At 39.6% G+C, this 263666-nt stretch overlaps 1 protein-coding gene and 1 long non-coding RNA gene across 19 annotated transcripts; one reads left to right on the top strand and one right to left on the bottom strand.

The window, feature by feature from the left end:
* Positions 1-20287: 20287 nt before the first annotated feature.
* Positions 20288-236949, top strand: LOC149254414 (uncharacterized). 16 transcript variants are annotated; one of them, XR_016267163.1, is made up of 5 exons: positions 20288-20488; positions 20736-20785; positions 21015-21072; positions 21323-21377; positions 21471-21583. It is a non-coding gene; the product is annotated as an uncharacterized LOC149254414 (long non-coding RNA). The 16 variants fall into 16 exon arrangements; XR_016267157.1 differs by having other exon boundaries at positions 20906-21072; XR_016267159.1 differs by having other exon boundaries at positions 20288-20558.
* On the bottom strand, positions 64195-68295 carry LOC149254415 (pectin acetylesterase 8-like). 3 transcript variants are annotated; one of them, XM_089460154.1, is made up of 12 exons: positions 67769-68294; positions 67608-67690; positions 66403-66532; positions 66238-66317; positions 66000-66086; positions 65795-65919; positions 65607-65667; positions 65445-65501; positions 65268-65345; positions 65061-65166; positions 64792-64937; positions 64199-64684 (listed from the first exon to the last, which is right to left on the bottom strand). In XM_089460154.1, exons 1-12 carry the CDS (start codon positions 67986-67988, stop codon positions 64490-64492), a joined length of 1368 nt encoding a protein of 455 aa, XP_089316280.1. In that variant the 5' UTR covers positions 67989-68294; the 3' UTR covers positions 64199-64489. The 3 variants fall into 3 exon arrangements, with proteins under 3 accessions (XP_089316278.1, XP_089316279.1, XP_089316280.1); XM_089460153.1 differs by having other exon boundaries at positions 64197-64684; positions 67608-68295; XM_089460152.1 differs by having other exon boundaries at positions 64195-64937; positions 67608-68295.
* Positions 236950-263666: the final 26717 nt, after the last annotated feature.

Genomic DNA, 263666 nt, shown 5'->3' with positions numbered 1-263666 from the left:
CTTTTGAGGCGCTTTAACTTCATTCTTTTTGCAGGTTGACCATCTGATGGACTCTGGCGAGGAGGGACCAGGGTTATTGCCAGCATTTTAAAGACTTTTGAAGATTTTCCTTATTTTTTGCAAATTTCACATGACCTTGGGTTTAAAAACAGGGTTTTTAAATCCAAGGTATATAAATGAGCTGTACCTGATGAAAAATGTTAATGAAGCATATGTACATTACTCCTTCTGGCTTGCTGGGGACTATTAGACCTCTGACTCATGACCTTGCAGTGATTTTTGACCAAAACACTAGACCTAAGACTTGGGACTTCAAGACAAAACAAAACAAGTATGACACAAGCTTAATACCTGACATGACCTGATGCAGCAAAGCCAAGAAGGGGACAAGGACCAGCTCCTCCATCAGTGTTATGGCATGCCTAACGGGATGCAAAACTGACACTGATGAGACACCTACCTATGCATATGCAAAGAGCTTTTGATCACCGATGGAGGGCTCAAGACCGACACTAACATTGGCTCCAATGGGGATGGTAGCTCCTTGGAGGTGCCAAAAACCTTAGACCTCTGGGAGAGCAGACCAGTGCTTTATTCATTGGGCAAATGGAGTCAACTTGTACAGACGTGACCAAACTTGAAATGACTTTATTCGACTTGGACTATAAACTGAAATTTTCGAAGGACTTTGACTCAAACAAACTAACTTTTGCAGAAAATAAACAATCTGAAAACTTCACACCAACCAATCCTCACCCTCAGAATTATAGCCTTCACCGCGGGCCCCAAACTAAGGATGAGAGATCAGTTCACACTTGATGTAATGAAAGGAAAACGGTAATTACAATGAGGATGATTAGAGCAGCATTGCTCAAGCATGATATCTTTTCAGAAGCCGGCCATTCACCGACCCACCGGGACATTCATCACCATTCAACTCTTTGAGAATGAAAGCATTGGGACCACGATATGCAGCAATCTTATAAGGACCTTTCCACAAATTATCAAATTTACCGTGCTTACCTTTGTCCTCATTTCGGGCATCCCACCTCAAAACAACATCCTCCAGCTGAAAGTTTTCCGACTTTGCCTTCTTGTCATAGATTTTCTTGATACGCTCTTGCAACCTTAAAGAATTTTGGAGAACCTCTTCCCTTGTTTGCTGTAAGTGAACCATTTGATTGATTCGCCTTTGCATTGGATCCGGATCTTCTCCCGCTTCTTGAAGCAATTTCGCGACCGGTACACTAAGTGATGTTGGAAACACCGCATCAATTCCATAAACAATCTCAAATGGCGACATGCCAATGGACTTCTTTTGACTCACCCGATCAGCCCATAATGCATTTACCAATTTCTTGTGCCAACTTTTCTTGTTAATTTCCAGCATCTTCTTGATAATGTTCACTAGTGACTTATTTGACGATTCGGCCAGCCCATTGCCTTGCGGATGATAAGCAGTGGAGTGCCCCAAGCTGATGTTATACTTATAGCAAAAATCAACCATCTTATTGGACTTAAAGGCTGCTGCATTATCTGTGATTATTTTGAATGGACAGCCGAAACGTGACAAGATATTATTTTCTAGAAAAGAGATGATTACCGAATCTGTGGCCTGCCGGGTGGGAATTGCCTCTATCCACTTTGTGAAGTAATCAGTGGCAGTTAGGATCCATCGATGCTGCCCGGATGATGCTGGGTGGATTTCGCCAATAAAATCTAAGCCCCACTGTTGAAATGGTGCGCTGATTTCTACCGGTTTGAGAGGCAATGGCTGCAACCTTTGTTTTCCTTGGAATATTTGGCATTCATGGCAGCTCTTCACTGCTTTGTACACATCAGAAAATAGGGAAGGCCAATAGAAACCAGCTCGCAAGATCTTATTGGCTGTAGTTTTCCAAAACAAATGACCTCCACAGTCGCCTTTATGGAAATCCTCTACTGTTGCTTTTGCTTCCTCTTCAACCAAACAATTCAGCAAGATGCCACCGGGATCTTTCCAATAAAGTGCAGATTTCATAATACAAAACTTAGCAGCCTTTAGCTTTAATGTTCTTGCTTTGTTTCTTGAAATTCCAGGAGGTGCGGATACATTTTGCAGCACATAAACTATATCAGCATACCAAGGAGAAGTAATAAAAATATCCGATACCTGAACCGCTGAATTTTCTTCATTACCATCGGATAAGGCAGCAATCAAGTTGATGTCAAGGGCATGGAGGTTTGTTTCAGCCATCAATTTAGCGAGACCTTGTCCTTTAATCAGCTTGGTGGGCTTGATTTCAACATCATATTCTAAAAGAGCAGCAATCCACTTACCCCTCCTACCTTCCGGCTCCGTTTGTACCAAGACATCTTTTACGGCTGCACTAGGAACATATGCCAATACATGAGAGTTGAGTATGTATACCGGAAATATTTCAAAGCTTTAATCAGTGCCAACGCTTGTTTCTCAATGATGTTATAATTTAGCGCCCCATCTCTTATGATTCGGCTGAAAAATGCAATTGGCCTCTCAACTCCTTCTCTTTTTTGCATTAATACGGCTGCCAATGTATGCTCAGAAGCAAAAGAAAACAAAATGAAATCCTGAGTATAATCGGGGCTGATCAAGGTTGGGGCTAAAGACAAGATCATCTTGATCAAATTGAAAGATTTGACCGCCTCCTCGGTCCATTTGATCTCGCTGTCCTTCCGAAGCATATTGGTTATCTCTCTAAGGTGCTCTGCAAGGTTAGGAATGAAGCGGCGCAGAAAATTTAATTTGCCATTAAAAGATTGTATTTCCTTCTTGTTTCGGGGCTGCTCTAGTTGCTGAATTGCTTCCACCCGTGCAGGATCAATTCGAATACCATCTTTGGAAATGATATGTCCCAGCAACTTGCCTTCACCCATGGCAAAAAGACTCTTTTTTGGATTTAAAGAAATGCCATATTTTCTGCATTTTTGGAAAACTTTCGTCAAATGAAATAAATGCTCTTCATCTGATTTGGAAAATACAGTTAAGTCATCAAGATAAACAACTAAGAATATATCCTTTTCATTGGCAAAGGCCATATCCATAGCTCGCTGAAATGTGGCACCCGCGTTCTTCAACCCAAATGGCATTTTGGCATAATGAAATGTTCCCCAAGGCGTAGTGAAGGCTGTCTTATCACGGTCATCTTCATGCACTAAAATCTGATTGTAGCCGGAGTATCCATCTAGCAATGACATCCTTGAGGCACCCACTACCCGCTGCAATATGTGGTCCATTTTGGGCAGCGGATAGTTGTCCTTGAGAGATACTTTGTTCAAATTTCTGAAATCTATGCATAAGCGTATTTCACCGGTCTTCTTTCTCACAGGCACTAGATTGGAGATCCAATCAGAAAAGCGAATAGGAACTATAATTCCGGACTTGTAGAGCCTAATGACTTCCTTCTCAATCAAAGGCAACAACTTGGGATTGATCCTCCGCAACTTTTGTCGAAAAGGCTTTTGATTTGGCTTTATGGGGATAGTATGTTGAATAATGCTTGTATCATAGGTCCTTAAATCTGAATAATCCCAAGCAAACACATCAGAAAATGATGACAATAATCTAATGTATTGATTCTTTACCTTGAGCGGCAATGCTTTTGATAATTTCACCATCTTTGGATTCTCGGCTGTCCCAAGATTCACATCTTCCACACCTTCTTCTGTTGGCATCAAAGTTGGCTTGCAGGCCACATCATCTTGATCAAAAAGTTCCTCTAAAGGAATTAACCCTTTAGGAATATAATTGTCTTTCAGCTGCAAAACATCCATTTGATTTACTCCTTCAGGCTCCATGTCTATTGAGATTTCTTCGAATTTACCTTCTCCATGCAAGAAGTCTTTGATTTCTTCGTCATCTTGGAAGACTTGCCAACACCTTTGATTATCCGGGATTGTAGGGCGATGCTTCACATAGATTTCGAACTTGTTGCTTGAATTCATTGGTATTTTCAAATTACTTGCTGCTTTTGCCAATGCATCCGCAACACCATTTTGAATCCGGGGCACACATGTCAAAGTATGTTCAGAAAATCTTTTCAGGATATCTAAAACAACATTTCTATAAGCTCTCATACGTGGATGTTTGGCCTGAAATTCACCTTTGACTTGTTTGATAACTAGTTCGGAGTCGCCATATACTGCTATTTTCTTTGCCTTTAACTTCAGAAGGATTTTCAAACCAGCAATAAGAGCTTCATATTCTGCCTCATTATTCGAGCAATCAAATGCTAATTTATAAGAACATACTCGTACCTTGCTTGGAACTCGATCTTGGGCTGAGAATGGACTTCGAATCCACACACCAATACCAGCACCATCGCTGCCCACTGCACCATCAAAATCCATAGTCCAAAGACCCTCTTCATCATCTTCTAAGTGCTGAAAATCTGATGTTGTTGCAGACATGATTTGCTGCCCATTTGTTTCAGCGATTGACCTTATGACAGCAGTCCTTTCTTCACTTTCCGTTCTCAATACTTCTCTGAAATTTTCTGGAACGCCTGGGATATCTTCTACCTGAACTAGCTGACTATCTATATCATTTAAATTTTCCGCAAACAAAACAAAAGATTCTAAATCTGTTTTTACATAATTTACAGGATGATTTACTGGCTTTTCCTTGCTAGTAATCATATACTTCATCTTTTTCTCTCGATACACTTTCCTCATTTTTCCAAACACCGGAATAGTAGCATATGAAAAATCCAGCTGAAGAGTACCTTTGAGCTTGGATCCCCATGACCTTGAAAGCAGCATGCCAAATCGTGGAGGAATGTCCGCCACTACCACGTCCATCAATAGGTTCTTTGCTGGAATTTGATCCAGACTAACAACCAAATCTTTAATCAAGCCAATACATCTAACCCGGCTGGAATCAAATGAATATAGGTCATGGTACTTTCGAGTAATATCAAGCCCCGACTTCTCCATAATTGCCTTGGGCATTAAATTGTGTGACGCTCCCGAATCAAACATAGCATTATGAAGCACATAATCATGAATTCTCAAGCTGATATAGAATGGAGGAACCTCACTCTCGGGGGACTCACCATTTAGAGCTGGCCCAAAGATCAATTCCGGCTGGTCATCCTCTACGTTCACCGCATCTAACATTGGGTCAATGTTGAACACTTTAGAAATTTGTGTACGATATGTACTGTTCTTCATGACTTTTGTCAATGGAATGGTCAATTTCAGTTTTGCAACTTCATTCTCAATGCTGAATGCTTGACTCTTTTCACCTTCCTTTGCCGGATTGTCTCGTTTTTCTGCTCTATCTTTGGGTACATTTGATGGCTGATCCATCTTGTTTGCTGGAACTGTTTGAGTTGAAGAAGGATCCATGACTTCTTTACCCTTTCTCTGTGGAACAGCAGCACCATTGTTTGCCAAGTTTTCTGCCCTCTTTTGAATCGGATGTATGGGAATTGTCCGGTTTCTCAATTGTCTCTGCTGTCCTTGCTGAGCTGATAAAGCGTGTAAGTAACCTCGTTGATACTCTTCCGACTCTTCTTGAAGTACAACATCATTAGATAGAATGTAATGCTCATCTTGAGGTGTATAAGCATTACTTACCAGCTCTTCTTCTTCCGTGATGTATGTGGGCAGATCATCGGGAGTGAAAAAATGATTCTCTTCACCAAGACCTTCACCTTCATCTTCTGATTCTTGAGTGACATAGTTTTGTTGAAATGGGGGTTGGATTGGCTGCTGCACGGTAGCCTCTTGTGCTCGTGTTTCCCGCTGCTTGATTCTATATTGGGGCTGCTGTTGTTGACCTCTGAAATTTGGGTTTCGAACTTGAGGTTCCGGTTTGCCAAGACTAAGATTTTGGAGTGCCTTTTTCATCTCCTCAACTGTACGAAGAACCTGAGAAGTGGATGCTGCCTCTTCTTTGATTGTGACCTTCTTCTCCGCTTTCATTCTTGCCCTTTTGTCATTCAAATTAGCCTCCACACTGACTGCAATTTTCTGCATTTCCTCCAAGGTAGGAGGATCTCGGCCCCGCAGTGAGTAGGCCATCTCCGGATCGAAACCATCCGGGAACTTAAGAAATGCGGACTTTCTTGATGGTTTCAAATCATCGGGTATAGCATTATACACTGAATTAAATCTGATGATATAATCTTGAACTGACTCACCCGGATTTCGCTTGAGGTTATTGTACTCGGCATTGATTTGCAGCGGGTCTTTTCTTATTTCCCATCGGTCCAAGAATTGATTCTCGAGTGCTTCCAAGGTGGTGATGCTGTTAGCTGCCAACCCTCTGAACCATTTTCTTACTTCTCCGGCAAATGTTTGCACGAACAACCGCATGGTAACATCTTCTTCATCTAACTCATATAGATCAAAGAAAGTGGACATTTTATCGATATGTTGCTGTGATGTAATACTTTGCGGAGTGCCATCAAACATGGGAATTTTGCTTTGATAGTCAGCTGGCATGTCATGAAGATTAGCAGGCAATACAAGTGGGGCAAACCGGGCTGCCATTTTTCTTGGTAATGTAGGTCTTGGAGTAGCAGGCGGAGTAGTTGTGGCAGTACGAGGAGTAAGAGGAGGAGAAGTAGTATGTGAAACCGAAGGCAAAACAACTGTAGATGGGGGATGAGTAACTATGGGAGTGACGGCAATATAAGGGGGATTGGCCTGTTCATGCGCCGTGATAGAGGATCCAATATGACCAGAGATATTTTCAAGGAAATCAGCAAGAGTTGTAGCTTGTACACGTGTCTGGAGATTCCTCAAAATGAAATTTTCAACTAATTTATTATGCCTCTCGAATTCAATAGCAGCTGCAAAATCAGGATTAGGAACTAGAGTAGCAAGTGCACTTTCAGATTTAGCTTTAAACAACGACAACTCAAAACTTTCATCGAAATCAAGATCTTCAAGATACTCAAAAATAGCTGGGCATGAATTAGATCTAACAATTGGTCTTGGAGCAGTAGCCAGCTTGTTTTCGCGAATAGACTAGGAAAGGAAAAACCGCTCAGCCGTATGGAAACTCTTAGCCTATCATCCGAAGCTTAGAGTCCATAATGGTACTGGGATAAATATGTCACTGAAGTGAGGGTTTCAGAAGCTCACGGAGATTGACTGAAGCAGCGTTTATCTACTAACGCTGATGTAAAACAAGAGCGTGTTCAAAGGCTACCTGGCGTAACTTCAGGCTCCGTCTAAGACTTGCGAAACACACACATCAACATACAAACAAGTTTGTTATCCCCAGTATGGTCGCCACTATGTTAGCGCTTGAAATTTCACCTAGGCTGAGATAGACAAATCTCAAGGCTACATCAAACCATTACACCTCGTAGCTAGCCCTACGAGGAAGGAGAAGGCTCTCTCCGGTCAGACTCAAGGTATTTTCTCAATGGGGTGAACTGACCAATTAGGATCAAAGATATTAGGCTAGTAAACTGATGAGGAGGGTTGATTTAAAGTTTTTGGGGTTTTTGGTGGCAATTGGAGGGAGTGCAATTCAGGGTGTGGGGATTGAGCTCAGTTTTTGCAGGTGGGTCTTTGGGGCAAGGAAGGAGTTTGTGCTGATGCCTTAAGCTGAGATGGATGATCAAGGAAGAAAGAGAGGGAGCTAAAGAGGGCAAACAATGACTTTGAATCCTCTTTAGACAGTGGAAAACATAAATATTAAACAAAATTGAAAGTTGAGCATGGCATGCATGAATTCAAACTTTCTCACTTCTTTTGTTTAATTAGCAGCAATAGAATAAAAGATGGAACACATAAACACACTTACAATGACAGGTAGGAAACACACCATCAACACAATAATCCACAAGAATCCACAATGATGTCTGCAAAACCCTGGCCTTCCTTTTCCTCAAATTGCAGAGATACAAGTAAAATATACAATAGAGCTTCTCCCTCAAGAGTCCAACCATGAAAATGAGTAAGAGAAGGCATAATATAGATCATCTAACTCCTTTCCCCACCTCTAGGGGTCGAGCTCAGCTTCCTAGGAGCAGTTTGAACTAATTCTAAACTAAGCACTAGATAATAGGCAATCAAAACAACTTGCCTCTAAAACTTAGGTAACCCATCCATGCATTTAATATTCACTATTTACATCAAGGAAACTTCTAGAAGGGTTAAAGGAGAGTAAATGTATCCATGTGCCATGAAAATTATCCAAAAATCCATCATTTACAAGCATTAAGAGTCAACCATAGTAAAAACTGAGTTTTGCAGGCCGAAATGGTCAAACTGGCAAAATTTCCCTGAGTGGTCGCGCCCCTGCCTTGGAGTGGTCGCGCACATTGGCAGCTGTGTTTGAGGGCCTTCCTGGTGTCCAAATCAGGTGCAAGATAGCTCATTGGAAAGGTCTATGAGTCTACTTTCCAACACAACTGGAATTTCTGAATTTGGAGTTGATTTGACCCCTCAAAAGTCATTTCTCCCAAGACAGCTTTCTGCAACTCAAAAAGTGGGCAGAAAGTCAAAATTTGCATGTATTTTAAGCTTTTGGAGGCCCAAATCTCCATAAAAACTTGACCCCATGCATAGGCAAGTGTATTTTTGCATGACAATTCCAAAAATGCAAAGTTTTTCTCATTCTGAGTTGTCCCCCCGAGTGGTCGCGCGCGGGGTGAGACCACTCCAACGGCCAAAACCTGTAAATTTCTCAAAAATGTCAAAAATGCTCCAAAACTTCTCAAATTTTTTGGTTATGCTGCTAGAAGAAGGCTAGTGAGTATCATGGTGAGTAAGAGAGGCCTCAGCCAAGATACAGAGCGGGTTGGTCTTCTTCTTCCTCTTTTGGGCCTCGAACAACTTCCTTTGGAGTATCTTCATTTTTGCCTTACAAACTTGTAACCTTGCCCAGTAATGGTTCTTCATGTTTCGTAGCAGCCCTTTGTCCTTGTTGGCTTTCTCCAACAGTCTCTCCAAGTGTGCATTCACACGAATAAGCATGGACTCCCTCTCCTTGGGCAGCAAGTCACCGGGCCTCCTACGGTTCAAGCCTCTATTACCGCGGATCCTCCATAGCTCATCAAGTTCTTTCTCCGCCTCTAATTGTCTGTTGCGCTGCTCCAGATAAGTGATGGTCCATTGAGCCATTTGGAGCTTCTGCTGCAACACGAGGTTCTCCGCCTCTCTCTGTCGGATGATCTCATGCAAATCTGAAGTGAGGGAGCGAGCATCAAGGTCAATGAAATCATGGTGTGTATTGCCAACTCTCTCGTCCTCGACCATGGGCTGCTTGCCCTCCGGTACTGCCTCTGCTGATGAAGAATGCGAGGCCCCTTCCACCTGGTGTGGAGATAATACTCGCTGATCTGAAGAAGATGATGAGACCCCTTCCACCTGCTGTGGAGAAAATACTCGTCGAGCTGCTGCAAATAAGGTCCTAGGACCTCTCTGATAGGTGACCCGAGGTGAAGAAGCCATATGTCTCGGAACAATAATCTCGGGCTGGTGTGATGGACCTCCCTCCTCATAAATGGTCTCTGGCTCTGGCTGTGGCTGTGGCTGTGTAAAGAACTCACGGGAAATGAAATCTGCCCATGAAATGCCCTGCTGACTCAACTGATGGGAAACAATGAGCTGGATAAGACCATGATGGCACAAACTCCTATGCTGCTGAGCTGGGGTCTGCCTCTGAAACACGGACACCATCCTCTGAATGTCTTGGAAAAAGTAAACCGGGATGTTCATCATCCTCACCCGGGTAAAGTGCATCAACAGGCGAATGTGACAAGCAAAGACTCGTGAAAACCTTCCCTCGCATGTGAAGTAATGCATGAAAAGCCGCATGATAGGAGCATACTCCCTCCGGAGGAATCTGAAAGGAAAGTTCCCTGACAAGTTATGTGTGAATGCTGGCTTGACATATGGCTCAAAATAGACAAAATCCAGCCACTTGCGCTTTGGCCACACCTCACCCACATTGGGTATCCCGGTAGCCTGTGAAATCACCTCTGGGGAAAACACAAAATTCACCCCTGCAAGAGTGACCTGCCCATCATGAAGGTGCAAAACAAATAGTCGAGCCAACTCCCTGTGGTGCTGAATCTGGGCAAGCCTCTCACAAAACTGAAAACATGACATGTACTGGAAACAAGTCACTGCGAAAAGGCATGCCTGTAATTCTGCTAAAGATGTGGGCTCTTCTCTCCTATGATGACCACCTTTGCCACCCCTACGAGGCCTCTGCTGTACCTCAACCTCCGTAGAAGAAGACCGGTCATCACCTTGCTCATTAGTTTCAGTGGTTGACATGATGTTATTGAGCAAGGTGGAGAAAATAGGCAAAATTGACTGCTGCCCTGCCTGCAAAATGCTGAGAAGTATGCTGTTTTCAAGGGGAAAAACCATGAGGGAAATGTTAGGGGAGGGATTTTATCATAAGGAATGGGAAACTATATAAAAACAGGGAACTTTTAAGGAATAATTCACACAATGTCAAACATGTTATCCCATCTCTCATCATTGGCAAATCATTTGCAAAGACATATCTTTATTAGGGAAAACATGTAATAGGGTCACCAAGGGAAAGGACAATACAATTTTCAACAGGGGGTAAAGGATAGCATGATTACAGGGGTATAAGGAAACAATGATAACTAGCATCAACAGATTGCTTTTCAATTATGTCCTTTGACTGTACATTTTGAAACATACTCTGTTTTTCCAAGGGACTGATATGCTTTTGATGCTAAGGGGCAATAAGGGATTAATTTGCATTTGTCATAAGGGGAGGGGAAAGGCTTTATTTGACAAATTCAAAGAGAAAGGAGATATATTGCATCTAGGGGAATAGAAGGAAAAAAGATACATAGGTTTGGGTCTGGAAACACAGCAATCTTCCTTTACAAACATCATTTCAAGGCAACCTGTCCTTTAACAAATAGGTACAGCTGTATTTACTTTGTTTTTGTTATGAATAACAGCCTCCTTTTCACTGTTTTTATGAGGACTATACACAGCAATAAGTTTCTTTTGTCTTTGCAATAACTTGGCTACACATAGTAATCTTTTTTCTCTGTTTTTTGTCCTTTTGTTTTATTATTGCAATTGCTCTTTCATTTTCACATCACTATTTGATCTTTGCTGTGGTTTTACATATTTTTATAATGATATTGCTGTGGGGAATGAATTAGGGTTTTGGGACAGATTTGTATAGAGGGTTTAGGTTTTAGGGATGCATATGAGAGGGATTAGGGTTTTAGGTGTAGGGAATGGGGAATTGAGATTCATTCTTTGCAAATGAGATGAGATTGAGACACATGATGACAAGTGTAAATCTAATAGGAGTAATGGAGGGAATAAAAAGGAATTAAAAACCTTGAAATCAAACATAACCCTAGCAAAATTGCCTACAAGAACAAGCAATCACTTAACCTATTTCTCTTCATAATTTTGATGATAAAAATGCACAAACACAAGCTCATCATCCTTATTTTCAACATTCAAAACATTTGAGAGGCCTACCTCGAGCAATTTACAAGTCACAAGGCAATTCGAGTGAGTTTGGGCCGGTTCTGCAATTTACAGCTCGAGTGGTCGCGCGCAGGGTTGGAGTGGTCGCGCGCAGCTCGAGTGGTCGCGCCAGTGTAAAATTTGCACTGCGGAGGAGGGCTCGAGTGGTCGCGCACCGCCCAGGTGGTCGCGCACCCTGCCCGAGTGGTCGCGCACCAGAGAAACTCTCCAATTTCACTGCAATTCGACCTCCTTCACTATTTTCGCCCTCTTGCTCCTCTTTGTTAGCTCATAGAGGCATAATGAAATGTTTAGAGGGAAATTTAGCTCTTGTAGGTTGAATTTGAAAAAATTTAAATTATAAAACCCACTCTCTAATGTTCTATTTTGACATTCACTTTTAACACTGCTTTTTGAGTTGCTTTGTCCTGAATTTAGCTTTTGAGGCGCTTTAACTTCATTCTTTTTGCAGGTTGACCATCTGATGGACTCTGGCGAGGAGACCAGGGTTATTGCCGGCATTTTGAAGACTTTTGAAGATTTTCCTTATTTTTTGCAAATTTCACATGACCTTGGGTTTAAAAACAGGGTTTTTAAATCCAAGGTATAAATGAGCTGTACCTGATGAAAAATGTTAATGAAGCATATGTACATACCTCCTTCTGGCTTGCTGGGGACTATTAGACCTCTGACTCATGACCTTGCAGTGATTTTTGACCAAAACCCTAGACCTAAGACTTGGGACTTCAAGACAAAACAAAACAAGTATGACACAAGCTTAATACCTGACATGACCTGATGCAGCAAAGCCAAGAAGGGGACAAGGACCAGCTCCTCCATCAGTGTTATGGCATGCCTAACGGGATGCAAAACTGACACTGATGAGACACCTACCTATGCATATGCAAAGAGCTTTTGATCACCGATGGAGGGCTCAAGACCGACACTAACAAGAACAAGCGCCACATGAAAAGAGTTTTGGTTTTTTAGGCATGTGCTACTTATAATCTATGATATTGTAACAAAGTCTATCTACAAATTATGAATTTTCATAATAAAATGTGGGTGAATCTCCATATTTAAAAATCTTGTTAAATGCTTTTCCTTTTTCTTTTTCTTTTCAATTATATACATTTAACTTATGTATTAATTATTTTTATAATTAATAATAATAATTTGTGATATATATATATATATATATATATATATATATATATATATAACAACATTAAATATAGATGGTGTAATCTAACTAATAAAGGAAATAGCCATTTTCTTTTTTTGATCAAGTGAGAGTAGGTCCTTCTATTAATCTATAAAAAAATACATAATCTACAAAAGGCAGCACAAGCTACAAAGGAGTTGTGGCCCACACCACTGCTTATCCAAGCGAGTGGAGAAAAAAGGGACAAGCCGCCCTTAAGGCGCCAAGTGGGACAAACGGTGAAATAGAAATCGTATATCCACACTACCGAGCCACACAAAACCTTTGTTGACGGGGCCCACTGTGCCAAAGGCCCACAAAACAATGCCAAGTAACCACTCTAAACCTCCAAAGAAAATGAAATCCCGAAGACCATGCGATCAACCTTCAAAGATCCAACGGCCAAGAGGCGAAATCGGGTTGCCAACAAGCTAAACCTTTATCCATTCAAACGGACCTGAAAAGAAAAATGTGCCAACTCTCTAATCCATTTCGGGTCCGGATGGAGAGATAAACCACGAGCAGTTTATCCGCTCGAAATCCACTGGATGCAAGGGATCCCAAAAGGTCTTTGCAACTAGCCTGAACCTTATTTGCCATTACGGACCCGAAGCAAAAATAAGTCACCACCTAAATGAATTTCGGGTCTGTTTGGAAAATTAACTGTCTTGCAAGTTAACGCCCGAAATCCATGGGATGACTGCGATCCCGTCAACATGCCCACACATTAACTAAGCCAACGCCCAAAGAATTAAAAGGCCACATTCAATGTAATTCGGGTCCAAATCTAGACTTAACCTGTATGTAGTTTCCCGCCCAAAAACCCTAGGATTATAGAGATCCCGCCCGAAAACCCTAAGATTATGAAGATTCCCGCCCGAAAACCAAAGGCAAACTTTAGTCGGGCGCCTGACATCCTGCTTGCACTTAACCATATGCTACTTCCTCGTATGGACCGAAACACTTCTATTTCTATCAATCTTCACTCTGTTTATTTCTCATGCTCTGAAAGTACTCCCTGTCTAATGTCGCCTATCTGTGACAATCTTCCCGCAATCGTCCTTGGGGAGTCCCCATCCAGTCATATCTTTTATTGCTTTTGGAGCAGAGTACTCCTTCGTTTGCTAAAATATCTGCTAACCTGTTGGTTGTTCGGCACACATGAACAAAACTGAGGGTTCTCATGGTTCGCAGGTGGGATTGAATATGTTGATGGACCTACAATAACCTCTAGTGTTTCGACACTTTCTCTGGTGCAGAGCCATTGCAAATTTTCTTGACCGAATTAATTATCAATTCAGAATCAGCTTCAATGATGGTATTATGTAAATTTGATTCCATCAAGATTTCTAGGCATTGCTCAAGGGCCATGAGCTCTGCCATATTATTAGTGGCCTTCCCCAAATGACTATGAAAGATGGCTTTTATGAAACCCTTTTCATCTCTTATTACTCCGCCATATCCAGCCATACCAGGGTTGCCTTTAGAGGCGCCATCTATATTGCATTTCATAAAACCAAGAGGGGGAGGTTGCCAAAAGTCCTTTTCAGTTGTTATATAACTTACAGTCTTGTTTGTGCCCTGGGGGAAAAGCCCCTGTAGGCCCAAATGAAGAAGAATCTGCTCATCCTGGTGTTGAGGTTGGTTCTCAGGGGGTTTCTTTAGACAGGTTCCTACAGTCTCTTTGAGTTGTCTTATGATCTGAGCCATGATGCTCTGGGATGAACCCATTCTGTTCTTGAAGATCCTGTTGTTGCATTCTTTCCAGACATTCCATATTAGAAAGCCTGGAACCATAGCCCAAGCTTTGTTGATTATTTCATTTTCAGAGAAGTTTCTCCTCCAATTCCTCAAAGTGTTGGTGATGCTGCAAATGTCCTTGTCCGTTTGTCTAAAGATTGAAGCCACCCAATTCCACAAGGTGGAGGTGAATGGGCAGAGGTTGAGTATGTGTTCCATTGTTTCTTCTTGTAATTCACATAGTTGGCATCTAGATGGACTGACTATACCTCTTTTCTAAGGGTTTTCCCAAGTCATAATTTTTTTATGTTGTACCAACCACATGAAAAGTTTGATTTTCATCCAGTTTTGGTTCTGCCATAGGTCTTGCCATACCTTATCAGGGTTTGGAAAGTCAAGACTTAGGGCCATTCTTTTGGCTTCTCTGAGGTTAAAGTTGCCTTCAATGTTTTTTCCCCATCTCAGTTGGTCTGAAGATGTTGATGTCAGAATCTTTCTCTGTTCCAAGATAACTGCTAGAGCTGCTGCCTGGGGCTTCAAAGGGGAGTCATCACTGTACACCAGGTTCTTCCATATTCTCCATTTTCCATCGCTTCTATCCTGATCCCAGAAGTCCTTTACCCTGAGTAAACCTTTGTTGTTAGTATCATTCTTGAGATTGGCAAATTCTTCTCTTAACAGGTTAGGTTCTTGTTGCCAATTGTCCTCCCAAAACCGAGCTAGGTTTCCATCTCTAATTTCCCAGAAACTATGTTTCTGAAAAATGACTCTATTCTCCCAAGCTTTGTTCCAAGTGTGAGAGCCTTTGATGAGCCTAAACATTCGAATGTGCTCCCTTTCTTGCCAATTATTTGCATATTTTTGTTTCCATACCTTGGCCCAAGGGGTAACTGATTCCTTTAACCATCTCCACCATAGTTTTGCCCCTAAAACCTTGCTTAGGGTTTCAAGGTCATCAAGTCCCAAACCTCCATGTGTCTTAGGTTTACAAATCTTTTCCCAAGCTACCAAAGCCCATTTCTTTTTCTCTTCCCCTTTGCCCCAAAGAAAATCTCTTTGGATATTCCTGATGTGTTGCACAACTCCTTTAGGAGCTGGAAGGGCTGAAAACATGAAGATGGGGATAGTTTGTAGGACAGCTTTTGTAAGCACTAGCCATCCTGCTAAATTCAAAGACCTGTTTGTCCATTTCCGGATTTTGTCCTAGAGTTTATTAATAACAGGCTCCCAAACTGCCTTGCTTAGAGGTTTATCTATTAGAGGTATTCCCAAATATTTGGAGGGTAGTTGATCTCTTTGAAAACCTAGAATTCTGGTGAGGTTTCTCTGAATAGCAATGTCAGTATTAAAAAAGAAAATCTTTGATTTGGAAAGGCTTACCTCTGTACTCGCAGCCATAGCAAAGTCGTTCAGGATTTGCTTGAAGGCAAGAGCTTCCTTGACTGTGGGTGTACCCTGCAGCATGGTGTCATCCACAAATTGTTGATGAGTCAAGGCATCCCCATTCAGGGTGAGTTTAAGACCCTAGATTTTGCCTTTTGAGGAAGGGTGAGAGCGGATCTCCTTGTCTGAGTCCTTTCAAAGGCTTAAATGTTTTGGATGGTGAGACATTTAGGAGGATTGAAAAACTTGAGGTGGTAACAAGGGCCATTACCCATCTTATCCAGTTATGGTCAAAGCCATATGCTATTAGTACTTCCCTGATGTATGCCCAGCTTAGCTTATCATAAGCCTTCTCTAGGTCAAGTTGTATGATCATACCTGCCTGCTTATTGCTCTTGAGTGAGTGAACCACCTCATGAGCTTGAATGATGTTATTTAGAATTTGTCTTCCTTCCACATATCCAATTTGCTCCTTAGACACAAGAGTTGGAAGAAGGGGCTTGAGCCTGTTTGCAATTATTTTGGAAATAATTTTGTACACCACATTGCATAATGCTATGGGTCTAAATATATCTGGTGTCATAGCATTTTCCTGCTTTGGAATCAAAGATATGAAAGAGGTATTGAGCGCCTTTAAAACAATTTTGTTTTTCCTTGAGTCCTCCACCACATCGAGGATATCTTGCTTGACTATTTCCCAACATGCTTTGAAGAAGTCGACATTGAAACCATCCAGACCTGGAGCTTTCCCATTTTGCATCTCTTTGATGACTTCGCTGACCTCCTCTTTTGTCATTGGTCTGTTAAGATTATAATTGTCTTCTCTTGTCATAAGCTTAGGAATGTCCTTTGTGAAGTCATTGATGAATTGTGATCTGTCTATGAGAGGCTCCTCTGCTATTCTTTGGAAATGTTGAACCAGCACAGATTCTATTTATTTGTGGGTGTTGAGCTGATTTCCTTGAGTATCTTTGAGTTCTGAAATCTTGTTATGAGACCTATGATCCATGGTAGACTTATGAAAAAACCTTGTATTTGTTTCTCCTTCTTTTATCCATTGTACCCTCGATTTCTGTCTCCAGAAGATCTCCTCTTGCTTGCATAAGCCTTCCCATTCCTATTGAAGAGAGTCAGCTTGTATTTTACTTTCCTCGGTGAAGCCATTTGAGATGTGGACCTGGTTAATTCCCTGTAGTTTCCGTTCAACTACTTTTTTGGCTTCGAAGATATTGCCAAACTCATTCTTATTCCAATCTTTCAGCCTGAGTTTGATGTGTTTCAATCTTTGATGCAGAAGGAACATTTTAGTTCCCTGAACGTGCATATCTTCTATCCACCATTTTTCAATATTGTTGATGAAGTCAGGATGAGTAAGCCAAATGTTTTCAAACCTGAACGGTTTGTTTCTCGGAGTGCCTATAAAGGAAGCTTCTAGTTGAATAGGCCAGTGATCCGAGCCTCCAAAAGGGAGGATTATAGCCGACAAGTCAAGGCCTGTGAGGATGAGGTCCCCATAGATAATGAATCTATCTAGTTTAGAGGAAATTTGAGAAGCCCCTCCCCTCTTAGTATTCCAGGTGAAGGTTCCATTTCTAGTCTCTCTATCCACTAGCCTCATGTTGTTTATGAAGTCCTGAAATGCTATGGAATTTCTGCCTAGTGATTTGGTCCCACTTTTTTTTTTTTTCGATAGAGATCTGATCATATTAAAGTCCCCTCCCAGAATCTAGGGGATAACCGGATATCTTTCTCTTAGCTTCTCCAGTGAGGTCAGAAGCTTGAGTTTGTCTTCAAGTTTTTGTGGACCATAGACATTTGTGATCAAATAAACTTCCTTATCACCCAAAGGTTGGATAACCACTGATAGGTAGTTCCTGGATGCTTCAGCATCTAGGATTCCAAGTTTCTGGGGGTTCCAAAGTGTGAGAATTCCTCCTGTTGTGTTATCTGCTTTCACTTCTAGATATTCATACTTAATAAGCCATTTGCTATGTATCTCTCTTATTTTATCTATTGAACATTTTGTTTCCTGGATAAACACCATATCTGGTTTTTCTTCTTTCATTCTATTGCTGAGATTTCTTTGTTTCCTTTTACTTCCTAGACCCCTAATATTCCATGTTGTAAGCTTCATTAAGAAAGATTTGTAAATGAGTAACTGGTAAGGTCTTTCATCTTACCTGAGTTGATCATGAGTTTTCCACACTCTATCAGCAACTCATTCTATCTTTTTCTTCCTCTTTTTCTACCTAGGTTCTTGGGAGCTTGTCCCCCTGTTGCCTCCATCGTTTTTACCCCTCCGTTGTCCTGACTATCATGGTTTCTTTTGACCCCAGAACCCTTAGCCTGAGATCTCCAGAGGAAGAGCTGTTGTACTCTGTTAAACTCCTCTTGAGGTAGCGAATCCACCCCTTTGGTAGTTCCTTGCTCCAGGAACTTTTCTAGATCGAGATGCTCCCTTTCAAGAATTTCTTGCAGCTCATGATCCTCCGTTCCCACTTCGCTTGGGGTCATCTCATGGTCCCTGTCAAGTTCCATAGTGCTTGGCAGATCCTCCTTTTGTTGGCTGTTTTCCGGTCTATCCTCCATGCTGTCATCCTTTTCCTTCTCTGTAGGACTGTCCTCCAGTATCTGGTTCACTCCCTTGTTCCCCTCTTCCTCTTCTAATATCTTGAATCTATTCTGACTAGGCTTCTTTTCCTCGTTGCTTTTCTTCTAGTTCTTTCTCCCTCCTTTCCCTCTGCCTCCCACTTTGGTAAAACCTTTAGTATCTTTCCCTGAGGTGGCTTTAATACTGCTCTCCATTTTGTTTAAAGGGCAGTCTCTGAAGAGGTGCCCATGTTCATGGCATTTGCGACATCTGAAAGGGACATGCTCGTAATCCACTGCCTGCACCCATTATTCATCATAAACTTCTAGAATTATTTCATCCGGTAGAGCTCTAGAAAGGTCCATTTCTACGCATATTCATGCAAAGGAGGTGTATTTTCCGCGCAGTGTGGCATCTGATATTTTTAAGAAATGCCCTAGTTTATTGCCTATGGCTTTTAAGGATTCTGGCAACCAATAATCTAAAGGTAGGGAGTAGAGTCTTATCCATATCGGCACTGATGTGAATGTCTCTCGCTCTGGGACAAAATTCATCACCCATGGTAGTATATAGAGGCTTGCAGCAACATAGAAGTATGGTCCTCCTTCGAACAATCTATCTTTATCTTCTAAATTTGTGAACACTACAGAGAAGAAACCCTTGGATCCAAGGTGCAGAGTTATTTCTCCCTTAGGTTTCCAATGGTTCTTTATCCATGCATGCAAGGCCTTCTCCGTTGGCCATAACCCCATAAGCCGCCGTGTGATCCCCATGCGTCTGTAGCGTTGGATCACTCAACACCACTCGAGGTGTGATGGTTGACCTAGGTTTACATGGTCCTGTTAGATTCCTTTTGTCATTATTCTAACTGTCTCCTCCTATGCTTTTCACTCTTCTGTCTTCCCTTGTGATCTACTGTTTCCCTGTTTTTCTCTGTCTATACTCCCGGTTTTTGCTTCCATTGGCTTCTTGAAGCGGTTTGAGACTGCATGACTGTAGGAGGGAGTGGAACTCCCCCCCTCTCGCCCCTCCATGGTGCCCAACACTGATACCCTGCTTCAAACCCTAGTCCTGCGCGTTTCCCAGTCTTCTTCGCCGCACTTAAATAACCATTTTCATTGGATGATACAATTTTAATTAAAATTGTGATTTTTGTTATTTAAAATATTTTTTTGAATTAGATTCAACATTCTTTAAAACCTCACTAGAATTCCACCGATTCAACAATTTAAGCTCAAATTTTTAAAATTTTTTGTTGGAATTTGATTAAAGTTAATCATAAAAAAAATTATTTCTTCTATAAATTAAACTACACCAATATAAAATATTAAAAAAAATATTTTTAAAACATCTATATAAATTTTCCAATCATTCAATTTATATAACTATATTAATTATACCATTTTAATAATTAATATTTATAAATTTATATTAGAATTAAATAAAAATGATTAAAAAAACACAACCAAACAATTTCAATCAAATAAATAAATTTATTCCAAACAACTAACTTGCAAATAGATTCAACATTCTTTAAAACCTCACTGAATTCCATCAATTAAACAATTTAAGCTTAAATTTTAAAATTTGGAATTCCATCAATTAAACAATTTAAGCTCAAATTTTAAAATTTTTTTGTTGGAATTTGATTAAAGTTAATCATAAAATTTCTTCTATAAATTAAACTACACCATTATAAAATATAAAAAATATTTTTAAAACATCTATATAAATTTTCCAATCATTTAATTTATATAACTACTTAACATATTTATATAACTATATTAATTATACCATTTTAATAATTAATATTTATAAATTTATATTAAAATTAAATAAAAGTGATTAAAAACACACAACCAAATAATTTCAATCAAATAAATAAATTCATTCCGAACAACTAACTTGCACGGTAATACCATGTGCGTAGTGTATAGAAAATCCCAAGTCACATTGAACCATACTTCAAGAGGCTTCACAATCTCATCTGGTTCACTCAATCTATACGAGCAGAGAAGAATGGTTATCGAAAGTTCTGGAGGTTTCATGGTGGCCTCTAGAAAAGAATTGCAGGCTCAGGCATACTAATGTGATTTGTGGCATTTGTAAGTAATAAGGGATTTTTGCATTGAAAGATCATAGGATCCTGCTATAGTCTGAGGAGGAGCCGGCCTGGTCAGAATTCTTCTTATCGAAAGCGTTTACTCCTTGTTCATTTGCCAAGCTGCTATTATTGAATCCAAGAAACCCTGGCTTTTTTCTGCCCCTTCTATAACTGTCGAGTTTTTAGATTTTTGTCCTTTGTGATATCTCCAACCTTTGGTGGTCACCTTGAAGAGTTGCAACTTGCAGGAACATCCGTAGCCGGCGTGGCCATTCGAGAACCAGCCTATGGAATTATGGTCAGTATTTGTGCTATTATATCTTGTTTCTTTTGTTCAATAGAGTTCTATGCAATTGGTCTCAGCGTGTATTTCCCTTTATTTTCAACATCCATCTTACCTGCTCCTCTCACGTTTTAGATATCTCAATATAGCCACTTTCCTTGGTGGTCTATTTTGCCGGGCAATATTTTGGCGTCTCATCTGCCCCTGTCCGCCTTGTCTCCTTACATTTTCTATTGGTTTGAAGCTTGCTATTACTGGACCACGGAGGAGAGATCAGAGGGCTAAATTTACGGCATGAAGAGGTAAAGAAACCCAAAAAAGTTCTTTAGGCTTTGAATTATATTCTTTGATTTTTTGCCCCAAGTAAAGCGTCTCTATCGATTCTCTTGTTACTATGAAAATTTACTGGCAAGATTCAAGGCTACCTTGGGTTGCAAGTTTTAAATCACAAATCACTTGTTTCTTTGGCAGTTTGGCTATATCTGTGTGTTTGTTTATTAGCTATTTGTTAAAGTTCATGTGTAATTGCATTGAGGTTGGTAAATTTTGCAGACCATGCTTGCAACAATCAGTGTCATTATTAACTATCTACTGTAAATTATGGCAGGTAAGCCTATTTATACAGTCAATTTCACAATAATCACATATAGCCACAGCATATTGCTATTGCAACTAACTTCATGGTAAACATGATCTGTAGAAAGAGCTCCAGGCCTTGCAACTTGTAAATGGTTGTTGGGACCCCGAAAGTTAATGTCAAAATACGGATGTCTAATAAGCTTCGCCCTACATACTCAAATCAAAATGAGAAGGCATGTATCTTTGGCTATAGTTTGTAACAATATTGTGAAAGATGCTGTGATAAACATATTTCATATTGTATTACATTGTCATACATCTTCCCAAACTTTTTTTTTTTTATTTAGTAATTATATTAACTGTAAATTGCATCCTCTTGTGAATATTTTGTCCTTTTCTTTTTTCTTTTTAAATCTTAACAATTAGGTATTGTGTTGGGCCAGAGCTTTGTTGGTGGACATGAAAGTTACACTGCACAATATGTGCATTGATTCATCTGGACAACTGAAACACTGTTCTTTCAACTCCTGCAAGGTTATTACTAAATCTGGTAGCAAACAGGGGACCTATTCAGAGGATTACCAGCCAAGATACAAAGAATTAGATCAGCTAAACCAAATTGTGATGATTCCCAGAACATGGCATAGCAGCTGTGTTACTTGAGTACCAAGCAGCACAACCATGCTTGCCAACGAAGGGACTGAAGCAGGAAAACAAATTGGTTAGACTGGCATCAATAGAATATCTGCGAACATAAAGTTTAACTTAGTTTCCCTTCTTATTATCCTGCATGCGTTTTGTTGTTGCGCAAAGTGTCGAGGCACAGTGACAATGCTCAGAGTAAGGGTTGTCACTCTTAATCCTTACTCACTCCATTTAGACTCTTTCCTAGGAGGTCCCTAAGATAAATGGATGATAAAGCAAATGGATGATAAAGCCTGTGGATTACAGGCTCTAGGAGATTTAAATGATGGACAACTTGATGAATCTAAATGATTAAATCAGATGAATAGATTAAACTCTAAGGTAACCAAGACACGACCACAAGATAGAAACAATTATAGACCAGTGCCTTCGATATTTGAATTAACAAGTTATCCAGAACGATGAAAAGCGACAATCATAAATAATCCATATGCAAGAAATTCTAGATTTAAAATTATTTTCGCTGATTGCCCAAATCTAGATTTAATAAATTTTCTTCAACAACCAAATATGATTAAAAATATTTATCGCACCTTGACCATAGGAAAATCATAAAAATTGCATTTAATGACCAAATGACACTAAGGAACTTTAGGTTAAATTTTTTTAATTATTCCTTAGGAATTTAATTTAATCGAAGGGTTAAAAAATCAAAATTTTTAATGGGCCATAGGCCACATTAAAAATTCTAGAGTTTAAGCGAAAAAAACCTTGAATTTTATTTTAAATCCTTAGTCACCAAATTTAGATTTATGATTTAAAGTTTTTTAATTTTATATTTTTTAAATGTTTTTGGATTTTAAATATTTTAGATGTTTTTAGACTTTTGAAATTTTATATTTTTTTAGATTTAAAACTTTTTAATGTTAAGATTTTAATTTTTTTTTTTTTTTTAATGTTTAGGATTTTTAGATTTTTTAATTTTGGAAAATTTTCAAATGTATTAGATTTTTTTTTAAGATTTTCTAATTTTTAAGTAAAAAAAATCATAAATCACAAAATCAAAATGAAATAAACAAAACAAAAAAAGTGAAAATCAAAACACCTACGCTAACCCTAACTCAAATCATAAATATATACATAAAAAAATAAACTAGGCAAAGTTTAGAAAAATAAAATAAAATTTGAACTAAATAAAAGTGAAAACTAACCCAACCCATCCACATACACAATAATAAGAATAATAAAATCGAATGAGTTTGAGGGTTTGCTGTTGTGTGTGTGCAGGTTCGGGCGGTGGAAGCTGAGTTTGATGGTTTGCTTGCAGGTATGCGGGAGACGTGGACAGTTCGAATTAGGCTTGGAAGAGGGTTCGATTGAACAGCCGGAGGAACGCTGGGCAAGGTGGAGACGGCTACGGAGTGGTAGCAGTTTGGACTGCGTGAAGGAGTGTTAAGTTATGGTATGTTTTATGCTTATAACAGTTTACTTCTTTTTCTTATTATATTCCACAGATTAGCAATCACATGTACATAAAGTAAAGTGCAGATAGAACATTAAACGATCGACAGAAAACAAGCCAAGACAAGAGACACAAGATGTGGCGGCTAGCCAGGGACAAACCCCACAATGTGTGGGGAAACCCTTTGATCAAATCTTTTTTTATTTTCAATAATTCAACAGAGAGAAATAGTACAATAAATCTGATTCATATCAGCAGTAGCAAACTGTAGATCAGCAGCATCAGCATTAGCGGCTTCATCATCAAACTAGGGCAAACGATATCTCACAAACCGACTATCGGATCGACTTGATTCCACCTCCAAAAGTTGCGGTTTCCAGATGAGGTTTAGATGAACCTACAACGCAGTTCAGCTGAGGAGATTTTTTAGTCCACGCAGGTCAATCTTTACTTCTACAGTTGCAGCTTCAGTTTCAGCAGCTTCCGGCTTCAAACTAGGGTAGTTGATATCTTGCAAACCGTCCGTCGGATTGACTTGATTCCACCACCAAAAGTTGCGATTTTCGGAGGAGGTTCAGATGAACCTACAATGCAGTTTAGATGAGGAGATCTTCTAGTCCATGCAGGTCAATCTTTACTTCTGTAGGTGCAGCTTCAGTTTCAGCAGCTTCCGGCTTCAAACTGGGGCAGTCGATATCTTGCAAACCGTCCGTCGGATTGATTTGATTCCACCACCAAAAGTTGCAGCTTTCAGAGGAGGTTCAGATGAACTTACAACGTAGTTCAGATGATGAGATCTTCTAGTCCATGCAGGTCAATCTTTACTTCTGCAGTTGCATCTTCAGTTTCAGTAGCTTCCGGCTTCACATGTGTGAGGGAGAGACCCTTTTCTGCGTAGTAGAGAAGAGACTCTTTTCTACGTAGTAGAGAGAGAGAGATGTGATGAGATGAGTGAGTCCAAATGAGGAAAAGTCCTCCTGTATTTATACACAACGTTGGTGTTTGAATAGATGTGACTGTTGGGCTTCTGAGCCTATATGAGTTGTAGGTCGGCTTGATAATAATTCTATAATCAAAATAAATTAATATCTCCATGAATACTTATCGGAATTGGATGATCTTTATATCAATCCTACACCTCTCGATGAGAGGAATCTAATAAAAATATTATCAGCGTGAATAATATGACTCACATGAAGTTTTGCCCTAGTTGCCAATTTTAACACTCCCTCTCAACTAAGGAGAACTTCATTTGCAATCTGTCTATCAGTCATTACTATTCATTCATCAAAGGCACTGCCCTGTATAGCCTGACCCTTGCCTTGCTTTGCTCTAATCTGCTTGCTCTGCTTTGTCTTGTTCTGCCCTGTACTGATCTATATTGTTCTGCTATGTTCTGCGCTGCTCTTGCATTGTTCTGTTCTGCTCTGCTTTTGTCCGAATTATGAAGAAGAAGAAATGATCGAGGATGTATCATACTGACTCAAAGTCAGTCTCAGAGTATGTACCACTGGTCCCAGACCAGTGTCAACCAACCCGAAGTCAGCATCATAGTGAGTACAACTCCAATGGTCCTAGACCAATATCATCCTCCACTGAATCAAGGTCAGTCTCAGAGTGCGTACCACTAGTCCTAGACTAGTCTCAACCGACCCGAAGTCAGCTTCATAGTAAGTACCATTCCTATCACTGGTCCTAGACTAGTATCGCAGTCTCAGAGAGTGTACCACTTGTTCCAGACCAATCTCAACCGACCTGAAGTCAGCGTCATAGTATGTACCACTCTCACTGGTCCCAGACCAGTATTGCACTGACATGAAGTCAGTCTCAGAGTATGTACCACTGGTCCCAGACCAGTCTCAACCGACCCGAAGTCAGTGTCATAGTATGGTACAACTCCTACCACTGGTTCCAGACCAGTATCATTGATCCCAGATCAATGGAGGTCACCCTAGCATAGGGAGTACGGTAGATACAACAATGCGTCCATCGGTACTACTATGGTCCCTAACTTCATTTCCTTGCTCATTGATCAAATGAGAGGTACTTCCAATGAGTCCTAGACTGCATGGGTAGGATGCCTCAACAAGAGAACTAATCAATCTTGTCCTCACAGGAGAACACATCAATCTTGCTACAATCGCCATGGAGAACACATCAATCCAGGCCTCACAGGAGAACTAATCATCCTGCTACACAGGAGAGCGAATCATCTTGTTCCATAAGAGAGCGAATCGTCTTGTCCCACAAGAGAGCGAATCATCTTGTTCCAGTGCGCACCACCAGGGGAGGGTGAGTCACCTTGTGGTCGTATGTTGCTCAAGTAAGAACTGCAAGCCCTCTGAGCTCCCAGAGTTCAATGTATGCAACATGCAGGACCCTTGTACAAGGGTTTCTTGACGACTCCAAGTCGTTTGGGAAAATCACAGATTAGATCTTTCCTTGGGGCTTTGACAAGGTGTATTGACCTGTACATCATCTTAATGCAATGGAGCCTCCTTGCTCATCAACTTACCATATCCCAGATGATGTCTATCTGCTGGAGCAATCGACGAATATGGGATTCCTCAATAATCGAATCCCACCTCTGGTTGTTACAGAGAATCACAGTGGTATGTGTTCAAACAGCTCACTGAAGAGCTTCCCCAACCAGGCAGCTTCATACGAGGTCATACACGTAGATATGTATCCGGTCTTGGCGGTGCTTATGGAAACCGACTTCTGCTTCCTGCTCATCCATTATATTGAAGCAGAATCCAAAGAGAAACAACACTAAAAAGTGCTCCAGTGATCCTCCACACTACCTGCCTAATCAGCATTCGAATAATCATGCAGTTTCATATTTCCTGCAGAGTATCTCAATTCATGAGAGATTGTGTCCTGAAGACATCTCACAAGATTCTTGGGACCAATCTAGTGAGGCTCAACCAAATATGAGCTCACAATGCTAACTGCAAAACATATGTTTGGACGAAGGTTCACCAAGAACATCAACGCGGATGAGTTTTTGAAACTCAAAGGCATTTCCCAAATTTGGTCCGACATCACTACCATATAACTTCTGAAAGTTAAGATCCTCGAGGTAGTCACAGGCTTGCAGTCCACCATACCAAATCTTTTCAGAATCTTCTCCACATATTTTCCTTGAGATAGGAAAATTTTCCTTGGCTTCCGCCACACTTCAAGTCCTTGGTTCTTCATTTCAAATTCAGAAGCCAACTCCCTCTTACATTTGTGAATGAGAGGGTATGCATCTGTTAGAAAGAGGTCATCCACATACAACACCAATATGAGAGGCTTGTCATCTTCAACCTTAAAGTAAAGGTTAGGATCGACTTCACTCCTAGTGAATCCCAGCTTCATCAAGTAGCTATCGATCTTCTCATACCATGCTCGGGGTGCTTGCTTTAGCCCATAGAGAGCCTTCTTCAATCTGCATACATGAGATTTTCAATCATAAATCTCAAATCCTTCGGGTTGCTCCACATAGACCTCTTCTTTGATCGAACCGTGCAAGAACGTTGTCTTGACATCAATCTGATGTAGGTTCCATCCTTGTGAAGCCATAAGGGCTATGGTCAAGCGAATAGTCGTATATCTGGCAACAGGTGCAAATATCACATCATAGTCTATACCTTCCTTCTGGGAGAAACCATGAGCAACAAAACGAGCCTTATACTATTCTGTACTTCCATTTGTTGCAACTTTATCTTATAAAGCAATTTTGAAGTAACAATTGTCTTGTCCTGGGGTCTGGGAAGTAGTTCCCAGACATCATTCTCCATAATGGTTAAAGCATCCTTACATACTTGATGCTTGACGACATCTAAGAATGATGAAGGCTCATTTTGTATGATTGTGCTCATACTGGTCAGGTATCCCTGATACCTGTTAGGTTTCTTACTTTCACGAAAGGTTCCTCGGGGTGCAGCATGTTCTTCAGCATCATCAAGTAGCCCCCAAAGCCATGAAGGCCTCTTCCTAGAAGAGGAAGGCTCATGTGGAGGAGGATTAATCGGATCCATGGGTTCTTCTACATCGGGCATTGATTCATCATCCTTTTCTTTCGGTTCCCTGGTGTCGGCTTCTTGAGAGCTCCTTAAAGTCGGAAGATTGTTCACCTTGCTGAGAGCCATATCTTCGTCAAAGGTGGCATCATGGCTAATTACGACTTCCCTTTGACCGGCTACATAGATTCTATAGCCTTTAGTATTTTCACCATAGTCCACGAAAATTCCCTTCTTTCCAGATGCACCCTATTTATATCTTTTCTCTTTCGGCACATGAAAATATATAGGGCTTCCAAAAAAATGAGAAACATCAGGTTTCTTACAGGTGACATTTCTTCAGGAGTCTTGGAACCCAATGCTTGATGAGGGCATCGATTTTGTACATATATGGCGGTGTTTGTAGTTTCAGCCCATAGAAACTTCGGAAGTCTTTGAACAACGTCCACAATCGTACGGTTCTTCCTATCCGCCACACCATTCTGCTCAGGAGTATGTGGTGTAGTAGTCTCCCTCTGAATGTCAGCCTCAGATATGCCTGAGTGAACCAATTGTAATATATTGGAGGTCTTGCTTTGACTTGAGGGGAATGGTCCCTTTTTAGCTTTCCTTCGGCACATCCCGGACATACACCTTCTTTCTCTACTCGGAATTCGGGCATCCTTGTTACCATCTGTCTTACATCGGGTAGAGCTTTATAATGAAGGGGGGAAAACCTCCGATGCCAAAGTTCAGACTAAAGAGATGTGTCATAAAACATGACACCTAGCGGACTTCCATCGACCTGATATAATGAATCAACACGAAACCCAAGAGTAAAGGCATCTTTAACATTATTTTTTGATACACGTACCTTGCCATCGCTGAAGGTTACCTTGTAGCCTTTGTCTTCCATTGCCGAGATGGACACCAGGTTCTTTCAGAGGTCAGGTGCATTTAATACATCCTGGAATTTCTAGCCTTCTTGAATGGTTGTCCTCTTCCTTGATTCCCAGCTCTCCTCTTACCTTTGCTATTGAATTTTCCATTCCTTTGATTGCCATCAGAGGGATTTTGATCATCGTCCCGGTGTGAGTCCTTTCTATCAGGGCACTCCCTTGCATAGTGACCTGCTTTATCGCAGATGTAACATCGTCCTTTTCTTCCACCCTTAGATCCAGCCTTTCTTTTTGATTTAGTCCCGGAATTATTTCTTTTCTTAGCATCAGAAGAAAAAGGCAGCAGGAGGACCTTTAGGCATGGGCATTTCTTGCTCTTCTACCCTTGTTTCTTCTTGAATGCATCGAGCCAATAATTCCTCGAAACCAGGAATTATATTATTGTTCAGAAGAGTAGTCCTGAACATGTACCATTCAGATGGTAATCCTCCAAGAGTCGTGAGTGCCATTTCCCTATCAGTAATAGTCTCCCCAATAGATAGGAGATCGTTCCTGATCTCGGTGATTCTTAAGAAGTATGCTTGCATACTCTCATCTTTACCCTTCTTGATTTCCCTCAGCTTATTTCTAAGAAACAAAACTTGATTTGCATCATTAACTTTAAATAAACTCACCAGTCTATCGTAGATTTCCTTGGAGGTGTCTAGTTCAGAGATGTAGGCCACCAAGCGCTTGTCGATAGAGTCCCGGATGATCTTCTTTGCTTTAATTTCTCCGTTCTTCCATTTGTTCCAGGCAACAACGGATGCATTTGATGGAGGCTCAACAATATTGCCTCTTACATGGTCCAGCACTCCTTGATCCTCAAGGGTTAGATCGATAGACATCTTCCATCCGTGATAGTCAGCTTTCTCATGGAGCTTGTCTTCGGCAAAAAAGAGTGTTGAGGACCCCATCGTTCTTTTAGGATAGCCTTGCCAATCTTCTCTTCGGTGATTGCTCTTGCTTTTGCTCGGGCTTTGTCTTCACTTCAGCTCTGATACCATGTTAAGTTATGGTATGTTCTATGCTTATAACAGTTTACTTCTTTTTCTTATTATATTCCACAGATTAGCAATCACATGTACATAAAGTAAAGTGCAGATAGAACATTAAACGATCGACAGAAAACAAGCCAACACAAGAGACACAAGATGTGGCGGCTAGCCAGGGACAAATCCCACAATGTGTGGGGAAACCCTTTGATCAAATCTTCTTTTATCTTCAATAATTCAACAGAGAGAAATAGTACAATAAATCTAATTCATATCAGCAGTAGCAAACCCTAAATCAGCAACATCAGCATTAGTGGCTTCATCATCAAACTAGGGCAGACGATATCTCACAAATTGATCGTCGGATCGACTTGATTCTACCTCCAAAAGTTACGGATTCCAAAGGAGGTTCAGATGATGAGATCTTCTAGTGCATGCAGGTCAATCTTTACTTCTGCAGTTGCAGCTTCAGTTTTAGAAGCTTCCAGCTTCAAACTAGGGCAGTTGATATCTTGCGAACCATCCGTCGGATTGACTTGATTCCACCACCAAAAGTTGCGGCTTTCGGAGGAGGTTCAGATGAACCTATAGCGCAGTTTAGATGAGGAGATCTTCTAGTCCACGCAGGTCAATCTTTACTTCTGCAGTTGCAGCTTCAGTTTCAGCAACTTCCGGCTTCAAACTAGGGCAGTCGATATCTTGCAAACCGTCCGTCGGATTGACTTGATTCCACCACCAAAAGTTGCAGCTTTCAGAGGAGGTTTAGATGAACCTATAGTGTAGTTCAGATGATGAGATATTCTAGTCCACGCAGGTCAATCTTTACTTCTGTAGTTGCAGCTTCAGTGTCAGCAACTTCCGGCTTCACATGTGTGAGGGAGAGACCCTTTTATGCGCAGTAGAGAAGAGACTCTTTTCTACGCAGTAGAGAGAGAGAGATGTGATGAGATGAGTGAGTCCAAATGAGGAAAAGTCCTCCTGTATTTATACACAACGTTGGTTTTTGAATAGTTGCGACTGTTGGGCTTTTGAGCCTATATAAGTTGTAGGTCGGCTTGATAATAATTCCATAATCAAAATAAATTCATATCTCCATGAAAACTTATCGGAATCGGATGATCTTTATATCAATCCTACACCTCTCGACGAGAGGAATCTAATAAAAATATTATCAGCCATGAATAAGATGACTCACATGAAGTTTTGCCTTAGTTTCCAATTTTAACAAGGAGAGCTGACTCCTGCGGGTGTGGAGAGGAGTTTGGAAGCAGCGCGCTGGACAGAGAGGGATGGTAGCGAAGAGGTGTGGAGCAGAAATGGATACGCAGCAGCAAGGAGAGAGTCAAGCGAGGGGTATGGCAGCGTTGAAGCTATGGACAACAGTGAGGAGAATGCAGGTTTGAAAGACTGCATGAGGATGGGAGGTTGATGGGGAGCTGATGAAAAGACTAAACAGCGAGGGTTTAGAGACAACATGAGAGGGGTGGAGGCTCAATGTTGCGGGTTGATGAGCATAAGGTTTTGAAGCTGGAGGCAACGAAGGTGGACAACGAGAGTCTGGTCAGAAAACTCAGGAACAAACCCAAGCTTTTTCCAGATTTTTTTTTTTTAAATTTAAAACTCAAACTCAGAAAATAAATTTCGAAATTTTCCAGAAACCATCAAAAAGGACCTCGAAATTTTCTGGAAAAGAAGAATACAACAGAAAATTGAAAACCCAGGCAACAAACCAGAAAAGGGGTGGCCCAAAACCTTTTTAAATCCACCACATTTTCTTAAATAATTTGCATAAATTTTAATTAAAATTTTAAATCCTTCTGATTCAGATTTGCCTGATGAAACCCCCACAAAATTTTCAAGATCTGAAAATAAATAAATTCCCTGCAAAAAATGATGCTGATGAAAATCAGAAATCCAGATCTTACCCTCCAGGGCCTAGATCTAGACTCTGCACAACTTTCAGCTTTAGATCTGTAGCTGCAACACTCAAATGATATACACAATGACCCAAAAAACACTAAAACCCTGAAAACCAAAGTCAGAAAACTAAAATTAATTACAGATCTATGTACATAAATGGCAGATCTACCAGATCTAGGGAGTGTGAGTCCGACTCCGCTCCTAGATTTGATGATCTGAGGCTCTCAACAGCCAGATCTAACAATTTAGCATAGAATTTTTTTTTTGAATTTTAGAGGAGGTACTAAGCTCAAAACCCTTCATGCATCACCCATAAAAATATCTTACGATAAGCCCAGGATCAAATTTAAACTGGGCTTTTCAGAAAACACGGATCGGGAGGTGGCTGGTTCAGCCGAGAACTTCCCTGAACGCCCGATGATCAATAATCAAGGATTTTCTTGCAAAACTCAATTCAGTCGTCAACATAAAGTGAGAAAACGATAATAAATTCAGATTTAATAGAGATACCTGCTATTATATTCAAAACTTAAATTATCATTCAAACCCTAGTGATTGAGCAAGATACCTGTACTCAAATCGCTCTTCAGAAGCTACTATTAATGGCAAAAAAAGAAATTGCGCACGAAAATAATGAATCTTACAGCATTTTCATGAAGAGTAACACCAACGAAATTTAACCTCAAAGTCTTTTTTTTATTGCTTATAAAAAGATTACAAGAGAGAGCTTTTCGCTTAGTACACGATCAAAAGATCGGATGATACTGACTTACAAATGATCTCCTATTTAAAGATAAATCCTCCAACGGCTAGTTTGAGTGATCCTTGTCAAACTGATCTTGACCGTTGATGAGGATCAAAATTTCTTTTAATCTCATTCGTTGAAATTTTAAATATTGAGGAAATTTCGAATTTTTCAATTAAATGCATTTTAATAAATTAATAAATTAAAATTTCGCATTTATTTCCTTAAAATTTTGATTTTGACTTGAACCTAGGGACCCAAGGCATAAAATTTAGCAAAATAATCAATTAACCTTAGTCCCTGGACCTGTTAAGATTTATTTTTTTTAAAGGACCCACGAATTTTACTTCTAGAAAATTTAAATTTACCTAGGAGCTAGGACCTATGAGGGGATAAATTTTTTTTCTAACCCTCAAGACACTTTACATCATGATTTTTACATGTTTTACATTTCAAGGGGCAAAACCCTTTTGCAAAAGACCCTCACAGACTACCCAGTTCTGCGACACAAATATAATTTAGCAGATCAAGCAAATTGTAATAAAATAAACTAACCAAATAGTTAGGATTATTCCCAAATCACTTTTACATAGACTCGATTTAGAACACTAGGACTCCCCTAAGATTCCAGTGACAAAATCCATTCCGGCTTTGGGGTAAGGCTGAAGGAAAACTCTATCGACCATCCGAAAATGGATCGGTGAAACAAAAAAACCTCCCAGAATGTAGATTGTCAACCAAAAAATAGATTTATCTAGGTGATTACACACATGACATGGATCTGCTGAGATTATTTACATTATACACATGCAAACTGGATTTACATTATAAGATGATGATCAAGCTGATGATGATAGCTGGACGGCACGAACACATCGATCAGGCGTTATCCCTTTTGTGAAAAAGGGGGTGTATTGTTATGGGTTGTTGACATGTACTGGTCAACATCTGGCTCTTCTTGGGGACACGTTGTTGCATTGGAGGAATGTGAGAATCTAGAATTTGCATCCACGCAACACACAACGAAACATAAGTAGTGTCCATCCAAAAATCATCATACAACGTGAAGCACAGAAAAGATATAAGCTCTTCATTTATTAACATGAAAAACACAAATCTAACTACAAAATGAAATACTGAAATAAAATTGCATAAGGTTAGAAATACAATACAAAGATGCCCCATGACATCAGATGTGTTCAATATAGTGTATATTGAGCATTTGCCTGCTTTCAGGCAAATCGGTTGGCTGTTTCTCAGATGTGCCATGTCCAATCCTGCATACACTAGGACTTTTTCCCATTCGAAAATCATGCTGCTCGCGGCCATCTGATGCATCAAATCGCTTTCTCATTCTCTTTCTCTTGCGCTTTTTCTTTGTGGCAAGCTATATCACTGATGACGTGGAACATTCTGCTTCAAAACTCTCAGATGAAGCATGTAAGATATGTGTGACATGTCTTTCTTCATTTTGCATTTGATTTTTATCGTTTTCAATTTTATCTGGGTCACCTTCAATTAACCACTTTTCAATGGAACAAATGACCTCCTCATAATAAGATGGAGCTTGTTGCAGGAGATAAGGAGGCTTCTGATTTGTCGACGTCTCCTTGTTTCTTTCATCCTCTGATCGATGCTGAAATTTTTGTACCTGTATTGTTATGGCATCCATTTGGTTAGTGTTCAAGCTTCATAGCACTGACTTCCTTGGCATGGTTTTCCTCCATGGTCAATAACTTATTCTGAAGACACCTCTGACCAGCGTCCACATCTTTTGTTACTTTTTCATTCTCTTCTTTCATGTCCATGAAACAATTTTGAATATAGTTTATCTCTTTCTTATGATTTGCTTGCATGGTAGCCAACTGATTATTATAATCGAATGTCATGATGGTCATTTCTTCATCCATAGCTAATAACTTGTTTTGCATAGAATTAATTTCCCTGTCACAATTAGCTTTCATGGTTTCCATCTCCTTATCTCACTTTTCCAGGTGGGTGTATAAAGTTCTCATATCCTTGACGTAATTAGTTACAAATTTTTCTTGATTAAGCTCCATATTTTTTACCAGCCGCATTAGTTCTTCTATAATTTGCTTATGATTTTCCCTTTCATTGTCGACACTGATTTGATAACTTGTTCCTGTTTTTCCACTATCATGGATTTGATCTGCAACGGTACAGGTGGATGGCACATTTTGATATGGAGAATTGTCTTGAAATCTTTCATCGACAGCTCGATCCTTCACAAGATCACTTTCATTCTGTTGCATAATTTTAGGGGCACAAGGTGAGCTATCTTGATAACCATATCTATCTTTAAAAGCATTGACGATGTCTTGTAAAGAAGTGAAAGAATTTTCAGGACAATTATTAAACCAATTCAAAGCATCACCCTCTAAAGAAAAGGCAAATACACACATTTTGACTTCTTCATGATCATACTGTGGAGAACTACAATATATGAGCATTATACAAGAAAACCTGCATAGATGCTTTCTAACAGCGACTGAATCACCACCCGAGAACAAAGACAATTTATGAATGGCCACTTCTGGAATATCATGGAGAACATCAGTAAAATGACATGGGGTAAAAGAATCATCCATGATGAATAATGAGGGACCAAATGGATGATAGAGAGAGACCTCTGCTCAAGAAATTCAAGAGATCCACAAGAAGGGAGATTCTAGTAGAAATTCTTGTAGAAATGAAAGAAATGGAGTCGCCACTTGAACATGAATCTAACTATAGGATCCAAAAGGCAACAAATAATCGGATATAGGCGAGGGCTTCTTGCTGAGAAATAATAAATGAAAGAAGTGGAGTCGCCACTCAAAGAAGAAACGAACCGAAATGTCCAGGTGCTAAAAGTGCAGATGAAACGATTAACGAGATGACGAAAGATAGGGTGATGAAAAGATCAAATGACGCCAGGAAATGTTTTGCCGCTTGACAGGCTAATGAATGACGGAAAAGATGAGATGATTAAAACGATGTCGAAGAAACCAAGGACATAAAAAACTCTGTCCCCGGTGGCAATGCCAAGGAGTGTTGACTTTGCCAGCTCGAATGAGATATGAGACAGATGAAAGATAAATGTCGAAGAAATGTCGTGAGGACCAAGGACAGAAAAACTCTGTCCCCAGCAACGGCACCAAAAAATGTTGTCGCGCAAAGTGTCTAGGCACCGCAACAACGCTTAGAGTAAGGGTTGTCACTCTTAATCCTTACTCACTCCATTTAGACTCTCTCCTAGGCAAGTCAAGGGGGGTAGTCCTTAAGGTAAATGGATGATAAAGCCTGTGGATCACGAGCTCTAGGAGATTTAAATGATGGACAACTTGATGAATCTAAATAATTAAATCAGATGAAATAAGTAAACAAAAATCATAAATCACAAAATCAAAATGAAATAAACAAAACAAAAAAGGTGAAAATCAAAACACCTACGCTAACCCTAACTCAAATCATAAATATATACATAAAAAATAAACTAGGCAAAGTTTAGAAAAATAAAATAAAATTTGAACTAAATAAAAGTGAAAACTAACCCAACCCATCCGCATACACAATAATAAGAATAATAAAATCGAATGAGTTTGAGGGTTTGCTGTTGTGCGTGTGCAGGTTCAGGCGGTGGAAGCTGAGTTTGATGGTTTGTTTGCAGGTATGCGGGAGACGTGGACAACTCGAATTAGGCTTGGAAGAGGGTTTGATTGAACAGCCGGAGGAAGGCTGGGCAAGGTGGAGATGGCTGCGGAGTGGTAGTAGTTTGGATTGCGTGAAGGAGAGCTGACTTCTGCGGGTTTGCGTGGAGAGGAGTTTGGAAGCAGCGAGCTGGACGAAGAGGGATGGTAGCAAAGAGGTGTGGAGCAGAGATGGATACGCAGCAGCAAGGAGAGAGCCAAGCGAGGGGTATGGCAGCGTTGAAGCTGCGGACAACAGTGAGGAGAATGCAGGTTTGAAAGACTGTGTGAGGATGGGAGCTTGATGGGGAGCTGATGAAAAGACTAAGCAGCGAGGGTTTAGAGACAACGTGAGAGGGATGGAGGCTCAACGCTGTGGGTTGATGAGCATAAGGGTTTGAAGCTGGAGGCAGCGAAGGTGGACAACAAGGGTCTGGTCAGAAAACTCAGGAACAAACCCAAGATTTTTCCGGATTTTTTTTTTTAAATTTAAAACCCAAACTCAAAAAATAAATTTCGAAATTTTCCAGAAACCCTCAAAAAGGACCTCAAAATTTTCTGGAAAAAAAAAATACAACAGAAAATTGAAAACCCAGGCAGCAAACCAAAAAAGGGGTGGCCCAAAACCTCTTTAAATCCACCAGATTTTCTTAAAGAATTTGCATAAATCTTAATTAAAATTTTAAATCCTTCTGCTTCAGATTTGCCTGATGAAACCCCCACAAAATTTTCAAGATTTGAAAATAAATAAATTCCCTGCAAAAAATGATGCTGATGAAAACCAGAAATCCAGATCTTACCCTCCAGGGCCTAGATCTGGACTCTGCACAACTTTCAGCTTTAGATCTGTAGCTACAACACCCAAACGAATACACAATGACCCAAAAAACACTGGAACCTTGAAAACCAAAGTCAGAAAACTAAAATTAATTACAGATCTATGTACATAAATGGCAGATCTATTAGATCTGGGGAGTGTGAGTCTGACTCCGCTCCCAAATCTGATGATTTGAGGTTCTCAACAGCGAGATTTAATGATTTAGCACAATTTTTTTTTTTTGAATTTTAGAGGAGGTACTAAGCTCAAAACCCTTCATGCATCACTCATAAAAATATCTTATGATAAGCCCGGGATCAAATTTAAACTGGGCTTTTCAGAAAACACGGATCGAGAGTTAGTTGGTTCAGTCGAGAACTTCCCCGAACACCTGATGATCTAATAATCAAGGTTTTTTCTGCAAAACTCAATTTAGCCATCAACATCGAGCGAGAAAACGATAATAAATTCAGATTTAATAGAGATACCTGCTATTATATTCAAAACTTAAATTCTCATTCAAACCCCAGCGACTAAGCAAGATACTTGTACTCAAATTGCTCTTCAGAAGCTACTATTAATGGCAAAAAAAGAAATTACACACAAAAATAATACATCTTACAACATTTCCATGAAGAGTAGCACCGACGAAATTTAACTCCAAAGTCTGTCTATATTGCTCATAAAAAGATTACAAGAGAGAGCTTTTCGCTTAGTACACGATCAAAAGATTGGATGATACTGATTGACAAATGACCTCCTATTTAAAGATAAATCCTCCAACTGCTAGTTCAAGCGATCCTTGTCAAAGTGATCTTGACTGTTGATGAGGATCAAAATTTCTTTTAATCTTATCCGTCGAAATTTTAAATATTGAGGAAATTTCGAAATTTTCAATTAAATGCATTTTAATAAATTCAAAAATTAAAATTTTGCATTTATTTTTTCAAAATTTTGACTTTGATTTAACCCCAGGGACCCAAGGCATAAAATTTAGCAAAATAATCAATTTAACCTTAGTCCCTGGACTTGTTAAGATTTAATTTTTTTAAAGGACCCACAAATTTTACCTCTGGAAAATTTAAATTTACTTAGGACCTAGGACCTATGAAGGGATAAATTATTTTTCTAACCCTCTAGACACTCATGATTTTTATATTTTTTACATCTCAAGGGGGAAAACCCATTTGCAAAAGACTCTCACAGACTACCCAGTTCTGCGACACAAATATAATCTAGTAGATCAAGCAATTTGTAATAAAATAACCTAACCAAATAGTTAGGATTATTCCCAAATCACTTTTACATAGACTCGATCTAGAACACTAGGATTCCCCTAAGATTTCAGTGACAAAATCCATTCCGGCTTTGGGGTAAGGCTGAAGGAAAACTTTGCTGACCATCTGAGGATGGATCGTTGAGACAAAAAACCTCCCGGAATGTAGATCGTCACCAGAAAAATAGGTTTACCTAGGTGATTACACACACGACACAGATCTGCTAAGATTATTTACATTATACACATGCAGACTGGGTTTACATTATAAGATGATGATCAAGCTGATGATGATAGCTGAACGGCACGAACACATCGATTAGGCGCTATCCCTTTTGTGAAAAAGGGGGTGTACTGTTGTGTGTTGTTGACACGTAGTGGTCAACACGTTTCACAATGGACCCTGCACATTTAGCAATAAGCCATACTTCATTCTGTGGCTCAACCTGAGCGTATTCACATAGTATTAGATGATTTAGAGCAAGCTCATTAACAAGTTAAATGTGCCATCACTAACATACAAAAGCCTGAATAATGACAACATAAAAAAATGTGCACAACATAGATCAATCACAGTGATTGACAACTGAAGAAAAACCCATTTTGGGTAAAAAACTCCATGGATAAATTAATGAGGAGAGGAATAGATTACAGTGAGTTTATTGACTCATCTTGCGTGTTAATCTCGGCAGCAAGGGTCTCACCATTTGTATTGTCAACTTTGTTCTGCCTGCGTCTTGCTATGACAACATTTCTCTTATTCCGTTCTACATTCTTTTAACTGCAGTCTTCTGCTCTCTCTCTCTTTTGGTTTCTTCCTCTTATATTGGTTTGTGTGCCCCTATGTTGCAGGAAACGTGGGGGGAGGTGCGTTTCCGGTCGGAAATGGGGGCGAAACGCGGAAACGCGTTTGGTACGGCCGTGAAACGCGTTTCCGGCCGTACTGCCACGTTTCCCGAAACGGAAATGTGGCCAGTACGGCTGGAAATGCGTTTCACGGCCGTACAACCCACGTTTCCCCAAAAACTTGTGTTTTTTTTAATTTTTTTAAGGCCGTCTAGTGAGTTCTAGAAGCCTGTCTAAACTTATAAAAGAGAAGTTTGTCTCATTCTCTCATCACACTATTCAGCAAGTCGTTTCTCTTGGAGACTGGCAGTTGTTTAAGCTAGGGTGTTTTGAGCAGTGAGCAAAGTAGATTTCAGCAGCAGGAGAAAGAGATTTCAGCAGCAAGAGAAAGAGATTTCAGCAGCAGATTTCAACAACCACAGATTTGGCTCAGCTACAGCCATATTTCTCTTCTCTTTTCTGGCATTTTGGGGTAGTTTCAGCCACATAAAATTAATTTGGGTAAGCCACATTCATTTTGTTAGTTTTTTCTTACTATTTCTTCAATTTTTCTAGGGTTTATGCTGCCAGAAATATGAAAAACGTTTTTTATTTATGGATTTGTTTTTTAAATTTATTTTTGCAGCAGATTTGGCTCAGCTACAACCATATTTCTCCTCTTTTCTGGCATTTTAGGGCAGTTTCAGCCACAGAAAATTAATTTGGGTAAGCCACATTCATTTTGTTAGTTTTTTCTTACTATTTCTTCAATTTTTCTAGGGTTTATGCAGCCAGAAATATGAAAGACGTTTTTTATTTATAGATTTGTTTTTTAAATTTATTTTTGCAGCAATGGCTTCCAGCCAAAGTGCAGCTGCAAGTTCAAGCCCTAGGGCCAACCCAAGGGCTGAATATTATCCTCTTTGGAGGCATGTGACAAAGCTTCAAAGATGTGGAGGTGGTGGCTCATGGGAATGGCGATGCAATCTTTGCAATAATACGTACAAGGGCTCCTACCCAAGAGTGAAGGCACGTCTATTGCATGGAGGAGGACAGGGGGTTTCAGGTTGCACAAAAACAACAGATCCATTGGCAAGGAGGGCATATCAAAGAGAGCAAGATGAGGCGGATGGTACTAAGAGAAGGCATGATGACCTTACTCAAGCTCCATCTAACATTGAGCCAAGGATTGTAGCTCAAGCAAGAAAGGGGAGAGCTGGTCACACTCAACAACATGAACAACCAGCACCCAGAAATACTAGAGGCCCAGGGGCATCCCCTTCAATTCAGGATAGCAGAATTGTTAGATTGGTGAATGTGCAAGCAAGAGAAGAAACTGATTTCAGAGTGGCTAGGTGAATTTATGCATGCGGTATCCCATTCAATGTTGTTCGCTCTCCTTATTGGCAAGATATGATAAGGGCAGTTAACAAAGCTCCTCAAGGGTACAAGGGGCCCAACTATGAGAAAGTCAGAACCCAGCTTCTTAAAAATGAGAAGGACCTCGTGGAGGAAATTTTAGCTCCAATTCGTTCTTCCTGGAGTAGCTCTGGGGTTACCATAGTCTCAGATGGTTGGACAGATATAAGGCGCAGACCATTGATAAATATCATTGCCACTTCCCCCAAAGGAGCAATGTTTATCAAGGCAGAAGACTGCTCAGGAGAGGTGAAAGATGCACAGTTCATTGCTGATGTTATTATAAAAGCTATTGAACAAATAGGGCCTAACAAGGTGGTGCAAGTTGTCACGGATAATGCACCAGTTTGCAAAGCTGCAGGTTTAATTATTGAGGGGAGGTATGACCACATCTTTTGGACACCATGCATTGTCCATAATCTGAATCTGATCTTAGAGGAGATCGACAACAAAGTTTCCTGGATAAAGGAACTCACAGGGGAAGCAAGGGAGATTATCAAATTCATCACCAACCACCACTAGTCTCAGGCCATATTTCGAGAGTACTCCAAATTGGAGTTGTTAAAAGTTGCTGAGACAAGATATGCCTCAAACTTCGTGATGTTGCGCCGCCTTGTTGAGGTTAAGCATGCATTAGTTTCTATGGTGGTGAGTCAACTTTGGATTGAGTGGAGACAAGCAGATTCAGAGCGGGGATCTATGGTGTGTAGATTGTGCCTTGATGAGGATTGGTGGAGCAAGGTAGATTTCTTGCTAAAGTTCACAACCCCTGCATTTGAGCTTCTCCGGAGTGCTGATATTGACCAACCTTTCTTGGGAGAGGTATATGATGGCATGGATTCCATGGTTGAGAAAACTATGGAAATCATTTCGCAAGAGTCTCCACAACTTTTGTTTGTTGATGATCGTTTTGCTGGTTTGATCAAGAAAATCATTGTTGATAGGTGGAACAATTTCAATACTCAATTGCACACTTTAGCACATGCTTTGAACCCCAAATTTTATGATGAGGAGCTTATTGCTCAAAGCAATGGGAAGAGGAAGGCACCCCATAAGGATAGAGAGGTGGCTAATGGGGTGAAAAAGGCCCTTATGAGAATGTTTCCTTCTCATCTACATAGGGAGGTAAAGGAGGAATTTGCCAGTTTTGGTGCAGGAATAGATGATTATGCAGATATATTAGCTTTGGAGGAGAGAAGCACCATGAATCCAGTTAGGTGGTGGATTTGTCATGGAGCAAATGGTGTACATTTGCAAAACCTTGCCATTCATATTCTTTCACAAGTGGCAAGCTCTTCATCAGCAGAAAGGAATTGGAGCACTTATGGTTTTATTCATTCTGTGAAGCGCAATAGGTTGGGCTCACAGAAGGCAGAGGATCTTGTTTATGTGCACTCCAACCTTCGCCTTGCATCTCGTAGGGGTCCAGAATACAACAATGGTCCTTCTAAAGAATGGGATGTGGATGCAGAAAATCCTGATTTGGAGCTCTCTCTTGCTGCCTTGAATATTGAGGCCGAATCTGGAAGTGGAATTGGTGCATCATCTTCTTCAGCACCACCATCCAATGTTGAGCATTGTGCTGCTTCTATTTTTGATGAGGATTGTTATGATGAGGATTAGTCTTTTGTCTCTATAGTTCTTGCAGCCTTATAGTCTTTGTTGTACTTGCAACCTCATATACTAATATAAATAAAGGCTGATTTTGAGATTTTGCCCTTGGATATATAATAAAGGTTGCGTTGGGATTTTCTTATATTTTTATTTTCATTATGTGATCATTCATGACTCATGAGTAAATGTTATGTAAAGTTATTCTTAATGTTTAAATGTAATAAATTATAATGTATCATTAATGCTTTATGATTGCACATATATAATATTTTTTAAATATTTTTAATATATATATATATATATATATATATATATATATATTCGCGTTTCCCCGTTTCCTAAATTTGGGGAGGTCGCGTTTCGTATCGCTTCCCGTTTCGGAAACTCGTTTCCGTTTCCCCGTTTCGTACAACTTAGGTGTGCCCTCTTTTCTTCCTCTTTTTCTCCTGCCAATTTCTTTCCATCTTCTAAAAACCCCATTGAACCCTAACTGTCCATTTCCGATGGTTTATGCATGACTCTGCCACCATCATAGCATGAATGCCCACATGGCTTTATTTTCCCTTTTTCACAATTGCTTCTAGATCTGACTACAAGATTGAACCTCCCATCTTTAGGTTGATGCCCCCCCATAAACTGGCCTCCCATCTTCAACCTCCTTTTTCACAATTGCTTCTAGATCTGACTACAAGATCAAACCTCCCATCTTTAGGTTGATGGCCCCCATAAACTGGCCTCCTATCTTCAACCTCCAGGGGTTTAACCTGGGACCTGTGGGTACTGGATCTTGTGCTCTGGTGTTGGTTTTAGCTCAAGTTCCCACTCTGGCTCTTGCTCAGGTTCCAACTCCAGCTTTCCCAATGTAGGGCAGCCATGGTTGTTATGGAGGTAGCTTGTCCCTGTAGACATTAAATCAACAATATATGAAGTTGCAGAGACTTAACTCGCCAATGGAGCAGTGGATATTTTGGTTTGGGGTGGAATTCTTTGAGGTTACCTTCCTCTTCTGTTTTGATTATGTTATACTTTCCTTGAAGTGAAATTGTTGTCAACTCAAAACATACCTCATATGCCTGTGGATAACTCGTGTTATGGAGGTGCAAATGCCCAAGCTGCATTCTAATCTTCTCTTTATGGCCTGCCAAAACTGCAATACATACTCCAATCTTCAGGACTTCTGCAATTCGCCTGAGCATACTTTCTAGCGTAAATACTGAAATTCATTAGATTTTGACTGCGATCAATTCAATAACCGAGATATTGTTGGGGATAACACTCCAATAGCAATTGGATCATGTTTTAGAGTGAAAACAACATAAGTTTAATGCTGATACATGCATATTTGCTGTAGGTTAATGAGTTAAAATAGTGTTGTTTGTTAGTGTAAAGATTGGATTGTTTCAGTAGGACTCTAGTACTTTGATTGTATATAATAGATGTGTATGTGAATAGAGAAATTAGCTAAGTTTTATGTGTATCTCGTCTTTGTAGCTGCTGCTATAATCCCCGCTGGCCATCGGGACCGAGTGGTAAGGCCATAATCTGCAGGGTAACAGATTACTCATTATTTCATTGGGGACAGGTGCACGAACGACAACTCCAAACGTCACACACGCCTACCTATAGGTGGCACCAGCGAGATCCAGCCTTTGCTGCATTTGTAGTTATTTTAACGTGTCTCTAGTTATTCAAACATGGTATCAGAGGAAGTTTGGGCGTGACTACTTCACCGAACTGCCTAGGAAGATGAGACTCTGAGATGTAACCCTCCTTAGGATAAATAAGAGTAGATTAGATTAGACTAACGTAGGATAGAGTAGAGTGTTTCTACAGTTGAATTTCTCTATTAGTCTCTGTGTGAAGAAAGTTTGAAGTAGCTTTCGTTTTTGGCTGAATAAAGCTAAGTTGCACTGGAATAGATACGGCAAATTTTCAAAAAAATTGGATATGATATGGCAAGGAAACAACGCACACACAATATTTCATATTTATATTACCATTCATCTTTTAGAATCTAGATTCTATATCTAAAAATACATAATCATCATCATCAATTCAGCATAAACATCGTCATCATCATTAATTATTATTATAACATTCATGATTCAACATATCATCAAGATTCTGTTTCAAATTTCAATCATCAACATGACAACATCATCACCAAAATTAATAATGCACACTACATGGTACAAAGTACAAAATGAACTATGAGTGACAGTCTACTATCATATGGAAATGGCATATTATGGTATTCAGTGTTTATTGTTCAAAAGTTTAAAACACCATCATAAGTTACATTTACATATCATCAAATATGCCTTCATCCATGTCATTAAGATGCACATCCTCTCCAAGAGTGGGAGCATTGCTGCGATGTCCACTTGAAGATTCAACTATTGGTGCCTCCTCATCAAACAAAGTCATATGAAACATGGCATTCAATGTCATATCCAAGTCAGGCAACTCTGGTTCCACATCCCATAGTTTGGTGGGCTCAAGTTTGTATTCGTCACTCTTGTGTGACAAAAGGCGAAGGTTTGAATGAACTTATACTATTTCCTCAACCTTTTTGGAGCCCAATTTGTTCCACTTCACCGAATGGATGAAACCATATGTACTCTAGTTCCTTTCTGCTGAAGAGGAACTAGCAACCCGTGACAAGATCCCGATGGCTAATTTTTGGATATGTGGAAGTTCCCCACCATAGTAGTTCCACCAATCAATTGGACTTAATCTGGTCTTGTCCTGCATAGAATCAATATCAATGCCCAAACCCTTTGATCCCACAAAATGAGCAAACTCCGAATGAATCCGAATCCCAATTTCAAGATTTACAAAAAGCTTTCTAAAAGTTTTTTTTAAATCCTTGTGAGACTTCTGGGTCTTTGTTTGGTGCGGTTCTTTCTGGATCACTTAGCAACTCTGCAGAATAATATTTTGGATTCACTGCATAAGCCAAAAGGTGCAATGGGGTGGTCATCTTGTTCCACCTTTTGGTCAATATATCTTTTATTTCTTTGTAAAAGACTTCATTTGGGTCCTTCTCCTTGGCATTTATAACCACCCTTATCTTATCTATCATGGAGTCAATGCCCTCATACACTTCTCCCAAATTAGGCATATTCGTGTCAAACATGCGGAGAAAATCCACAATTGGCTTAGTAAATGCCAAGAGGTACTCCACCTTATCCCACCATTCATCATCAACAACCAACCTTTCACAATCTGTGCTCTTTCAGATTGGGATTGCCTCCATTGATTCCAAAGAGAACTGCATACCATTGATTGTAATACTTCTTACACTTGCATAAGCCTTGTTAAGACTATGACGTGAGAGGCAAAATGAGTCTCAACAACCTGCAAGTGCAAAATTCCAATGTTTCAATAAATTAAAAATCATAATTGATTGAATACCTATTATGATAACCGAATCATGACATTTGAGAATCCAATTAACATATTTGAATTTAGAGTCATAGAAATTAGAATTTATGAAATAAACTTTAAATTTTAGGTACCTTAAGGAGCTCCAACTTCACAAATTCCCTGTAAATGCCTTGGGACATGTGGTGGTTTGTGATGAAGGCTGGAATTTTTTTGGCCTCTTCAAAAATAACTCGAATCCACTCAATTTTCTTCTCCATCTTATTCAACATGAAGTTCAATGAATGTACAACACAAGGGGTCCAAAAGATGTGCTGATATTTGCCTTCAATAATTAGGTCGGCTACTCTACACACCGTTGCATTGTCAATTATTACCTGGACAACATTTTCCGGCCCCACCAATTCAATTGCTTTAATCAAGATGTCAACCATGAATTGGGAATCTTTCCGCTGCCCCTCACAATCCGCTGCCTTAAAAAACATTGCTCTCTTTGTGATCTGAGCAATCACGTTAATCAAAGGCCTATTTCTTTGATCTTTCCATCCATCAGAAATGATGGACACCCCTAAAATGTGCCATGAATTATGAATGGGGCTTAATTTAGCCTCCAAATCTAACTTCTCAGCACTCAACAATGTAGTGTGGACCTTCTCATATCTAGGGCTCTTGTACCCTTTTGGGGCTTCATTCATTGCTTTGATCATCTTTGCCCAGTAAGGAGATCGCACAAGGTTAAAGGGAAGGCCATTTACATAAATGCATTGACCTATAGCTACATCTACCTTCTCTCGAGCATCATTATTAAAACTCTTTTCAAGTGGCCCCAAATTAGACCGCTTTGAACCAGGGTTGCCAATTCCATAAGAGGGAAGTGGAGGCTTTGATGAAGATGATCCCAACCTTGTTGGTTGTTTGAATTGAGAGACAGGATTTGCCTCATTTGCTTTAGCATTTGCCTCATCTTGTTCTTTCCGATATTTTACAAGTTTTTCCTTGCTTAAACCTTTTCCCTTTGTCCCATTCTCTTTAGGTGGGCCAATGCATATTCGAATCCCATTGCCTCTTAACTCAAGTAAATGTGTTTTAACCTGGGTGTATGATCCCTTAAACTCCTTTTGACACTCATTGCAAACCCATGCCAATGATCCCCCTCCTTGGATCTTCCCTACAACAATTACATATTTCCAAAGTGGTGACTTTGGATCAACTTTAGAGAGAGATTCAATTTCTTGTTCCTCTGCCTCACGAATGGATGAACTTGAAGTTGCCATGATGATGATGTAAATGAAGCTGCAAAATAAAATTGACAAATTCAAACTCAAAGAATTTTATAAAATTGACAAATTCTTTCAAACAAAAAAACAAATTAAACAAAATTGAACAGAAAAGCATTGAACACTTTAGTAGCTAATTAAACAAAATTTTAACCAAGCATAAGAAATCATTATAGTTGGTTGGTACTAAGAAATATCTTGTGATAAAAGCAAACAGAATTACAGAGCGTTGGTTGGAATTACATAGAGCTGGTCAAAATAAAACTCGTGGTACTAGAAAGTTGAGTAAGGATTTAATTGAAATGCTCATACATCTCTTCTCTCTTTCAAGCAAGCACTTGTTCTATGAGTTGCTCAATCTCATTATAAGTGTTCATGTTTTCTCTTTCAAATACCACCCTAGCTCTAGGGTTTCAGCTTTCAAGCAAATAGACACTTAGAAGTAGAAGGCAAAGGCAAGCTAAACAATTGTCTTCAAACATGTTTGAACTTTGAACAAGTATAGGGTTGCTAAGTATGCAATTAGTGTTTAGCAAGGCTTAGAGGTTACAGTCATAGTGTGATGAGGAAGCCATTACAAAAAACTGCACTCTATTATTAATGATCCATGTCACCCAAGTGAGGGTAGGCAACAACTAAGTGGGCTAATTTGCTAAACTAATGGTGAAGCATGTAAAGAAACTAATGGCCGCTAATGCTATGTCTAAGGTCCAAATCAATATAATATGTAATAACTTGGAAAATATCTTTGCATGAGCAAGCTGACAGTCCTCACGTGAAAATCAAAGGTGTTTTGTTTAAAAAAAAATCCATAAAATCTATGACGATTTAAACAAATATGAAACATTTAGAAGATCCCACTTTTTTTAAATTCCTTCGACTATAGTTTTCTTGACATTCTGATTCTCTAAACTAATGGCTGCTAAGTCATATGAGACATGGCTAGTTGCTAAACTAATGGCCACTAAAGAAATTGAACTTCGTTATGTTGAATATGAAAACCAAATCCACAAACAATCAAATAGAATCAAATAAAACAATAAAAATACCAATAACATGAAGTTGGCCTTTGGAAGTTGGTCATCAAAGTTTGCAAGTAGAAACCTCAAAGAGATGTGTACTAAGTTGATGGACTAGTAGTGGTCTCCAACTTCTAGCGACTCTAAGCAGCCGCAGGCTAGTAGCGACTCCTCCAACAACGATTGGAGTCTCGACTCTCAAGCAACGACTCCAACGACTCCTCCAAGCTCTAATAGTGGCTCCTCCAATAGTTTTCAAGTCTCAAGCAGTGATCGACGACTCCTCCTGGCTCCAGGCCCCAATAGCAAATGAAATGATTCAATGAACGAATAGAAGGGTGACATCATGAGTAAAAAGTTAAAACCTAAAACGCGACGATTTTTAACCAAGGGAAAACCTTTAAAAGTTAAATCCGTTCTCAGCGTGGTTCTTTTTGTGCGGATCCGTTCCTGGCGTGGGTCTTTATGTGTGGATCTGTTTCCGGAAATCTGGATACGAATCACACGGATCACAATTTTCTTGAATCCGTATCCGGATTTTCGGAAACAAATCTAAACTGTTTAATTTTCTTCATACGACACGGAAAACAGATTTTCTGTTTCCGAAAAACTTGAAATGATTTTCATACATTTCAATGCCGTTTCGAACACGTTTTGTAGCCAGATCCATTTCTGATTCAACGAATGGCATTTATGGATTTTTTGTTAGGCGTTTCCGATAACTTAGGAATAAAGAGGTGAGTGGAACTAGAGCATAGCAAACTATATGAAGATGGCTCTGCATTGCAAAGGGAGCATATCTAAGAACATATTGAGCACTACAGAATGGATGTGCATCTATTGATCTGTTGTGGGAGTGTGCTCTGTGAATTCACTCTTGGGGTCACATTGAACAAAAGAACCACTGATAAGAGAATAAGGTTCATTGTGGGCTGGCCAAGAAAGAATATGATGGAAAGCTTGCCCGTACTAAGCTCCCACCCATGCCATATGACAATTTTGAAGGAGCTACAGTGAAGGTTTTACTAAGCCCCTTGTTTGGTCAATGCATGAGCCTACAAGTCCATGAATACAACTGCGAGGGTTAGCCATCATTCCAAAGGGGTGCTGCCATTGCCAAAATTGACTTGTAGGTGCTAGTTGAAGAGAGGCATTGCAGAAAGGATTTCTTTATCTTAGAGTGAATAAAAGGAAATTGCATTAATACCCCAAAAAAGGGTGGTAGTGGATGAATCTCTTGAGGTGATGTAGGAGTATACCAGACACTATAGCTATCTTGCACATTTTCTTAGTTTTGCTTCTATTTTGTAAATTAAAAAGAAATTGTAATGCAGTGAAATATTTGTTGTCCTTAGTGAATTTTTTCAACCGATTGGAATATGAAGCATTGTAAATTGGAATTTAAGTGGTTAGAATAGTTCTAAGGCCCGAAAGCCAAGAAGCACAACCATAAATAAGAATATGAATAAGCAAAGGGGCTTTTGCATTCTTTTGATTCAGTTTGTGTAGTGTGGAATGGCCCTGGATTTCAGATACCTATGCATAAAGTCTATGAATGCAATAATGGAGACCCAATAGCCTGGCTAGTTTGTTTAATAAATAGTGCAGATTTGTTGTTGTGGTTATGCTTGCTATTGTTTTATTATTATGGTGTAATTATGGTTGTTTTCAATTGAATTGTAGAGTGTGGTGGTTGTCTATTTAATATTGGAATTGAATTTGTTTATAGCAATTGTCAAGAAAATTTGTTCCATGTGCAATATTGTAGGGGGTTATGGTTTCTTTATATCAAGTGGTATCAAAGCAAGTAGAATCTCAAGGGGTTGGAACTATTAGTGCAAAGCCTCACTAGGAAACTTAGACAAAGTGCAACAATGGGAGTGTCACCACTGCCACTTGAGCAACAACTCCCCTCATTTTAGTGATGGACATAGTCCAACACAAAGGGGGATTCCCTAGTAGATCTTTGGGATCAAATAATTCAATTACCTTAAGTTAAGTGCCCCCTAAGGGTTCAACACTGATTTCCACCCAAGGATAAGAAAAAGAATTAGTGTTTAGGGTGGATTAGAGAGCAAATTCAAGATTTTGAGTTCAGAGATTCTTATGGATCAATCTAAAGAGGCTCAAATAGGTTCCCAAACACACACAATCAATAAATTACACTTGGTTGTCGTAAACTAGCTATTTAAATCGGAATGTGTAACAATACAATAATTTATAACAACAACAAATTTAGCCCTAGAAACTATGATTGTAAAATATAAAATGAGGGCCAAAGTTATGAGAAAATAAGAAAATAAATTACAACAATTTTCTATGGCTAAAAAGGAATGTAACAACACTCAACCCTAGACGTCAACACTAATTAATGACTAGAAATTGCACTTAAAATGTAACTTTTACTATTGAAAATTTAGCAAAGGAAGGTCTTTTGGCTTGTGCCTTAGCTAGTAAAGACTTCAAATTATCTTTCTCTAGCATGAATGCAAATTCATGAGATAGACTTCAGTGTGATGAGTTGATTTTCAGTTCGCTGGAATGGTCATCAATAAAATTGCATGCGTAGTGCTGGAGCTTTAGTTCATTGGAGTCTTCTTTAGTTAGACTACACGATGAGGTGGCAGAGAAAAATCCAGTTAGGATGAGTTAAGACTTCAGAGACAAGTGAAGAGAGGACGAGTTAAGTCCTTAGTTAACTCAGTTCACTGTTGAATTTCCTTGAAATTCTGCTAGCTGCTTGAATGAACAATCTGAAACTACTTTTCTTTTCACAAAGACACTAAAATTATCAACAATAGAAGCATCAAAATTAAACATAGAGATAAACACACAATTACACAAGAGACACAATAATTTTCTAGGGAACCCAAGTGGGAAAACCTTCTCCTTGTTGTGGTATTTTATTGATAGAGTATATAGATCAAATACAAGGCAATTGTCTATTGAGAACAGGGTTGTTCTCCTATTAACCTAGCCTAGACCTACTCTGAACCTTACTTGATCACAACTCCTATCCATTGCGCAAAAACAAGCCTGAAATCCTTGCGCACTGTTACCCACGATTTTGTGGGTAATATCCTTAGGAGAAATTTTTTCTCCAAGATGGTCCTCAGCGAGTAGCCAACAACCCCTTGCAACCATCAACTAGCTCATTGTGCCATTTCTCTACCACCTGAGCTAGCCATGTCGTCCTTCGACCATCTGCCATGATTGTATGTTTGAAGGTGGGCCTCCCAAATCTAAAGGTATGCCTTGTCATTTTGAAATTGAGTATTGTAGTTTTCTTATCATGGACACTTTTGGGCGTGGATTAAGTGGGGGATTCAGCGGAAAGAATGGGCTAGGTCTGTGTTTCTGTCCCCTAGATCCCTTTTAGGAATTAACCTTGGATTCTAGTCCCATGGGATCTCTGTTACTGACCATTTGGTTTCAAGGATGGCATTTCATGGGAAACTCTGATTTTGGTTGCGTGGTCCAGCTCCCTTATCCACTTATATTACCATCTTTCCACTCCTTATTACTGCATCCATCATTTCTCCCACATGGGTCCACATTCCTCCATTGGGTCCACATAGGGTCAGCTCGCCCCTTCCCCTTGCCCACACCTTGGGTCATGGCTTGGAATGAAGCCTAGAGGTTGATGTAGTTAAAAAGAAAGTTAAAAGCATAAATGACCACATTCAACAGGAAAAATACCAAAAATGCAAAAGATGGTCGGGACAAAAACATTTAGCACGTGGGCAAAAGCCAATACATGAGCTCTACCCCATCAGCATGGCCATCACCCTAGTTCCAACAGGTTCTATGAGCCTTCTTCATCATACAAGAACCCATGGCTGTCCCAACCCCTGGTGGTCGATGAACCGCCCCACCGTAGAGGGGGGAATTCACTGCTATATCTTGTACATCATGCTCTAACCCCTTGAGCCTCGAGCAATTAATCAAAGAAAATCATAAAACGACAAAAGACATATAAAGAAGGATGAAAAAATCAAGGCCAGGGCACCTCATGTATCACAAGTGCTCCTAGTCATTATAAACCCAAGTATGGGCTTCCCTCTTATTAGCTACCCTTGTACCCCAGCATGTGACTCAAGGCTGCCCCTTCTCATCCCCTACTTCATCCACCTATCTGTCACATGCTACCACCTTTGGATGGATGTACCTTGACTATATTATCCCCTTTAGAGGTAGAAACCACCTAATAGGATACTTGGTTAACCCCATTAGGAGTTTAGGAGACATTGGCACACCTCGAAGCCCATTATGGAAGGGCAGGCCATTATGAAGTCCCCACCTGTGGTCCATGATTAGGTAAGCTCATTTACTTGATTTCTCTAATGACTTGTTGTATTGGAAGCCTAGGGGACGCATTGGATCTTATGGAGGATTGCAGATGGTTTTCATTTGGGGTTTGGTCTCCCTATACAGGGTCCTAATCCTCTAGAGGGCTACAGTGGCACATATAGGGTGTGCGTTGAGAGCCATGGGCCACCACAACAACAGATTGCACTTCATGGATCCCTATAGCCATTCAAAGATTGCTCGTGGTTCACTTATTGGATGAGGAGGATGCTCTTGATCCATCATGCTTAGCTGGCCCTAGATCTACACCATACACTTGGAAGATGATCCAAGACTTCTATGATGATGTGACATCTCCTACATTATCATCCTAGTCCTTGAGGGCATCCTACAACCATCTTCGATTTGTTTGGAGGCCTATGAGGACACTTGTGTGCCCCCACAATCATTTGGAGCACCACAGGTTATTACAAGGGGCCAACCCCTTGTCCATTGCTTTTGAGGGTCCTATTCTTCATTGTGGCACCCATGGACCTCATTAGGCCTCTTAGAGGGCCCGACAACATGCATAGATTATTATTTGTCCTCTTGAGAGGCTTACCTTTTCATTTGTGAGCTGGTTTGGTGGGCTTGTCACCAAAATGTTGTATTATTAGCACATTATTTTATTTTTGGGGCTTATGTAGGCCAAGGAGGCTAATTCGAACTCCTTAGATGTGTATAAATACAAGTGAGGTGAGATCATTTCTTATTATCACTTGACTTGGGATTTCTCTATATTTAGAGAATTTCACACTTTTTCCTTGGAGGACTATTTTGGATAATGGATGAATTTTGATGTATGGATTTGGGCTATTTCTATCTTGGAGCTTCTTATTTGCAAATGTGACGCTGATTGGATGTACTCTCTAACATTGTAAGTGAAAATTTAACGTGATTTTATTGTTGCTCCATACATTTGAATTGCACTATAATTAGGGCTAATTGCTGCATGTATGGAATATGGAATTATGTGTCTATTTAGCTTATTCATTGTATGGGGCATTGTTAGATGAATGAAATCTCTTAGAGATCATGTTATCTTGATAAGATTGCACCATTTGTATGAAGTATAAATGCTTGAAAGTCACTTTTCAGCTCTTTCCCCTAACATTGGACGAAGTTGACTTTTGGAGCCTCCTTGAACAAGAAACTAAATCTTTCTTCATTATTATCCTTGACTCCATATTCCCAAGTGAATTAGGCACTGGTCCCTCAAAAAGGGTGATCATTTTAACCCTCTTTTTACCCCTTTTCCCTTTCTCCCTAGGTCTAGCTTCATTAGGTCATCTAGGGCATCAATTTCCTAGGAAACTAGCCACAAGAAAACTTCGATATCCTTGATACAATTGCGCGGGTGGGTCCCCTTGCTCTCCTCCAAATTTGAAGCAATTCAGACGGTGGAATCTCCGGATATCTCAAGCCCTAGCTCTAGGATCAAGTTTTGCCTAGGAGTTCCCAAGGCTAGAACCTAGTAGGATCAATTTGACATCCTTAGCCTTGGACAGGTTAAGAACTTCATTGGTTGCCTAATATCCATCCCTTAACCTGGGTTGGGTCCACTTGGCCATGTGTGGTCCCATTCTTCACCAAAACCTATTTATCAAAGACTACTCGAGAATCCAAGTTCTCAAAAGGATTTTAGGGATTTAACAACCTTCTTCATAGGTCTTATCCTTCTACCTCAACCCTCCAATCCTCATCCCCTTTCCCTAGAGGATCAAGTCCTTTGCTTGAAGAGCAAGCAAGCCCTATCCTTCAAGCTCTTCTGGAAAGGGAATCATTTGAGTCTCACTCCGCCTCGTCATTGATCTATGCTTTATAAGTGATCTCCCAACTACCGGGTCTCCTCCCATTGGTGAAAGTCCGTAAAGAGTAGGGAGTCTTAACTGTGGTGATGATGGGCTAAGATTCCATAGGTGCCCTTGACTTCGCAGTTGTCCTCATAGGAACCCCTTTTAGGTCCCTTGCTAGTTTGTGCTTTAACATGTACTAGCCTCTCTTCTTGGCTCCTAAATTCATGTGCATAGGACCTTTTATTTAGCGCAAATCCCTCAATCTATGTGCACTTGGTACTATTGTCTTGTTTCACAAACTTGAACACAAAACAATTGATTGAACTCTATGCCTTCGTCCTCCCTTTATGCTATTCAATCATGCTATAATTGGAAAAATTAGAATTAGACAATTACAAATTTGGAACTGTAGTTTTGATCGACTTCGTTAACTGAGTTCGAACTGAACTCTCTCCAATCATGACTTTGAGTTTATAACTCGTCCTTGCCTCAATCTAAACTGAAGCTCTCAACTCGTCTTATCCAAATTTGAGTTGCCACTTGGAGACCCAGTTAACTGACCCTCTAGATGCATGCATGAATCTGCTAACTCATTCATCTTCATGAACTCATTCTTGACAAAAGGAAGACACCTCATGGACTAAGGCACAAGTTAAGAAGGACCTTCTCTTGCCACTATTTTCAACACTCCCTCTTAGCGAGGAAGTTGCTTATGGAGGGACCTCGTCCACTTGGATATGTCTCAGTATTGAGGAGATCCTCTTTCTCTCGTTCTATTTGGGAGTTTCCATTTACCTGGATTTCGTCCGCTATCATGCTAACACTACCACGTTCTTCGCTGCTGCAGCTGCTCCCTCTAAACTAGAAGACATCCCTGCTTTCTCCTGCAAAATCTGATTTGAAGACCCGTTCTTTCCAACCATGTTCTGCGAGTCCATCACTTCAGTGATAAGTGCCATGTACCTTGTGTACCTTTGTGGCTGCTCCTCTAGCTGAAGGTGATACTGGAAGATCTAACTCTCTCTTGATCTCTGTTAAACAAATCTTTTGCCCACTTGGCTTGAACTCTCCCTATACTGGGAGTCGCTAACTGAGTGGGTGCCTCCACTCGCCTTGGGCTAAGCTCTTCCTCATCCTGCTAGTTGGCCCAACTTCCAGCTAGCCGAGACTCAAACTGAGACACCGGCTGAGACTCCATCTTGAGAGCTCTATCCTGCTCTCCATCACTTCTCTATTATGAGAACTTCCTGCCTTGTTGCTCAAGGCTGTGCTTGTCTCTACCTGGAATGAGATTCTTCATCCTCACACCTATGTGCTTCTTACATCCAGAAGCTAAGTGTTGGAGGCACACCTTACCTTTGCTGAAGATGACATCATAACCCTTGTCCTCAAGGGTAGCTACTGAAACAAGATTCTGCTTTAATCTTGGAACATAGAGGACATCTTTGAGATGAAGAGAATTACCTGACTCCCTCTGAAAGTTGACAGTACCAACTCCTCTAGCTACATACATACCATCATCTCCTAGCTCGATCTGAAACTACATGTCCTTCTCCTTTAGGTGGTTGAAGTTCTTGTTCTCGGTCATGTGGAAGGACGCTCTTGAATCAATATACCATACACTGCTATCTACTGAGCTTGCCATGGCACATGCAAGCTATCAATGAGAAATCTTTCTTGGGCAGAAAATGCATCTACCTTCGCTGATGTAACTACATGATCCTTACTGGACTCCTTCTGCTTAGGACACTTAGTGGCATAGTGTCCAAACTCATGGCAATGGAAGCACTTGATCTTGCTTAGATCCTTCTTCTTGCCCTTCTGACTGGACTCGACCACTCCTTGGCCCTCCTTGCCCTTGGCCTTGTTGCTCTTGCCTGCCAGGGAAAAGTTCTCCTCGTCCTCTGTCTTCATCGATCTACCATCTCTGGTCCCTCTCCGGATCTCTTCTTGAACACAGTTAGTCCATAGCCTTTCCCAATTGGGAAAATTTTCTCTGCCACTTACTACATCTTGGAAACCATACCAAGACTTGTGAAGTCCTAGAAGAGCAAAACTCACAAGGTCATGCTCTGGTACAGTCACGCCCACACCACCCAGCTCATCTTGTACTTGAGTGAACTTTGACAAATATGTGATGATGGGCTCTCCAACGCTCATCCGGATACTCCTTAGCTTCTCCTTAAGAGCAAGCTTCCTAGTATCACTGGTACTCTGATATAGATCTAAAATAGTTTTGAACATCTCAAAAGCTGTCTTCTTCTCATGGATATGAGGAACTATATGATCTTTGACCCCTTCTAGAATAATCCTCTTGGCCTTGATATCATTCTTAGTATGTTGGGTCAACTGTTGGGGATCTTGTGGTGGTGGTATAACATTCTTGACAAACTCTCCCACCCCATTATCCTCCAATACTATCATGATCCTCCCTTTCCATGGAACGAAGTTAGAGGCTCCCTCTAAACAGTGGTTTGATCTCAACCCTTGGAATGCCATTCTGCTTACCCAGAGAGCTCTCCTCCACAAACTGATCTTCGTCCTCCACAAATATGATTAACCATGCTCTTCAAAAAAATGCCCTCTCAACTGTCACAAGCTTGCTCCGTGTTGACAGTACTAGGGCACCCCAATCAGGGCGCCCACTAACAATAACAAGTCTGCCCACTTGTTCTTTGTTCGAGCAGCCCACACAACAATGAATCCTCACATGTTTCCACTGTAACTTAGGACCACTCTCTGTTGTCCAAAATACGCAGAACAACCCTCCACACGTCCTTGCAATCATCAACTAGGGTCACCTTTTGTGCAACTGTATGTTTGCTCCTCCTCGTCCGTCTTAGTATTCTTTGTGGTCACCTTAAGCATCAAGATGGCCCTAGCCAACGACCACTACAGATCGTACAATTATGTGTTTACCCCAATATTGGACCTTTTAAATCTACGCATCAACCAATGCACAATTCAACTACTTTAAGGGACTCGACGCTCCTTGATGCACTAAAATAGCTCGGCCCTAATCACAAGAATAAAACACAATCTTATTCACAAAATACCAACCCAAACACTTGTCTATTCTGCACAGAAAATCTGCCCTAATCACAGAGTAAACTCGGCCTCATCTTCAACTATCCTAGCACAGATAAATCACAGAATACTCTTCTCGCAGTTGCGACCTTTTCTTCTGAGACTAGACGTCCACTTTAGGCATGTCTGACACATGATGAATTGCCTTGGATCTACTATTCAACTTGGTGCTGGTCTTTATACGGATATGCGCTCTAATACCATGTGGAATTTCCTTGAAATTTTGCTAGCTGCTTGAATGAACAATTTGAAACTACTTTTCTTTGCACCAAAACACGATTTCTCAACAATAGAAGCAACACAATTAAAACACAAAGATAAAGACACAATTACACAAGAGACAATAATTTTCTATGGAACCCAACTAGGAAAACCCTTTCCTTGCTGTGGCATTTTATTGATAGAGTATACAGATCAAATACAAGGCAACTTTCTATTGAGAACAGGGTTGTTCTCCTGCTAACCTAGCCTAGACCTGCCATGAACCTTACTTTATCACAACTCCTATCCTTTGCGCATAAACAAGCCCGAAATCCTTGCACACTAGCCTGTCTTCTTGGTTCCTAAATTCATGTGCACAAGGCTGCCTATTTTGTAGCGCAAATCCCTTAATCTATGTGCACTTGGTACTCAATAATACACACACCACAAGCAGGAACTCACACACAATTCTTGTGCACTGTCTCACAATCCTGTGAGCTATTATCATGTCTCACAAACTTGAACACAAAACAATTGATTGAATTCTATGCCTTCGTCCTCCCTTCATGCTATAATTGGAAATATTATATTTAGACAATTACAAATTTGGAATTGCAGTTGTGATTGACTTGGTTAATTGAGTTCAAACTGAACTCTCTCCAATCATGACTCGGAGTTTATAACTCGTCCTTGCCTCAATCGAAATTGAAGCTCTCAACTTGTCTTATCCAAATTCGAGTTGCCACTTCGAGACCCAGTTAATTGACCCTCTAGCTCCATGCATGAATATGCTAACTCGTTCATCTCCATGAACTCATTCTTGACAAAAGGAAGACCCCTCATGATTTTTCTTGAGTAAGGCACAAGTCAAGAAGGACCTTCTCTTGCTACTATTTTCAACATTCACGACTAGAGATAATTAAGGAGCAACTCGAGCCAGTTAACTAAGAGCTAGTCCAAGTGTAACTGAGACTTGGTCTAGTTAACAGGGAAAAGGAACTCGTTGCACTTGTGTGAACAACCATTCAAACTTGGCCTTCTTGCATGGATCGAAAGTTTATTAAGGCAGGAGAAGGACGAAGGCACAATGATTGATGATTCTTTGTTGATGGTATAGTGCATTGGTTGAGGAGCAAAGATTAGGAATTTGAGGAGCAAGCCGAGACTAGTTTTAGCAGGAAACAATTGTGTGAGCAGGCCAAGATCAAAAGGTAGGGCCAAGAGCAATTTCTCAAGGCTGAGAGCAGTGACAGTCTAAGAAAAATTGGTGGAGCTGAGATTAGTGAGAAGAAAGTCGAGAGCTTTCTTAGAGGCTATTTGTTGGTTGCAGTAGCAAGGCATTGAATTGTAAAAGATTTATTTGTTCAAAGAACAATCAATAAGAAGACCACAACAAAGAAAGCAGGTTTTCCCATTTGGGTTTCTTGGGTAAAACATCGGTGTCAAATTTATGTGTGTGCGATTGTTTTTATTTCAAGTATTTTTTGTTGCATGTTGAATGTTAAGAAACTTTGTATCTTGGTGAAAGTTAAACTTGGTTTTAGTTTTAGTTGCCATTGATTTTTCAGTAAATTCATCTAAGTAGTCGTAAAGTTTCAAGAAAATTAACATTTACTTGTCCCAATTCCGAACAATTACTAATCATATGACATTGATTTCCAAGTCAATAAACGTCGAAAATGTATGGTTTTGTTGTAAATAAACCCTAATTTACCCTAAAACAAAATAACAAATGATTTTTAGGGTTCTAAGAATTGTGATAAGAGTGAAGACTAGTGCCTTCTTAGTCTAGGGCTAATGGACTTTAGGAATATACAAACTTAGGGAAACTTTAGAGTAGAAACAAGATTCAAAAGAATTAGGGCAAGTTAACATACTTACCCTAGGGTTTGAGTCAAGGCTCTTAAATTTTCAAAGATAAATTAAGGGAAGGAGCAAAGATGGATTAAGGGATGGTGGATGTGATCCTGGAGGTTGGAGGCTGCTAGGGTTTGATATGAGGGCCTGAAGGGTACCTGGAGACCCTGAAGGGTACTAGGAACTTTTGGAGCCACATGACTCTGAGAACATCCTTTTCCGGCTAAGTAGGATGCCTTGGAGGTGGTGGCATAGCCCGAGGGACTGTTAAGTGGAGAGAAGGGTGTGCATTATTTAGGTGCAGGTTGATGGGGGGTGCGAGCTTGTAGGTGGAGGCAATTGGGTTTGGTACCTTGGCCGATTGATGGTACTGGACATGTACCTAGATTTGGGTGAGTTGTTGCCCATGGAGTTGAAACCCCAGTTTAGGGGTCACCCATTGTTGAGAGAAAATGAACAACATGGTCCATGGCTGGGAGGAACGTCGAAGGTTTGTAGCGAGTTGGTGAAAATAAAAAGATAAATGTTTTGTTTTCCGTGTTTATTTATATTTTGTTGCTATAATTCATATATTTTTCTAAAATGTATATGAATCATAATTTAAGAATCATATTTGTGCTAAAATATGTTAGTGCATAAGTATTGCATTTAGCATGCATTTTACTATGCCATAATTTCTCAAAAAAGGGAATTTTTTAGAATACAGGTTACTAATGGTAACATATAGAAAATGAGGCCTCAGTTGGTGGCTATAATTAAAATGAACGGGAAAATTGTTAGAAAACCCAGGTTATAGAGTGCCATAGGTCTACATGCTCTGCGAAATGTACCAATAGATGACCGAAATGATCTAACAGTGTGCTGGGGACGTTATAAGTGGTGTTGGAGCCTAGGGTTATAAAACTCGGGCCATAGGGGTCGAAAAATTCATTGTAAGAAAAAGCACAGGTTGTTGGGAAACTTTTTGATAGAATTTGCAAGGGCTAGAGATGGATGGAATTCTCAATTTGAGATGAGATCCACGTGAATGATAAATGTAAAGGATAAAATTATGATTTCAAGCTCGGAATATGTGGTGTGACAGAGAAATTTCAGTAATGGAAATGCTAAATTTGCACAAACATAAAATTAAAAAAAAGATGAGTATTATTGACAGAAAAGAAAAGTATAAAATAATAATAATAATAATAATAATAATAAATAAATAAATAAATAAATAAATGAATGGTGATGTCAGTGATGAGGTGGTATTGCTAGGTGGTGACTTAGTTGGCAAGCGAGGAGGCTAGGTGGCGGCTTAGTTGGCAGGCGAGGAGGCCAAGTGGCAGACCTTGGTGTGACTGGTCACCATCGGGTGGATGTAGTGCGATGGAATGTGGTGCCTTTCAACGCACGATGCACACCACATTCGTTGATTGCAAGTAATGCTATCTATTGGATCTGTTAGGTGCTTTCTGTCTCGTTTAACAACTAGTAAGTTTCTACCTGATATGTATATTTGTCGTTCGATGCGACAATCTTGAGTTGTTAGATCCATTGGGTGGATGGCGCCATAAACGACTGTGCAAGTTGGAGCCTGATGTGGTTGTGGATTGTTGATCTCGTTTGATCATGGCCGTCGTATCTATCAGGGGTGTAACTCTGCGTTATTCCTCGTGCAATTTGGAGCCCAATGTGGATTGTGGGTCGTCGATGAAGGGAGATCTCAACCGTTAGATCCATCGTGTGCACAACTCGTCGTAAACCTTTGCACATGTTTCAACACGATGTATATTTAGGTCATTAGATCGGAGAAACCTCAATTGTTAATCCATTAGGGGTGTAACTCACCGTAAACCTCCATGCATATTCCAACACAATATAGATCTCTGTCGTTTGATTGAAGAAATCTTGGCCATTAGATTCATGGGGGGGTAACTTGTTGTAAATCTTCGTGCATGTTTTAGCCTAATGAGAATTTGGGTTGTTGATCTACCTGAAGATCAACCGTCAGATTTGCGAGGGAGCAAGTCGCCTGACATGTGGAAAAGTGGGGAATGGACCACCCTGCATATCGTTGTATCTAATCAATCACTGCCATGTGGAAGGACCCACGTGGATGATGAGGCCTAAGTGGGGACCATCATGCAAAAAGAGAAGGTTGCATGCATGCCAAGTGTTTAAGGGAAGCTATGCATGCCAATTTGAGTTCAGTGGGAACTAAAAACCCAAATATGTACAAGTAGTTACTTTCCAATGAAACAAAGCCACACAAGGAGGTCTGAATGTCTGAAGATAGATACAAAACGTAGTTACAGGAGGATTTGATTGGTCCATGGGAGTAAATCATGCCAATTTGAGTTCAGTGGGAACTAAAAACCCAAATATGTACACGCAGTTACTTTCCAATGAAACAAAGGCACACAAAGGAGGTCTGAATGTCTGAATTAGATATAGAACATAGTTACAGGAGGATTTGATTGGTCCATGGGAGTAAATCAACCAAATTTTCAGTAAAATTTTCTGATTTTTTGCTAATTTTTCGAGTCATCTGCTTGCAGAGCATTTTTAAGGGCCTAAACGATGTATTCAGGTAGCGAAAAAGCACGACAACTACTTGTATGCAACTCGAATAAAAGAGTTAAGAGAGAGCTTTCCAAAGAATACTATAGTAATGAAACAAAGTTAATATGAAAGAGTTATGATTGAAACAATATGAAGGGAAGACAAGGTTATGGTCATAATGAAAAATTTAATATGTAACAAGTATAATGCTTCGTGATAATTTTATTTAATATTTTTTTTTTTGAAATATTGTTTTTATTTTGGGTTGTATTAGGGGAATTGGTAGACCTGCTTATTACTAAGGGGGCCTAGGGTCAAGTTGAAGGGACTACCCCTAACTTCTGAGCCTAAGGAAACCACCCACAATCACGCTATGTGGGTTAACTGAGTTTTGAACCTAGTGGGGTCCCAATTATTGGTCAACAAATGTTTTCCGGTGTGGAATGTTCATCATTTGGCATAGTCCAATAGGTTAAAAGTTAAAACTCTTGTTTTCCATGTAACAAATTACTTCACCCTCCAGCTTGTAGGTAAAGATAAGATATTTCACAGGGCTATACAACAACGAGGCTCAAAGACATGATCTCAATAAACATGTCACCTATGAGAATTAAACTTGGACAAGGGGATAACAATCATTCCTCCCAACCACCCAAGATAAATCCAATTATTTTTTTGAAATATTATTAAGAGATATAATAATTTAAATAAGACATATGATAATTTGACTAAAATCTCAATTATAAAGTAAACAAATATGTTATATCGAACATAATAAAACCTCACTTTAATCAATTAAATTCCACTTCAAAACCTCACTTTAATCAATTAAATTCCACTTCAACTAACTAAATTTATTAATAGGAAGGTGCCTAATTTAAAATTTTAATGAAAATATCATCTCATTCATCATAATTAAGATCGATCTTTGCACACCGACATTTTATTTTTTTATTTTTTTATTTTTCTGAATATGGCTACTTCTATATTAATACAAAAATAATTTACACCGAGGCCATGGCCTCGTAGAGCTAGCCCAAAGATGCGGCATGATTACAAGCATAGCATATCAGTATGCAAAAATCCAGTTGAGTATTGCCCTCAAGAACTGTAGAGAGCCTGATCATGATTAAAGCAAAAATACAGAAAACCCCATAGTTGTACTTGGAATTGAGAATTAAACTGGAGCTATGCGACAACCAAAACAGTAAAACTAGACTAGGTAGCTGTGACCAGCTACGCGACAACCCATTACTGAATACAGAGGTAACTGTGACTGCGACCGAAACTGAAAACTGAAGGCTAGCAGAATGCCCCTTTCGTATGAAAAACTGGCAATATGAGCTAATGCATATGTCGTAATATCTAGGACGGTGATGAGTGAACCTTCTCGAGCTTGCTGAATTCCAAGAAAACCAGAAAGAACCAACCTGTTTAAGCATCAGGAGAGGGATCAGGTGGCTCCTCGGTGATGCGGCATCCATACTTGTAATCATCGTCATCATCAGAGGAGCCCGCCTAATTCTTCATGCTTTGAGAAGCTTTGCTTTTGCCAGAGCCTGAAGCTTTGCTCTGTTCGAGGTTTGTCTGGATGGAGCCTGGTCTGTCTTCTGCCGGCCTGTCCGTAGTCACCCTGAGGGAACCAGCCTCTTGACCTGAATTGAGCTCGCTAAGCTCAATGGTGACCGTGGCCATAAAGGAAAAAGTGCCATGACTACAGGGGAATTGTAACCGAGCGGTGTTAGTCATGGATTGGAAGGAGCTCGGTGCTACAATTTGCAATCCTCTGCCCCTACCCCGTCCACTCCGAGTAGCTGGGTACCTGTCTGAGCGGAAGTCCGAGCAGGAGGTTGAGGAGTCCGTCGTGGAGGAGACAGCCTGGCGTCCAATTTGCCCTCGAGAGCTGCCTCTTCTGCAGCTCATCCACTGTCGCAGTTTCGGCATAGCTGGAGGAGCAGGGTGATCTGGGCTTCTTGGTAGACGATGGAAGCAGTAAAGGATGAAAACAAACTTGGCTTCAGCGCTCAGAATGCTGAAAGGGAGGGTAGCAAGCGGGTGGCAAGCGAAAGAGCAGGGGAAACAGAGGATAGCTTGAGGGCATAGCCAGAAGCTCCTCCAACGAACCAAAGCCCGGTTTACTCCTGAGAGAGGTCGAGAGCAAACCGCTGCAACTGCAAAGGAGGAGGAGCCAGAGCGGAAGGGAGAAACACGATTATGGCAAGTTGATAGCGCCATGATCAAGAAATTAACCGGCAGAGAAGGATGTACTGGCGTCATTAAAGTCTCATTCATCTGGAGCACAGGAGGAGTTATGACCGGAGTTGTGAGAGGATGTGTGGCGGTGAAGATCAACCACGCACCCATCCAAACCGCAAGCCACGTACCTGTGCTGCTGTCAGACACCCGGATCCGGGAGTTTGCACACCGACATTTATTAATACAGAGATACCTTATTTAAAATGTTAACGAAAGTCATTCCATACATCATCATTTGGTAAGATCTTTCTAACTTCCGAATTGATAGCATTTGAGAGCCAAACATAAATAAAAAAAATAACAATGTGGAGTGGTATAATCTCAAATATACACTAGGGTTTTATAGAATTGAGAGAATATCACTATGTTGTGAATAATTAGTAAATTGGCTTTGGAATATGTTTTAAAACTGTTTTTGTTTGGTAAAGACATCTTGTAAGAGTGAAAGCCTGCTTTCTTATGGACCACCAACGGGGTAATTATAGGTGGTGTGGTTTTCCCTGAATAACAGTGATGAGTCAATCTGCATTTGCGGATAGCAGCCAGTAATGGCTGTTCCCACTGTTGATTTGACAAATGAGTTATTATAGGTTTTCCCACTCTCTAAAAAAAACTAGTAAATTAGTGAGATTTAAAACTAAATAACATATATGTGGGAGAAAATCAACCATAATGAGTGTAACATATATGTGGGAGAAAACCAACCATAATGAATGTCGCAACGTTTTAGAAGACATGAATATTAACCAAAAAAATAAAATAAAAAATTTCAACAAAATAATATATCTGGGGAAAACTATAACGAGTGCTGCAACATTTTAGAAGACATGAATATTAACCAAATTTCAACAAAATAATATATGTGGGGGAAAACTTTAAAGATGGTTGCAACGTTTTAGAAGACGCGAATATTAACGAACAAATTAACCAAATTTCAACAAAATATTCTGAATAGTGAGGTTCTGTTTTGTTCTTAATAGATGTACTGGTGATGCAAATGACAACGCATAATGGTACATAAACGTTACTTATTTGATTTCAAGCTTCCCACACAAGGTTGGGACAAGTCGAATCACAAGGATATGGACAATCAATATACTTGACAGCACTTCTACAGGAAAACCAATCTTGCCAGACAAGGTTGGGACAAGTCGAATCGCAAAGGTATGGACAATCAGTATACTTGACAGCACTAATATCGAAAAACCAATCTCCAGCTGCTTCTGCAATGGTCTGTCAGTGAACGAAAGCCTAAGTATCTTGGAAATTCTCTCCAAATATTTGTCTGTACTAACTTTAAGGATAACTTTTAGAAATATTATCGGAAAAATTAATATAACCTTTGAATTTAATCTTGGAGAACTAGTTGAGTGCCACAGATCTTGCACATTTGTCTGGCAATGTGCATAGCATGAATTGATAAACAGCCCTCCAGTTTTCGCTCTCGACACTGGTTTCAGTGCCTTCAGCATTTTCTTTCTCAATCCTGTTCTCAATAACAAAGTAGAATAGAATAAGGAATAAAATAGGTTTCATCACAAACTTGGAATTCCAGGAGAAGTGTTTGGTGTTGCCAGAAAGAAAAGGCCTGGGTATTGCAGAAAGTAACCTTCCATTAGTTTCAATTGCCATGGAGCACAGCTCTTGATACTCATCTTGCACTTGTGCCAATGGTTATTTGGATCTGCTGAGGTAGGTATCAGAACGAATCTAATCTGTAGGAAACATGTGAGCCATACAGAGTATAAATCACATTTAATATATCTTATGCTGCAGAGAAAACAAGTGGAAGGGTCAAAATAAATTCTCTGTATACCTGGAATGGATCATATCCATCAATGACAACAAAAAGTGGCGTTTTGATGAACCGTAAGAGATATTGTGGAAAGTAACACTGGCATTTTATATCATCAAACGTTGTAAGGATATGCGTTCAGAAAAAACCATCGTAATGCAACTTCAAATTAAAGAAACTTTTGAAATTCATAGTTACCAGACTTGCAGGATCCATTTTTGATGTGCAAGCAGCTGGCAAATGTTTTAAAGATCCCTACAATACAATATCAAATTCAAGAATACAGCTAATAAAAAACAATTATTTTAATGAGATTATAGCGAAGATTAGGTCTGTAAAGAAAAGTTCTAGGATATGTACATGAAGAGTGATGACTTCTTGATACAGTGTTCTTAACTGATATACTCCCGAAATGTCCTTCCTGCCCCATTTGGAAGGCAGCCATGTGTAAATTAATTTATCAAACACTTGAATATGCCCAAATTTTCAAGTGCAGGGCAAATATCGACGAGCGTAATTTCAGATAAAATATTATTGAGGGCACATACGAATCAACGAAAAATCCACCATCTGACATGCACTTGACTTTAGCATTCCTAGGCAGAAGATTATGAAAATCATCGCAATGAAAAAATGTAGATAGGCCACCTACTGAACAGCCAGTAAGTAGAGCCTGCAACAGATGACTTCAACAAATCAGTTGACAACCCACATTTCATTTTCATAACATAAAAGATAATTAGGAGAGCTTGCCTGTTCAGCTTCATCCATTCCCTCTGCCAAAAGATCTTCCATTACAGCTTGCCATATCCTTTGCCCTCTAAAATGAAGTTTGGTAATCTGAAATACCGTTATGTTAGGAACCAACATCGAATTGCTGTCTCATTTGACAAATTATCTTTCATACCCAACAAAATCCCAGAAAGTTCACCCATTTCAAGCAGAAAATTGTTCTAAGAAAACATTCTAAAACATATTGGAACCAACATACCGCGTCTACCTCCTGAACGTCTCCAGTGTATGCCGATCCATCACAGTATCTAATCATAACGCGGTTCCAATTAGAGAAATCTGTCAAACAAATTTTCGCTAGTGTCAATGAAACTTATGAATAGTAAATTTATAGTCACATGGCGTTACTCTAGACTTGAAATACCTGGATTTTGTGATTGTTGGTCACTTAAAATGCCTGAAAATGCTATTGCTTTTTCCATGTACAGAGAAGAACCCAATGAAGAGTTAGCGCGCTCCAAACACGAGGATATGTCGTTACACAGTCCTCCGCCCTGCATAGAATTTTCGCAGCAAAACTGACTTCAATCTTAATAGATCGGAATATTGGCACATTATCCTATTTCTCAGCAACCTTTACTTTGAATTGATTTTAATATGTACTTTGTGAGCAGCTGACAATTTCCAATACGAAAAACCACCATAACAGAGCATTGCTGGTCTTCATATTTGTTCCGATTCCCATCACTATCAATGTCACACGATCATTGTCACTTATTCCTATTCCCATTCCCATCACTATCATTGTCACGCTTCTTCATTTTTGATTCTAACCATTCTAATTATAACTTTTAAGGTATTTTCTCAGCAAGTTTTACTCAGAGTTGATTTTAATATACACTTTGTGAGCAGCTAACAATTTCCAATACAAAAAAACCATCATAACAGGCAGCTAACAATTTCCAATACAAAAAAACCATCATAACAGAGCATCGCTGGTCTTCATGCTTAATCTGATCACTATCACTGTTGCCCATTGCTGGTCTTCATACTTAATCGGATCACTATCGCCCATCGCTGGTCTTCATACTTAATCCTAGCCTACCTTCATACTTCATTCTAACCACTATCACTATAACTTAATCCTAGCCTACCTTCATATTTCATTCTAACCACTATCACTATAATTTCTGGTGTTTACATATGCCTTTGCCGTGGATTAATGGATTAATAAAAAAGATTTGAACCTTAGATCTTATGATTTACCTAACACAACTTTACTATAACTGTAACTGGTCATAACACAACTTTACTATAACTGTAACTGGTAGGTTTTTACATATGCTTCTTCAATGGATTAATAAAAAAATTTGAACCTGGAAAGTTATAACACAGATCCACTATCACTATAACTTCCAAGTGTTTATATATGTCCATTCTATGAGTCCTTTCCCTGAGTTAATAAAAAGATTTTAACCTTGAATCTTATATTTTGTTGCATAACACTTGAGATACAGTTTATGCGGATGACACAGCTTTGCCAATTCAGTTGCCCGGTGGCTAACAACAATGATTACCTTTAAAACCAGGTGGATATAGAGAAATAGAAGACGAAGAGAAATGACTTGCCTCCATGTGAACTAGCCAGCTATGTGCTCCTGAGCCAAATCCCCGGTGTAAATGGTAAGCTGGTGGGCTTCCGTCTAAACAGACTGCGATCAGCAATGAACCAGTGACATATTTAGTGCATTTTAAAAACCAAAAATGGACAAGAGCATATAAACGCTTACCAGCTCCTTCGGCTACTGCATTGTTCAGCAGAGTAATGTTTACTAACAGAGTTCCATGGGACGAATCAACATCCGGTAACTCCTCTGTTGCGATAGATCCCTGGGTATGGAGTGTATTGGCATCTATTCTCAGTGCAATGGTGACTATATTTAGTGCAATAATAAATACACAGTTTACCAATGCCATGTTTGCAGTTCCAATGGCAAAGAAAATGTTCATGGCTAACGAAGCAGCGTTTTAATAGGAAACTAACAACTGAGGCAACTTTCCCCCACACACGCAGAAGCCCAAGTTCCAAATATAAGTGGATAACCTAAGACTCTAGGTGTGCCATAAGGATAAATAATTTACCGTGAAGCTGAAGCAGCACAAGGTATCTTTACTGTGTTTCCCAACTCTGTACAAGCACCATATAATATAGTAGTAAAGCTGTATTCTATTTGTTATAAGTTTTGGAATTTTTTCTGGGTAGAATGTCTAAAAATTCAGTAAAAGAATTACAAATTTGAATTGTAAATTCTTCACAATCCAACAACTCATTTAATAAATATAATTTATTATAATTTACTTATATAAAAAATACTATACAACTGTTAAGGTATTGGATATGGACAAGGAGATTAGATGTTGGATATGGACAAGGTTATCTCCTCTGCAACTTCTTTTCCTAATATATGCAAATCAGGTTATCTCCTCTGCAACCCCTTTTCCTCATATTTCCTATTATATATATATATATATAAATTTCCTATTTTATATATATAAATGAGTGAGAAAATTAATCTTTATAATCTTTATTAAAATTTAATTTCAAAAGATTCAATTTTTTTTTTAATATAACTTAATAAAATATTTATTATATTTAAAACCTGCAAATAGAATATGTAATTTTATTTAAAAACAATTTGTGCTCAACTAATATAAATTGATAAAATAGTTATTAAATTTGGAGCATGCAAATAGAATATGATATTTTATTTAAAAACAATTTCTGCTCAACCACCATCCAAAAATCTATTGTAATATTTTGGACTGTTTCGATTGGCTGGCTTCGAAATGACAAATAAATAATTTGAGGATACCTGCTCTCAGCGTCTTTTCCCATGGAGACTGATGGTTGAATTGAATATAATAGTGTGATTAATAAAGCATGTCAAGCCCATTTAATAAAAGCAACTCTAATTAATATTATATCGGCACCCAAATCAATAAATTATTTCGGCATTAAAACTTTAATTAAAAATAATATAATTATATTACTTTAAGATTTTGGTTTAAAATTATATAAAAGTAAATTTTTTTTTCAAAAAGGGTTAAATCACCAAAGTTTCCTATATTAAAAATAATTTCAAAATTAACTTAAATTTGAAATAATTTCAAAATTAACTTAAATTTAAAATAATTTTAAAATTAATTTAAATGGTTTTTTTTGCCATAGTCTAACCAGACTGCTTTTTTTTCCTTGAAAATTATGGACACTCTGGTCATATTTGATTAAATCTGGCATGAATTTGTCGAAATCCTAGTTATCGCTGTCAATCTTCAATATTTTGTGTGTCATCGAGGTATTTGATGGTGCTGAATCCATTTCCACCATCAAAAACATGATTCAAACACTACCATTGCATGATTTTTTGAATTTTTTTGCCCTGATTCCGACCACTTTTGGCCGTCCGAACAATTCCTCTGCGTCCAATGTCTTCAAGGACTTTATGATACTGGAAAGGAAGGGGGAGGTTTGGGAGTCTCACCGGATCGACATGGTAGAAACTGTTGAATTTTGTAACTATGGTTGATCTTCATAATGTATATTTGGCCCTTGATGTATTTATATTGATTATTGTAAAGCATATTTTAAATATTTTAAATTATATTTTGAATCAAGTCCCATTTGGACTTTTAAAAGAAGAAAATTTGAAATTTTGACTTTGAAATTTTTGGCTCCAAGTTTGTCAAGTTAGCCTCCCTCCAAGTCAAGTTGGCCTAGGCAGAGTCACACCCATTTGATTAAGGCAAAATTCTATAAAAAGGCAGCTCAACCTCCTTCTTAAGCCACCAATTCACACTCTTTCAAGAAGACAATTTTTGGGCATCCTAATGAAGATCAAGAAGGACAAGGAGGATGAAAAGAAGGATGAAATACATCTCTTTCTCTCTCTCAAGCTTGCACATGAGGATACTCTATCTCTCTCTCTCTCTCTATAGTTCACATATTTTCGGGCAGTTTCTATTGCATGGGTTGAAATTTCTAGGCAGTTGTCGGGGACCGAAATTCTAGGTTTGTGGCTGTTGCAAGAGGGCCGAAATTTTGGGCTAGATCAAGCAGTGTGAAGTGATGAATTAGGTTGAGAAGCACTACTTGGAGGGTTTGACCAAGTGTGACCTAGTTAATGACTATAAGGTCTAGGTGTCTTTTGTTGATTGAAAAGGTTGTTGGGTTATTCCCCCTTCTGAGTTTTCCTAGGTTAAATCTTGTGTTCTCTTTGTGCATTGTGATCTCTACTATTCTACTATTCTTGTATGATTGAATTTATGAAGTATAATTGTTTAATGATATATTGAAACAATTAAAAGAAGATCAACATCAAAAGTAATCAGTTTTTTTAGAAATATTGTCCTAGTCTCTATTGCACTTAGAAAATCAACATGGGATCAAAGCTTTGGTGAAGGAAGGAACACTGAGATCACCTTTGAAGAAACCCCACTTTGAGATCACTATTATTGAAGTTCTTCCAAGACTTTTATGAAATTAGAGAACAAGTTAGAAGGAGCCTCAAACTTCAGAGCTTGGAAAACTAGAATCGATTTATTCTTACAATGAACAAAGTTTTGGATATTGTAACAGGGAAGGTTGTAGAAGCAACAAATACCGAGGAAAAGAGAAGTTTAAGGAAGATGGCATTATTGCCATGAGTGTCATTGTGGATTCCATTAGAAATAATTTAATCTTGTATATTGCAAAGCTTGATACTTCCAAGAAGATGTATTATGATTTAACTAATATATTTATCATCAAGAACTTTGGTCAAGCCATGAGCTTGAAGAATGAGCTCCATGATATAAGGATGACAAATGATGACATTGTAGCTTCATATTTTGTAAGAATCTCTCAATTAAGAGACCAAATACAAGCAATTGATGAAACCATTTCTGAGAATGAACTTGTGACTACAACACTCAATGGTCTGCTTAGAACGCAAGACACATTTGCAGCAGGTATAAGTAGCTGGAAGGAAACTTCTTCATTTGAACAACTATGGACTTCTTGTGCTCAAGAAGAATTGAGGCTTACAACAAGAGATATAAAGGAAGAAGCTTCTCAAGCATTTGTACCTCGTTTCAAGAATAAAGGAATGAAAAAGTTTGGCTTTCAAAACAAGAAGTTAGGAAGAAGATCACCTCCTCCCCAAAGGAAGAAGGATATGTCGAAAATTCAATGTTAAGGTTGTTAGAAATTTGGACATTATAAAAGAGTTTGTCTTGAGAAGGCTAATAACAAAATGAGAAAGGGAAAACAACACATCCAAAGAAGTCTAAACGCGAAGAATATTTCTTTTACTTTTCTGCTCTAAAAGGTTCCATTGTAGATGATGATGATATGTGGCTGGTAGATAGTGGTGCATTAATTCATATGAATAGAGATCGTGGAAATCTTACTAGCATGATGGAAAGGAGGCTATCCCAAAGAGTAGAGCTTGGAGACAACCTTAGTTATGCAATCAAAGGAGTTAGAAAGGCATCCATTGAGTTGAAATTTGGTAACAATGTTCATCTCAACAATGTTCTATGCATACCGGGTTTGAAAAATATAAAGGAGATAGAATAGCCTTTGTGGTTTGCAAAGAACTTTTATGGCCCAAGGACTCTAATATAGTTGATACTAGTCATTGAAATTCGTGAAGGAATATTGTATAGGCTCGCGAGTCAACCAAATCAAGCCCTAATACATGATGAAATCAATCCAAGTGAACTATGGTATAGTAGATATGGCCGCCTTCACTATAGAACATTACTTGGATTAAATCAAATAGTTTAAGGCATCCCTGAATAGCATATAGATCATGAAAGTGTATGTAAAGGGTGTGCTCATGGAAAGAATATCAAGAAACCATTTCCAAGTAGTGACAATAGATCTAAAGAAGTCTTGGATTTGATTCACTCTAATGTATGTGTTCCTATGCCTGTGAGATTGTTTGGAGGTTCCTTATACTATGTGATGTTTATTGATGACTTCTCTGATAAGACATGGATATATCTCATGAAGACCAAGGATGAAGTATTGACTAAGTTTCAAGAATTCAAAGCTAAAGTGGAAAACTTGACAGGTAAGAAGATCAAGATTTTGAAACCTGACAATGGAGGGGAGTACACCTCAAACGAACTTGTTGCCTTCTGTAAGAAAACCATGATTAAGAGGGCGCTGATTGTTCTCTACAATCCATAATAGAATGGTGTGACACAATGAAAGAACAAGTCCATTGAAGAATCTATCAATGTTATGATGCATGATCGGGATTTGCCAATGTTCTTATGGAGAGAAGCATTATTGACAACTATATACATTCAGAATATAAGTCCTCTTAGAATTCTAGAAGATATGACTCCTAAAGAAGTGTTCTCTAGACGAAAGCCAGAGGTTGGACATATGAAAATATTTGTTGCCTATTTACATCCTTGTTCTTAAGGATAAGAGGAACAAGCTAGAACCTTCAAGAAAGAAAGACATATTTGTTGGTTATAATGAATCATCAAAAGCCTATAGAATCTACATTCCAGAGTAGCGATGTATTGAGGTCACCTTTGATGAGAAGGCTGCTTATTGGAAGTCTAAGGAAGTTTCCATGGACTCCCTCGAAGAAGTAAAGCATGAGGCTTCTAAGGAAGAATGTTCAAGTTCTATAGAATGTCCAAGAGAGGCAAAAGGGCCTTGTGAACTGTTAGAACCGGTTGTTGTTCCAGAAATCAAGAAGAGACCAACATTGTTTAAATCTAGATTGGAAGAAACAGAGGGACATGTAGCTCCTAATGGCACATCTAAAGAGATTAATAAACCTAAAAGGTTTTCTAGCTATGCAACCCTTATAACTAACCTTATTAATGCAAAACCTTCCACTTATGAAGAAGCAACTAGCCAACAAGTATGGAAGGAGGCTGTGAATGAAGAATACCAATCCATGATGAAGAATGATGTCTGGGAGGTTGTGCCACGGTCAGAAGGAAAGTCAATTGTGACTTGCAAGTGGATATACAAGATCAAGCATGTTACAGATGGAAGTGTCGACAAATACAAGGCACGATTTGTGGCTAGAGGGTTCTACCAAAAAGAGGGACAAGATTATTATGAGACCTTTGCTCCAATTGCAAGGTACACCTCCATTAGATCTATTATTTCTCTTGTTGCTTCCTGATTGAGCAAGAGGTGTAGATAGAACAACCTCAAGGTTTCGAGGTGCATGGATAGAAATCTCATGTTTGTAGGTTAAAGAAGGCCTTCTATGGACTCAAGCAAACTCCAAGAGCTTGGCATGCTCAAATTGATAGCTATTTGTTGAGACCGGGATTACCAAAAAGGATCTCGATCCAAACCTTTATTTTAAGGTTGTGAATATACACCTATGATCTTATTGCTATATGTTGATGATTTGTTTTTGACAGGGGCTGAGCCTCTCATCATTCAGTGTAAAAAGTAGTTCGCCTTTGAGTTCGATATGAAGGATCTTGGTTTGATGCATTATTGTTTGGGATTAGAAGTATGGCAGAAACCTGGTGAAGTCTTCCTTGGTCAAGGAAAGTATGTTATTGAAATCCTTCAGAAATTTGGCATGATATACTATAAATCCATGCATACTCCCATGTTGACTAACATTAAGAAGTTAAGAGGCTATGAATCTAGATTGGTAGATCCATCTATGTACAAGCGATTGATTGGCTCATTGATACATTTGGTTAACATTAGACCAAACATTTGCATTGTGGTGAACACATTGATTCAGTGCAAAGTGGAACCAAGACATGAGAATTAGATTGTAGCAAATAACATTTTGAGATATCGTCGTGGTACAGTGAAATATGGTTTGAGATATGTCACAAATAAAGGTGTATAGCTTCAGGGATATACAGATGCTCAATGTGCAGGAAGTGTTGATGACATAAATAATACTTTAGGGGTATTCTTCAGTTTAGGCTTCGCTATGATATCTTGGATGAGTAGGAAGCAAAGATCTGTTGCACTCAACATTGCAGAAGCAAAATATATTGCAGCCAATGAAGCATATACAGAGTCAGTATGGCTTCAAAATTTGTTTGTAGTACTGTTCGACTAAGAGCTAGAATCAATTGTGATAATCAAAGTTGTGTTAAGCTTTTTGAGAATCTCGTGTTCCATGACATGTCGAAGCATATTAAGATCAAATACCACTATATCCGAGACATGGTACAAAGGAGAGAAATAAGGCTCTAATACATCTCCACTGATGAGCACACAACTGATATTTTGACGAAGCCATTGCCCAGAGAGAAGTTTGCGTACTTCAGAGATAAGATGGGGGTTGTTGAGATTACCCCTCATTGAGAGGGAGTGTTGATTTGATAGCAACATGGATGGACATTCTCTTGATAGGGAGAATGTTCCGAGAGGCCCAAAGTGCTCCCCATGTAGGGTTGAGTGAGTGCCTCTTAGTAGACCTGATTAATCACCATGAAGGGTTGAGTAAAGTCTAGACCCAATCACTCACCAAGGAAGGGCTAAGTGAGGTCTCTCAACATCAAAGAGCCTATCACTCGCCAAGGAAGGGTTGAGTGAGGTCTCTTGATCCAAATTGTTTCCTAGAACACTCTCTAAGTTTTCATGAACTTTCCAAAATTATGCCAAAGGCTACAAGTCTTATAAAGATCGAGCTTATTGGAGATATCCTCGTAGCAATTGCGCGAAGCAACGAGGACCGTCGGTTAAGCGCGTAGACCGTCAGCCCATGGTAACGCGCGCTATCGCAAATTAGCAATCCACAGGCCATTTCAAGGAACGAGGGTAGTTTCAAGTCGCTAATCGCATATTGCAAGGCAAACCCCTCAAAGAAGGGTGGGTCGTAAGCCCCCGGACCCGAAAAATCATAAAATGCAACAGATATTGTTCTGATTTTGTCAAAAGCGGGGTCCCACAAAAACCGGCAGGATATCTGAAGGGCTTCGAGCAGTAAGTGGTTTCAACCGAGTTCCGCCCAATGCCATATAACAAGTGCCACACATCCGACGAAAGAGAGAGAAAACCGCTCACATCGGATGGCTAAACATCATGTTACTTATCGCCCGATATGGACAATGACAGTAGGATCTGGGGTTCCCAGATCAATGACGGAGACGCGTTCCAATGGATGACCAGATTTGACGGGGTCAATAGGCATAATTGTATAGGATTTGAAGTCCGACGTGGACAATGCGTTGGCAGAAGGTCGTGTTTCACGGGCATTCTTGGAATTAACGGAATAAACGACCATGTCCAAGAGAACTGACACTCAATTTGTTATGAAATAGGTGGCCACCTCCCTGTGAAGCGTTATACAATGATGATTATGCAGAACAGAGGGATTCAAATGGACAGAGGCAGGGGAACCGAAAAGCTGGGAAGCGGAAACGAACAATCAGAAAGCAAATAGGCTTTAAAGCCACGAACTGACAGAGAGAGCAGGAGGCAAGTTAAGAAGGCAAAAAGTAGAGAGTAGAAAGAAGAAGCCGAGCTGACCTGCAGAAGCAAAGGCAACATCGAGCCAGAGTTAAGACAGAGCTAGAGAGAGTCAGAGAGTCTGTGTACTCCAGAGAAGGCTTGAGAGGTTTAAGCGAACTCCTCCGTATATGCCTGTCATGTATTGAGTCTTAGATTGGACTCATACCATTGTGACCAATAGAGGTTAAGATTCAGTAAGGAGAGTTTGTGTATTCCAGAGACTTTGGGGATCCAAGTACAGTCTTGCTGATTTATATCTGTTGTGTGAGACTCAAATTGAGCTCACTGTTGTAAAAACTTTGCTTTGAAAACATAATAGAGAGGCCACCACTGAAGGCTGGACCAGGAGACGTAGCCCAGGAGTGTTGGGTGAGCTCCTTATTAAACTACTTGTCTTTATATGTGTTGCCTGTTGTGTTTTCTTTAACTACTTCATTGCCTATGTATTTCACAATCTTATCGATCCGTTGCACAAAATAACATAGGCACATCCATGCACATGAGTCTGTAATACCTTATTGTTTGTCTTAAATCAATTACAGATCAAGTGGTATCAGAGCTCTAGGTTGCTAAGGTTAGACAAAATTTTGTTGGACTGTTAGTGAATGATAACTAGATCAAAGCTTAAACTAGGAGGAGGAGAATTGGCCGAATTTAACCCAGAAATTGGTAGAGTCTATACTAGGGGGAGAATGTCAGAAGAAATTCCCTTGGAATCAGACCCTCAGTTCATGGATAGTTTCTTGACTATGAGAGCCATGGTAGAGGAAATGTATAAAGAATTTAAGAAAGGTCGAGATGAAGATTCATCAAACTCCAAACAAGATAAAGGAACAGAAGAATCTCTCCTCAATGACCATTCTAAGGGCAAAGGGAAAGAAGAAAAACTTCCCACACCTCCTAATAGCCCTGAAAATAAAAAAAAGACATCTTTGATTAAATTAGATGCTAAATTTGATTTGCCAATATATGATGGAGAGTTGAATGCAGAGAAACTGGATAACTGGATTAGACAGATTGATGTGTATTATAGGGTGCAGAGCATTGATTCAGACAAAAGTAAGATTCAGCTGGCCAGCCTACGCCTTGGAGGCACTGCCTTGGTATGGTGGGAAGGTAGGACACAAGCTGACATGAAGAAGCATGGTAAAATCCTTTCTGTCTGGAGTGAATTTGTTTTTGCAATTAAAAAACAATTCTATCCACTAGCTTATATGCAACAAGCTATGATGAGTTGGCAAACTCTTCGCCAATTGAGAGGGAAAAGTGTACAAAGTTACACCCAAGAATTTAGAAAAAGAGCTTTGATTCTAGGCATTTCTTTAGACTCACCTGAAACTCTGCTGAAGTATATAGGTGGTCTACATAGTTATTTGAGACATACTATTCTCATGTTTAATCCTACTAGCATAGATGAGGTACTTGTTCAGGCTACACATCTAAAGGCCTAGAGGCAAGAATGTGAATCCAGAAGTTAGGGGATCATCAAAACCACTGCAAACAAGAACAAGGAAAAGAGAAAGCAGAAATGGAAAGAGACGAAGGCAAATGCTGTACAAAAGACCAAACCTTCGTGCACTCACTGCAAGAAGGATGGGCATGATGAGGAACACTGTTGGATTCTGCATCCGGAGCTGAAACCTAAGAAGTACGATGGCAAAAAGAAGAAGATTGCTGTAGCGATTCAGAAGGATTTTGGGTCAGACTCAGGGGATGAAACAACAATCACAACCACAGGTATAAAAGGTAAAAATTCTGAAGCATTTACTTGTAATTCTGCACAAACTATTGATAGTGAAGAAAATGAGAGAAGAAGACATGAGCTTTTTCATATTAGAGTTATTTCCAAGCATCAAAAGATTGATACTTTATTTGATAGTAGTTCACAAGTAAACTTAATTTCTGAAGCAATTGTAAAAAAATTGGGATTACTAACCACACCTCACAAGAAGCCATATCCATTGGGTTGGTTATGTGATAAAACAAAGCTACAAGTGACTAGACAATGTAAACTTAGGTTTGCCATTGGTTCATCATTTGTAGATGAGGTTGAGTTAGATGTAATTCCCTTGGATATATGTGGAATTGTTTTGGGAAGTCCTTACTTGTATGATAGAAAAACAATTTTCTATAGAGTTGAAAATAAGTATCAACTCGTTAAAGATGGAATTGAATATATTGTAAGAGCTCATAAACTCAAGAATAATTATACTCTCATAAACTTAGGAAAGATGAAAAGAATTGTAAATTCATGCAAACAATTTTTACTGATGGTTGTAAAGGAAAAGAAACATGATAAAACCAATGTATTTGAAGGCTGTAATACTAAACAAGAAGCTGATTTAGAAAAATTTGTTTCAGAATATGATATACTATTTCAAGTACCTAAAGGTCTGCCACCCAAAAAGGAAATAGTACATGATATTAATTTACAGCAAGATGCTCCATTGCCTAACATCGGAATGTATAGGTTATCTGCTGTAAAGAATGCAAAAATCAAGAAGTAGGTACAAGAGTTGCTCGAGAAAAGGTTCATAAAACCTAACACATCACCATGTGGGTCTCCAATTGTCTTGGTGAGAAAGAAAGATGGCTCATGGAGAATGTGCATTAATTACCGAGCACTGAATAAGATAACGATAAAGAATCGTTATCCCCTTCCTTACATAAATGATCTATTAGATCAGTTGAAAGAAGCTGTTTACTTTTCCAAGTTGGACTTGCATAGTGGTTACTATTAGGTTAGAGTTGCAAAGAAAGATGCATGGAACACTGCTTTCAAGACAAAGCAGGGATTGTATGAGTGGTTAGTTATGCATTTTGGCTTAACTAATGCTCCTGCTATTTTCATGAGAGTAATGAATGATGTACTCAGGCCTTTTATTGATGATTTTGTCATTGTATATCTAGATGACATTCTTATATTTAGTAAAACATGAGAAGAACATTTGAAGCATGTAAAGTAGACTCTAGATGTTTTGAAAAGAGAAAATCTTTATGTTAAGCTATCAAAATGTGAATTTGGCGAAACATCTTTGAATTATTTGGGTCATATTGTAGGGGGTGGTGAATTGAAGATAGATCCCTCTAAGGTTGCAGTCATTATAAAGTGGCCTAAACCCAAATCTGCTACAGAAGTTAGAAGCTTCCTAGGAGCATCATAGTATTGGAGAAAGTTTATTGCTAACTTTTCCTTGATTGCAGCTCCCTTACATGCTTTAGCATGATTGAACAGTGTGTTTCAATGGGGAGGCAAATAGCAGAAAGCGTTCGACACCTTAAAAGAAAAGATTAGCACAACACTAGTACTAGGATTGCCCGATCTTCAAAGACCATTTGAGATTGAAACCGATGCCAGTGACTATGCCATGGGAGTAGTGCTGATGCAGCACAGTAAACCCATATGTTATCATTCTGAGACATTTAATTCTGCAGTAGTTAATTATCCCACATATGATAAAGAATTGTATGCATTAGTACAAAGTGAAAAACTGGAAACATTATCTAATGGGAAAAGAGACAATTATACATACTAATAATCAACCACTTCAAGACCAATCATAAATGCATCTACTATACTTAAGCATAACTCAGTAATGCATGAAAGCTACATTGAACAATATGCTCAATATATAGACTTTAAAGATGTATATGCAACTTTAAGTCATGACAAACAAGTAGAAGAATTGGATTATCATGTTAAGGACCAACTCTTGTATCATTTTGGAAAGTTATGCATTCCTCAAACCGAAAGAGTAAAGATGATTCGAGAAGTACACACTTCTCTAATATCAGGTCACTTTGGTGTAAGTAAAACAGTTGCACAACTGCAAAGATTTTGTTATTGGCCAAAAATGCATGAAATAGTTTCTAGATATGTAAGAGGGTGTACTATGTGTGCTAAAAGCAAGCCCAACAATAGAAAATTGGGTTTGTACACTCCACTACCAGTTCCTTCTCATCCTTGGGAAAGTGTTTCCATGAACTTTGTTGGGGGACTACCTAAATCTAGAAAAAGTCATGACTATTTATATGTTATTGTGGATAGGTTAAGCAAAATGTGTATTTTAATACCTTGTCACAAACAGATTATAGTTGAACAAATAACAAAGTTGTTATTTCAGCATGTATGGGTTCATTTTGGATTACCCACTTCCATTGTATCTGATCGAGATTCCCGTTTTGTTGGGAAATTTTGGTCGAATCTGTGGGAATTGATGGACAACAGACTAAAAAAGAGCACAACCTTTCATCCACAAATAGATGGCCAAACAGAGGTGGTCAACCCGACAGTGATCCAGTTTCTCAGAGGCTATTGCAGCAAGCATCCCAAGCTTTGGGATGAACATTTGTGTTATGTGCAACATGCTTACAACTGGGCTAAACATTCTTCTACACATAGATCTCCTTTTGAGACCTGTTTTGGTTTTATACCCACGTCTCCCTTGGATTTTGTCTTTGGTAAAGACATAGTGGTTGATGGACACAATGATGTGGACAATGCAACCAAGTTTATTGAACAAATCCAAGAGCTTCACCAGGCAGTACAGGAACAGCTGGAAAAGAACCAAGCCAAGTACAAGGCAAGGCATGATAAGCATCAGACTGAGCATAGTTTCCAAGTTGGTGACCAAGTCTGGCTATATATCATCAAAGACAGATTGCAAGGTGAAGGTAAGAAGTTGAAGCCAATAAAGTATGGACCTTCCAAGATACTTGAGAAAATCCGTGAGAATGCTTTTCGCCTTGATTTGCCAGCGTACATGAACATCTATTCAGTAGTTAATGCAGAAAACTTGAGACTATTTGAACCTTCATTGATTGAAGATCCCGAAAAGCAAAGTCAATTGCCTTCTATTGATGATCTGTTGCCTGAATATCTCAATGAGTTGCAGGAAGATACAGTTCTGGACACGAAGGTGAGAACTACATGCAGAGGGGATGTTGAGTACCTTAGAATTGGACTCAAGGGTTCAAAACCAAGCAGTGCAAGATGGATAGAAATTGGGCAAGCAAGGAATCTATATCCTCACTTGATTGATGCTTAAAAACCAACTTTTGGTGGTCCAAAAGCTTTTTCAGTGGGAAGGCTGTGATCCAAATTGGATCCTAGAACACTCTCTAAGTTTTCATGAACTCTCCAAAATTATGCCAAAGGCTACAAGTCTTATAAAGATCGAGCTTATCAGAGATATCCTCGTAACAGTTGCAATTTGTGATCAGCGCGGAGCAATGAGGATCGTCGGTCAAGCGCGCAGATCGTCGGCCCATGGTAACGCGCGCTATCGCAAATTAGCAATCCAGAGGCCATTTCAAGGAACATGGGTAGTATCTGATATGCGATTAGCGACAAGTTGCTAATTGCATATCGCAGGGAAAACTTCTCAAAGAAGGAAGGGTCGTAAGCCCACAGACCCGAAAAATAATAAAATGCAACAGATATTGTTCCGATCCCGTCAGGAGCGGGGTCCCACAAAAACTGGCGGGATATGGGAAGGGCTTTGAGCAGTAAGCGGTTTCAACCGAGTTCCGCTCGATGCCATACAACGAGTGCCATGTGTTCAGTGGAAGAGAGAGAAAACCGTTCACATCGGACAGGTAAACATCATGTTACTTATCTGCCCGATATGGATGATGACTGTAGGATTTGGGGTCCCCAGATCAACGACGAAGACGCGTTCCGATGGATGACCTGATTTGACGGGGTCAATAGGCAGAGTTGTATAGGATTTGAAGTCCGACATGGATGATGCGTTGGCAGAAGGTCGTGTTTCGCGGGCATTCTTGTTATTTACAGAATAAACGGCCATGTCCAAGAGAACTGACACTCAATTCGTTATGAAATAGGTGGCCACCTCCCTGTGAGGCGTTATACATTGATGATTACGTAAAATAGAGGGATTCAAACGGATAGAGGCAGGGTAACCGGAAAGCCGGGAAGCAGAAACGAACAGTCAGAAAGCAAATTGGCTTTAAAGCCACGAACTGACAAAGAGAGCAGGAGGTAAGTTAAGAAAGAAAAAAGCAGAGAGCAAAAAGAAGAAGCTGAGATGACCTGCAGAAGCAAAGGCAACATCGAGCCAGAGTTAAGATTGAGCCAGAGAGAGTCAGAGAGTTTGTGTACTCCAAAGAAGGCTTGAGAGGTTCAAGCAAACTCCTCCGTATATGCCTGTCATGTATTGAGTCTCAGATTAGACTCATACCATTGTGACCAATAGAGGTCAAAATTAAGTAAGGAGAGTTTATGTACTCCAAAGACTTGGGGGATTTAAGTACAGTCTTGCTGATTTATATCTGTTGTGTGAGACTCAAATTGAGCTCACTGTTATAAAAACTCTGCTTTGAAAACATAATAGAGAGGCCACCACTGAAGGCTGGACCATGAGACGTAGTGCATGAGTGTTGGGTGAACTCCTTATTAAACTTGTTGTGTTTATATGTGTTGCCTGTTGTGTTTTCTTTAATTGATTCATTGCCTGTGTATTTCACAATATTATCGATCCGTTGCACAAAATAACATAGGCACATCCATGCACAGATCATATCTCAACATCAAGACCCAATCACTAATCAAGGAAGGGTTTGAGGCCTGTAGAAATTATGGTGTAGATTTGCAAATGCTCATGAAGTTTTGATCAAAATCACAAGACACAAACCTACTCTACTGCTCCACGGAATTCAATTCAAAATTTGGAAAGTCAATCACAAACATGCAATGAGAAGTAACACACTTGAACACAATATTTTTCTAGGTTAAAGCAATCTGCTAAAATCCCCTATGCCTGCTTGCATTAATTTGATGAATAAAGATGTATTACAGTTGCTAGCTCAATCTGAACTCAACTTGCAAGTGGATAAGCTATCTCTCTGCTCACTAAGAAGCTTTGACCTAGAATTAGTCAATTTCAGCCTTTGATTGAGCCCCTATTTTGTTGCACAATTCTTGAGGAAATTAGGCCCCTATTATTTAGGAATTTCCTCCAAAATGATTGTGTAATTTCGAAGGTTGATCATATGACCGCATGCAACACATGTACACTCAAGACTAGTCTACAACTGATGTTACACTGCCTTGGAATCTCCACCACAACTAGGGAACTCGAATTCTCTACATGCACTAGCAATTTTGGGCTGATTGATCAATTAAGTAGATGACCATTGAGTTAGACTGAAGTCTCACTACACAATTGACCTTCCACTAGTTCCTCCAACAGTTGAAACTAGTTTAACTGAAAACAAGTTGAAATAACTAACCTTGATTGCTACAAATTAGCAATCACACATGCTTAACTGAACTTCAAGCCCTCTAACTCGAATTTACTGAGTAAACAGGGTGATAAAAACCATGCCACACAAGTTAACTGCATCCAAGTTGTCTATTGATGTGGAAATTTGAATTTTCTCAATTTGACCAAGGCAAAATCAAATTGAGACTTTCTTGCTGCATTTATCAACACTCCCTCTCAATAAGAAAGGGATTAGCAACCACCTCTATCTTGCACCTGTGGAACTTGGTTTCCCTCTTGACAAACCCTTTGTCAAAATGTCAGCGTCTTGTTCCTCAGTTGGAATGTATTGTAGCAACATTATTTGCCTCTGCACATAGTCCCATAAATGGTGATATTGGATATCTATATGCTTGGATCGATCGTGAAATACAGGATCCTCAGAGAGCTTGATGCAACATTGATTATCATAGTAGATCACAATTGGATCCATTGTCTGACCAAATAGTCCTGCAAGTATCTTTCTCATCCAGATTGCCTCACATGTTACTTGACTTGTAACCATGTATTATGCTTCTACTGAGTTGAGCGCCGCAAATCTTTGCTTCGTGCTGTACCAGGAAACCGTTGCAGACTTAACACTGAAAATTCAACCTGATGCGCTCTTCCGGGTGGATAGACTCCTTGCCCAATCCACATCTTTGAAGCCACACAACTTCACTTCCTTTGTCTGTCTGTACCATAGTCCAAATTGGGTAGTGCTTTTGAGGTATCGTAAAACATGTTTAGCTGCCTTCTAATATAGTTTGGTTGGCCTAACCATAACTTGGTTCAACTGGTTGATTGCATAGCACTTATCTGGTCGTGCGTTCACAAGATACATTAGTGAACCCACTAACTACCGATCAATGGTAAGATCCACTTCTTCACCTAAAGTGGCATCCTCCTTCCTCTAGTTTGTCGCTAGAGGTGTCTCCATGGGTTTATAACTCTCCATGCGAAATCTCTGTAGTATCTCATTTGCATACTTGCCTTGAGACACAAATAGTTCCCCATCGCCTTGCCATACTTCCAACCCGAGGAAGTAGTGCATGAGACCCATGTCCTTCATTTCAAATTCCCTTGCAAGGTCCTCCTTGCAAGATCTGATCAATTGCTCATCACCATTCAAATCAAATCATCAACATATAAGACAATAATAAGCAATTTTCCTTCTACCAAGATGTGATAGAGGTTTGCATCCGCTCCCCTTTTGGTGAAGCCCAAATCAGTGAGATAACTATCAATCCTGGTGTACCAAGCACGAGGTGTTTATTTGAGACCATACAACGCTCGCTTGAGTCTGCACACATGAGACTTTTGATCAAATGTCTCAAAACCTCCCGGTTGCTTGATGTACACCTCCTCCTTAATAACCCCATTGAGAAATGTTGTTTTTACATCCATCTGGTGGATCTTCTACCCCATCTGTGTAGCCAATACAAGAATTGATCTAATGGATGAGTAACTTGCTACAGGAGCAAAGGTCTCCTCATAGTAAATTCCCTAAACTTGAGAGTATACCTTGGCCACAAATCTAGCCTTATACTTCTCTGTGCTTCCATCTGCTGCATGCTTAACCTTGAAAATCCATCTCGAACCCATAACTGATTTATCTACCGATATTGGGACCACTTCCAAAACATTGCTCTTTACAATGGATTCGTACTCTTCCACCATTGCTTCAACCCATACATGTTGCTCTATTTATTTCTCGAAAGAGGATGGCTCAGTCTCTACAAGCTAAGTCATTAGAACCATGTAGCCAATGTACCATTCAGGTGAACTTCTCTACTTGCGCAAATTCTAAGGAGCTCCCACATTCTCCCTCATGTCCTTCACAAGTCTATCAACTTCCCTGGTTCTTTTTCTACCTTCTCTGGATGGTTCTGCTTGAGTGGATGACTCCACTCTTTTCTCCTCAATTTGTGGTTGCTCCACAACTTTCTGAGGCTCCTCCTTTGGAGCTAAAAGCTCCTCTTCTAGTGGTATCTGAAGCTCCCTCTTAAGAGAGCACCACATCACTTTCTCCTCATTAAACTTCACATCCCTTCACACAAATGTCATTTTAAGGGAAGGTAAGTACACATAGTAGTTGTGAGGAGTTTCTATGTAACTCACAAATACCCCCAACTCTACTGTCGGCTCAAGCTTCTTCCTTGATTCTTTGGAGACATGGCAGTAAACAGAGGCTCCAAAAATCTTGAAGTGTGACACATCCAACTTTCTCCCCGAGAAGGCCTCTTTCAGTGTAATCATACCAAGAATCCGATGAGGACTCTAGTTCTGCAAGTAGACTACTTTGTTGCATGCCTCAACCCACAAATGTAGAGGTAGGACTTGGTCATGTAACATAGCTCTTGCTACCCCCACAATGCTACAATTGTATCTCTCATCCACCCCTTTCTGCCGTGGGTTGTGGGGTGCTGTCAGCTCTCTTCGAATGCCTTCTTTCGCACATAAATTTTTGAATTCATTCAAAACATAATCATCTCCATTATCGCTCCTAAGAGCCTTCACCTTCTTGCCAATTTCTTTCACAACCAATGCCTTGAATTCTACGAACTTGGAGAATGTCTCATCTTTCTTCCGCATGAAGAAGATTCAACACTTCCTTGAGAAGTCATCAATAAAATTGACAAAATATTCGTGTTTAGTAGTGGAGGGTTTCAAGAAAGGTCCACAAACATTAGAGTGGATCCTTTTTAAGATTGCATGTGCTTTGTTGCCCTGATCATGGGATGTGGATTTTGTGTAATTCCCCAAGGTACATCCTTTGCATACATCCTACTGCTCAAGTGCTCCTTTAGGGAGGTCAGTGGTTATTTTTTGCATAATCTTCAAGGCGCCATGATGCAAATGGCTAAGTCTTCTGTGCCAAAGTTCACCAACATCGCGGCTATGCGCTTTCTCCGCCTTACTGCTTAATGCAACACATTCTTCCACATCTAGCTTATATAGGTTCTTCACACGAACCCCAATTCGCTTCACCTGTCCCATGGCTATGTGTCTCAGGAATGCTTTCCCTTTCCTGAAGATCACATAATAACCATGGTATTCCAAAATTGCAACATAGATGCGATTCTTCTTTAGGCCTGGAATGAACATGACATCCTTGAGTCTGAGAGGGGAGCCTGACTCCCTCTAAAACGTGATTGCACCAATCTCAGTTGCGCTGTACATTTGGAGATCTTTCTCCTCCAGATCACTGAAAAAGTCTCTACACCCTGTCATGTGGAATGATGCACCTGAGTCCAAGTACCACACGCTCCCCATCACTGTGTTGGCCATGCATGTGATAAGGGTGAAGTCAAGCTCGAACTATGAAGCCAAAGCTTCACCTGCTGCTCCTCCTGAGGTCTTCTTGCTTGACTTTTTGTGTGGACACTTCGTGGCATAATGCCCAAATTCATGACAATTGAAGCATTTAATTTTGGACAAATATTTCTTCTTGCCCCCTTGGTTGGATTCTGGTTTGGTTTGAGATTTCTTCCCTTTTCCCTTCTTTTCCTTCTCAACCAATGCAATTTTTTCTTCATCCTCGCCTTTAGATTCGTACCACAAGCATTCCCAATTCAGTAATTTCTCCCTCCCGTTCAGTAAATCTTGGTAGCTATGCCAACTCTTGGGAAGGCCTAGAAGGGCTAGGCTTACCATTTCATCTTCTGCAACATTAACACCAACCCCTCCAAGCTCATCACAAACTTGTGTGAACTTGCTCAGATACTGCAGAATAATGTCATTCTTTTGCATTTTAATATTTCAAAGTTTATCCTTGAGTGCCAGTTTCCAGTGGTCACTGCTATTCTAAAATAGATCTGTTAGTGCTTTCCACATTGTGTAAGGAGTTTCTTTCCCATGGATATTTGAGACAATGTGGTCTCGCACTCCCTCCAAGATTATTCTCCTTGCCTTGGCTGCATCTTTCTTTCATTGAGCTAGGTTCTGGGCATCATCTGATGCTAGTTTTGCAATGTCCGTCTTGATATATTCTAGCAATTTGTTGTCATCAAGCACTGCCTCCATGTGATCCTTCCATGCAATGAAATTAGAGTTGCCTTCCAAGGCATACTCTAGTCTCAGTCCGTTGAAGGTCATCTTCCTAACTCTGAAGAGATCTTGCTACACCAAACTGCAAATTCGAACCTCCTGAGAAACAACTTTGAAATTCCCGTTCTAATGTGAATCCAACTCTGATACCATGTAGAAATTATGGTGTAGATTTGCAATTGCATACGAAGTTTTAATCAAAATCACAAGACACAAAGCTACTCTACTGCTCTGCGAAATTCAATTCATAATTTATAAAATCAATCACAAATACGTAATGAGAAATAACACACATGCGCACAATATTTTTCCAGGGGAAAGCAATATACTAAAATCTCCTATGCCTGCTTGGATTAATATGATGAATAGAGATGTATTACAATTGCTAGCACCTGCAAGTGAATAACCTATCTCTCTGCTCACTAAGAAGCTTTGACCCAGACATAGTCAATTTCTGCCTCTGCTTGAGCCCCTATTTCCTTGCGCAAACCTTGAGGAAATTAGCCCCCTATTATTTAGGAATTTCCTCCAAAATTATTGTGCAATTCCCAAGGTTGATAATGTGACTGCATGCAACAGCTGTACACTCAAGACTAATTTACAACTGTTGTTAAATTGCCTTGAAATCTCCACCACAACTGGGGAACTCAAATTCTCTGCATGCACTAGCTACTTTGCACTGATTGATTAGTTAATTGGATGATCAGTGAGTTAGACTGAAGTTTCAGTGCACAACTGACCTTCCACTAGTTCCTCCAACAGTTGGAACTAGTTTAACTAAAAACAACTTGAAATAACTGACTTTGATTGCTACAAATTAGAAATCACACATGCTTAATTGAACTTCAAGCCCTTTAACTCAAATTTACTGAGTAAACTAGGTGACACAAGCCATGTCACACAAGTTAACTGCATCCAAGTTTTCTGCTAATGTGGGAATTCAATTTTTCTCAATTTTGACCAAGGCAAAATCAAATTGAGACTTTCTTGTTGCATTTTTCAACAAGGTATTTCAACATTGAGGGTCGGATTGCTTCTTAGGAGGGTCGAGTGAGTGCCTGCTAGTACTCCCTAAGAGGTTTGAGTTATTATCTTAGCATTTTGGCTTAGTGATAGGCCTAGAGATTTAAGGAGCGACCACTCTGAAAGAGTGAGTCTTGATATGTTGATGATAAGCCATGGGTTAGGTACCAACCAAGATATGGCTACTAGTGAATGTTGATGGTAGATGATGATGATTTATATGACCTTTTCTTAGAGAAATTTGTCAACTTGAGAACATATATTACATTCATTATGAATACCTCCCTAGTTAAGAGGGAGGGTTGAATTTTGTAACTATGGTCGATCATCATAATGTATATTTGACCATTGATGTATATATATAGATTATTATAAAGCATATTTTAAATGCTAGAGTCAAAAGAAAATTATATTTTGAGTCACATTTGGACTTTTAAAAGAAAATTTGAATTTTGAATTTGAAATTTTTGGCTCCAAGTTTATCCAGTTAGCCTCCCTCCAAGTCAAGTTTGCCTAGGCAGAGTCACACCCATTCGATCTAGGCAGAACACTATATAAAGGTAAGTTGACCTCCTTCTCAAGGCACCAATTCACACTCTCTCAAAAAGATAGTTTATGGGCATCATAGCGAAGGACAAGGAGGACATATTATGTCTCTCTTTGTCTCTCTCAAGCTCACACATGTGGACAAATTCTCTCTATGTACTTCAAATATTTCTAGAAAGTTTATATTGCAAGGGCTAAAATTTCTAGGCAATTGTTAGGGGCCAAAATTATGGGTCTCTTGTAGTTGCAGGAGGGCCAAAATTTTGGGTCAAATCAAGTAGAGCGAAGTGCTGAATCAGGTTGGTGTTAGACATTGGGTTCAATTCTCCCCGTGTGTTTTGTGACATGGAATAACCACCAATTGTGGATCCTAACTCTAGTGATTGTAGCAAAGACTAATGCCTATATGCTTTTGTCTAATGGAAATAGTGATTCCAACAAGTGGTATCAAAGCGACAGGTTTCGAGTTTGAAACTCACATGGCTCGTTCTGGGGGGGAGATTGTTGGACATAAGGTTCAACGCTCCCCGTGTGTCTCACGACATAGACTAATCGCCTTCGTGGATCCTAACTCTGGTGATTGTAGCAGCGACTAATGCTCGTGTAACACCTTCTTCCCACATCTACCGAAGTAACCAACCAACTGGGGTAAACATGTGACGATAGGCTACTATGATTAGATTCAACCTCTTAGGTGACCTTAAGGAAATGGAATCGATGGAAACACATCATACATACCTTCCACATCAGCTACAGGACCCTTGAGAACCACCCCGACACATCTGGTAACCAATCCCTGGGTCCCATTGTGGTTTTAGAATGATTGACCTCTGGACGCTCCCATGCTATGGGCTTGACAACGTCCAGGAGGCTCTAGACGCTCTCATGACAAGGCATGCCAACGTCTAAGGACTATTTTGCTTAGTGTTGTTCCAGCGTCCCCAGGATTTAATCCACTTTTCTAGGCCCAAAGCACATGTTACTGCCCAAAATTGAATGACACATTTAGAACAGAAAGATACTAATGAAGCAATGATGCAAATGCAAATACTTAAACAAACCCTTAACTGGACCCCTACTAGCCATGACAAGCATTTCGTAACATATCAAAATTATGTAATCTACATGTGTAAACAACAATTTTAAGCATAAGGGTCTCATACTCATCTGATAATTGCCAAGAGACATTGATGCCTCAACACATTAACTGGAGTTTCATCAATTAGGTCATAGATACATTGTTCATCTATTTACAAGTAAAAACATGATGAGAGCCATATATAACTACTGTCATAAAACATATACATAACCAACATAATAGAAACATAAATACCAAGGAAATCATAACCATATGATCCACATATAAACCAATATAATACTCATAGAAATACAAGGAGAAATAACCTCATATTGATGATGCAAAATCCAAACCCGAAATGGGACTACCACATTCCACCCGACCATAGAATGGCTGAGCCAAATCTCTCTTTAGCCATTCACCCCCGTATCATATTCCAAGCATGCATGTGGGATCTCATAGAAGACATAAATCCAAAACCATCTAGGGCTTCCAGAGGCCATCCACCTCAACCCATCAAACAGTGATTCCACCTCACGGTCGGACATCACAAAACCATCATCAAATTGGTCTTTACCCAAGCCTTCCAGGGCTCTAGAGTGTTTGTTCCAACCAAGGCTTCTAGGACTAGTAACTCAACCCACAACTTATTCCGGGCTTCTAGAGCGTTTGTCCAACTAGGGCTTCCAGGACTAGTAACTCCACCCACCTAGGGCTTCCAGAGCGTTTTTCTAACTAAGGCTTCCAGGGCTAGTAACTCAACCCAAGTTGTTACAAGGCTTCAAGAGCGTTTGTCCAACCAGTGCTTCCAGGAACTAGTAACTCAACCCAAGTTAAAGCAAACATGAGAACCAACCAAAACAAAACAAGGAAATAAATCCACAATCACCACGGCTATTCAAGAAATGGCAAGGCTAGGAAAATCCACTGTCAATCCAGGCAATCCTCCATGCCATTGATAGATCATGACCAATAAACCACATGCATATGCCATGCATGCCAAAACTAGTGAGGAAAACATACATGCAACTTGGTAGATGCGAGAAAAACCCGTTGTAGCTGTTGATCCCGATGTCCTCTTGCACTTCCTTTGCCTTCTTGCCCTAAAACTACAAGTGTGCCACACCCTCCAAGAGTGCTCCAAGAAAACTCCAAGTGTCCAAAAGTGAGTGAGTGAGAGAATAATGAGAGAGCTCCAAAACTGAACTGTCAAAAAGGTTACAAACTGATCCTCAAAAGCCTTTTTATCAATTAGGCTTCTATTTTCTTCATTTTCCATTACTTTCCTTCGATTTCCTCCTAACATGAAACCTGTGACCTTTCCCCTTCCTTTCTCCTAATTTCCATTATTTTCATAAATAAATGTGCCAATAATGCCTTTTTGCCTTTCCAAAGCCTTAGCCATTGCCTTTGCCAATTTCCTTAGTCATCAATAATGAACACCCACACTAAGATGTCTTGCCCAATATTCAACTTGGAATAAGTGTTCCATCAACTATGGTTATTATTACGCCTTTATTAACTTTTATTACATGGAATTTTCACGAAGGCTGTTATGGAACCCTCTCCCTTAGGGGAACACCGTCCTCGGTTTTCAACAACACATATAACCACAAGACTGTTGTAAGCAAAACATACTATTGATGGAGCTTTAAAACTTAGCTCATTGCAGTTTTTGCAATGATCAACCTGCTGAGAAGCAAACCAATATGAAAATAAAACAAACATGACATCATAATGACATGACACCCATACTTCTTATTGGAGCTTTATAACATAGCTCATGGCGGTATTTACATCCATATACATATGCACATATACCAAAACATCATCAAACATGTACCAAAACATATACCAAAGACATATACCACAACACCATTCTAAAATTGTTTTGCCTCAACCGACAAACAATGAAGGATACATAGCTCGCATCTGAACCACCATCTCCCATGTAGCTTCATCGGGCCCAAAGTGCTTCCATTGAACCTTAACTTGACCGATTGCTTGGTTTTAGAGCATGAACACATTTTTCTGCAATATACAGTGAGCCTCTTGCTGGAATTTTCCATTTGGTTCCACATGCAATACAAACTAGTCAATCACATGATCAACATCTTTAACATATTTCTTAAGCAATGACACATGGAAAACATCATGGAAGTCGATAAGCTACTAATCCAATCCTCTCAATAATATTGAAGGGTCCACAAAACCATGGTGCCAACTTAGCACATGATCCAATCCGCAAGGAGCTCTTCTTTGGTTTGATGTGCAAGTACACCTATTCCCCAACCTGGAACTCCTTGAACAACCTGTTCTGATCTGCATAGCTCTTCTTCCTATCTTGTGCTGCCTTTAGATTCTTCTTTATTACTTGCATTTCCTGTTCCATGTCTGCCAACATGTCCGGTCCAATCAACACCCTATTAACTGGATCACTCCAACTGATGGGAGTATTGCAACTCTGCCCATACAATGCCTCAAACAGACTCATCTTCAAAGATTCCTGATACCCATTGTTGTAAGTGAACTCTACTAGTGGAAGATACTCTTCCCACTTTCATTGTTGATGCATCACATACATCCTCAACATGTCCTCCAATATCTTGTTGGCCCTATTTGTCTGTCCATCAGTCTGCGAATGATAAGTTGCACTGAAGGCCAACTTTGTGCCCAAACCTGCGAAAAGTCCTTCCAAAAATTGGAAGTGAACTTTGCATCCTTGTCTGACACAATCTTCTTTGGAACTCCATGCAATTTGATCACATCTCTGATGAAGACTTGTGCTACATTGCTAGCTAAGAATGTAGACTTCATTGGAATGAAATGCACAACTTTTTTCAACCTGTCCACAACAACCATGATGGAATCATGTTGTCTCACTATGCTTGACAAACCTGTGATGAAGTCCATGGAAATGACTTCCCATTTCCATTATGGAATTGCATTCATCTGTAGCAGTCCACCTGGATGCTTACACTCTACTTTCACACGCTGACAATTGAAACACCTAGCCACAAACTCTGCTACATCCTGTTGAAAAGTGTAACTAGGTTCGGTCTTCATAATGACATGTAATTGTGATTTTATGTAAAGAGTTGTAAAGAAGAAACATAAAATATTGTAATGCTTGCATCATGTGTTTCATGAGAAAGAGATTTTATTTTTGAGTCAAGGCTCCCATTGAAAGCCTTTAGGAATTTTGTCATCTAGTCATAAAAGAACAAAAGAGTCGTTGTCATGTAATGAAGTCATGTTATACATTGTAAAGAGTAACACTTGCATATGTAAAGTATTCCTCCAAGACCTTGTCACTAGCCCTCTTCAAGTCGACCTACAACAAATGGAGCAATCTAGAACATCATGTTGGCTCTTCCTAAAGTGATCATGTCAGCCTGAAGGACATGAGACAATGTGTATATATAGGCACATACGACCTCACTTAGAGGCAAGCAATTCGATGAAGAGAGGTGCGAAGAAGAGCCTATAAGAAGTAGTGCGAAGAAAGTACTACAAGAAGAAGTGTGAAGAAGGGATAACGAAGGAAGGATTCTTCTGGGGTTTTTGTCTTGGTCATATACTCTCCCACGTGTGAAAGAAGAAGGACCGAAGGCATTGAGAGAAGATCGAAGTAGAACTTGTTGCTGCATTAAAGAGACCTTGTTTGGGCATGGATCTTGTAATAAGGAAACCAAGGAAAAACACTATTCTAGGGTTTCTGATCTAGTGCTAACCTAGGAGACCGAGTTTCTTTGGGTAAGCCGAGAAGAGTAGTAGAGACCGAGATTCTCTAGAGGAAGCCGAGAAGGGCAATGTGGAAGGATAGAGAACGAGATTCTCTAGAGGAAGCCGAGAAGAGCAGTTCAAGAGAAGAAGGAAGCCAAGAAAGGGAAGATGCATAACATCAAAGTTAGTGACAAGGGTCTTGGAGGATTCTAGAGTCAAGGGCCTTTATCATGGTCTTGGCATTCGTCAATTGAAGATCTATAAGAATAATTTTCTGAATGGGTTTTCCTCTCAAAGAGTGAGAGGTTTTGGCCCTAGTTGACAAGCCTACATACTGTCTCTTGTCTTCTATTGTTTATTTAGTAATTGTCTTGATGAAAAGAACACATTGATAATATAATGAAGAGAAGATCATAATACATGAAGTAAAAGCATATCACAATCAACTATCAAGATGAGAAATCCCCTAATCATTAATGCCCTAGATTTCTCGACATGGGATCAGAGCTTAGGTACTAAAGTCAAGAAGGGGCATTTAATCAAGAAGAAAAATAAGAGTCAAGTTTCAAAGAAGGAGAAAAGCAAGTCAAAGGACACCAAGCAAGAGATCAAGATCTTCAACATACCGAAACCCTAGATCAAAAATTCTACGCTAGCAAGAAGTCTTGAAATCATACTCAAGAAGGAAGCAAAAGGAAAGACCAAAACCCTAGAAGTAGTTTCAAGATTGTCATCTAAAGAAGGCTAGAACATTCAAGAAGGAGCGTGAAGCAAACTCTCTCAACCCTTCAAGGAGTAATCTTTTGTCGACATCAAGATTAAGGAGTAAGCAAGCAACAAATACTCAAGCAAGTTTATTACTTCATCTGATACTATCAAAATGTCTTTTTGCAAGGAAAGCAACAAATTGGTTGGGGCTGCAAACTTCCTTGCATGGAAGAAAAGAACAAACCTAAATCTCATTGAGAATGAAGTCATGGACCACATCAAAGGGTTAATAACTCAACCTCCCAAAGAAGATAGTCAAGCACATGCTAGATTCATGAAGGGGGAAGTAAGAGCCCAAAGGATTCTTATAGAATCCATCAAAGACTCTCTCATCCCATATGTATCAAAATTAGACACTGCAAAATCTATATATGACAAATTGGTAGAGTTATTTTCCGTAAGTACTACTGGAGAAGTAATCTCTCTAAGGAAAGAACTCTACAAATTAAAGATCTCAAGGGAAGAAGGAATAGCCTCATATTTTATGAGGATTTCTGAGATAAGAGATCAACTTCAAGATCTGGGTGAAATAATGTTTGACAAAGAAATGACCACTGTAGTACTAAATGCACTACCGGAGGAATGGGGCAACTTCACTTCAAGTATCTATGGGAAGAAATAAGCCACTCCCTTTCAAGATCTATGGTCATTATGTAAGATCGAAGAAACCAAACTGAAAGCAAAGTCGGATGTAGGAACAAATGATCAGAATCAAGCGTATGCTACTATGTCAAGAAGAAAAGGAAAGTTTGGAAAATTTGGTCCTCAAAAGAAGAAGAAGAACATGGCTAAAGTACAATGATATGGATGTCAACAATATGGGCACTATTGAAGAGATTGTCCTAAGATTAAGAGGCACAATAACAAGAGGAATAAGGAAGAAGCTCATATTACTGAAGAAATAGAAGAGCCTGAGGCAAAGAAGCCTAAGAAGGAGGAAGTGATAAATCTCTACTATGACTAAGAGAATCTCCTTCAATAAAAGGTACTCTTCTATTGTATTATAGATAGGAAAATTTGTAAATAACATAGGATGCATCATATCAGAGAATGACTGTGAGGTCCCTATACCACTAGTGTAACCCCTTATTGTTATTAGTACAACCCGCTTATTATATTGTTGTGCCCATGTAGTCCCCACATTGTTATTATTGTGCCCCATAGAATCCCACTATTGTTATTATTGCGCCCTTATATTATTATTGTTATGTCGGCTCTGATTATATTATGACCCCTTGGACTCCTATATATAGAAAGGAGGCCTTGTCATTTGTATCATCCAAGAATTGTTCATTTGTGTGATGTAAAGGAGGTTGCCCCCTCAAAGAAGCTTATTTCTAAGTCATTCATCTATCTTTTCTATATTTTTGTGAGCTGGTTTCATAACATTTGGTATCGGAGCTTTAAGATTACAGGGTTTCGCTGCTCCAAACAGGTCATCGTGGAATTTTCACTATAACTCTTTTTCTGCGACGTTTCGGAAGCTAAAAAAAAAAACCCATTTGAAAAGAAATCACACTGAACCTTGGGTCTGAATTTCAGATCTTATTGTGCTATAGTTTCAGAGATATGATCTAAGGAATTTAGGGTTTTTGCAAGCTCCATAATTTAATCTAAAACAGGTTATCGTGGAATTTTCGCTATAACTCTTTCACTACAAAGTTTCAGAAGCTCAAAGAAAAACCCATTTGAGAAGAAATCGTTCGAAACCTCCGCTCCGAATTTCAGATCTTGTCGCGCTATATTTTTGGAGATATAATCCAAGGAACTTAGGGTTTTTTTAGACCCTCGAATTACATTCTAAACAGGTGACCGTGGGAAAATCGTCATAACTTTCTTTTTGAGCATCAGATTGAATTTTCGTAAGAAGTTACAAAAAGAGGAAGGACTGCAGTTTTTCAGGTATCATTTTCAGAATCTAAGGTTGAAACAGGGACCCGCGGCACGTCATACAAGTTCGCTCTACTGAACTAGTCTATACTCAGGTCATCGTGGGAGATTTGGCATAAATCTTCATTGGAGAATCTAATCTTTATCAGACTTGCGGGGTTAGAAAGATTACTTAGAGGGTTACCGCAAGAAGAAATTTCAGAACTTAAAGATCCAAAAGTACAGAGTTATAGTTGTTTCAAGATCGAGCTCCTAAAATCAAGAAAAAGTGAGATGGGGAAGTTTGATGGCAAAGATCCGGTAAATTGGATACTACAGATGGAGAAATATTTTGATCTACATGGTGTACCATTGTTACAAAAGGTATGTATTGCATCTAATTATTTAGAACCGAATCATTTTTTATGGTATAAAGGGCTTTTTTCTCGTAAACCACTTGTCACGTGGTCAATTTTCACGGAAGAAATGATAGCACATTATGAGGATACAAAGAGAAACACCTTCTTTAGCCAATTGATAAATCTCAAACAAAAGTGTTCAATGGCAGAGCACATTGAGGACTTTCAAAATTTAAATACAAGGGAAAATGATATTCAAGAGAAGTAGAGGATTTATGTCTCCATAGGGACTTTAAAGGATAACATTCAACATGAGGGTTGTCTTTGGGAACCTGATTCATTGGAGAAGGCATTCAGGTTGGTAAGAAAAGTGGAAAGAAAAATTATGGAAACAAGGAATTCTACCCCTCACAACTATAAACATGGAATTGTTGATTCTCCTAGCCTTACACAACCTACAAGGGTGACACCACAACAATTGGAAGAAAAAAGAGCAAGAGGACTTTGTTACAATTGTGATAAAAAATACATTAAAGGTCATAAGTTTGCTGAGAAGAAATTATTTTACATTGATTGTGAAGAGGAGGAAGAAAATGATCAAGAAACATCAAAAGAAGAGGATATACACTAGGAACCAACCCCAGAGAAAGAAGAAATGAATCCGACCATATCTTGTAAAGCATTGGCAAGAATTAGCACTCCTCAAACTCTCAAGATAGAAGGACATATAAAGAAAAAAAGGGTCAAGAAGTGAAAGATCACATCGAAAAAGAAGAAATGAATCCGACCATATCTTGTAATGCACTGGCCAGAATTACCACTCCTCAAATTATCAATATAGAAGGACATATCAAGAAGAAAAATGTTCAAAAAGTAAGAGATCACATCGAGCATCAAGAAATGAATCTGATCATATCTTATAATGCATTGGAAGAAATGAATAGTCCTCAAACTCTCAAGATAGAAGGACATATCAAGAAGAAAAATATTCAAGAAGTAAAAGATCACATCGGGCATCAATGACCCGAATTGGATCCATCAAGAACTGTTAAAGAACCATGACTGTATCAGGTCAGGACAAACCTTTAAAAATTCCAAAACAACGATCAAAAACACCCTGAACCAGTGGCAATGGCAGTCATCATGGAACGACGAGGACCTCGGTCAAAGTGCGCTGACCGAGGCCCATGGAGACTGCGCGGGAGATCAAAGTAGCCCCTGGGAGCCCCGGATCGGGAAAAGGAGGTGGATTTTGATGCGCGATTAGCACTGGGCAAACAATGCCAAAATGGAGGAGCCTTAAGCACTCGGTCGCGTTGGGAGCCAGAGAACCGCAGGTGGAAAAACGAAAAGCGCTAACGTACAAAGGCGGGACCCGCGCTTTGGAAAACCGGTAGTATTGATCGGGGTGCCCACAAACGGTAAGAGGTTTTGGAGAAAGCGGAGCGATCCCACTCAACGATCGACGCATGGCAAGTGGAGGTGAGAGAAAACCGCCGTTGATCACGTGTTATCGGTCGAGCAAGTCAACCGCGTGGGACGTGCGTATGGCGTCGGATCTGGAGGCCCCAGATCGGACGGCTGAGATCGCGCCCGATGGAGGAAGCAGAATCGATGAAGGAATACACCGCGATTTGTAAAGATTTGGAATCCGTTTGACCGCCACGGTGGAGGAAAGACTTCATCCACGACGTAACTGAAGAAACAAACCAACGAAGCAGGCTGGCGTTGTTTAGAGGAGGACATGTGGCCACTTCCTGAGCGTTCATGATGACGCCAAACAGGGAACTCCAAGCACAACTACAGAAGGTGAATCGACAATGGCAGAAGAGGAACTGAATAGGCATGAGTTCGAATGGCTAAAAGCCATGAACAGTGATAGAATACACAAGTCAAGTCGGAGAACAGTCCGAGAGACGAAGAAAGAAGACATAGTGTTAAGTTATGGTATGTTCTATGCTTATAACAGTTTACTTATTTTTCTTATTATATTCCATAGATTAGCAATCACATGTACATAAAGTAAAGTGCAGATAGAACATTAAACGATCGACAGAAAACAAGCCAAGACAAGAGACACAAGATGTGGCGGCTAGCCAGGGACAAACCCCACAATGTGTGGGGAAACCCTTTGATCAAATCTTATTTTATCTTCAACAATTCAGAGAGAAATAATACAATAAATCTGATTCATATCGGCAGTAGCAAACCCTAGATCAGCAACATTAGTATTAGCGCTTCATTATCAAACTAGGGCAGACGATATTTCACAAACCGACCGTCGGATTGAATTCATTCCATCACCAAAAGTTGCGGCTTCCAGAGGAGGTTTAGATGAACCTACAACGCAATTTAGATGAGGAGATCTTCTAGGCCACGCAGGTCAATCTTTACTTCTGCAGTTGCAGCTTCAGTTTCAGCAGTTTCCGGCTTCAAACTAGGGCAGTGGATATCTTGCAAACCGTTCGTCAGATTGACTTCATTCCACCACCAAAAGTTGCGCCTTTCAGAGAAGGTTTAGATGAAACTATAGCGCAGTTTAGATGAGGAGATCTTCTAGGCCACACAGGTCAATCTTTACTTCTGCAGTTGCAGCTTCAGTTTCAGCAATTTCCGGCTTCAAACTAGGGCAGTCGATATCTTGCAAACCGTTCGTCGGATTGACTTCATTCCACCACCAAAAGTTGCGGCTTTCAGAGGAGATCTAGATGGACCTACATCGCAGTTCCAAAGAGGAGATATTTTAGGCCACGCAAGTCAATATTTGGATCTGCAATTGTAGCTTTAGGTTCAACAACTTCTGGCTTCACATATGTGAGAGAGAGACCCATTTCTGCGCAGTAGAGAAGAGACTCATTTCTGCACAGTAGATAGAGAGAGATATGTGATGAGAAGAGTGAGTGAAAATGAGGAAAAATTCCTCTTATATTTATACACAAAGTTGGTGTTTGAATAGATGCGACTGTTGGGCTTTGAGCCTACATGAGTTGTAGGTCGGCTTGATAATAATTCCATAATCAAAATAAATTCATATCTCCATGAATAATTATCACAATCAGATGATCTTTATATCAATCCTACACCTCTTGACGAGAGAAATCTAATAAAAATATTATCAGCCATGAATAAGATGACCCACATGAAGTTTTGCCCTAGTTGCTAATTTTAACACTCCCTCTCAACCAGGGAGAACTTCATCTGCAATCTGTCTATTGATCGTTACTATTCATCCATCAAATGCATTGCCCTATACAGCCTGACCCTTGCCCTGCTCTGCTCTATTCTACCTGTTCTGCTTTGTATTTTTCTGCCCTGTACTGATCGGTACTGTTTTGCTCTGCTCTTGCATTGTTCTGTTTTGCTCTGCTTTTGTCCGAATTATGAAGAAGAAGAAATGATCGAGGATGTATCATACTGACTCAAAGTCAGTGTTAGAGTATGTACCACTAGTCCCAGACTAGTCTCAACCAACCCGAAGTCAGCGTCATAGTGAGTACAACTCCACTGGTCCTAGACCAGTATCATCCTCCATTGACTCAAAGTCAGTCTTAGAGTGCGTACCACTGGTCACAGACCAGTCTCAGCCAACCCAAAGTCAGCTTCATAGTAAGTACCACTCCTACCACTGGTCCCAGACCAGTATCGCAGTCTCAGAGAGTGTACCATTGGTCCCAGACCAGTCTCAACCGACCCGAAGTTAGCGTCATAGTATGTACCACTCTCACTGGTCTCAGACCAGTACTGCACTGACACGAAGTCAGTCTCGAAGTATGTACCACTGGTCCCAGACCAGTCTCAACCGACCCGAAGTCAGTGTCACAGTATGGTACAACTCCTACCACTAGTCCCAGACCAGTATCATTGATCCCAGATCAATGGAGGTCATCCTAGCGTAGGGAGTACAGTAGATACAACGATGCGTCCATCGGTACTACTATGGTCCCTAACTTCATTTCCTTGCTCATTGATCAGATGAGAGGTACTTCCCATGAGTCCCAGACTGCATGGGTAGGATGCCTAGACAGGAGAACTAATCAATCCTGTCCTCACAGGAGAACAATCAATCCTGCTACAATCGCCATGGAGAACACATCAATCCAGGCCGCTATGGAGAACACATCAATCCAGGCCTCACAGGAGAACGCATCAATCCTGCTACAATCGCCATGGAGAACAAATCAATCCAGGCCTCATAGGAGAACACATCAATCCTGCTACACAGGAGAGCGAATCATCCTATTCCACAAGAGAGCGAATCATCTTGTCCCACAAGAAAGTGAGTCATCTTGTTCCAGTGCGCACCACCAGGGGAGGGTGAGTCACCCTGTGGTCGTATGCTGCTCCAGTAAGAACCGCAAGCCCTCAGAGCTCCCAGAGCCCAATGTATGCAACATGTAGGACCCTTGTACAAGGGTTTCTTGACGACTCCAAGTCGTTTGGGAAAATCACAGATTAGATCTTTCCTCGGGGCTTTGACAAGGTGTATCGACCTGTACATCATCTTAATGCGATGGAGCCTCCTTGCTCATCGACTTACCATATCCCAGATGATGTCTATCTGCTGGAGCAATCGACGAATATAGGATTCCTCAATAATTGAATCCCACCTCTGGTTGTTATAGAGAATCACAATGGTATGTGTTCAAACAACTCACTGAAGAGCTTCCCCAACCAGGCAGCTTCATACGAGATCATACTCGTAGATATGTATTCGGTCTCGGTGGTGCTTATGGAAACTGACTTCTGCTTCCTGCTCATCCATTATATCGAAGCAGAATCCAAAGAGAAACAACACTAAAAAGTTCTCCAGTGATCCTCCACACTACCTGCCTAATTGGCATTTGAATAATCATGCAGTTTCATATTTCCGGTAGTGTATCTCAATCCATTAGTAATTGTGCCATGAAGATATCTTAGAATATTCTTGGCATCAATGCAAGGAGGCTCAACCAAATATGAGCTCACAGTGCTAACTGCAAAACATATGTTTAGACGAAGGTTCACCAAGAACATCAACGCGAATGAGTTTTTGAAACTCAGAGGCATTTCCCAAATATGGTCCGACATCACTACCATATAACTTCTAAAAGTTAAGATCCTCGAGGTAGTCACAACCTTGCAGTCCATCATACCAAATCTTTCCAATACCTTTACCACATATTTTCCTTGAGATAGGAAAATTTCCCTTGGCTTCTGCCATACTTCAAGCCCTTGGTCCTTCATTTCAAATTCAGAAGCCAACTCCCTCTTACATTTGTGAATGAGAGGGTCTGCACCTGTTAGAAAGAGGTCATCCACATACAACACCAGTATGAGAGGCTTGTCATCTTCAACCTTAAAGTAAAGTTTAGGACCAGCTTCACTCCTAGTGAATCACAGCTTCATCAAGTAGCTGTCGATCCTCTCATACCATGCTCGGGGTGCTTGCTTCAACCCATAGAGAGCCTTCTTCAACCTGCATACATGAGATTTTTGATCATAAATTTCAAATCCTTCGGGTTGCTCCATATAGACCTCTTCTTTGATCGAGCCGTGTAAGAACACAGTCTTGACATCCATCTGATGTAGGTTCCATCCTTGTGAAGCAACAAGGGCTATGATTGAGCGGATGGTCGTATATCTGGCAACAGGTGCAAATATCACATCATAGTCTATACCTTCCTTCTGGGAGAAACCACGAGCAACAAAACGAGCCTTATACTTTTCCATACTTCCATCTGCTGCATGCTTTATCTTGTAAAGCCATTTGGAAGTAACAACTGTCTTGCCCTGGGGTTTGGGAACTACTTCCCAGACATCATTCTTCATGATAGACTCATATTCTTCGGTCATAGCATCCTTCCATACTTGATGCTTGACGGCGTCTGAGAATGATGAAGGCTTATTTTGTATGATCGTGCTCATGATGGTTAGGTATCCCTGATACCTATTAGGTTTCTTACTTTCACGAAAGGTTCCTCGGGGTGCAACATGTCCTTTAGCATCATCAAGTAGCCCCCTAAGCCATGAAGGCCTCTTCCTAGAAGAGGAAGGCTCATGTGGAGGAGGATCAATTGGATCCATGGGTTCTTCTACATCAGGCATTGATTCATCATCCTTTTCTTTCGGTTCCCTGGTGTCGGCTTCTTGAGAGCTCCTCAAAGTCGAAAGATTGTTCACCTTGCTGAAAGCCATATCTTCGTCAAAGGTGACATCATGACTAATTACGTCTTCCCTTTGAACAGCTACATAGATTCTATAGCCTTTAGTATTTTCACCATAGCCCACGAAAATTCCCTTCTTTCCAGATGCACCCAATTTATTTCTTTTCTCTTTCGGCACATGAAAATATACAGGGCTTCCAAAAATTCTAAAATGAGAAACATCAGGTTTCTTACCGGTGAACTTTTCTTCAGGAGTCTTGGAACCTAATGCTTGGCGAGGGCATCGATTTTGTACATATACAGCAGTGTTTGTAGTTTTATCCCATAGAAACTTCGGAAGTCTTTGATCATGTAGCATGGCCTAGACAGCTTCCACAATCGTGCGGTTCTTCCTTCCCGCCACACCATTCTGCTCAGGAGTACGTGGTGTAGTAGTCTCCCTCTTAATGCCAGCCTCAAATATGCCTAAGTGAACCAACTGTAATATATCGGAGGTCTTGCTTTGGTTTGAGGGGAATGATCCCCTTTTGAGCTTTCTGTCGGCACATCCCGAACATACACCTTCTTTCTCTACTTGGAATTTGGGCATCCTTGTTACCATCTGTCTTACATCGGGTAGAGCTTTGTAATGAAGGTGGGCAAAACTCCGATGCCAAAGTTTGGACTGAAGAGTTGTGTCAGAAGACATGACACCTAGTGGACTTCCATCGACCTGATATAATGAATCAACACTAAACCCAAGAGTAAAGGCATCTTTTAACATTATTTTTCCATATACATACCTTGCCATTGCTGAAGGTTACGTTGTAGCCTTTGTCTTCCATTGCCGAGATGGACACTAGGTTCTTTTTGAGGTCAGGTGCATTTAATACATCTTGGAATTTTTAGCCTTCTTGAATGGTTGTCCTCTTCCTCGATCCCCAGCTCTCCTCTTACCTTTTCTGTTGAATTTTTCATTCCTCTGATTTGCCATCAGAGGGATTTTGATCATTGTCCCGGTGTGAGTCCTTTCTATCAGGGCACTCCCTTGCATAGTGACCTGCTTTATCGCAGATGCAACATTGTCCTTTTCTTCCACCCTTAGGTCCAGCCTTTCCTTTTGATTTAGTCCTAGAATTATTTCTTTTCTTAGCATGAAAAGAAAAGGCAGCAGGAGGACCTTTAGGCATGGGCATTTCTTGCTCTTCTTCCCTTGTTTCTTCTTGAATGCATCTAGCCATTAATTCCTCGAAACCAGGAATTACATTATAGTTCAGAAGAGTAGTCTTGAACACGTACCATTCGGATGGTAATCCTCCAAGAGTCGTGAGTGCCATTTCCGAGTCTATTGTAAATTTCCTTGGAGGTGTCCAGCTCAGAGATGTAGGCCACCAAGTGCTAGTTGATAGAGTCCCGGATGATCTTCTATTTTGACTTCTTCGGTTTTCCATTTGTTCCATGCAATAGCAGATGCATTTGATGGAGGCTCAACAATATTGCCTCTTACATGGTCCAGCACTCCTAGATCTTCTAGGGTTAGATCGATAGACATCTTCCATGCATGATATTCATCCTTCTTACGAAGCTTGCCTTCGACAGAGTGTTGAGGACCCTATAGTTCTTTTAGGATAGCCTCGCCAATCTTGTCTTCGATGATTGCTCTTGCTCTTGCTTGGGTTTTGTCTTCACCTCAGCTCTGATTCCATGTTAAGTTATGGTATGTTCTATGCTTATAACAATTTACTTCTTTTTCTTATTATATTCCACAGATTAGAAATCAAATGTACATAAAGTAAAGTGCAAATAGAACATTAAACGATTGACAGAAAACAAGCCAAGACAAGAGACACAAGATGTGGCGGCTAGCCATGGACAAACCCCACAATGTGTGGAGAAACCCTTTGATCAAATCTTCTTTTATGTTCAACAATTCAGCAGAGAGAAATAGTACAATAAATCTGATTCATATCAGCAATAGCAAACCCTAGATCAGCAGGATCAACATTAGTGGCTTCATTATCAAACTAGGGTAGACGATATTTCACAAACCGACTGTCGGATTGACTTCATTCCACCACCAAAAGTTGCGGCTTCCAGAGGAGGTTCAGATGAACCTACAGTGCAATTTAGATGAGGAGATATTTTAGTGCCACGCAGGTCAATCTTTACTTCTGCAGTTGCAACTTCAGTTTCAGCAGTTTCCAGTTTATATAATGACCATTATAATTAAAATATTAATATTATACTAGAGATTTGAAATAATATTAATAATATGTCTATTTTTAAATTAATTTATTATTATTCAATTATTTAAATAATAAATAATAATAAATCATTTAACATATAATAACGATTTATACTATAGATTCTATTAATAGAAATAATATTAATAATATATCTATTTATTTTAAATTAACAAATGAATTCCTTTTTACCAATTTTAACTTTTTCTAGAAAAATATTAATTAACTATTTTAGTGATTTGACCAGGTTCATTAGGTCAAATTAGCCGTTAGAATTTTAGCCGTTGGAGTCTCTGCACACTATATTTAATCAAGCTAAGCGAGATTGGTTCTTCAACTTGTCCTGACGATGAACCACACTGGTTGGTTCGAAACGCGTCGACAAAAGATTGGTTATGTGATTTTGCCGAAGACTATCTTAACAATCTTGCAAACCGTTCATCGAATTAACTTCATTCCACCACCAAAAGTTGCGGCTTCCAGGGAAGGTTCAAATGAACCTACAACGCAGTTCAGATGAGGAGATATTCTAGGCCATGCAGGTCAATCTTTACTTTTGCAGTTGCAGCTTCAGTTTCAACAATTTTCGGCTTCAAACTAGGGCAGTCGATATTTTGCAAACCGTTCGTCGGATTGACTTCATTCCACCACCAAAAGTTGTGGCTTTCAGAGGAGATCCAGATGGACCTACAACGTAGTTCCAAATAGGAGATCTTCTAGGCCACGCAAGTCAATATTTGGATCTGCAATTGCAGCTTCAGGTTCAACAGCTTCTGGCTTCACATATGTGAGAGAGAAACCCATTTCTGCGTAGTAGAGAAGAGACTCATTTCTGCGTAGTAGATAGAGAGAGATATGTGATGAGAAGAGTGAGTGAAAATGAGGAAAAATTCCTCTTATATTTATACACAACGTTGGTGTTTGAATAGATGCGATTGTTGGGCTTCTGAGCCTACATGAGTTGTAGGTCGGCTTGATAATAATTCCATAATCAAAATAAATTCATATCTCCATGAATACTTATCGGAATCGGATGATCTTTATATCAATCCTACACCTCTCGACGAGAGGAATCTAATAAAAATATTATCAGCCATGAATAAGATGACCCACATGAAGTTTTTCCCTGGTTGCTAATTTTAACATAGAGAGACCATAATCGCAAGAGGAGGACGGAATACATAGAGAAAGAAGACAGTGAAGCAAAAGCAGAAAGAGGACAGAGGGCCGAGCTAACAGGCGGCAGCATTAAGCGCCAGAGAGCTTGAGAGATTCAGGCCATCCCATAGAGGAATCTGTCCAGACTGAGCACCACATTTGGCTCTTTCCAATGTAGACCAAAAGGTCACAGAGCTAGTAGGAAGAAGAAGAGTCTGTGTACTCCAGTGGCTTGGGGAATCTAAGAACCACCCTGCCAAGCGAAACCTGCTTCAAGAAAACTCACATTGAGTCCCTGTATTGTAATTCTTTTCTTAAAGGCACAATAAAACAAGGCCACCAAAGAAAGCTGGATCAGAGACGTAGCGCTGGAGAATAGGGTGAACTCCTTATTAAAAATTCTCGTGTCTTTGTGGTTGCTTACTGTATTTCTTTGTTGTCTTTCTATTTAAATGTCTGTGTGTTGGCAATCTGATCGATCCGTTGCTTAAATAACACAGAACACACACCAACACATGAGTCTGTAATACCTTTGTTTAAATAAATTTTACTCTGATGTCACTCATAGGGTGAATATCAGATCAGGTGGTATCATAGCTCTAGGATGTAAGGTTAGACAAGCTTGTGTTGGCTTAGCTGTTGAATCCTCACTAGATCAAAGCTCAAATTAGGAGAAGGAGAGTTGGTCGAAATTAATCCTAAAATTGGGAGAGTCTATCCTTGGAAGACAATGTTAGAGGAAGGTTCTATGGGGCCGGACCCTCAATTCATAGAGAGTTTCCTAGCTATAAAGTCTATGGTAGAAGAAATGTATAGGGACTTTAGAAAGCATAAGGATGAAGATTCATCAGGTTCTAAACAAGACAAAGAAGAAGATGAGTCTCATTCCCATGACCACTCAAAAGGAAAATGGAAAGAGGAAAGCTTTCTCACACCTCCTAATAGCCCTGTGCATAATAAGAAAGCATCTTTGATTAAGCTAGATGTTAAATTTGATTTGCCTATATATGATGGAGAGTTAAATGCTGAAAAGTTGGACAATTGGATTAGACAAATTGATGTGTATTGTAGGGTGCAGAACATCAACTCAGACAGGAGTAAAATTCAGTTGGCAAGCCTACGCCTAGGAGGCACTGCCTTGGTTTGGTGGGAAGGCAGAACCCAAGCTGATATGAAGAAACATGGTAAGACCATCTCTGTCTGGAGTGAATTTGTTTCTGCAATAAAAAAACAGTTCTATCCATTGGCCTACATGTAACAAGCCATGATGAGTTGGCAAACTCGTCGGCAGTTGAAAGGGAAAAGTATGCAAGGGTATACTCAAAAGTTCAGAAAGAGAGCATTGATGTTGGGTATCTCATTAGACTCACCAGAGACTCTTTTGAAGTACATTCGTGGTCTACACAACTACATGAGGCATACCATCCTCATGTTTAATCCCACTAGTGTAGATGAGGTATCTGTACAAGCTACTCATCTAGAAGCTAGAGGAAAGAATGGAAATCCAGAAGTTGGGGGACCATCCCAACCCATTGTAAGTAAGAGAAAGGAGAAAAGAAAGCAGAAGTGGAAAGCAAGGAAGGCTAACACTGCATAGAAAGACAAAGCTTCATGCACTCACTGTAAAAAGGAGGGGCATGATGATGAGCACTGTTGGATTCTGCATCCAGAGCCGAGACCTAAGAAGTCTGAGGGCAAGAAGAAGAAGACTGCTACAACTATTCAGAAAGATTTGGGGTCAGACTCGGGAGATGAAACAATCATTGCAGCCACAGGTATAAAAGGTAATAATTTTGAAGCATCTATTAGTAATTCTGCTCAAACTATTATTGATGAAGAATATGAGAGAAAAAGACATGAGCTTTTCCATATTCGAGTTATTTCCAAGCATCAAAAGATTGATACTTTGTTTGATAGTGGATCACAAGTAAATTTGATTTCTGAAGCAATTGTAAAGAAATTGGGATTAGCAACTACACCTTACAAGAAACCATACCCATTAGGATGGTTAAATGATAAAGCACAACTGCAAGTGACTAGACAGTGCAAACTCAAGTTTTCTTTTGGGTCAGCATTTGTAGATGAGGTTGAGTTAGACATAATTCTTTTGGATATATGTGGAATTGTTTTAGGAAGTCCTTGTATGATAGAAATGATATTTTCTATAGAGATGAGAACAAGTATCTACTTGTTAAAGATGGAATCGAATACTTTGTAAGAGCTCACAAGTTCAAGAATAATTATACTCTCATAAATTCTGGGTAGATGAAAAGGGTGATAAATTCATGCAAACAATTCTTACTAATGGTTGTAAAGGAAAATAAACCTAATAAAACCAATGTATTTGAGGGTTTTAATGCTCAGCAACAAGCTGATATAGAAAACATTGTTTCAGAGTATGATGTCCTATTTCAGGAACCTAAAGGTCTGCCACCCAAAAAGGAAATAGTACATGATATTATTTTGCAACAAGATGTTCCATTGCCTAACATTGGGATGTACAGGTTGTCTGCTTTAGAGAATGCTGAAATCAAGAAGCAGGTGCAAGAGTTGCTCGAGAAAGGGTTCATCAGGCCTAGCACATCACCATGTGGGTCACCAATCGTTTTGGTGAGAAAGAAAGATGGCTCGTTGAGAATGTGCATTGACTACCAAGCATTGAATAAGATAACAATAAAAAATCGTTATCCCCTTCCTCACATAGATGATCTTTTAGATCAATTGAAGAAAGCTGTTTATTTCATCAAGCTGGATTTGCACAGTGGATACCATTAGGTCAGAGTTGCAGAGCAAGATGCATGGAAGACTGCTTTCAAAACAAAGCAGGGATTGTATGAGTGGCTGGTTATGCCTTTTGGCTTGACCAATGCTCCTGCTACTTTCATGAGATTAATGAATGATGTACTCAGGCCTTTTCTTGATGATTTTGTTATTGTGTATCTGGATGACATTCTGATTTTTAGTAAAATGTGGGAAGAACACTTAAAGCATGTTAAGCAGACATTAGATGTTTTTAAAAGAGAAAAAAATTATGTTAAACTTTCAAAATGCGAATTTGGCAAAACATCTTTAAATTATTTGGGTCATATAGTAGGGGGTGGTGAATTGAAAATAGATCCCTCTAAAGTGGCAGTGATTGAAAACTGGCCTGAACCCAAGTCTGTTACAGAAGTGAGAAGCTTCTTAGGAGCAGCACAATATTGGAGGAAGTTCATTTCTAATTTTTCCTCAATTGCAGCTCCCTTACATGCTTTGACAGGATTGAATAAGGTGTTTCAGTGGGGAGGCAAACATCAGAAAGCCTTCGACACCTTGAAAGAAAAGATCAGTACAACACCTGTATTAGCACTGCCTGATCTACAAAGACCGTTTGAAATCCAAACAGATGCCAGTGACTATGCCATGGGAGCAGTGTTGTGTTGGGTCCCTATAATACTAATGATTATCCCATTACTATTGTGGTTATACCCCTCATTTATATTCTTGTGCCCCTATTACCCCTATATTGTTATTTCTGTGCCCCATAGAATCCCTCTATTATTATTTTTGTGGCTTTATATTATTATTGTTAGGTCGGCTGGATTATATTGTGACTCCTTAGACTCCTATATATAGAAATGAGGTTTTGTCATTTGAATCATCGAATAATTGTTCATTTATGTAATGTAAAGGAGGTTGCCCCCTCGAAGAGGCTGAATTATAAGGCGTTGATCTATATTTTCTATCTTTTCTTGAGCTGGTTTCATAACATTTGGTATCAGAGCTTTGGATTCTAGGGTTTTGCTGCTCCAAACAGGTCATCGTGGCATTTTCACTATAACTTTTTTTTCTGTGACGTTTCAGAAGTCGCAAAAAAAACCCATTTGAGAAGAAATCACGTTGAATCTTGGGTCCAAATTTCAGATCTTTTCGTGCGATATTTGAGGAGATATGATCTGAGGAAGTTGGTCTTTTTGCAGACTCCTGAATTACATTCAAAATAGGTGACCTGGGGAAAATCGTCATAACTTTCTCTCTGGGAATTAGATTGAAATTTCATAAGAAGGTACAAAAAGAGGACGGACTGTAGTTTCTTGTATATCTTTTTCAGAACCAAAGATCGAAAATTGTACACGTGGCACTTCGTACAAGTTCGCTCTTATGGAAAGGTCTATAATCAGGTCATCATGGGAGATTGTGCATAACTCTTTCTTGGAGAATCCAATTTGGATCAGACTGGTGGCATTGGAAAGAGGACACAGAGAGCTATTACATGTAACAAATTCAGAACTAGATGATTGGAAAGTACAGAGATACATCAGAGGCAATATCGAGCTCCTACAAAGTGAAAAAAGGTGTGTAAATTCTTTTAAATTTTTGCGTAAGCTTGGTTTGAAAATTTATTTTGAAGGAATTCAAAGGGCATAGTAGAGCATTATTATCGGTAACTGATGCCCCGAGGAAAGAAAATGCAAACACCTAGTAAGGAACCTGAAAGCTCTAGCATGACTCATGAAGAAGAGGAAGAAATGCTACATGATATATCAAAATTACAAGAACAAGTGCAACAAATGTCACGCTCACAAAAGTTAACAGAAGCTAAGATAAATGGCGTGGAAGCTAAGATGAATGGCATGGAAGCTAAGATGGACAATTTGAAGATAGATTTGAACAAAAATTTGAAGACAGGCATGGCAGATTTGAAGACAGATTTGACAAATTTTCTACAAGAAATACTTACTAATGGTGAAAAGGTAGTAAAGGAAACTCATGATGAGAACAAAAGAAATGTTAATCATGATTCCATAGACGCTAATGTTGGATCGAAGAATCACCATATTCCAAAAATCGATATGAGGAAGTTTGATGGCAAGGATCCCGCCACATGGATATTACAGATGGAGCAATTCTTCGATCTCAATAATGTGCAAAACACACAAAAGGTACGTATGGCAACTGTATATTTGGAACCAAATCAGTTTGTATGGTATCAATGGCTTTGTTCTCGTAAACAATTTATCACTTGGGCAATTTTTACGGAAGAATTGATAGCACATTATGAGGATACAAAAAGCAACACTTTTTTTAGCCAATTGATAAGTCTCAAACAAAAGGGTTCAATAATGGAGCACATTGAGGAGTTCCAAAAATTGAACATAAGGGTAAAAGATATTCCAGAGGAGCATAGGATTGATGTGTTCATAGGGTCTTTAAAGGATAATATCCAACATGATGTTCGCCTTTGGGAACCTGATTCATTAGAGAAGGCATTCAGGTTAGCAAGAAAAATGGAAAGCAAAATTATGGCAACTAGGAAGCATACCACTCACAACTATAAAGACGGAAGTGTTGTTGCCCCTAGTCTTCCACAACCTACAAGGTTGACACCACAACAATTGGAAGAAAAAAGAGCAAAAGGGCTTTGTTACAGTTGTGATAGCAAATACACAAAAGGTCATAAGTGTGCTGAGAAGAAATTATTCTACATAGATTGTGAAGAGGAAGAAGAAAAGGAGCAAGAAAGGTCAAAAGAAGAGGATATACTCCAGGAACAAAGCCTAGATGAAGAACAAATAAATCCGACCATATCTTGTAATGCATTGGCGGGAATTACCACTCCTCAAACCATCAAGATAGAAGGACAAATCAAGAAGAAAAAGGTAATAGTGTTGATTGATTCAGGAAGCACCCACAATTTTATTCATTGTAGGGTAGCAAAAGAATTGAATTGCTTCCTATATCCAGCACCAGAGTGTCAAGTGATGATTGCAAATGGAGGAACAATAAATTGCTCTGGAAAGTGCCATAATATCAAGCTATCCATGGGAGAATATGTATTGACTAGCCCAATGCTTTCCATTCCAATGGGAGGTGCTGATGTTGTACTAGGAGTCCAATGGCTACAATCCTTGGGTACAATAGCTTTTAATTTTCAAGAACTTTTCATCAAATTTTCTAAGGAAGGAAAGGAAGTTGAATTAAGGGGTATTGCAGGGAAACCAGGAAAGATAATCAGCTCTAATGGCATGACAAAGCTTCTAAAAAAGGAGCAAAGAGGTGTAATTGCACAATTATGTTCGCTAGATGTTTCCACATTGGAATCATCTATTTCTCCAGATCTCCAAAAAGTCTTGGACAATCATTCCAAGGTATTTGAGACTCCCAAAGGTCTCCCACCTATGCGTGATCATGATCATGCTATTCATCTGATTCCAGGAAGTGTTCCTCCAAACATCAGGCCGTACAGATATCCCTATGTCCAAAAAAGTGAAATTGAACGTATGGTTGCAGAAATGCTAGAGGCTGGTATAATTCAACCGAGTCAAAGTTCTTTCTCAGCTCCAGTAGTATTGGTGCACAAGAAGGATGGATCATGGCGCATGTGTCCGGATTATAGGGAGCTCAACAAGCTCACTATTAAAGATAAGTTCCCCATTCCTGTCATTGATGAATTACTGGATGAATTGCATGGATCAATTTACTTCACCAAGTTGGATCTTCGTTCGGGATATCATCAAATCAGAATGAAGATTGAAGACATTCCGAAAACGACATTTAGAACTCATGAGGGTCATTATGAATTTTTGGTCATGCCTTTTGGCCTTACCAATGCACCTTCAACATTTCAAGGTTTGATGAATTCAATTTTCAAACCATTCCTTAGAAAATTTGTGTTAGTATTTTTTGATGATATACTAATCTACAGCAAGTCTTGGAAGGATCATGTTGAACATGTTGACAGGGTGCTACAACTATTGGAGGAGAAACAATTATATGCAAAAAGATCCAAATGTTTCTTTGGAGTCCAGGAGGTGGAATATTTGGGTCATATTGTATCTCATGAAGGAGTTAAGGTAGACCCTAGCAAAATTAAAGCCATTAAGGAATGGAAAATCCCCACATCCATAAAGCATCTGCGAGGATTTCTTGGGTTGACAGGGTATTATCGCAAGTTTGTTAAGAATTATGGGAGAATAGCAGCACCTCTAACAACATTATTGAAGAAAGATTCATTTTCATGGACTCCGGAAGCAACAAAGGCCTTTGAACATCTTAAAGAGGCAATGTGCCAAGCACCGGTCTTAGCTACACCGGACTTCACAAAAACCTTTATTGTGGAATGTGATGCTTCAGGAAATGGAATTGGTGCTGTTCTAATGCAAGATGAAAGACCCATTGCTTTTGAAAGTCGTCCAATCAAGGGAAAGTTTTTAAGCAAAGCTATTTATGAGAAGGAAATGTTGGCAATACTCCATGCACTTAAGAAATGGCGACCCTACCTAATGGGAAGACACTTCAAGGTAAAAACGGATCATGATAGCCTTAAATACTTTTTAGAACAAAGATTATCCTCTGAAGAGCAACAAAAGTGGGTCACAAAGATGTTGGGTTATGACTTTGAAATCATCTACAAAAAAGGGAAGCAAAATGTGGTGGCAGATGCACTCTCAAGAAAGGATGAGGATGTGGAAGCATTGTTGTGTGCCATTTCTATTATCCAACCAGATTGGATAAACGAAGCAAGGGAGGAATGGAAGAATGACGAAGAAGTGTGGGCACTTATTCGAAAGATACAACAAGATTCCAGTACTTATGATACATTTAGCTGGCAAAATGATTGCTTATACCTCTGTAAGAATTCCCAGCTAAAACAAAAGATTCTTATGGAATTGCACACTTCTCCCTTAGGAGGGCACTCAGGATTTTTAAAAACTTACCACAGGGTTAAGAAGGAATTTTTTTGGGATGGCCTTAAATCAGATATTCAAAGGTTTGTGGCGGAATGTTTGGTTTGCCAACAAAATAAAGTTGAAACAATTAAGACACCGGGTCTATTACAACCTTTATCCATTCCAAGCCAACATTGGGAGGAGGTTTCAATGGATTTTATCACAGGTTTACCCAAGTCTGAGGGAAAGAGTGTCATCATGGTGGTAGTTGACAGACTTACCAAGTATGCACACTTTTGTGCATTATCACATCCATTTAAAGCCAGTACAGTTTCTACTGCATTTATGGAAACAGTTCAAAAGCTACATGGAAACCCAAAGATTATTGTAAGTGACAGAGATCCCATTTTCACTGGAAATTTTTGGACAGAATTATTTTCTTGTCTTGGTACTCAGTTAGCTCATAGCTCATCTTATCATCCTCAATCTGATGGGCAAACTGAGATAGTAAACAAATGTTTGGAAGGATATCTTCGTTGCTTTGTATCTGATAAACAGACACAATGGGTCAAATGGTTGCCTCTGGCTGAATGGTGGTATAACACTTCCTTCCATACAACAACAAAAATGACCCCATTTATGGCACTTTATGGGTATCAACCACCATCCATCACATCATATTTAAGAGAAAATTCTAAGGTTCAGGCAGTGGAACATCACATCGAACATCAACAACAAGTCCTCCAACTCTTAAAGGATAACCTCGTGTTGGCACAAAATAGAATGAAACAACAGGCAGATCAACATCGCAGTGAAAGAAGTTTTGATGTAGGTGATTGGGTATTCCTACGGCTACAACCATATAAGCAAATGTCCCTAAAGCAAGCTAAGAAGGATAATAAATTATCACCAAAGTATTATGGTCCGTACAAGGTGTTGCAAAAGATTGGTACTATGGCATACAAATTGGAGCTTCCTGCAGCTTCTCGATTGCACCCAGTTTTCCATGTTTCATGTTTAAAGAAGGTTATAGGCGACAAGCTCCCAATTCAAACAATATTGCCAGAACTTGACGAGGAAGGAAAAATTATATTGGAACCGGAAGCAGTCACAGAAACAAGAACTCGACAGCTACGAAATCGATCAATTTCAGAGTATCTTATCAAGTGGAAGAACTTATCCGCTGAAGATTCCACATGGGAGGATGAGAATTTTATGCAGAAGTATCCAAAACTACTCAAGCGTTGAGGACAACACTTTTTTGAAGGAGAGGGGCATGTTGGGTCCCTATAATACTAGTGATTACCCCATTACTATTGTAGTTATACCCCTTATTTATATTGTTGTGCCCCTATTACCCCCATATTGTTATTTCTGTGCCCCATAGAATCCCTCTATTGTTATTTTTGTGGCTTTATATTATTATTGTTAGGTCGGCTGGATTATATTGTGACTCCTTAGACTCCTATATATAGAAAGGAGGTTTTGTCATTTGAATCATCCAAGAATTGTTCATTTATGTAATGTAAAGGAGGTTGCCCCCTCGAAGAGGCTGAATTCTAAGGCGTTGATCTATCTTTTCTATCTTTTCTTGAGCTGGTTTCATAACATGTTGACACAACACGGTAAACCCATATGTTATCATTCTGAGACTTTTAATCATGCAATAGTTAACTATCCTACATATGATAAAGAATTGTATGCATTAGTTCAAAGTGTGAAAAAGTGGAAACATTACTTAATGGACAAAGAGATAGTAATACATACTCATCATCAACCACTTCAATATCTACACTCCCAAACTAAGTTGGAGCAATCAAGACATTATAGATGGATGGGTTTTCTACAACAGTTTCATCTAGTCATCAGATATAAAAAGGGCATACACAACAAAGTTGCAGACATGTTATCTAGACCCATTTTAAATGCATCTACTATACTTAAGCATAATTCTGTACTACATGAAAGTTACATTGAACAATATGTACAAGATGTAGAATTTAAAGATGTATATGAAACTTTGGGTCACGTCAAAAGGGTAGAAGAATTGGACTATCATTTGAAGGACCGACTCTTATATCATTGTGGGAAACTCTGCATTCCACAAACTGAGAGAGTAAAGATAATTAGAGAGGCACACACTTCTTTGATATCAGGTTAATTTGGGGTAAGTAAAACAGTTGCACAACTGCAAAGATTTTGTTATTGGCCGAAAATGAATGAGACAATTTCTAGATATGTAAGAGGGTGTACTATGTGCGCAAAAAGCAAGCCCAGCAATAGAAAACTAGGCTTGTACACTCCATTGCCAGTTCCTTCTCACCCTTGGGAAAGCGTTTCCATGGATTTTGTTGGAGGATTTCTTAAATCTAGGAAAGGTCATGATTATCTATATGTGGTGGATAGGTTCAACAAAATGTGTATTTTGATACCTTGTAATAAATAGATTACAGCTGAAAAAACTGCAAAATTATTCTTTGAATATGTATGGGTTCATTTTGGATTACCCACTTCTATTGTATTTGATCGAGACACCCGATTTGTGGGGAAGTTTTAGTCAAGTCTGTGGGAATTGATGGACACCCAACTGAAGAAAAGCACAGCTTTTCATTTGCAAACCGATGGCCAGACAAAAGTAGTTAACATGATAGTGATCCGGTTACTCAGGGGATATTGCAACAAACATCCTAAGCTTTGGGATGAACATTTGTGTTATGTGCAGCATGCTTACAACAGAGCAAAACACTCTTCTACACAGAGATCTCCTTTTGAGACCTGTTTTGGTTTCATACCAAGGTCTCCTTTGGATTTTTTCTTTGGTAAAGATACCACGGTTGATGGACACAGTGATGTGGACAAGGCAACTAGGTTCATTGAACAGATCCAGGAGATCCACCAGGCAGTACAGGAATAGCTGGAAAAGAGCCAAGCCAAATACAAGGCTAGGCATGACAAGCATCAGATGGAGCATAGTTTTCAAGTTGGAGACCAGGTCTGGCTGTATATCAGCAAGGACAGGATGCAAGGTGAAGGTAAAAAGCTAAAGCCTATTAGGTATGGACCTTTTAGGATACTTGAGAAAATTGGTGAAAATGCTTTTCGCCTTGATCTACCAGCTTACATGCACATCTACTCAGTTGTAAACGCAGATTGCTTGAGATTGTTTGAACCTTGAATGATTGAGGATCCTAAAGAACAAAGTCAATTGCCTTCTATTGATGACCTGCTACCTAAATATCTTAACGAATTGCAGGAAGACACAGTCTTGGACAGGAAGGTAAGGACGATGCGCAGAGGAGATGTTGAGTACCTCAGAATTGGACTCAAAGTTTCAAAGCCGAGCAATGCAAAGTGGGTTGAGATTGGACAAGTGAGACAACAGTATTCTCACTTAGTCGATGCTTGAAAGAAAACCAACTTTTGGTGGTCCAAAATCTTTTTTTTAGTGGGGAGGCCGTGATCTGAATTGGATCCATCAAGAACTGTCAAAGAACCATGACTGTATCAGGTCGGGACAAATCTTTAAAAATTCCAAAACAACGATCAAAAACACCCTAAACCAGTGGCAATGGCAGCCAGCGTGGAACGATGAGGACCTTGGTCAAATCGCGCTGATCGAGGCCCATGGAGACTACGCGGGAGGTCAAAGTAGCCCCTAGGAGCCCCGGATCGGGAAAAGGAGGTGGATTTTGATGCGCGATTAGCGCTAATCATGCATTGCTCGGCGAACAAGGCCAAAATGGAGGAGCCCTAAGCACTCGGTCGCGTCGGAAGCCGGAGAACCGCGGGTGGAAAAACGAAAAGCGCTAACGTATAAAGGCGGGACCCGCGCTCTGGAAAACCAATAGTATTGATCGGGGTGCCCACAAACGGTAAGAGGTTTTAGAGAAAGCGGAGCGATCCCACTAAACGATCGACGCATGGCAAGTGGAGGTGAGAGAAAATCGCTGTTGATTACGCGTTATTTGTCGAGCAAGTCAATCGCGCGGGATGTGCGTATGGCGTTGGATTTGGAGGCCCCAGATCGGATGGATGAGATCGCGCTCGATGGAGGAATCAAAATCGACGAAGGAATACGCCGTGATTTGTAAAGATTTGGAATCCATTTGACCGCCACGGTGGAGCAAAGATTTCATCCACGATGTAACTAAAGAAAAGAACCGACGAAGCAGGCTGGCACTGTTTAGAGGAGTACATGTGGCCACTTCCTGAGCGTTCATGATGATGCCGAACAAGGAACTCCAAGCACAACTGCAGAAGGTGAATCGACAGTGGCGGAAGAGGAACCAAACAGGCATGAGTTCGAATGGCTAAAAGCCATGAATAGAGATAGAATACACAAGTCAAGACGGAGAACAGTTCGAGAGATGAAGAAATAAGACAGAGAGACCAGAACCTCGAGAGGAGGATGGAATACACAGAGAAAGAAGACAGTGAAGCAAAAGCAGAAAGAGGACAGGGGGCCGAGCTGATTAGCGGCAACATTGAGCACCAAAGAGCTTGAGAGATTCAAGCCATCCCATAGAGGAATTTGTCTGGACTGAGCACCACATTTGGCTCTTTCCACTGTAGACCAGAAGGTCACAAAGCTGGTAGGAAGAAAAAGAGTTTGTGTATTCCAATGGCTTGGGGAATCCAAGAACCACCCTGCCAAGCGAAACCTGCTTCAGGAGAACTCACATTGAGTCCCTGTATTGTAATTCTCTGCTTAAAGGCACAATAAAACAAGGCCACCATTGAAAGCTAAACTGGAGACATAGCCCTAGAGAATAGGGTGAATTCTTTATTAAAAATTCTTGTGTCTTTGTCGTTGCTTACTGTATTTCTCTGCTGTCTTTCTATTTAAATGTCTGTGTGTTGGCAATCTGATCGATCTATTGCTTAAATAACACAGAACACACACTAGCGCATGAGTCTATAATACCTTTGTTTAAATAAATCTTAAACTGATGTCACTCATAGGGTGAATATCAGATCAATCAACAACAAGTTCTCCAACTTTTAAAGGATAATGCCACTTTGGTGTAGAATTGAATGAAACAACAGGAAAATCAACATCACAATGAAATAAGTTTTGATGTAGGCGATTGGATATTTTTATGGCTACATCTCAAGCAAGCTATTTATGAGAAGGAAATGTTGGCAATACTACATGCACTTAAGAAATGACGACCTTACCTAATGGGAAGACACTTCAAGGTAAAAAGGGATCATGATAGTCTTAAATACTTTTTAGAACAAAGATTATCTTTATAAGAATAGAAAAAATGGGTCACAAATATGTTGGGTTATGACTTTGAAATCATCTACAAAAAAGGGAAGAAAAATGTTGTTGCATATGCACTCTCAAGAAAGGATGAGGATGTGGAAGCATTGTTTTGTGCTATTTATTTTATCCAACTAGATTGGATAAACGAAGCAAGGGATGAATGGAAGAAGGATGAAGAAGTGTGGCCACTCATTCAAAAGTTGCAGAAGATCCCAGTTCAAGCAATATTGCTAGAACTTGACAAGGAAGGAAAAATCATATTGGAACCTAAAGCATTCACAGAATCGAGAAGTCGAAAACTACGAAATCGATCAAGTTCAGAGTATCTTATCAAGTGGAAGAACTTACCCACTGAAGATTCCACATGGAAGGATGAGAATTCTATACAAAGGCATCAAGAACTACTCAAGCGTTGAGGAAAACACTTTTTGAAGGAGAGGGGCATGTTAGGTCCCTATATTACTAGTGTAATCCCTTATTTTTATTAGTAAAACCCCCTTATTATATTGTTGTGCCCATGTAGTCCCCATATTGTTATTATTGTACCCCATAGAAGCCCACTATTGTTATTATTGTGCGCTTACATTATTATTGTTATGTCGGCTCTGATTATATTATGACCCCTTGGACTCGTATATATAGAAAGGAGGCCTTGTCATTTGTATCATCTAAGAATTGTTCATTTCTGTAATGTAAAGGAGGTTTCCCCCTCGAAGAGGCTTATTTCTAAGGCGTTCATCTATCTTTTCTATCTTTTTGTGAGCTGGTTTCATAAAAATGACATCATGATAGAAGCATTAGAAGTAAGATCTCGTGACATACGTAATATGATGAATGTCTGGAAGTCAACTATGTAGGATGTAGCTCTTTGTAAACCTCATTAGAAGCTCAAGTGATACTTATGAAGACGGTAGAAGTCACTTAGGAAAGAGGGTTATCGTACATCTGTCAAAAGGTAATATTTGCATGATAAGATATGCAAGACTTTCAAGATTCTCTGATGGAATCTTCATTATAGGATTCACCAATCAAGAGAAAAAGTAAGTGGTTCTTCAAGAATTCCAATCTTGTGGAATTCATAGAATGATGGTATGATAACATGATAGTGAAGCAGACTAAGGGGATGGAGTCTTTTCATTCAAAGGAAACTGTTGAAAAGAGTCTGGATGATTCAAAAGGAAGATGAGGTATGTATGCTCGCATTTGATATTATCGAAGTCATGTCATATGGTTACAAACAACATGCATCACTCCTCTATCTTAAGAGGCACGATCAAAGAAAGAATCTCCTACCTCAAAAGGATGCAAGGATGCATGAATCACATATTTATTAAATGAAATCAACATAATATGTCCTCATATGGAGTATGAGGTGGTTGACTACAACTGAGGAACTTTGAAGCTCTTGGGAATGAAATGTGTGAAGAAAGGAAGGAAGAGATCGTGAGATATGAAACAATGGTAAAGGCAATCAACATCTGGAAGACCAAGAAGATTTGACTAGGAAATCTACCAGAAAGATATGAAGACCCTGATGGAAGTCTGGAAAAGATGGAGACCTTTGATAATACATATCTTTAGGAGATGGTTCAACTTACATACAGGATGTTGGTACCTACTAGAAGATGTCATGATGAAAGAACATCACAAAGGTAATTATGATTTAAGTGTTCATTTCTTATTTATGAACTAGTATTTGGATGGGCTTATGCAGGGCTGCCAAAGGGAAGAACTATGGGTTTCTTCCAAGAGAACCATGTAGAAGGACGTAAGATCCTTTCGAAGAAAAAAGCATGATGAAGGAAGCATAACATAAAGAAATGCCAAATGAATACTGATGAATCACTTTCTAAGGAATGATGACATGAATGACTTATGGATGAAAGTGATGGGTGGTTTGTGCCCTATGAACAAGTCCCAAAAGATGAAGACTTTGTGACAAAAGAAAATTCATGACATTAAAGGAAGGAGTTCTTCAAGCAACTGGTTGTCCCATCATCTCCACCTAATGAGTTGCTGTAGGTTCGACTATTCTTAGAGGGAGTTTGGAAAGTTTCTCACTTGGAAGAAACTTGAAAATTCCTAAGCCAAGAGGGAGCTTATGTACATTCCTTGTGTAGGAATGAGTAAATTCCTTTAATGGAATAGATATGTCCTCCCTAATTGAGAGGGAGAGATAGACACATCATTCTAGTCTTCACTTGGGAAGATAAAATGAGAGGATTGGGTAATCATTTGGCATCCGATACTCTTTGAGGGTGAGATAGTGCATCCAAGATAAGAGTGATTGTGAAGGACCGATATTCTTTAAGGACTGGGAATCCAAAATAAGAATAGTCCTAATGGAACACACCCTGAGAACCTGGGTGGGGTATGTTTTGAGAGAGACAATGATGAGAGTGTCTATAAATCATTGGTCTCGCCAACATTGAGCTCAGATCTTGTGGAGAGATAACGCTGTTAGTCAAGGCCTTGCAATGTGACAATGCTGGTTGATATGATGCTAAACAAATGGGTTACCAATCCGATTCTTCTTATGAGAAATTTTTCAGATTGAGAATGACCAAGGACCATTATGAATACCTCCCTAGTTAAGAGGGAGTGTTGAAAAGTGTAACATGTAATTGTAATTTTATGTAAAGAGATGTAAAGAATAAAAATAATATATTGTAATGCTTGCATCATGGGTTTCATGAGCAAGAGATTTTATTTTTGAGTCAAGGCTCCCATTGAAAGCCTTTAGGATTTTTTTCATCTAGTCATAAAAGAATAAAAGAGTCATTGTCATGTAATGAAGTCATGTTACACATTGTAAAGAGTCACACTTGTCTATGTAAAGTATTCCTCCAAGACCTTGTCACTAGCCCTCTTCAAGTCGACCTACAACGAATGAAGCAATCTAGAAGATCATGTCAACAATCCTTAAAGTGATCATGTCAGCCTAAAGGACATGAGACAATGTGTATATATAGCCACACTTGACCTCACTTAGAGGAAAGCAATTCAATGAAGAGAGGTGCGATGAAGAGCCTACAAGAAGTAGTGTGAAAAAAGGACTACAAGCAGAAGTGCGAAGAAGGGATAACGAAGGAAGGATTCTTCTGGGGTTTTTGTCTTGGTCATATACTCTCCCATGTGTGAAAGAACGACCGAAGGTATCGAAAGAAGATCAAAGTAGAACTTGTTGCTGATTAAAGAGACCTTGTTTGGGCATAGATCTCGCAATAAGGAAACCAAGGAGAAACACTATTCTAGGGTTTCTAATATAGGGCTAACCTAGGAGACCAAGTTTCTCTAGGTAAGCCAAGAAGAGCAGTAGAGACCGAGATTCTCTAAAGGAAGCTGAGAAGGGCAATGTGGAAGGATAAAGACCAAGATTCTGTAGAGGAAGCCGAGAAGAGCAATTCAAGAGAAGAAGGAAGCTGAGAAAGAGAGGATGTAGAACATCAAAGTTAGTGACAATGGTCTTGGAGGATTCTAGAGTCAAGGGTCTTTGTCATGGTCTTGGTATTTGTCACTTGAAGATCTATAAGAAGAATTTTTTGATTGAGTTTTCCTATTAAAGAGTGAGAGATTTTGGCCTTGGTTGACAAGCCTACATACCATGTTTTTTGTCTTCTATTGTTTATTTGGTAATTGTTTTAATGAAAAGAACACATTGATAATATAACAAAGAGAAGATCATAATACAAGAAGTAAAAGCATATCACAAGCAATTATCAAGAAGAGAAATCTCCTAATCATTAATGCCTTAGATTTCTCAACACATCCTTCTTCAAATTCGACCAATAATAAAATTTATTCATTGCGGTCAAAGTCTTCTGATAGCCTAGGTGTCCTGAATATGGTTTCGCATGAAACTCCTTCAAGATCACCTTCTTGAGCTCACTACTGTCTGACACATATATCCTTTCTTTGAATCTTACCAATCCATCTACTTTAAGGAGATAGTCCACATCCTTTGTACCTGTACCTGTACCACCACCTGTACAAGTACCTTGACTACTACCTGTACCTGTACCTGTACTCTGTTGCAACCTGTGCATAATCTCCATATACTTGACATCCTGCTGACCTACCTGCAAGATCCTATCTTGTAAGTCTGTCCCATAGGAGCTCATAGTTGCTAAGTGATTTACCTGTATCCGCCTGCTAAGAGCATCTGCCACCCTGTTCTCTTTACCTTTGATATACCTGATCTCAAAATTGAACTCACTGATCGTGGCCAACCACCGAGCCTGCCTACCATTCAGGTTCGGTTGGTCAAATAGATACTGTAACCCACTGTGATCACTCATCAACACAAACCTCCTACCCAGAAGATAGTGCCTCCACATCTTCAATGCATGTATGATCACTACCAACTCAAGGTCATGTGTGGGGTAGTTTTGCTTGTGCTCATTCAATTTTCGTGACTCATAGCATACCACCTGTCCATCCTGCATTGTTGGAAATAATACTGAGAGGGGGGGTGAATCAGTATTATATAATTCGTTTAATAAATCTTCTTTATTTGTTCTTTGAATTATTTTTGCATGTCAGTACCATAAAATAATGAACATGAACAAAAGAAACAGATAGTCACACCAAAGAACACAAGATGTAAGGTGAAAACCCAATGTGGGAGAAAACCACCTGCTGCAATATGTCTCTATCTTCTTTCAAATTAGAAACTCCTTTTACAATGGTTTTGTACTGGTGCAGTCCTTTACCAGTACGCAGGCTGCAACCTGCAGAGAGCTACAACTCTCTCTCGTTTTCCAGTCTCTCCTGGAAGGGAGCTACAACCCCCTACTTCTTTTCATACAAGGACCACTTTTCATAAATTTTCAAACTGGATCCATAAGCATCAATTGATCATCAAGTGTAAGAGAATTACCCAATCAACTGTAGTAACTAGATCAACAATAATAGGACCAAACCCAGAACACAACAGTGACAAACAAAGATTTTAAGAGAAGGAAGCACCCTGCTCAACTGCTAGCCTGAGTCCGGACTCACCCTGCTCAACTGCTAGCCTGAGTCCCGGACTCACCCTGCTCAACTGCTGGCCTGAGTCCCTGGACGCACCCTGCTCAACTGCTAGCCTGCGTCCCGGACGCACCCTGCTCAACTGCTAGCCTGCGTCCCTCGCACTGAGTCTATTGAACTGCCTGCGTCCCGGCGCACCTGAACCCTTTTGCGCCTGCGTCCCGGCGCACCTGAAACGCTTCGCTCTTGCGTCCCGGACGCACCTGAACCCTTACTGCACCTGTGTCCCTCCGGGCATAGATGATTTCAAGACTTCAGAAGTAACCCAGACAATCAGATCCACAGATCTGAACGTGCGCCAAGAGATCTCGATCCATTAATAGATTCGCCTTGATTAGATCTAGACCAGATCTCATCCCATAAGATATTCAACAAAGACATGCTCAAACCAAATGATCTCCTTTGCTTTATATAGGCAAGCTCCTCCTCAAATCAAGGAACAATACCACGAGCCGACACCTTAAAAACACAATACTGTCGGCTAGATACCAGGAGTAAATCACAAGAAACCCCCACGTGTGCTTTTCTCTGCCTTAAAAAGTGTGCACTGGGTGGACGCACCTTCTGAACGGCTGGACTGCGTCCCTGGACGCGGTCTATGCATGGATTACCTGTGGGTACGCACTTTCTGAAAGGTGTACCTGCGTCCTTCTTAAATTTTTCAATAAATTAAGAGTTGATCATCAATTTTTGCTGCTGACATGAAGAACAGTGATCTACCACCTGAATGGGTTGCCATCAAAGACAACACCTGAACCATAATGCCAACAATCTCCCCCTTTGGACTTGATGGCAACCTCATAATCTTCAGCTTCATTCTCCCCCTTTGACATCAAGGGCAAAGGGTATGCTCCCCCTAAGATCATGCTCCTCCTGAATATGAACCAGATCTGCAGCGACGAACCATAATCTACCATGAAAGAGATAGAGACATATTGCAGCAATTTCCAAGATCTCCTTCTGACCATCCTCCATAATGCCAACAATGCATTATGTGCTCCCCCTGAGCCTGTATCACCAATAAGAAGAGGTTCAACAATAAGATGATGCATCAACAACCCCCAGCTTTTGCCTGAGGTATTCAAAAGTGTCCCTGGGAAATGGTTTGGTGAAAATATCAGCAACTTGTTCCTTAGAAGGAACATACTCCAATTTGACCTTCTGTTCAAGTACTTATTCCCGGAGAAAATGGTACTTGATTGGTATGTGCTTGGTTTTTGAATGCATAACAGGATTCTTTGAGATGCTGATTGCACTTGTGTTGTCACATAAGATAGGGATTGGTGGTGTACAAGTGATTTGAAAATCCTGTAATGTCTGCATCATCCAAAGGAGTTGGGTGCAACAAGATGCAGCAGCAACATATTCCGCTTCAGCTGTAGACAAGGCAATTGAACTCTGTTTCTTGCTGAACCAGGATACCAGTCTGGAACCCATAAAGAACGCACCACCACTTGTGCTTTTCCTGTCATCCACGCTTCCGGCCCAATCTGCATCTGTATAAGCATGAAGTGTAAGATCTGTGTCTCTAGGATACCATAAGCCATAATTTTGAGTCCCTTGAAGATATTTGAAAATTCTCTTCACTGCCTGAAGATGAGTCTCTTTCGGATTTGCTTGAAATCTTCCAACTATTCCAACTGCATGCATGATATCTGGTCGGGTACCTGTCAAATAAAGTAAACTTCCAATCATAGATCTGTAGGTTGGTTGATGTACTGCTGCAGATTCATCATTTGCACTGAGGCTACATCCTGTGACCATGGGTGTACATACTGGTTTTGCATCTTCCATGCCATATTTCTTCAAAATCTGTTTGAGATACTTGGTTTGAGATAAAAAGATTCCTTCTTCCTTTTGTTGGATTTGCAAACCAAGGAAATATGTCAGTTCTCCTAGTAAGGACATTTCAAATTCTTTCTGCATGACCGAGGCAAAGCTTTGACTCATAGCTTCTTCATTGCTGCCAAAAATAATGTCATCTACATACACAACAAGAATTAGCAATTTTTCATTTTCAACTTTTATATAAAGATTGCTATCTGCTGACCCTTTTGAGAACCCTTGTTGATGAAGATATTTGTCCAAGCGGTAGTACCAAGCCCTTGGAGCTTGTTTGAGACCATAGAGGGCCTTTTTCAATCTGCATACGAGGCTTGGATCATTTCCAAGAATAAACCCATCTGGCTGTTCAATGTACACTTCTTCTTCCAAGTCTCCATTCAGAAAGGCTGATTTCACGTCCATTTGAAATACTTTGAAGTTTTGAAAACTTGAGAGAGCAAGGAACATTCGGATGGCCTCAAGTCTTGCAATAGGAGCAAAAGTTTCTTCAAAGTCTATTTCTTCTTGCTGTGTGTACCCTTTACAAACAAGTCTGGCTTTGTTTCTAATTACTTCTCCATTTTCATTCAATTTGTTTTTGAAGACCCATTTTGTCCCGATAACATTCTTATCTTTTGGTCTAGGAACCAGCTCCCAAGTGTTGTTCTTTTCGATCTGCTCAAGTTCTTCATCCATTGCTTTCACCCAACATTCATCTTTGCATGCTTCCTTCACATTTTGTGGTTCAGTCGAGGAGAGTAATGCCAAATAGCTTGAGGCTTCTGCAACTGTTCTTCTAGTTTGTACACCTGCTTCTTTCTGTCCCATAATCTGAGATTCTGGATGGTTTTTCTGAACATATCTGGATGGAGTCTTTTCTTCTATTCTTGTTTGCTCCTCTGGTTCTTCTTGAGGTTCTTCTTGAGGTTCTTCTTCTTCATCATTCTGTCTTTGAGGGTAGCCTTCATCTTCTTCGATATCTTCCCGATGCACTTGCCTAGGAATGTATCCCTTCTCATCAACCACCACATCAATGCTGTCAACAATTCTGCCAAGTCTTTTATTGTAGCACTTGTATGCTTTGCTATGTGGAGAGTAACCAAGAAGAATGCCTTCATCTGCTCTAGGTTCAAGTTTGCCAAGCTGGTCATCAGTATTCTTGATATAGCATTTGCTCCCAAAGATTTTGAAGTGCTTTACCGAAGGAGTTTTACCACTCCAGAGCTCATGAGGAGTTTGAGTGCTATTTACCCGGACATTTGTTTTGTTGAGAATAATAACCGCAGCATGTGCAGCTTCACCCCAGAAAGTTGCGGGAGTTCCTGATTCATCAAGCATAGCACGAGCCATTTGTTGGATTGTTCTGTTCATTCTTTCCACAACTCCATTTTGCTGGGAGTTCTTGCTGTAGAGAATTCTCTTCTTATCCCATGTTCTTCACAGAAATCGAAAAATTCATTTGAAGTAAATTCCCCACCTCTGTCGGATCTGAGGCACTTAATTTTGTGACCTGATTCATTTTCAACCAAGGCTTTGAAGGATTTGAATTTTTCGAATGCTTCATCTTTGTGCTTCATAAGTCCTAACCAAACAAACCTGGAGAAATCGTCAATGAATAATATCAAGTATTCTTCTCCTCGAGGTGTCCTTTTTCTGAAAGGACCGCATGTATCTGTATGTACTAGCTCAAGAGGCATGCTAGCTGATCCCTCTTTCTCTGGAAAGTTAGTTCTGGTTTGTTTTCCAAACTGACATGATTTGCATATGGTGTTGTCAGGAATTTTGATATCTGGAAGATCGCGAACTGCCTGATATTTGCATGCTTTCCTTATTTGTGAGAAGCTTAGATGTCCCAACCTTCGATGCCATAACCAGTACTCTTCATCCTTGCTTAGATAGCATTGTTGTTGTCCTTCTTCAAATATGTACAGATTATTTGGAGTTCTTTTGCCTTTGAGCACTGTTTTACCTGTATCAAGATCACGAACAAGACATCCATTTGATCTGAATATAACCTCGGTTCTTTGATCACACATATGGCTGACACTTAGTAGATTATGCTTCAATCCATCAACATACAAAACATTTCCAGCCTTGACATTTTCTTTTAAAGGAGCAATACCTTTTCCTTTTATAGTTGCAGGAGTATCATTTCCAAAAGAGACTTTCTTTCCCTTTTCTAACGTAGAATAAGACTCAAGTTTTTCTTTTTCACCTGTCATATGCTTCGAGCATCCACTGTCAATGTACCATAGATTTTCCTGTCCCTCTGCATAGAATGCTATCCCACATCTTTATGTTTGAGGTTCCTTTATTCTCCATGTTTTGGTGCTTGAGGCTTGTTCCTTTTTCCGCTCTTGTTCCTTTCTCTCCTGAAACCTGCTCCTGCATTCAGAGTCTTCATGACCAAAATTATTGCAAATGGAAAATTCAACTTCATTTTCAAGAGCCGAAAAGTTGTTATAGGTCCTTTTTGTAATCCCTGTCATGCTTCTTTGTTTTTGAGCTTCCCTAGTCATGATTGTTTTATATGCAACACATTGAGCTGCTTTGTGACCAAAATTATGGCAAGAAAAGCATTGTCCATTGAAGAAGCTTCTGCGGTTATTGAATCTACCTGCCAACTGATTGTAATTTCTATTTTCATCTATTCTTGAACCAAACTGAGAAGATTTTACCTGTGGCTGGTTGTAGCTTTTGTTCACCCTTAAGATGGATTGCCCTTGATAGTTTCTGTTTGTATTTCGTCCCTGCTTCACCTGATTATCTTCATTGTTCTTCTGCTCATTTCTTCTTGCCGCATCAAGATAACTTTTTGAGGTGGATGCTTGAGAGGTTTCTCCATTATAACCCAAACCTGTCTTGTTTAGAGGAGACCGCTGCACATTGATAATCTCATCCAAAGTTTCAGATCCTTTAACAAACTTAAGATTAATAGCTTTTGTTTTCTCAATTTCTTTTCTGAGACCAACAATTTCACCTTCTAGTTTTTCAAGATGTTTTTCCTTTTCATCAATTTGAAATTGTAGAGTATCAATGATCACATTCTTTTCTTCTATACATCTCTTGAGTCTAGTAATTTCATCATAGAGGTTATTCACATCTATAGCATCCTCATAATCATCATCTTCAAATGCCATTAACAACTTATATTTATTACCTTGTTCATCTTCATCACTGTTTGATAAATCATCACTGTCTTCATGGGTGTAGTAGCTTTTCTTATTTGTACTTTGTTTCTTGTTCCATCTAGCAGGTTCCTTACCTTTATCCTTATAGGGACATTTTGCAGCATAATGACCTACTCTTCCACAGGCAAAGCATTTGAAAGGTAGCTTACCTCTGAACCTTCCAGAACCCCTTTGAAGATTTCTGACAAAATTTGATTCTTCTTCCTCTTCTTCTGGAACATGGCTTGCTTCATAGTAATCTTCTTTGCCTGATGCCTTGAAAGCAGCTTCCCTTCTGTCTGATGGACCTCCCTTTCTCATTTCATAAGCAGTTAGAATTCCATGTAGCTGAGACATAGTGAGAATTCGGAGATTTTCCTTTTCTTCTATTGCAGATACTTTAGATTCAAACTTGGGGGATAATGATCTTAGAATCTTTTCAACTACTATAGCCTCTTTTATTTCTTCACCCAAATTGTTCATACAATTAACAATCTCATCTACCCGAAGAAAATAATTAGCCACACTTTCATCATTATACATCTTGAGAGTCTCATACTGAATCCTGAGGGTTTGAAGTTTAGCTTGCTTTACCTGTTCATCTCCTTCATAGCTCGTGACCATTTTGTCCCATATCTCTTTTGCTGATTTGAAGTGCATTACCTTCATGAATTCTGTTTGGGATATACTTCCTAATAGAGTACTGACTGCTTTTGCATTTGTTTCATATTTCTTCTTCTCAGCTGGATCTGTAGGAGTAGCTGAAGGAAAAGCGTAGCCTGATTCTACAATGTCCCAAACTTCTGTACCAAGAGATTGAAGATATGTAGTAACTCTTACCTTCCAATAGTTGAAGTTTGTCCCATCAAAAACTGGTGGCCTGATTGATGCTTCTCTCTCGTAGTTGCTCATGATGAACGATCTACCTTCAAGCGATCAAGCTTCTATGAAGGACCTGCTCTGATACCAATTGTTGGAAATAATACTGAGAGGGGGGGTGAATCAGTATTATATAATTCGTTTAATAAATCTTCTTTATTTGTTCTTTGAATTATTTTTGCATGTCAGTACCATAAAATAATGAACATGAACAAAAGAAACAGATAGTCACACCAAAGAACACAAGATGTAAGGTGGAAACCCAATGTGGGAGAAAACCACCTACTGCAATATGTCTCTATCTTCTTTCAAATTAGAAACTCCTTTTACAATGGTTTTGTACTGGTGCAGTCCTTTACCAGTACGCAGGCTGCAACCTGCAGAGAGCTACAACTCTCTCTCGTTTTCCAGTCTCTCCTGGAAGGGAGCTACAACCCCCTACTTCTTTTCATACAAGGACCACTTTTCATAAATTTTCAAACTGGATCCATAAGCATCAATTGATCATCAAGTGTAAGAGAATTACCCAATCAACTGTAGTAACTAGATCAACAATAATAGGACCAAACCTAGAACACAACAGTGATAAACAAAGATTTTAAGAGAAGGAAGCACCCTGCTCAACTGCTAGCCTGAGTCCGGACTCACCCTGCTCAACTGCTAGCCTGAGTCCCGGACTCACCCTACTCAATTGCTGGCCTGAGTCCCTGGACGCACCCTGCTCAACTGCTAGCCTGCGTCCCGGACTCACCCTGCTCAACTGCTAGCCTGCGTCCCTCGCACTGAGTCTATTGAACTGCCTGCGTCCTGGCGCACCTGAACCCTTTTGCGCCTGCGTCCCGGCGCACCTGAAACGCTTCGCTCCTGCGTCCCGGACGCACCTGAACCCTTACTGCACCTGCGTCCCTCCGGGCATAGATGATTTCAAGACTTCAGAAGTAACCCAGACAATCAGATCCACAGATCTGAACGTGCGCCAAGAGATCTCGATCCATTAATAGATTCGCTTTGATTAGATCTAGACCAGATCTCATCCCATAAGATATTCAACAAAGACATGCTCAAACCAAATGATCTCCTTTGCTTTATATAGGCAAGCTCCTCCTCAAATCAAGGAACAATACCACGAGCCGACACCTTAAAAACACAATACTGTCGGCTAGATACCAGGAGTAAATCACAAGAAACCCCCACGTGTGCTTTTCTCTGCCTTAAAAAGTGTGCACTGGGTGGACGCACCTTCTGAACGGCTGGACTGCGTCCCTGGACGCGGTCTATGCATGGATTACCTGCGGGTACGCACTTTCTGAAAGGTGTACCTGCGTCCTTCTTAAATTTTTCAATAAATTAAGAGTTGATCATCAATTTTTGCTGCTGACATGAAGAACAGTGATCTACCACCTGAATGGGTTGCCATCAAGGACAACACCTGAACCATAATGCCAACACTGCATAAGTACTCCACCAAGTCATTTCTTGCAAGCATCTGTGCATACTACAAACTCTGTCTGAATCTGCAATTTTTAACACCGGTTCATGTGTCAACAAGTGCTTGAGTTGCTCAAAACTAGCCTCACGCTACTTTGTCCATTCAAACTTCTTACCTTTGCTCTGCAATGATGTGATAGGATAAGTAATTTTCGAGAAGTTCTTAATGAACCTCCTGTAATACCCTGCTAACCCCATGAAGGATCTCACCTCATCTACATTTCTATGAGCTACCCACTCCATGATAGCCCTTATCTTTTCTAGATCTACTGCAATTCCCTCCTTGGAAAAAGCATGTCCCAAGTAATGTACCTAAGTCTAGAAGAAACTGAACTTGCTGAGCTTAGCATACAACTAATGCTCTCTCAACAACCTCAACACTGCTGCTAAATGCTCGACATGCTCTTCCTCATTTTTAGAATATACCAATATATCATCCATGAACACAATAACAAACTTATCCAAATATGGACACAACACACTATTCATCAAGAACATAAATGTAGCTAGAGCATTAGTCAAATTGAATGGAACTACAACAAACTCATAATGCCCATACCTAGTCTGAAAAGCTGTCTTGTAAATGCCCTACTCTTTGAGGTGCACCTGGTGATATTCAGATCTCAGATCAATCTTCGAGAACACTGCTTCTCCCTTCAACTGATCGAACAAGTCATCAATCCTTGCTAACAGATACCTGTTCTTGATGGTCACTTTGTTCAACTGCCTGTAGTTAATGCATAATCTGAGAGTGTCGTCCTTCTTCTTCACAAATAGTGCTGGTGCGCCCAATGGTGATACACTTGGCCTGATGTATCCCTTATCCAACATTTCCTTCAACTACAACTTCAACTCTACCAACTGAGGTGTACTCATCTTATAGGGTGCCTTTGATGCCAGAGCTGCCCCTGGCACCAACTCAATAGAAAATTCTACCTCCCTGTGAGGTGGCAACTGTGAAATATCCTTATGAAATACATCTTGGAACTGCTGTATAACTAGGTACCTGCTCAAAACATCTACATCTTCAACCTCCTTACCTTCGTCACTAGAAATGTGCGCTGCGAATAACGCACACCCTTTCTTGCGACTACTCTTTACTTGCATAGCTGTCACCATCCTAACTGATGTGGCTTTCTTCTTTCCCTGTTAGACTCTTGGCTCCCCATTGTCATCCAAGCACTCAATGGCCTTGTCATAACAATCCACCTTGGTTCTATGAAGGTACAACCAATCCATGCCCAACAACATACTGTATGATCCCAATGCTAATACATTCAGATGTGTTGCAATAGGCATACCATTCAAATCAAATGCACAATCTCTTACCCAATGATGAACCCGCTTCTTTGTACTTGTAGCCAACTACACTAACCAAGATTTTGCATGCAATTCCTTACTCAAACCAAACTTATCCACTGAGTCGGGACTAACATGGCTATAATTAGATCTAGGGTCAATCAAAATAGAAATAACTTGATCACAAAGCTTACCATCCATCCCAATGATAGATGCTTGATGGTATGCCTGTTTGTTATCCAATGCTGCTTAAACACGAGGAACGCTCTGATCGACATCCCCAATAATCTATGCCTCCTGCGCACTATATATCTCAGGCCTACCACCCTGATTCTGCATACAATCTCTCCTAGGATGATCTTTGCCACAAGTCCAACACTCTATAGGCTTCCAACCTGCATCCTTGTTTTTCTCCTCTGATCGACGTCCCTGTCCTTTGTCAAATGCATTGAACTTCTTAGGTGGCGCTACGTTCTCTTTATTACCTGAATCTTGAGGTCTTACTTGCTTCTTGTCCCATTTTCCCTTGTTCTTTGCATTACCTTTCCAGTCTAGCTTAGTCTCGGATATGCTTTTCAATTATTCATAACAATGATTTAGCTTTCAGATGGCCTCCTCGAATGATCTAGGCTCATCGAACCTAATTCTGTCTTTGAATGCCATCGGTAACCCACTAGTGGATCTCTAAATCTTGTTCTTCTCCTCCTTGAGGTAAGGCACATATCTCAGTAGCTCCAAGAACTTACTAGCGTACTCATTTGTCATAGATCCCATATTTAGCTCATAGAATTCCTTTGCCCTGTCATCAAAGTATCCCTCCAATAGGTTATTCTTCTCGAATAACCGCTCAAACTCATTCCAAGTCAAGTTCTCCTCATGTATACCTCTGACATTCTTCACATCTTCCCACCAAATGTCTGCTTTACCTCTGAGACTGAATGTAGCTATTTTGGTTTTCATGTTGTCTGAGTAATCATGCAACCTGAAGAACTTCCTTATGCCAAGCAACCATGCCTCTGCATCCTACGATTTCTTCATCTCTCCATCAAATGTAGGTGGCTTTGCTTTCTTAAACTCATCTGGAAAATACCCCCTATCGCTCCTCCTGTAAGGATGATAACGATGTCGATCATCATGTTTGTCAGAACCAGAACTAGAATGGTACCTATGTCTATCACCTCTCCTATCTAGAGTGTCCAACAATCTGCCATCTCTAACTGTGTCATCTCTATCTAACTTGTGACCACCATGCGACCTACTGCCATATGCCCCATTAGTTTTTTCCTCCTGCTCATGGCTGATCTGAAGTGGTCCCTATCACTGCAATTCTGACAAACTCTGAAGTATCGTTGCATTTACCTCTGCTAGTTTCTCCTGTGCTTGTATGATTCTGTCATTGTCTACCTTACAACTCCTTATTTCTTCCTTTAAGCTTCTCAATGTATCTGCCAAATCAGAAGAATTCCCAACACCATGCTGCTCATCTGATCCATAGGGAGAGTCTTTGTAGTCTACCATCTTGCTAGCCATTTTGATATTCTTCCTGCAAGGTATATCATGTCAGCTAAACCAAATCACAATAAACCAATGTACCTTAGTATAGTTCGGGGAGGATACCTCATCTACAAGATCAAAAAATCAACGTGATACATGTATAACATACTCATGACATCATATAGAAGCATAACACATATGCATATGAACATGTACCCATCATTCTAGCTAGAGTCCAGTCATCAATGCAAGACCATATCAACTACACATACCATGACCTCATGCATGACAACAACCACCACATCACTATACACTTGACCTCATTTAACGTGCATAAGCAAGACATACTCAACCATACACTCATGATGACACACTCCACAACACCACCATCAACTTCCCATGACGACATCACTACAACCATGACCCATACCATACAAATACAACAAGCACATGGTCCTACGACATAAGAAACATGTATGCAACCAACATGAATGCACGAAAAAATCACAACCCATCCAGTCCGAGGGGTGAACCATGCTCTGATACTACTCTGTAATACCATCCTCCCACATCTACCCAAGTAATCGACCAACCGGGGTAAACATGTGACAAGAGGCTACTATGATTGGATTCAACCTCTTAGGTGACCTCAAGGAAATGGAATCGACATAAACACATCATACAGACCTTCCACATCAGCTACAAGACCCCTGAGAACCATCCCAACGCTTCTGGTAACCAACCTATTGGGTCCCATTGAGGTTTTAGACCTCTTAACCTTTGGACGCTCCCATGTTATGGGCCTGATAATGTCTATGAGGCTCTGGACGCTCTCATGACAAGGCATGCCAACGTCCAGGGACTATTTTGCTCAGTGTTGTGCCAGTGTCCTCGAGATTTGAGCCACTTTTCCAAGCCCAAAGCCCATGTCACTGCCCAGAATTGAATGGCACCGTCAGAACAGAAAGATAATAATGAAACATTAATGCAAATGCAAATACTTGAATAAGCCATTCACTAGACCCCTACTAGCCATAACATACATTTTGTCAAACATATAAAAAATATGTAATCTACATGTGTAAACAAAAATTCTAAGCATAGGGTTCTCATACTCATCTAAGAATCACTAAGAGACATTGATGCCTCAACACATTAGCTGCAACTTCATCCATTAGGTCATAGATACATTGTTCATCCATTTACAAGTAAAAACATGATGAGATCCATATATAGCTACTGTCATAAAATGTATACATAACCAACATAATAGGAACAAAAATACCAAGTAAATCACAACCATATGATCCACATATAAACCAATATAATACTCATAGAAATACAAGGAGAAATAACTTCATATTGATGATGTAAAATCCAAACCCGGGATGGGACTACCACGTTCCACTCGACCGTAGAATGGCTGAGCCAAATATCTCTTCAACCATTCACCCCCATGCCATATTCCAAGCATGAATGTGGGATCTCATAGAACACATCAATCCAAAACCATCTAGGGCTTCCAAAGACCATCCACCTCAACCCATTAAACAATGATTCCAACTCACAGTCGAACATCACAAAACCATCATAGGATTGGTCTCTACCCAAGCCTTCTAGGGCTCTAGAGTGTTGTTCCAACCAAGGCTTCCAGGACTAGTAACTCAACCCACAACTTATTCCGGGCTTCCAGAGCATTTGTCCAACTAGGGCTTCTAGGACTAGTAACTTCACCCACCTAGGGCTTCCAGAGAATTTTCCCAACCAAGGCTTCTACGACTGGTAACTCAGCCCAAGTTGTTACAGGGCTTCAAGAGCATTTGTCCAACCAAGGCTTCTAAGAATTAGTAACTCAACCCAAGTTAAAGGAAACATGAGAACCAACGAAAACAAAACAAAGAAATAAATCCACAATCACCATGGCTATCTAGGAAATGGAAAGGCTAGGCAAATCCACTGTCAATCCAGGAAATCCTCCATGCCAATGACAAATCATGACTAATAAGCCACATGCATATGCCATGCATGCCAAAATTAGTGAGGAAAACATACATGCAACTCGGTACTTGCGAGGAAAACCTGTTGTAGCTACTGATTCCGATGTCCTCTTGCACTTTCCTGCTCTTCCTTTGCTTTCTTGCTCCAAAACTCCAAGTGTGCCACACTCTCCAAGAGTGCTCCAAGAAAACTCTAAGTGTCCAAGAGTGAGAGAGCTCCAAAAATGAATTGCCAAAAAGGTTATAAATTGATCCTAATAAGCCTTTTTATCAATTAGGCTTCTATTTTCTTCATTTTCCATTATTTTCCTTCAATTTCCTTCTCCAATGAAACCTGTGACCTCTCCCTTTCCTTTTCTCCTAATTTCCATCATTTTCATAAATAAATGTGCCAAAAATGCCTTTTTTCCTTTCCAAAGCCTTAGCCATTTCCTTAGCCATTAATAAACCAATGAACACCCACACTAGAATGTCTTTCCCAAAATTCAACTTGGAATAAGTGTCCCACCAACCGTGGTTATTATTTTGCCTTTATTAACTTTTATTACTTGGAATTTTCACCAAGGTTGTTACAATTTGCGGGTTTTGGTCTAATGAGAATCGTGATTCCAACAGTGGGGAGGCTTGACTTGGAGGGTTTGACTGGGTGTGGCCTAGTTAATGACTAGAAGGTATAGGTGTGTCTCTTGTTGAACAAAAGTTCTTTATTGATAAGGTTGTTGGGTTTTCCCCCCTTGTGATTTTTCCAGGGTAAAACTTGTGTTCTCGTTGTGCATTGTGATCTCTACTATTCTATTGTTCTTGCATGGTTGAATTTTTGAAGTATAATTGCTTAAAGATATATTGAAACAATTGAACGAAGATCAACATTGAAAGTAATTATCAAAATTTCAGAAATATTGTGCTAATCTCTATTGCACTTAGAAAATCAATAGAAACCACCATAGTATTGGCATCAAACTCAAGAAACGATGGGGTGATGAATAGTCCGACTCTACCCAAGAACCAAGGCCCTTCATTTAGAGCATAATCCATGTCCTTTTGTGTTTTGAATTGGATAATAAAAACACCCTTTGAGCAGAAATATATGTCACCATTTGGAGTCCATAATGAGAAAATCCACTTAATTAAAGCTTCAGGTTTTGGCTAGAATCCATTAAATTTGCAAATGACTACTTTAGATTGAAGAATACAGAAAAGGGATGATCTCTTAGGGAGATTCACATACATTGTTGGAACTTTCTCCATTTGTTCTACAATATATGGGCTTGGAATATTTTGATTTTGTTCTGCCAAAGTGGAGGTCTTCCCTTGTGTTGCAATTCCCAAAATCCTCCCTTGGACTGCATCTTTAAATGAGACCACTGTGCCATTTTTGATCTTACACCTAGAGCACCCCCACACAATTTGGAGTTCAATATAATAGTTGAGTTCCTTGTTATATTGATTTCCTTGAGCATAGAGAAGTCATTGGGGATTTCCCTTCGTATTGCAGGCGATCGAAGTTTTGGGAATAACCGATTTTTTTGCAGTTGTATTTTTAGTGGATAAGGCCGAATCTATGTATTTTCCCCAAATGATAATGGATTCACCCCCCATGTTCTTTATAAAAATATGAAATTTTGTGTCCCCCTCCTACTCTGTTTGGAAAGAGGGAAGCTCATCCTTTAACTATTTTGTCACAAGTAATTGAGGGCTTGCAAAAGGAAATATAGGACAGGGGAGACACAACCCCATTGCCCATACAAAATTGAAAGCCCCTTGGGCCAAAATCTCAAATATTTTCGATGGGTTCAAACTATAAAAAAATTGAGATAAAAGATGGGAGGATAAAATATGTGGAGCTAGACTTACAATTGTCACCCACTCCAGGAAAAAGAAAGGGAACTCCTGTAGCACCACCATCGATGCTCTTGGAGGTATCTATGTGGCTTGTAGGAATCCATGGCAGAAACATTACACGGAAAACTTTTATTGCGCTGAAACCCCCTCTTAATTCATCTCGCCCTTATTTTCCAACATCTTCTATGGGGAGAGGGAAAACACCGTGCATGCAAACACTGATTGTTAGAGCTGAATCCAAACTTAACAAAAAACCACCCGCAATGGGGTGTTGGAGTTCTTGTGGCTACTCCATGTCCCAAACATAGAGAGGCCTAATAAATCCTGGCTCGCAACAATGACGAGAAGAGTATAAAGAATACACAATAAACGCCATCGGTCTCCAAGTTCACCCTCCTCTCTCGCAATAAAAAACAACTCTAACTACTAAAGCTCTTCTATTAAAAATAAAAAAATTATTATATTAAGTTATTTTTTTTCAATTTATATATAAAAATTATGTGAGAACATATTTGTTTATTTATTTTTAAACATGAAGTATTTGAATTGCATTAAATTTCTACCTATTCACAACGTGTACTCATGAAATGCATTGCCTGTTTCTCATCCTTCCTCTTATTCTTAAACTTGCTAGATATTGCTAAAACTTCTGAATGACCAATTTTTTTCATAATATTCATTATGTTCCTATATCCATAAATCCGATAGTAACTTCCTAATAAAAGACAAAATTTGTAGCAATTATATATATATATATATATATATATATATATATATTGTTTGCGGTCATCCTCCTCCTCTAGTGGACTGTTAAGGTCTGGACACTTGATTACTTCTTTCCAACTTCAAATAATGGATTCACTTAGATTGGCATACCAAAGTTGAACTTGTTCTTGTAAGTCTGCAATCTGATTGCAAAGTGCTTCTAACTCATACATTTTCCTGGCTAACTTATTTTTTAGAATTTGGATATCCTCCAACACATTCACGCTAGTTTCCATCTACCCCTACCGTTTCATATTCAACACCATTATATCGAGTTGGAGGGCATCCATTTTCTCCACCAATTGAGTGACCCATTCCTTGCATCTGCAACTAGTTTTTCTTTTGCAATTGTTGTCACCTAAAGCTTTCTCTGTACCTCGCCACATCTTAATCTGTTTGATCCAGAGGAAGCATTAGCCTTCCTCAGTGTACCTCATAGTCATCCCTAGGTCTCTTCCAATGTAGTTACGTGCTGTCCACGGTGATATTTGGTGCATACAATCGTCAAGCCAAAAGTCATTGAGCTCCTTCTCCTCCCACAGTCTCCAATTATCCCAAGCAGAAGCAATTCTGTGACCTCTCAACAGTTCAACGCCCCGAATCAGATCAGGTTCTAAGTCCGATGAGCTAACTCCTCGACTACCAATCAGGGGCACAACAAAGACCCATAAATTGACTTGTGACCCAAAGGAAGTCAAATATGCCTAGTTACACTCTACACTCTGTTTCCCTAAATTTCTTGGTCGCTTTGGCCAATGCAAAGTTCTATATAGATACCAGAAAATCGTTCTTGCGATAGAATCGAAACCAAAACGACCCTTCATGAGCCTATTCCATGCTAGGAATGCAGAGCTATGCAATCTGATCGCCAGAAGGCCATAATCCTATGGCATTTTGCCCACCCACTATGTCCAAAAAATGATCTCAGTAGTAGCTAAGGAAGTATCCCAATCATTCATGCAAGATATTCCAAACAACAGACAATGATTGGGATCAATATGGAAGCCAAATGTCTTAATAGGGGAAGACGACAAACCAAACAAATTTCTATTCCATAAGACTTGCCAACTTCTTCTGCGTTTCCCCTATTTTTCCATTGCTAGAGTGCAACTCGAAATGGTAACCCACAACATTCTATTATTCTGTGTCCACTTCAATTCACATTTTGTCTCCTAGATCCCACATGAGTCCAATGTCATTATGACAAAGTTATTCATGAGTGCCTCTCTTCCTAATGCATTCATTGCCGAATGTGTTGATACGATGGCGTATATGTACGACGTCCTTTGGGGGGCATCCTTCTTATGAAGAAGATGTTATCGTCCACCTTTTGCATGCACCAAACTTAATTGGGGTGCCACGACATATGTTGAGCCTCCTTTCCAATTTTTAAAATGGAGTCGACGCCCATTAGTTAGTTGATTCATGTAATAATTCTTGAGTAAGGGAAATAAAACTTCCTTCCTTGGAAATAAACTTGGCCTTTTGAGTTATGACTGAGGCCACCACCACGAGTTGCGGTTTACTATTCTAAATGCTCTGTTTGAAGCTGATAGGCTTGATTTCCACATTTATGCGCCTCTTCATTTTGACTTATAAGGATATGAAATACCTTTTTTGTGGAATGTCTTCAAGGGTCATCCTTATTTGCACCAATAGGTTCCCCATATGCTTATCCTAGGGTGATGTTCCTTTGCATTAGCACTGAACAATAATAGTGAGTCTCCCAAAATTCTATTGTTGGACACTTGTGAAGTTCTTACCACTATCAAACTTGTAACAAATCGTGCATTTCTGCTTGTGTTTTCCATTGATCTGAATACCCATGCGTAATTCTTAACAAGGTTTCCTTCGGGGCTATAGAAAACCCTCCTGCTTTTGCCACCCCTAAATGTGAGAATGGATTTAAAATAAATAAAATTGAAATAGTAAAAAATATATAACCATATAATAATGGACACTGCATAAAATTAAAATGCAACACCAAAAAATGTTTAATATATATTAAAATAATAAAAATCTTAAGAAAAAGAATAATAATGATGATAAATTTAATAATATTATAAAAATGTGAAAAAATGAAAAATAGCAATAATAAAAGAACAATAATTTAATAATGTTAAAAAATGTAAAAAAAATTATTAATTTTGTTTTAAATGAAAAACAATAAAGAATTTTTACTAGAATAAAAAATATTTTAATAATGAAAGCCTACAAATTTATAAAGAAAGAGAAGCAAATAAAAAGAATGAGGATGGAAAAAGGATAATGAATAAAACATTAATAAAAGAGTGTGTTTAAAGATTGAGATGATGAAAGAGGGTTAATGAAGAGGGTGTTGTAGCATTTAGAGTTTGTAACCATTTTCATGATTAAAATTATTAAGGTGTTTTTTATTTATAATGTTTGTTTTTGTTTATCTATTTATGATATAAGAGGAATAATAAAATGTTAAGATTAGAATTTTAGTTTAGTGAAACTAAATGAGATATTTAGATTTAAACTATTATTTAATGAAAATTAATTTAAAGATTTAATTGTGGCTTTTGTTAACTATGTGATTTGAGACGAGTTTTGAAAGGTTTATTAATTTGATGTATTTATGGTTTTCCATAGAAATAAGGAATTTTATAAACACTTCTGCCAAGTCTAGGGTCAGATTTATTCTTAGTAATTCTAAATAATTATGTAAAAGTATCAAAGGGCTTAAAAATATTTTTGAGATACTTTCTAGCCAAAATTTAAAAAATGCGATTTGAGAAATTGAATAACCATTTTCCATGAGGGCTACTTTAATATGGATTTTTCCTTCTCAAAGAGTTGAGGATCCAAAATTTGGATGACCTGAACAATCATAATTTTTAGGATAATGGACTTTTGGATTGGATGTTGATGGAACTAGGCATGAAAATATTGGTTAGTATGAATAACGTTTTTAAAACTGGGTGGGAAAAAGAAATATAAAAAAAAATGAGAGATAAACACAACAACAAAAAAAAGAGAGATAAACATAACAAAAAAAAGAGATAAATATATATAAAATAACAATTTTAAAATTGTTATTCAAATTATATAAAAGTTAGAAATTATATAAAATAACAATTATGATTTAAAAAATAAATTTAATTAGTAACTTCCTACATTGCACAACAACCCGCACTCTCTGGCAAAACATTTCCACATCTATTGGTTTTTCTGGGTCTTGGACCGGTGACGACATACAAAGTGCATGGGAAGATTGGAATCGTAGACATCCGGGATCAAAATTACTGAACCTTCCCGTAGTGGTCTGTTGGCATATTTGGAAGGCCCGGAATAGATATATCTTTGATAACTTGGCTGTGTGTTGGCCTCGAACTGAAGCTGGCATTATCTCCGCATACCTTGAACTGCCTGACCCTAATCCCGCTAGGGAGAGGCGCATACAACCACCCCCCATCATAGACAAATCAGTACCTTGGGCTTTTTTTGATGGGGCCGCGAATCAAAATGGATGTGGGGCTGGTTTCGTTCTCCATATCAATGAACACCACAGTTACTAAGAAAAACTGGGGCTCAGTGTGGGCTCTGTTAGTGTCAGTCTTTCCAGCCTTCCTCCAGTGATCAAATATGCTCTTACAAAGTGGTCTCAGAGTGTCAAGGTCAAATTTTGTCATTTCAAGAGCCTTCAAACAAAATTTGGTCACTAGGCATTACGTCTAGGGTTTGCTCTCACTCTTTTCAAAGTTGCCCAAATGTCGGTCCATGTCATCACGCAACTGAGCCTATCATCATTCATAGGGTTGTCATTATCATGTCAGTGTCAAATGAGTCATTTTACACCTTGTTCATGCTTCAGTTGCGCCTAGGCAAGGTCATTTCCCTCTCCTAGGGTTTTGAAAGCTAATTTATCTTGGATGGTCAAATCATTAGCAAAACTTGTATCCAGATGTTCATACACCTTCCCCTATCTTTCATGTACCTTATCAAACACTTCCCATCGCTGAGATCCCCCAAATTCCTCATTTTTGCACAAACCCTAGTTTCTTGCCACAACTTGGCAATTTTCTAGGCTAGGACTGTGTTTTGCTCTTTTGGACCCCTTCCCCTCACTGGATTTATGAGATTCCACTTTCCCCTGCTTCCTAACATCCCTCCCCACTCCCAAAAATTTCCTTAAGAATTTACAAGCCCCTCATCTCCTTCATTGCGCTTCATTTCCACAAAGTTCCTTGTTTCACACATTGGGACAAGTTTCACTCAAAAGATGTTTCAGAGCAATAAAAGATGAATTTTGGAAAACTGAGAGACGCTTTTTTCCACAACATGCCAAAGAAGAAAAACCTCCTTCACTTTTTACACAGGCGTTATGGTTTTAGAGAAATGTCAAAAATATCATTGCCTCAGGAGAATCGAATGCACCTCTGAAGTGACCTTGGGAAAATCAAGTTTTCTCCTAGCTTGGTTGGCCAAATGAATTTCCTGATGAGTCAAATGATAACTAGACACAAAGAGCTTTCCAGTGAGCTATCATGAGCTCAATTTGGAGTTGAGGAAGGCATTCAAAAGTTTACTGCAACAGCACTCTGCCTTGAGGCAGCCTCATTTGGCACATTTTGACCAGTATTGGGAGATTTGATTTTTGATAGGGAAAATGAACTCCAAATTGAAAAATTCTAGTTGCTTTAGAAAGTAGACTCAGATACCTTTCCAACGAGCTATCGTGCGCCCAATTTGGACACCGGGAAGGCCTCCAAAAATCATATGAAAGTCACGCTACGCGTAAGGGTTTTGGCTCAACGCGTAGTGCGCCGCGCGCTACCCTTAAGTTGGGGAGGTCCATTTCACAAAAACTCAGCATTTTTGGATTTTTCATGACAAATTACACTTGCTCAGCCACTTCCAAGACATTTCATGGAGATTTGAGCCCCCAAAAGATCAAAAAACAAGCAAAAAATGACCTTCTGCCACTTTTTGGACACACATGAAGCAGTCTTGGGAGATTGCATTTTTGGAGGGGCAAATGGCCACCAAATTGAGAAATTCCACTTGGGATGGAGAGTAGACATCCATACCTTTCCAAAAAGCCCACTTGTGCCTCATTTTGATGCTGGGAAGTGCCCCAAAAGTGGGCTGAAAGGCGCGCTACGCGTTGAGAAATGACGCGCTACGCATCAGGGAAATTTGCCAGTTTTGCACCTTCAGCTCAGGAAAACGCAGCATTTGACCAGTTTTGACTTTTTGGTGGGATTTTTCATCCTCCTTGATGTAATTGATGTAATTTTATGTTGACATGACACTTTTTTACCTATTCTAAAAGATTCATTCATAAAATGGCAAAAAATTAATGAATGAATTGGTTTCCTGGCTTATAGAGGCAAGTTGTTTTGATTGCCTAGTTTGTAGTGCTCAGTTTAGAATTGGTTGAAACAGCTCCTAGGATGATGAGCTCGACCCCTAGAGGCTAGGGAATGGGTTAGCATGGTCTATATTATGTATTTTCTAAATCATTTTCATGGTTGGAGAGGTACGAATCTTGAGGGATAAGCTTAGACTGTTTTATACTTTGTATCTCTGCAATTTTGGCAAAGGAAAGACCAGGGTTTTGCAGCACTATTTGGGATTCCTGTGGTTATTTGTGTTGATGGTGTGTTTCTCTCATGTACTTGTAAGTTTGTTATGTGCATCATTTTCCTACTCTTCTCTTCTGCAAATTAAGTAAATGAAGTGTTAAGGTAGAATTCATGGTTTCTATGCTCTGCCTTTAAGTTTGCTTAATATCAATGTTTTCATCTGTTTAAGGAGAACTCTCGATGGTTTCTTGCTCTCCTTGACTCCTCACCGGTCATATCTATCCATTCACTTATTTCAAAGGCATCAAGACAATCTCCTACCTTGCCCCAAAAATACCTCTGCAAAAACTGTGTCTCATCCCCGCACCCAAAATTGCCGTGCTCAGTTTTCCAACAAAACCCTAAAAATTTAAAATCAAACTTTCCCTATCAGTTTACTAGCCTAAAATCAGTGTTCTTTATTGGTCATCTCCGCCCTTTGAAGACCTTTTGCCGAGATAGACCCGGAGAGAGCCCTCTCCTGTCCCCGTAGGGCTAGCTACGAGGCTAAGTGGTTTGATGTTGCCTTGGATTTTGTCTTCTTCAGCCTGAGGCAGATTCAAGCGCTAACATATTGGCGACCATACTGGGGAAGAACAAATGGTTTGCTGGTTGATGTCATTTGTTTTATAAGCTACAAACGGAGCCTGAAGTTATGCCAGGTAGCCTTCGAAACGATTTTGCTTTGCATAAGCGGAAGTAGATAAATGCTGCTTCAGTCAATCTCCGGTCTAGCTTGTAAACGTGACATCTAACTTGTTAATTACCCCAATACATGTATCAAGTTCAGATCTGATTGTTGATGGTGGACAACGATCAGACACTGACAAGGCTGAAATCATTCACTGGCGACTCCTTCACTGAAAACTCCAGATATCAATGCTTCATGGTGACTTCACTGCAGAGAGATCAGTAGCTGTGAGATTTTCAAGATGGACCGAATCACAAGAAGATATGCTCCCATGAGCCGAGATCACATTCCAGGATTTCCGAATAAAATTCCGAAGGTAGATTGGTCAAGGAATTTGCCTACATTTAAAGATGATGGTAGGAAGGACGCTGCTCTACATCTGGTTAGATTTCACATGCATATTCGCAAGTTGAAGGTTGATTTTCCTGAAGATTGTTTGATGAAGATATTCTTGGCCACTCTGGAAGGTAAAGCCCAATCATGGTATGAAAGTTTTCCACCTGCTTGTATTTACTGTTTAAAGGATTTTCATGCTATGTTCATTGAACGATATAAGGACTCTTATCCATCATTAAATTTAGTTCAAGACTGTTGCAAGCATGCTTATAGTTTTATTGAAAGCCTTGAGAAATTTTATGAAGATGATAATTTTATGGATGATGAGATCATGGAGGCTTTGTATGAGAATCCATTTCAGCAGCATAAAGAAAACTTAGAGGATACTTGTCCAGATGATCAGGACATTTTGCAGCAGAATCAAGATCAGCAGGCTGAAGATGGTCATATGGTGGAAGATGATGAAAGAGAGGGTTCTATTACAGATCTGCCCACAGAAGAAGACAGCGTGCAGGGTAGTCAAGATTCAATTTCAGAATGTGATGCAGTCAAGTCAGCTATTTCAGATCAACATTCAGATCATGATGACCAAGAATACCTTGTGCTGAATCCCATCAAAGAGAGCTCTGCTGTTGAGATCATAGACAGAGTTGTGGATTCAGATGTTCATAAAAAACAGAATGAGATCTTTGTGCAAGTAAGTGATAAATCTCCTTTCAATAACTCAGTAATAAATGATAGTTTGAATGCCCTGTCATATGAAGATAATTACTGTTTAAGCAGAAGAAAACAAAAAGCATTGTCTCCTTTGTCTGAAGATGAGATAGATCTACTTTTGAGAGGTCTTGTTACAGCCCAAGATACAGCAGATTTGCAGTGCACACATAGTCAGGAAAGTGTTGGAGAAACTTCTTCCTCTTTTGAAAAAGATGACTGTCTTATAATCAATTTTATAGACCAGCAAAAAGATAATTTTTTCTTTCACAAAGATGATAAGGCTGTCATGTTTGATAATCTCGAAGATTGTTTTTTGTTTAAGAATGACCTACAGCACATTCACACCACAGAAGATCAAAACATTCAGGATTTCCATTCAGATTCCTCTTCATATGTTTCATATGTTTCATGTGCTGAAATGTTTTTCCAAGAAGAGATCTGCTCATCCATTTGTTCAGAGTTTTTTGAAGCCTATGAGCATACTTTTACTGAAGAACATGATGAAGGCAGATCAGAATTTGAAACAAAGGACACCTTGTTCTTTCATCAGGAGGTGGAAATGACAAATCTTCATGTTTTTTACGATCCTCTAGCAAGTTTGTTGCAGCCAGCAGTGAAAGTGTTTATTACAATGTTTTGTTGCAGCCATGGTCAACTATGTTTTTGGATGCCCAGTGATAGGTTTGTACTGTTGACGAGAAGATCTAATCAGGAGAATCAATCAAGAAGGCATCTGCTTGATTGGTTGCATTGGCATTTTGATATAGTTTGATGTATATTGTCTTGTAAGAAACACAGGTGGTTGTCATCATGATTTCAAAACTTGATGGACTGCTGCCCTTAAAAAAGCTTTGAAAAGTCTTGTTTTAAGTCAGTCATGAGTCATTTGTGTTTGGTCTGTTGAGTGAGTTTTTCAAGTTATTTCAGTTTGCCATCGAGTCGGTTTGAGTCAAGCTTCAGTTAAGTTTCAGTCAGTTTTCAGTCAAGTTTTCATTCAATAAATGTGTCAAAGTTTTGTGTCAAAGGTGGAAATAATGACTCCATCGCCCAATGGATGAAAGCACTGGTCTGCTCTCCCAAAGATCTGCTGTTCTTGGCACCTCCAAGGAGCTACCATCCCCATTGGAGCCAATGTTAGTGTCAGTCTTTCCAGCCTTCCTCCAGTGATCAAATATGCTCTTACAAAGTGGTCTCAGAGTGTCAAGGTCAAATTTTGTCATTTCAAGAGTCTTCAAGCAAAATTTGGTCACTAGGCATTAGGTCTAGGGTTTGCTCTCACTCTTTTCAAAGTTGCCCAAATGTCGGTCCATGTCATCACGCAGCTGAGCCTATCATCATTCATAGGGTTGTCATTATCATGTCAGTGTCGAATGAGTCATTTTACACCTTGTTCATGCTTCAGTTGCGCCTAGGCAAGGTCATTTCCCTCTCTTAGGGTTTTGAAAGCTAATTTATCTTGGATGGTCAAATCATTAGAAAAACTTGTATCCAGATGTTCATACACCTTCCCCTATCTTTCATGTACCTTATCAAACACTTCCCATCACTGAGATCCCCCAAATTCCTCATTTTTGCACAAACCTTAGTTTCTTGCCACAACTTGGCAATTTTCTAGGCTAGGCTTGTGTTTTGCCCTTTTGGACGCCTTCTCCTCACTGGATTTCTGAGATTTCACTTTCCCCTGATTCCTAACATCCCTCCCCACTCCCAAAAATTTCCTTAAGAATTTACAAGCCCCTCATCCCCTTCATTGCGCTTCATTTCCACAAAGTTCCTTGTTTCACACATCGAGATAAATTTCACTCAAAAGATGTTTCAGAGCAATAAAAGATGAATTTTGGAAAACTGAGAGAGGTTTTTGTCCACAACATGCCAAAGAATAAAAACCTTCTTCACTTTTTACACAGGTGTCATGGTTTTAGAGAAATGTCAAAAATATCGTTGCCTCAGGAGAATCGAATGCACCTCTGAAGTGACCTTGGGAAAATCAAGTTTTCTCCTAGCTTGGTTGGCCAAATGACTTTCATGATGAATCAAATGATAACTAGACACAAAGATCTTTCCAATGAGCTATCATGAGCTCAATTTGGAGTTGAGGAAGGCATTAAAAAGTTGACTGCAACAACACTCTGCCTTGAGGCAGCCTCATTTGGCACATTTTGACCAGTCTTGGGAGATTTGATTTTTGACAGGGCAAATGAACTCCAAATTGAAAAATTCCAATTTTTTTGGAAAGTATACTTAGATACCTTTCCAACGAGCTATCGTGCGCCTAATTTGGACACCGGGAAGGCCTCCAAAACGCATCTGAAAGTCGCGCTACGCGTAGGGCTCAGGCGCGCTACGCGTCAGGGTTTTGGCTCAACGCGTAGCGCGCCGCGCGCTACCCTTAAGTTGGGGAGGTCCATTTCACAAAAACTCAGCATTTTTGGATTTTTTATGACAAATTACACTTTCTCAGCCACTGCCAAGACATTTCATGGAGATTTGAGCCCCCAAAAGGTCAAAAAACAAGCAAAAAATGACCTTCTGCCACTTTTTGGACACACAGGAAGCAATCTTGGGAGATTGCATTTTTGGAGTGGCAAATGGCCACCAAATTGAGAAATTGCACTTGGGCTGGAGAGTAGACATCCAGATATTTCCAACAAGCCCATTTGTGCCTCATTTGGATGTCGGGAAGTGCCCCAAAAGTGGGCTGAAAGGTGCGCTACGCGTTGAGAAATGGCGCGCTACGCATCAGGGAAATTTGCCAGTTTTGCAACTTCAGCTCAGGAAAACGCAACATTTGACCAGTTTTGACTTTTTGGTGGGATTTTTTATCCTCCTTGATGTATTTTATGTTGACATGACACTTTTTTACCTATTCTAGAAGATTCATTCATAAAATGGCAAAAAATTAATGAATGAATTGGTTTCCTAGCTTATAGAGGCAAGTTGTTTTGATTGCCTAGTTTGTAGTGCTCAGTTTAGAATTGGTTGAAACAACTCCTAGGATGATGAGATCGACCCCTAGAGGCTAGGGAATGGGTTGGCATGGTCTATATTATGTATTTTCTAAATCATTTTCATGGTTGGAGAGGTTGGACTCTTGAGGGATAAGCTTAGACTGTTTTATACTTTGTATCTTTGCAATTTTGGCAAAGGAAAGACCAGGGTTTTGCAACACTATTTGGGATTCCTATGGTTATTTGTGTTGATGGTGTGTTTCTCTCATGTACTTGTAAGTTTGTTATGTGCATCATTTTCTTACTCTTCTCTTCTGCAAATTAAGTAAATGAAGTGTTAAGGTAGAATTCATGGTTTCTATGCTCTGCCTTTAAGTTTGCTTAATATCAATGTTTTCATCTGTTTAAGGAGAACTCTCGATGGTTTCTTGCTCTCCTTGACTCCTCACTGGTCATATCTATCCATTCACTTATTTCAAAGGCATCAAGACAATCTCCTACCTTGCCCCAAAAAGACCTCTGCAAAAACTGTGTCTCATCCCCGCACCCAAAATTGCTGTGCTCAGTTTTCCAACAAAACCCTAAAAATTTGAAATCAAATTTTCCCTATCAGTTTACTGGCCTAAAATCAGTGTTCTTTATTGGTCATCTCCGCCCTTTGAAGACCTTTTGCCGAGATAGACCCGGAGAGAGCCCTCTCCTGTCCCCGTAGGGCTAGCTACGAGGCTAAGTGGTTTGATGTTGCCTTGGATTTTTTCTTCTTCAGCCTGAGGCAGATTCAAGTGCTAACAAGCTCTAACAATTTTGCGGAACTCATGACCCTTCGACACCTATTACATTTCTCTCTGGGACATGAGTGTTTAAATCTTAACATATTTGGGGATTCAAAGATTGTTGTAAATTGGTTCAATCATTCTACAATATGTCACATTCACACACTCAGCAACATATTGTATGAAACACATACATTCAAGGCAGCTTTTAACCATATATCTTGTATCCATATATACACGGAATACAACTGCAGCGCTGATCAATTATCCAAGGAGGCCGCGCTACTACCCAGAGGAGAATGGTTAATATTGGAGCAGCGAGGGACTGAGGAGTACCGCTATTACCACAAGCCGTATATAGATCAGCGATATCAGAGGGACAATAGTCCCTGATCATAGCAAACGATTAAATGTTCAAGATCTGAATATTTTTGTAAATCTTTTTGATAATGGACCCTGCATGGTCATGTACAGGCGACTATAACTAGACTGTTCAACTGACAATACAAACAACTTTTTTGTTTAAACAGCCTGATCACCCTGCGTGGTGGATTTTGATTGACGGCACTGATACCGCATATGCTACCGCATATACAATATGTAATTTTCTCTATCATAATGAAAATTACGGATTTTTCCAGTGGAAAAAATATTTTTTATAATTAAATATTAAAAAAATTAAAATAATAATAAAATAGAGAGAGAAAAAAACACTTTAAAAATACAATTTCAACATTAAAAAATGTTCAAGGATATGTAAGATTTCAAAATTAATGTTATTTTAAAAATAATCAAAATTTTATATATTATTTTTAATACTAAATAAATAAATAAAAATAAATAAATAAATGTTTTTTTTTTTTGTAAACTTGGTAGATCTCTATTTATTTCTATTTTCAAAAGAACTTTTCACAACCATTTGTTGCTGCAGGTGGTTTTCCTACCCGAAGGAAACTAGGTATCCACCTGTCAGCTTTAAATCTTGTCCAAAATTTAAATAAGTTCATTGCTATCCATCTAGCAGCATTGTATTGGCTGTCTATTCTACTGACTCTACTTATCAAAATAAACATAATTATACTGTTCATAGTCAAAACCATTTTTGAATCCAACTAGTTCACTGTGTCACTCCTCATCAGAGGATGTTACTGGTGCAGGTGCCTTTGCACTGGATCCTAGCATCTCGCTTCGCTGCTCAATTCTCCATTTTAGGTCTGTCAGAGTCTGTTCAATTCTACCCAGTACTAGATTGTTTCTGTATGTCTGGATCTGGATTGCCGCTATCTCCCGTAATAGTTCTGCACGGACTGGGTCCTTTTCTTTGTTCTGATTCTGTGCCTTTGTTTCTTCTCCCGCTGCATGCTCTTGGTGTAGGGTCATGGCCCGAGCCACCACGTTCTTCATAATCTAGTATTGCTGTATGGTTTGCTTGAACAATGAGTGCCTCTCTCGAGTTGGCCCTGGGTCTGGCACCATGCTTTCCCATTCATCCATTCGGATATCTCGATATTTGAGATTGGTGTTTAAATCTCTCTCCCAACTCGCAATCTGAGCTCTGACTTCTGGCGAATTTCCTTCCATGTAGGCGTCGATGATTTTCTTCATGTGTTCCCTATCAGGTTCCCTGCCTCTTTTTTTTGGTTGTCCGCTTGTTCCTTCTCCTTCTTGGTTCCTATGTTTCCTCTTTTGGGGGCCATTTTGCTCCCTGTTTGGGTGTTGCTATCTTGCGTCTAGTGTGTTCTGTCTTGGTTAGAGTTCTTACTCTGGTGTATTGGATTACCTGTCACAAAGTCGATGCATTCATCAACTTTATGGTTTTGACAGAGTTCAATTCCCCAATTGCTATTTTTCTTTCCTTTGTTTGTGCCTTCTATCTTCTGGTTTCCAGCCAGGGTTTGTGTACCATCTACCTCCTTGTTTCCAGGCGGTTTGGGTTTTGTGACTGTTAATTTCTTTTTCAGGGTCAGGTTTCTCTTAGGTTTTCTTCCCTTAACCCCCTCTTTACAGCTTTCTAAGCCCTTCCATTCCTTTCTCCTTAGTCTCGAGTTTTCCTCCTCAGATGGGATCAAGGTAATTTTCTTTTCCCACCTTCCCCAGGGTTTCTTAGATGTATCTATAGGGTTCCTGGTGCAGCTCCTCTCTTCCCCCTTAGGATGCCTAAATTTCGACATTCCTCTGGTCCTTAGGCTTTTCCCTTCCCAGGTTTCTTCCCTAATAGCTACTGTCACAATCCCCTCCATTCCTACGAGCCTGGCCTGGATCGAGAGCCTTCGAGGGATACTGCTGGCTGATTTTGCAGGCTGGCCCTCTCCCTTTCTGGGTGTTAGCTCTTGCCTCCCTTTTTCTCTATTCAGGAATTGCCTATGGTCTGCAGGAATGGTGTCTACTGCTCTGGGAATTCTGGAGGCTTTTCCCTTGTTTTTGCCTATCTTAAACCAGAAGCTAAGCTGATTATCAATCTTCTTGCTACAGAGACTCATGATGCTTTCAGAGTTGGGGGGTGAAGGGGCTACATACCTGCTTACCGCGCGACTGCTTCTTCCTGTTGCTGCCTGCGTCTTCACTCTACTGCCACCTCCCTTCTCGCCACCTTTCCTTGTCTTCGTCTGCATGCAAAGAGATGTTTGCAAGTTTTCTTTGGTTTTAATCTCTCTCTTACTCCGACCCTTAACCCTTACTGGCATCTGGCTGTCTTGGTTACTGGCACGGATCCCTTCAAGCTTGTCTCGGGATGCTGCCCTCCTGTCCTTTCTCCCGATGTCCTTCATTAATTCCCACCTTCTCCTAGCTGCCCTTGCCGAGTCATGTCTGACCTCATTCTGCCACTTAGTATCCTTCCTCTGCCCACCTCTTTGTTCTCTGTCCTGCCCTCCTCTCTGTCAGTTTGGTTCTTTCTCTCCCTCGTACTCTCGGGGTGCATACCTTCCCTGCCCTGCTCTGTCAGCTGCCCGATCGCCTGTCTTCTCACTTCATTCTCTGTGTCTGTCCTTTCCTCCAGTTGTCCTCTTCCTTCTTCCCAATCTCTCCTCCGCGGTCTCTCTAGATTTCCTCTCTTGTTCGTATTTCCTTCCTTATCCTTTTCGAGTAGTTGTCTCAGGTCCTCCATTTCCTCCTTCTGGCTTAGCTCGACCTCGCTTTCATCCAGCGACCTTCCTCCATTTCTACATCCCCAATTCGCCAAGTTGTTTGCTGGTTCATTGCCTTTCCTTCTCACATGGGTGGGAAGGATGTAGGCTACCTTTCGCAGTAAGTCGCTTATTTCCTCCACTAACCAGGTCGTTCTCCAACTTCGACTCATTTTTTCCGCTGAAGTGCCATTCTGTAGTTGTTTCACGATGTCTACCACTAGTTTCGCATCTCCTTCCACTTGCAACTTTTGGTACTTCTCCCTTATGGCGATCTCTAGTCATCTTCTCACCACATGAAGATCAGCTTCGTTGTTGGTTTCATTGCCGCAATCCATCGCGTAAATTCTGAGTGTCCTTTCCCTGTCGTCTCTAAAGACTCCTCCTATCCTTGCCTCTCCTGGGTTACCCTTTGCTGCCCCGTTGAAATTCAACTTGATAAAGCCCTATTGGGGATTACTATAGTAGTTGTTCTCTTCCACCTAATTATTATGGTATTTCCTTGCTGTAACTTTCCTCATGCTTGACTTTAGTTGTAGGCGAGCCATTATTCTTGCCTCTGTCTCATTGACTTTCCAATCTTTCTTGTACCATTTCTCTGTGAGAATGGTCTCCCTTATATTTTGGGTGATTTGGTTCCATATCTCGTCCTTTGCTCTACCATCTTCCTTGAAGGTCAGGCAGTTTCTCTCTTTCCAAATGTTCCACATAACGAATCCTAATGAAAGTTTCTAGGCTCTGTTCAAGAATGTATTTTGGTAAGGTTTGTTCCGCCATTTTTCTATTGTTATATTGATACTGTTTTTATCTTTGTCACTGATTTCAAAAAGATCCTAGTGTTGTCTCCGTAGGTTGGTGCTAACTTTGCAGTCGTTAGTTATGTGCTCCATGGTTTCTTCTTGTACTTGGCAGAGATCACAACACGAAGGGCCTTGTGTTCCTTTTTTCCTTAGCTGGTCCCAGGTTAGAGCTCGCCTGTGGCTCAGGATCCAGGTGAAAAACGCTACCTTCGGCCAAGTTTTTGTTTTCCAAATGCTGTCCCATTTTTTTGTTTCTGGGTTTCTGTTATATCCTTCTTTTAGATAGTATCCTTCAGCTATTGTGAACATTCCTTTAATTCTCTTTCCCCATCTGATAGTGTCCGTCCCTACTTTGGTTGCAATTTTCCTTGTTTCCATTTCTTTTTCATATATTCCCCATTGAGTTGTTTCTGGCGCGTCTGGCCAGTTTTCCTTTTTTTTCCACCTTCTCCAGTATCCGTCCATTTCCGGGCTCCAATAGTTTCGTACTGCACCCCTCTCAGTCTGTGTGGTGAACTGGTGTATCTCTTGGAGTTGAGGTAGTTGGTTGAGTTTGTCTCTCTATTGCCAAGCCTCTTCCCAGAAGTTTGCTTTGTCCCCCTCTCTTATTTCCCAAAAACTGTGCTCTCTTATCAAATCCCTGTTGGCTCTTGCCAAATTCCAGATTGCTGAGCTTTTTTTTCCATTTGGCTTCTCAACTTGCCTTCTGGAGACCTGGGCATCTCATATTTTCTTTCCCATAGCTTTTTCCACATGTCTTCGCCCCCTTGTATCCATCGCCACCAAAGATTTGCTCCCATTACCTGGTTCAGGTTATATAGGTCTCTCATTCCTAGACCTCCTTCTGTTAAGGGTTTTCTTAGCCACTTCCAAAGTAGAAGCGCCCACTTTTTTATCTTGCTCGACCCTTGCCATAGAAATTTTTTAAACATATCTACCATTTTTTGACATATTGTTTTGGGTGTAGCTTGGCTAGTTAGTTGATATATCAGTAGGGATTGAAGTACCGATTTGAGAAAAATTATACGACTCGGAGTATTGAGGGCTCTGAAGTCCAATTTTCCATTTTCTTTTGCAACTTCTTCATCAGGATTCCCCAATTACCAATTTGTTTTGCTTATCATTTAGCTGGATGCCTAAGTACTTAGTTGGGAATTTTCCGATTCTAAATCCCATGGTTCTTGCAAGGAACACTTGGGAGGCATTCTAGGTGTTGAAGAAATAAATTTCCGATTTTTTTTTGCTTACCTCTATTCCTGAGGCCCCTGTGAACTCTTTAAGGATTTCCATTATTTTTTTTGCTTCTTTAAGAGTTGCTTGTTCGTATAACATAACATCATCGACAAACTGTTGATGAGTTAGAGGTAGGTCATTTCCCCATAGTCTTAATCCCTTTAGTTGTTCGCTGTTAAATTTTGCTTTTATAAGTCTTCCAAGTCCATCCGCTGCGAGGATGAATAAGAACAGTGATAGCAGATCACCCTGCTTGAGTCCTCTGGATGGATTGAAGGCTTCTGTTGGAGATCCGTTTAATAGAATTGACATTACTGGCGTAGTGATCATTGACATTACCCAGTTAATCCATTTGTCATCAAAGCCGTAAGCCTTGAGTATACGTTGCAGGTATCTCCAGCTTAATCTATCATAAGCTTTTGCGAGGTTGATTTTTATCATCATTCATTTGGTTTTTGAATTCTTCAATGAATGAATTGCTTCTTGTGCTACTATTATACCATCTACTATTTGTCTGCCTTTTATGAACCCCGTTTGTTCTGGGGATATCAGCTCTGATAGTATTGGTTTGAGACGGTTCACCATGATTGTAGCTAGAATTTTATATATCACATTGCAGAGCGCTATCGGATGGAAACCTTGAGGCTCTTCTGATTTTTCTGTCTTTGGTATCAGAGCTAGGAAAGTAGCATTTAAAGCCGGGTGCATTCTTTTGGTGCAGCGGGACTCTTCTACTGCATTCACTATGTCCTGGCTCATGAAGCTCCACGTGGCTTGAAAGAATTCCGAGGTAAATCCATCTGGCCCAGGTGCTTTGTTCTTTGCCATTCCCTTTACTACCTCTTCCACCTCAGCTTCCTTTATGACTCTTAGGAGAGCCAAATTTTGTTCTCTATTTACAATTTTGGGGATGTTTTGACTTATTTTATCAATGTCATCCTCCCTGCTGATGTTGGGTTCTGTTAGGATTTCTTTGAAGTGCTGCACTATCAGATTCTCCAATTCTGCTTTCTGGGTTAACCTGTTGCCTTGCTTATCTTTTAGGGAGAATATTCTATTTTGTTGTCGGTGTTGTATCATTGCCTTATGGAAGAATTTCGTATTTCTCTCTCCTTCTTTTAACCATTGGATTCTGGATTTTTGTTTCCATAAGATTTCCTCTTGTTTTCTTCTTTCCTCTATTTTATTTAGCACCAGTCCTTCTTCTTCAGCTAATTCTTCACTTCTTCCTTCGTCTATGATTTTCTGTTGTATTTTCTCCATTGAAATATGCAATTGTTCCTTATCCTTGTGAATATTTCCAAATTCTTCTCTATTCCACTATTTAATCTTTCCTTTTAGATCTTTTAATTTTAGTTGGAGAGTGTGCATTTTATTTCTTCCTTCCCTCCCGTTCTCATTTTCCTTCCACCAAGTCTTCATTTTTTCTATAAATTTGGGATCTCTCAGCCAGAATGCCTCAAACTTGAAGGGTCTATTATGGTTCTGCTGATTCATAGCTATCTCTAGTTTAATGGGCCAGTGATCTGACCCTAGACACAGAAGGATTGTAGCTTTGTAGAAAATATTATTTCCTAAGACGTGTTCTGTTGCAAGAAATCTGTCTAACCTAGAAGCTATTTGATTGCTCCCTCCTCGTCGATTGTTCTAGGTGTATTTCCCATTTATAGTTGGGATATCTATCGTTTTCAGTTCCGCCTGTAGGTCCCTGAATTTCTCCTTTTCTTATTCTTCTCTTTGCAATCCACCTTTCTTTTCGTCTTTTTCTGTTGTCATGTTGAAGTCCCCTGCTATCAACCATAGTTTTTCTTTATGCAAGTTACCTAACTATTGGAGATGGAGGACGAAACTTCCTTTTTTCGTTGCAATATGTGGTCCATAAACTGCCGAGACTAGAAACCAATCACTGTTTCCTATTAATCGGAACTTCCTTGTGAGAATCCTTTTCATTCCTATCCAATAGTCAGTTGTGATTTCTGTTGGGTTCCATAAAACTGCGATACCTCATGCGCTTCCATTCGCATATATGGTCATGCATTCATATTTTGGTTTGATTTTGTTTAGGATCTCCTCCATTTTCCTCCCTGGGATTTTTGTTTCCTGTAACAACATTATTTGGGGTTTTTCTCTTCTTAGCCTTTCCGCTAAGTGTCTCTGTTTGCCTTGACTGTTCAGGCCCCTTATATTCCAGGATGTGACTATCATGAGGTGGTTGGGTTGGTTTGGTGGAATACCACTGAGAGTGGAACTACTCTTCCAATATTCACTAGTATTTCACCCATGAGTTGTATCGATTCTTGTATGTTCTTTCTACCTCTTTTTTTCCCTCCTTTTGTTTTGCTTTGAAGGTCCCGAGTATTGTCCTATTGGAGGCCTAGTTGTTCTACCATTCCCAGCTTTCCCTTGACCTGTTTTTCTTGGTATTGTTGGAAGGCATTTCTATATAGTTTTTTCTGCTCTTCTGGGATGAATCTTTCATCCAAGTGTTTCCATTCCTCTAGGAGTTTCCTTAATACTTCTTCTTATGAACTTAATTATTTTCCCTTGCTTATATCAATTTCCATCACTACATTTTCCATTTTCTCCCCTGTTTCCTTGTCCTCCTTACCTGATGGTTCGCCTTGAGCTTTTTGCTTGATGTGTGATGTACCTTGACTTGTGCTGTTTTCTTTTTCCTTTTCTCCCTGGTAATCCATTGTTTGAGTCTCATTTTCTTCCTCTTCTTCTTGAAGGATTTCAAAGCTATTTCTATAACTTGTCTTGATTTGTTGTTCTTTCATTGTTTCTTTGGGGTTTTCCTTTGTGTGTCTTCTTTTATTTTTTACCTCCTGAAACCCTTCCTTGTCTTCTTGATTTTTCCTCTGTGGTTTGTTTCTTCTCTCCTCTTCTTCTATGTTGAGCGGGCATTCCTTGAATAGGTGGCCATACTCATGGCATCTTCTGCATCTGAAAGGAATGTGCTTGTAATCTAGGGTTTGTTTCCATACTTCCTCATGATATTCTAACTCGACTGTGTCTAGAATCGGGTCAGCTATGTTCATGTAGACACAAATTCTTGCGTATGAGGTGTATCTTCCCTTTTTTGTAGTTTCTGCTATTTTAACAAAGCTTCCTATAGTGTTTCCTATTCCTTCTAGGATTTCTGGATCCCAGAAGTCCATTGGAAGTCTGAATAGTCTTACCCATACCGGTGCTGCTAAGAATTTTTCCTTATTTGGGTTATAGCATTCTTCCCAATATCTCATAAACAATCCCGCATTATAATGGAAATATGGACCATTTTCAAACACTTTTTCTTTATCTTGCAGGTTCGAGAAAATTACTATGAAGAATCCTCGTGCTCCCAGCTTCAGTTCAATGTGGCCTCGGGGTTGCCACTTTTGCTGGATCCATCTGGTGAGGTCCTTTTCTGCCGGCCATACTCCGATGAATTTGCATATTAGTGCATGATCTTTCATGTAGCTTCTGTAGCGCTCCAGTTTATTCATTGGGATGATAAATCTTGGTTTCTCTGCAACACATGGTAAACACCTTCCTCTGCTGCCGGCCTGCCATCGTGCTCCTAGGACAGGTCCCAATTTTCTTGTTTCTTCCGCCTGGTTGCTATTGTTCTGTCCTTCCCCTGCTACTGCATCTCGATAGGAGGGGATCTCTCCCCTCCTCCCTTCCTCTGTCATTGTTGTTAGATCTCGGTACCAGTGTCTGTCGTTGACTGTATCTCTTGCTATTTTTTCTACGCCACCTAGCTCATGGCCACGTGACCATTCAAAATAAATAAATAAATGTTGTTCGTGGGTTAAATTTTGGATGATTTATCTATATCCAAATTAATTAGAATATACATTTATAATTCCTTTTTCCCCTTATCTTTTCTTTTTTTTCTATTGGAAAATTCTTTCCATAATCTTATTCACAATGTATTATTGTTATTATTTTTGGTTAAGCTAGTGAAATATTCTATTATTGTGAGGAAAAAAATATAACGTCTAACTTGTAGCTGCTAGCATATCATTGGGAAACCATACCAATAACATAGGTATGTTGCTTTAGGCTATAAAATTAGTCCAAAATTGATGGCACCATTATATAAACTTAAAATTTTGATGAAGTCTAAAGATTGTCTATGAAATTTAGATCTGATAGTTATCTTAGGTGGTAATTTTATTGCTCATAAAAAAACAAAAAACTAACAATATTAAAATTTAGATAGTAGGAGAGGTCACATGAATGGGGCCAAGAGCCTCTCTGTCCTCATGTGAATTGGAGAACTCCATATCAATTGATTTCTTCACCATTAGAGAGACTTTAGTGTCCAAATTCTTCAGTTGGAGCTATGCTTTGTTAATGCTAACAAATATTTCTTATTGAGATTTAGATCATTCCATTAACATTGCCCCTCCGATTTTTTGGTTTTCTAGTACAAGATTGTTGTTTGGAAGTATCTAGTTTTCTTGGTGTGGGTATTCCTTTTATCAAGGATCCAATGTCCCACACTTTCCTCCACCTCTGAATTAGAAAGTAAACACTTCTCTACTTGAGCCTATTACTAAATATTAATGATTTTTTAATGAATTGAAGACGCAATATTTTCCCACAAAGATGTTGCAACCTTTCAGTTCTCAATTGAGCTCTTGTGCAAGGTTTTTGCCTATGGCCACAACAATGACCCCTGCGACTTTAGGAGGGATTTTATTTCAACATGGGTGACTAAGGGAGGAAGACTAGAGCACATGAACTTAGAGAGACTAGAATAAGCATTGGAGTAATAAGGGGAGACACAAAGCTCCACCACTGGAAATACAACAGATAGTTCAAAAGGGAGAACTACTAGGGAGCACCTATGAAAGATTGGGAAGCTAGCTCAAAATTTATAGAAAGTTGAGACTGCGAATGAGGGAGAGTGACTTAAAAGGTTCTTGCTAGAATAATCTCAGGAGAGGCCTCTACATAGAGGAGGATGTCTACCATAAATAGAAAGGAAAGCTAAAGAATATAGGAGTAAGGATGCCACATTGAAATGATACCACATACCAGAGGACAACTATTTTTTAAGACCTTCCAACACATCACCCCAATATGCCACCATTATTGAAGGGATGCCCAAAGAAACTAAAGTGCAATTATGCTTCAGGGCGGGAGGAAACAATAATATCTCTACCATGAACTAGCTCAATGGTGGAGAAAACCAAGTGAGATCGTGCATGTACCCAAACATCATTCGAACACTAAGTGTGAGAGTCATTTATGTAAGAGGGTTGGAGGGTGGCATACCTTTATAATGTATGTGTGACTTGTCAAGAGAAGGCACACACTTTGGGAGTGGATATATTAATATTACATAAGTTAGATGTTTATTTGTAATGTACCTAAGGAGGATAATATGGGGTGCCTAGAGAGGTATCCAAGAGGATAATGAACGTAATGTGACCATAATAATGGAATAGGCCCACAATGTAATTAAAATGAAGGAATATAATAGGGGTAGTTTTCATAAGACCCTTGGGATACTTGGGATAAATCATAAATACATATTATCATTGTATTGGAAGTGTGCTAGATTGTATTTTATTATAGCAAGCATGGCTTGTGGAGTGATTCCTTACATAAGGAGTATTTGATGGTGTTACCCTATGTCAAAGGTTCATCTCTTTATATTCTTAGTGTTTTTCACAATGAATGTTTAGATATATTTGATGGTTACAGGTTTATCTTGGAAATGCTATGGTAGATTCTCTCCTATATTTTTGAAGTTTTATTACAAGTGGTATCAAAGCTTTTCCTTGGGCACAAATTGAGAGATTTCTTTTTACTAAATGTTGACCAAAAAAAGGGAATGGTGGCATTTAGGTAGATTTGTGAAGAATTTGGAGAAGACAATCTAAGAATTGAATTCCTCTAGAAAAAATACCAAATTTCGCAAATTGGATATCTTTTGATATATAACACAGATTTAAGTCAAACTAGTGTCAAAAGATCGAAAGAAGTTATTTCATTTCATAATTGGTGGCATAATAGCAAATCTGAGGAGTACACCACAAGTTATGATTATTTTACATCTTCAACTTCAAACTCTAAATACATAAGGGAGCTCCTTTAAAAACTAAGTGATTCTCTTTGAAACGCTAGTTCTATTTTTGGGTTATAACAAGTAAGATGGATTTTACAAAGAAAGATGATGGCCACAATATTGAAGAATTCATAAATCTTGTAAAGTCACTATGAAAGGAGAACTAGAAATCTCATCTACACTATGGTTTCAAAGAAAACTTTGTTATTTGGTGGAGCTATTATGAGATGATGACATTTGTTATTTGGTGGAACTATTATGAGATGATGTCACTTTTTGATGAAGCATATGAAAAATTACATTTATACAAGTGGTTTAAGAAAGAACCAATGTTTTTTCTTTTATGTATAAACCAAGTTCAAGGTTGTGTTCAACATGAAAATATTGTTGTTTCTATCAAGCCTTGTTTCAAGCATAATTTCATCAATGTTAATTTGGATAAAATATTTGAAGTTCTTGCGAATAATATTCAAAGCACACAAGTTGAGGGTAAAATGTTCAAATTTATAAATATTTGAACATTACCATAAACAAATGTGTTGCACCAAGAATTTTATACTATAGATATGGATGATTTGGATATTTTTTTGGGATATCCTTGAATGAACTTAGATAGTACAATTAACATTAATGTAAAAAATATTTTTTTGAAACTTTTGTACAAGGAAAAGACGATCTTGTTGCAGGATATGTCTCTTACTAAGCAAGAAGAGCACAAATGGCCACATGAAGAAATCACTAAAGAGAAAATGATTTCTATACATAATGACACATTAGATAAAGACACTATGGTTGAATCATAAGAAGAGGTTATAGATGAACTAGAAGAAAAACCAAAAGGAGGACATAAAAATAGAATACGAAGCTAAAGAAATACATGTTTAGTAGTCAAAGAAAAAATAATCAATAGCTAAGGTTGTACATCACCACCCATACAAATTAGAGAACCAACATTTATCAAGGTAAGGGCATGAGTGTTAGCAAATTTACTATGTGTCAACATGGAACCAAAGAGGAAATTGACATAGATGCATAAGGAGGACTAAAAGTAATTCATGGAGATATTAGGATAGCACAATGAAAACATGGATCCAATAAGAAACCAAAATCAAGATCAATGAAAGATGCTAGTTGGACCCCATGTCCACATTTCATTAGGATGCTTGCTCAATAGGCCATATTATATGGTTTCTTCTCATGCTTCAAGGACAAAACATGCTAAGGGGGATGCAATGTAATGTATTTAGGGTGGATAATATGGGGTACATAAGGAGGTACCAAATGTGATAATGAATGTAAAGTGACCATAATAATTGAATAAGCCTAGTATGTTATTAAAATAAAATAATATAATAATAAGATGTAATTGACATAAGACCCCTAGGAATACTTAGGAGAAAGTATAAATACTAAGCAAGAAGAGAACAAATGGCCACATGAAGAATTCAGTAAAGAGAGAATATTTCTATACCTAATGGCACATTAGATAAAGACTCTAGGGTTGAACATAAGAAGATATGATCCGAATTGGATCCATGAAAATTATTAGAGTTCTATGACTGTATCAAATCAGGACAGACTTCAAACTTGTGAACAAAGAGCTATCAGGAAGACCTCTGGACATTGGCAGTTTGTAGCCAACAAGGACCGACGAGGACCTCGGTCAAAGTACGCTGACCGAGGCCCATGGAGACCACGCAGGACGCAAACTAGCAGCTAGGAAGTATGGATCAGAAAACGAAGGCCATTTCTGATGCGTGCTGGGCAAAACCCCTCGAAATGGAAAGGCCCCGAGTGCTTGGTCACAAGGAAAAGCCGAAAACCGTGGGAAAAGTGCTGAAGTGAAAGGCGGGTCCCGCGCCCCAAAACCGGCAGAATATCGGAGGCATGTTGGGAGGTAAGTAGAATTGTCAGGAGACCCAACGATGCCATATAACGAACGATGCGTGTCTGGCAGATGAGAGAGAAAACCACCTCTCATCGCTGGCTAACATCCGAGCAAGTCAACCGCGCAATATGAGCGATAACCGTAGGATCTGGAGGCCCTAGATCTCACAGTGGAGATTGCGCCCGATGAATGACTGGATATGGAGGGAGAATTAAGTTGTGACCTATAAAAGTCTGAAGTTCGATTTGACCGTTGAGTTGGCGGATGAATCATTACACAACGTAATCGAAATACCGAACTGTTTGAGGAAGAGCTGGTGCAGTTCGTGAGAGGAAAAGTGGCCACTTCCCTATGAGATGTTACACAGTGGCGATGCAGAGGCAGGGAACTCCAAGCGAACAGCAACAGGCGATCTGAAGGGGTGGAAGAGGAAGCGAACAATCATGAGACAAATTGGCTTTAAGCCATGAGCAGACAGAGAACAAAAAGACCAAGCGAGCACTGTAAGAAAGAAGGAGACAGTGAGACAGAGAGACATAACAGAGAATAAGCAAGAAGCAGAAAACATAGAGCCGAGCTAACCTACAAAGTAAGGTAGCATCGAGTAGACAGAAGGCTTGAGAGGTTCGAGCAATCCCTGAGAGGATATCTGTCGGGAACTAGGTACCAAATTGGACTCATCCCATTCAAGACCAGTTGAGGTCGAGACTTGGTAAGGAAGAGTCTGTGCACTCTAGTGGCTTGGGGGATCCAAGAACCACCCTGCTAAGCATCATCTGTTTCAGGAGACTCAAATTGAGCTCCTCCTTGTAAAAACTCTGCTTTAAAGACACAATAAGAAAAGGCCACCACTGAAAGCTGGACTGGAGACGTAGCCCAGGAGGATTGGGTGAACTCCTTGTTAATTCATTGTGTTCTTGTGTTTGCTTACTGTGTTTCTCTTACTGTTTTCCATTTTCCAGTGTCTGTGTATTTTGCAATCTGATCGATCCGTTGCCTAAGATAACATAGACACACACCAGCACATGAGTCTGTAATACCTTCATTCATTAATTAAGTAACTGAGATCACTCACGAGTGATTATCAGATCAAGTGGTATCAAAGCTCCGGGCTGTTAAGGTTAGACAAGCTTGTGTTGGATTTAGCTATTGAATGCTAACTAGATCAAAGCTTAAATTAGGAGAAGATGAGTCTCTCCTCCATGACCACTCAAAAGGAAAAGGGAAAGAAGAAAGCTTTCTCACACCTCCTAATAGCCCTGAACACAAAAGGAAGGCATCTTTGATTAAACTAGATGTTAAATTTGATTTACCTATATATGATGGAGAGTTGAATGCAGAAAAGTTGGACAATTGGATTAGACAAATTGATGTTTATTGCAGAGTGCAGAATATCGATTCAGACAAGAGAAAGATTCAGCTGGCAAGCCTACGCCTTGGAGGCACTGCCTTAGTTTGGTGGGAAGGCAGGACCCAAGCTGACATGAAGAGACATGGTAAGACTATCTCTGTCTAGAGTGAATTTGTTTCTGTAATAAAAAAACAGTTCTATCCATTGGCCTACATGCAGCAAGCCATGATGAGCTGGCAAACTCTTCGACAGTTGAAAGGGCAAAGTGTATAGGGATACAGTCAAGAATTTAGAAAGAGAGCATTGATTCTAGGAATCTTATTAGACTCACCTGAGACTCTGTTGAAGTACATTGGTGGTCTACACAACTACATGAGGCACGCCATCCTCATGTTTAATCCCACTAGTATAGATGAGGTATCTGTACAAGCTACTCATCTAGAAGCTACATGAAAGAATGGAAGTCCAGAAGTTGGGGGATCATCCCAACCCACTGCAAGCAATAATAAGGAGAAAAGAAAGCAGAAATGGAAAGCAAGGAAGGCTAACACTGCACAGAAAGGAAAGGCTTCATGCACTCACTGTAAAAAGGATGGGCATGATGATGAGCACTATTGGATTCTGCATCCGGAGCTGAGACCTAAGAAGTTCGAGGGCAAGAAGAAGAATACTGATGCAACTATTCAGAAAGACTTGGGGTCAGACTCAGGAGATGAAACAACTATTGCAGCCATAGGTATAAGAGGTAAGAATTCTGAAGCATCTACTAGTAATTCTGCACAATCTACTATTGATGAAGAAAGACAAGAGCTTTTCCACATTCGAGTTATTTCCAAACATCAAAAGATTGATACTTTGTTTGATAGTGGCTCACAAGTAAATTTAATTTCTGAAGCAATTGTAAAGAAATTGGGATTAGTGACTACACCTCACAAGAAACCATACCCATTAGGATGGTTAAATGATAGAGCACAACTACAAGTGACTAGACAATGCAAACTCAAGGTTTCTTTTGGGTCATCATTTGTAGATGAGGTTGAGTTAGACATAATTCCTTTGGATATATGTGGAATTGTTTTAGGAAGTCCTTACTTGTATGACAGAAAAGCTATCTTCTATAGAGTTGAGAACAAGTATCTACTTGTTAAAGATGGAATCGAATACTTTGTAAGAGCTCATAAGCTCAAGAATAATTATACTCTCATAAATTCAGGGCAGATGAAACAAACGATAAATTCATGCAAACAATTCTTACTGATGGTTGTAAAGGAAAAGAAACCTGATAAAACCAATGTATTTGAAGGCTGTAATGCTAAACATGAAGTTGATTTAGAAAAGGTTGTTTCAGAATATGATATCTTGTTTTAAGAACCTAAAGGTCTGCCACCCAAAAAGGAAATAGTGCATGATATTATTTTGCAGGAAGATGCTCCATTGCCTAACATCGGAATGTATAGGTTGTCTGCTTTAGAGAATGTTGAAATCAAGAAGCAGGTGCAGGATTTTCTCGAGAAGGGGTTCATCAGACCTAGCACATCACCATGTGGGTCACCAATCGTTCTAGGGAGAAAGAAAGATGGCTCGTGGAGAATGTGCATTGATTACTGAGCACTGAATAAGATAACAATAAAAAATCGTTGTCCCCTTCCTCGCATAGATGATCTGTTAGATCAATTGAAAGAAGCTGTTTATTTTTCCAAGCTAGATTTGCATAGTGGATACAATCAGGCAAGAGTTACAGAACAAGATGCATAGAACACTGCTTTCAAAACAAAGCAGGGATTGTATGAGTGGCTAGTTATGCCTTTTGGCTTAACTAATGCTCCTGCTACTTTCATGAGATTAATGAATGATGTACTCAGACCTTTTTTTGATGATTTTGTTATTGTGTATCTAGATGACATTTTGATATTTAGCAAAACGTGGGAAGAACACTTAAAGCATGTTAAGCAGACACTAGATGTTTTGAAAAGAGAAAAACTTTATGTTAAACTCTCAAAATGTGAATTTGGCACAACATCTTTGAATTATTTTGGTCATATAGTAGGGGGTGGTAAATTGAAGATAGATCCCTCTAAAGTGGCAGTCATTGTGAATTGGCCTAAACCCAAATCTGCTATAGAAGTTAGAAGCATCTTAGGAGCAGCACAATATTGGAGGAAGTCCATTTCAAACTTTTCCTTAATTTCAACTCCCTTACATGCTTTAACAGGATTGAACAAGGTGTTTCAGTGGGGAGGCAAACAGCAGAAAGCCTTCGACACCTTGAAAGAAAAGATTAGTACAACACCTGTACTAGCATTGCCTGATCTTCAAAGACCATTTGAGATCCAAACGGATGCCAGTGACTATGCCATGGGAGCAATGTTGACACAGCACGGTAAACCCATATGTTATCATTCTGAGACATTTAATTCTGCAGTGGTTAACTATCCTACATATGATAAATAATTGTATGCATTAGTACAGAGTGTGAAAAGGTGGAAACATTACTTAATGGGCAAAGAGATAGTAATAAATATTGATCATCAACCACTTCAATATCTACACTCCCAAACTAAGTTGCAGCAATCAAGACACTATAGATGGATGGGTTTTCTACAACAGTTTCATTTGGTCATCAGATATAAGAAGGGATACACAATAAAGTTGCAGATATGTTATCTAGACCCATTATAAATGCATCTACTATACTTAAGCATCATTCTGTGTTACATGAAAGCTACATTGAACAATATGCTCAAGATATAGATTTCAAAGATGTATATGCAACTTTAAGTCAAGGAAAACGAGTAGAAGAATTGGATTATCATATAAAGGACCGGCTATTATATCATTGTGGGAAGTTATGCATTCCACAAATTGAAAGAGTAAAGGTAATTTTAGAAGCACACACTTCTTTGATATCATGTCACTTTGGGGTAAGTAAAACAGTTGCACAACAACAAAGATTTTGTTACTGGCCAAAAATGAATGAGACATTTTCTAGATATGTAAGAGGGTGTACTATGTGTGCTAAAAGCAAGCCTAGCAATAGAAAACTAGGCTTGTACACTCCATTGCCAGTTCCTTCTCACCCTTGGGAAAGTGTTTCCATGGATTTTGTTGGAGGACTGCCTAAATCTAGGAAAGGTCATGATTATCTGTATGTTGTTGTGGATAGGTTCAGCAAAATGTGTATTTTGATACCTTGTAATAAACAGATTACAACTGAAAAAACTGCGAAATTGTTCTTTCAACATGTATGGTGTTATCACTGAGAACTGCAGTCACATGTATTTAAGTTGAGTCCAAAATTTCATTGTTAAAAATGGATGTCAAATGGTTGTTATCCTATATTTACTACTTAGGGGTCATGTTTTTCAATGATATCGATGAGAATCATTTTCAAAACCGTTAGTCATCCTTCATCATGATTGATTAAGATATGTCTTATCTCGTATATGTCATTTGTCCTTTTCGCAGTTTCGTAGCGCAGTTTGATTGGCTGATTTTGAAGCGCAATAATGTTTTAGCCTTTTCGTAGCGCCAGCCATTTCGCAGCACATGTTGCTAAGTTATAACTGTCTGCGCTACGAAATCGCGGATTCGGGGATTTTGCAGCGCAGATCTTCGAAATGTCATGTCCGGGGATGAGTCATTGTGTCCGATCGGTTGTTGTCAGTTAGTGTACCTTCCAAGAACTTACGAGCCATCATTCCACCAATAGGTTCATAGTCATGCACATTAAGTTCATTCAAATGTTTTTGTCATGCATAGTTGTGTCATGATGTTTTGTTAGTATTACATGAAGTGGCCAACTTATATGTTAAGATATTTGAATTGAAATGAGCCCGAGTTTCTTCTTCAAGAGAGCTGCATTGCAAGCGAGCCTGCGTTCTAAAATTTGAATTTGCTTTTCGAGTTGAGACTGCTGGTGTTTCTCTGTGCAAAAGTTTTTAAAGCGTAATGGAGAAGAAGGAGCATCGGTCTGGAAGGTGTCAAAGGGCAGAGCCCGAAGGATTGGACCTGACATTGAGGGATGAAGGTGTTGAAAAGGCCTTCAAAGACGCTAGTTGCTGGAGTTTCTGTGAAAAGCTAAAGGGAGGACACACTCAGGTAACAAAAGAATTTGCCTTGAATTTTACAGGCTTAAGTTCCAAAGTATCTATGTTAGAATTCCCAGTATCTCCAGAGGCTATTGCTAGGGTAACTGAGATTCCTAGAGGAGGGCAGGAGTGGTTCAAAAATTTCAAATTTGATATGAGCCCCTGTAAAGTATTCTTGAAGGAAGCCTATGTGAATGAAGATTTAACCAAGGCTGTACCTAGAAGTTATGTGAAGGAGAGTTATGCTATGCTTCTTACTTGTATTCACAAATATTTAACTTGTGAGGGCAGATATAACAAAGTTTATTCCTATCATTTCAAATTGTTGCTTCATTTCACGGGTAAAGCATCTATAGACCTCCCATTTTACTTGTTTCGAAGCCTCAGCAAGATGTGTGACAAAATCCAATTGAGGAAGGATGATTGTGAGACATCATTGTTTCATCATGGCCTAGTTAAACTGTTAGTGCTGGATGGTTTGCAGAAGATTGGTAGGGATTGGAGTTCTTTCATCTATATGGCCGGTTTCCAGAGTAAGACAGGCCTCACCCCACAGCCACTTAGAGAAAAAGAAGAATCAGTGGAGGAACCTACTATTGCTGAGCTTAGAAAGGAGGCTAGGGGGAAAAAGAAGGTTAAATCTCAGTTGAACAAACTAGTCAAGCCCTTGGTTATTAAAGAACCGCCTCAGCCACCTCAGTCATCATCAAAGGAGAAGGTCAAGTAGAAGAAAGATGTACAGGGATCAACTGGATCCAAAAAAGCATCAAGAGTTAAAACACGAGGTCAATTAAGCAAGGAGAAAGGTAAATCAGTAGCTGTGGAGGAAAGTCCAATTTCAAAGGCCAGCCTAAGTGATCTACTTGAGGCTATTGAATTTGAGCAGGAAGAACTAGTGCATCTTGAACCCATGCATATTGATTTGACCCAATCTTCTCCTGAGAGCACTAAGAAATCAAAAGCCTCAAAGAGATTAAGGTTTGATGAGCCTAGTGAGGAGTTTATGTTCAAGCCAAGAAGGCCAGTTACAAGGAAACAAATTAAAGAGGCTGAGAAAGCGCATAAATGAGAAGAAGCTGTAAAGGAGAAAGTGCATAAAGGAAAGAAAGCTGTAAAGTCACCCAGAGCAGAGGTAATTGAAGTATTGACCAAAACAGTGGAGGCAGTCAAACATAAAGACAAGAACAGAAAGGTTATCATCACCCAAGGAGGAAATGTGATTGCCATAAAGAATCAAGTGGGAGCAGCCAAAGAGGAAATTGTCAAAACAAAGAATGTGATTAAGGAGCGTGCAGTCAGGTATGCCAATTATAGAAAAGCTGTGTTAAAGGGTAGCAGAAGCCTAGGGAGTCATGAAGATTCAGTGGCTGATGTATATACCTGGACGGTTCCAGCCCTCAAACAAGCTAAACATATCAGGAAAATGAACATGACCCTGAGAGCTGAAAACAAAGCTTTGAAGAAGGAGATTGTAAATTTGAAGACACAGCTAGGTCAACTAGCTCACTGATTTGAGGAAAAGGTGATATTCTTAGTTTTGGTCAATTTTGTTTAAGTTCCACTATTTTGAAGTCATCTAAGTCTTTGACACCTGTAGAGGAGGTTTGAAAAGTCATAAGTTCAAACAAAAGATGCTTTAGTGCAGATGTACTCTGTTTTAGCAAAAACAGCAGTTTCGTAGCGCGCTACGAAACTGCTGTAGGTGTTGTTTTATTAGAAAATCAAAGAGTTTAATGATGAGGTCAGCAAATTTTTGAAGGAAAAGCCTCAAGGACATAAGGGAAACCATAAAAGACTCTCCTAGCTATTCAGAGAATGACAGATGTGCATTTTGGAAAAGGTGAAATATTTTGTTTTTTGCTAAAGTTTCGTTAAAGGTACTTTATGACCGAATTGTTAGGGTTCTGGTTAAGGTTACCGGAGATGTTTGTTTGTACACCTGTTCAGTTCATAAGGCTTCCAGCTCATTGGAGAGTATGGTGATATGCGTTGTTTGTGAAGAATTAAAGAGCTGGGAACATGTTCTTTAAGTAGTGAAGAATGATGGGAGACAGGGACCGTGAAAACAGGGCACTTATCTTGGTCAATTAATGAGCCATCTACGCAACCAGTATCCAAAGCCAGCTTGTTCAGTGTATTCTCCTCCAAGATATCTTGACCAAAACAGAAAGAAGACATGTGTCAAAGAGTCAGGAAGGAAGCAAGATACGAGGAGGACAGATTTTGAGTTTTGAATGAATTAGGACCCTTTGTAGTTATAGTTCAGCAATTATGTAATTAATGAATTAGTTACACAGTAGATAGGGATAGTTAATAGCAACCTTCGATGCTCCCCTCATGCTGGAGGAGGAAGCTCGAGGTGGTTAAGCATGTATTCCTATATATGGATCAGACTTGGATGTAATTGGGGTTGGATGTTTTAATAAAGAAGAAGACTATTTTGGTTTATGTATAATAGAGCTCAGTAATACAAATAACTGTTATTTCTTCTCAGGATTCACAATGGATCTTTTTGTTCAAATGTGTGATGGTATTCTTTCTTTAAGGTTCTTTTACAGTTTGGTTAATGCATAATCACTCAGAACTCATGAATCATGCTCTGACTTCCTGTATGCCTTGACAAACTGTGGTTTCAAAGTTATGTTTGAACATATAGATGTAAAGTGCCTTGATTTCTATGAAAAGATAGTGTTTTTGTTTGCTGAGATATGAGAGACTCCATAAGCCCAATGGGAACTAATTTGATATTTGTCCAGCCAACATATTTTCTTTATGTGTCTTATAAGAGTTAGCCATCTTTTCTTGTCAATAGTCAATATTTATAATCTGTGAGAGAGCCCTCTCAGACTAGGGAGGCTAAGCCTTAGTCTAAAGCCTGGTTTGAAACAGTTACACAGAGTCTTGCTGATTGGCAGCCTTCAGTGTGTGATTTTGTGATAACATTTTGGTGCGTCTGCCGGGAGCCTGAAGATTACTCATTCTCGTAGTTATAAGATTGAATTTCTGAAGGTAGCAGGAGTTCAAAAAAGGTTTTCGAGGCTGTGTTCTACCTTGGTGACTCCATGAATTTTAAAGTTTGAAAGGTGGCTTCGAAGGGAAGATATACAAGGAGTAATCCTGATCCAAACCCACCTAGTCCTGTGGAGAATCCTAATATCATTTCAAGGAGTAAACAAAGATTCTTCGATATACCAGGTACTTCAAATATTTCAAGATCTTTGTTTCCTGAGTTTGCTAGAAGTCCAGAGAATAAAATTGTTGATGATAAAATCCAAGAAGTGTTGTTGAGGTCTGAAAATGAAGAAGAGCTTATTGGTATCATATTAGATTTACAAAAGAAAGGTATTGATACTTCATCTCTAGTGTCACAAAGAGATAAAGAAGAGTTTTGGGAAATTGTCACCTCTGAATTGTTATTAGAGGAAGAGGATTTGAAACAGCTTAAAGAGCTTGACCCTTTTGAAGTTTTACTTAAATCCAAAACTGGTTTACCTCTCCCAAACTGGAGTTCTTTTGTCAGTGGCTTACAAAGTCCCAATAGCCCTTTCCGTACTCATACTTTATCTTCTGCCTCTGCTAGTCCAAATACTCCTCAGTCAACATCTCATACTAGTTCTGGTCCTCCTAGTCACACAGTACCTGTTATCCCTGCTCCTCTTTTCATTATGGCTGTGCTTGCTAGGTATGCTCCTCTAGCCCTCCCTGCTGTTTTGCATGATCTTCCTAGTAAGTATGCTGCTAGGATTCCAACATGGGGAGGAGATGATGAAATTTCAGCTGAGGAACATGTGGATAGATTCAATGACTTTGTTGATAGGGAAGAAGTAGATGATGAAGATGTAAAGTTAAGACTGTTTGCTCAAACCTTTATTGGGGAAGTCAGAAAATGGTTTAAAGCCCTTGGAGCTGGTAGCATTCATAGTTGGCTTGAATTTGAAGATAGTTTTCTGAGAAAATGGGGAAATAGGACCAATCTTGTTCAAGCCCTCAATGAATATAATAGTTTAAGAAAACTGTCCAAATTTTTTCCAAGAGGTTTAATAAAGTATATAATTCCATTCCAGCACATTTGAAGCCTCCTGGAGCCTTGGCACAGTTAAGATATGCTGAGTCTTTTGATTCAGATTTCTCTCTTTTACTCAGAGAGAGAGAGTCTGCTACTCTTGCTGACATGCAGAATGATGCAGTTAAGGTAGAGGGGAATATACTAGCTGCTAAGAAGTCAAAGATGGCAAAGGCTAAGATAAAAGAAGAAGAGAAACCTTCTACCTCTGCTCAAGAAGACAAGTTTGAAACCATGATGAAAACCATGGAGAAATTAATGGATCAATTAGCACTTGGGAACGCTGCTGCTCCTCAAGCTCAACAAGAACCTCGGTTTAGGAACCCTCAATTTAGAAGGCCTCAAAATCAGCAAAGGCCAAGGGAAAATAGAAATCAGCAAGCAGATGCTCCAGTGAGACCTCCTTTCCAACAAAACATGGTAGATGAAGAGGAAGATCCTGAGGTACCTGAGGAGTCTATTCATTGCTTTGGTGAAGAAGACTCAGAAATTTTCTTAACAAAAGAGGAACATGATGAGTCTAGTTTGGTAAAGGCAGAAGAGGAACCTTCTGATTTCTTAAAGGGTTATCAGCATGCTATATTTGAAATTCAGAAGCAGTATAATCTTAGAAACCGAGATGTCCCTATTACAGCAAATAAAGTACAGCCCAAGAAAAATGTTTCAAAATCAGTTGAAGACAAAAAGGAAAAGTCAAAGCAAACTGATGGTAAAGGTGATACTTCTATTGATAAGAAAGATATTCAAAACCCTGCAGTTCTTAAGGAGATTGAAAGGTCTACTTCTATTTTTAATATAGAAAATGAGATTGCTAAGATTAAAATATCAGTCCCATTTAATGAAATTCTCAAAGTAGACAAATATAGAAGCAAGATTGTGGAAATGCTTAATTCTCCACCAGGAGGGGCTGATATTTTAAGTGTGCAAGAGGATAATCCTATTATCTGTTTAGGACCAAGACTTGAAGATGAGCAAAGTGATGAGTTTCCTCCTTTTTATATCAGCATCAATATCCATGATATGACTCTACATAATGCCATGCTGGATTCAGGGGCGTCTCATAATCTCATGCCCAAGGTAATCATGGAGAGGATGGGATTAGAAGTAACTAGACCATACAAGGATTTATTTTCTTTTGATTCAAAAAGAGTCCATTGCATTGGGTTGATAAAAGATGTTGTTGTGGCTTTAACACAAATCCCAACAAAAACAACTGTCATGGACATTGTTGTTGCAGACATTCCACCTAAGTTTGGGATGCTCCTTTCAAGATCATGGGCTGCAAAGATCAAGGGTACTATGCAAATGGATCTGACATATGCTACTATTCCAGTATTTGGCGAACAAAGGAGGTTGTATCGTGAAACAAGGATGGCATACATGGTAAGCAGCAAGGACAAGCCTCAAAATTTTCCTATTTACTCATGTGATACAGGCCTGGGGTCAGCTATCTTGTTTCATGAGTCGGTTGGTAAAGAATCACAAGATGAGCATGCAGAAAATCAGTGTCAGGAGGAACAGCAAGGTAATGAAAGAGATATCAATGGTTGTTGGTCCTTATACTTTGATGGAGCAGCAGGAAAAGATGGCGCTGGAGCTGGAATTTGGATTATTAGTCCAACAGAAGAAAGTAAGTTTCTATCATACAAACTTAACTTTGATTGTACCAATAACATGGCTGAGTACGAGTCTCTGGTGTTAGGCTTGGAAACCTTGATAGAGTTGAAGGCAAAGAACATTGTTGTTTGTGGAGATTCTGAATTAATTATTAAGCAAGTACATGGTACATATCAAACAAAGGATGTCAGGATGAGAGCCTACAGAAACTTAGTATTGGAGCTGTTAGAAAAGTTTCAATCCTATTCCTTCAACATTAAAAATAGAAATCAAAATTCTATTGCAGATTCTCTTGCTGTAGCAGCCAGTCTTTTTGTTATTCCCAAACATTCTTCTGACAGTTATGATGTGAAAGTTCGCCATAGACCAGTCATCCCAGATAATATCATAAATTGGCAAGTATTTGAAGATGATCAGCAGGTAAGAAATTTTATTGAGTTGAAAGAGGAGTTTGAAAATAATCAAATAGATCAGCAGAATATGTTGGTTGAGACAAAGGGAAAGTCTGAAGTGTTGCAGCTGCAAAATAACTTAATCCCCAAAGGCCTCATTCCTCTTGAAAATTTATTTGATCAGAATGATGTGTTTAAAGCGCCAAGGTTGCAAGCTAATGAAGAGGAAATAGAAAGCTGTAATTTAGGTGACTCAGTTGTGCCTAAATTAGTCAAGATTTCAAAGTTTTTATCAGCTGATATGAAGGTCAAGTATGTTGAAATGATGAAGAAGTTTATTGATGTTTTTGCATGGAGCTATGCTGATCTGAAGCAGTATGATTCTTCAATCATACAACACACCATTCCAATTAAGCCAAATGAGAAACCTTTTAAGCAGAAATTAAGGAGAATTAATCCCCTTTTGATGCCACTGATTGAAAAGGAGGTGAAAAAGCTTTTTGATGCAAAGATTATTGTTCCAATCAGATTCTCAAATTGGCTTGCTAACTTGGTTCCTGTCAGGAAAAAGAGTGGGGAGATTAGAATTTGCATAGATTTCAGGAACTTGAACAAGGCTTCACTGAAAGATAATTACCCTCTTCCTAAAATGGATCTTATTTTGCAAAGTATTGTTGGCTCCCAAAGAATGTTTATGCTGGATGGTTTCTCAGGGTATAATCAGATCCTTGTTCATCCAGAGGATCAGGAGAAGACAGCTTTCACCACACCATGGGGCACATTTATGTATGCAAAGATGCCCTTTGGTCTCATGAATGCAGGAGCGACTTTCCAGAGGGCTATGGACATTGCTTTTGCTGAAGAAAAAGATAAATCAGTGGTGGTATATCTTGATGATATCACAGTATTTTCAAAGAGGGAAGAAGACCACTTAAAGCACCTAGAAAGGATCTTGTTGAAGTGTAGGAGGTTTGGTATTTCCTTAAACCCAACCAAAAACATCTTTGCTTTAACCTATGGTAAGTTACTTGGGCATATTATTTCTGAAGGAGGTATTAAAATTGATCCTAATAGAGTCAGTGCTATTCAAAGACTGGATTTGCCAAGAAGCAAGAAAGAAGTTCAATCTTTTCTTGGAAAGGTTAATTTTGTTAGAAGATTTATTCCTAACTTTGCTGAAGTGGTCAAACATATAACCAAGATGTTAAGGAAAGGATCAGATTTCAAGTGGATAGCTGAAGCAAGGAAGTCATTTGAAGAAATTAAAAAGGCCCTCACTCAAGCACCAGTCCTCATCAGCCCGGATTTTACCAAGGAATTCATAATTTTCACATTCGCTTCTGAAGATACAATTGCTGGAGTTTTACTGCAGAAAGGAAGTCAAGGTACTGAACAACCCATCTCTTTCTTTAGCAAGACATTGGCTAATGCTGAGTTAAAATACAATATTTTAGAGAAGCAAGCATATGCATTGGTAAAGGCAATTAAGGATTTTAGAATTTATGTGTTGCATTCTCATATTGTTGCATACGTGCCAAGTGCTGTTATAAAAGATATCCTTACACAAGCAGACCCGGATGGAAAAAGAGGAAAGTGGATAGCCAAGCTGTTAGAATATGACATTGAGATTAGGCCCACCAAGTTGGTGAAGGGTCAAGGCTTGGCAAAGTTGCTAACTCAGTCAAATCTGGACTGCATTAGTATCAATTTTAGCACAGAAATATCAGAAATTTCTGAGAATGAAGAAGAGTTGGTCCAAATCAGTGAAAAATTCTTGACATCAGAATGGTATAGGGATGTGGCATTTGTGTTGCAGCACAATAGAGCCCCTGATAACCTTTCCAAATCTAAAGCTCGGTTCACCAAGCTAAAATCCCTTAGATATTTTGTGTATGAGCAGAATTTATTTTGGAAGGATGCTGGAGGGATTTTATTAAATTGTCTCATTGAAGAAGAGGCTGATAAGGTGATTGATGAATTTCATAAGGGAGATTGTGGGGGCCATCATTATTGGAAAGCCACTGCAAATAAAGTTTTGAGAGCTGGATATTTTTGGCCAACTATGTTCAGAGACATTTACAAAAAGATAACAGCATGCCATGAATGTCAAATATTTGAAGGAAGGAGAAAGCTCATGCCATTACCATTGGTTCCTATCTATGTAGAAGCACCCTTCCAACAGTGGGGATTAGATTTTATAGGTGAAATCCATCCTCCTTCATCAGGACAGCATCGATGGATACTCACAACCACTGATTATTTTACAAAGTGGATAGAGGCGATACCTACCAGGCAGGCTAATGACTCAGTGATAATATCTTTTCTAGAAAATAATATTTTATCAAGGTTTGGTTGTCCAATCAAGATTATCACAGACAATGCCCAGGCTTTCAAGTCTAAAAGGCTGATAAATTTTTGTCATCAATATCACATTTCCCTTGGTCATTCCACTGCCTATTACCCACAGGGAAATGGCTTGGCTGAAAGCTCAAACAAGATTCTTGTGAGGATTATTAAGAAGCTGCTGCAAGATAATAAAAAGGCATGGCATTTGAAATTGAAGTATGCCTTGTGGGCTGATCGAATTTGCACAAAGAGGTCCATTGGAACATCTCCCTATGAACTTGTGTATGGAGCAGAGGCAATTTTCCCAACATCTCTTGGGGTACCAGTTATGAAGCTAATTCAAGGATTAGAAGAGGAACCAAATGCCATACAGAGGAGGATTAATCAGTTAATAGCTTTGCAGGAGAAAAGGAATGAGGTGTTTGAGGACCATCAACAAAATCAGAATAGAGTTAAGAGAGCTTTTGACAAGAAGATCAAAGAGGTCACATTTCAAATTAATGATAAAGTCCTAAAATGGGAAGCCAGAATTGAAGAGAAAGGTAAACATGGCAAATTTGAGAATTTATGGAAAGGGCCATATCAGATTTCTGCTTTCCATGGAAAAAACACTTACATTCTGCAGGAAGTTGATGGAACACCATATGCTGGAGGGCCTGTTAATGGCAGGTTCTTAAAGCATTACAATCAGTGAAAGTCTGCCAACTATCTCATGAGCATTGTATATAACCGTTTTATGAAGTTTCTTGTTAAGAATAAATGACAAGCTGAACAGAAAAGCTTTAGCCCGAGGAGAAGGCCCACAAAGCTTGAAAGAGATGCTTGCCGGTTGTGTGTGTGTTTTGTTTTTTTTTTAAATGGACAAGGCACTGGTTCTACGAGTTCTTAGTGTACTACAGGAGCACACTATCCCAAGTGGAGCCACTGTTATCACTGAGAACTGCAGTCACATGTATATAAGTTGAGTCCAAAATTTCATTGTTAAAAATGGATGTCAAATGGTTGTTATCCTATATTTACTACTTAGGGGTCATGTTTTTCAATGATATCGATGAGAATCATTTTCAAAACCGTTAGTCATCCTTCATCATGATTGATTAAGATATGTCTTATCTCGTATATGTCATTTGTCCTTTTCGCAGTTTCGTAGCGCAGTTTGATTGGCTGATTTTGAAGCGCAATAATGTTTTAGCCTTTTCGTAGCGCTAGCCATTTCGCAGCACATGTCGCTAAGTTATAACTGTCTGCGCTACGAAATCGCGGATTCGGGGATTTTGCAGCGCAGATCTTCGAAATGTCATGTCCGGGGATGAGTCATTGTGTCCGGTCGGTTGTTGTCAGTTAGTGTACCTTCCAAGCACTTACGAGCCATCATTCCACCAATAGGTTCATAGTCATGCACATTAAGTTCATTCAAATGTTTTTGTCATGCATAGTTGTGTCATGATGTTTTGTTAGTATTACATGAAGTGGCCAACTTATATGTTAAGATATTTGAATTGAAATGAGCCCGAGTTTCTTCTTCAAGAGAGCTGCATTGCAAGCGAGCCTGCGTTCTAAAATTTGAATTTGCTTTTCGAGTTGAGACTGTCGGTGTTTCTCTGTGCAAAAGTTTTTAAAGCGTAATGGAGAAGAAGGAGCATCGGTCTGGAAGGTGTCAAAGGGCAGAGCCCGAAGGATTGGACCTGACATTGAGGGATGAAGGTGTTAAAAAGGCCTTCAAAGACGCTGGTTGCTGGAGTTTCTGTGAAAAGCTAAAGGGAGGACACACTCAGGTAACAAAAGAATTTGCCTTGAATTTTACAGGCTTAAGTTCCAAAGTATCTATGTTAGAATTCCCAGTATCTCCAGAGGCTATTGCTAGGGTAACTGAGATTCCTAGAGGAGGGCAGGAGTGGTTCAAAAATTTCAAATTTGATATGAGCCCCTGTAAAGTATTCTTGAAGGAAGCCTATGTGAATGAAGATTTAACCAAGGCTGTACCTAGAAGTTATGTTAAGGAGAGTTATGCTATGCTTCTTACTTGTATTCAAAAATATTTAACTTGTGATGGCAGATATAACAAAGTTTATTCCTATCATTTCAAATTGTTGCTTCATTTCACGGGTAAAGCATCTATAGACCTCCCATTTTACTTGTTTCGAAGCCTCAGCAAGATGTGTGACAAAATCCAATTGAGGAAGGATGATTGTGAGACATCATTGTTTCATCATGGCCTAGTTAAACTGTTAGTGCTGGATGGTTTGCAGAAGATTGGTAGGGATTGGAGTTCTTTCATCTATATGGCCGGTTTCCAGAGTAAGACAGGCCTCACCCCACAACCACTTAGAGAAAAAGAAGAATCAGTGGAGGAACCTACTATTGCTGAGCTTAGAAAGGAGGCTAGGGGGAAAAAGAAGGTTAAATCTCAGTTGAACAAACCAGTCAAGCCCTTGGTTATTAAAGAACCGCCTCAGCCACCTCAGTCATCATCAAAGGAGAAGGTCAAGCAGAAGAAAGATGTATAGGGATCAACTGGATCCGAAAAAGCATCAAGAGTTAAAACACGAGGTCAACTAAGCAAGGAGAAAGGTAAATCAGTAGCTGTGGAGGAAAGTCCAATTTCAAAGGCCAGCCTAAGTGATCTACTTGAGGCTATTGAATTTGAGCAGGAAGAACTAGTGCATCTTGAACCCATGCATATTGATTTGACCCAATCTTCTCCTGAGAGCACTAAGAAATCAAAAGCCTCAAAGAGATTAAGGTTTGATGAGCCTAGTGAGGAGTTTATGTTCAAGCCAAGAAGGCCAGTTACAAGGAAACAAATTAAAGAGGCTGAGAAAGCGCATAAAGGAGAAGAAGCTGTAAAGGAGAAAGTGCATAAAGGAAAGAAAGCTGTAAAGTCACCCAGAGCAGAGGTAATTGAAGTATTGACCAAAACGGTGGAGGCAGTCAAACATAAAGACAAGAACAGAAAGGTTATCATCACCCAAGGAGGAAATGTGATTGCCATAAAGAATCAAGTGGGAGCAGCCAAAGAGGAAATTGTCAAAACAAAGAATGTGATTAAGGAGCGTGCAGTCAGGTATGCCAATTATAGAAAAGCTGTGTTAAAGGGTAGTAGAAGCCTAGGGAGTCATGAAGATTCAGTGGCTGATGTATATACCTGGACGGTTCCAGCCCTCAAACAAGCTAAACATATCAGGAAAATGAACATGACCCTGAGAGCTGAAAACAAAGCTTTGAAGAAGGAGATTGTAAATTTGAAGACACAGCTAGGTCAACTAGCTCACTGATTTGAGGAAAAGGTGATATTCTTAGTTTTGGTCAATTTTGTTTAAGTTCCACTATTTTGAAGTCATCTAAGTCTTTGACACCTGTAGAGGAGGTTTGAAAAGTCATAAGTTCAAACAAAAGATGCTTTAGTGCAGATGTACTCTGTTTTAGCAAAAAAACAGCAGTTTCGTAGCGCGCTACGAAACTGCTGTAGGTGCTGTTTTATTAGAAAATCAAAGAGTTTAATGATGAGGTCAGCAAATTTTTGAAGGAAAAGCCTCAAGGACATAAGGGAAACCATAAAAGACTCTCCTAGCTATTCAGAGAATGACAGATGTGCATTTTGGAAAAGGTGAAATATTTTGTTTTTTGCTAAAGTTTCGTTAAAGGTACTTTATGACCGAATTGTTAGGGTTCTGGTTAAGGTTACCGGAGATGTTTGTTTGTACACCTGTTCAGTTCATAAGGCTTCCAACTCATTGGAGAGTATGGTGATATGCGTTGTTTGTGAAGAATTAAAGAGCTGGGAACATGTTCTTTAAGTAGTGAAGAATGATGGGAGACAGGGACCGTGAAAACAGGGCACTTATCTTGGTCAATTAATGAGCCATCTACGCAACCAGTATCCAAAGCCAGCTTGTTCAGTGTATTCTCCTCCAAGATATCTTGACCAAAACAGAAAGAAGACATGCGTCAAAGAGTCAGGAAGGAAGCAAGATACGAGGAGGACAGATTTTGAGTTTTGAATGAATTAGGACCCTTTGTAGTTACAGTTCAGCAATTATGTAATTAATTAATTAGTTACACAGTAGATAGGGATAGTTAATAGCAACCTTCGATGCTCCCCTCATGCTGGAGGAGGAAGCTCGAGGTGGTTAAGCATGTATTCCTATATATGGATCAGACTTGGATGTAATTGGGGTTGGATGTTTTAATAAAGAAGAAGACTATTTTGGTTTATGTATAGCAGAGCTCAGTAATACAAATAACTGTTATTTCTTCTCAGGATTCACAATGGATATTTTTGTTCAAATGTGTGATGGTATTCTTTCTTTAAGGTTCTTTTACAGTTTGGTTAATGCATAATCACTCAGAACTCATGAATCATGCTCTGACTTCCTGTATGCCTTGACAAACTGTGGTTTCAAAGTTATGTTTGAATATATAGATGTAAAGTGCCCTGATTTCTATGAAAAGATAGTGTTTTTGTTTGCTGAGATATGAGAGACTCCATAAGCCCAATGGGAACTAATTTGATATTTGTCCAGCCAACATATTTTCTTTATGTGTCTTATAAGAGTTAGCCATCTTTTCTTGTCAATAGTCAATATTTATAATCTGTGAGAGAGCCCTCTCAGACTAGGGAGGCTAAGCCTTAGTCTAAAGCCTGGTTTGAAACAGTTACACAGAGTCTTGCTGATTGGCAGCCTTCAGTGTGTGATTTTGTGATAACATATGGGTTCATTTTGGATTACCCACTTCCACTGTATTTGATCGAGACACCCGATTTGTGGGAAAGTTTTGGTCAAGTCTGTGGGAACTGATGGACACCAAACTGAAGAAAAGCACAACTTTTCATTCACAAACTGATGGCCAGATAGAAGTAGTTAACAGGACAGTGATCCAATTACTTAGGGTATATTGCAGCAAGCATCCTAAGCTTTGGGATGAACATTTATGTTATGTGCATCATGCTTACAACAGAGCAAAACATTCTTCTACATAGAGATCTCCTTTTGAGACCTGTTTTGGTTTCACACCAAGGTCTCCTTTGGATTTTGTCTTTGGGGAAGACACCACAGTTGAGGGACACAGTGATGTGGACAGGGCAACTAGGTTCGTTGAACATATCCAAGAGATCCACCAGGCAGTACAGGAACAACTGGAAAAGAGCCAAGCCAAATACAAGGCAAGGCATGACAAGCATCAGATGGAGCATAGTTTCCAAGTTGGTGACCAAGTTTGGCTGTATATCAGCAAGGACGGGATGCAAGGTGAAGGTAAAAAGCTAAAGCCTATGAGGTATGGACCTTTCAAGATACTTGAGAAAATTGGTGAGAATGCTTTTTGCCTTGATCTACCAGCTTACATGCACATCTACTCAGTCGTAAATGCAAATTGCTTGAGACTATTTGAACCTTCACTCATTGAGGATCTCGAAGAGCAGAGTCAATTGCCTTCTATTGATGACCTGTTACCTAAATATCTTAATGAATTGCAGGAAGACACAGTTCTGGACCGAAAGGTAAGGACGGCGTGCAGGGGAGATGTTGAGTACCTCAGAGTTGGGCTCAAGGGTTCAAAGTTGAGTAGTGCAAAGTGGATAGAGATTGAAAAAGTGAGATAATTGTATCCTCACTTAGTTGATGCTTGAAAACCAACTTTTGGTGGTCCAAAATCTTTTTCAGTGGGAAGGCCGTGATCTGAATTGGATCCATGAAAATTATTAGAGTTCTATGACTGTATCAAATCATGACAGACTTCAAACTTGTGAACAAAGAGCTATCAGGAAGACCTCTAGACAGTGGTAGTTTGTAGCCAGCAAGGAACGACGAGGACCTCGGTCAGAGCGTGCTGACTGAGGCCCATGGAGACAACGGAGGATGCAAAATAGCAGTTAGGAAGTTCGGATCAGAAAACGAAGGCCGTTTTTGATGTGCGATTAGTGCTAACCCTTGAAATGGAAAGGCCCCGAGCACTCGGTCATAAGGAAAAGCTGAAAACTGTGGGGAAAGTGCAGAAGCAAAAGGCGGGTCCCGCGCCCTGAAACTGGCGGAATATCAGAGGCATGTTGGGCGGTAAGCGGAATTGTTAGGAGACCCATCGATGCCATACAATGAACGACGCGTGTCCGGCGGATGAGAGAGAAAACCGCCTCTCATCGCGGGCTAACGTTCGAGCAAGTCAGCCGCACAATATGAGCGATAACCATAGGATCTGGAGGCCCCAGATGTAACAACGGAGATTGCGCCCGATGAATGACCGGATCTGGAGGGAGAATTAAGTTGTGGCATATAACAGTCTGAAGTCCGATTTGATCGCTGAGTTGGCGGATGAATCATTACATAGTGTAACTGAAATACCGAACTGTTTGAGGAAGAGCTGGCACAGTTCGTGAGAGGACAAGTGGCCACTTCCCTGCGAGACGTTACACAGTGGAGATGACGCAGAGGTAGGGAACTCCAAGCGAGCAGTAGCAGGTGATCCAAAGGGGCGGAAGAGGAAGTGAACAATCATGAGACAAATAGGCTTTAATCCATGAACAGACAGAGAACAAAAAAACCAAGCGAGCACTGTAAGAAAGAAGGAGGCAGTGAGACAGAGAGACAGAACAGAGAATAAGCAAGAAGCAGAAAACAAAGAGCTGAGCTAACCTGCAGAGTAAGGTAGCATCGAGCAGACAAAAGGCTTGAGAGGTTCGAGCAATCCCTGAGAGGATATCTGTCGGGAACTAGGTACCAAATTGGACTCATCCCATTCAAGGCTAGTTGAGGTTGAGACTTGGTAAGGAAGAGTCTGTGCACTCTAGTGGCTTGGGGGATCCATGAACCACCCTGCTAAGCATCATCTATTTCAGGAGACTCAAATTGAGCTCCTCCTTGTAAAAACTCCGCTTTAAAGACACAATAAGAAAAGGCCACCACTGAAAGCTGGACCGGAGACGTAGCCCAGGAGGATTGGGTGAACTCCTTGTTATTTCATTGTGTTCTTGTGTTTGCTTACTGTGTTTCTCTTACTGTTTTCCATTTTCCAGTGTCTGTGTATTTTGAAATCTGATCGATTCGTTGCCTAAGATAACATAGACATACACCAACACATGAGTCTGTAATACCTTCATTCATTAATTAACTAAGATCACTCACGAGTGATTATCAGATCAAGATATTATAGAAGAACTAGAAGAAAAACCAAAGGGAGGACATAAACAAAGAATATGAAGCTAAAGAAATACATATTGAATAGTCAAAGAAAAAATAATCAATAAGTAAGGTTGTACATCACCACCCATACAAATCAAAGAACCAACAATGATCAAGGTAAGGGCATGAGTGTTAGCAAATTTACTATGTGTCAACATGGAACCAAAGAGGAAATTGGCATAGAGGCATATGGAGGACTAAAAGTAATTCATGGAGATATTAGAGTAGCACATTGAAAACATGGATCCAATAAGAAACCAAAATCGAGATCGATGAAAGACGGTAGTTGGATCCCATGTCCACATTTCACTAGGATGCTTGCTCAATAGGTCATATTATATGGTTTCTTCTCATGCTTCGAGGACAAAACATGCTAAGGGGGATGTAATGTAATGTAGTTGTTTGGTTTGTTATTGAAGGTAATGGAGTTGATCCCCACCAATTCCATTTATATACATATGAAGTTTTAATAAACTTTACATATCACTTTGTTCCAATCCATGTTAATTGCGTCAGTGGGTGTAACAGTGATTTGATCAGCTTTTTCTACCAAGGTCAGGTGTTCAAGCCAACCACTGATATTTTCACAACTATTACTCAAACCTTCCTGGAAAATGGCTACGACGTGGTGGCTTTTGATTGGCCCACATAATGCATAGTCAACCTACCAAATCAACTGGTTGTGTTATCATTGATTTAGCATGCTACATTACTAACATGTCAACTTGCCATGTCACTACCTCCTACGATTTACATGGCATATGTCATGTGTTGATTGGTACACCTATTAGCAAATGTACTACCAAATCAACGTTTGTGTTGCCATGTGTCACACCTTGCAAAATTTTTTCATGTTCCATGAAAAATTTAGAATGCCATAACTTCTCATCCAATGTCCATTTGAATTTATTCAAATGGTGTTGGAAAGCTCTCGCGAGATCTTTGACATGGAGCCCCTTATTTAAACATTTGAAGACATCAATTTTTCCTGATCGTGAGGATCCACCTAGTTCAATCCTCTAGACTAGAAACTTTTGTACCATCAAAAGTTTGATTTACTCAACAAATAAGTGGGGGTACAACTCCGTCACTTTATCAATCTTTATTCACCATGCTATGCTTAGATATACCAATTTAAAACCTACTCAAAGGTACTACACATCACACTTATGTGAATTCCTTATCGTCTTATCAAGGATAGCATCTTTCTGCAATTCATTTAATTATTCAAGAGAAAATTCATCAACAAAAGGAACTTGACCACTCTTATTTTGATCCACGATCATAGGAGGTTCATACAAATTCAAGTTTTGAACATTTACAACTAAATATATTTACATATACAATGGAAAATCTAAGCATAAAGAATTAGTACCAACCTTCTCCAAAACTGTAAATGGACCATACCTGATTGGTTTAAGTTTCTTACCTTCACCTTCCAATCTTGTTGATGTGTACCCAAACTTGATCACCAAATTGAAATTGATGATCCACCTGATGCTTATCATGCCACACCTTGTACTTTGATTGGCTCTTCTCCAATTGTTCATGTACTTCTCGATGCACTAATTGGACTTTTTGAATAAACTTTATAGATTTTTTTGCATCATTATGTCCATCTACCTCAATATCTTTCCCAAAAGAAAAATCCAAAGGAGAGTTAGGTAGGTATCCAAAACGAATTTCAAATGGAGATTTCTGCATTGAAGAATGCATGGCACTATTATGTAACCAGATCAAAAAATAGAAGAAATAGATGAATAACTTCAAAATAAGCCTCTTCGAAGGGGCAACCTCCTTCTACATCACATAAATGAACAATTCTTGGAAGATTCAAATGACGAGACCTCCTTGGTATATATAGGAGTCTAAGGGGTTACAATATAATCAAAGCCTATATAACAATAATAATGTGAGGACACAACAATAACAATAGTGGGCTTCTATGGGACTACATGAACACAATCATAACAATAAGGGGGATCCACTAGTATTATAGGGACTTAACATGCCCCTCTCCTTAAAAAAAAGTGTTGTTCTGAACACTTGAGTAGTTATGGATGCTTTTGTATAAAATTCTCATCCTCCCATGTGGAATATTCAGCAGGTAAGTTCTTCCATTTAATGAGATACTCTGAAATTGATCGATTCTGTAGTTGTCAAGTTCTTGTTTCTGTGACTGCTTTAGGCTCCAATATGATTTTTCCTTCCTTGTCAAGTTTTGGCTATTGTTTGAACTGGGAGCTTGTCATCGCTAACCTTCTTTAAGCATGAAATGTGAAAAACTAGGTTGTACTCTGAAAGATGCATGCAACTTCAATTTGTATGCCATAGTACCAATCTTTTGAAACACCTTTTAAGGACCATAATACTTGGGTGATAATTTATTATCATTCATAGCTTTCTTGAGGGACATTTGTTTCTATGGTTGTAGCCATAAAAATGCCCAGTCACCTATGTCAAAACTTATTTCACTGCGATGTTGATATGCATATTGTTTCATTCGATTCTGTGCCAGAGTGAGGTTGTCCTTTAAGAGTTGGAGAACTTGTTGTTGATGCTCGATGTGATCTTCCACTGCTTGAACCTTAGAATTTTCTCTTAAAGATGATTTGATGGACAGTGGATGATATCCATAAAGTGCCATAAATGGGGTCATTTTTGCTGCATTAAGGAAGTGTTATACTACCATTCAACCAGAGGTAACCACTTGACCCATTGTGTTGGTTTATCAGATACAAAGCAACGAAGGTATCCTTCCAAGTCTTTGTTCATTATCTTAGTTTTCCCATAAGAATGAGGATGATAAGTTGAGCTATGAGCTAATTGAGTACCAAGACAAGAAAATAAGTCCGTCCAAAAATTTCCATTGTAAATGGGATCTTTGTCATTTACAATAACCTTTGTGTTTCCATGTAACTTTTGATTTGTTTCCATAAATGTAGTAGCAACTATACTGGATTTAAAAGGATGAAATAATGCACAAAAGTGTGTCTACTTGGTAAGTCTATCAACTACCACTATGATGACATTCTTTCCTTCGGACTTGGGTAAACCTGTGATAAAATCCATTGGGACCTCCTCCCAATGATGACTTGGAATGGATAAAGGTTGTAACAAACCTAGGGTCTTAATTGTCTCAACTTTATTTTTTTGGCAAACCAAACATTTTGCCACAAAAATTTGAATATCAGATTTAAGGTTATCCCAAATAAATTCCTTCTTGATCCTATGGTAATTTTTCAAATATCTCGAGTGCCCTCTTGTGAGTCCTGGTATTGCACCAAGAGTGTTGCAATTCCAAGGGACTCCTCAACTCTACTTATCAGCCCGGGGTTCGTACAAACTTTGAGGTGATAATGCTATATACACAGTAGATGGAATTTTACTCATGCCACCCTCAACTAGGTTATTTGATGAATAAGGCTCCAAGACCATTCTTCTACTGAATTAGGGGGAAATTAACTACTGAAAGTGAAATTCAAAGGCTAGCTCTAATGTAGAAAAAGAAAATTCTTTTCAAGTCCAACTTGCAGCTGCGACCAACTTGTAAATGCCACTGAATCAATTCATGAAAGAACACTCGAGCTATATTATCTGCAGAAAGGAAACTACACTATTTGCAACCAACCATCTAGCTATCAAATTCACTTGTAAGCATGAAATTATCCTACCAACTCATAGCTCAACATTCTATGCATCATCTATCTAATTCACACTTGCATATAAAGTAATGTTCTACTTGTGCCAAATCTATGATAAAGAAACTAATGCTATTCTCTCTTGCAGTGAAGGAAAAAGGATGGTTGGAATGGCCTAGGTGCTGCATTTGATCATGGAGTCCAAGCTAGGGGGTCAACCTACTTCTAAACTAAGTCAAAATTGCATTACAGGTCAAAATAAGAGCAAAACATGCTGCTACAAGATCCCTGTATTGCTACAGGAAGGCTTGTAATGCTACAGGAAGGCTGCTGAGAGGGTTTGGAAGGTAAGAACGATGAGATCAAGGGATGGCAAGGTGGATGGAGGTTGTGGTAGATGGATGAAAGGTGACCAACCTCCCTAGCCAAGCTCAACACTTCAGGAAGGCCAGTTTTGGACTAAGAGGGCTGCTCACAGTGACCTAAAAGAAAAAGCTCAAGAAAAATATTTGAGATTAATCAAAAGAGGGTGGAGAGATCCTGGATGGAGGTGGTGAAAACTCCCCTTGCCTGCAGATCCAATAGTCATACAACATCACATGCACATGCTCTCTTATCATTCATAGAATATTATAACCAATGGTGGAAAAGATGAGTTGAATTTAGAAACTATCTAACTTATGCCAAAAACTATGATCTATGCAATGAATCAACTTCTAAGCTACAACAAACATATGCAAAACAAGATAACTAATGTAGACTTTTCCAAGAAATCATAAATAAGAAATCATCAACATAGTGTTTTTGGGCTGTGATTGTAGATTCCTCTAGTCATGCTCCCATGAGAGAGATGAGATAGAGGTAACAATCACAAGATTTTTGAGGAATTATATTCTAATAAAATGCAGCAAACTAACAAACATTCTAAGCTAAAAAGGAATATCAATACACAAGAGGGACCTAAGCTATTGGGGTTGGGCCCAAACCCAAGAGCCTCAGCCCTCTGAAACTAACTCAGTGATGGATCAATAAGAAACTTCTCATTATCATTGTAGAAATGTCAAATACATCACATAATAAGTAAAAAATAGCAGTAACAAGTGCTTGAGCTCAATAGCTTCTTAGCTGAAAACAAAGTTCGAATCCTAATGAGCTCTTTGGCATGTTTATTTATACAAAAGGATAGCTACCAACAACTCATAAAATATAGATTTTTGTCTCCCAATGTAATAACCCTAGTGAAAAGCTCATGTAATAAAATTTAATAAAGGAAAAATAAGACCATGGTTAAGGGACAGTTATTCCAAGCTGAATGTTGGGAAAGGATATCCTAGTGGGCATCACTGGATGTGTGTTTTGGCTAAGGAAAATTGGCAAAGGCCAAGACAAAGGCATATAAAGGAAAAAAGACATTTTTGACACATTTATTTATGAAATAAAGGAAATTAGGAGAAAAGTAAGGTGAAAGGCCACAGGTTGCATGTGAGGAGGAAAATGAAGGAAAATAATGGAAAATGAAGAAGTTAGAGGCCTCATGCATAAAAAGGCTTTTGAGGAACAGTTCATGGGTTTTTTCAAGTTCAAGTTTGGAGCTCTCTCATTATTCTTTCTCTCTCACTCTCTTGGTCACTTAGAGTTTTCTTGGAGCACTGTAGTGTGGAGCAAGGAAAGGAAAAGCAAGCAAAGCAAAGGGAAAGAAAGCAAGGATCAAAGAAATGAAAGCATGATCAAACAAATTTAGCAGGCATACTTGCAGGTAACCTTTTGCATGTTTGATTTCCTAACTGGTTTAGACATGCATGGATTTTCATTTTGGTATATGGTCCTCTTGCTGTTAGTGGCATGGTTTTTCTAGGTTATGGCAGTGGATTTCAGCCTAGCATAGCCTTTTTCTAGATGCCATGGTATGTTGGGAGGTTTATTTTGGTTTTGGAACTTTGGAATTGCCAAATGGATTTCAGAATCCAGGGAGGAGGTGGTCTCAAGGTGCATTCCCAAAGGCCTAGGAATCCCTTGACCGATTTAGGCGGGATACATGGTAAAGCCTGTGGGAGTAGTCTCGGTTTAGGGCCTAGTGATCTGGGTTTGGGTTGCGGTAAAGCCCGAGAGACAAGGAGACAAAAAATTTCTCAAGAATAGTGATGGATTTTGGATGGCATTCCGATTTCTGTTTGGTTGTGATGAGAACATCGATTTTTATGTGATCACGATTTAGTGAGGGTGGAGGTTGTGTAACCTCTGGATTCCCTTAGTTGTTCTTGGATTGGTTTTTTTATGAGATCCCACATTCACGCTTGGAATATGGCAGGGGGGTGACTGGCTGAAAGAGAGATTTGGTTCAACCATGTCTGTGGTCGGGTGGTACGTGGAAGTCCTGAACCTAGTCGATTTCCCTATTATTAATAAAAGCTAAGTTCTCTTACTTTTGCATTGATTTATATGTGGATTTAATGGTTGTCATATCTATGATATTTATATGGTTTTATGCTGGTTATAAGCATGGTTGAATTACTGGTTTATGTCATGGTTATTTCATATATTTACTTGTAACTGTTAAATGGATGGATGCAAGACCTAATTGATGATGTAGTAGTTCAATGGAGAAGGAGGTGATCCTTTTGGTTATGTTCCATAAGTTGTTTCAGTCATTTATGCTCTATCTTGTATCCTAGACTTGTAGGTTGCATTGATGCCAAGTGTTTGACAAAATATCAGTCTCGGTTGGGGATGCTCAGGCCTAGTCTTGAGGGTGATTTTTGATTGATCAACATTATTATTATGTTTTTAATGAATTCTAGAAGTTACAACAAGTTTTGGGTAGAGGCCAGGATTCTGGGCTAGAAAAGTGGCTTAAATCTCAGGGTCACTGGCACAAAACTAGCAATTCTGGTCCATAGTCGTTGGCAGGCAAGCCTGTGAGAGCGACTTTAGGTTGCTGGATGCTCCCTTGACCATAGCATGAGAGCGACTATGGCCTAAGAGCTACATAATAGTAGTGGGACCTAGGGACATGTTGTTTGAGTCGCTAACTTGTCTCCTGAGTGTTCTCTTGATGATATTGGATGATTGTATGTGATGTTTCATTGATTACACTTACTTAACGTGACATAGGATGTTGAATCCGATTGTAGTAGCATCTCTCCTCATGTTTACCCCGGTTGGCATGGTTACTTGGGGTAGACCTGGGAGGGGGTGTTAAATATTGGTATCAGAGCATGGTTACACTCTCTTTGGGTCATATCTAGTGTTACAAATATGGGTGAATGTGTTGGTCATGCATGCATGTTCGTTGCGTGTGTGGCTCTTACGCTTGCGTTCCATGTGTTTGTTGCACTGCATCATATTGATCATGGTAGTAGTAAGGTTATCATGAGGAACTTGATGTTGATTTTATAGAATGTGTCGTCATGAGTATATGACTGGTTATACAATTATATGCAGCTTGATTACATCCTTGTACGTTGGGTTGCATTCTTGGTTATTTGATTACATTCATCAGCCTTGTAGGTTGATTACAAGAATTGATTGCTTATGCTCGACTACATGTGGTTATGCGTATGTGTAGTTTATTAGGCATTGCTTATGCAGGTGCATAGTTGCATGAGGCAATGTGTGTAATGGAGTAATGGTTGTTGTCATGCATGAGGTCATAACATGCATTGTTGAGATGGCCTTGCGTTGATGACTGGACCCTAGCTAGAATGAAGTTTATTCATTGATACACTTATTTGATATATGTTTATATGTTATTATGGTTATGTTGTATATGCATCACGCTGATTTGATGATATTGCAGACAAGGTATTCCCCCTCGAGTTATGCTAAGGTACGTTTATTTATGTTGATTTGGTTTAGCTGACATAATATGCCTTGTAGGAAAGAGATCAGATGGCTAGCAAAGGTGGTAGATTACATAGAACCTTCCAATGAATTAGATGGGCAGCGTGGTGTGGGGCACTCTTCCGACTTGGCACATGTTGAGAAGCCTGAAGGAAGAAATAAGGAGTTGCAAAGAAGACAATGACAAAATCATGTAGGCACAAGAGAAATAAGTAGAGGTGAATGTGATACTACTTTAGAGGTTGTCAGATTTGCCAACAACAGGGACCTTTTCAGATCAGCCATGGACATGAGAACATAACTAATGGGGAAAATGGTAGCAGGTCTCATATTAGACATAGGTCAGATAGATATGACACTATCAGAGATGGAAGGATGTTGGACAATCCAAATAGGAGGAGTGATAGACAGGTATTACTCTAGATTTGGTTATGACAGACATCATGATTGTCATCATTATCATCCGTACAAGAGGAATGATAGGGGATACTTGCCGGATGAGTTCAAGAAGGAAAAGCCACCTACCTTTGATGGAGAGATGAAGAAATCGCAAGATGTAGAGGCTTGGTTGCTTGGAATGAGGAAATTCTTTAGATTGCATGATTACTCAGAAAACATGAAAGCAAGGATAACCCTTTTCAGTCTCAAAGGTAAAGTAGATATTTGGTGGGAAGACATGAAGAATGTCAAGGACATACATGAGGATGATTTGACTTGGCATGCGTTTGAAAGGCTCTTCAAGAATAAGTACTTGTCTGAGAGGTATTATGATGATAGAGCTAAGGAGTTTTATGAGTTGCAGATGGGTTCTATGACAGATGAGGAGTATACTAGTATATTTTTGGAGTTGTTGAGATATGTGCCTTACCTCAGAGAGGAGAAGGCCAAGGTTCAGAGATTCATCAATGGATTTCTAGTTGCATACAAAGACCAAATTGAGCTCGATGAACCTAGATCATTGGAGGAGGCCATTTGAAAGTTGAAGCATTATTATGAGCAGTCAAAGCGCAAAGTTGAGATGAAGCACGACTAGAAGAGAAATGACAAAGCTAAAAGAAAATGGCCACCAAACCGAGGAAGACCTGAAGATGCAAGTGAAAAAAATAATGCAGTTCCTTACAAGAGATTCAATACAACGGAGAAGGAACATAGAGAGCAACATGCTGAGGCAGTGGTAGGGAACCTTTGCAGTGTTGGATATGTGGTAAGGATCATCTTAAGAGAGATTGTCCGCAATATCAAAGTGGTGATAGACCCCTTATCTACAGTGCTTAGGAGGCGCATACAGTTGGTGATGTTGGTCATAACATTCCTCGGATTTATACAACAGTGTATAACAGGCAGGTGGATCATCATGCATCAATCATTGATATGGACAATAAAATTTGTGATCAAGTTGTTTTTATTTTGATTGATCCTGGATCTAAATATAGTTATATTAATCCTGACCTGGTGGATAAGTGTGGTTTGAGAAAAGAAGTGCATGTAGAATCTTGGTTGGTACAGTTGGCTACAAGTACAAAGAAGCAAGTTCACCATTGGGTAAGAGATTGTGCATTTGAGTTAAATAGTATGCCTACAACAACACTGTCGGCCGGATAAGTCGTTCTTGTGGACAAGACCGACCTCCCTAGAATCTATGGATATCTAGCGACAAGCAAACCAAACAAATTTTATCCTTCTCTAAATATGTGATTTATAAATAAAGGCTAATAGATGTTTTAGGCCTACCTTGGGTCCAGTGCTAGTTTGTGGAAGCCACGCTCCGTTGATCCAAATGAGATCCCTTGTAAAGAATCTGCAAACACAAACAGGCACACACATCAAATAGCATCTGAAAAGCCAATATAATAAACCATATTTATCATGATGATCAAGGAATTCATGAAATAAACCATATAAGACAATTTATTGAGAAAAATGAATCTGAGTGTATTAATTTAATCAAAGGAGAACTTTACAACCTTGGTGCCTTGATGCTGTACAAGCTCCTCCCAGGGTCCAGCAAGAATCTCCTCTACTTTGACAAGTTTCACTCTCTTCCCAAAGAAGCCAAAAGGTATGTAATCTCTCCTCTCAAGCTTAACTAGGAAGTCTCAATTCCAACAGCATTTACCCTAAAAAATGTTCAGCTTTCAACCTCCCTAGCAACCAACCAAATGCCTCAATTTATAGAGCAGAGGAGGGGAGTTTTAGGTCCACCTTCAAAGGGATAAAGCCCTCCTTCAAAGGGATAAGCTCCTCCTATCAAGGGGTTATCTCCTTTAGTTATGGGATGCATGAACCACCTAGGAGCGAACCAACCACGTCAAGATTCCTTCTAGAAACATCCAGAATTAACCCAAAGTGAGTTTTTAAGAATAAACTTGCGCCTTTTTAACTTTTACAGGGGTCCGCACCCACTCCTTTAGAGACAGAGCGGGCAGGTTCACAGGTAACATGACCAAGGGGTGCAGGACCGCAGGTAATGGTAAGAGAAAGTGCGGAACCAGAGGTTTATTGATTTTTAAGGACTTTCTCTCATTTGTAAAGCTTGATATGAAGAGCTGAGGTTTGAGACTTGCATAGGAGGTCAGTATGAGTGATGATAAACCCACACTGATTACAGAAAGTCATGGTGACAATATTTTGTGTAACAGATTGCCCCCTAAAGTGCGAAGTCTGTAGTAGATGAGGGTTTCATTTATGATCTAAGAAGAGTGAAGTACTTTATCATTTCGAGGATCATCTTGTGGAGAGCCTGGTTGGAACCTTTAAAAACATTCAATGCAAAATATAGATATGAGATCATATCATCGTTGAGGTAGGCATTCCCATACTCAGATCAAAACTGACTAGAAAACTAACTAAACTGCTCTGATACATGAATGATCTTGCAATACATCACAAGTATAGACACATGCAGACACAGTATGGGCGCAACCATCTGTTTATGAATAGTCCACTGTATAATGAATACAAAATTCCTCGTAGCCTGGATGGTGGAAACTAGATCCAGGGTCTTGATTTCTACTTCCCGAAACAATATGATTCTATCCATGTGAATGAATGTGTTAAAGTCGAACATGGTAGAAACCACTTGATTACCAGTCAATGATGTAAACTGTTAACAAGTGTGAGAGAAACCACCAGTAATGTCAATGGCTCTCAAAGTACTCAGTACAATCCATGAAATGTGAATAGATGTGTTGATGTCGAACATGTCACAGAGTCTTTTGATCGAAGGTCAATGATGCAACCTGTCATCGAAGGTGAGAAACCTGCCATTGAGGCATGCATATCCCAAGGTAATGACGATTTCTAGATCATCTTTCTAGATAATGAGCTGAAGTCGATAGAAAGAGATCCGTCGTAGGCAAGACCACAACACGAAATCATAGATCAAGTTTGAAGAAATATAGTTGCAAGGACTGACTCAGGGATGGTCAAGATGGATGACAGATATTTTGCAGATGAATGGTTTATTTGCACTGACCTCTTGAACACATAACGACACTGTAGATGGTTTGGTGACAATTGACCCAAAGCTAATACCCAGAAACCGACTGAAGACTTTCAATATGGTTTGATTAACTGTTAGGCAAAGGATTTCCCAACCCAGGTGAACAAAAAGTTTCGTGTTCAAGAGTGGTTAAATGTTTTTTCTGAGACACAAAGTATGACAAATAGGTTCATTTTTCTCTCTTTTTCCCCACCATTTCTGGCAAGTACCTCTTTATTTTTGACAAGCTTGAGGAGGATAACATTTGCTTGACTATAAGCTCATCCTTCGAATGAGTCCAACTTAGTTTAAATTCGAACCCTAAGAAGGAGTGGTCCGTTCCTGTTTGTAATTGAATAGGTCCTTTACTGTTAAGTTTTAATGAGTCCAATATAGGAGAAACTCAGCGTTTTTCAATTTTAGGGAGTCTGAAAAAACTTAAGAAAACTCCATGGTTGTCCTTTTTCGTGAATTTGTGTCTCCCAAGCCCGAAAAAGTATAAAATAATACTTGAGACAACCGCTTGACCATTACGATCAAGGAGTACTTTTCATAATTAGTGCCTCTGATCCGAAAAAGTAAAAAAGCGATCAATGACATGTCGTTTTATAACCAATATCGAATTTGAAACGACAAAAATCCGGCAATCTTTTCATGTTTTTACGATCAGAAAAGGGCTGTAAGTGGACCGTCTTTTTAATTCCGTTTTAACGAGCTTAAAAAGAAAAACTCAGCAATCTTTTCATATTTTAGGAGTCAGAAAAGAGCTTAAAGGTGACTCTAATGTTTTTTGTCAAAAATGATCAATTTTGCCTGAAAAATCCGTTATCCTGCACAAAAACTCAAACATTACTCATACCTGTTTAAAATAAATAAAAATGCTTCAAAAGTTACCTCTTTAAAGTGAAAAATAAACAAATTAAAAATTCATTTATTCAAAAAAGCTTATAAAAAGGGCTTTTGTAAATTCATTTTTACCGTTTGACTTCAGAGTGAGAAAAGAGAGCTTTTGGTAAGAAACTTCCCGTGAAGATTGCGGAAAATCTGTCTGTTGGAATCGAACACCGTCACCTCCAGGTAATCCACATCATCCTACTCTTGCATTTCATCCATTTGAAATTTGTTTTTAGGGTTTTATTTTGATTTTTAGGAAATATTTAGGTTAAAAACCCGCGCGCGGGGGTCCGCAGGCGCAGTATAGGAAACCTGCGGACCCCGAATTTTTCGTAAAAGGAAAAAAGTCAGGGGCCCACACCTGCTGTATAGCCAGAGTGTGGACCTACGCACTGTCTCTAATATAGAGGGTGTGTTCCCTGCAGTATAGGTTTTCAAACTTAGGTTTTTCAAATACCGCCCAAAAACTTTGATTTAAAATATTTTAATCCGCCTTTTTGTTGAATGTAGGGTATACATCATGCTTGACTGGCGAGAACGAGAGCACGGGGATGTGGACCTAGCCACGATTAATCATCAACCTTCGATTGATGCATTGAAGGCATGCGCTTTGGCCATACCTGGCATGAGGGTCCAAGTGGACTTTTTGCAGTGGCTGGTAGACAGGTGGAATTTACAGGACCAATGTTTCTTTATTGGTGGTCACCGGCTCGAAATGGAGTCGGAAGACATTTACTTTTTGACTGGTTTTTCTAAGAGAGGTGAACATTTGACTCTATTCGGGGCTAGGCCAGGTGGCTAGTCTGTCGATAGCCTCCGGCTAGAGTTTTGTAATGACCAAACCAAGGACAAAGGGATTGATATCAAAACCATCTCCCGTCCTGAACTCAAAGTGATTGCATTTACTGTCACCAGGCTCTGCGGAAGCGCAACACTACATATGGCCACTGGATCCCAAATGCGGATGGCAGTAGACTGCTTTCGGGGCACCATCTTCAACTGGTGTGAAGCTGTGTTGGCTAATGTAAAAGGCCAACTGACTAGAGCAAAGAACGGAAAACTGAAAAACTTTGGATATGGTTTCTTAGTTGTGAGCTTTGGTCTAGAGAGGGTCCCAATGTTGGTCCCACAACATCTTTCCGTTGGAGCTGGACTTCCCCGAGAGCCCAAACTGATGCGTTGGGTATGGCCCATCATCCTGAGGAGGGTTCAAAGGTTGTTCGATTTCCTCCTGAGTATTTTCATTGGTTGGAGAACCAAATTTTTGCTATGTAGGATTTTCCTTATGCTGGGATGGATTATCGTGGTGACCCAGACATGGCTCTTCCACCAGGAGAGCAATGGGATGACTCAGGTAAAATCATTTTCAACATTTTCTAATTTAATTTTTTGTTTTTGTTTTTAAATCATCCCAAAATTGATAGTAAAAAGTTTCAAATGCAGATGTAGGTCCACGACGACCAGCCACTCTCCGTCCTTATGAGAGGAAACAGCCAGCTGCAGCAGCACCAGCCCCACAGGACGAATCTACAGAGACCCTGGCTGAATTGGAAAACCATCTAGAGCGTTTGATAACAGACATTCTAAAGACCAACATAGATGACATTCCTCTTAGGCTACAACGCTATGTGATTGGGGTCTGTCGTGGTCACCAACAACCCCCCTCTTTGTTTGGTATTAGCAATAACACCAAGCAAATGGGGACCCTTAACAAAAAATCCAAAAAAAACATTTTATCAAAATTTTTGTATTTTAACTCCCTAAAGCTGTATCGCATCGCGACAAGGGAGTGAGACGTTTTCCTATGCGCATAATAAGCTGTGAAGAAGCGACGCGAAATACATCGCATCGCTTACATTGTGAAGCGCTCTTAGATGGAAAGCTTAAGGAATCGCCAACGACCGATATGTGACGTCGCATATCGCAACATCGCATAAGCAGCACACAATGATTGGATGATTAAAGTGCGATCTGTGATATTGCGATCTGCGATGAACGCGATCATCAATTCCTGTGATGACACATCTTGACGACGCAATCCTCGACACTGCGATGCGAGTCGCAGAAATCACTCATCGCAAAATTTCCTTGACACAGTGTTCAGGGAAAGCTGTATGTAGACCAAAATTGGGCGCGCGCCTTAAAAGAAATTAATGATTGTATGCCAAAGTATCCAAGAAGGATTGTGTTGTGTTTTTCGAAGAGTCAGTTCATTATGAGTGTCATGATTATGCATTAATTAGAGCTTAAAGCTTTCATGTCAATCTTTTCGTCATTACTCTTTTCCTTTGCGTAAACTATAAGACAACAACTAACATAAAGCAATGTGCAGGAAACATCTAAGGAAAAGGGGAAAGCGTCAATACTCGAAGAACAGAGAAGAGATGCCTTCGCAAACGGATGCCGCATGCAGCAGGACCACGGATTCCATAGTGTCACTCAACAGATACTAATGGCAATAGACTATCCAAGACTCAGAGTCAAAGGCGCACAAAAGCAGAATGTTTACAAAAGATCCTGAAGCTTAGACTGGGTAAAGCAAAAAGAAAAGCGCTAAAGGGGGAAAACGCACCAGAAAATCCTGGAACAAAGAACGGAAGCAGTTTTCAATACAGAAAATTGTTCAGAGAGCAAAGTCCCTAACTTGTTCAGTCATTCGCAAGGCCAGAAACCGAAATAGCAACAACACAATCAGTTTGAGAGAAATTTGGGTTATTACCAAGTATACACACAGTGAATACACCAAGCCAGAGGAAAATATCTTCCAGTTTGTCAGAAAGCGGTGCCAACTCTTGTTATTCCTATTTTCGTAACTCAAACGAAAGGAGAAGACAACCAGCCGACTCTTCCCAGGCGGATGTTGCATTGCTTACGGCACTAAGGAGCAAATACAGAAACGGTTAGAAATTAGATTCAATTTTTAGAAATAAATTTGCTTTAGTAGAAGGGCGGTCATTTGAAACCGTGTCCTAAATTTATGTAATTAAGATTAATTACTTAGCAGTATTTAAACCCTTCTCAGGCATTTGGAGAAGGGTCTTGAAATTTGTCAAAAAACTTGTCCTCAGAACATGCACTTTTGCACCCTCGGAGGGGGTTTTTGGTGAATGGATGGATCGAGATTTATCAATGTTTGCATTTAATGTCTGCTACTGATGTTGCACTTTTGTACTCTTAGTAGATGTTAGAACAAGTAGAGATAAATCGTTATTGCTTGAAGCTTATGAGTGGAACCAGTCATAAATGGTACTTTTATCTCTTGACCAATTTCTGCTTACATTCTTAAAGTGATATGCAGTTTTCAGTTGTTTATATGTTAATGCATGAATATGTGGGTTACCATTTGGCACTTCTGTACGGTGGAGTCATTTATTTGTGCTTGATATATGAATAACTTATTATGCGATCTGCCGTTCACAACTGTTTTGCTTAACTTTTTATGCAGAATGGTTTATCTTAATTGATTTCTATTCTTATGATAGCTGAATGATCTTTATTACCAGTTATTGTTCGAAATCTCTTTAGATCGCATAATAGAAGAAATACACCCCGGGTTAGCGTAGATTAGATGTGTTTTTTTTCATTAGATTACAATAGCATAGAGTTAGTTTAGAAGTCTGAATTAAATTAGCTTAAAACACTCCTAGATCAGCATCATCCAACTCTACACACACACACACCCATTAGATTGGGAAACTGGTCCCATTATCCCTAGTCAAACCCACTATACCAAACGGATAAGGAGCTGCCAACCAAGGTCCAGACCGGGTGTGTATCCCCCTTGTTGTCGACCCGATTTTCGGGGCTTCAACAGGGTCCCAGGACCTTTCAGGAGGTTCCTTTGTAGGGTGGCCTGTGCAGTGGTTTCTTATCGTGATCATCACGAGTGATAGGATGATTGCCTGTTGTAGACTCATATGACATTTTTTCCTTTTATACTATCATTTTTGCCGATCATAAGGTGTTTTTCAAACTATGATCGAAGACGATGTATATTTGACACACTTCTATGCTATGCTATATCACTATTACTGGTTATCTTATAAATGGAATGTTTTTAAATTTACTTGTTTGATTATTGCAAATGTCTACTTAACATTCGAGAAGCAATTGCATCTGATAATGTATTTAAATATCTTGGAATATGCTGATATTCAATATAGTCAAATTCACGTTCCAAGAGACGAACTCTCAAAAATAATCTCAATAACACTGGATTTCTAATGGCATAAATGCTATTGAGCTGCAATACAACGAGTTCAGAATCTAACCTCACAATCAAACTCCGAATCCCAAATGAGATGGATTCAGATAATAACTCAATCACTGCACTATACTCTGCAATGTTGTTCGTTGTTTGATTGAGGCTTACCCCATGCATAGATACCAACTCATTAGAGGGCGAATAGATAACCCAAGCTGCGGAAGAAATGTTCCATGTATTACGACAAGCACCATCAGCAAAACCAATGTATGTTTGGAGAGACGTTGACATCTGCAACATCAAGAGTAAAATCAAGATAAGCAGGAATAATGACAAAAACACTCTCTAAGCTAAGCACACTTTTTAATCTAAAACACACCAGTTAGAAAGAAAACTAACCTAACTAAAATCTCCACACCCAGATTTAAGCATAATATCTCTTCAGATAGAGACCATTTCTGGGCTTACCTAAAGAGACCCCGTCAAAGTCTACCAATTCATAGGCCCCTTTTGCCAGCTTTTGATTAACAACATAAGTACCATGGCACATGGGTACGAATTTTCCAGTGCCTAATTTATCATTTGCTTGATCGTACAGTAAGACTAGGTCTCCTTCCGAAAAATTACGAGGTGTAACATTTCGATCATACTGAGCTTTAATACGTTTGGTATGAGCTTCGATTGCTAGTGCAACATCATGTCGATTCTCATCTAGTTGAGCCAAGTATAACAAACGTTTCTCCTCTTCGGAAGTGGCTGGAAGTAATTCTATGGCCATTTGCAATGACAGGATTTCGCATTCAATGGGTAACACAGCTTCCAAATCGTAAACTAGTTGGAAAGGAGTGAAACCGGTTGATGTTTTTACTAAGGTTCGATACGCCCAAAGCGCTGAAAATAGCATGTTATGCCAATTTGACCTATGAATCCCAATGATTCGTCGGATCATGATGACTAGAACTTTGTTGATGGCTTCAACCAGACCATTAGCCTGTGGATAATATGGAGTTGAACTATCGTGACGCAGGCCAAGTTGGTCTGTTAGTTCAGTCATCATAATATTTCGAAAATGACGCCCATGATCAGTGATAATCGCTTGTGGAACACTGAACCTAGAAATTATATGATTGAAAATGAAAATCGCAGCAGTTTTTTCGTCTGCCGCAAATGTAGGCATCGCCTTGGCCCACTTGGTAAAATAATCTACTGCAAGGATGATATACGCATGCCCCCCGGCCGAGTGAGGGTTACATGTAATAAAATCGATACCCCATTTCGCAAAAGGACCGACGACAATTATAGGGTGGAGAGGAGCAGGTGGAGCGCGCATCTTTCGATCAAAAATTTGGCAGTTGTGGCATTTTCAGACCACGTTAATACAATCTTTAAACAAATACGGCCAGAAATAGCCAGCGCGCAATATCTTTTGGGTTGTGGCAAACCCAGACATATGACCGCCACACGCTCCAGAGTGACAGTCATTTAGAACCCTTTCAGCTTCCTCATGAGTTAAACAACGTCGGAAAACAGAGTCCACCCCACGACGATAAAGTGTATCTCCAATAATTTTGAATTGTTGGGATTGGAATCATATTTTTTGATGCTAAGATCTTGAAATTTCAGGCCGAAAGGATTGGGTTTGGAGATAAACTATGATATCCCCATACCAGGGATCTAAAGTGCTGATTAGAAACAAGGATTCGTCCGCAATGGGCTCTTCCGCCACAGTTTCAGTATTAGCACACGGGAAATCACACATCAACTCCGTAAAAACTAAAGATTTCTTTGACTTAGATTTTTCAAACTCAAAGTCAAATTCCTGTAGGATAACTATCCATTTGGAATACTTGCCCCCTAGCAATTTTTTGGTCAAAATATAGATCATAGGGTTGCAATCGGAAATTACTGTAGTTTTGTGTAGTAAAATGTAATGACGAAAACGTTGGACAGCTTGAACAGCTGCCAGGGCCAATTTCTCCACATGTGAATATTTTAGCTCAGTTGGATTTAAGGTGCGACTAAGGTAATATATCAAATGTTCACTACCGAATTCATCTTCCTAAACTAATGCCATTCCGATGGTGGAATGCGAGGTGACGAGATATAAGAAGTAGTCCTGGTTGTAGTTGGGAGGATGCAATAACAGTGCATGGGTCAACGCGTGTTTTAGTGCATCAAAAGATTTGTGAGCTATCTCATCCAAAAAGAATGGAGTATTCTATTTCAACAACCGGGTAAAACCCTTTGTTATCTCGGCGTAGTTAGGAATGAATCGATGTAAAATGTTTGCTTTCCCCTGCAAACTTTGGAGTTGGCGAAGAGTCGAAGGAGGAGGCAATTTGACAATAGCTTCAACCTTCGAGGGATAGACACGAATGTCGGCTTTCGAAACAACAAATCCCAGTAACCGACCCGTTTCTATACAGAAAACACACTTATGTGGATTCAACCTAATTCGATAATGCCTACATCTCAGAAAGATTGCTCGTAAATGAATGAGATGATCAACTCGATGTAATGAATGGGCAGGTAAATCATCGAGATAGGGTTGCACAATGTGCTTGATGTCATGAAACGCGTAAGACATGGCTCTTTGAAAAGTTGCACCAGCGTTCTTAAACCCAAAAGGTAATTTGCAATAAGCAAATGTCCCCCATGGACAAATGAAAGCCGTTTTTGGTTGATCAGCAGGTAGAATATTTATTTGATTGTATCCAGAAAAACCATCCATGAAGGAGAATATTTCACTGCCGGCACAATCATCAATGATTTGATCGATATAGGGAGTTGGGTAATTGTCTTTTGGACAGGCTTGATTAATATCCCTATAATCGATACATATTCTTATTGTTCCTTGCTTTTTGTTAACAGGAACAATATTCGATACCCAATCCGTTAAAGGAATTGGATAAATGAAACCTGATTAAGTAATTTTTCAACTTCTGCTTTAATAGCAGCATCTTTTCACGGGTGGATCTGACGCAAACGTTTCCGGACGGGTTTAGCATCCGGGTAAGTTTTGATTTCATGAACGACAATTGCTGGGTCAATTCCTGGCATTTCCTCATATGACCAGACAAACACGTCGTGGAATTCTTGAAATAGGGCCTTATATGTTTGAATTTCATCTTCCATACAAGAGGCACCTATATGAATGTTTTCAACAATTCCAGGCTTAACCGAAATGTCAATAGGAATAGTTCGAGAAATATTTCCCAAATTTAACTCAAAATCATGATTTTTCAATGGATTCTTAGGTTCCTTGACATAATCAGTCGTAAAAATAGATGAAAAATCATTTTCAAAATGATCAATCTCAGGTAAAAACGAAGATCTATGATGAAGATCTTCCCATGGTAAATCATCAACAGAAAAGATTTCACGAATTTTCTCATCAGTGTGAACAAGTTCGGAAAACGTTGTTGAATCTGAGTCTGATGTTGAAAGTGATTTTTCATGGACTACATTCATTAAGTCAATTTGGGTTGAAGAAGGGTCGGAAAATGACTGTACGGCTTGATACGCAATTTCATATGGACTCAAAGGCATAACATCACCAAATGAATCTATCTCAGATTCGGAAGGTACGATCCAAGGATCATCATAAACAATAGTGTCTGATGAAATCATATGAATGGTTGCAGTAGAAGGCGATACGTTTGGAGGAGGAAAGGAAAAAGTTCCTAGTAAACCAGAATCTTTAACTAGTCCTACTCCAACATCCTTATAAGGGATAGTTGTTTTGCCGACATGCTGGATACTTTCAGAAGAGGCTGGGTCGGATGAAAAGTAAGTTAGCTGGTCTATAGTTACGATCTTTCCATTATGAGGAAACTTTATAAGCCAAAAGACCGATGAAACAACAACAGTCATAGCGTAAGACCAACTACGACCCAAGAGAAGGTTGTAATCTAGAGGGGCATCAACCACCTCCACATCTAGATTAACAGTTTTGCTTTCAATCCCTATAGATAAATCCTGTAGAATGCCAAAACGATGAAACCCACGGCCATCAAAAGCCTTTAGAATCATCGGGGATTGATTAAGTGTAGGAGAACCAAGCGATATCCAACACTGGATCGACATAATACACGTCGAGGCTCCCTCATCAATCACAGTCCTATAGCAAGGTCTGTTTTTGACTAACACTGGAATCTGGAAATCCATTTGATGAAGTAACCGAGGTGTACTATTTTATAGATCGAAAATTATAAGGTTCGAGTCCTGAATATCAACAGCTCCTATAGCCGACAATAACAATTTACGCTTTGCTGGACATGATTGCAGCACCTCCAAAGCCAACATTGCTGAAGGTGAAATAGCCAAATCTTCAACAATGTTATAGTTCTGAGCAGCTCTCGCATGTGGATTGAAAGCTGACTTTTGAAGTATACCCTTGGCGGGCGGTTTGATTACTAAGTCTGGGTTAGGTTTCTGAATCTGTAGTGGATCGGAATCGGGAGTTGAAGTTGATGGGTTCGAATTAGAAGATTCTGCTTCCTTACCACCAACAGGACTTTTACTTCCATAATCTTGCGATCGAGTCGCAATCCTAACATGGGACATCATCATTATGGGTTCTTCTAAGGCATTTGAGGAAGAACCTATCATCTTACTGTCTTGACTAGGAAAAGGATCCTTCAAAACAACAGGCGTTTGAGAACCTTTGATGATTTTCGCAACCTCAGTGCGATGAGGGCAGTCTCTTGTAAAATGCTCTTCGTCACAAATGAGACAAGGATAACGAGGTTTGCGTTTCTCATCAGTAGATTCTGTTTTTTCTGGTTTCTCTTTCAAATTTTTATCTGTTTTATTTTTCTTCTTCCCTTTCATTTTACCGCCGGATTTTGATTTGGCTGTAGATGACTCTACAACATGAATATCGGCAGAAATTTCCGCAGAAGAATCTCCTGTCGGGGAATCTGGTAAAGTTATAATAGGAGAAGAATTCTTGGAAGATTTCTTCTTACTTTTGGTATTAACTGTACCAATCATACCATCAGCGGCATGAGACCCTAAAGGAGCTGCAGTTATTTGATTTTGTTTAGGAAGGTCAGGGATTTTCTCGTGTAATGTACCTGACTGCGTATAAACTAGGTCAAGGTACTGAGCTTGAGCAATTACTTGCTCTTCAGTAACGACTCCTGCCTTAGCTACATCCTCAGTGATTTTCAGTAATAAAGATTTAACAAACCATCCTACTAAGATTTGATTCGTAATAAAAACTTTCACTAAACGCCGTCGACGTCTCCATTCATGAATGTGATCTGAAATGTAAGTGGACGTTGACTGTTTTAATGAAGTTAATAATTCCGTGCCATTGTCATATTTGATAGGCAACTGAAAATGAGTTAAAAACGAAGTAGCTAGCTGACTAAAATTATAAAAAGTGGCTCGCGGTAACTCAATGTACCACTTTGCTGCAAGACCAATTAGAGTGCGTTGAAAAAGCCGTAAACGAATTGAATCATCTGAAATGGAGTTAGACGCAAGAGGTGATAAGTCATCACATGGTTCGACAGATCCTCTCCTGATTTTCCTTCAAACTTAGGAATATCACTGGGCAACTTATTCGGCATTTGCGGCCAAAACGGAAGATAATTTATCGGATCGTTCGTAAGGCGCGACAAATCAGACAAGTCCAAAGTTGCAATGAACGGTAACTGACGATTAGTGTCTCTGAAACCCTGGGTCATGAGACCAGCCCCAGGAGGAGGATATCCAGGATAAATAGGAATTGGAATTGCATTTGGGATATTATATCCTCTCAGAAAACCAGGATTAATCGGACCATACTGGGGTTGTTGAGGTTGCTGATAAGTATATCCAGGGTACAGTTGATACTGATAGACTGGGTTCTGCACAACAGGACCGAATTGGTACTGTCCCTGGTATGGTTGATAAGTAAATTGAGGTTGACTTGTGACAACCGTACTTGGACCAGGTTGTCCTACAGGCATTTGAACCAAAGTCTGAATTGTGGGTCCAGACTGAGGTAAATATGCTTGAGGAATTGATACAGGAACAGTAGAAACCGGAGCTGTCGATACTCCAGAAGTAGGTGGGGTAGATGGAACAGATGTTGCAGCAGTCGTTTGAGGCAGAGTTCGAGGCGAACTAGGCCCAAGTTGAGAAACTACAGAAGGTGCAGAAGTTTGAATAGTAGGCTGGACAGGTTGCTGGGTTGAACCAGAAACCAAGGGTTGTCCAGATTGAGATGACAACTGCACATTCGGTTGCAAGATCTGTTGAGATTGAGATGGATCCCACACTAAGTTCATTCCGGGGTATGGACCCATAGAAGGTTGAGCATATTGAGGACCATAACCGGGTTGAGGGTAGAGTTGATAATTCAAAGGTACATTTCCAGCTCCTTGGACAAATGATTGACCTGAAGGTGGTTGGAAACCTTGGGTTGGGTACTGACCTTGAGGTTGATAATCTTGAGGCACGTACCGATACTGGGGTTGACCTTGAGGTACATATTGATACTGGGGTTGACCTTGAGGTACATACTGAGTCTGGGGTTGACCTTGAGGAATGTACTATCCCGTAGGTATGTACTGTCCTTGAGGTTGCCCCCCAGGCGGTAATTGGGAACCTTGAGGTTGCCCCCCAGGCGATAACTGAGGACGATGAGGCTACCCCCCAGGCGGTAACTGGCCACCTTGAGGTTGTGGATTTGGAATGGTATCTGACATCATAAGAATATCTTCTACACTCAACGGCTTAGTTCCGTTATTACCAGTTAATAACCCTTGTTCAACAGGTTGAGGAGATGCTCCCGAAAAAATACCAGTAAGTGACTGATACCCAGAGGGAACAGAAGGATTGCCATATAAAAATGTTTCTGGAGATTGAGAAAACATGGATGACTGTCTCGACATATTAAAAGGAGGATAATAACCACTAGGTGTTGGATAAAAAGAAATGCGAGGTGGTGAAAAACTTAGTCCTGGGTTTTCCAAAAAATTGGTCAATGAAAGATACCAAGCGTCCCTCCTAGGTGTACTGTAAAAGATCGATTCATGCTCCCTAAGTTCTATAACTGGTTGATTTTCAGGGATAGGTATACCTTCTTCCAAAGTAACAAGTTCTTCAATAGCAATAAGTCCAGAAGGAAGATTTTGGGTAATGACTCTTTCTACCCTGGGTGAACTAGGACCATTGGAAGTTGGAGAGGCAAATCCTGATGTTGGAGTAGCAGCAGGTTCAGTTTCAGGTTCAGATATTTCAGGTTCCTCGGCTAATTCACTAGTAGAAGAAAAACTACCAGTAACTTCGGAAAATGAAACAGGTTCTAAAATATACTCTGGTGCTTGCACTTGATAATCAGGATGTACAACTAAAGAAGACTCTCCTTCTTCAGGTGACCCAACTCTACTGTCACTAGGAGTTACAAGGGTTCGTAGCCCTTCAAGTTGGCTTGGTGAAAACTCAAGAGGTTGGCCCCGAAGTATACGGGACTTCCTCGGTAATTCAGCCACGATTAAAAATTTTAATTACTTCACACGCAAACAAAGAAAAATCTCAATGAAAACCACCTAAAGTCTCTAAAGAACCAAACAATTTTGAATCACACGCCTAAAGAATCTAGGAGGTCAAACCACACACAAACAGTAACTTTCCGTACCGAAAACACTAGTTGGTGATGAAATCCAATGTCACAAAATTCAATACAGAAATGGCGGTTGGAACAGTTACCCCGACAACCTGCTTAATGAATAGACTGGCACAAGTTTCTCCACTAAACCGTCTCGAGTGAAGAGAACCCCCCAAAAAATCCAAGTGAGTCTAGTCGACATCTGCTCTAGGTACAGTGGGATCTTCCCTCCACCGTCACCTTAGGAAAGAATCTTATAGATTATGGTCACTATGGTTACCAACGAAAACAAATATACCTGGGGGAACAGTCTGTGATCCGACACACACGCAAGGGCAGAGTAGCAAGCTCAATCCCCTTGAAGGCTCCTTGACATAATCCAAGGTTTACCAACAAGTGACCCCAGGCTCCTTGACAATGGTTAATCTGAGGTTTACCGTTTTTAATACATGTATATCTTGTATCGTTCCCAATGAAGAACGATTGATTACCCCACTGGTCCGGACACGATCTCGTGCTTGACTCCTTTAAGAGGAGCTTCCCAGAGCATAGATGTAACAATTGGAATTTATCTCCTACCGCAAGATACAACTACTTGTTTGTTTTACTATCTTGGAGAGTTAATTACTCCCTACTCCAAGCCTAAGCTATGTTGGTAATAAAGAGCCCTAGAAATGAAAAGATTGCTAGATAGATTTTACTTTAAGCATTATTTTTATTGGTTTTTTCTTAAGTCAAAAGGTGCGGAGATGAAACTTTATGGTGTGAAGACTCTACTCCAAATCACTAAAAATGCACTTAAGATGATAAACAATCATTTTTCTTCAATGAATTTCTAGCTAAAGAAAGAGTTGAGAATGCAAATGCTTGTAAAAACAAATCCTTCCTTAACAAATAAATAAAAAGAAGAACTTTTTGTCTTTTCCAACAAACTCAAAACGAGACAACTAGTTATGCTCACAAAAATTTCCCTTTCTTTTCAAACACTCAAATACTACAAAAACAAACTTTTTTCAAAAGAGATTTTTTTATTTATTTTTATTTTTTTATTTATTTTATTTTATTTTTTATTTTTTAATTTTAATAAAACACTGAAAAACTATTAAAAAATCTAAGCTTGAGATCTATAAACACTCAAAGAAATTAGCAGGAGCTTGGGAGAACAACGGTGAATCACTATTGGACTCCTAATAATAGGGACCCAGAGTGGAGAACTTGGGCAGTCAATGAAACAGAGAACATGACCGAAGCAAACAATGACATTAGGGACTTGCAAACACTGTTAAACAAAAGAAGAATTAGAATGGCGGAAGACAACGACCAACTAAGATGGGGAAAGCAAGGAGGGGGAAATTTCACGCTCAAAGAAGCCAGAAACTGTATCGAAGATTCGGAGCAAGAAGAAAAGGTGAAATGGAGCAACAAGGTCTGGGATTCTCAGTTCTGGCCGAAAATTAAAACCTTCCTCTGGCTCCTAATGCACAGGAAAACTCTCACTTGGGAGAATCTCCGAAAGAAAGGGTTCTGTGGCCCATCTAGATGCCCCATGTGCGAAAAGGAAGAAGAAACAATGAATCATCTATTCAACACATGTGAGTTGGCAAACCTCCTGTGGAATTGGGCAGAAACCACTTTGCAGCAAACAGATAGAACAAGAGATTCCATTCAAGAAACCATCGAAAATTGGCGAGGCAATTTCTCTAGTAATCAATTGGTCAACATCATTTGGAAAACCATGCCAGGGTTTATTACATGGTCAATCTGGAAAGAAAGGAATAGGAGAGTATTCTTGAACGAAACCAGAGATATAAATCACTCTATAGAAATTATCACACAAAATATCAGGCAATTGGTTCTTGTCAAAGGCAGACTAGAAAAAGATAATAAAGCATCAAATGGGGACTTACAAATCTTGAAAGCTTTCAACCTGGATAAAAGAACCTTCGCAGCTACCATGAATCGCCAATAGGAGATAAACACCACTTTAAGCATCTGGAAATGACCACCTTCAGGCTTCCTCAAGCTAAATTTCGATGGTGCGTCGCGGGGTAATCTAGGTCTGGCCGGCATCGGAGGCATTCTCAGGAACAACGAAGGAGAAATTCAGTACATCTATAGCAGAGCCTTAGGGGAAGGAACCAATAATGAGATGGAGTTCGCAGCGATGGAACAGGGTCTTAGAATTCTTAGGAAATTACAGGCGGGCACGGCAGTGGTAGAAGGGGACTCCCAGCTCGCAATTACAGCAGCCAGAAGGATGTATGCAGGAGCTAAAGCAAGCAAAGTTACACAACATTGGCGACTGGCCAAAGTAACAGAGAGTATAGCCGAACATCTTGGGCATTTGAAAGGTTTAATCTTTCAAGCTGTTCGCCGCAAAGCCAATACAGTTGCGGACCATCTGGCAAATTATGGTATAGAGAACCCCACCAGCATCATGGACAGCTGTTGGCAGGACGTCACCTGCCCAGAAGTAAGAAACAAGTGTACCCTGCTCTCGAGGCAGGATATGGTGAATGAAAGATAAGGACAAAGGGACGACGCTCTATACAGGTATTGAGATATGATTACGATCAATCGTACTGCGGGGAGAATTAAGGGTCAGCAGAAGAATGAAGGACAGGCAGGAAATGGGCATTCAATGCACAAGCAGGTGGGAGTCACTCCCATCAGCTCCATGATCGAAAAGTATGAGCGCCGCCGACGCCCTTATAGAAGTATGGACACTTGGCACGCTTCGGAGAAGTTCAAGAGAGGCAAACTTAAGAGAAAAAATCCGAGCCATCATCGAAAGTATGAACCACGAAGCAAGGATAATTATGAAGGGATTTGCGGTCAACAGGTGACAAGATGGAATGCAGCAAGTGACTCACCCACTCTCCCCTCTATATCTTCAGTTCCCAGTAACGACAACGCCACTGTGTATTCGGTTAGTTGGTTGAAACTCTTTTCATCGGCCCTTAGAACACAGTGCTGTTTGGTTCTTGAGTTTGAGATAATGGTGGGTGAGGGAAGCATAAACGCGTCTGCCAATCGAGATCTTAAGCAGGCTCGGGAAGCCTATGAAGAAAGGACCTCTCAAAGGGAAAAACACAAGATTGAGGAGCTGGAGGCCATCGTAACTGAGGAAGAGGAGAACCTGGAGGCACATGATTTGGGGAAGGATATGGAATGGGTATAGGACCCTGGCACATCTACAATGCGAGCCACCCAATATGTTTGCGCGCAAGCGGAAATGTGGAGGATGAAAACGATGCTGGCAAAGGCCATAAGCATGCAAGGTGAATATATCAGCCAGGCTCGACAGGCTCAACATGCAATTGCTGTAACTTCTATGGAGCATGCAGCGATCTTGGAAGGCGTGGACTTCAAAATTAGCGGCCTGGAGCAGCAATTTGACAACATTTCCAAGAAACTTATAGTCTTGATCAGTATTCTGCGTCACTCCATATGTCAAGAAGCCAGGAGTGCTAGGGAAAGGGCGGAGGGGAACACGGGCAACAGTTAGAGCATACTTCCAGTGCCATCTCAGGTGGGCAGAGCTAAGGCTCCGACTGGTCAGGAATCCTCCAAGAATTATGTGGTTCTCGAGATGTAATGGGTCTTTGCTGCAAGCACTAGATGAGTTCCTGAGGCATGGGTCTGTATATGCGATCGTTGACCTTGGAATTCATCCATTTTGTCAATTTTTTTTGTTTTCTTCTCTAGCTGTCCAAGGCTCTATGTGGGTCTCAGTTTGGTCACTGTTGTTTTTTTGTCAACCCCTGACTGTCTCTGCCGCCCTGCGTGGTGTGCCCTGGGGTTCTGTAGAAGTTCATTTTGGTCATGAAGAGGTGTATGCGGATTAGGAAAGCAGTCCTCTGTCTGCACGAGCAAACCTTTTGTAAATATATATTATTGTTTTAATATAAAATGCTGATTTACACAAAAAAAAACTTACAAGATTTCTTTTCAAGGATGTTTTACTTATTTATGAGCAAACTAAGGACTAATTTTTCTAGAATCACAAATTAATAAAAAACAACCAGCTTTTGTTTTTTTTTTTAAATGAAATCCAAAACTTTCAAAACAAGTTCTTTTCGAAGCTTTGCAAAGAGAAAAACGAGATGTATTCCTCAACAAAGGCAGAGTTTAAAGATCGGTCAGACTGATAAGAAGACCAGCAAAAACCAGGGTGATCTGAGGTTTCTAAGGCTTCTAAGCTCTGAGTTACTACAAAGACCAAACAAAAATCAAGCCAGGCACACAAAGCTTCTAGAAATTCACCTAAAACCTAAATGCCAATGGAATTAACCTACGAAAAGTTTTCGACAAGACACGTGCAGATCTGGGCAGAGGCTAAAACATATAAACAAATCCTAAGCTGACTGAATGAGAAAATTTTAAGTTTTTCAAAATTTTGACAGGGTCCGCAGGCTCCCAGTACAACCAGGTGCGGTACCGCTCTGTGTGTAAAGCAAAAGTGCGGGGATGTCCACACTGTGTTACAAACAGAGGGTGCGGTCCTCTTCCAAAAGCGTGAAAAACAAAAAAAATTCAAGATCTACAGAACCTACCCAATCCCACACAACAAGAAAAAACCAGAAACAGAGAAACAGTTTCTCAAGTCAAAGTAAAAGCAAAGGCAAAAACCAAAAATTCAATTCCCCAGTATGGTCGCCATTTTGTCGCCCGGATAAGTCGTTCTTGCGGACAAGACCGACCTCCCTAGAATCTACGGATATCTAGAGACAAGCAAACCAAACAAATTCTATCTTTCTCTAAATATGTGATTTATAAATAAAGGGTAATAGATGTTTTAGGCCTACCTCGGGTCCAGTGCTAGTTTGTGGAAGCCACGCTCTGTTGATCCAAATGAGCTGCCTTGTAAAGAATCTGTAAACACAAACAGACACACACATCAAATAGCATCTGAAAAGCCAATATACTAAACCATATTTATCATGATGATCAAGGAATTCATGAAATAAACCATATAAGACAATTTATTGAGAAAAATGAATCTGATTGTATTAACTTTAATCAAAGAAGAACTTTACAACCTTGGTGCCTTGATGCTGTACAAGCTCCTCCCAGGGTCCAGCAAGAATCTCCTCTACTTTGACAAGTTTCACTCTCTTCCCAAAGAAGCCAAAAGGTATGTAATTTCTCCTCTCAAGCTTAACTAGGAAGTCTCAATTCCAACAGCATTTGCCCTAAAAAATGTTCAACTTTCAACCTCCCTAGCAACTTGCCCAATGCCTCAATTTATAGAGCAGAGGAGGGGAGTTATTAGGTCCACCTTCAAAGGGATAAAGCCCTCTTTCAAAGGGATAAGCTCCTCCTATCAAGGGGTTAGCTCCTTTAGTTATGGGATGCATGAACCACCTAGGAGCGAACCAACCACGTCAAGATTCCTTCTAGAAACGTCCATAATTAACCCAAAGTGATTTTTTAAGAATAAACTTGCGCCTTTTTAACTTTTACAGGGGTCCGGACCCACTCCTTTAGAGACAGAGCGGGCAGGTCCGCAGGTAACATGACCAAGGGGTGCGGGACCGCAGGTAATGGTAAGAGAAAGTGCAGAACTAGAGGTTTATTGATTTTTAAGGACTTTCTCTCATTTTTAAAGCTTGATATGAAGAGCTCAGATTTGAGACTTGCATAGGAGGTCAGTATGAGTGATGATAGACCCACACTGATTACAGAAAGTCATGGTGACAATATTTTGTGTAACAAACACATTTGAATGTATTGCCATGGGATCATATAATATGCTTTTGGGTATGGATTGGTTATACCTTCATAGAACCAAAGTGGATTGCTTCGACAACACCATTGAGTGTGTGGATGATAGTGGGGAAAATAGGACCTTGCAGGGAAAGAAGAATCCTACATCAGTGAGGATGGTTACTGCTATGTAGGCTAAGCATAGTTGCAGAAAAGGTTGTGTGATGTTTGCAGTACACATTTCCAGTGACAAGGGTAAGGAGGTTGATGATGTCGATGTGTTGAGTAGGTACCTAGTATTGCAGCAGTTTCAGGATGTATTCTATGAGGTCATTACAGAGTTGCCACCTCACAAGGAGGTAGACTTTTCACCTGAGTTGGTAGAGTTGAAGTTGTAGTTGGAGGAAATGTTGGACAAAGGATACATCAAACCCAGTGTATCACCTTGGGGCACACCAGTGTTGTTCGTAAAGAAGAAAAATGGTACTTTTAGATTGTGCATTGACTACAGGCAGTTGAATAAAGTGACTATCAAGAATAGGTACCCGATGTTGAGGATCGAAGATTTGTTTGATCAGTTGAAGGGAGCAACAATGTTCTCTAAGATCGACTCGAGATCGAGATATCATTAGGTACACATCAAGGAAGAGGATATCTTCAAGACTGTGTTCAGGTCTAGATATGGGCATTATGACTTTGTTATTGTTCCATTCGGTTTAACAAATGCTCCATCTACATTCATGTGTTTTATGAATAGTGTGTTGCGTCCTTATTTTGACAAGTTTGTTATTGTATTAATTGATTACATACTGATTTATTCTGAGAATGAGGAAGAACATGTCGAACATTTAGCAGCAACGTTGAGATTGCTAAGAGAGCATCAATTTTATGTTAAGCTTAGCAAGTGCAGATTCTTTCAGATTGAGGTACACTACTTGGGACATGTTGTCTCCAAGGAATGCATAGTAGTAGATCCAAAAAAAATAAGGGCCATCATGGAGTGGGTAGCTCCTAAGAATGTAGATGAGGTGAGATCATTCATGGGATTGGCAGGTTACTACAGGAGGTTCATGAGGAAATTCTCACGCATTTCATATCCTATCACATCATTACAGTGGAAAGGTAGGAAAGTTTGAATGGATAGAAGAATGTGAGGCTAGTTTTGAGCAACTTAAGTAGTTGTTGATACATGCACCAGTGCTAAAGATTTCAGATCTAGACAACGAGTTTGTAGTGTGTACAGATGCTTGCAAGAGGGGACTTAGTGGAGTTTTCATGCAAGAAGGACAAGTAGTGTGCTATGAGTCATAGAAACTGAATGAGCATGAGCAGAACTATGCAACACATGATCTTATACTAGCAATGATTATACATGCATTGAAGATGTGGAGACATTATCTTCTGGGCAGGAGGTTTACATTGATGAGATATCATAGTGGGTTGAGGTATTTGTTTGACTAACCGAATTTAAATGCTAAGAAAGCTAGATGGTTGGCTACCCTTAGTGAGTTTGACTTCGAGATCAGTTACATCAAAGGGAAGGAGAACCTGGTTGCAGATGCTCTTAGCAGGAAGGTACAAGTCAATCATATAACAACAATAAGCTCATACAGGACAAAGTTATAGGATAGGATCTTGCAGGCAGGACAACGGGATGACAAATGCATGGAGATCATGTACAAGTTACAACATAGTATAGGTGCAAGTACAGGTGCAGGTACATGTATAGGTGATTAGGATGCAGACTATTGTCTCACAATAGATGGCTTGGTGAGGTTTCGAGACAGGATCTATGTGTTGAATTGTAGTGAGCTCAAAAAGCATATATTGAGGAAGTTTCATGTGAAAACGTTTTTGGGTCATCTAGGATATTAGAAGACATTGACAACGATGGAGTATTTTTACTATTGGCCGAATCTGAAGAAGGAAGTGGTTGAGTTCATGGTAGATGTTTAGACTGTCAGTAGGTAAAGGCAGAATGCAAGAACATAGGTGGTCTACTATAGCCTATTGCAATTTCGAATGGAAATGGGAGGTCATTTCCATGGATTTCATCACAGGTCTTCCGAGGACAGTGAGGCAGCATGATTCTATTATAATCGTAGTTGAAAGGTTGAGCAAGGTAGATCACTTCATTCTAGTGAAGACTGCATATTTAGCCAGTGAGGTAGCGCATGTGTTCATCAGAGAGATAGTGAGACTACATGGTGTTCCAAAGAAGATTGTGTCAGACATGGATGTAAAGTTCACTTCCAAGTTTTGGAAGGCACTATTTGCAGGCTTGGGTACAAAGTTGGCCTTTAGTACAACTTATCATCCGCAAACAGATGGTCAGACAGGGAGGGTCAACAGGATCTTGGAAGATATTCTTAGGATATATGTGATGCACCAACAGAGGCAATGGGAGGAGTATCTTCCATTGGTGGAGTTCGCATACAATAATGGTTATCAAGAGTCATGGATGATGAGTCCTTTCGAGGCATTGTATGGATGGAGTTGTAACACTCCCGTCAGCAAGATTGATCCAGTGAATAGGGTACTTATTAGACCGGACATGTTGGTGGACATGCAACAAGAAATGCAGGTTATAAAGAAGAATCTAAAGGCAACACAAGATAGACAAAAGAGTTATGTAGATCATCACAGGGTATTCAAAGAGTTTCAAGTTGGGGAGCATGTGTATTTGTGCATCAAGCCCAAGAAAAGATCTTTGAGGACTAGTTCATGTGCCAAGTTGGCACCACGTTATTGCAAGCATTTTGAGATCCTTGAGAGGATTGGACCAGTGGCATATCAATTTGCACTGCCTCCAACAGTGAAATTCCATGATGTTTTCCATATTTCATTACTTAAGAAGTATATAAAGGATGTTGATCATGTTATTGATTTGTTTGTATTGCAAGTGGAGCAAGAAAGAGAGTTCCAGCTGGAGCCTTAGTGCATATTGCAACAGAAACATCTCATGCTCAGGAATAGAGCCATAGAGCAAGTTAAAGTGCAGTGGAAGAACTTTGGGCCTGAATAAGTTACATGGGAGATGGCAGATCATAAGCTGACCATATATCCTTCATTGTTTTCCAGTTTAGGCAAAGCAGTTTTGGTTTGATGTTGGTTTATGTTTGGCATATGTTTTGTTGATGTTTTGATATTGTATATGTATATGTATATGGATGTAAATACTGCCGTGAGCTAAGTTATAAAGCTCCAATAAGCGGTATGGTTATTATCTTGTCATGTTGTCATGATGTTTTTCTTCTTAACAGGTTCATTGTAAACACTGCAATGAGCTAAGTTATAAAGCTCCATAGGCAGCATGTCTGTTTTTTTAGTGGTATAACTAAGATATTGGTGTGGTTTAACACTGAGGACGATGTTCCCCAAGGGGGACAGCCCTGGTGAAAATGTCATGTACTAAAAGTTAATAAAGGAAAAATAAGACCATGATTAAAGGACACTTATTCCACGTTGAATGTTGGGAAAGTATATCTTAGTGGGGATCAGTAGATGTGTGTTTTGGCTAAGGAAAATTGGCAAAGGCTAAGGCAAAGGCATATAAAGGCAAAAAGGCATTTTTCACACATTTATTTATGAAATAAAGGAAATTAGGAGAAAAGTAAGGAGGAGGAAAATGAAGGAAAATAACAGAAAATGAAGAAAAATAACAAAAAATGAAGAAATTAGAGGCCTCATGCATAAAAAGGCTTCTTAGGATCAGTTCATTTTTGTCAAGTTCAAATTTGGACCTCTCTCATTATTCTTTCTCTCTCTCTCTCCTGGTAACTTAGAGTTTTCTTGGAGCACTTTAGTTTGGAGCAAGGAAATGAAAAGCAAGCAAAGGAAAGGAAAAGCAGGCAAAGGAAAGGGAAAGCAAGTAAGGATCAAGGAAAGGAAAGCAGGATTAAGCAACTTCAATAGGAATACTTGCAAGTAACCTTTTGCATGTGTGATTTCCTAGCTAGTTTGGACATGCATGGATTTGCATGTTGGTGTATGGTCCTCTTGCTGTCCATGGCATGGTTTTTGTTGGGTTATGACAGTGGAATTCAGCGTAGCGTAGCCTTTTTCCGGATGCCATGGTATGTTGGATGTTTATTTTGGTTTTGGAAATTTGGAATTGCCGGATGGATTTCAGAATCCGAGGCAGAGTTGGTCTCAAGGTTCATTCCCAAAGGCCTAGGAATCCCTTGACTGGTTTTGGCAGGGTACATAGTAAAGCCCGAGGGAGCAGTCTCAGTTTAGGGCCTAGTAGTTCGGGTTTGGATTGCGGTAAAGCCTGAGAGACAAGAAGATGAAAAATACCTCAAGGATAGTGATGGATTTCGGATGACATTTCAAGTTTTGTTCGGTTGTGATCGGAGCACTAGTTTTGGTGTGATCACAGTTTGGTGAGAGTGGAGGTGGTTTAACCTCTGGATTCCCTTTGTTGTTCTTGGATTGGTTGTTCTATGAGATCCCACATTCATGCTTGGAATATAGCACGGGGGTGACTGACTGAAAAAGAGATTTGGTTCAACCATGTCTATGGTCGGTGGTATGTGGAAGTCCCAAACCTGGTCGGATATGGCTATGATTAATAAAAGATAAGTTCTCTTGATTTTTCACTGATTTATATGTGGATTTCATGTCTGTCATATCTTTGATATTTATATGGTTTTATGTTGGTTATAAGCGTGGTTGAATGACTGGTTTATGTCATGGTTGTTTCATATATTTACTTGTAACTATTAAATGGAGGGATGCAAGACCTAATTGATGATGTAGTAGTTCATTTGAGAAGGAGATGATCCTTCTGGTTATGTTTCATAAGTTGTTTCAATCGTTTATACTCTGTCTTGTATCCTAGACCTATAGGTTACATTGATGCCAAGTGTTTGACATAATGTCAGTCCCAGTTGGGGATGCTTAGACCTAGTCCTGAGGGTGATTTTTGATTGATCAACATTGTTATTATGTTTTTAATGAATTCTGGAAGTTACAACAAGTTCTGGGTAGAGGCCAAGATTCTGGGCTAGAAAAGTGGCTTAAATCCTGGGGTCACTGGCACAAAACTGGCAATTCTGGTCCACAGTCACTAAGGGCATCCCTGTGAGAGTGACTTTAGGTTGTTGGCCACTCCCTTGCCCATAGCATGAGAGCGACTATGGCCTAAGAGCTGTAGAATAATAGTGGGACCTAGGGACAGGCTGTCTGAGTGGCTGACTTGTCTCCTGAGGGTTCTATTGATGATGTTGGATGATTGTATGTGATGTTCTGTCGATTCCACTTCCTTAAGGTGACATAGGAGGTTGAATCCGATTGTAGTAGCATCTCTCCTCATGTTTACCCCAGTTGGCATAGTTACTTTGGGTAGACCTGGGAGGGGGTGTTACAGATTGGTATTAGAGCATGGTTACACTCTCTTTGGGTCATATCTGGTGTTATAGATATGGGTGAATGTGTTGGTCATGCATGCTTGTTAGTTGCGTGTGTGGCTCTTACACTTGCATTCCCTGTGCTTGTTGCACTACATCATATTGTTCATGGTAGTAGTAATGTTATCATGAGGAACTTGATGTCGATTTTATGGAATGTTGTGATGAATATATGACTGGTTATACAATTATATGCAGCTTGATTACATCCTTGTATGTTGGGTTGCATTCTTGGTTATTTGATTACATGCATCAGTCTTGTAGGTTGATTACAAGAATTGATCGCTTATGCTCGACTACATGCGATTATGCATATGTGTAGTTGATTAGGCATTTCTTATGCAGGTGGATAGTTGCATGAGACAATGTGTGCAATGGAGTAATGGTTGTTGTCGTGCATGAGGTCATAACATGCATTGTTGATATGGCCTTGCATTGATGACTGAACCCTAGCTAAAATGATGTTTATGCATTGATACACTTATTTGATATATGTCTATATGTTATTATGGTCATGTTGTACATGCATCACGCTAATTTGATGATATTGTAGACAAGGTATCCCCCTGATTTATGCTAAGGTACATTGATTTATGGTGATTTGGTTTAGCACAAGAGAAACATGCAGAGGTGAATGCGATACTACTTCAGAGTTTGTTAGATTTGCAGCGACAAAGACCTCTTCTGATCAGACATGGACATGAGAACATAACTAATGGGGCAAATGGCAGCAGGTATCATAGTAGACATAGGTCATATAGATATGGCAGTATGAGAGATGGTAGAACGTTGGACAGTCTAGATAATAGGGGTGATAGAGACATGTATTACTCTAGTTCTGGTTATGACAAACATCATGATCGTCATCATTATCATCTGTATAGGAGGAATGATTGGGGATACTTACCAGATGAGTTCAAGAAGGAAAAACCACCTACCTTTGGTGGAGAGAGGAAGAAATCACAAGATGCAGAGGCTTGGTTGCTTGGCATGAGGAAATTCTTTAGATTTCATGATTACTCAGAAAACATGAAAGTAAGGATAGCCATTTTCAGTCTCAAAGGTAAAGCAGATATTTGGTGGGAAGACGTGAAGAATGTCAAGGACATACATGAGGATGATTTGACTTGGAATGCGTTTGAAAGGCTCTTCAAGAATGAGTACTTGTCTGAGAGGTATTATGATGACAAAGCCAAGGAGTTTTATGATTTGCGGATGGGTTCTATGACAGATGAGGAGTATACTAGTAGATTTTTGGAACTGTTGAGATATGTGCCTTACCTCAGAGAGGAGAAGACCAAGGTTCAGAGGTTCATCAGTGGATTTCTAGTTGCATACAAAGACTAGATTGAGTTCGATGAGCCTAGATCATTGGAGGAGGCCATCCGAAAGTTGAAGCATTGTTATGAGCAGTCGAAGCTCAAAGTCTAGCTAAAATACAACTGTAAAAGAAAAGACAAAGCTAAAGGAAAATGGTCACCAAAGCGAGTAAGACCTCTGGATTGAAGTGAGAAAGATAATTCAGTTCCTTACAAGAGGTTCAATACAGTGGATAAGGGACATGGAGAGTAGCCCTAGAGGTGGTGGTAGGGAACCATTACAGTGTTTGATATGTGGTAAGGGTCAGCGTAAGAAGGACTGTCTATAGTATCAGAGTGGTGGTAGACCCCATATCTATATTGCTTAGAAGGTGCATACAATTGGTGAAGTTGGTCACAACATTCCTCAGATTTATGCATCGGTGGACAATAGGGAGGTAGATCATCAAGCATCGATCATTGAGATGGACGATAAGCTTTGTGATCAAGTCGTTTCTTTTTTTATTGATCCTAGATCTAACTATAGCTATATTAATCCTTACCTGGTGGATAAGCGTGGTTTGAGAAAAAAAGTGCATGCAGAATCTTGGTTGGTACAGTTGGCTACATGTACAAAGAAGCAAATTCACCATTGGGTAAGAGCTTGTGAATTTGAGTTAAATGATATGCCTACAACTACGCATTTGAATGTATTGCCATTGGGATCGTATAGTATGCTTTTGGGTATGGATTGGTTATACCTTAAAGAAGCAAAGTGGATTGCTTCGATAAGGCCATTGAGTGTGTGGATGATAGTGGGGAAAAGAGGACCTTTTAGGGAAATAAGAATCCTACATTAGTGAGGATGGTTACCACTATGCAGGCTAATTGTAGTTGCAGAAAAGGTTGTGTGATGTTTGCAGTTCCAGTGACAAGGGTAAGGAGGTTGAGGATGCCGATGTGTTGAGTAGGTACCCAATATTATAGCAGTTTCAAGATGTATTCCCTGAGGACATTAGAGAGTTGCCACCTCATAGGGAGGTAGACTTTTCTATTGAGTTAATGCGAGGGGAAGCTCCAGCATTGAAAGCACCTTACAAGATGAGCACACCCGAGTTGGTAGAGTTGAAGTTGCAGCTGAAGGAAATGTTGGACAAAGGATACATCAAACCCAGTTTATCACCTTGGGGCGCACTAGTGTTGTTCGTACGGAAGAAAAATGGTACTCTTAGATTATGCATTGACTACAGGCAGCTGAATAAAGTGACTATCAAGAACAGGTACCTTCTGTCGAGGATCAATGATTTGTTTGATTAGTTGAAGGGAGCAACAATGTTCTCTAAGATTGAATTGAGATCGAGATACCATCAGGTGCACATCAAGGAAGAGGATATCTTCAATATTGCGTTCAGGACCAGGTATGGGCATTATAAGTTTGTTTTTGTTCCATTTGTTTTAAATAATGCTCCAGCTACATTCATGTGTTTGATGAATAGTGTGTTGCGTCCTTATTTGGACAAGTTTGTTATTGTATTCATTGATGACATAATGGTATATTCTAAGAATGCGGAAGAACATGCCAAACATTTTAGCAACAATGTTGAGATTACTAAGAGAGCATCAGTTGTATGCTAAGCTTAGCAATTGCAACTTCTTTCAGACTGAGGTACACTACTTGGGACATGTTGTCTCCAAGGAAGCATAAAAGTAGATCCAAAAAAAATAAGGGCCATCATGGAGTGGGCAACTCCTAAGAATGTAGATGAGGTGAGATCATTCCTGTGATTGACAGGTTACTACAGGAGGTTCGTCAGGAACTTCTCATGCATTGCATATCCTATAACATCATTGCAACAGAAAGGTAAGAAAGTTTGAATGGAAAGAAGAATGCGAGGCTAGTTTTGAGAAGCTCAAGTAGATGTTTATACATGCACTAGTGCTAAAGATTGTGGATCCAGACAAGGAGTTTGTAGTATGTACATATGTTTGCAAGAGGGGACTTGGTGGAGTTTTCATGCAAGAAGAATAGTTAGTGTGCTATGAGTCACGAAAAATGAATGAGCACGAACATAACTATCCAACACATGATCTTGAGCTAGTAGTGATTATACATGCATTGAAGACGTGGAGACATAATCTTTTGGGTAGGAGGTTTACATCGATGAGTGATCACTGTGGGTTGACGTATTTTTTTTACCAACCGAATTTAAATGCTAGGCTTCGACATTAGATACGTCAAAGGGAAGGAGAACCTAGTTGCAGATGCTCTTAGCAAGAAGGTACAGGTAAATCATATAGCGACAATAAGCTGCTATGGGACAAAGTTACAAGATAGGATCTTGCGGGAATGATAGTGGAATGACAAATACATAGATATCATGTACAAGTTATAACAGAGTATAGGTTTAGGTATAGGTGCAGGTACACGTATAGGTGACCGGGATGCATACTATTATCTCACAGCAGATGGATTGGTGAGGTTTTGAGACAAGATCTATGTGCTGAATTGTAGTGAGCTCAAGAAGCTTATCTTGAGGGAGTTTCATGTGAAACCATATTCGGGTCATCCAGGATATCAAAAGACATTGACGACAATGAAGAAGTTTTACTATTGGCTGAATCTGAAGAAGGAAGTGACTGAGTTCATGGCTAGATGTTTAGACTGTCAGCAAGTAAAGGTGGAATGCAAGCGTTCAGGTGGTCTACTATAACCTATTATAATTCCAGAATGGAAATGAGAGGTCATTTCCATGGATTTCATCATAGGTCCCTAGAGGAAAGTAAGGCAGGATTATGGTCATGGTTGGAAGTTTGAACAAGGTAGCTTACTTCATTCCTGTGAAGACTACATATTTAGCTAGTGAGGTAGCGCATTTGTTCATTAGAGAGATAGTGAGACTACATGGTGTTCCAAAGAAGATCGTGTCGAACAAGGATGAAAAATTCACTTCCAAGTTTTGGAAGGAGCTATTTGTAGGCTTGGGTACAGAGTTGGCCTTCAGTACAACTTATCATCTGCAGACATATGGTTAGACAGAGAGGGTCAACATGATCTTAGAAGACATGCTGAGGATGTACGTGATGCACCAGCAGAGGAAATTCTAGGAGTATCTTCCATTGGTGGAGTTCACATACAATAATGGTTATCAGGAGTCATTGAGGATGAGTCCTTTTGAGGCATTGTTTGGATGGATTTGTAACACTCCCATCAGCTGGACTGATCCAGTGAATAGGGTACTTATTGGATCAAACATGTTGGCGGACATGGAGAAGGAAATGCAGGTTATAAAGAAGAATCTAAAGGTAGCACAAGATAGACAAAAGTGTTATGTAGATCAACACAGGGTGTTCAAAGAGTTTCAGGTTGGGGAGCATGTGTATTTGCGCATCAAGCCCAAGAAATTCTCTTTGAGGACTGGTGGATGTATTAAGTTGGTACCACGGTATTGCGGGCCTTTCAAGATTCTCGAGAGGATTGGACCAGTGGCATATCGACTTGTACAACCTCCAATGATGAAATTCCATGATGTTTTCCATATTTCATTGCTTAAGAAGTATATAAAGGATGTTGATCATGTTATTGATTGGTCTGTATTGCAAGTGGAGAAAGAAGGAGAGTTCCAGCTGGAGCCTCAGTGCATATTGCAGCGGAAACATCTCATGCTCAGGAACAGAGCCATAAAGCAAGTTAAAGTGCAGTGGAAGCACTTTGGGCTCGAAGAGGCTACATGGGAAATGACAAATCAGATGTTGGCCCTATATCCTTCATTGTTTTCCAATTGAGGCAAAGCAATTTTGGTTTGATGTTGGTTTATGTTTGGCATATGTTTTGTTGATGTTTTGATATTGTATACGTATATGTATATGGATGTAAATACCGCCATGAGCTAAGTTATAAATCTCCAATAAGAGGTATGGTTATTATCTTGTCATGTTGTCATGATGTTTTTATTTTGAGCAGGTTCCTCATTGTAAATACTGCAATGAGCTAAGTTATAAAGTTCCATAGGCAGTATGTCTAATTTTCAATGGTTTTGCTGAGGTCTTGGTGTGGTTTAACACCGAGGACAGTGTTCCCCAATGTTAGAAAATTATATATTACGGAGCAATGGAACACATAAAATATTGCAGAAATATAAACACAGAAAACGCACAAAACAAGAGAGACACAGATATACGTGGTTCACCCAGTTTGGGCTACGTCCACCCCGAACAGCCAGTCCTTCCTTTCTATTATCCAACAAAATGAAGAGACACAACCTACAACAAATCTGCTGTAATATCCTTTGTTTTCTCTCACAGTCTCACCTCTCTATTCCTCGCTCACAGAATACACATCTATCACACAGCCTCAAATACAATACCCTCATACAAAGAGAGGGGTTGCCTTCTAGGGCAAAAAACCCTAAACTAAACATAAGTTCTACCGTCAGATCATCCGCCTAATGAACGACCCAGATTGACTAGAAATTACTATACTTTTACAAGGCAATTTTACAACTGTTTTTAGCAGCGAACATTTTATGGGCGGCTTTGCCGCCCCCATTTCGAACTGGGGTCCTATGTGGCGATACCTTTGAATATAGAAGATAATCAGGCTCCACACCCAACACCCAAGGGGGGATGGTTCTGTAACAACCCTTGTGAAAAAATCATGTAATAAAAGTTAATAAAGGCAAAATAAGACCAATATTAAGGGACACTTATTCCAAGCTGAATGATGGGCAACGATATCCTAGTGGGCGTCACTAGATGTGTGTTTTGGCTAAGGAAAATTGGTAAAGGGTAAGGTAAAGGCATATAAAGAAACAAAGGCATTTTTGACACATTTATTTATAAAATAAAGGAAATTAGGAGAAAGTAAGGTGAAAGGTCACAAGTTGCATGTGAGGAGGAAAATGAAAGAAAATAATTGAAAATCAGAAATTAGAGGCCTTATGCATAAAAAGGCTTCTAAGGATCAGTTCACGGCTTTTGTCAAGTTCAAGTTTGGAGCTCTCTCATTATTCTCTCTCTCTCTCACTCTCTTGGTCACTTAGAGTTTTCTTAGAGCACTATAGTGTGGAGAAAGGAAAGGAAAAGCAAGCAAAGGAAAGGGAAAGCAAGCAAGGATCAAGGAAATGAAAGCAGGATCAAGCAACTTTAGCAAGAATACTTGCAGGTAACCTTTTGCATGTGTGATTTCCTAGCTGGTTTGGACATGCATGGATTTGCATGTTGGTGTATGGTCCTCTTATTGTCGGTGGTATGGTTTTTCTGGGTTATGATAGTGGATTTCAGCGTAGCATAGCCTAGCCTTTTTGCAGATGTCATGATCTGGTGGGATGTTTATTTGAGTTTTGGAACTTTGGAATTGTCAGATGGATTTTGGAATCTAGGGCAGAGGTGGTCTCAAGGTTCATTCCCAAAGGCCTAGGAATCCCTTGACCAATTTTGGCGGGATACATGGTGAATTATGAGGGAGTAGTCTTAGTTTAGGGCCTAGTGATTTGGGTTTGGATTGTGGTAAATTCTGAGAGGCAGGGAGACGTAAAATACCTCAAGGATAGTGATGGATTCCAGATGGAATTCTAAGTTCTGTTCGGTTGTGATCAAAGCACCAGTTTTGGTTGGATCATGGTTTGGTGAGGGTGGAGGTGGTTTAACCTATGGATTCCCTTGGTTGTTCTATGAGATCCCACATTTATGCTTGGAATATGGCACGGGGTTGACTGGCTGAAAGAGAGATTTGGTTCAGCCATGTCTATGGTTGGGTGGTATGTGGAAGTCCTAAACCTGGTCAGATTTTCCTATTATTAATAAAATATAAGTTCTCTTACTTTTGCACTGATTTGTATGTGGATTTAATGGTTGTCATATGTCTGATCTTTATATGGTTTTATGCTGGTTATAAGCATGGTTGAATTACTGGTTTATGTCATGGTTATTTCATATATTTACTTGTAACTGTTAAATGGATGGATGCAAGATCTAATTGATGATGTAGCATTTCAATTGAGAAGGAGGCAATCCTTTTGGTTATGCTTCATAAGTTGTTTCAATTGTTTATGCTCTGTCTTGTATCTTAGACTTTTAGGTTGAATTGATGCCAAGTGTTTGACAAAATGTAAGTCCCGATTGGGGATGCTCAGATCTAGTCTTGAGGTTGATTTTTAATTGATTAGCATTGTTATTATGTTTTAAATGAATTCTAGTAGTTACAACAAGTTATGGGCATAGGTCAGGATTCTGGGATATAAAAGTGGTTTAAATCCCGAGGTCGCTGGGACAAAACTGGCAATTCTAGTCCATAGTCGCTTGTAGGCAGGCCTGTGAGAGTGACTTTAGGTTGATGGCCGCTCCCTTTCCCATAGCATCAGAGTGACTATGGCCTAAGAGTTGTAGAAGAGGAGCGGGACCCAGGGACAAGCTGTCTGAGTGGATGACTTGTCTCATGAGGGTTCTTTTGATAATGTTGGATGATTGTTTGTGATGTTTCGTCGATTCCACTTCCTTAAGGTGACATAGGAGGTTGAATCCGATGGTAGTAGCATCTCTCCTCATGTTTACCTCGGTTGGCATGGTTACTTTGGGTAGACCTATGAGGGGGTGTTACACCCAAAACTCGAGAATGGTGGATCTAGGTCTTCCTTGCACTGCACTGGCTTGGTTGCCAATGACCTCATCCTTCTTGGCCGCCAATGACTTCGAGTTGATGAGAGAAAAAGTGGTGATATGGGCTGATTGAAGGAGTTAAGGAGGTGGAAAACCTCCTAGAATCTCTCCTTGCTGTCTACTCTGAGCTCCTGCATTGAAATTATCTCAAAATTTCTCCAATTCCTGCATTTAAACCATATTAGGCCACATGACATAGCAACATATATTTCACCCCTCACACTAAGCATAATATAAAGATATTGTAAATAAATGTGAAGAAAGAGATAATTTTAAATATGGAGGATGACATTTTGATCCTTATGATATACCCATTGATGATCCTCATCATCACCCCCCTACTAAAGATGTTTCTCATTCTCTGAGCAACTCAGTCATCTATGTCCATATCTTTCATGGCCCTGGTGGCCTCTCTGACATCCCAAGGCTCTTGAGATGGTGTGCCTTCTTGAGGATAGAAGCTTGCATTTTTTTCTATTTCTATCCACTGCTTCCTCTCCTCTTCTTCATTTCTTCCTTCTTGTAGGCCTAACATCAAGGGTAGACTGAGCTTGAGTCCAATCCAATCGATTTTTAAAATTTTCATTAGTCTTTTGTATAGGGGTGTCCTTTCTAATTCATTCCTCAACCTTTTAGGAGAGTGATACTCCTTGATTTGGAGATTGTGGAGTAAGGCATTCCATCTTCTCTGGCAGGCTTGATGGCTTTCTGTCCCTAATAACATGAGTGTGTCTTCAAAATGTGAGATGGCCTACTCCTGGGTGGCAAGGTATTTGGGTGCTATATCAACATCATTGGAGATGATGCTATGATTGCTAATGACAACCATTGGGATTATTTTCTCTACCTTGATATATAGTGGTTCTTTTTCTTCATTTTCCATTACTTTCTTTACCTCCTTAGCTTTGGCCTCATCACGAGTCATCCAAGATGCTAAGGCCATCATTTTCATGTCCCCCAACTTTGCATTGGGATCCAAAACATTCATATAAGTCAAGGTGAGGTTATGCATGTAGAACTCAACCAATTTTGCTGTGTCTTTTATGCTACTTTGGTCACATAATTCAATGAATTTTTTGTATTCTTGAAATGACACAAATCCATGTTGTGCTAGGGTCTTGATTTGGAATTTCATCCACTGCTCTTTGAGAAATAGTGCATAAGACTTGGATGGATGTCTGCACTGTAATGCCTCCATGGAGAGGCTTGCCATTGTGGCCAGTTGGGTTTCCTTCTCCTGCAACTTCTCCCTCAACCATCTATTTTCTACTTGTAGTTGTTCCCTCATTGTCGACTCTTTCTATCTTAGCTCACTTAATTATTTTCCCATTTCAAGGAAATTTTCTTCCATGAGGCCCACATCTTCCACCTTTTTGGACTTGGCAATTTGCATCCATCTGTGGGTTCTTCCTCTTTCTGATTTTAGTTCAAATAAAAGTGGGATTTCAAATTTTTGGGGAATAACTCTCCCTACTTCAATGAATTTATAATAATAGCTCAAACTAGGTTGTGGACTAGACTCCTGGAGCTCTGGGAAGTCCTTCTCAAATGTTTTTGGGGAAGCTCCCCCTCCTGTAGCTGTTGTGTTACCTTTTTCCCCTCCTGTTGCTCATTCTTCCCTTCCTGTAGCACCCTTTGTTCTTCCTGTAGCACCCTTTGTTTTTCCTGTAGCATGCTTTGTTTTTCTTGTAGCATGCTCTGTTCTTCCTGTAGCTTCCCCTTTCCTTTTTGTTGGAGGGTGGTAGGTGTCTTGGGTTGTTTAAAGGAGGTTGATCTAGTGGTGGGCCTCCTTACATATGCTATAGGAGTCTTTGATATGTTTTATGGAGAGGTGACCTCTTCAACTTTTCTTTTAGTGGGCCCCACCTCCTCTTTCTTACTTGGGGACTCTTCAATTGTGATAGGGGAATTTGTGGGAGTTTGAGGCCTTCCTTGCTTGATCCTGGTGCTTTTCCTGGTCTTAAAGTAGAGGGGAGCTTGCCTTTGCCTCTTCTTTTTGGGTTTGACTGGGGTGCTCAAGGTAGCTAAGGTTGCAACTACCTCTTTTTCATTGGGTCCTGGAGACAAACTTGTTTGCTCTGGGGATACCCCTGCTTCTCTAGATTCAATAGTTTTCTCAGGGCTTGGTTTTTCCTATTGCTCCCCCTCTTCCTCTTCATCTTTCTCTTTTTCTACCTCTGCCTCTGGTTCTTCCTCTATCCTCTTTGCATCTGTCTCTCTTTCCTCTTCTACCTCTGCCCCCTCTTCTTCTTCTTCCTTCCCCTCTCTTCCTCCAACACTAGAGGCTGGGGTCTCACCTGGTGTGAGGTTTGTGTGTCAATGAAGGCCTCTCTATCCATATCAATGAATTTGGACCAAAGGATAGGGATCCTTAGTTTGTTCAAGGCATCCACCACTATCAATTTAATGAGACCATGGTGACCTAGGTGTTGGTGTTTGTCCTCTCTCACTTTTTGAATCGTGGCCTTGATGGACTGTAGGAGGATATATGGTAAACTGAGTCTTTGAATCAAGGGAAATTTTGCTTGAAACCTTAGTTCATGGAGTAATCTAAAATGGTAGCCATAGACCACACTCAACCTTCCTTCACAGGAGATGTATTTTAGGATATGGTAGGCCACCTCATCCCAAGGATAGGGTAGGCTTTCCCTCCTAACTCCATTCTTGTCTTCAATAGGTTTTTCATTGGTAGTGAAGAAGTTCTTTTTAGCAGTGGAACTGGTGGTTTTGTCTTCTCTGCCCCATTTGATCCCTAGGGGTAGGGTTGTCACCCTACTAATTAGCTAAGGACTGAGTGAAATAGCTAATCCCCTCACCATAGTGGTGGCACTGACTTCTGTTTGTGAGTTCAGGGCCATGGAAAATTCATATGCAATATCATCATCATATCCCTTCAACAGTTCAAAGAATCCTAGCCACTGGTGTCTTCTAAAAATGTCTAACACGGGAGGGTGGAGATGGATTCTTTTAGTGTCTAAGGGCTCCCTTCTATTGAATCCTCCCCCCATCTCTTTTCTATGTTTTCAACTAAGTGAAGGAGAGATGCTTCCTGCAATAGCTTTGATGTGTAATTCAATGGTAGTAGAGGGTTGAAATCTCTAGTTGATGATAATTTCCTATATTCCCTCTAATTTACAGCTAGAAAAGTTCTTTCATTTCACAATTTGATTGATATTTCCTATAGAATTTAGAGTGCACCAACATACAAGTTATGGACAAATGAAGGAGAGGGTGCACTTACTTTTTACCACATGGCCTGGGATAAATATAATAAATTGGAGACCAATTCGACCCTTGGTAGCATTCCTTCACCCTTTTAGTCTTCCTGTAGCAATCTCTTGGGCTTCTTGTAGCATTTTCAAGCTTCCTATAGCTCCCTCTTGTAGAAATGGAAGAATAGGGTTCGACTCTCCTCAATGGCACCCCGAGCTCATCCTCACCTTAACTATTTTTGAAATGAGCATAAATGCAAGAGAATTTGAGCCCCAATACATAATATGCCATTTTTGGCTTAGGCTTGGAGTGTTGTGATGACTTGGCAGATACATGAGGTTTCCTCTTTTTGACTGTTGTCCCCACTTGGAATAATCATTCCCTCGTCCCTTTTAATCAACACCCACTCTCTGTGATCCTAACTTGACTGATGTGACACCTCCACGTTGCATGATTTCTCACAAACACTTTTTTTTCACTGACTGAGGTTGGCCAAGTTAACTGACTGCCTCCAACTTATTAAAATACCTCCTCTCATCATTTACACATTTTTCGTTATTTACACATAAGGAGAAGATGAGAGGTTGCCATACCTGTGCCTACCTCATGATCGACTGATGCAGGGATGTGCATGCTGGAGCTGGACCTTTTTAATGTCACCAAGGGAGTTTCCTTGCTATGTTTTTCCTTTTCCTGTGTATGTCTTCTTTGCTCCTCATGGTATTTGACTATTTTTGTTGCTATGTGTGCAGGTGCCTTGTTAATGTAGGAGTTGCTACTACTGGTGGAAAGTCTTTTTGGGAGTGGTATGACTACTGCAGATTGCCTCATGAGTTGGTATCGCCCCCCTACTGATGAAAAACAATGAGATTATGGCTTTCTGTGAGGTTTTCATAGGTTGCTACAAGAGGAGGTTCTCTTCATGTAACAATCCTTTTCTTCTTTTCCAGAGTCTTCAAACTGCATGGGGGTGATAAGAATGATGTGAAGGGCCTAGACAATGATGCTAGGACTATGAGGGAGTTGTTTAGATTTTTGAAAATGGAGAGGATGTGCTCTGTGTGGTTCTAAAATTTTTTTTACAAGGTAAGACAAAGTGGAGGGATTTTAGTGAAAAATATAAGTTTTTTATGAACTGTGATGTATGAGTGATGCATGGATGGTGGAACATGGTGGGGGACCTTATTTATCCTTTGCAAGGTCATGCTTGGTGGTCCTTTCATTCAAATTTCCTTCCTGTAGCTTTTCGGAACCCTCCTATAGTAGTACAAGACCTTCCTATAGCAATTACAAGTTCTTCTTGTAGCAATCTAGGGAGGGGGTGAAATTTGAATTTTGAGATAATGGGATGATGGGGAGTGGTGGGCACATGAATTTGGATGGTGGATATGAAGTGGATGGAGGGAGAATTGGAGAGAATCTTGAGGATGTTGGCCTTATAGCTATGGAATCCATCACTATCTTCAAACATGCAAAATGGCAAAAACAATTAACAGACATGTTGTGGATCCATGTCCCGAGCTTTTTCTTTTCTTTTCTTCATTCTCTTTCCTTTTTTTTGAGATGCATAAGCTACCTCAGGAGAGGTTTTCAACCTATAATCCAGCCCTGGGTGCCTCGAGAGGTTTTCACCCAGGGATCTTTATTTTTTCTTCTTTTTCTTTACTCTTGGGCTGACTCAAAGTGGTTTTCAACCCAAGAGTTGGCTTGAGATGCCTCATAAAGGTTTTCATCCCGTTATTTTAGTATTTTTCTTTTTTTCAAGACAGTAGCTAGAAATGTTGTGGAGTGGAAGCTTTGACACTTCCAATCACATTGACCTCTCTGCTAATGGTGTTGATGAATTCTTCCTTAGACATAGGTTTTTTGTATACCTTCAACCTGTAGCCATTGACAAGCAAGGGAATTCCTTCTTCATCAATGGTCCTGATTTGAACATCTCCATTGTCATGACATTTCTCTATCAGGTATGGGCCTAACCATCTTGTCATCAGTTTTCCTTTGAAATCCTTGAACCTAGAGTCATATAATAAGGCCCAATCCCCTTCCTAAAAAACTTTGTCCTTGATATGCCTATCATGCCAGACCTTCCTCTGTAATTGTATAACTTCAGTGTGTAGGAGGGTTTGCATTCTAAACTCATCCAAGCCATTCAACTGGAGCAACCTCTCCTACTGTGCTTTAGTGATATCTAAGTCCAATTGGGTTGCCATTCTCAAAGTATTATGCTCAAACTCAATAGAGGGAAGAGTTTTTTTTCCATAAACCAAATCATATGGAGTGAAGCCAATAGTTGTTTTCCAAGTTGTGTTATAGGCCCAAGTGGCCTCCACTAATCTGTTTTCCCAATCCCTCATATTGCTGCTCACAACCTTGGTGAGGATGATCTCCAATGCTCTATTTGTAACCTCTACTTGTCCATTTGCTTGAGGGTGATAGGCAGTAGATTTTCTGGGTTTGATATGATGTTGCCTTAACATGTTCTCGGTAATATGTGATGTGAATTGAGCTCCCTGATCAATGAATATCTCGGTAGGGTACCTAAATTTGTAGAAGACATTCTCCCTTAAGAACTCATCCACTTTCTCCTTTGTTGTTGCCTTGACAGCCTTTGTCTCAGCCACTTTGTCAAATAGTCAGTGCACACAATGATGTACTTTTTCTGCCCTGATGGTGGATCAATTGGCCCAATGAAATCCATACCCTTGTCAAATGGCTCCAAGGTCACCTGGGGTTGTAGGGCCATTTCATCCTTGGGTCGCCTGTTTCAAAGAAATACTCGGCCGAGAGAGATGAACCGCAATACCCATCGGTCTATGCACGGATACTGAGAATTGGTCAATTGAGTGGCAGACACACAGAAGAGACATGAGTTATGGGTTTCCCCATCCTTTGGCACTGATCACATATGCTGGTATATCTTCTTGCATCTTGGTGGAGAGTGGGCTAATAATAACCAGCTTATACAGCTCTGAAAGCTGTTCTCTTGGAAGAAAAATGACCTCCATAGGGCCCATCATGATAGGTTGAGAGGATGTCAAAGACTTCCTCTTGCCTGAAACATCTCCTTAAGATCTTATCTGGTCCCAGCTTGAAGAGATTGCCCCCAATCCAAGCGAAAGGGGCGATCTTCCTTACTATTCCACCCTTCTCCCTGGATGACAGATTTGGAGAAAATATTGCAACAACTAGGTAGTTGGCTCTGTTAGCAAACCATGGAGAGCGCGCTAAGATAGAAAATAAGTGCTCATCTGGAAGCTAATCATTGATCATCCCTTCATCACCTGCAAACAAATTAAGTCTAGACAGAAAATCTGCTACTGCATTTTCTTTTCCTGGCTTGTTAATGATAGTTAAATCAAACTGTTGTAACAGTAGCAACCATATAATGATTCTAGCATTCACATTAGGCTTATTCATCAAGTATTTGATAACAACATGGTCAGTATGCACAAAATTTTGGTATCCAGTGATGTAGTGTCTGAATTTTTTCAAGGAGTGTACAATAACTAGGAATTCTTTCTTAGTTACAGTGTAGTTAAATTTAGCCTTAGATAAATTTTTACTAATGAAGTAAATGGCATAAGGTAACTTACCATCTATTTTTCCCAAGGCTGCCCCCACAGCTTTGTCGGATGCATCAACATGGATATGGAAATGCAGAGCCCAATTTGGGCCGCTAAATATGTGTGCAGTGGTTAATTTCTCTTTCAAGATCTTAAGAGCCTTTTGGTAGCCACCTGTCCATCAGAATTTTGAGTCCTTGGCCAGCAATCCAAACAATGGTGAGGCAACTTTGCTAAAGTCCTTGATAAACCTCCTATAGTATCTAGCTAAACCCAGAAAACTCCTAACATCCCTATGCTTTTGAGGAGTAGGGACCCTTTTTATGATAGCAATTTTGTTTGGGTCCACTTGTATTCCCTTATGAGATATCGAATGGTCAAGGACAGTCCCTGTGTTCATTAGGAATTCACATTTCTCAGGACTAAGCGAGAGGTTTATTTCAATTCACTTCTTCAGGACTTTCCCTAGGTTAGAGAGATCCTCCAGAAAGTCACACCCATAGGGAGTGAAATCATCCATGTAGATCTTTATAGAGTCATGGACCAGCCTAGCAAAAATGCTCATAGCTCCCCTTTGGAAAGTGGCAGTGGCATTACATAAACTGAAAGGAAGGACCCTATAAGCAAAGGTACCCCAAGGACATGTGAATGTAGTTTTGTCTTTATCCTCAGGGTTGATCTGGATTTGATTGTAACCACTAAATTCATCAAGGAAAGAGAAGAACTTCTTCCCTACAAGACCATCTAAAACCTCATCAATGAATGTTAAAAGGAAATGGTCTTTCTTGGTGGCTTTGTTTAGTTCTATGTAGTCCACACAGATCCTCCACTTCCCATTCTTCTTTGGGACCAAAACTAGAGGGGACACCCACTCACTATCTGAGATGGGGTATATGAACCCTGCATCTGGTAACTTTTGCAACTCTCCCTTTACTATGTCCTTAAGCGCTGGGTTCATTCTCCTCCAAGGTTGGTGCAAAATTTTGCATCCCTCCTTGATGTAGATGTGATGAGTACAAATCGAAGGATGCACCCCCTTCATTTCTTTATAGTTCCAAGCAAAATCATCTAAGTGCTCTCTCAACATTTTGCACAACTTCTCTTCTTGGTTGGCTGAGAGAGAGGGGTTAATCTTCAAGGTTCTAGATGGACCAAATTATACAACTTTGACATGGGTAGGACTTGGGTCAACTAAGCATAATTCAGTCCAAGGATTACCCTCAGATTCCTTTACAATCTCAACAAGAGGCATGGTATTAGGGGGTTGGTTTTGGAGGATCTGGTCAATGAGGTCATCTTCATTAGGTTGCCCCCCTCCTATAACAACATCTAGGGTACATATTGGATGGGATGTTGTATGATACACTTCATATTCCTCCTCCTCTTCTAACCATAGGGGTAAGTCATGCTCAATGGATGGCTGAGTAGGAGGGTATAATACCAACTGTTTGGACAAATGCCCATTCTTAATGGTCATGTTCTCGAACCCTTAAACTTATGTAAGAATCAACAGTGGCTAACCATGGACTTCCTAGGATGAGGGGATAAGTATTTGGTTTTGGGCTATGTTGTGGTAAAAACACAACCCCCCCATTATTGGTTCGCTGAACTCAAATAATGGGGACCCTTTCTATTAAAATTGGCCAAATACCTTTTTGGATTTTTATTTAGTTGATTTCCCTACGCTTTTGTTAATTTTTCGTTTTCCTTGGATTCTTGTTTTGATTGCTTTGTTAGAATCGAATTTTTACAAGCTTCCCATTGACGCTTGTTTCGCCTCATTTGGTCAACTGGTTTGAAAATGGCGCTCCTTTGAAAGTCTGATTATTTATGTAGCCTGGGTTAAAAATGCATAAAATGTACAATATCGCATTTTGTAAATAAATTAGTTCAATAAGGCATTCAGTTTAAATATTAACTCATAGAGAGTTTTACTAACATTCTTCATTTTTCGGCCAAATCATTAAGTATCGAGATTTAAGAAGTTTATTCCAATTTCTAAATCAATTATTAATCTCGAAAACCCAAAATTTTCGAAGTGGCTGTAGTTTATTTTTATTTTTACTCTTATTAAGAGTGGCTGTAGTTTATAAAATAACTCCCATAAAAAAATAAAATCAAAATCAAAATTGATTTTTAATATTAAATCTCAGATTAATTAAATTAATTATCATTTAAAATATAATTGATTTAATTAAACTAAAATTTAATATATAAAAATATAAATATAAATATATCGCATCGGAAATTTTATAAGATATACTTAAAAACCCCGATATCTCCACATCCCCGATGCCCCGATGCGATATCGCATCGGGGACTTTTGCATTGACACATTAAAAAAAAACCTCATTAGCCAGCCCCGATGCGAATTGCCGAAATTTTGAAAACCCCGAAAAGCATATGGGCATGATGCATTAAAGCAAAGTTTAAAAAAAAAAAACAAAAAATTCAATTGCGATTTCGCATCGAGAACTCTCGACTAATGCATGCCATATGAACTCTCACTCAACGTTTTCCCGATGCGATATGCCATATGAACTCTCACTCAACGTTTTCCCGATGCGATAAGTCAAACTTTGACCTTCACGTATGGCTCACGTATTAATTCATTTTTAGGAATGGTGTATGTTACCATATGAATCGTTAATGGTTCAATGGTTTATATGAGTATGTTAGCATAAGAAATAGGTAGTGATAGTTTAATATTAATATTTAAATAATTAATTTAATTTAATTAATAAATATGTAATATTTATTTAATTTAATTTAATTAAAATTTAAATATTATTTATATTTATATTAATTATTTTACAAATAGTTAATATTTTAGTTAATTAGATATTAATTAATACATAGTTTATTAATTAATTAGTTTAGGTCATAATTAATGATTAAATTAGAATTAATTATTAGATAATTAGAATTCTAATTTAGGATTTAATTTTTAATGAGAATTTTGATTTTTTTTTAGCCCAGCAACAGAATTTCCATATTCATGCCAGATTTGATCCATCAACTTTGGAGGCTCATAAATTGAGTTATACTTGGCCAAATGAGGCCCAGGATGGCTCATTGGAAAGAGAAAATCAAGGAGAACATTTTGGAGGAGGTTTCACCAACAGATTTAATCATTTATTGGGCCAAAAATCAGGCAGAAGATCAGGCTCCGAATTTTGAAAACAAAATCAATTTTCTGAGTTGTTTTCTTCAAATTCATTTGTCCAAAGCCTCTTCTAATTGCAGATCCATTGGTCAATGATATCCTTTGCCAATCAAATCATTCCAAGCATCAATACAGAGCTTATATTCAATTATTTAAATAGAATTTGATTGAATTTGATTTTAAATGCCAGCAATACTATTTTGATTTTATGGTTGCATTTTAATTTATTTTGATTTCTTTTTGCAGGAAAACAGTGGAGGAAATATGGATAAAAAGATCTTAGTCAATGAGAATGCTCCAGCAATTGGATTGGGCAGATTTCTCTTCACCAAACTTTTCTCTCAAGAATTCCTTCACCAATAGTATAAGTAATAGATTGCAAAATGGAATAAGGGGCGGCTCTCCTCTGCAATGCTAGACTTCTAAAAGCACTACTGTAATAGAAATTTAGAGTTGTAGGAGAGAGGAGAAAAAATCTCAGATATGGGGATTATTGAAAATTTTTCCTTTGTATCTTGAATTATGTATGAGGGGCAGAGTTTTCATTATTGTGGCTTTAGCTTTGAAGGCAGAAATTCAAGAAATGTAAAGGACTGTTGAAGACCAAGATAAGATAAATGGATGCAATAAATTGGTATTTGTAATACTACTATTTCAAATATCAATTTCATTTTTATGGTAACAGGAATGTGTCATTTTATTCATGTTTGTGCACTATTGTCAATATGGGTAGTTTGTCTCAATGTTATTATCATGTATTTCTGTTCTTATAGATTAATTTCTGATTTCTGAGTAACTATTTACTCAGAAATCTACCTTATTAAAACTGATTTATTGAATGGTAATATGTTGTGAACTATTTCCACATATTATTGTTTAGTTATTGGATTTGCTGATTTGATAATCAATATCATTTATGTGAACTACTTCCTGAGTGTTGTTGGTTTATTATTTCAGTTAAGAGGTCTCAATAGGATGTGTTTTGATATCCATAATATCAGTTAATTGAACTACTTCATTAACTTGGTATTAATTATAAATAAGACATATCTAAATCCCAATACTTTAATTATATTGCTCTTAGTTGGGTTAGATCTATATCTGCCTAATTAAGATAGGATTTAGATTAGTTTCTTTTGCTTGCATCATAGAATAAGCTTGCATTTAGAGTAAATTCTACATTCTTTTAAGTCCTCTCCTCAAAGAGGCAAAACTTTAGTTGTGGCTTGGCTGAACCCAAATCAGCTTAAGGCTCATTCTCTTGCCTGATCAATAAGAAGAAGTGATCTGATGTCCCTGTCTATTGGTAGTTAAAGATACATTATAAACCAATAGCAGTAGGGAGAAGGTAACTGGACCTAGTTGAACAGTCGGAGCCACCACACCAAACGGAAAAGGAGCTGCTTTAAGGTCCGGACCGGGTGGTTATCCCCCAATGTTGTTGCAGCGATTTTCGAGGCATCAACATTTTTGGCGCTAGAAGGAGGGCCTGAGAAATTTGTCTATTGGAGTGTTTTCAATTTTAACATTTTGTTTATGGCTCCTCTTAAACTTCCAATATGGAGTTGTATCCATGGACGTGCATCCTCCAATACTCCACCCGAAGTGGTAAGACTCTTGTCTCAGGTAAAATTCAATGGTAAGAGAAATTCTTCTGCTTTTAACCATGTCTTTCAATTTATTCAAAATATGTCAAATTACGATTTTCAAGGAATTGATGAAGGCATTTTATGCAGAATTTTTACTCTCACATTTGCGGCAAAAGCCAGAAGTTGGTGTAGAACTCTTCCAGTTGCTTCAATCCACAACTGGGATCAATTTGTTACAATTTTCATTTTTAAATTTGACGGCTATAATTATGAATAGGTATGTGAAGAAATTGAATATCTACGTAGGTTTGAAAATAAGTCTGTTAATGATTTTAATATTCGATTTCATTTGAATTGCTTAAGATTTAAAGATGAAGATAAACCTACGGAAGAAGAATCATTAGATTGGTTTGAATATATTTGTTCTCTTCCAACCATTCCCAATCCATATGAAATTAATTCGAGCTTTGTCCCATCCCCTTCTAATATAAATGAGAATTCCAATATGGATGTGCAAATAAATGGTGATGAAGTGGTTTCACAAAGCTTGGAAAATATTTCCATTCAAATGCAAGAAGACAACAACAGCAATTTTGGAGAAAAAACCGCCTTGAAATCTGAAAGCTACTTTGAAGTAAATTCGGAAAATAAAATCGCAAATCAGCAAGTACAAGCAGCAATCAAAGTAAATAAAATGCAAACTGCTGTACAAATTTCTGAATTTCTCCATGATGAGCAAATGCCAAAATCAGAGAAGCAAAGCAGCGTTCTTCAAGAAAGCATATGCACACAAAGGAATGATCTACAATCTGAAATTTACAATGAGCATAATGCACAAGAGCTCTCAAACAGAGACAGTTTTAAATGCATTGTTTCAGGTTCACATTTTTCCCTTTATCCTGATATTTTTAATGATAGTAATTTTTCTCCTCTTGGTATCAATGATATTTCAGAAATTAAAGAGGATGATTTTAATAAATTACCATTAAGTTTTTATCAAGATAGAGAAGCAATTAATGATCATTCTTTTGCCACTAATGAACATGAGATTTTTGTTCCTCCTTGTTTTGGTATATCGGATGAAATTGAAGGGAATTCTAAAGAATCTTGTGAGGTCATTTATGATGATTACTCTGACATTGAGGATGTTGATTTTTATTCTTCTCAAGAGAATCCTCATGATAAAATTCAAATAACATCTGAGAATGAGGAACGCTTCAATTTAGAAATTATCCCAACTAATCCTCATTTTAGAGCATCAAATTATCTTCATGATTTCACCATTCAAGAAAACATTCCAATTTATGATTCATATCATGATCAAACTCTCATTCCTACTCATAATCATAATTCGTTTTCTATTTCACAAGTTGGAATTCGAAATTACCCAAATTCCATAATTCTAGCCATTCCTTGTGAAAATGAAATCATTTTAAAACGATCCCAAATGTGCTGTAACATTAGTTGTAAAAATAGTAATTTCATTTTATTTTTATTTCCCCACTTATTTTGTATAAAATCAGATTTAATTTTTCAAATTTTCCACACTTTTCGTTGGCATATTGAATACCTTACTATCAAACACTCAATTGATGCATTGCCCAATTGGGAAATTCAAGTTTCATATTATAATCATCAGCATCAAAAGATATTAATATTCCAATTTATATCAATGCTAATGTTTCATCAAAAGCTTCTATCTTTTCAAAGGCAATGTCAACAAGAGAATGTATTTTTGCAATCTGGCCAACAATTCAATTCAATTAATAAATTGCCATTTTATTTGAAAGGCTTCCATCCATTTTTCATTGACTCATTTGAAAATTGTTTGGAAATTTTTCCTTCAAGGAAAATTGTCAATGATTTAACATTTGTACATAACACTAACAAATTTTTTCAGGTCAAAGAATCTAAAAGCTTATCTTCACAATCTGGCCTGTTATCTCTTCCTTTGAACATTTCTCAATCCTTAATAGAAATCCATCCAGATTTTTATGATCCAATTGGTAGTCAATTGGAAAGGAAATTTCAGGAGAGAGAAATTTTAATTAAGTTCCTAACAATAACTGTACATTCTGATTTCATATTTATTTTCCTTAGTTTAGTCAAATCTGTATTTTTATTACTAACATTTGAACTGTACATAAACGCGGGAATAAAAATGAGAAAATGGCTACACTGGAAATATGACTATACCTAGTCATTTTCATGTATATGGTTAGAATAGGAGTAGAATTAATTTAGTTAGCTTGTTTTATGTAGTTAATTTATTTGCAATAGTTCTGTAGATTAAAAAATAAAACAAAGCAATCAGCCTTCTCATACATGTTCAGTGGAAACATTTTTCCTTATCAGAAAATTTTAATTCTTGCTTTCCTTTTTGAAATTTCTTATAGCGATATCTCTACTCTGCCTATTTTGAATAATGTCTTGATTAAATTCAATTAAAGTTGCACTTGGTATCGATTGCCTCAAAGCCACTTTTCTTTATTTCGAGATTTCCTTCTAAGATTTTCTTTTGAAATTTATATGGTAAGGATTTGAGGATATAAAAGCTTCATGATCCCATTATCCCATGAGATGTATGATTGACTATGATAAGCCTAATTCTAATTCAATCATTAGTCGGTCTAACCTGTCACGGTAATCATATGAACTTCATATTATCTTTCTCGAAATTTGCCAAAAGCTGATCTTAAGAATGCCCATTTTGCCGAGTGCACACATTTAAATCTGTTTTGATATTTTTCTACAATTAGTGGCTTAATCTCATTTTAATCTTAGTTTATTATCTGATGTTGTAAAACGCATCATGTTTATTTACTAAAGGCATTATTGAACAGTCACTATAACAATACAGATTTTTCTCAAGATTAATTCGGAATGAGCAGAGGTAATAAATTGTTGTTTCACTTCGAAAGGGAAGCATAGTTTCATATTCATTTCTGGTAAATTTTATATTCCATGAACATGAATGATTGATTTCATTTAGGCTGATTGCACACTTAGATTTAGAATAAATAATGAGATGATTTTAATCAAAGGAAGAATTTGAAGATTTATCAGGTAAAATTTACAGACAAATTCCTTTCAGGTATGCATTTACAACTTTATTCTCATCCATTATTAATTCATCTTTTCCTTAGTTTATTTTTTATTCATGTTCTGTTTTATTTGCAGGTTTTTATTTCTTTTCAAAACATAAAATAAGCAGTAAATCCATTTCAAATTTGCAACAGGCTCAGGGAAATTTTATTTGTGATGCATTAGGATTTAAGCATTTTTTAGCTTTGCTTTCATTCATTAGAAAACCCAATTGAAATTTCAGGAAATATCATAAGACCATTCGCATCACAAGATTTCATCGGAAGAAGTTCTTAGTATTTTTTTTGATAACAAATTGTTCATCAAAGACCTCTGATGTATTATCTTACTCATATGCCATATTGCATTTCGCATATCGGAGCTTTCCAAGTGAAGTATACTTCCATGAACATGAATCGCCGATCTCCGATAATCGACTTTACCGATATTGCGATAAACACATAATTCCGGACCCGATATGAAATTCAAATCAAATTCATTAAAATGTCACGTCCGTTCAATTGCAATAATGGTAGGAGCATAACTTTAAAAGGACCGATATCTTGGATCCGAAATGTTATCAAATTTTCATCATAAAATTATCGGGTCCATTCTTCATCACATATCGGCATATTGAGAATTGTTATATCGTGTGCTTAAGATTGCCGATCGCGATCGCCGATTAGCCACGACATTTATCGCACATCGGCATCGCAGGAATCATATTGTGTGACATCGGGTGCTTAAGATTGCCGATCGCCGATTAGTTATGTCATCCATCGCATCGCCGATATCGCAATCGCTTCCTTGCATTTTTATTTATGGCCATATCATTATTCTGAATCTACGATGCGCGATGTCCAAAGTACAAATCGCAAGATACGGTGTGCGATGTGCAATTTGTGACATAACTGTCCCCGATCCCCGATTTAATATTTCTTTAATGATGCGATCGCTCTGTTAACACCCAGGTTGTTCCCTATGACTCCCAAGGGAATACGGCCGGGGTAACCACTAACTAATCTTTGGATCACTGTTCCTAGCCAAACTGTGATCAGAGAGGGCTCTCTCTTTATGATTTGTAACTGTTTATGATAGGGTTTTAGGCTAGCTATTATGCACAGGTTTTGTTTATGTTTTGGTTGAAGAGTTTCTTTTAGGTCTTATGATGTAATTTTCAAAGAGTCAAATATCATTGGGCAATGGAGTCTGTGGCTGTAGGTGTCTAGAAACCTTGAGGTGAACTGGTGAAGTTTGCAGGGCCATTTGGATACTTCATAGAACAAATTTTGATTTATAACACAAACAGGTGAAAAAACCAGTGAAAGCAATTAAGAATTTTCACTAAAGTATTCGAGTATTTCCACCAAACTAGGTATGAGAAACAGATAGATGCCTCAGGAGCAAAACTTGAATCCCTGGGGATGTCTATCACTGTAAAAGATATAGTTTTAAAGTGCAGCAATTAAGAATTACACTTCATTCACTGTATCTGAAGAAAAACATGGATAATAGCTCAGATTGAGTTCAGGGTAATCAGTGATTAAATCCTGAACTATTCTTCTACTTCGCTATTAAGTTTAAAACATTTAGACAATAAAAGAGAACAAAAGACTCGAAAACATGTAACACAGAGATTTAAGAAAACTTATTGTTTTATGAAACACTCTGGAATCCTGCAACATTCACCATTCATCACAACGCATCAAATACACCAAGCTTCGGAAATTCCATTCTCCCTTTGCATTACTTCTCTGAGAATTTTACAGCAAGTGAGACTTCCAAAAGGAAAATAACAACAACCCCCTGAGCTTCTGCCAGGGGTGAATATATACTTGCGATTTTTACAAAAATATCTGAGTCCTGAGTTATCTCAGACTTAATATTCTCACCAACTTTGAGATATTATTATCAGAAATTTATTACAGCATTGAATACAAAATAAAGGCGCCTTAATGTTCTGTCAGAAGATATTTTGGCCTTTGGGATCTGCTGAGTCGGTTGAGATACTTTGATTAAATGCTGGAGAACCCGACTTTATGGCTTGTACGCTGTATTTTGGGTTGTCACCTGTGATTGTGACTGCTGCTGTGGTGAGTAAATAGCTCTGCTGAGTTGGCTCAGCATCTGCCTCTTCCTTGTAGATTTTATTCATCAAAATTGTGCCTGTGCATGACTGCTCATATACTGGAGAAAATTAGCGCTACAGGTTCTGGCCTGATAAAATTATCTGTGTCAAATTCCTCCATACTTCCTGTGTGGGCAATTGATGATTTATGATTGCCCCCATAGTCTCATCTGCTTCAGTATACTTAAAGAAATTTGGTGGTGTATCAAACAGATGATCAATTTCATTCATAATAAAAAACAGATTATCCACCCTATCATACAGATTCTGCCCTGATGCTGGCCCTGTGTCTGTTGAGGTACTGGGCTGTTTTGCAATCTGTGCTACTGCATGGGCATCAATCCTTTTGTTGTAATTTTCTAGGGTGAGCAGTCTTCCTACACTGCTTAAAATGCTGGGGAGGCCTCTGTTCTGCAATGCCACAAATCTGTCCAGGAACTTGTTGATCTCGGTCTGCATATCTTGTGTCCTCCTCTCCAGCGTTCCAACTAGACTTCTTAGTGTCAGGACTCTTTTAACTACTGAGATTGTTTCAGTCCTGTTAGTAATTCCCATGGTGGCTAGTTGAGAGCTGGTTTTGTTATTCAAAATATTGATCATTCTGCTGGCAGCATCTGGCATGTGGCCAAGGCTTGCTCTTGCTCTCTGTACCTCCCTGTTTGCCTTCGTGATGAGTGCTATTTGCTCATCCATAGTCTCAATATACTGCCATTGATTGGTGATGGACCGCCCAATGTTACCCCAGAGGACTGCTTTCAATTCTGCTGTTACTTTTTCTAGTGCAAGCTCTTTTTCTAGTTCAGCTATTCTCTTTTTTAGAGCTTTTATCTCTCTCTCCTTTGCTGCTTCATTCTGCTTGCTTTTGTCAAATTTTTCATTCACCTTGGCCAAAGATTTCTTGACTTCATCAAGCTCTTTCATTTGAGATTCAAGAACTTGGATCTCAGCTTGCAGCTTCTGCATATCCAGACTGGGAGTCTGTCCTGGTGTTGGTGTAGTTGTTGCTGTAGATGGTGCTGTAGTTCCCGTTTGCTGAGGAGGAGGAGTAGTTGTTGGAGGGACTTCCTCAAGATTAATTATCACAGGAGGAGGCTGGGAGGGTTGGCCCTCTTCTCTTTGCTTCATTGCTGTTTGTAGTGTTGCCTTTGCAGCTTCTGATTGTCCTAGCTGGTCTTGAGTTCGAACCAGCTCCTTGTACAGGGATATCAGTAGGTCTGTAGCATCCTTTTCCTGCCTTTGCTGGGCAACCTCGTCTGTTTGCGGATGGATGGTAGCTGGGAGCTTGATTTTCTTTCTTAAGGCCGCCATGTCTGCATCCCTTAGCTTCAGGAGTTCTTGGATACCCTTGACATCTTTAGGATCATGTCCTATTTCTATAATTACCTCTTCCAAGGACTTGATCCTGTTGTCCTTGGCTTGTGATGATGCTCTCTCCAATTCCAGCTGAGAGGCTGTATTATCAAGGCTGCTCTTCAATTTGTAGTTCTCCAACGTTTCATCTGCCAAGGAGGCATACACCATTTCACCAGTTTGTTTATGTAATTCAATCTTATCCATAGGGTGTATGTCTTTGGCCAGAACCTCCATGTTGATTCTTAGGTAATCTGAGGTAGATTGAGGATGCAGCGTTGTGGGCATGAAGTGACTCATGATCATCTTGCCTTCACTTACATCAAAGGCAGACATGAGTCTTTGCTGATTGGTAGGAGCCAGGTTCAGCAAATGATTGTACAGCTGTACTTTAATAGGATCACTCCTCCTCTTAATGTCAATAAATTGTTGTTTGATGCTTGACTGTCCTTCTCTATGCTGGCTGGAGGAGCTGACCTCTCCTCCCACGGCTCTATCATGTTCATGCTGAGATGAACTGGCTGAAACTTCTCCACTGGGTGGGCTCATGCCCATTGCTTGCCTCACTGCTATGTCATCCTCTTGAGAGTCATTTAGTCTTTGTCTTTTCTCTCCCCGATTGATGGATGAAGTCAGGGGAGTCTCTCTATCCCTTTTCCTGGTTAAGTCCTCCTTTTGTGGGGTTTGGAGGACTGAGGTATCAACAGTAGTTTCTGCCCTAGGAGGCACTATTGTCTGAGCCTGTTGCTCAGTGGAGCTTGGAGCATCAATCACTTTTTCTTGCTGCAAGGGCTGCTGTTCACTAAACTGTTCCTCTTCTTGTTGCTGCCCAAGTTCCTGCTGCTCCATCTCTTCTTGCTGCTGTAGCAATGTGTCCACTTGTTCTTCTGTCAATGGAGGTGGCTGTTCCACCTGCTTCCCTTTATCCTTGCTTGCTGTCTGTGGTGCTTTCTCGGCAGTTTGCTGCTGTGCTGTTGATGGTGTAGCAGCTGCTCCAAGTTGCTTTTTGTAGGAGAGGGGCACCTGTCCACAAGTTTCCAAGTCAGCTTCCTTTTGCATATTTCTAGCCTCTCTCTCAAGTAACTCTTCATTAGTAATTTCCTCCTCTAGGGTACCCTCTTCCCAATTTGATGCATTGGCATACTGTTCAATCTCGGGTTGTCTCTTGTGTGCATAGCTACCCAATTTGTATCTAATCCTCCTGAGGGAGATAGCATGATTGGGGTCATAGGGTATCCATTCAAAGCTGGTTTGCAGTCTGAGGCCTTCCAGGATAGTGTTTGCCTCTTTCCATCCCTCTTCTTTTCTGTTATATAGGAAAGGACCCAGCTGGTTCCTTACCTTCAACTGTGACTTCTTGTTGTTGCTCTGAAAATGAAGATAGTCTGAGTTCCCAAACTGTCTGAAATATTCCAAGGCAAAAAGCCTCATGGGGACATACCTTGGCAACCTAAATGGGTTCAACTCACAGCCATATATCCTGATGACTGTGTGGTTTTGGTAGAAGTACCAATTACCAATGCTGTAGGACTTATTCAAATGGAGAATTCTCCTCATGTCATCAGTTAGTCTAGGAGGAGGAGTACCATGCAATACTGTCATGACTGGATAGATGAATAAGTCAATGAACTCAGTGTATGTGTAAGGTGATACAGAGGTATGATGAAAAACAGAAGTCCAGAACACAACTGACCTTGGAATTCCCTGGGCATTGAGTGGCTTCAAAGGAACAGAGAAGGTGGCTGGCTGATAGAACAAGAATAGGTGGTATATATATGAAGTATACCTGAATAGTCTTTCCCTCCTCAAGTTCATAAACTGCTCATGGATTTTATCTGCAATGTAGGTTGCATAGTCATAATGTACAGCTGGGGGTTTACCAGGAGAGAATATAGACAGCATTGCTATTAGGCTATCATCCACATCCTCCATCCCCCTGAATCCTAGGACATAACTGATTAAATCCACTAACATCCTGCCCAATTCATTCAAATAGTGATACCCAATAGGAGGGGTTCTGACTGATTCAGAGCTTGGTCTTACAAACAACTGATTGATTTTAATGATTTGGTCATTTGACAGCTTGGTCCCTTTGTTTATCAAATTCTGCATAAAGATGGGGGCCAATTGCTTGGCAGTTTGGAAGTGCAGCATTCCATTTATACTCTCTGGGGTAATCTGGAACAGGATTGAGCCTGTGGGGCTGATGACAGCTCTTTGGTTTGGGTCATAACATTCCTGGCAGCTGTAGATCAGTTCTGGCATAGGATTTACTTGGGGAAGGTTGTAGATGGGCAAATTTGAGTCCCAAATTCCCAAGATGTCTGCCCCACTCAGGTGCTGGGCTTTTAACTCATTCATCATCTGGATATTGTATTTGGTTCCCATAGGGAACCAGTCCAGCATTTGGTAATCCATGTCTCCCAGGGCTTTCCATGCTAATTCCTGGTGAGGAGCATTGAGGGGCTTGATATTTAGAGCAATAGGAGTCTCCATAGTTCTTCAAAGTGCAACAATTGTAGGTGAATAGTCAAAATGGAAGCAACACAGAATAGAGGTGATTCTCTGTAAAGACAGTTTGTATTTAGATACCAGAGGGGGATTTACACAACAGCAGTTGGAATACTGTTTGTTTTGGGAGCAGAGCTTTTCTAAGGTCTGACTATGTCCTTTTTTAGCGGGTAAATTGAGACCAACTAGGAATTAGCCGAGAATACGCAGTGAGTGTTGCTTTCTGGGCGAAATTACAGGTATTATGGCTCGGCTGGTGCTTTTTGGACTTCACAGTTACAATGGTGGACGTGCAGAGGGAAATGGGCGGTGTAAATGTAGTTTCAAGGTGTCTTAAGCCTTCTGAGCAACTTAAATTTCAATAACAGTCGTATGGAGGGCAGAACAATGGTAAATACCTGTTAATTGACGAACAGAGGTTGCACAGGTGTGCACGGTTGATGCTGAGGAGGTCGCCCGGGTTAACTCAGCAGGTTGGCGGAAATTCGAACGTAAACGGTCATGCAGAAAGAACAATAGCGACAGGAGAGAAAAGTGGGAAAAACACGGTTTTTTGGGTAAATATAGACTTTTTTACCATTTTGGCGCTTTTTAGTGATGACGTCAGCATGACGTCATTGGTGGGTCAAGGTGAGGTGACGTCAGCTGACGTCATCGGGTGACGTGGCGGTAGACCATTGGTCCAAGGGGGCGATGAGGTGGCAGCCATGTCAGCGGCCAGGTGGACGAATAGCGGGAGCGAGTACAGGTGGATGTGACGTGGCGATTCGTTGGCGGAAAATAGTTGGCGGTTAGGACCGTAGCGGTTACGGTTTAGGTTAACCGCTACGGTTTCTCGGGGCGGTTTAGGTACGACGCCGAATGTGTCAGGCCTTGCTCCGAGAGGCTTTAGCGTTTGACGCGTGGAGAGGTACTGACGTGACGCAACGTCACCTTCTCGGGCGGTAAAGGACAGCAGTGGGGGCCGCTCCGATATTGCTGTGGGTCGTCGGATCTCAGAGACTTGATCCGACGGTGGGCGGAGTGCGAAGATGCTCGGGTTATATGCAGGCGGAAAACTTTGGGTAGAGGGTTTTTTATTGGTTTTTCATTGGTTTTTCAATGTTTTTTATTTAAAACAAACAATGCGCTAACCTTTGGAAATGCGCCAGAGGCGGGTTTTTTGGCTTTGGTAGTTTTTGCAAAGGATTTAAAGGCGGAAGAGGGTTTTATAAGGGTTTTTTCAATGCAAATGATGGTTTAAGGAGCAATTTGACTTGCAGCAAGGGGGAATGGGATGGAACAGGTTCACCAAAGTGACCAGATGTCATTTTGGTCCCTTTTGAAGAATATATGGCTATAATGCCAAGGGGAGGGAGTATTTATAAGATTTGGGGCTTTATACACCATAGTGTTAATATTATTAGGGGAAAGGGTAAAATAGGGGAGCTATATAGTAAAATTAGAGGTTAATATGAATGAAGGGAGCAAATGAAGGGGATTTTACTGAGTTTATCTGAAATTGACTTGGTTTTGAGAGTAGATCAAAATGAAAGATCTTAGACCAGAAATGTGGCTTCTGAATGAACTAGAACCATCATAAAACCATGATTTCTCTTCATAAATCTCAGCTAAAGAAAGGGAGTGTTAGTAATGGAATAGAGGGGAAGAGGGAGGTTAGTTGTGCTCCTTGCTGTAATTTGATGGATTTAACCACTTTGTCCATTGACAGATTTTTGCCTTGGCACAACACCTCTTGACATATGTGTAATGGTGAAAATACCTTTTCTGCAACCACAACTGCTTACCCAGCTATTTTCCTAGCATTTTTTGTTTCTCCATTGGAGGGTGCATTTAGGCTTGCAAACCCTTACTTGCCTTTTCTTTTCTTTGGCTTTTTCTTTTTTCTTTTCTATCTACTTCTACCCTTATCTCTTCCAAGGTCCCAGTTTAAGCTGTTGGGAACCTTTGCTTCTCTACCTAAACTACTTGTCTGCCAAGATTAAACAGTTTGGACAGACTTCTTTCTCTATTCTATAACTCAAAATTGAACACATGGCATGATCCAGATTAGACTGTTGAATCATCCACAAAATTGAAATAAAGGTCTTCAATATTTGAAACAGATTACACACCTCTTGTTCCCTAGGAAATATGGGATCTTTGTAATACCAAAGCAGAGCATATTTGGACTTTCCTTGGCCAATCATGAAATATGAAACCTATTAGTATAGGTATCCAACAGTGGCTCCACATGGGGATGGTTTTTCTTCTGAAAGACCAAGAACAGCAGGTCAGATTGCCTTGTTCTTTGATTGCCCATCCCAGTCTTTGAAATTTGCTGCAAAAATGTGTCAAAATTGTGTGCTTTTTTCTTGGAAGACCTCTGATTCTACTTGCCTCTAGCTGGTTGGTGAATCAGTTGGGAAAACTGCTTTTTACAATCTAAAACAGAAAACAATATGTACATCTGTATATATACAATGAATCCTTGGATTCCACTCATAGTGAACAGTCAAAGTAGTGCTTCAGCATCCTGCCATTGACAGGACCTTCATCCAAGTCAGTTTCAGTCAAACTTTTGAGGAAGTAGGTGTTATTACCTTGCACTGCTTGGACAGCAAATGGTCCTTTCCATAAAGAGTCAAACTTTCCATGTTTCCCTTTCTCTTCTCTTCTTGCATCCCACTTTAAAACTTTGTCCCCTATATTGAAATCTTTTGCTTTGGTTCTTCTATCAAAGGCCTTTTTCAGTTTCTCTTGTAGTATCTGTACTCTGCTGAAAACTTGTTCTCTGGTCTGTTGTAAACAAATTATCTGGTTAATCCTTCTTTGCATGTCATTTGGCTCTGCTTGGCTTTCTTGCAGAAGTTTCATAACCGGCACTCCTAGTGATGAAGGAAATCTGGCCTCTAATCCATAGACTAACTCATATGGGCTGGTCCCAATTGATCTTTTAGTTGTCAGTCTGTCTGCCCATAAAGCATTTACTAGTTTCTTATGCCAGTTCTTTTTGTTCTCTTCCAGCACTTTCTTTATGATATTTATCAAACTTTTGTTTGATGATTCAGCAAGGCCATTTCCTTGAGGATAGTAAGCCGTAGAATGGCCCAAAATAATGTGAAATTTATGGCAGAAGTTCACCATTTTCTTGGATCTGAAGGCAGCAGCGTTGTCTGTTATTATCTTGTCCGGACAGCCAAATCTAGCCAGTATATTGTTTTCCAAAAACTGAATAATTACTGAATCATTTGCTTGTCTGCATGGGGCAGCTTCAATCCACTTGGTGAAGTAGTCTGTTGCTGTTAAAATCCATCTGTGTTGCCCTGAAGATGAGGGATGAATTTCCCCAATGAAATCCAAGCCCCATTGTTGGAAAGGTCTCTCTGTTGCAATGGGCTTCAAAGGAAGTGGCAGCAACTGTCTTTTGCCTTCAAACAGTTGGCATTTGTGGCATGAGGCTGCAAATTTCTTAACATCAGAGAACATAGTGGGCCAGTAATAACCAGCCCTCAATATTTTGTCTACAGTGGATTTCCAGTACAAATGTCCACCACAGTCTCCAGCATGGAAGTCTTGCATGATATTGTTAGTTTCATTCTCTATTAGACAGTGCAGTAATATACCTTCATGGTTTTTCCAAAGTAAGTTTCCATCTATCACACAGAATCTAGATGTTTTCATTTTTAGGAACCTACACTTAGTTCTGGACAGCCCTGGGGGAGCACACAGGTTTTGTAACACATAACAGATATCAGAGTACCAAGGAGATTGTTCAAAGGCTACATTGATCTTTGGAGTCGCCAGCTCTGTTCCACTGTCCAGTTGGTTGATATCTAAGGCTTGGAAATTTGCTTCTGTCATTAATTTGGCCAAACCTTGCCCTTTTATTAGCTTTGTGGGTTTTATTTCAATGTCAAATTCTAGTATATTGGCAATCCATTTTCCTCTTCTGCCCTCTAAGTTTTCTTGGGTGAGAATGTCTTTGACAATAGGACTTGGTACATAAGCCACAACATGGGAGTAAAGGATGTAAATCCTAAAGTCTTTAATAGCTTTGATCAAAGCATAGGCTTGTTTCTCCATAATTTGGTACTTTAGAGGGGCATCTCTGAGAGCTCTGCTGAAAAAAGCAATAGGTTTCTCACTCCCGTGGTCATCTTTCTGTAATAAAACAGCAGCAATAGTATGTTGGGAGGCAAAGGAGAAAATGATAAAGTCTCTGTCAAACTGAGGATTGGTTAACACTGGGGTTTGAGTCAAGGCTAATTTTATACTTTCAAAGGCTTGTTTTGCTTCGACAGTCCATTTGACCTTTGAATCTTTCTTTAGCATATTATTTAGTAATCTGATTAATTCTGCTAAATTAGGGATAAACCTTCTTAAAAAGTTGATTTTCCCTAAGAATCCTTGCAACTCCTTGACATTCCTGGGATGAGGCATTTGTAGGATAGCTTGTATCCTATCTGGATCAATTCTTATGCCATCTTTTGAAATAATGTGTCCTAAGAGTTTCCCTTCTTCTAAGCCAAATAATGACTTCTTGGGGTTTAAGGAAATGCCATATTTTCTGCATGTTATGAAAATCTGTCTCAAATGTTTCAAGTGTTCTTGGTCAGATTTTGAAAAGGGTGTAAGATCATCTAAGTAAATGACCAAGAAGTCATGAATCTCTTTTGCAAAAGCAATGTCCATTGCTCTCTGAAATGTTGCCCCTGCGTTTTTCAATCCAAAGGGCATTTTCACATACTTGAAAGTTCCCCATGGGGTTGTAAATGCAGTTTTGTCCTGATCATCAGGGTGTACCAGGATTTGATTGAAACCTGAGAAACCATCAAGCAATGATATCCTTGAAGCCCCTACTACTCTTTGAAGAATGTGATCCATTTTGGGTAGAGGGTAGTTATCTTTGAGTGATACTTGATTCAAATTCCTTAAGTCTACACAAAGTCTAATCTCACCAGTTTTCTTTCTTGTAGGGACCAAATTTGAAATCCATTCAGAGAATCTGATTGGTGCTATGATACCAGCTTTGAACATTTTCTGTAATTCTTTTTCAATGGAAGGAAGGAGCACAGGATTGATTCTTCTCAATTTCTGTTTGAATGGTTTTTGATTAGGCTTGAGGGGAATGGTATGCTGGATAACAGAGGTATCATAGGACTTTAGATCCTGATAACCCCAAGCAAAGACATCTTGAAACTCTTTAAAGAGATCAATATATTTGGGTTTTTGATCAGGGGGCAAAGCAGCAGATAGCTTTATTATTTTAGGCTTGTCAGTGGTACCAATGTTGCATTCTTCAATTGCTGCATCTAATGGCTGCATCTTTGGTTTCCTGGGGACATCATTTGAGTCAAAAATGTCCTCTAGTGGGGTAAGGCCTGCTGGAAGGAAATTGTCTTTGAGTTGTATGATTTCATCTTCAGCGTTGCTCACCTCTTCGCAGTCAATTTGGTGAATTTGCTGAATGTTTTCATTGTCGAAAATGGTTAGACTCAGTAATTGTTTTGCTGTTCTAGGTGACATTGGGTGAGCAGACTGTTGAAACTGTATTTGTGATGGACTTGCTTCCTCAAGTATTTGTGATTGACTTGCTCCATCAAGATCAATATTTAATCCTATGAACTCTTGTTGCAAGGTCAAGAAATTGTTTATTTGCATGTCATCCTCAAATACTTGCCATTCTTTAACATTGTTTGGAATAGAGGGTCTGTATTTGACCTCGGCTGTGAAACAATTATTGGGTTCTAATGGGAATTTGAAGGTGCTGGCAAACGTTGCCAAGCTGTGTGCATGGAGATTGTGGCCCCTTGAAATTTTTGTGATAACAAACTCAGAGAAGGTTTCTAATATTTCAATTACAGCAGATCTGTAGGACCTCAATCTTTTGTCATTGGTGACAAACTGTCCTTTCACTTGTTGAATGACTAGATCAGAGTCTCCCATGATGGAGAGTTTAGGAGCTTGTAGTGATTTTGCTAGCTTTAGGCCCAGCAAGAGAGCTTCATATTCTGCCATGTTGTTAGTGCACCTAAAATTCAATCTGTAAGCCCTGCCTTCTGCATAGCCTTTCTCTTTGTTATATATCCACACTCCAGCTCCTGCCCCTAACTTGTTGACTGACCCATCAAATTCTAGGACCCACAGGGTATCTTGCTGGACAGAAGATTTAAAGTTCTGTTCATGGGATGGCAATGTGAGCAGGAGTTGGGGTTTCTTCCCCCATTTGTTTTCTAGGACAGCTTTATCACTTGTTTGACAATCTTTAACAACTAGAGGAGGGTGAATGTGTATTGTTGGGCTGATTGATGTTTGGCAGGTGCTACTTGTCTGATCAATGTTTTGTTCTTGTATGAGTGCTTCGGTCCTAATGTCATTGTTTGAAAGGTCTGCGCTATCATTGAAGAGGATGAAGGAGTCTATGTCCGAATGGACAACATATATTGGAAAATTTTGAGGCTTTTCTTCACTGCTGACCATATACTTCATGAGTGTTTCCCTGTATAGTCTTTTTGGTTGCCCAAAGACAGAGATAGTTGCATATGACATGTCTAATTGCAGGGATCCTTGGAGCTTGGCTCCCCATGATCTTGATAACAGCATCCCATATTTGGGTGGGATATCAGCAACTACCACATCCATTAGAATAGTCTTGTTGGGATATTGAACCAGAGACACACATAAATCTTTTATTAGGCCTAAACATTTGACTTGACTAGAATCAAAGGAAAACAGGTCTTTGTATGGCCTTGTTATATCCAAGTTCAATCTTTCCATGACTGCTTTTGGCATAAGGTTGTGAGAGGCGCCTGAGTCGAACATTGCATTATGCAGTATTTTATCATGAACATGCAGGCTGACATAAAACGGTAAAACCCCTGTGACTTCTGATTTTCCATCTACCTCTGGGCCAAACAGTAATTCTGGAGTGTCATCTAGCACATTTACATCATCTTTGCTATTGGTGAGCTGTAGGGATTTGTTTATCTGTTGCTTATATATGTCATGCTTGGCTAGCTCTGAGAGGGGGATGGCTATCTTTAACTTGCCAATCTCTGTACCTAGGTCAAAAGGTTTGTCAACTTGGATTTTAGAGTCACGGATAGCAGTCTTTTCTTTGTTCACTAAATCTTCTTGTTGGATTTCATCTTGATTTTGAAACCTGCCCCTCATACTCATGTCTTGAGGGGTAATGTTCGGATTTGGGTGGGAGGACGAGGTTGCCATGGGCTGTTGTAGTGGGGACAGTAGTTCAGTAACCTCCTCAACCACTACTTCTTTTGTAGGCCCGTTTGTGTTGTGATTAGGTTCTGTGACCATGGTTTCTTTGGACTGTTGTTTCTCCTTTGCCTTTTCAGGCTGATTTACATTTACAGTCCTACTCCTTAGTTTGTATTGTTTATGGACTTCATAGACAGCAGTATCATATCCTTGTTTAAAGTCAAAGGATTCTCCTGATTTAGTTTGGAATGTTTTGCTTTCATCCTCCTCATGGTCTTCTTGTGTTAAGAATACATGGCTTTTACCATCCAGACCCATCAAGTTAATTTCGGGATCTTCATTGAGCTGATTGGCTGTGGAGGTTTCTGCATAGTTTTCTTGAAAAGGGGGTCTGATATCTTGGTCAGCACTTGTTTTTCCTATGTTTGGGTTCTGAGTTCTCCTAAAATTTGGGTTTCTAGGAGGGTTGCTTTGTGATGTCTCCCATGATGATTTTCTTTCAACTGATTCCACCCTTTCACCCAGTCTCTTCATGCTGTTTAGTATTGCATCCAACTTTTGATCAAAACCTGAGGGCTCTTCTCTGAAGCCAACCTTCTTTTCCAGCTTTGCCCTGTTTCTCTTGGCAATTAGGTTGGCCTCTACAGTGACTGCAACTCTTTGAGCTTCTGCAAGGGTTGGGGGATCTCTTTCTTTCAGCTGATAGGCCATATCGGAGTCAAAACCGTCAGGGAAGTTATACAGGGCCAAATCAGGAGGGGGTCTTAAGTTCTGGGGGATAGCATTATATACATTGTTAAACCTAGCACAATATTCCAAAACTGTTTCTTGGGGACCTCTTTTAATAGTGTTATATTCACCGAGTATGTGTAGAGGATCTTTCTTCTTCTCCCATCTGTTGGTAAACTCTTGGTACAGGACCTCAGGGGTTGCAATGGAATTTGCATTCAGGGATCTAAACCAAGTTCTGACATCCCCAGTTAAGCTTTGAACAAAAATTCTCATCCTGACACTGTCATCATCTATTTCATAGGTCTCAAAGTGGTCTTGCATCTTCTTAGCATGCTGGACAGCTGTCAAAGGGCCATGGGAGTCAAAAAATGAGATTTTGGTTTGGTAATCTTGGGGTAGAGCTGGAGCATTAGCTGGTATCTGCAGAGGTGCATACCTGTTGGCCATGTTTATGGGATTTATGGGGTTGACCGGAATAAATGGGACAACAGGGATTATAGGTGTGACAGGGTTAATGGTATGGGTAACAAGCGGGGAACTGGTTGAAAGAGTATGTGCAGATGGTGAAGATGGAAGAGGAGGGCTTTGAGGTGTTGATGATGAACTAGGGGAACTAGGGGTGGACCGGAACAGAACTTTGCAGGGTGTGGGGATGCAGATAGGCTGTTCTGAAATTATATCTGAGTCGGCAGGCTTCTCCTGCTTTTGCTGTCTCCTAATGTTCTTTGGAATGATATTTGGATTATCAACAATGATAGGTTGATTAGGGTCAGGGTTTGCCCTAGTGTGCCTTGGATTTCTTTTGGGAGCCAGCTTCTAAATATTCTTTTGAATTTGTACAAGAAGTTTATATATGCAAGGACTGGATGAAAATTTTGGAATGGCTATATATGTTTCAAAGCTAGGATGAAGATTCCCTAATCAGCTCTTCCCTAAAGCTGTTCCTGTGGCACAGAAACAGTCCTAAGGCCTCTTGGCTAGTTCAGGCTTGATGGTAGCTTTGGAATATAGATAGTAATTGAAAAATCTTTAAGAATCCCCAGTTGAGTCGCCAATTATGTTAACACCCAGGTTGTTCCCTATGACTCCCAAGGGAATACGGCCGGGGTAACCACTAACCAATCTTTGGATCACTGTTTCTAGCCAAACTGTGATCAGAGAGGGCTCTCTCTTTATGATTTGTAACTGTTTATGATAGGGTTTTAGGCTAGCTATTATGCACAGGTTTTGTTTATGTTTTGGTTGAAGAGTTTCTTTTAGGTCTTATGATGTAATTTTCAAAGAGTCAAATATCATTGGGCAATGGAGTCTATGGCTGTAGGTGTCTAGAAACCTTGAGGTGAACTGGTGAAGTTTGCAGGGCCATTTGGATACTTCATAGAACAAATTTTGATTTATAACACAAACAGGTGAAAAAACCAGTGAAAGCAATTAAGAATTTTCACTAAAGTATTCGAGTATTTCCACCAAACTAGGTATGAGAAACAGATAGATGCCTCAGGAGCAAAACTTGAATCCCTGGAGATGTCTATCACTGTAAAAGATATAGTTTTAAAGTGCAGCAATTAAGAATTACACTTCATTCACTGTATCTGAAGAAAAACATGGATAATAGCTCAGATTGAGTTCAGGGTAATCAGTGATTAAATCCTGAACTATTCTTCTACTTTGCTATTAAGTTTAAAACATTTAGACAATAAAAGAGAACAAAAGACTCGAAAACATGTAACACAGAGATTTAAGAAAACTTATTGTTTTATGAAACACTCTGGAATCCTGCAACATTCACCATTCATCACAACGCATCAAATACACCAAGCTTCGGAAATTCCATTCTCCCTTTGCATTACTTCTCTGAGAATTTTACAGCAAGTGAGACTTCCAAAAGGAAAATAACAACAACCCCCTGAGCTTCTGCCAGGGGTGAATATATACTTGCGATTTTTACAAAAATATCTGAGTCCTGAGTTATCTCAGACTTAATATTCTCACCAACTTTGAGATATTATTATCAGAAATTTATTACAGCATTGAATACAAAATAAAGGCGCCTTAATGTTCTGTCAGAAGATATTTTGGCCTTTGGGATCTGCTGAGTCGGTTGAGATACTTTGATTAAATGCTGGAGAACCCGACTTTATGGCTTGTACGCTGTATTTTGGGTTGTCACCTGTGATTGTGACTGCTGCTGTGGTGAGTAAATAGCTCTGCTGAGTTGGCTCAGCATCTGCCTCTTCCTTGTAGATTTTATTCATCAAAATTGTGCCTGTGCATGACTGCTCATATACTGGAGAAAATTAGCGCTACAGGTTCTGGCCTGATAAAATTATCTGTGTCAAATTCCTCCATACTTCCTGTGTGGGCAATTGATGATTTATGATTGCCCCCATAGTCTCATCTGCTTCAGTATACTTAAAGAAATTTGGTGGTGTATCAAACAGATGATCAATTTCATTCATAATAAAAAACAGATTATCCACCCTATCATACAGATTCTGCCCTGATGCTGGCCCTGTGTCTGTTGAGGTACTGGGCTGTTTTGCAATCTGTGCTACTGCATGGGCATCAATCCTTTTGTTGTAATTTTCTAGGGTGAGCAGTCTTCCTACACTGCTTAAAATGCTGGGGAGGCCTCTGTTCTGCAATGCCACAAATCTGTCCAGGAACTTGTTGATCTCGGTCTGCATATCTTGTGTCCTCCTCTCCAGCGTTCCAACTAGACTTCTTAGTGTCAGGACTCTTTTAACTACTGAGATTGTTTCAGTCCTGTTAGTAATTCCCATGGTGGCTAGTTGAGAGCTGGTTTTGTTATTCAAAATATTGATCATTCTGCTGGCAGCATCTGGCATGTGGCCAAGGCTTGCTCTTGCTCTCTGTACCTCCCTGTTTGCCTTCGTGATGAGTGCTATTTGCTCATCCATAGTCTCAATATACTGCCATTGATTGGTGATGGACCGCCCAATGTTACCCCAGAGGACTGCTTTCAATTCTGCTGTTACTTTTTCTAGTGCAAGCTCTTTTTCTAGTTCAGCTATTCTCTTTTTTAGAGCTTTTATCTCTCTCTCCTTTGCTGCTTCATTCTGCTTGCTTTTGTCAAATTTTTCATTCACCTTGGCCAAAGATTTCTTGACTTCATCAAGCTCTTTCATTTGAGATTCAAGAACTTGGATCTCAGCTTGCAGCTTCTGCATATCCAGACTGGGAGTCTGTCCTGGTGTTGGTGTAGTTGTTGCTGTAGATGGTGCTGTAGTTCCCGTTTGCTGAGGAGGAGGAGTAGTTGTTGGAGGGACTTCCTCAAGATTAATTATCACAGGAGGAGGCTGGGAGGGTTGGCCCTCTTCTCTTTGCTTCATTGCTGTTTGTAGTGCTGCCTTTGCAGCTTCTGATTGTCCTAGCTGGTCTTGAGTTCGAACCAGCTCCTTGTACAGGGATATCAGTAGGTCTGTAGCATCCTTTTCCTGCCTTTGCTGGGCAACCTCGTCTGTTTGCGGATGGATGGTAGCTGGGAGCTTGATTTTCTTTCTTAAGGCCGCCATGTCTGCATCCCTTAGCTTCAGGAGTTCTTGGATACCCTTGACATCTTTAGGATCATGTCCTATTTCTATAATTACCTCTTCCAAGGACTTGATCCTGTTGTCCTTGGCTTGTGATGATGCTCTCTCCAATTCCAGCTGAGAGGCTGTATTATCAAGGCTGCTCTTCAATTTGTAGTTCTCCAACGTTTCATCTGCCAAGGAGGCATACACCATTTCACCAGTTTGTTTATGTAATTCAATCTTATCCATAGGGTGTATGTCTTTGGCCAGAACCTCCATGTTGATTCTTAGGTAATCTGAGGTAGATTGAGGATGCAGCGTTGTGGGCATGAAGTGACTCATGATCATCTTGCCTTCACTTACATCAAAGGCAGACATGAGTCTTTGCTGATTGGTAGGAGCCAGGTTCAGCAAATGATTGTACAGCTGTACTTTAATAGGATCACTCCTCCTCTTAATGTCAATAAATTGTTGTTTGATGCTTGACTGTCCTTCTCTATGCTGGCTGGAGGAGCTGACCTCTCCTCCCACGGCTCTATCATGTTCATGCTGAGATGAACTGGCTGAAACTTCTCCACTGGGTGGGCTCATGCCCATTGCTTGCCTCACTGCTATGTCATCCTCTTGAGAGTCATTTAGTCTTTGTCTTTTCTCTCCCCGATTGATGGATGAAGTCAGGGGAGTCTCTCTATCCCTTTTCCTGGTTAAGTCCTCCTTTTGTGGGGTTTGGAGGACTGAGGTATCAACAGTAGTTTCTGCCCTAGGAGGCACTATTGTCTGAGCCTGTTGCTCAGTGGAGCTTGGAGCATCAATCACTTTTTCTTGCTGCAAGGGCTGCTGTTCACTAAACTGTTCCTCTTCTTGTTGCTGCCCAAGTTCCTGCTGCTCCATCTCTTCTTGCTGCTGTAGCAATGTGTCCACTTGTTCTTCTGTCAATGGAGGTGGCTGTTCCACCTGCTTCCCTTTATCCTTGCTTGCTGTCTGTGGTGCTTTCTCGGCAGTTTGCTGCTGTGCTGTTGATGGTGTAGCAGCTGCTCCAAGTTGCTTTTTGTAGGAGAGGGGCACCTGTCCACAAGTTTCCAAGTCAGCTTCCTTTTGCATATTTCTAGCCTCTCTCTCAAGTAACTCTTCATTAGTAATTTCCTCCTCTAGGGTACCCTCTTCCCAATTTGATGCATTGGCATACTGTTCAATCTCGGGTTGTCTCTTGTGTGCATAGCTACCCAATTTGTATCTAATCCTCCTGAGGGAGATAGCATGATTGGGGTCATAGGGTATCCATTCAAAGCTGGTTTGCAGTCTGAGGCCTTCCAGGATAGTGTTTGCCTCTTTCCATCCCTCTTCTTTTCTGTTATATAGGAAAGGACCCAGCTGGTTCCTTACCTTCAACTGTGACTTCTTGTTGTTGCTCTGAAAATGAAGATAGTCTGAGTTCCCAAACTGTCTGAAATATTCCAAGGCAAAAAGCCTCATGGGGACATACCTTGGCAACCTAAATGGGTTCAACTCACAGCCATATATCCTGATGACTGTGTGGTTTTGGTAGAAGTACCAATTACCAATGCTGTAGGACTTATTCAAATGGAGAATTCTCCTCATGTCATCAGTTAGTCTAGGAGGAGGAGTACCATGCAATACTGTCATGACTGGATAGATGAATAAGTCAATGAACTCAGTGTATGTGTAAGGTGATACAGAGGTATGATGAAAAACAGAAGTCCAGAACACAACTGACCTTGGAATTCCCTGGGCATTGAGTGGCTTCAAAGGAACAGAGAAGGTGGCTGGCTGATAGAACAAGAATAGGTGGTATATATATGAAGTATACCTGAATAGTCTTTCCCTCCTCAAGTTCATAAACTGCTCATGGATTTTATCTGCAATGTAGGTTGCATAGTCATAATGTACAGCTGGGGGTTTACCAGGAGAGAATATAGACAGCATTGCTATTAGGCTATCATCCACATCCTCCATCCCCCTGAATCCTAGGACATAACTGATTAAATCCACTAACATCCTGCCCAATTCATTCAAATAGTGATACCCAATAGGAGGGGTTCTGACTGATTCAGAGCCTGGTCTTACAAACAACTGATTGATTTTAATGATTTGGTCATTTGACAGCTTGGTCCCTTTGTTTATCAAATTCTGCATAAAGATGGGGGCCAATTGCTTGGCAGTTTGGAAGTGCAGCATTCCATTTATACTCTCTGGGGTAATCTGGAACAGGATTGAGCCTGTGGGGCTGATGACAGCTCTTTGGTTTGGGTCATAACATTCCTGGCAGCTGTAGATCAGTTCTGGCATAGGATTTACTTGGGGAAGGTTGTAGATGGGCAAATTTGAGTCCCAAATTCCCAAGATGTCTGCCCCACTCAGGTGCTGGGCTTTTAACTCATTCATCATCTGGATATTGTATTTGGTTCCCATAGGGAACCAGTCCAGCATTTGGTAATCCATGTCTCCCAGGGCTTTCCATGCTAATTCCTGGTGAGGAGCATTGAGGGGCTTGATATTTAGAGCAATAGGAGTCTCCATAGTTCTTCAAAGTGCAACAATTGTAGGTGAATAGTCAAAATGGAAGCAACACAGAATAGAGGTGATTCTCTGTAAAGACAGTTTGTATTTAGATACCAGAGGGGGATTTACACAACAGCAGTTGGAATACTGTTTGTTTTGGGAGCAGAGCTTTTCTAAGGTCTGACTATGTCCTCTTTTAGCGGGTAAATTGAGACCAACTAGGAATTAGCCGAGAATACGCAGTGAGTGTTGCTTTCTGGGCGAAATTACAGGTATTATGGCTCGGCTGGTGCTTTTTGGACTTCACAGTTACAATGGTGGACGTGCAGAGGGAAATGGGCGGTGTAAATGTAGTTTCAAGGTGTCTTAAGCCTTCTGAGCAACTTAAATTTCAATAACAGTCGTATGGAGGGCAGAACAATGGTAAATACCTGTTAATTGACGAACAGAGGTTGCGCAGGTGTGCACGGTTGATGCTGAGGAGGTCGCCCGGTTAACTCAGCAGGTTGGCGGAAATTCGAACGTAAACGGTCATGCAGAAAGAACAATAGCGACAGGAGAGAAAAGTGGGAAAAACACGGTTTTTTGGGTAAATATAGACTTTTTTACCATTTTGGCGCTTTTTAGTGATGACGTCAGCATGACGTCATTGGTGGGTCAAGGTGAGGTGACGTCAGCTGACGTCATCGGGTGACGTGGCGGTAGACCATTGGTCCAAGGGGGCGATGAGGTGGCAGCCATGTCAGCGGCCAGGTGGACGAATAGCGGGAGCAAGTACAGGTGGATGTGACGTGGCGATTCGTTGGCGGAAAATAGTTGGCGGTTAGGACTGTAGCGGTTACGGTTTAGGTTAACCGCTACGGTTTCTCGGGGCGGTTTAGGTACGACGCCGAATGTGTCAGGCCTTGCTCCGAGAGGCTTTAGCGTTTGACGCGTGGAGAGGTACTGACGTGACGCAACGTCACCTTCTCGGGCGGTAAAGGACAGCAGTGGGGGCCGCTCCGATATTGCTGTGGGTCGTCGGATCTCAGAGACTTGATCCGACGGTGGGCGGAGTGCGAAGATGCTCGGGTTATATGCAGGCGGAAAACTTTGGGTAGAGGGTTTTTTATTGGTTTTTCATTGGTTTTTCAATGTTTTTTATTTAAAACAAACAATGCGCTAACCTTTGGAAATGCGCCAGAGGCGGGTTTTTTGGCTTTGGTAGTTTTTGCAAAGGATTTAAAGGCGGAAGAGGGTTTTATAAGGGTTTTTTCAATGCAAATGATGGTTTAAGGAGCAATTTGACTTGCAGCAAGGGGGAATGGGATGGAACAGGTTCACCAAAGTGACCAGATGTCATTTTGGTCCCTTTTGAAGAATATATGGCTATAATGCCAAGGGGAGGGAGTATTTATAAGATTTGGGGCTTTATACACCATAGTGTTAATATTATTAGGGGAAAGGGTAAAATAGGGGAGCTATATAGTAAAATTAGAGGTTAATATGAATGAAGGGAGCAAATGAAGGGGATTTTACTGAGTTTATCTGAAATTGACTTGGTTTTGAGAGTAGATCAAAATGAAAAGATCTTAGACAAGAAATGTGGCTTCTGAATGAACTAGAACCATCATAAAACCATAATCTCTCTTCATAAATCTCAGCTAAAGAAAGGGAGTGTTAGTAATGGAATAGAGGGGAAGGGGGAGGTTAGTTGTGCTCCTTGCTGTAATTTGATGGATTTAACCACTTTGTCCATTGACAGATTTTTGCCTTGGCACAACACCTTTTGACATATGTGTAATGGTGAAAATACCTTTTCTGCAACCACAACTGCTTACCCAGCTATTTTCCTAGCATTTTTTGTTTCTCCATTGGAGGGTGCATTTAGGCTTGCAAACCCTTACTTGCCTTTTCTTTTCTTTGGCTTTTTCTTTTTTCTTTTCTATCTACTTCTACCCTTATCTCTTCCAAGGTCCCAGTTTAAGCTGTTGGGAACCTTTGCTTCTCTACCTAAACTACTTGTCTGCCAAGATTAAACAGTTTGGACAGACTTCTTTCTCTATTCTATAACTCAAAATTGAACACATGGCATGATCCAGATTAGACTGTTGAATCATCCACAAAATTGAAATAAAGGTCTTCAATATTTGAAACAGATTACACACCTCTTGTTCCCTAGGAAATATGGGATCTTTGTAATACCAAAGCAGAGCATATTTGGACTTTCCTTGGCCAATCATGAAATATGAAACCTATTAGTATAGGTATCCAACACGCTCTATCTCATAGTACAACTTCTCATTGCATACTTTCATATCGGCGATTCGCCATTGCAACCTTTGATGCAAGAACTTCCAATGCATGCCTCTAAGCCGTTAACATTTAATCAATATATGGCATAGCAATAAAATTGAAGTCTTGCAAATTAAACTTAAAGCATGATGGAGAAACATGTTGTGTGGATCATTCGATGAGGCGATGTGCTAAAGCGAGCTTGGGTAACCACTATGGTAAAAAGGCAATTGATGACAAATTTGCAGCATACAAAAATCATTTCAATTTCTCATGCATTTTAGTTTTAAATATATAATTCCATAATTAAAAATGGAATTCAAGACCTCTATATTTATATTTAAATTTTATTATCTTGGATTTGGTCTTGATTCTGGACAATTTATCAAATCATGGAGTTTATGTTAAACTTATAATATTTTGAGGAATAGTCATTACTGCAAATTCTCATTCTC

The sequence above is a fragment of the Pinus tabuliformis genome, chromosome 7 (genome assembly GCF_031772625.1).
Source record: "Pinus tabuliformis cultivar Carrire ecotype Pingquan chromosome 7, CPIR1, whole genome shotgun sequence".
NCBI classification, from domain to species: domain Eukaryota; kingdom Viridiplantae; phylum Streptophyta; class Pinopsida; order Pinales; family Pinaceae; genus Pinus; species Pinus tabuliformis.
The sequence above is the reverse complement of the archived record's forward strand: the minus strand, read 5'-3'. Positions and strand labels throughout refer to the sequence as shown.

What these genes read in the sequence shown, in the direction of transcription:
- LOC149254415 (XM_089460152.1), bottom strand. Translation starts at nt 67,988, where the DNA reads ATGAACATTTTCTTTGCCATTGGAACTGCAAACATGGCATTGGTAAAC. An exon ending in AAGAAGTCATCACTCTTCAT is followed by an intron (nt 65,502 to 65,606) that starts GTACATATCCTA and finishes ATTGTATTGTAG; the next exon opens with GGATCTTTAAAACATTTGCC. An exon ending in AAATGGATCCTGCAAGTCTG is followed by an intron (nt 65,346 to 65,444) that starts GTAACTATGAAT and finishes ATAAAATGCCAG; the next exon opens with TGTTACTTTCCACAATATCT.